The sequence below is a fragment of the Agelaius phoeniceus genome, chromosome 2, assembly GCF_051311805.1.
Source record: "Agelaius phoeniceus isolate bAgePho1 chromosome 2, bAgePho1.hap1, whole genome shotgun sequence".
Taxonomy (NCBI): Eukaryota; Metazoa; Chordata; class Aves; order Passeriformes; family Icteridae; genus Agelaius; species Agelaius phoeniceus.
This window is the reverse complement of record NC_135266.1, coordinates 50,547,272-50,810,521: the sequence shown is the minus strand read 5'-3', so window position 1 is coordinate 50,810,521 and position 263,250 is coordinate 50,547,272. Positions and strand designations below refer to the sequence as shown.

The 263,250-nt window shown below is 38.9% G+C and overlaps 3 protein-coding genes across 16 annotated transcripts; 2 read left to right on the top strand and 1 right to left on the bottom strand.

Annotated features, from left to right (window-relative positions):
* Positions 1 to 7,825: 7,825 nt before the first annotated feature.
* Positions 7,826 to 13,902, bottom strand: COMMD6 (COMM domain containing 6). Its single transcript, XM_054628143.2, has 7 exons — positions 13,756 to 13,902; positions 13,496 to 13,554; positions 12,959 to 13,024; positions 12,753 to 12,829; positions 11,295 to 11,463; positions 10,050 to 10,202; positions 7,826 to 8,965 (listed from the first exon to the last, which is right to left on the bottom strand). The coding sequence occupies exons 1-7, from the start codon at positions 13,802 to 13,804 to the stop codon at positions 8,915 to 8,917; spliced, it is 624 nt and encodes a 207-aa protein (XP_054484118.2). The 5' UTR covers positions 13,805 to 13,902; the 3' UTR covers positions 7,826 to 8,914.
* Positions 13,903 to 17,635: 3,733 nt separating this feature from the next.
* On the top strand, positions 17,636 to 60,537 carry UCHL3 (ubiquitin C-terminal hydrolase L3). The gene is made up of 9 exons (XM_054628225.2): positions 17,636 to 17,904; positions 18,142 to 18,153; positions 27,581 to 27,709; positions 30,815 to 30,971; positions 31,310 to 31,395; positions 32,467 to 32,514; positions 54,756 to 54,831; positions 57,424 to 57,482; positions 58,749 to 60,537. The coding sequence occupies exons 1-9, from the start codon at positions 17,863 to 17,865 to the stop codon at positions 58,830 to 58,832; spliced, it is 693 nt and encodes a 230-aa protein (XP_054484200.1). The 5' UTR covers positions 17,636 to 17,862; the 3' UTR covers positions 58,833 to 60,537.
* A 4,271-nt stretch (positions 60,538 to 64,808) lies between these two features.
* On the top strand, positions 64,809 to 196,841 carry LMO7 (LIM domain 7). Of its 14 annotated transcripts, none has more exons than XM_077173593.1 (35): positions 64,812 to 64,983; positions 99,801 to 99,871; positions 103,551 to 103,620; positions 122,727 to 122,833; positions 151,931 to 151,961; positions 152,356 to 152,469; positions 152,912 to 153,110; positions 154,245 to 154,497; positions 154,941 to 155,240; positions 155,588 to 155,875; positions 156,149 to 156,349; positions 156,819 to 157,535; positions 159,073 to 159,102; positions 161,357 to 161,474; positions 162,635 to 162,777; positions 164,060 to 164,513; positions 165,254 to 165,383; positions 165,537 to 165,577; positions 168,419 to 168,533; positions 174,043 to 174,204; positions 175,607 to 175,791; positions 176,473 to 176,533; positions 177,743 to 177,784; positions 179,719 to 179,744; positions 180,054 to 180,158; positions 181,934 to 182,026; positions 183,363 to 183,733; positions 185,418 to 185,483; positions 185,792 to 185,857; positions 187,518 to 187,570; positions 189,127 to 189,346; positions 190,232 to 190,504; positions 191,870 to 191,978; positions 193,703 to 193,805; positions 194,313 to 194,371. In XM_077173593.1, the coding sequence occupies exons 1-35, from the start codon at positions 64,846 to 64,848 to the stop codon at positions 194,354 to 194,356; spliced, it is 5,499 nt and encodes a 1,832-aa protein (XP_077029708.1). In that variant the 5' UTR covers positions 64,812 to 64,845; the 3' UTR covers positions 194,357 to 194,371. The 14 variants fall into 14 exon arrangements, with proteins under 14 accessions (XP_077029711.1, XP_077029709.1, XP_077029707.1 ...); XM_077173595.1 differs by lacking the exon at positions 194,313 to 194,371 and adding an exon at positions 196,102 to 196,841 and having other exon boundaries at positions 64,814 to 64,983; XM_077173594.1 differs by lacking the exon at positions 191,870 to 191,978 and having other exon boundaries at positions 64,811 to 64,983; positions 156,152 to 156,349; positions 194,313 to 195,696.
* The last annotated feature ends 66,409 nt before the right edge of the window (positions 196,842 to 263,250 follow it).

Sequence of the window (263,250 nt, the reverse complement as noted above, 5' to 3'; positions counted from 1 at the left end):
GATGAAAGAACAGTTTCACCCCAGATCATCCCAGACAGAAGTGTAAATGCAGCACCCATGCCAAAGACATGACAGATGAAGTCACTGGTGAGGAGCCACAGTTTTATTAACAATTCCTTTATTATTCCTTTACTATTATTATTATCATTAGCATTAGCTTTGGCCAAACTTATTGAAACAATTGTAAAATCCAAAGGGACCACTCCATTGGAAGATCTGAAGTCCATAAAGTCCTATGGGCAATAATTGCCATAGCATGTGCTGCAAGTGAAACCAACCACAGACCCAATCAGACTTTTTTGAATTGTTGATAACTTGCCATTGTTTTTTGTTCCAAACATAGACATAAGATGCAAAACCTCTTAAAGTGAGGGATATTACTCAAGTGTCCAAACACAGATAAAGGTAACTAAATGTAAGTGCCTCTGAACATTTTGGATTTGATATGCTTGTCAGTGGAGTACTACATGTATAGGTTATTTTTCCAAATAGAACAGAGAATGTATTTTCTTTCTGTTTATTAGAGGAAGTATGTTTAGTTCTCTAAGACCATACCTTGCTAATACATGCTTTTTCTGCACATGGCACCACAGCAGCCATTTCATATGTCATATCTGGGTCTCCAGTTCATACTCAGTGTTAAAGGATTTAGACCTGCAAAATGGTAAGCAACCACAGCTCTCAGTAACTTCTTAAGCAGCAAAGAGACCTCAGCATCTCACATGATCAGACTGTTAATTGCAAGTAATTATCCATCCCCTTAAGCTTTCTAACCACAATTTTAATTGCAGAAAAAATATTATTAGAGGAGCTGTAGGCTTGACTTTACAATCCCATAATTTATGCATAACTTCAGTCACCTTGGAATATTGTTTCAGTAATATGCCCTGAAGCTAGAATTGCTTCTGATTCAATTGCTTTTCTAAGAATGATCCCACTTAACTGTCTGGGAATTCAAGGTCCATTTCCATATTTACTTTATTGTTTTAGTTTAAACTAGTCATATTTTATTTTACTTTCAGATCACCTTTTTTTTCAGATCTGAGATACAGGCATTTTTACTTTAAAAACTATTTAATTAATTTAAACTACCTGGTCTTATTTGATGACTATAATGAAATAACTTCTGGAAATACAGTTAAAGTACTAGAAAGTTCAGTAGACTGGACATATTACCAGGGCTTTAAGCTTTAGCTGCTAGAGAAACTCTGGTGCCTCTTCTTTTAAAGTACATAAAAAACCTCACTTGAAATAATGAAAATTGTATATATTGCAGGGTGTATAAAGATTACAATAGTTTGAAATGCAATGCCAAAGTTTTGAATAAGACATATTGGTCTTGCAGAGATATGTCAATAGCAGAGGACAATTGCTGCAATTTTTAAACAATAAAAAATGATGAAAAATTAATCTGATAAGAGGTGGGTTGGTTTTAGTGTTTTCTTCTTAAATGGCACTAATCTTTTTTGATCAAAATGACAGACTGAATTTGTTCTGCCAACAAGACCCACTCCAAAACAGATTTAGGGGAACTGGAATGAACAAAGTTCATAAGAGAATAATCCCTAGCTAGAAATTAATAAACATCTCTAGCACTTAAAGCAACCTGGCACATTTTATGTCTGTGTTCAGTGTATTGTTATTCAATTTAATGTAGCACTGATTAAGAGAAACCATTCATTGAATTATTATACTTCTCTTCAAAGAGAAATTTGACTGGGGAAAGATTTTTACTTAAGTCATTTTTTAATATCACAATCATCCCATGAAACTTTCCAGCACAGCAGACTTTGAATCCAGTGAAGAACCACAACACATTTTATTTAAAACTAAGTTTTAATCTAGAGTCCTATGTGATCACAGCATCTTTCCATGCAGAAGTATTTGAAATTTGTTGGAGTTTTTGGTTTTGGGTTTTTTTGATAGGTCTCCTGCCCCCCCAAACTACATCACATCAGCTTACTAGAATCCCTGTTGTTGAGGTAATACTGAGTTTGGTAGCTGCCAGCAGCTCAGATCAGCTGCAAAGCTAGTTACTGCAGGAGACAGAGCAACTTCTGCAACAAGAACTTCCATATTCCCTATTATTTCTTTTGTAAAAAATGAGCCATTTACTTCTCTACTATTCCCCAGCCACTGCAGTAACAGTAACATACAAAAAAGGAGGAAGAAGAGATGAAGTACTGTGACCACTGGCGTCTACTTCTCTCCCTAACAGTGCCTGCTACATCTACCTCATTTGTGATTGGGAAGGGATCCTGGTCTGCTCCAGTCCTCTAACAATGGAAACTAAAACAGAATTCCTTGTCATTGCCAAAGTTAAAAAGAACACATTGATATTATGTCACAAATATATTATTACAAAGGATGAACCACAGGCTAGAAAGGTTTGCAAATCTGGACTATAGTGCAGAAATAACACAGAAGAGAGGATGCTTTGGAAGGCAAGAATACTCTAAAGGGCACAAATTATGTCTCTTCAAGAGGAAAATGCAAATACCATTATGATTTCAAGTGTATTCAAGTATTATTGCAGCTTCTCCACTTCGTACTGTATGTGTGGTAAAAGAAGGTACAACTTAGCATGAACAGCAGGGCACCAGTAGGCCCAACACAATACCAAGAATGGTGCCAGTGTAGCTGCTAACATTAAAAAAAAGAACAGATGGGAACTCCTTAATCCTCTTTCTCATCGTCCTTGACTCTCTCCTAGGTAAATCGACATCTGTTGTCTTGACTCAGTTGGCTGCTGAGTATCTCTCATCTCCCCACATTGCCAACTGTGAGAAGCAGCGTGGCACAGCACACCAGTGATTCATGCCAGACATGCATTACAGTCCTCATTTTAAATGGAAACTTCAGTACCATTCCCAAGCTTCATGTCTGGGTGCAGCATCCAGGACTTCCCTGCTCAGCAGCATCACTGGGAAGAGAGCCTGTCTTGCTTTAATTTGGGCAAGTTCTCAGATGAATATTTTTTTTACAAACACCTGTAAACTGACAAAGACTCAGCAGCAATGACATTCATGGGAAACAGAAAAATTCTTTTCAGCTTCAATAATACCGAGAACATCTGAAAATTACTCTTCAGATTCAGAGGTAATTCACGGGGGAATTCAGCACCCAGACCACTTTCAGTGGTATTCCTAAATGTGGCACAAATACACTGATAACTAGACTGCATAACAGAATACTGAAGAAGAATTTTAGAGTGGTCAAACAGCATGAAAATCTTGGACAGACAAATGCAAATGCTTTTTCTATTATCAAGATACAGATCTAGAAAAATCTCCTTGAAAGATGTATAAACAGGGAAAAGAGTAAAATGAGAACAGGCCCCAAATGCAATATGATACTATTTGAAGACCAAGTCATAATGCAGAAATGTTAGTATAATTAAGTTACAGATTAAAACTGCTGCAAATATGCAGTGTATGGTATGTATTCTGTTATTCTTAAAATGCTGAATGTTGTTTATGTAACTGGAAATCTTTGTGCTCATCTTGATAATAATTAAAAAAAAAAAGTAAGTTTGTTTCCCTATAATGTAAGAAGGGGGATGAAAGTTATGGTGACATGAATTTATAGTTCCAGATCAAACTACAAAGGGGAAGAAGCCACAGGTCCTTATCCCATAAGGATAAGGGTGCTTATCAAAGCACCCTTTAGCCAGACACGCTGTCAAAGGATTGCTGTGAGGCAAGACTGTATGTGGCACTGCCACCTGGTGACTGATGCTGGAACAAAGTCCTCTGGAATTATTATCTAGCACACTGTATGAGACTCACTGAATGAAATAATAAATTTTTCTTACTTTTCCAAAGCTCATTATGTGAAGTGCAAAACTAACATTGAAACTTCCAATTTATATAAATGTAACAATATTTGTAATGTAAACGCTGACAGAGTATTTGGAAACTATAGTACTTACACAAAGGCTTCTCGAAGTAGGGCAGATTTGTAATTAGCCATAGCAGGTAAATGCAGTTTAGGGAAGAGAAAACCCAGAAATACTAAAATTAGCCTTCCTTCATGGAGAAGATCAGCCATCTCAGCTTCCTTATTTTCTCAATGACACATACATAATTAAGAGACATATCCCAGTAACTCAACTAAATGCCAGGTCATCTCTCTACCTTCTCTCAGAAAAGCCTTGGAAACAAGAATCAGGAAGTCTTTCCAAGCATCCAGGACTGAGTATGAGGAATGCTGAGTACCACCCTTCTGACTTGTGTGCTGCTATTGGCTAGGGAATAATTCCTTTTCTCCACAGGAGCTAGTAAGGGCTGGTTTGGATTTGTGCTGGAAACATTGTTAATAACAGTAGAGATGGGTTTTTTGTTGCTGAGCAGTTCTTATAGAGAGCCAAGACCTTTTCTGCTTCTCACACCACCCCACCAGTGAGGGGGCTGGGGGTGCATGAGTAGTTAGGAGGGGACAGTTGGGACAGCTGATCCCAACTGACCCAAAGGACATCCACTACCATATGACATCATGCTCAGTCTCTAAACTGGGGGAAAAAGGGGGGAACAGTTGGAGTTGATGGTGTTTGTCCTCCCAAGTAACCACTACACAGGATGAGACCCTGCATCCCTGGGGATGGCTGAACACCTGCCTGTCCTTGGCAAGTGGTGAATGAATTCCTTGTGTTGCTTTGCTTGCCTGTGCAGCTTCTGCTTTACCTATTGACCTGTCTTTATCTCCACCCACGAGTTTTCTCACTTTTACCCTTCTGATTACCCTGTTATCCCCCAGCAGGAGGACTGAGCCAGCAGCTGTGGGGTGCTTGGCTGCCAGGTGGGATTAAACCACAGCACCTCATACACTCAAGAGCCAAGAGCAGATCTGTATGAGTGTGGACACTGTGCAATAAAAGCAAAAGTAAAGGAAGTATTTGGCCAAAATTTCACAGTGACAAGCAAATCCCGTAATGAGCTGGCTGAGCCTCAGGAAGGAAGCATACCAGGCAAGCTGAGGTCAAGGCACTCAGGTCAGGTACTGACCTGCACCAATCCAGCTTCCAAATGAAGAGAATGCCGGGCAAGTTATCAGCCCAACCAACAGGTATGTAACTGTACTAAAAACCCATCTGGGAAAGGAGCTCTACTCTACCATGATCAACCACAGAATCTTGGAGGGGACAGAGACTGCTCAGTTGTAAATGTTTCCCTACCACAGTCCCCAGCCATTAGTCAAGGTTCTCCAGAGATGTGACATTTTTTTTCTCTGCGGGTAGATCAAGTGACTCACAACACGTTTTTGAGTTATTCTAGTACCCACAAGGTCTTAACAGAACCACCCTGCATGCCTCTGCAAAGGAGTGGAAATTACCCTCTCATTACAACTACAGCCAAGAGGGTAATAAAATATTCAAACAGGGCAAACAGGAAAAAAACATTCTTCCCCCAATTTATCACCTCTCTCCCTTTGTTTGCAATTCATCCAAGGCAATGTGTCTTCAAGTGTTCAAGCAGAGTGCAAAGGCTTAAAAGGGGGAAGGTAAAAAATAAAGGGGGTGGGCTCACAATGAACAGCAAGGTCACATACCCACAAAATGTGGTTAAAGAGAGGCAATACAATTTTATGGAAGCAGAAACAGAGACATGCTTTTACTTGGCCTAAGTGTGCAGAAGCTAAATATAAAAAACACTAATGCACAGACATAGTCCAGCCATTAGTGCACTCCTCCTGTGGAGCTTCCTACAAAATAGCTTTCTGCAAGTGGTGTGTTTGAACTGTATATGTTTCTGCTGGTGTGTTTGAACTATATGGGGAAAAAAACAAAAGTCATGTAACGAAGACAACAGTCATGGCTAGGACATTCCTTCATTATTCCCTCCCCTGAATTTGTTGACCATGCACGACACCACCCTCCCCCTTCCTTCCTCCTGCTCTGTTGTAGGCAAATGTTGAAAAAAATAAAATGTTTACTTGTCTCCTAAATACAGCTAAGGAAAAAATCACTTGAATGTAATTTCCTGCAAAATTTCATTTCTCTCATGTGTCCTCTGCCTTTTCCTGGTTCAATACAACATTTTGTCTAGCTTTCAGTAATTGATACAAAGAGTCCTCGCAGCCTGCAGTTACCCATTAACTCCTTGGTACCCCGTCACAGAGAAAGACTGCATATGTCTGATCTTCATCCTAATTCAATAGGGAAAGAAATTTAGTCACAGTTGAGTCCTGAACTTTACTCACTGCAGTATTTGCTAGACAAACTTCCATGCAGTAGGCTTAAAACAAAACACAGACAAGCTTTGTCGTTATTACCTACATGTTTAATCACTGTCTGTGGACTTACAAAAATATTCATGTTATACAATTTCTATTAATCAACAATAAGAATTAAGAACACATAAGGACTCCTGATTTTCTTTGAAAAGATCTGGTTTCTGCACATATAGACAAACAAATCACCAGCTTGTTTGGACATATTAGTATTGCTACCCTTAAAACTAAAGTTTTTTGTTTGGTTTCCTTTTAATAAAATACTTAATTCTTCCATTACTCAGTAGAGGAACTCCTGCTGATAGTGATCAGGACACATTTCAAAGGTTTGAGTACACAGCCAACTTTAAATCATAACTCCTCTGAAAATTCTCAAGACAGTAAATTAGTATAGTATACATGTCCAAGCATCTTCCAGCCAGAATTACAAAATGCTGGAATTCAGGGACATTTAAAAAAATATTCATCAATACTTCTAGAATATCCGACTTGACAAAATAAAAGTCTTTGTAAAGGCTGACAACTTTCTCCTCTTGCTGATGGAGCAAGCAAAAATGCTAACTGGGTGTTTCCTCATTACCTTCCAACATCTACTGAATTGTTAAGACATGATTAATTAAATGTTTTTTTCCATGCAGTTCCAATGAAGGCACAAGTATTTCCAGCTATATGAAGAATTTATGTGCATTAGAACACAGAGGAAGTTATTTGTAAGGCTCCAGCTTTACTAAAAAAAAAAAGACAACCTTATTTTTTCTGGAACTCTTGCATTGATGTACAACAATTAATTCACTAGGCCAAAGCATGACAATGTTTTCCAGTTATAGCAGCCTTACACTCCAACTTCTGCAAAGTAAAAAACAACAACAAAAGAAATCAGCTGCTCACATCACTTTTCCATACACATTTGCACATTTGTTTGCTCTATCCTTCAGCCTGAGCCCCTGCAGAGAGACAAGGGAAGAGGCAAAGGGGAAGTGTGCTCCCAAGAGCATTTTGTGCCATTACACCAGGAGCGTCCCAGAAAAGACCAATCTGCACTCCCCAGCCACAAAGCAGACACCTCAGACTTCAACCAGCATAAAATAAAAGTATTATCCAGATCCATGGTCATGGCCAAAAACTTTTGTCAAAGCCAATACTGTTTCACTTATTTAGGTTTCTAATCAATTCCAAGTACTGTTTTTAAGCATCATGCATAATGCCTAAAATAGGGACATTCCTGAAAGGATTGGAGCATATGCAGCACACACAATGTGCTGCAGTTTATTTTCACAGCACAAAAAGGCAGGCATAACCTGTATCAATGACTTTCAGCCAGCTCTTACAAATGTTAATTTAAAAAACAGATTTGACTTAGAAAGGTAGAGTAGATGTTCACATTTTAAGTGGGCCTGAAATCATTTGAGGATCTGTCCCAGCAAAGCTGGGCAGTCCCTGCCAGCCTGAAGTTGAAGCAGAAACTTCAATCTGCTTATCAGTGTGAATTATCTCTCTTCAGATTTACTTGTTCTACTACACCACCAGTACATCTGGAGATGCAACAGTATTGCTTTCATTACATCCCACAATATTTGCAGTGTGTTTTGTTTTATGGAATATTCAAGGAAAAAAAAAAAAGAGGCGAGCATACAAGCACGTTGGATTAATCACTCCTCTTTAGAAATGCCCCCATTTTCAACATCAAAGTCAAAATTTTGTTGGTTAGGACACCTTCTTAGGGCAACATGCAGAACACAGTCCAGTGGCTGCCTGTTACAGTGCAACACTCTAAGAAATCTTTTAGTGTGGTCCTTTCTCTGATGTGCTTGGCTACCTCTCCAGACAGAATTTTCAAGTTTTCTCTTGACTTTTCTAGTTCAGAGGTTGAAGTAACTAAATCAATATTTTAATTTAATTAGAAAGAAGACTTTAGACCAAAACATCAAGCAGAATGCCACAGATTAACAATGGATGAAATGAAAAACAAAAACCCATTAAAATAGTTTTGAATTAACTTTCCTTTCTACCTTTATGTAAAATTAGCCTCTGGGCTTCGTTTCAGAGAATTTTGGGTCTCTGAAAAAGCTTAATGCATTCATTCAGTCTTTATAAGCCTAGGTGGTGGGAAATAAATATTTGAAATCAACAAGTTGTTAGGACAAGTACAGTCTCCAGTTATGAAAAGACTGGAAGCCAGATCTGCAAATAGCTGCAATCAACAACCCAACAATGCTATTCCTCAAGAGTAGCTGTATGCTTGTAACTTCATATTCTCCTTATATGTAATAATACTGTTGAGTCCAAGCCCATCCTAATTTTACAGATAAAAATATTAATATGGGATTTACACTTCTCTCAGTATCTTCCCAGTCAACATTTTCAGGTGTCTTTATGCAATACAGAATTTAGTGTATAGTTTCTTATGTGGATATTAGGAAGTCTACAGAGATGCTTCTCCATACACATCCTGATCTTCTGTGTACCAGGATGAGCAAAGCTGGACATGTTCTCACAAACACTGCAGAGCTGACTTCAAGTAATCAAAAGCGAAGAAATCTTCACAGCAATGCAAGGGTGATGCTGACCAAATCCTGTCAAGAAGACAAGGATACATACCTTGCTGAACAATGGCACTTTATTCCCTATGCAGAATGGAAAGTTTACTTGATCTTCTCCAACATGTCACTGGAAATAAAAGTTCCCTTCAAACTGTTTCAAGAACAGATGCCATTTCCTTGAACTGTCTGGAGAAATTCTAAAAAGCAAGAATTTAGACAAATTTCAGTTGCTTGAAGAAAAGCTCAAACTGCAGTTTAAACTAATGTGTTAGACGAAAAATACTGTCCATATTTCTCACTTTCAATGCACAGCTTGAACTGAAAATATCTGTTTTCCTTTCTGTGGGCTGGTTGGCATTTGAACACATTAACTATGAATCCTATGAAGGTGATGCCTTATTAGCATGGGCTTGCCTATTAATAGGAAAAGTAAAAAGTAGCTGTCATGCCATAAAAATAAAATAAAAAACCCCTCTCACACGAATGTTTCTACTCCCAGCTGAAATAATCCAGACTTGTCAAATGTGGCATTCATTTCCTGAAGTAGCTGAAGAACAAATTATCAAATAGGCTTCAACCAGAATAAACACAACATTTCACAACACTCGAAGATTCAGAATATCCTTCTCAAATTTCTGCCAATCAAATTCCAAGGATCTAATTACATTTGTATGATATTCTAGGTGATGCATTGACCCTTTAATCAGGAATCACAATACAAGGGCCATGTTTATGCCAAACTAAAGTTACATAAATTCATAGATGCAGACACAGCAATTAAGAGTCAGTGGTGATAAAGCAGACTGATCTCCATTCCTAATCATTAGCAATTGTTAGGCTTAAGCCAAGTTTTAGATTTTGAGGCTGGGGAACAGTTCTGTAGATCAAAAACATTCTATGAACTTTTAACATGGCAGAATGATAGCTGGCAAGCTCTAAAAGATTTCATGTCTTTAGTTAATTTGTAGGAGAAATGACCAATTACTGCTCAATTAACATTTTCAGCTAAGTGAGGTAGATAAGATAGATAATAATTTAGATAATAATAATAATAATAATATAGATAAGATAATAATAAGGTAGATAAGATAGATAAAAATTTAGATAATAAATACTAAGAAGTATTCTGTGTTTAAAATAGTTATTTAATGTTCCTGTTTGCATGACTGTATGAGTAAACAAGCAGCACAAACATATGCACCAGGGTATACAGCTGACCCTCCCAACAATTGCACTGCTATTTTTAGGAGAATGAACATTCAAGTAACACTCAGGACAGACCTTGAACTGTGGGATCGTCATTTCAAAAGATTTGTCTGTTATTTGTCCTGAAGGGTCTGCCACTGTTAGTGTCACTGTGACATAGGGGTACTTCAGAGACCTGCAGGTGTCAGAGCTCATGGCAACTCCCAGCTTCCATTTCATATCTACAAACTACAAAGATGAAAATCATTGGAAATAGTGTCACAGACAGAGATCTACCCCCACATTGCTATTCACTTGGAGGGATAGTTCACAGACAATACAGGACATCAAGAGATCTTACCTAAATGGAAAACAAACATAAGCATTCAGGTATTACTGTGACTACAAATGATCTGCCCTTCCATTTAACGGTGAATAAATAAGTATTTAATAAGTTATTTCACTTGATCTGTTTTCCTTATTCAAGTACAATCAACAGACAAGTACACTCTTCTTAAAATTCTAGTAAGAGGAGCTTAAGCCACAGAGTTCACCCAGGCAAGCAGGTTTTTGTCATGTTTTCTTTTTTTTAGAAGTTTCTAAATCAGAAGTTTCTAAGTCTAGACCAAATAATTCAGAATAGCAATAACAGAAAAAAATTATGGCATTTCATAACTACATTTTAGATAAATCCAAGTACATAACAGATACATTTCAGACAAGTAAGTTATAATTTTTAGCCTTTTGTGAAGAAGAACCTTTAGAAGTTTATATCAAGCCTCAGAAAAAGATTCTCCTCTCCTACTTCTATACTCTTTTAAACTGCTGTCAGAAAAAAAAATCTTGAAACATAAACAGATTGCTACTTTTTCAAGCAAAAACAGAATGCTGGAAACTGACAGAAAGTATCTTTAAGAATAATATTTAAATTTAAGGGAGAGAAAGAATGAGCAGTCAAGTGCTGGTGTTAACAACTTTAAAGAACAATTTACACTTACAACAGATTTACATAATGAGCTAATACAACAGTCTGCCAGACTGACTGCCATTCATCTTCCCTAAGAGTACTACAAAACATAAATTTTTAAAAAGGTAGAAAATGTGACTTTATCATCCAAACAATAATATTACAAAACTGTTCAGCATGCAGACAACTTTATTGCATATGCTGCTTTATCTGAGTAGGTATTTGGCAACATGTAACTGTGCACACAGGTAGGAAAGCTTTCAGCAGCCTATCCACCTCTGCCTGCCTGACAACACAACACACCACACACAGTGAGACACTGACATGTCTGAGATGTTCACCATCAGCTCAGCAGCACTTTGTCCTTTAGTTACCTGCCCCACTGTGGCCGTAGTTCTTGCATCTTCTGACCCAGCAATGGCTTTGCCCTGCTCGTTCCACACGTGCCGAATAACCTGAAGCGCGTGTTTTGGCAGAGTGCTGATGCCGCTGCCCAAGGAGGTGACAAGTTCCTCTGTAGAGAGGTTGTTCCTGGCTGCTGTGCTATAATAGATACATCCAGAAATCACTGCATCAATTTCAATCTCCACCAATTTAATACAATTCCTCATTTCACCCCAAAGAGACGGCTTTTATTTCTACCTTACATGTACTTTAAAGGAATTCAGCAGCCTGTGATTTTTTTCCCCAGAATGTTACTGATCATCCGCATCCATGTGCAAAAAACAACATCAACTTAATATGCCTTAATATACAAAGGCCTAGCTTCGCTGGGCTTGCACAACATCCAACATCAAACCAAAAGTAATCACAGCCTGCAAGTGCTGTAGCAGCTGGAAGAAGGCACAAGTGAGGGGTGTGTGTAGAGAGGTAAACAGTATCATTATTTTAGAAACAACTCAATTTAATTAAACACTCAGCAGGTGGAACTGAAGTACCATCAAAAGTAAGGACTTCTAGGTCACAGTATAATGGCTACTAACGGAGTCAAGTGATGTCACAAACCCTTCAATGAAAAGGCAGCAAGTCTAAAGGAAAACTGCCTCTTGATTTCCTCTACAGAAACAAGTACACAAAAATCCTACTCTGTGTTTGCTCATGCAGGTTCACTCCTCTTAAAGAGGCATCAATACAAGAGAAAGTAAGTTGGTCCTCCAAGTAGCATGGTTGAACATAACTTCAGATGTTCTATTTTATAGATGGAAAAGTAGTATTTTAAATTTCTACTGGTATATTTTCCTGAATTGTATTAATGTTACATAAAATGTTTAGATAGTAGATATTTAAAAGACAAGCAAGATCTTGAAAATTTTATCTTTCTAAAAATAGAAAAATTTATCAACTAAAAATACTACCTTAAAAACTCAACTCATGGCCGAAGGCAATATTATAAGTTCTGTATCCTTCAAAAAGGCACCCATGCTGATTTCTGATCTCCAAGAAACAAGAAGTTTTTAAAATACACTTTTTCCAGGATGAGCAAAAGCCCAGCTTTTTCCAGGATTGTCAAAAGCCCAGCTGACTTAGCTTTAAAACTGAGCTTAACTTCCTCTATCTTGCCACTAGGTCTAGAGCTTGCAGACAGCCATCTCAGAACCATTTCCTCTTCTTATTTTTTAATTACAAAAAGTGATACTGTATATTAAGTAACTACACTTGTTAATAATCAAACTAAACACAGGTGCTCTTTTCTGTGTACTGATACTTACAAACTTTTGTCTTTTTCCCAAATCACTTCATTTTATACTGACATTTGATATAATTTTCTCTACCACCATTAAGTTGTGATGGAAGGAAAAGACATGGTGTAAAGTAAATTATTTTGTGCTTACCTAAATAGAAATGAAAGAGTGTTAGCTACTTTTGCCAGGTCACCAATATTAATGTCAACCCCCGATGTTTGAATTCTCTAGAAATAGAACGTTCAAATAATTACAAATAATAAATTATGCATTAGTAAAAGCATCTTTGTATATACAAACACACATGAAACCCCACACCAAGTTGGGAATTCACAAGAGCTGGTGTGCCAACTTACCTGACACAATTCAGCTGTATTTATACCTGGGATCTTATGGTTCAGATGCTGAATTATTTGTTCACACTGTGGAAAAAAAAACAAACATGTTTGAAGACATTGTTGATACAAAAATGGACAAAAAGAGTGAAGAGTGCAGAGTAAAGACTGAAGTAATTGAAATGACTGATATTAAAATACCATCAAAGCCAAGGAAAGAAAATGAACCAAACCAAGACTTTAGTTTCTACCTCACTATTGCAAATTAACACACCAGTTTCTTATTAATTGTTCAAGCACTACAGTAGACAAGCCAAATGTTTTTTAGACCAGCTAACTTGATATACTACTTGAATGATAGACAAAAATAGATGCTTAGAAGTCTTCTGTGATAAAAACATTAATTTAAATCAAACCCATTGCTCTTAGCAGGACTGATCTGTTTCATGAGTCAAGTCAAGGCTCCCTCTGCATCACACAAAACCTAAAAGAGCTTAAATAAAAAGGCTTCCTGGAGTGCTAGAAGCCCTTCCCCATCCCATTTATCGCCCTACTTACCAGCTCTGCAAAAAAGTCCTGAGGTATTAAACGAATCTTATCTGCTGCACCACCACCATCTAAAAAACAGCAGCGATCAGAAGCAAATACATAAATAAAATGTTACAGTAATAAATCCAATCTTTCCCTGAAGAATGCCTAGGCCATCACGCATGCATTTACCTTCACCGAACTCAGTCAATTTTAACCTACACGCCCCTAAAGAAAGCCGCGGCTGCCCTCGCCCCCCACTCCTCCCCCCGGCTCCCTGCTGCCCTCACCGAGCGCCACCAGCGCCCTCGCGGGCGCGCCCGCGGAGCCGCCGGCCATGGCGCCGCGCGCCTGCCGAGCCCCGGCTTCCGCCACACGGCGCTCGCCGCGCTGATTGGCTCCCAGCGCCCCCAGAGCGAGGCAGCAGCAGCGGCGCCGCGCTGATTGGCTGCGGCGCGGGGAGCACGCGCTCGTCCCGCCGCGCTGCTGCTGCTCCCGCCCTCACGGAGCGGGATGAGGGAGCGGCCGCGGGAAGGTGGGGAAGGGCAGAACCGCCCCGGAGCGAGGCACGCCCGGCTGGCGCAACACGTTGTGCGCTGAGAGTGATTTGCTGATAGGGTTTTCTTGGTGCTCGTTGTCAAAGGCGCAGGCACGCAAATCATAGAACCATAGAATGCTAATGGGTTGGAAGCGGCCCTAGAGATCATCCAGCCCCAATCCCTTGCCATGGGCAGGGACACCTCCCACTAGATCAGGTTGTCCCATCCAACCTGATCTCGAGCATTTCACGGATTCACAACCTCTCTGGGCAAAGTATTCCAGTGCCTCACCTCCTTCGCAGTAAGGAATTTCTTCCTAATATCTAACCCAAATCTCCCCATCTTCAGTTCGTACCCACCCATTCCCTCTCGCCCTGTCACTACATTTCCTGACGAAGAGTCCCTCTCCGGCCTCCATGTATGTCCCCTTCAGACACTGAAAGGTTGCCAAGAGGTTTCCACACGACTTTTTGTTCTCTGGGCTGAACAGCTCCATCTTCCTCAGCCTGTGTTCGCAGGGGAGCTGATGCCTGTTCTGTGTGCGTGCTCCACGTAGGGTAACTTGGTACCGAATGACCACGCCCTGTACAGGTGGACTCTGGAATCAGCCCATACACCTTCAAATAAACTGTGTGGTTTGGGGGCGACTTGTGTAGTTGAGCTATGTATAGGTAAACTTGTGCAGGCAAACTTCAGCTTTATGGGGAAATAACCACCTTTTGTAAAACTACAAACAGAACTGTGTTCAATAAGCATTTCATACTGATGTTAATAAAGTTTGGACTGTGGCTGGAGTACTAAAGCAACACTAACCCCTCAGCAGTTTCACTCGTAAAAATAATACTTTTACACTTCTCTAGTATCAGATTTACATTTGCTTTTAGCCTTTTAATATATATAGAGAGATTAATGTCATAATCTCAGTAGATCTATTCTGAGGCTGTGACAGTAGTAAAATATAACTCGTCCCACAGCAGTGCTGACTAAATCTATGTATTGTCAGTAAGTGTTAATAAAAGAATTGATGCCTATAAAACTTAGATTAAAGTTACAAGGTGCTTATATAGCTTGAATTATAAGATATCAATATAACCTAAATCATGACTTTTTGTATATCAATACAACCTGATATATCTATATGACCTGATATATCTATATAAGTTAAATCATGACTTTTTATATATCTATATAACCTGAATTATAGGGTTTTTTTTACAATGTAATGCTAGTATATGATTAACTAGTTGCTTGATGCTGAATAGACAAAGAAAGAAGAAAAAACTCGCCAAGTGGGTAGCTTTAGAGATTGATAAGTATAGCATTAGTGAAAAACTGGTTAGTACAAAGCCAATTAGCCACAAAACAAAGAATTTAGGCCAGTTCAGACCTGACAGACCAAGGAACACCATAACTGTGCATGCTCCAAAGACAAAGCTGAAAAGTTCAGATGTGAAGAAGACCTTGGAAGCCTTCATCAGAGACCCCTGATGACCCCCAAACTGAGGAGATGCAAGCACAGTGCAAAAGAACGATCTAATAACCATGAGATCATACTGTGTAAATTAATTCTGGTGTGTATGTAATGATGTTGTAGTGACATAGTGACACTAAGCAACACTTACTGTATAGATACACCACAGCACTTGACAAAGGTGAGTGAGTTAGGTGGAGAAATCCCCCTCACCATCAGTGCTGCAACAAACAAATGCCTCCTCTATTAGACATCGGTCTGTGAGCATTTGTTTCCAGCCTATCTTTCAAGCATCAGAATCTGTAATATATTTCAGAAAAAGACTAATCATTATGGAACATGGTGTGTTTTTATGAGCTTTATACATTTATGACCTGTCTGATCTTGGCCTCTCCCTTCTAAAGTATCTAATTAAGTGTGCAAATGATTTTGAGTAGTCTATGTTTTTACGATCTCATGGTTGTCAAAATACTGGCAATGTATGCATCACTGAGATCTGTCTCTGATGCTGAGGACTTAACAATCTCTTTGTTCTTAACTTATTAAACTCTTAATACATACTTTGTTATCTAGAGAACTTTACATATTATTTTATATTACAATTTCATTAAATCTCTCAGTAGTGCCCTTAGCACTATGACTAATATTCATTATGGTACTTTTCTTACTTTCCATCTCCAACATGTAGAGATGGGAGCTGAAGTTTAATATCTCGGTGGTTAGGTAATTACAAAATCATTTGCCAAAATTTTAAAATATTTTGGTTTATTTTCATTGGCAAATAAATATACATTAAATTTTTTAATTTGGAACAGAAGTTGGTGAAATATGAATGGATTGTGGCTTGTCTGCCTATCTGTGGCAAAGAGCCTGACCCTGACCTGTCTACAATCTCTTTCCAAATAGCTGTAAAGAGTAATAAGGTTTCCCCCCTGCCCCGAGCCTCCTTTTTTTCCATGTTAAGCAACCCCAGCTCCCTCAGCTGTGCCTCATAGGGTGTGCTCTCCCAGACCCTTCACCAGCTTTGTTGCCCTTCCCTGGATTCGCTCCAGCACCTCAATGTCCCTGTGGATTCTAGAATGGACACAGTACTGGAGGTGTGCCCTCACCAATGCCATGATGTGTTCCTTTTAGCCTTTCTGAAATAACTTGAAAGAGGGCATTAACACTAAATCTGGTATGTGTACATATATAAAATGTAATCACACTGTATATATGTATTAGATTGTGCTTCATCTTAGCCAAAACGCCAAGAAATGCGTTTAATGGGATGGGAAGTATGATGGGATTTGTAGCTACAGAAGATAAATGTTTTTAATCGTGTTTAACACATCTTGCAGTAATTTTCAGCAAGATGTATGAGGACCTCACCACCCAAGTCCTTGCTGCTACACTGAGGTCTTCTCAGGCAAGATGAAGCCAGGGGAGCAGGCACTGATCTTTTCTCTCTGGCAATCAGTGCTAGGACCTGAGGGAATGGCATGAAGTTGTGTCAGAGGAGGTTTAGGTTAGCTAACAGAAAAAGTTTCTTCATCCAGAGGGTGGTTGGGCACTGGACAAGGCTCCTCAGGGACGTGGTCACAGCACCAGCCTGGCAGAGCTCAAGAATCGTCTGGACAATACTCTCAGGCACATGGTGTGACTCGTGGGGACGTGCAGGGCCCCATTCTGTGCAGGGCCGGGAGCTGGATTCCATGATCCTTGTGGGTCCCTTCCAACTCAGAATATTCTGTGATTCTGAGGCGTGGGGGTAATTTACTGCCACTGCTGCTCAGCAGTTCCTCTGGCTCCCTTTGTCCCGCCTCGCCCCGTGGCCTGGCCCGTCCCCAGCGAGCGTATTTCGCCGAACGCGGCCCATGCCTTCCCGCTGCGGCTCAGCTCAGCTGCTGGAGGCCGCTTCGGAGGGGCCGGGCTTCAGGGGCGCTTAGCGGGCGCTCCCGCGGCCCCACCGTGCCCGGCTCCGGCTCCGGCCCCCGCCGTGCCCCGACCCCGAGCGGCCGCGCCCCCCGGCGGCTGCGGCGCGCCCCGCAGGCCCCGGCGGCGGCGCGGGAGAGGAACCACCCGTTGCCCCGCTGGGAGAGTCCATTGCCGGGGGAGCCAAGAGGGCGGGGAGGGGGGAATCTCCCGGGCCTCGCCGCCCGGAGCGCTCCAAGGGGGGACGGCGGCCACTGCCGGCGAGCCGCCCCGGCCATCAGTACGAAGCGGCGCGGCGGTTCGGGCGGGCGCCGGGCGGTGTCTCTTCCTTCGCCCGCCCCCCCTGCGAGGCGCGGCGCGGTGACGCGTCCCTGGGTCAGGGCTGAGGCGCGGCGGCACCGTGAGGCGCTGTCAGAGCCGCGCTGAAGCGTCCATCCAGCTCCGCACCGGGATCCGCCGCCGCCGCTGCTGCCATGGAGCCCCATCGCTGGCTGCCCCTGGAGGCCAACCCCGACGTGAGTGCCCGGCCTGGGCAGTGGGGCGCTGCCGTGCGCGGGGGCTGCCCCGCCCGACAGCCTGCCTGCTGTGGGGCTGGCGGGAGGATGGCGGAGGGGAGAGGGCAGAGGGCTCTGGGCCGCGCCGGACCGCATCGCCTCTTCAGGGGTGGCTGGTGGAGGTAGGGCTGGAGAAAGGTCTCATTCTGTGGATCCGACTGAGTCTTAACTATTTTCTGTTTTCTGCTTTCTTTTCAGGTCACGAATCAGGTAAGAAGCTTCTATTTGAGGTAACCTTTAGACTCTGCAGCTTTGGGCCCGTCTCCTCTCGTTTTCGTGTAGTAAAGGCTCCGTCTTGTCCAAGGAGAGTGCCCCCTTCCTTCTCTACGCGTGTCTGTGCTCGTCTTGGCATGTCGGACCGCACTGGAACCTTTCCCGTAAAGATACTCTATGAAAAAAAAACGAACAGTAAAAAGGAATAGTTGAGGCCTGGCTATTACTGTAATGAAATTTCTGATGTTTTTCAAGGTGGGTTTTAATTCATTAATTAGTGGTTAAAACATTAATTTTTATATAACATGTGCCCGGTGTGGACCTGTACATGGTGGCTTTGGGCACATGTATGGATCTGCTTGCATCATGGTGTTGTAGTCTCATAGTTTTTTGGCTGGCCATAAAAACAATGTAATTTTACCATATTTGCACTTTCCTGCTTATTAATGACAATATGTGCATGATTGGTTGTTGCTGTTTTTGTTAGCGTGGTAGAACCCACGCTAGAGAAAGGAAGCTTGTTCTAATACACAAAACAATGCTGCCACTAAATAAGCTCTGGCTGAAAGGAAATCACACATACTCTAACCCTGCATCATGTTCTCAGTGACAATTTTGAGCATAGTGTTAATGGTCAGTTGTTGATTTCAGGCAGGCCTCTTGATAATGGTAAAGATGGTGTTTAAGCCAAAGGGCTCTGAAACTTCCAGCAGCAAAATTGTATTCTTAAAACTATATTGTTGGAATATTTTGGAAACTGGGAATTTCTGTGTGTGAAGGATGTTTTGTTTGGGTTTTTTGTTGTTGTGGTTGCTGTAATGTACAAACTACATCTGCAGGAGAGTGAAGGGTTATTTGATACTCGGTCATTTTGTGTGTTATAGTTTCCTAGGGCAAATAATTTTACAATTCTTACAGTATTGCTGCTGTGGAGCAATTTGAGAAGTCTATAATCCCAATCTCCTGAGTTAAAATTGATGGCCTTTCCTAGGGGCCCATCTTGAACACGTGCTATAGTTTCCACTTTTTCATTTTGAAATTCAGAGACTATATTCCAGAAAATAAGTGACTAAATGAATAAGTGAATAAATAACTTCTAATTATCTAACTTTTTCTTCTGACTTTCCAGATGGTGAGATGAGCTCATCATGGTACAAATTAAGACCACCTTTAAAGTAGAAATTGAGGAGGAGAAAATAGTGACATTCTTTCATCTGAAATATCTTGTATCCCTATGTGTTTATGTTGTATGGAGAAAATCCTAAAGGGATGTCAAATATACAATTTTAAGTGTGTTTAAAATTCATCTTTTTTTGCCCATTGGTGATGAATGTAGCTGTTGTAGATGATCATGGATAATAGGAATTTGTACTCCACAAGGATTTTCTTGTTACTGTTTCTGTGTAGAAAAGGCCACTTGAAACCAATTGGATTTCCTCCTTCACTACCAGTCTTGACTGAGCAGGATTGTTATCCAGCCTGAGAGATGTATATTAAAAAAATAATAAATAGGTGGGTGTTGAATAAGGATGCACCTTTCATTATTAATCATTGTTCTTTTAATCTCATCAGTACAGTGGTGAACTGTGTAGCAACAGGGCTGTTAGTCATAAGTTATTCATATCCTGCTTATGTTTAAAACAACAATAATAGTATTTTGAAATTTTAATGAAATTGGTAACTAATTTTTGGAAAATCCTCTTGAGTTAATTGCAAGGATGGGCATTTCTTGTAGTACTCTGTACTGTGCTCTGTAAAATATTCTAGAAGTCTTTAGCATTAAAACCCCCAATGGTCTGTCTGTAAAAACTGCAATATTCGTGTCTGGCAGTCATTTAATAGATGTATTTGGTCAGTCATCTAACCAGGTGCCAAGTGTTTCTTCTCCAGGTTTGTTATTTGGCTTTTTTAGTTGAGTGTTAGACTATCTCTTATGCATACTACTCTTGTTAGTGTTAAAATTATTGCTAGGTATGGTAGTGAAGTCTTAAACAAAAGAAAAATTCCAGTGACCTGTAAGATGCATAGATTCTTTGTCTTAGATTGTAATTAGAACTACATCAAGTGCTTATGCTGTTTTGATTATTTTACCAATAATTTTATTCCCCTTATTAACAGTAATTAGTAAGGAAGTGTACTAAATGCAGGTTCATTTGCTTTTAGTATGTTCTTACAATACTGTATCTTCTCTGGTTTTAAAATATAGGCTGTAAATTTGAGGCTTTCAGTCTTTGTGGTAGAAATTCAGATGATAATGGAAAAAAAAGGTATGTCTCAGTTAGAGGTATGTGAAGTCTTTCAAAAATATCTCAGAAGATTTTCTCTATCTGAAGGTGTTTATATTCTAATACAAGTCCAGGAATTTGTAAATCCTTAATCTGTATAGAACCTCTCTTTGTACACATGTGTTAAAATTATTTGAAGGTTCAGAAACTGGCTGCTGAGGGTAAACAGGAATATTCTTTCTTAGCTTTTAAGACTTCCAGTGGCAGTGGAAATGTGCCATGTGTCTGTAATGATGTTTTCAAGAGAGAAGACAGTCATTCAATGCAGCACACAGTGCTGGTTGTAATGAGTGAAGGCAGGAGTTAAATGTACCATAGGGTGCTAAGTTATTGTCACAGTACTTTTTTTCTCCTTCACTTCTCCAGTCTGTTAGAATGAATTGTTGTCTACCTCTGATACAGAAAGAGTTGATGATTCAGCATTTCCAAAGCTCCATTTTGAGTACAGTGATGACGGGGAATGAATGGTTTCTTCTCTTTGACCTTCCTTTGGTCGGGGCCTGACATGACCAGCGCTACCCTCCTTCCTGGCTATCTTAGGGGATTTTCCTGAGAGAAGGCACAGAAATTGTGTTTTTCAATTACCATCTATATGATGTTTGTTATCTTGGTCCCAATTTCTTCTGAGAAAAAAAACCAAGATGGGACTGCATGTAAATTTTTTTGAGTGAAAAGATCAGAACACAAGCTGATTGTTCTTTCTCATAATGTTACTTCAGTCCGGCTTACAACCCACAATGGATTGTCTGGGAAGTGTAGATAAACAAAAAGTATGGGTGGATATTTTTCTTGATGTCCCACCTTTTTTCATTCTCTTTTCCCTTTCTTCATCTTACACATTCTAAGAAAGATCCCTGCTTTCCTGAATAACATAACATTTCCAGTCATGCCCTCATTGGATCCAGATAAGGATAGAATAATTGACTGCATCTGATTATGAAGCTCAAGCACTGGCTTCAGAGTTTGACTGCTGAGTGTTGGCTGTGGCTTGAGTTCCTTTTGCCCCATAGGGCTTAGTTGTTGGTTCTTAGTTACCTTCCAGCATTATTTGTAGGACTTTGATCCTACTTTTGGGGGGGGCTTTGGGGTTTTGAGTTTTTTAAGCCATTAAGGTATTGAGAGTCAGCTGCATAAAGAAAATTATTTTGGCTCAGGAAACCATTGACAGCTGTGACTTGAAAGTTACGGGGACGATAAAGCTCACAAAGCATAGAACAAATGTCAGAAACTGGATACAGCCAGTCTTTATCCATTTATGGAACACCTCTCTTCAGGGTGTCAGGCAAATACAGAGAAGAATTAAGTATCTTGGAAGGAGGACTTAGTCTTCGTAAAAGATCTTTTCATTTCCTGGACTCTGAAACACTATCCCACAAGCTTTCCCAAAGAAAAGCTGTAGTGATCAAAATAATTGAAAATGTGGTGCGCACAATTCCTGAAGTGCTATGGAAGGTAGCACTCATAGATGAGGTACTGAGGTGCTGTCTTAGTGTGAAAGGATGTTGGCTGTGGAGAAACACAGATGTCCTTCTAAAATGCCTAGCTAAACTTCCTTTTTTTTTTTTTTCTCAGGTGAGGGAGTGGAGTTTAACTCTTTTGTGGCAAGCAGAGTGTAAAATAGTGGAGATAGTGTACATGCTTGGAAAACAGCCTGTTATTACTCATGTAGCCTCAGAGAGTTGAAAACCAGGATTCAGTTTGTGTCTTTCTGTAGACACAAAATCCCAGAAAGGCTTTCACAGAGCCAGCAAAGGGGGAATGTTGAGCCTGTGATGCTGCATAGCAAAGAATAAGCACAAGGATAAATATGAGGGAATTGTAGGTGACGACAGTGAGAGCACTTTGTGAATGGCTTCTTCTAGTTTAAAATATCTCCAACTATGTGGCCCTCTTACTGAGTTTAAATAGGTGAATATGTTGCACAGGGAAAATTGTCAATTGTTTACAGTAGTGTTTATATGAATAGTTGAAAGGTTGCCTTAGCTCAGTCTTCGTATGTTCTTCAGTAACTGAAAGCTATGAAAAACATGTATTTCATTCATCTACTTGTATTTGCCTCTTCTGGTCCTTCTTACAATCTTTTTTGCTCAGTTTCTTAGTTTTTGTTACAAGGAAACCCTTACTGTGTTGAAGACAAAGGGGAAAAGAGGTGACAGTTATTCATGCCTTAAATGTTATCTTACTGCAGTGAAATGCTTTTTCCCACTTAGACATTTTCCTTGCTTAAAGGACCATCAGAGTCAGTAGAATCCAATGGTTGTTTCAGTAAACTGTAAAAGAAGAAATGTGTATAACAGCTCATTTAGAAGAGTGGATTGATCAGGTTATTTCTGTTATGAGTAACTTTTTAGATCATGCAAACAGGTCTGTTAAGTGTTTTTCACAGAATAACACAGTATTCTGCTTTGAATCAGTGTCTCAGTATCAACACCTCAGGACTCTGCTGGAAGCATTTTAAAGCTCTTGCTCACTGGTTTCGGAGGAGGCCTGGGTCAGCTGGTTTGTCCAGATTTCTGAGTGCTTTTTTTGCATTGCTGCCTGTGGGATGCCCTGGTTGAATATGTACAGCAGTGCCTGGGCATCCTGAGTTTTAAGTTTCAAAACTGCTTTATGGATATATGAAAAATATATACCTCTCATTTTGAAGAACAGGAACCCTAACTGTGAGTCAGTGTTACTCTTCTAGACACCATGATGTAATGAACACAACTGGAAGGATAAGAGTTTTCTGGATGTAAGTTTCCTCACATTTTTGAAAAAAAAATTGTGTTGGGCTGTATTCTTTGAACTTAGTTATGGTGTCCCAAAGTACAGAACCTGAGGATATTAAAGAATTTGTAATAAATTTTGATTTTCCCAAAGAAGTCTATTATAATGGGTCATCTCTTGTTTGAGCAAGATCATACTTGTTCAAAGAACAAGATCATACTTGTGGCCATTCTAAGTGAGGAGTAGTTGGTAAAGAAGAATAATGCAGCTTATGTAAGTTCCAGCTATCTCTTTGCTCCTGGTGTGCCTTTTGACCTGCTGTACAGAACTAAAGTTTTTACAGCTGCTGCATATGACTGAAACGATGCTGTCTCTAAAATGTACTGAAAAAAATTCCTTCATTTTAATTGCATAAATGTCATGATGAAAGAACGAGGAACTATATCCTTATAATGCTCCAACAGTAGAATATTGTTTGGGTGGTTCCCTTATTTCTAGAAAGGAATTTCACTTCTCAAATAGACTTAGTTTTGTTACATGCTTCTAAAAATTATGTGTAAAGAATTAAAAGCAAAATATTGTGCAGTTGTATTTTTAATACAGATTAATAAAACTGGATACTTTAAGAAATGAATAATTTTCCCTTTCCTGATGATTATTCAATCAGTTACATTTTACTCAATGTCTTACTACAATTTATGGGAAAAATTACCTTCAATTCAATAAAGTGCTAAAAATTCTTGTGCTTTAATGAAAAAGTTAGAAAATATTGATTGTCTTAATTGGTTTATTTATATGTTTTCCTTCCAGTTTCCTAAAGCCATAGGAAAACTTCATTTTTGCAGAGGAAAGTCTTAACTGTGGTTTTATTGTGATACAGAGATGCTTTAATGCATTCAGCAGAAGTACAATAAAATGTAGATGGTGTGGGTGTTTGGTTTATATTTGTGCTTAGAAGAGGATGGCAACAGTTGGTTCTTCTCACAGAAGCTCTCTTGACTTCTGCATCTGAGAGTCTGGAAATGTTTGTGCATTTTGCCAGTTTTATGTTTTCATGGTTCCAACTTTTATATAAATACCATAGTAAGATGTGGAAAAATCCAGGTCTTGAGTATAATGCTTTAGTATTTAAAATGTGACATTGCTGAACTATTTGCAGAAGCTGTCCAACTTTAGTTGCCCTTAAATGTCAAGCTCCTATTTTGTTTCAGTTTTTGTCCTCACTTTGTTTTTACATGCAAGTGACCGAGTAGAAAAGCATATTGCTGTTTAGACAGTATTTCAATTATGCATGTACTACATAAGTTTATAATATATTTCACCCTTATGTTGTCTTATCCCACTTACCCTTTCTGAATCTCCATAAACCTGGTAGATCAAATCTTCCTACTGGCTCTGGAACTGTGTTGGCAGAAGTAGGATTCTAAACTCATGTTAAAGATAACTGCTCTGTGCTTTTTTCAGTTAGTAGGCTGAAGTACTAGCAATGAAAACAGAATAGCTTATACCACATGCTGCATAGGTAGAGTGCCTAGAAGTGCCTATTGTAATGCTTGTGCTATTAACCAACATTTAGACATACAGATTTACAGTTTGTGATCATTTAGAATAGAATGAGGTAGGCTGGAAGGGGCTTTTGAGTTCTGCAGACCAACCATACTCTGTTCAAAACAAGTTGTTCAGCAACCTGTCAAGTTCTGCATTTCTCAAGACACAAACTCCACAGTCTCCTGGACACTTGGTGCTAGTGTTTTACTATGTTTGTTATTTTTTACATTTATTTTTAAATGCCTTCCTTATTTCTCTTTCAACAAGAGGTGTTTCAGCTTCTTGTTTCTCTCTGTTTTACTGTGTGCTGCTGAGATGAGTGTCTCCATCTTCTCTGCACTCTCCCTTAGCTAGTTATAAACAGTAGTAGTTAGGTGAGAAAGAAGGGCCTTCTGGAATACTGGGGCAAAAAGGACAAATTCATAGGAAGTGCAGATAAGGGTGAGGGGTGTAAAGTAGTTTCTAAAGTGGCTTTTTGTCTGCTAGCTAGCTGGACCAGTGAAAAACCAGAAAGTGTTTTTCAGCAAGGTCTTTTAAGACAAGAAGAAAAGAGACAACCAAAACTATGACAACAATCTGTAAAAATAAAGATGTGAAAAAGTGAATACTAGATACAGATGTGTGGGGGGGTTGTGCTGCTGTTGTTCTTCCTGAGATCCTCTAAGACTTCTGTAATATGGCCAAGAATTTTTCTTTTTTCTTTTATAAGGTGAAAGCTTAAAGACCTATAAATTAAGAATTGTCAGCAGTGTGATAAGCAGTGTCTGAGAAAAAGATTCTGATACTCTCTTGTGCAGATCTAGAGAAATATGAAGCTGCTATTTTATGTTATCTTGCATACGTATTATCAAAGAGAAAGTGAACAGCTGAAGATGAGTGAGCCCTCAAAGAACCCTAACTGTTATTTACAGTAGGTATTTGTAGAATAAATTTGCTTGGATAATCCCTAAGTAATTGGAAAGGACAACAGCATAGATCTCTCACCTTTTTAGACAGTGATGTTGTCTAAAAAGCTTACTAAACTTCCTGCTGTCCTAAAACAGGAATGACTTTGTCTTCCCTTCCAGCCAGCTATTGTTCATCTGTTACCTGTCTGTCACTCTCTCTTACAAAGGGACTTAGCCTGCACAGTTTTTAAAATCTACTTAGTAATTTTCAGAAGGATATTTCTATCTTTTTTTCCAGGCCTGAATGAAACCCTCTTGACATACAGAGAGATATCTTATTTGCCTGTTTTGAATCTATCCTTAGTATTTTATTTTTGGTTTATGAGTCTACAGTAGAGTTAGTCTGGTTGTGTGTTAAGATCACTGCTTGTCATACTAAGCCTATGCTCTTGCTGTTCTCTGTAGTGCTGACCATAATTTTTCATTGTCACTCTCATTGTTTACTGGAAGATAAAATTTCTCGGATTGTAAAGTTTCTAGGTGGTATGGTAGCATGAATAATGAAAGGTGCCCTGTATCAATGGAGTTTCAGTTCTGTTAAATTCTTAATTCAGGAGTTTGAGGAAACCATTCTTGGGTTTGGTTAGCATTTTGTTGACTTTGGGTTAAAGGGGTTGGTTTTATTTTTGTTAGTTGGTTGGTTGGTTGCTTGGTGATTTTTTTTTTCCCCCAGTGGTGTAGAACAGGACAAGAGACTAAACCACTTATTTGTCCAGTAACTTAATGAGATTCTTTATCATTATCTTTTTCTAAGTGAGTGTCTTCTTTATTTTTGGGCATTTGTACCCTTATTTCATGTAATATTGCAAAATATCAAATGATATTGGAATGGAAAATGGATTTTTTTCAGTTGTGTTATTTATCCCGCAGTAAAAATGATAGCTTAATTGCTGACTTAATAAGAGAAGTACTGGAAGTACTTATTAATTAATATTTTAATGCACCCATACATGTAGTCTCTTCTCTTTGGAACTTTTTTTTTTTTGGCTGTTCACTAGGTGGTAATTATCTTCACAATGTAGAAGGTTAGAATAGAAGTTCAAAGTAAACTCTTCTGTTTCATCAGTTACTAAATGCTTAACACTTTCCCTTTTCCTCATGTTCATTCAAAGATCTGTGTATGCCACAGTGTACAGTTAGTTTTTTCATATAATTGTGAATGGTCACTATGTGTATAGTAACAACAGTTCCTGAATTCAGTTAGGTTCTTCCAGTCTGACAATGAAAAGATTTCAAATTGTCTTTGACCATCTCTGTGGTCATTGATTCTGCAGCTGTTGTTGTGATGCCTAGTTTACTTGAGTAGAAGAATATCCATTTAAAAAGTGAGCATCCAGTCATCAAAGTATTACTCCATCAATATATTACTCCATCATAGTTTGAAGAGATTTTCCTTGTAAAAGCTACACTTACTAAAGTGTGTATCTTGTGTGGTTTTGCTCCTAACATCTTTTTGGTGGTAGGAGCTCCAATATGAGCCCTGGTGCCAGGTATTCTGAAGTCATGGAGTCAGATAATACCATATGGAGTCAAATAATGCCATAAGTTTGTTCATATGTGCTCTGACTGATGGCTCTGATGATTTCTAGTTAACATAAATATTCAGTAAAAATAGATTCACAAAATCTTCTGTTTTGTGACAGAACACTTTTTAAATGGTTGAAATGCTTTGATGCTTCAGTAAATAGTGCTGGGAGTGTTTCCACTTCCCCTCTGTAAAGACTATTTAAATACATAAAACATGGGAGTTTATGTGTTTGTGTGTGATTTATTCAGCCTTATTTATTAAAACTTGTATCTCCCTTATTCTCCTTAAATTTTAGAAAGCAAGGGTTGTTTTAATGTATTTCACATTGTGGATACTCTGTTATGTTTCTGAAAAGATAGGTGTTTGAGTGTTCTTGTTTAATATTATGCTTTTTTTTCCTCTTCCAGTTCCTGAAACAGTTGGGTATACATCCTGACTGGCAATTTGTAGATGTTTATGGTATGGAACCAGAACTGCTTAGCATGGTGCCAAGACCTGTATGTGCAGTACTACTTCTCTTTCCAATAACAGAAAAGGTAAATGTTTATTTAATAATCAGTTAATTGCTTTTGGCATAAGTGAAATGGGAATAAAAGTTTGAGTCTTGTACTTTGCTGTCATATTAGAATCAAAATGAGACTCGAGTTTTATTCAAGAGACTTCTTCATTAAAAATAACACAAAAATGCTTCTTTTGATAACCTTGCATGTATATTTCTGATTTCTTTTCAAATCAGAATGGGAAAAGCTAATGTAGAAGCACAAAGAAATATGCCTCACACTTTTCTATTACAGGCAATTTAAGGTATTTTTTATAATAAGCACTGTGAAATGGCTCAATTTGCTAATTTTAGCAGAAAGCTCCAACAGCATAAGGAAAATATGAAATAAGGTGTAGGACAATATGCTACTTCTTTTTGAGTTTTTGTCCTGTTACACTGTAAAGACTATTTATTCAGTCTTCAATCCACTTTCAGTTTGGTCATCAGTATTGATGTGGCTTTCACTTCTTGGACAGATGGGACGTACTATTAAGATGAAAGACAATTTCCCCTCCATCTTTCACTATGTTGGACTTTGATTAAATCTTCAATGTGCTTATTTTGTCTCATCACATGCTTTTACGTAGTGTGATTCAATTGATCTTTCAATTTATAACAGTATTACATGATTGTGATAAGGTCAGCCAAAAAGGTTGAAGTGAATCTGTCCACAATTAATTCTTTTAATATGTCTCTCAAAAAGAATATGTAGCTTATAAGGACAAATCACTTAAGTATTGAAGCTTAACTTCTAAACACAAGGTGTTTAAATATACAGGAGTGACAGGTCAGTCTTCCTACACATTATGTCCTGTAAACCTCTGCATTCTCAGTTTCTCCAAAACAGCTATGCAGGCAGTACTTTTCAAGATTGATTTCAGCCACCTTGATAGTTTTGAGCTTAAACAGACTTTCAACTCACCTGTCCTCAGGAAATGTCTTTTTTGTCACCTTTGAGGCATTGTTTTCTGTGTGCTGTCATTTCTGTCTGGCTGTTTGAGGTACAGGTCTGACTCTCACTTTTCTTTTGACTCCCTGCTTGTGCAAACCTTTTTTTGGATCATGCTATGGGAGCATTATCCCGTAGGAAAGAACCTTGCTCTTTTTCCAGAAGGTGTATCTGATTTCATCCTAAAGAAACATATGACAAACAAAACCAGAGAAACAACATTTGCTCTGTTGCATCAATCAGTCAAATCTGAGCACTGCCAAGTGTTCAGCATGTTAATCCTTCTGAAACATCAGGGACACAAATGTTTCTATCAACTGTTTAGCCTGGCTGTGTGAACAGTGATGTTTCATGGGAGGTCCCATGTTATGAAGCTTTTGTTGATCACTGTGAACTCCACAAGACCCTTGAGCATTATTTTGTATTTCTAGAGTAGTTTTTCCCTCCTCAGTCTTCCTTTCAAAATGGCCTGTAAAATTACACTTTTATTTAATTTGTTATTTATTTGTTTCTTGGCTGTGTCTAGAAAGTGCCTATTAGTTTTGCTGCCTATTTATGAAAGTGCCTATTAGTTTTGCTGCCTTTGTAAACGCTTTTCTCACTGTCTGTCTGTTCTTCTGTCTGGAAGTTCAGTGGTTCTGTGGTACCTGTATATCAGTTTCCTAGAACTTGCTTTTAGGGCAAGCTACTCTTGTTAGCATTCAGATAATTTTAGGGTTGTTGTACACTTTAAAGGTCAATGCTTTCTTAGTCTGCATAGTATGTTGTAGACAAAGTGAATATTGTGGGTGTTGGCATTGTGGGCCTAATGAATGAATAGATCCAAATGAATCTAAATTTTGGGATATAGCTTAGGTTAGGAAGAATCTGTTGAGATCTGGTCGATCCCTTGCTCAAAATTGTATTTTTGGTATTCTCAGCACTTATATATTTATTTTTTCTGTGGATTTTATTTTAGTTGGGAAGGAATGAATGGCAGCTGTATTGTTCACTTCTCTGGTCTGAACTTTTTGTCCGATTGAACTCTCTGAAATTTTTATCTCAATTAAGGCTATTTTTTGTTAGCTTGTAGATAAACCAAATTAAAATGGTTTATAGTGCTCTTGCTATTAGTTAGCCTATTCAGAACATTAACGCAACTTACAAAAGTGAAATATGATGCTGGAAGTTTTTTGGTTTTGTTTGTCACTGACAGTACAGACAAGGGAATTTTTTTAGGAGTTTGCAGGACGAGTTCCTTGGTAACATTCTGCATTCTTACTTTACTTTCATCATACTTGTATAGAAAGCCCATCTACTTCAGAATTCTTTTTTTTTTTTGTCTGCAAAAGTACCTAATAAAAGAGGCAAAGGAGGAATCATTAACTGGAACATTTGTGGATTTATTTATTTCTTTTCCTGTCTGAAATTAAAATTTAACAAAAAAAAACCAAAAAACAAAAACCTCAAACAAATCCATTAAAAAAAAACCCATAACAGCAACGCCCCTTCCCCAAAAGAGCCAACAAATCACAGCCAGCGACAAAAAAAAAGCCCAAAACTGACACACTATTGCACAGTATAACAGGTTTTAGTCACATATGATCGTTATAAAACAAGTATTTTAGATTGTTCAGTCAAAGCAAATTCTCTTTTTGTTGCAGAATATAAAAGTTTACTTTATGAGTACTGCTTCAGAAGGGTCTGTTTTGATACCTTAGGTGTTATATAGATCTTATTTTATATTCCTGGGAAAAATGAAATGTAACAGTGGAACATTTAAAGAATGCTTTGTGGTGATTAATCACCTGAAGTATTATGGCTTTCTTGATAGCACTTTGACACTTCTGTCCTTAAAAAGCCATTAAAGTTGCATTCAAGAGAGATGGTGACGTGAGCTCAGATCAAGGAAATACTTTGAAAATTTTTCAAGTTGTTATAGATAACACATATTCAAAATGATGTTTCAAGTGTGAAGGCATTGGGTTAAGAAACAGCATAGAACAGTTCAGGTAATTTTAATATACTTGCTGGACCACATGTGTTAAGCATTTCAAATGGCAGTATTAATTAGCTGTTGTGTTTTATAATTTGTTTTGTCTTGAATGATGTAGCTATTTGTACTATTTGTTGAATAACTGTAACTATTTGTGTCTTTAACTTTCCTTCTAGTATGAAACCTTCAGAACAGAAGAAGAAGAGAGGATAAAAGCTAAGGGACAAGATGTCAAATCATCAGTGTATTTCATGAAGCAGACCATTAACAATGCTTGTGGGACAATTGGGCTAATTCATGCTATTGCAAACAACAGAGATAAAATGAACTTTGGTAAGATTTTTTTGGTTTGGTTTTTGTTAGCTTCTCCCTTTTTTCCTCAGCTGTGGGAAGCCATGGAGGGAAGGGTATGTTTTGTACTATTTTCTCTGAATATAACCATTCATAAAGGCTGAAGGAGTGCATTTTTATCTATAATTACAAAATTATTATTTTATACTAATTTACGAACTAAAGCACTTGAAACATTGCAAAGTGCAGTCAGCCTTCTGTGTCTTAAAAATACAGTGCAATTCTATCGTATCTTCAGATCTTTTGTTGGATTCTGTAAGCTGTGAATGAAGTTGGAATTAAAACATGACACTAATTATGTCTTTTTAAATTTTTTTAAGAAACTAATTCTTCACTGAAAAAGTTCCTAGAAGATTCATTATCTATGACTCCTGAAGAAAGGGCCAAATACCTAGAAACTTATGAAGTTAGTATCGTGTGTTTTTACTTTTATTTAAAATGGTGTAAGAATTACTTGCATGAGCAGGTATTGTCCTGGGGGGTTGACTCAGTGAAGCAGCTAAACAAATTTGATTTTACAGTGAGCTTGTGATCAGACAGTTTCTACAAAGGAAACTCTGCTTTGGTATTTTAGAGTATTCCTGCCTGCCCATAGCTCAGTCAGCAGAACGGATTTTGTCAATGCTCTCATCCATATTAATTCCCTGGCTTAGTTTAAAATTACTTTGAAATGCATGAGAAAAGTGTGCATAATCTTTTCTTTTTATGGATTCAGGATATAGTTTAATGGTCAATTTAAGCTGATCTGGGGCTATTGCTGAAAGCATAGTCCTTTTGCTGCCTCTTTTAATTTGTGCCTTCTGGTCATATCTCCATGCTTTTAGCAGTTGAGGCACACAAAGAGCTGATTTGGCTGAAATATGATCTCCTTCCCCTACCATGCTAAACCATGAGATGAGCTAGCTGATAATATGGTTAGCCACATCATTAGTGCTGGTTGAAAGGATGTGGCAGAAACATCTGGCCAGTGGTGGATGGAGGACAGTGCTGTTGCTCCTGATGGTAATGAGGGTCCTCTCTCAAAATGAAAACCTTGATGATTTTTAAGTCGAAGCACATCGTGAAGCCCTCAGGACTAGGAGTGTTAACATGTGGCTAAAGGAAGTAGTAACAAACAGAAACGGCAGAGATTTATGACATTTTCCATGGAAATGTTGGACAAAAAATGACTGATTGGGGCTTCTATCCAAATTATTTTTTCTGCTCAAAATGATAGCTAAAAAAAGCATTTTCTGTGTGCAAAAGGCTCATTACAAACTCAGATATGTGACCTGAATTGACTGTTATGAAACTGAAGGAGTGGTCTTCTGAGATCCTTGGAAGTGGAGATTATCTGTTTATTAACTTTCTTATTTATTATAAGCACTGAATAAATATAGTTACATCTGTGTAATTGATAAAATGAAGTGCAAGAATGGTTCTTACAACACTGAAAGTCTCTCATTTAATGTCTGATTGAAATATATTTTAATTTTAGGCTATTCGTGTCACTCATGAATCCAGTGCCCATGAAGGTCAGACTGAGGTATCCAGTTTTTTAAAAAGTCTTTGTTTATATCTACTTTGAGTTGAATATAATTGATGTGAAAGCAAACACATGTTAAAGGTTTTCAGTGAAATTGAGATTATTGCTTGGTTTTCAGAATTGTGTAATTAGTCCAAAATTAAGTGGCATTGCTGGGGGGGAACCAAACTTGAAGCCTGTGGGTTTTTTGTTTGTTTGTGGGTTTTGGTGGTGGGGGTTGTTTGCATTAGGCTTTTTTAGCTCTTATATAACATGAAAGATATTTCTAAGCTTCATTTCAGAGTAAAACAGACAGAAACTTGAGGTTTTCATGTTACACATTTGTAGGCAAGACTTTAAGATTCATAGTAACCATACAAGTGTATCGAACATTTTACGAGAGTTTGAAAAATTATAATTCAGGAAAAGAAATAGTCCAATAGTTGGTTTGCAGCTGTGTGTGTGCCATCTGTATACAATACAAATTCAGATAAATTCTCATTCATACATACATTTATAAGCATTTATGCCTCAACAGATTGTGTGTGATATGGAAAAAACAACCTAGTAGTTGACAAAAGAACCCTGAAGTAACCATGAACTTGAACATTCAACATTTTTCTGCTTCAGTCATACTAAGTCAGTTTTCCATCTTTCTGGTTCAGATTTCACTATCTGTTTGACAAAAAAAAAAAAAAAGAAGATTATATTGATTATATTGTTGCTAGCATTGCTTTGTTTGACAAAAAGAGAAACAATTCTATGTTTGGCTGTGGCTCCAGTGACTCATCCATTCTCTCTTTTTGAAGTCCAGTAGGTAACGTTTTCTTTTTTTTTTTTTTGTGCAGTGTCTTCTATACAATGTAGGAGAAAGCAAATCAATCCTTTCTGCTCCCCCTTGCCCTGTCTGGAAATGGAAATGATGAGAATTGGTTTAACTATTTCTGTTATAGATACTCAACTTCCTTTGTAGTGTTTTATTTAAAAAAACACACCACTCTCTCATCTTATCTTGTTCCCTAAATTAGCCAAGGTTCTATATTTCAAGAAGAAGCATCAGAACAAATTTATAGTTTTTTCCTTTTCTAAGTAAGAGACTCAAAAATATGGTCTGTTTTTTTTTCCTCAAATGAATTCATTTCTAGATATTCTTGGCCAGCTCTGAAAGAGTGATTATCCCAACAAATTGCTGAAGACTGAATCTTTTCCTAAGATCCTTGTGAAAGAGAAACTTCTGTAGTTATTTTGATGTACTGTAAGGTTCGTGTAGGGAACGATCGTCTCTGCCTTCTTCTGGCAGATATTATGGAATGACTGAGAAAGAAAATACAAGGGCTGCTTGTTTTGAGTGTCTTCATGAAGATTCAGGAAGCACCTAAGTGACAATGGAATCTCCTAATAATGGACAGTTAACTTCTTGAACTTCCACTAATTAATTTGTTTCCTGATTGAGATAACCACAATACAAAAGATTAATAATTGCATGGAAAGATGAAGACTTCTTTTCATAATAAAAAATTACAAGATTGTCCTAGCAACCATGCCTAAATACAGATATTGAATAGCTAGTTTCCTTGCCAATTATTTATTATTCCATTTTTTATAACTCTATCTGTAAGTAATTCAATATGGATATTCCTTAGACTAGTGAAATAACTTTTTCCTGTCTTTTTGTTTCCAAAATTGAAATAGTACAAAGACTGAATATATTTTCCAGGATCCTTTTTTTCAGAATAGTTCTCATCCATCAACCAAGGAGGGAAAAAACAAATAAGTTTTGTTACTGGAACATCAAATTGCCTGGAAATCCTGTCCTACCAGATGGTAGTTAAACAAGGCAGCAAGGCCTCCCCATTCATTGGTACTTAAGGACTTGCTTTACTTTAAAGTAAAATTCTTTTTAAGTGAAACAACATATGAAACATGAATATGCTGAGAAGTGTAACTGAGAGATAAAGTGAGTTAATCTCTTCTTCCTTCCATGGGTACATTTTAAATGTCACTGTATACTCTCCATGTAGGGGTTGAAGGGACTGATAAAGCAGCATGATATTGCAGGTGATGAAGTTACCATATGCAGTTCATATGAGATTGTTGCCTTGTCCTTTGGGGTAAGCTGAGGATTTTTAGCACCTTTAGGAAAGAAAGAAGAGAATCTTATTCCTCCTGCATATCCATGACTTGTTAGGATTACTTTCCTGAGAATTTAAAGTTCCTTTAAGAGCACTGGAAAGGAACAAGGTTGCCTTCCTATGACTGTGGTTTTTGGCCTCCATGCACCTCCTCCACTGTCCAAATAGTCAAGGCATGTTCCATAGAAAACTTTCCTTGAGTAAATTGGTTTATTTAGTTGGGTAGTGATAGTAAGTGCTGTATAGTTAATGCTTTGTGAACAAAAGTGCTTTCTAGGTCTTTACAGATCTTTTCTAGGTCTCTTACAGATATAAAGATTGAGAAAACATGCAGGCCTACTTTTTCTTAGGATGCTTAACTTGGCTTGTGTTCTTCATGAGAAAATCCTGCTGTATGGGTGGTTCTGTCCTTTAGGTATTGCATACTACTGTCCACTCACATTTTTAGAAAGTCTTGCTAAAACTTATCTGTGTTAGACAGGGTAACTTCCAAAAGTGGGATGGATAGCAGTCAACTCCACTGATTTGTTTAGGAAGGAAGGACATTTCCTTCCACCATAAACACACCATCATACAATCAACATAAATTTCCTGGAATCATGAGCTGCAGAAGGTTTAAAAACAGCACAGAGTACAGACAGGTTCTTTTCTGATAATTCTGTTTGGTAGGTTTGGGGTTTTTTTTCTCCGTTCTGATGTTTCAGATATTTGAGGATTCAATCTTTAATACTTCTGAGTAAAGTCTTTATTTGTTGATTGCCCTTGACAGTCTTGCTATGTCTTCACAGACTTTTTATAATCTCAGTGATTACTTAGTTTTTACAATATGGTCATCCATTTTCTGCTTTTTTCTGTTTCATGTACATAAGTATTTCAAACCTCAAAATAAAGTAAGTCTAGCTAGAGGTAAAAATCAGAAGTAATAGCATAAAGCAGTGCTGTCTTCCTAATATCTCTGTATTTTGTCACCCTGTCTGGTGGTTCGGATTTGTTTCTGCTTTAGTATAATCTGTAATTAGATTTTTTTTTTTCCTAAATTTTGTATGTTTTAAAGAGCTCTTCTCAGGGGGAAAATACCCTCACACTAGGCAAGATATTACTTGTAATGGGCTTCTAGATTCCAGATGATGACTGCTAGAATTTACAGTGATCAGTTTGCTTGTGGGTTGTATCATTACTGTGGGATCTATTTGGCTGAACATGAGGATGAACTGGTAAGCAAGTGGATTGAAGCTGAAAACTATAGAATGTTCTGCCTTGATGGGTGCTTTAGCAGGCTTCCCAGGCTTGATAGCTGTGATTAATTTGCTTAGTTAAAAAAAAAAAAAACAACCACTTTTCTTAAAAATCAAAGAGATTTTTTTTTTCTTTCAAGGAGATTAAACTTTCAAGAACTGTTAAGCAGTTTTCATTTTGATAGTTCATTTCAAGTGTGCTAATTAAAAGGGTTGTAAATTTGCACTTAATCCTTCAGGCCAGGTTTTGGACCAGGTTCTGTTAATACTTCTGGGTTGTGTGGCTCCATGTCTCACTTTATTGCTACAATAAATAGCTAATGCAGGTCTTATGGGTACTTTTTATGGATACTTCTGTGTAAATAATGTAGGTCTGTTTAAAATTACTTTGGTAGCAAGTAGTAAGATCTGGGAATGGTTCCATGGAAGAAGTGTCTTGTTGGCTTCAAGGGTGGTTTGATTCTGGTTGTCTGTTCAAATACCATAATGAGGGCAATTAATGTAAGATTCCTGGAACAGTATTTCTGTTGAAGTTTATGATGATGAAGCTTACACCTTCTTAAATGACAGGTATTTCATATCCAAAGCTGCAAAAAAAAAAAAATATCTAGGTCTTTACCTTCAAGCTTCATAGATCCAGTGTACTCTTTTCTGTGTGACAGCTCCTGAACTGCAACTATTGTTGAGAGTAGAATAGGGGCCAGATATTCAAGATTCTCTTTATTCTTCCATGAGTCTTCTGCTGAGCATGCACTTCTATTTACAATATCTAGGATGTCTTAAGATGTGGAAAATAGAACCTGTTTCTTTGCACAACTTTACAAACTTTTAAGCTGATCCTTATTTTATTGCTTTTGGCTGAGCCATCTTTGAGTTTTCCCTTTTGTTTTGCATTTGGGGTTTTTTACCTTCTTGTTCTTCTGATGCCTCCTTGAGCAGCTCATAAGCTTTGAAACCCTATACTGCCACACACCTTAACATTTCTGATACCCTTTTACAAAAACAAAACCACACTCTCCTTTGAAAAACCACAACCCTTCAAAAATATTAAAATGACAGATTGTGGATCTACATTAGCTGCCTAATCAACAGTGATCAATTACAACTAAGTTATAGCAATATTTGAGGGAGGAAAAGTACCAATTTATAGCAGTGATCAGGATGAGGTTCATCCTTACTTTCAAAACAATTGTAGTGACTATTTGCAAGTAACAGAGCAGAAAATCTATAGGGAACAATTTTTTGAAAACAGGAAAACGTTATTAAATGAGAGTGACTTCCAGGTCTAGAGTCTTTGCAGAATAAATACATTTTGAAATTGGAGTTGGGGAAGAAACTTATTTTGTATCCTACCCCTCATTTCCATTAATATTATAAAGTTACTATATAGCTGCCTGGGAGAGTAGGAGAGGAGGAAACGCAAAGGCACACTTTGTATAGAAATAAGCCAGTAGAAATTGTTTAGCTCAATTAAACAATTACATGCTTCAGGGCATTTTTCCAGGTATAAAATAGTATCTGATTCTTGAAATAATTTACCTTTTTAATATGTGAATATAATAACATGAATAGAAGATACTTTTGTTCTGCTCTCATATTACTGGCATCTGTATCCAGTAATTTTGCAACTGTGCTTCATTACAGCTCAATACTGCAGTAAGGAAAATGGCGAACTATGACACAGAAATCTTTTAAAAATATTAATTGGCCTTTAGGCAAGGAATTAGATCCAGAGAATAATCCAGAAATTTGTATTCAATTTCTGCATTTCTCAAAGCTTTGACATGCTTAACTCCTGTTCAAGTGCTATTTTGGTAATACTGTCTGAAGTTTTAGCCAGCTGTGTGTATCTGTGGCTCTTAAAATCATTCTAGATTGGCAAGTTTCCTACAGTGTCTTCATGGGCTTCCCAAACAGCTTCCTGAAACAGCTGATCCTGTAGCCTTGTAGGAGCTAATGCTGGCACAGAGGGGTTACAGGCACACTCCTGGAAAGACAGGAGAAGGTTTAACAGACTAGACTTAGATCAGCTTTTGTGAACAGCAAATACTCAAATAATTGTGCTGTTAAGTGATTGGCAGGCTCTTTGTGTAACATCAAGGTATCACTAACTGCTGACAATGGCTCTCCATATCACTTTTTGATGTAAAGTACAAGTGATGGAGTGAACTTTTTGTTATGTCATGTGGTCCTTGTGGCATATGGAACCACTTTTGTGGTGGAGGTAGAAGTTATTTTGGACAGGGGAGTTTCAGCAACATTTATGCATTGCTGCTTAGCAGAATGTGATCTGTGGTCTTTGGGAAGTTTACTTGTTTAAGTGTTACTACAGCATGGCTCAAAATGATGTTTCAATCAAGCAAATAAACACAAGTGATATGGCCACTTGAAATACCTATGCTGGATATTGGTAAGAGAGTAGTAAGAACTGTGTTGGATATTGGCTGTCTTAGGAGAAAATTAAGAGCTCTGACATTCATGTATTTTCTTTCCTCTTCCTCTGAGGCTGATGAGAATGTCCATCTAAACAAAGTTTACCTACAGTGTTTAAGATTAGTTGTTAAGAAGAGAAAGATAGAAGAAAACAGAACTGCAGAATAAAATATATCAACTATTAAGGGAGGGCACAGAAAACACTGCCTTTGTTCTGTAACTCCTCCTGTTTGGGTTATTTTAGTACACTTTGTACATCTATCTCCCAACTGACAGCTTTGGCTACTAGAACTGTATGTTCTAGTGAAATGAGGCTCAGACTTGAATGGACTGAGGTGCAGCATCTGAGCTGCTACTTCAAATAGAAACAACATTCTTGCACCTCATTAGAGTCTTATCAAAAATATTGATTAAAAAATCAGCCTTTGAAAATCAAAACTGGTGTTTATACTGAGAGAGTCAAAAATCACAAAAAAGATCACGTCTCAGATGTTCACAAAAAGCTGAAATACTGGCACACATCAATGTGTTTATTTAGATACTCTTTTGTTCACAAATATGATCAGGAATATTTTTAACACAGATTGAAGTTGGCAGCCTCTAAAAACACTACCACAGCTTGATCTCTTCTTTAACTCAAAACATAACTGCAAACTGTAGTCTGTAAACTTGTTTCATGTGCCTGGAGAACTATAATCTTGCTTGGAATGCACGAAGTTAGACTTTGATCACAGTAACAGTCGTTAACATTGGCAAGAGCTAAGTAGAATCAATGCACTCTGTTCCCAACTGCTATAAAACTTGAACTTTCAAAGATCTCTGGTCCCCTGGGGCATTACAATTTATTGTTAGAGAAGAAACATAAAGAGCTTCCCTTTTGCTCCTGCCAAGAGCATATGGTGGGATTTTTCTCTTAAATCACCCATATTCCTTGATGTTTCTTCTGAATTATCCATAGTCCTCTAAAGAAACATTTGCATCTTGAGAGAATATAAAATCAATGATGGAACTGTTTCATACATGATTTTTAGCTTAGCATTAGAGAACAAGCATATAATTTCTCCTATAAAGGTGGTGAAGTTCCTAAAAAATTTAGCTATGGCTTTTTTTTCTTTTACAGTCTACAAAGTAAAAGTGTAAAAAAGAACTTACTAGAATCATGTGAAATGATTTAGAAATTGTGCTTGGTTAGTCTGTGACTCATTGCATTGCCGTGTTACCTAACGTGTAAGTGTTTGAGACATGCCTTAATCTGATTTCTGTACTGAGCAAATTGCTAAAAAGGTATTAATACAGTAGAATTGTTATTCTGGATCCTATGCTTAACCATAAAATCTGCATGAAGGAATTCTGATTCCTAGGATAAAACATAACTATAGAGGATATTCGCACCCATAAAGCCACCCATGGATTTAAATAACAAGTTTATAAGAAATAAATAACACAAGTGAAAAAACGTTTCTACAGTTTTGCATCCAACATCTCTACCAATCAACTGCCATAAGTCTCTTTGGTTTTTGGTTTTTTTGGTTTTTTTTTTTGGTTTTGGGTTTTTGGTTTTTGGTTTTTTTTTTGGTTGGTTTTTTGCATCTCTCCAATCCATAATGTTTCCTGTGCTGTTCTTGCACTATCTGTAAGAGACAGCAAGCAGCAGGGTATAACCAAGTGTGACAGGTGATGGCTGAGGTCACAGTCAGCCTCTTGCTCTTAGGCAGAAGAGAAAATTATTTGGCTCTCTCCTGGTTTGTTTTTTTTTTTTTTCCTTTATCATACCACTAATTTGGAAGGAGAAAACAAAAAGAGTTTACAATTCTTAAGACTTGCAACATTTTACCAATATGGCTGAAGCTAGACAGTGGGCTAAAACCACTCTGAGAATTGATGTTACATCAACTAACTTTGCTTGAGGAAGCACTCCAAAAATACAATATTTGGTGTGCAACAATGCTGTTCAATTTATTTCAGAAAAAAATCTTGTGAAGGAAAAACTATTTGAAAAAAAAAATCTAGTCATTTAGCTTTTGCAGAGCTCCCTAACCTTTGAAATTTTCTTCTTTTTGTTGTGATTACACTTTTTTTTGATCACAGAAGTCACCATTGTGATAATCTAGCTTGACTTTTGTCTAACATAGACCATAGAACTTTAAGTCTTCAGGGAGAGATAAATGACCACTACTTTTGGAAAGATTTTTTTGGGGTGCTCTAATCTCACCATTTTTCTTGTCTTTACCCGTATGTCTAGCAAAGTAATACTCTTGGGATATTGTCCATTCTTAATCATGGGTTAAACTTACATGGAGAATACTGTAAATATTTTTTTACCAGCTGCAGAAGGACTAACTAAAATGACTGGCTCAGATGTTGATCTGCTAGCAGATGTAGCCCAGTTTGGTCTGTAATCTCAGTCTCAATAATATTGGTGTTGATAATTGTAATGTTGGAAAATGAGTAGATCTGCGAGGACTGGAGTTTATGAATCTTAACTTTCTAAGAATTTGCATGTTGGTCAGGTTTTTGTTGCATGTAAGGAATATCTAGTTTGGAACAAGCTTTTCTTGCAATCGAATTGCACACATCTCTAGTTCATGTGAATTCTGTAATGTTGGAGATGAGCTCATGAAACATTTTCTGCCTCTGTGGAATTCTTCCTTTGTCAGATCCCTCTCCTCTGTCTGGCTGCTTATCTTTTTATAAAAACTTGAAGGATCTTAATGTCTCTCAAGGTTTCACCACCACCACCAACATAGGCTTGAAATGCTGTTGAGAAATTTAAAACCCTTGTGAAGGAAAGAGGAGGAAGAGGGTTTTTTCAGACAGTGTGATACATAGATTTAATATGCATGTAAAAAACCCAGTCATGGTAATGACTAAGGAAGAAGAACACTTAGTTTTAACTGTAATACAGACCCTTTAAAATATTGTGTTTAATTCAATAATGAGCAATTATTTAAGAAAAACAAAGCTTCAAAAGGCGGTGGGGAAAAGTGATTGATAGATACTAAGTACACTCTCTCTGAGAATAATCTTAAAGCTGTAATAACCCTTATATTGCCCACTTGGCTGGAAAAGTTGCACATTTTATTGTTGCTTCATCCTTTTCCCACCTCTGCTCCAGGGATTACTGTATGGGAACTGTATAATGAACAGCATGTTGGGAGGAGTCCCTGCATGCTTGTGGAACAATGCAACCGGGCAGATGCAGAACATGTGCCAGGGCCTCTGATCCCAGACTTGTGCCTATGAAACAATGACCAGGACTGAAAGCATGCTACCTCCTTCTGTTTCCCAAGTTGCCAGACATGTTGTTATGTAGTTAAAGCTCATTTTATCTCTGTCCCAGTGCAGCTGGTGTTTCTTTCTACACAGTGACACAACCTCAGAATGGAGGAAAAAAGAAAAGCCCCTGTACCAGCACAGGTTGTGAGCTGATAGGCAGGGAAGCTTCCAAAGAGGAAGGTAGCATGGGCTTGAACTTCTCGCTGCAAGGATGCTCTAAACTTGAGTTTCCAGATAGATGAATTTTTGTAGCCACTAGCAAGTCAATCAATAATATGTATTTCTGTTTAGAAATGGTCATGCAATACCAGATGCTGCTTTGTCCTGTCAGGTCTTCAGTGCATTACACATGGACTGAAATAATTTGCTGGATTGGGTTCCACAAACAAGATGAGCAAACAGATCCCTGTTTCTAGAACCTGACAGGTTTGGGTGTGAACCAAGCCACGAGCTCTTCAGCACTATCAAACTTAGGCACTTTTAGGTATGTGCAGAAGCACAGCTCTTGGTGCCTGACAAACTTTGTATGTGATTCCTTTTAGATCTTAGATTTTAGTAACAGCTATATATAGGAGTGAGTTTTGGATTGGGGCAGATGGTAATTGCCTGAACATTTTCTGGACCTACTCCATGAAGCTTTTAACTTCTTTATAATGTATTTTTTTGCATTTCAGACAATAAACTTGATGTGCTTACTGGTTTATATGACAATAACATTCAATTCTATTTCAGGGCTTTTATTTTACCACCTCAGATGTTTGACCTATTATAATTTTCAGCACAGGAATATGCTCCTGTGATCTTTTCTTCTTCTGAAGTCAGACTAGTTCTCTCTTTTCTGCAGTTTCTAGCTGTTAATAAATTTTGTTTGAATAGGGTGTTTCAAGTTAGGATTTGTCTTCCATATTTTAAATTAAATGTGAAATGTATGAATTACCATTCTTTTTTTGGAGATGTATATTTAACATTAATTTCATAGTAATATTAACACATAATTCTAATTTAATTTTTTAAATATTCATTTTAAAACAACCTCAGTTCACATAGCTTAATTTGTGCTTATTATGAAAACCATGCATAGAATTTTCTGGTTATTACAGCCTTGTTAAGTAGTTTGTTAATCCAGTATTAAGTTTGCTTTTCCAGAATTCCTACATATTGTCTGCTGAAATTCTACTTTTACAGATGCAAAAGTATATTTTTAATGGAGGGGAAGTTTCTCATTCTCTTAGTTGATCTCACTAGGGGACCCACTAGTACAGGAAATAAAGGATAAAAAGATTCAATGAATGGAAGTAAAAATCAGGACAAATACTAACTAAAAATACTAAAATATTAGTTTCCCGAAATGGCATTCTATGGTGTAAATTCAGTTTTGAAAAGCTAAAGTATTTCTTGGTCTCATTACATTCAGGCAAGGGGTATTTTTAATATTTTCTCTTTTTTTTTAGCAATATTGGCCAGAAAACAAAGAAGTACCATGTAGAAGAATGGTAGAAGTATAGACTTGTAAAAATGGCAGCAAAATTAAAACAAGGCTCTCTAAAGAAAATATTTCAATATCATGGCTATCCCTCTACTGTTAAACAATTCTTAAATTGTATTGTTCAAAATCTTATCAACAATTTCACAATAATTATACAGGGGTCCTAAAAAATATGATTTTTTTTCAGAGCAAAAGTATTCGGTTTAACAGCTTCCAGTCAATTTTTTTAACGGTTTCTCACTAAAAAGATACTACAATTCAGATTCTTGGAAGACTTATCAATCCTGTCTGTTATGATGGCAGCACCTTACAAAATTGTAAAACATTCAAGTGTCTCTTGCCTTTTATCTTAAACTGTCTAGTCAGCAAAGCTCTTAAACTTCTGCATGACAGCAGGTTCTAATCTCACAGGTTCCTTCCTGCATTGGAAGGTGTGTGGACTGTGAGGAATTCTAGAAGCAGTCTTTATCAGTCATCTTCTAAATTTTCTTAAGCAAGCTGATAACGGATCATTTCTAAAGCCATCTGATACATTATCTAAACATAAAAAGTCTCATTTTAGATCAGTTCTTCAAGTGAAGCATATGAAAAAACCCCAGTCAGTAGTACAGGTAAACTGTAATAGCCATTAAGCTATTCTAAGACTTTTTGTCTTGTAGAAGTGTTGACATTGCTGAATTCCTTTTTATTCATGTAGTTCCATTTTTGGATTGGAGGTTTTCTAGTTTTCTCCTCTTTTATTAGGAGCTGCTGAGATGTAGGTGGATCAGAATGCTTGAAATTAAAGGAAAAAACCAAACTGTGACAACCCTGTGGAAAATTGTGTTCTCTGGACAGTTTATGAGATTTGGTAAAGTTCCATGTCTTTGAGCTTTACAGTTTCTACTGTACTTGATGCTTGCTCTTCATGAAAAATCCTTAACCCTATCTTCCTTCTTTAAGGTCAGCAATATGGGAGCAGAAAGAACCAATTCATTGTCCCACTCTTGATAGGAAAAAAAAAAGAGAACTAACATTAGTTGCTTCAAAAATAATAAATAATTCAAAGAAAGTAAATAGTTTTGACTGGCACTACAGTGACTTATTTTGACTAATAAAAGTGAAAATTATTTTTTTTCAGAGAAGCTATCTAATGTTTGGTTTTCACAGCCTCTACTGGAGTCATTCCATTGAATGCACCATTTGGGACATACCTTAAGGAACTGCAGTTTCTATTCTGCCTGCCCTAACTTGGCAGGTCTCAGGGCAGATAAGTGGGGTGTCAGTGATGAGTTAGTGTGTTAGCTTGTGGGTCTCTGCAGAGACTGGTTCTAAGACCTGTACTATCAAGTAGTCTGTCAGTGACATGGAAGACAATAGCAGGGTGACCAGGTTGCAGCTCCTGAGGGGAGCCTGCAAGGGAGCTGGAGAGAGACTATGCAAGGGCTTGTCCTGACAGGACTAAGGGGAATTGCTTCAGACTTAAAAGACAGTGGGCTTAGATTGGACGTTAGGAAGAAATTCCTTACTGTGAGGGTGGTGAGGCAATGGAAAAGGTTGCCCAGAGAAGTTGTGGATGACTCATGCCTGGAAGTGTCTTAAGACCGATATGGGTGGGGCTCTGGAAGGTGTCCCTGCCCATGTGGGAGTTGTAACTAGATGATCTTTAAGGTGGGCCCTTCTAATCCAAACCATTATTCTGTTATCCAAACCATGATTCTGTTACTAAAATACACCTCAAAGCTTACAGGCAGTGGAAGAAGATCAGCAGATATTAAAGCACAAGACATCAACACAGGACAATCTGGATCGCCCTTGAGATTAGCTTCAAACAAAGGAGTGTTTCTCTGAGGCCAAATAAAAGCTGTGTAATTAGCACAAAAGATTAACTGCATTTCTTGACAGAAGGCAAGGGGTTCTCTGAGAGGCTCTAGATAACACTGGGGATTTTTATATATTCCAAGATAATAGTGGATGAAATGCTGAAGATGAGCTCCTGGTTTGGCATCATGGCCAGATGAATAATGTAATCTATTGTTCATGTTATGTCATCATTGAACAGGACTAAGAAGGTTGCATTTTCATTTATTATGAATTTTAGTAAACTGTATGAATATGCTGCTTATTGTCTCTATGTAGCTATAGACAGGATTAATTGAATTTTTAATTTGTTCTGATTTTTTTTCAGTAGTTAAAAAATTGTTAAGCTTGAATGTTTGTTTTTGTTTTATGAGTATGCTCTGATCCATGCAAAACTTGAACTTGTTTGGTCCTGTGGCCTGTGTGGGACAGAAGATCAAAACTAAATCATCACAATGGTCCTTTCTGGTCTTAATATATTTACTATAACTTTGTCAGTTGGAGCTGAGAGTCATTTTTAATACTTCTATGGTCTTTCTTCTAATAGTAACAATTTGAATGGTTTAACATAGTCCCACTGCTTCCACGGATACTAAAGGGATCCTGAGTGTTAATGGCAGTACTGCCACTGGCCTGCTATTTTAGAAGAATAGGTGAAAAACTTAGGAAGTTGCATACCTCACCACGGTAAGCTTCCCTTTTCTTTTGCTTTCCTTTTATGTTAGACATGAAACAGTAAAGAAACTCTGGGTTCTGTTGCCATAGTTACTTGATTCATCTTAAATCCCAGAGCAGCGCTGTCTAGCTATCCCAAATTGCCAAGGAGCTATTGCTCACAGCTCTTGTAGCTGTAGACAAAACTGATTCTTTCTCTTTCTTAATGATTTCTTCTATTAAATGATGCTTAAATCCCCTCCCTCCTCACTTTCCAACACTGTCTCTTGAATGAGTCAGTTAATTTGTGTTCACGTTGTCAAGTTCCCTGGGTGTGAATAACCTCTAGCTTATCTGTCTATAAACTCCAGATTTGAACAATGTCTTTGCCTATTAGCAGTGTTCTTTCATCTTTTCATTCAAATTCAACACATTCTTGATTATTATCTGTGTGATTTGAGCAGTTGAAGGACAGTATACTCAATAGTGGACATTTCTGCAGTTGCTGTTTGCTGCAGTTGCAGGGATGCTATTTCAGGTTTAAGTGGGCTAAGTATGTTCTTTTTTAATGTTTATGTAGTCGTCATCGTCCTCGCTGTCTTCACCACCATGCTCATCGCAGCCTCAGGTTAGCCACAGCAGAACGAAGGCCTCACCATTGTGTCACTCTGCATCCCTCTCCTGGGCCAAACGTAATCATGTAGGTCCTGCAAAGGCTCCCAGTCCGTCAGTCCGTCTGCGCCGGTGGCGGCCCTTGATACGCCTTCCATCTGTCGGGCTTCATTCTGTTGTAAGTGTAGTCCATCTTCAGTCTTTTCTTACTCTGACACCACTGGCCTTCTGCCATGTAGCTTCAGTCTTCAAGGCATCATGTTTTGTTGGGGTCTTTTCTCAACCATTCTTAAGGTTTCTTTCTTCCTGGTTTATTTTTTCCCTTTCCACCATGTCAGACAGCAAAAGTACATCATTCCACACTTTGCTGTCTAGGTATTTTTGATTCCATACATATGCTAAATCATTTTCAAAGCATAGAAGAAGTTTACCTTTCATGAACTGGCACTTTTTTTTGCCATAGGCTCCACATCCAGCCTCTTCTTTTCACCTCATCTTCATGATCTTTCATTTGGATCTGCTAAATCAAGGTGCTTCTAATTTTTTGCTACGTGGTATTATTTCTTCTGTGTTTGAGGCCTGGTTTTAAGTTCTCATATCCTAAACCTAGTCTCCTTTTCTTTCCTTAACTCTTGGTTAATGGTCCCTGGGTATTTCAGTAATGATAAAATATTTCCTTTAATCCCAAGGGACTGGTTACTTTCTCACTTGATATCTTGTTTCTTCATATAGTTTGTACTCAAACATTGCAGTTGAAAGGGAAGATGTTCCAATAAGAAAAGCTTGGCATCAAATTAAAACTTTTTTCCTCCTTCACTCACTGACCACAAATGTATCTTGAAAATCTGGGGAAAAAAATTATATGAACAGGGTAGCCAATGTTTCTAAATGGCCTGATGGCCACCAGCAGAAACACCAAATTGAAAGAGTCTTTTAGTGCTATTTCATCCTGCATTTAAGGAGTGATCACACTTCGAATGCATACATGAATAGAAAAATAAATCTTGGTGTGTAGAAGTTAATGCTCTTAAATGCAAAATTTGGACATTTATTTTGTTTTTATCATTCTTTGATACTGATCACATTTCACCTGTGTTCCCGGAAATTCTTCTTTGAGATAGGTGGGTTTTTAACAAAGGTGAAATAACTACTCTAGCTATGGTCCACATAATTTTCTTTTTCATTCAGATGTGGCTTTGCACATGTGGAAACCCTTAATGTTTTACTGCTATTAAAAATAAGTTTCAAATGCTTCCACTTCTTTATAACTTTTTTATTTTCATCCTGATAAATATCTCAAGATGAGGCCTTTTCCCAGACTCTTTTCTCTTCATGTAAATAGTAATTGCTTTTATTAAGTATCTAGCTCTCATGTAATATTCAGAACTATGGACCATTCTTGATGTTATCATTTGGAGCTAGTTAAATATTTTGGGATCTGAGGAGTTGTGAACTTAAGTACAGACTTAAATTGTTCCCAACTCATGCTTCTTACCCCTCATTTGTTTTGCTGACATTGACAACATCTGACATTTTACCTGGGGATTTTATTGTTTAGCAAACCTTGGAAAATTCTATGTCATGTTTCTGTAATTTGAAACTGGGATCATGTTTGAATTTGACTTACCTATGCTTGTTGTTAAGAAAATACTTATTGAAGGAGACTTGAGCTTGAGTGTGCCTGCCTAGAACAAAAGCATTAATTGAACATGAGTTTACTTCAGCAGTAAATAAACGATGACTTATCTAAGACATTACAGCATAATCTGTTGTCATAGCAGAAAACCAAGCTGAGAGTTTTGTTAACTTCAGAAAATGTCTAAAAACGAGTCCTCATCCACTAATAGTGAGCATTTCCTTTAAAAATGTTCAGAAAATTAGTTTAGCTTTCAGTACAACTCTATTTGGCAAAGCAGAAGCTTGCTTCTAAGAGGTTTTAAAATATTATGCTTTAATTCCTCCGATGTCCTGTCTTCATCCAACAGATTAAAATTTCAAGGCCTATACATAAAGATTCATCAGTGAATACTGATAAATACTATATAGTCTGGTATGTATTGGTAACTAAATGTTGTTCTCATTTTTGCACATTTGTATAACATGCCTTACAAGAAAATTAAGACCACCTTTTTGTAAATTAGTTTATTATGGAAGAAACCAGACAGCATTTTTGGCATTAAAGCTGTCTCCGTTGGCTTTGTAAAATTTGAATGACAAGGTGGTATTTAATGTCCTGTCAACAAGTAGTATTAGTACAGCTCTGATAGTCTCCTAGCTGTACAAAAATGCTGAACTGCTCAGCATTGCATGAGGCCAGCATTGTATGAGAAATGTATGAGCACTTCAGTATTGCTTTTATTAAGAAATCTATGCTCTTGAATTTAAGGGGGTGGGAACATCCTGTATATTGTGTTTAAAATATAGTTGAACTTTCTTGTAGTTCTGAGTACATTTCTACCACTAAAACATTGACAAACAGAAAAAAGATTGTTTCAAAATTTAGAGCAAAAGTTTTGATGCTGAGAGGCTTTTTCTAGGCTCCTTAAATAAAAGCACTTTTCCTAGTTGAAAACTTTCCTTGACTTCAGTGGTGGTTGACCTTGGCTGGACACCAGATGCCCATCAGGCTGCTCTGTCACTCCTCTCCTTTGCAGGCCAGGGTGGGGAGAAAATAAGAGAAAAAAAACTCGTATGTCAAGATAAAGGCAGTTCAGTAAAGCAAAAGCTTCACATGAAAGCAGGGGAAAACAAAAGATTTATTCTGTACTTCCCATCAGCAGGGGATGTCCTGACGCTTCCTGGGAAGCCAGTCTTGAGTGTGTGTAGTGGTTGGCTAGGAAGACAATTGTCACAATTACTAATGTTATTAGTTCTTTTTCCCTTTTTCCTCCTCCTTTCTCTTAGATTTCATTGCTGAGCAGACCTCATATGATACAGAAACATCCCTTTGGTCAGTTGGGGCCACCTGTCCTGGCTGTGTCCCCTCCCAGGGTTGTGCCCACCCCTGTCCTGCTGGTGAGGGTGAGATGTGAGAGAGGGCAGGGATGCAGGGCCAGCGCTGCTCAGCAGTGGCCACAGCACTGGGTGTCACCAGCCCCTTCCCAGCTACCAGTGCAAAGCTCAGCACTGGGAGGGCTGCTCTGGGGAAATGAGCCCCATCTCTGCCACACCCAATACATCCTTTCAGAGTAGGTCTCTAGATGAGCTCAGAACGTATATTAGGAGGGGGGAAAAATTGAAAATACTGTCCTGAAGCGTTCTGTACAAATCTGATAAATTGCAGTAGATGTGGCAAATTTTTAAGATAAGCTAACAGCATGCTTGTTTAGTAATGTTGACTTTCCCTCCATCCTCATCACTTTCTCTTCCAGATCATCTATTCTTTTAGTGTTTCTGTTTGCCTTAGGTTTTGCTGCCTTTTATATGACAAACACTCTGCAGTATATTGAGCATGAATAGAGATGTCACTGTTTTGTGAGAAAAAGCCAGAAACAGTCTTACTGAAAACTTGTGACCATCATTCCAGTGATCTTTGTTTTAGTTGCGGTACTTTAACTGAGACCCAAATGCCTTTCACAGTCCTACACAGTATATTTGCCCAAGCACATCCCATGCTGCAAAACAGAAGTTACAGATGTCTGATCTATTCAACAGCAATTGCATCACTTTTTCCATTTTACTTCAGAATTTATTGAATATAAACGATACCTAGTAGTCTTCTTTTTTGGATCTGTTTTTCTTTGGCTTCTTGTAATATCTGGTGTAGATAAACCTCTAAGGTTTTTTTCTTCTCTTAAAACTGTAGATGTTTTTGTCATGATCTTTCAATTGGATGTATCTGAATTTTTTATTCTTGAAGGTTCTGCAAAATTGTCTCTTCCCTATCAGTCTTCAGTACTCTTCCATAACTTAACAGACTCCTGATGCCAGTTTCTTGACTTAACATCAAGTGACTTTTTCCTTTCCCAGTCACTACCTGTATTGCAAAGCATTCTACTAAACTGGTTTGTGAGGTTTCTTGCTTTGCTTCTCCTTTCAAAAGCAAGCGTAAGGGAATAATAAAAATACAAGATATAGTTGGAAGAAATTGCCTGAAAACTGTCATGTAACACTGAATCTGCTCTTATAATGTGGTCTTTCATAAATACATTTTAAGCAGGCTGTAGTAAGGCTTGTTCAGTGGATCCATGAGAGCAAGACCATTTTTTTTCTCAGTTGTAAGTTTGTCACAGAAATTAAGTTCTTAGGAGAAGAAACCAGTTGCACATAAATTTGACAAACAGTTATGTCTTGACTTAGCAACATTTGAAGATCAAAAGATTTAAAATGCATGAAAGTTGAACACCAACTTTTAGATTGGGATAATGGCCTAAGTGCATTGCAAGAGAAACTGTGCAGGTGATGAAATATACTTTATTAGACAGGCTGACATGACTGGGCAAACAGTGATGTGGCGTGTACTATTGGGTTTCTGAAGGTTAGTGCAACAACTAGAAAGACTGGTTTAGTTCATGAGGAGAGGGCAGCATGCACTGGTGAAAGGTAAAACTAAAGGAATTTCTTAGTACAAGAAGGCATAGGAAGGGTTATCATTTATATTGTAAAAACTTTGGGAAATGCAGTTTTTATTATAGATTTGATTCCTGCTAGAGGAAGAAATGTAGAGGTTCTGTTTCAATAGCATGAACTAATGGGTATTGATCTGAGACAAGTCAATTCAAATTGATTTCTCACAAAGGTCAGCACTTGTTTATTATTCAATTTGAATGTTCAGGTTAGCAGAGAAGGCAGTCAAATCCTCTGAAAAACAGGGACTCTGATATTTAAGTACTTTTAATGTGATATCCAAAATTAGAGGGCAGACAACCTTGGCTGTTTCTTTTGTGTGTGCAACTGAGTATTCATGAAAATATTGTGTGTTATTATCATTGAATGTTACCTTAATTCCTTGGAAAAAAGTTACATTTGAGATGATGTTCTCAAAACCATCTCTTTGAGCACTGAACTTGTATTTTTCTTCTTTAAATCAGTTTTGAGTCTTCTGGTTTTTATTTTTTAGCATGTTTTTAGTTTGGAGAAGTAAATTGGAAAAATTATGTCTACTGACCCAAATTACCAAAACTTCCTTCTTATACTGTGATTGCAACCATAACATAAGTTTTGTAAGTTACTCAAGGTGCTGGTATTCTTCCTCTTTATGTCTTCCCTGGATAGGAGAGAAGTATACATTTCCAGTACTCAGCATGGCAGCTCTTCAGAAGACTTGAAAAATGAGTCTTGAATCCTATAGGTCAGTTCCAAATCCTGATAAGACAATCACATAATTTAGACTCCCATGTCTTTCTCCTTGTGGTTCATACACACATGTGGTCCTTCAAGTGTGCTTTTTCCTTTTGCACACTGATGGGGCTTTTAAGTGAAAAAATCTAGAGGAACAGATAATCGGAACACTTCATTGATGTCTGTGTTACTGTGGTCTTTGACAAGAAGAGCAATCAAGAGAAAATCCTCTGTAACTGTTCTAAGTAATTCTTCATGATGAATGTGCAGGAAGGCTTCTTAAAGCTTTGCTCCTTGTTCTTTTAAACATTCACATAGACACTTTATTAGAAACTTGAAAAGTTGGCCAAAGGTGTAGTAGCTTTTTGAGGAGACCACAAAAGACATCTTGCTGGAGCTGACATTCCCACTTTTTTCCATTCCTTTGAAATTTAAAGTCTTCTGGTTCAAGTGTTAGAATTTCTAGGGCTTCCTAGTGAAGTGGAAATTGGCCTGACTAGGTTTTTCATGTGGTGTCTGTGCGTGTTTGAGTGTGCTCGCACGCATATGGATGTGTTGGGGGCTTTTTCCCTAAGGAGGAGAGGAGTGGAGGGATTTTGAATCAGATTCATCACATTGGGAAAGATTAATCCAGTTACTTGTTTGCTTAAGTTATAAACAACAGATTTTTATAATACAAAGTTTTAGGTCATTGTGTCTATTTAGACCTTATTTTTTCGTTGTGCTTATGATTATGCAAATATTTTTCTGTCAAAAATTATTGAAATCCTAATTTTTCAAGAAATGTAAAAATCAACTTTACTGCTATCTAGATTAGATGAAAAGAAATCTTAATGGAAGGAGACTGCATACACTAGAACATATGGTAGAAAACTTAATAATGGCATGGCGCTTTCATTCTCTCTGGGATTGGGGAATTAAAAGTGTAAAAACACAGCATTTCTCACGGTTTATGGCAATAGCACACTGAAAGCATGTTATTTAGATTAGTCTTGTACAAAAACTCAGCAGGATTCTATAGCAGTCTGTCTCTAAGTAAACTTTATGAAAAGTCAATCATGCTTTTTTTGATGGCTTACTTATTCATCTTCTTTCTATATATAGACTCAGCATTCCAAGCATGCCAATGGTGTCTCTCTAGAGAAAGGGTGTTTATTAGAATTTGACAAAGAACTTAACACCCAAAATGGTCAAAAGGGCAACTATATGTTGTTTCTAAATGTGGTAAAAATCAACTCCTGAACATCTCAAAGTCCTCTGAAATAGTGATGTACTCTCCTGCTTCATGTCACCTTGAGCCCAGGTAGAGTATGTTTAGATGTAGGCTTTAAATTGTTAAGCCACCTCCTTCCTAAAGTGACACTAACTGGCAGTGGTCTTCCCCCTAACTATGAAATTTCTAAATCCCAGATTTCTTAGTTGATATGTTTAATTGATAAGTGAACAGCTGTGAAGTGATGTGTCTATGAAGGGAATTAGGTGACAATGTGGGATTTTACAAGCCTTGCCTGCCTGCACACTTCTGTAGCACTACAGTTTAGATGTCTGTAAAAAGTTGGGTGGTCAATAGCAATAACAATGATTGGACATTACCTGCTGTCTTGTGTGGTTTTATGGAAACTTGTGGTTTCCATAGTTTGCAAACTTTGAAGTTTGCAACTGGAGTAGTCAAGTTCTTGGAGCTGCTTGGTTTTGCTAAGTCGTGGCTCTGTTTGGCTTTCTGTGAAACAAAATTATCAAAGGCCATTTCACTCAGACAGCTTGAATTTCTGGTGGAAAGATCCTCTTGCCCCTTTGATAGATGCCTCATCTTCAGTGGCCAGAATGCCTTTTCTCCATTCTAGGCTCTCTGAAACAGTGATGAAACAGGGTGTTTGTGCCTTTCGCACTTCTAACTGGTCATGGAGATAAATCTTAAATGACAGTGAAGGGAAGTTGTGTGCTGTTTTGTTTTCTTTTTCTTTTTTTCCCATTTTTGAGCTTGCTGCACAGAATTTCTGTAAGCTGTTGGCAGTTCCTCCACAGTGCTGCATTCTTCGGCCTTCTTAATGTATTTGAAGGACTTCTGGTGACTTCTTGTCCTTCACTCTGTTGTTCTGGTTGTTTGCCACATTTCTTCAATTTATATCATCTTTTAAAGTCTTTTTTCATGGCCATCATCAAAAAGGAAATTTTGAGCCCAGTCTTTAAAAGATGATACGACTTTGAGGTTCTACAACTTATTTTACACTCCAATCTGTTTTTAGCAAGTTTTTACATTTTTGGAGTCTTTTAGAAAATTCATGTAAGCCTAGCAGTAATTAAAAGATGAAAGAAAATTACATGAAGTACATTTTCACACAAGTCAGATTTTTGATAATGAAGAAAACCTGAAGTCCTTTTTCCCATTTGACCAAAACAATATCATCTTAAATTGTGTTCAGGTGCAGACTGGACAGACTGATAAGGAATTAAGCCATCAGTTGCTATTGAACACAACAGTGGTGATAGAGCTTTTGGCTCAGAAGTGATGAATGATCTTCTGGCTCACAGGTTCCAACACCACTGCTCAGCAGGTGCTGGGAACGTGTGTTGGTGGAACACCATGCTCTGGATGCCCACAAACTTTTGCAAAAGCTTTTGCTGCTTGCGGTAGTTGCCAGCACAGTACTGGGCTAGGTGGATCTTTACTCACTGTAACCATTTTTTATGTTGTGTCACTTGGTGCTGTCACTGCACTTCAGTCCTTACTGGGTATAATGAGTATGATACCACTTGGAAAATTCAGTCTGAGCACCTCTGGTAATTATCTTTCCTCCCCACCTAAGATGTGTTTGTTTTGACTGCCTGTGAAGAGGAAACTGGTTAACTGGGGTTGGCTTATGAGGAAAAAATTATTTTGACCAGTGAATATTTTCAGTTCTGAAATATTACCATTTCAAAGTTGAGTCCTGCATCACTTTGTTATGGGAGAAAGATTAGCGAAGGATTACTTATTTATATGAAAGTCTATTTTTGATGTTTATGTATTTGAGCTGATTTTACTTCTACTTCAGTTATGAAAAATAGAGCTTTTATGTAGAGCTGTAATCAGAAGTATTTCCAGATACTTTAATGCATGGATTCTTACTGATAAATGCATTGCAGACAGTTCCTTTGTATTCCAAAATGTTCCTCACTTGACTTCTGCCATTCTGTATAAATCCAGAATGTGCTTCCCAATTGTAATCTCTTTTGTCCAGGTATTTTTTATATTATGATGATACATGCTCATTACTCATATAGCAATAAGAGTTCAATAAACGCAATTTCTTTTTGTCTTGTTTTGTCTTGCAGGCACCAAGTATAGATGAAAAAGTAGATCTTCACTTTATTGCATTAGTTAATGTAGGTGGTCATCTCTATGAATTGGGTAAGAACACTTTTTATCCACTCTCTCCATTTTTTAGAAACAAATTCAAGTAATGATGCTGTTAACTGTCAAAGTTTCAGAGAGATTTCTTGATGTTATGTAGGGCTTAGGTTCTTTTCAGCTGCATCTTAGGGTCTGGGGATTTCTTTCAAACAACTGCAGCCTTCTTCTTAGTTTTTTGGGATTTTTTTGGAGGAGAGGGAGTTTGTTTGTTTGTTTATTAGGATTTTTTGTTTGTTTTTTGGGTCTTAGTGTTTTCCTTCCCTTAACTCCATCCTATTAAGATAAAATGGTACAGAATACTAGACTGCATCCAAACTTCTATGGGCATTTATAAGGACAGGAAGCAGGAAAAATGGATAAACACTCAAAATTTCACAGGACATTTGTTATGTTTATGTTCCCAAGCTGCTTGTGGAAGTATTAAATTAACTGTGTGCCACTTCAGAAATGTTAGCTATATTATTAAGCAGCTGTGCTTAATAAGCACAGTATAAGTGATAATGTTTTAACTCAAATTATGTAGTCAGGTTACTAAGAGATGTTAACACTCTGCAACTTATTTGTAATATTCTGGTATTTTTTCCTCTACTTTTTGTGGTCAGGAGACAGTTAACTGTGCAACAGTAGTTCTTATTTATTGAAGTACAGCTATTTTTTCCTGTTCAGATTTTGTAGCACTTAGTTTTGCTCAGATATTCTCTAACGACTCCAATCTTAAATATGTTGCTGGGCAACTAGGTTCTCCAGCAGGCTCTTCAGAAATCCAGCAAGCAGATCAGCACGTAAAAGCTGCAAGTCACTGATCTTTCCTAACATAATTTTTGCAGTATTTTGTGGTGATAAGACTTTCATCTTTTGAAAATCAGCATGTAATTAAGCAATGCCCTTAACAGGTGATAAGTAATCACAGCATGGGGCATAAGCAGTATATAAGAAGTGCTTATGTTAATATTAAGTTGATCTAAGGGGTATTACCAGGGATAAGTCATAACCAATAGGCACACATTTTTGTATTTTATGATGCTGTCTATCTGTCTGTGGACTAGATCAAAAAGGTAAGTACTGTAGGATGCAATAAATATTTTATGACTCTAGATTCAAGGCATAAGGAATGACTTTCACTTTTTTTGGTTGTGTGCTGTGATAAATTTTCATTGTCCATTAATTTATGCTGCTTGAAAAGCAGACTACATACTGTGATGAGCATGTTTACCCAATTTCTGTAGGTATGATGTGAGAGAAGGCCCATTTGAATTTTTCCTAAAAATAACAAATTAGAAGGAGAAGAGGCATTTAGCTCTACTGTACAGTGGAATGTCAATAGTACTATGTCTTTTGTTCTTAAAATAACTTCTCTCTGTAGCAGTGGAAGGAAGCAAAAAACCCCCACCTTAAAAGTAGTAAAATGGATGGTTTTTCAGTTGATTCACTGGCTTCAGACAGTGTGGGCAGCATGTGGGCTTTGGCATGCAGAAAATGCTAAGGAAGCACATGGATATTAAATATATGTGATGTTTCTGTCATTAAAAAACACATTATTTATAGACACGTGAAATTAAAATGTGGTTTTGCCAATATGGACACAAAAAAGCCCCAAAATTAAGGTAAACTTACCTTGCAACAGTGCAGGGAATTCAGTTCTGTTTCCGTGGCATTTTCTGAGGGTTTTGCCTTGTATCTGCAGCCATGGTAGTTAGAATAATGAACAACATCTTGTTCATATAAATCCAAATGTTTTTCAACATCAAATCTATTTTTAGTTATGGAAAATGTAGTTTGGAAGTGTTGTCAACTTTGGTGGCATCTTTGGGGAGGGAAAAGCCTTTTACAGGGAAGACAGAGCCAAAAGCGATTTTGTTTTATATTTTTAAAGAAATATTTCAGATAACCTCACATAAGTTTTCATACTGTAAACTCGTTGCAAGTAACCTGAAGCATATTTATATGAATGAAATTCTTTTTAAATGCTGAGAATGACAAGCATCATTCTATTGGAAATGCAAGGAAAAAAACATATAAGAAAAATAACCATAGCAATCCTGTTTAAATGCTGTGAAAATACTAAATATTTAGAGCTGTTGGGTTTTGTTTGCTAATTTATTTTAAATGACAGGAACATTTTCAGTGATGCCAGACTCTTCAGAATGGTGGGTTTGCTACTCTGGTCTGTTGTGGAGTCCCTGATCACAGCTGTCAAACACCACAGACCTACAGCTGTCTGTCTGTGTAAATCCATCAAGCGTAGCTGAAATTTTTCTATTCTGTTTGAAAAATTGAAGTACTATACCAGCACTAAACCAACAGCATCTTACAGCTTTGAAGTTTTCAAATTAAATACTGAAAAATATTTCATTGTTTTGATTGGATTATTTTTTAAAAGCAACAGATTGTATATAATGATACTGGTAGAAGCAGTCAGCAGTGGAGAGACCAGGGAACAGCTAGCTGCATGTGTGAACTTTATGGAAAATGCGATAGCATTTTGGAAAGCGAAGTACAAAAGATCTGTTTAAATAGTTTTAACTGAAAAAAATGAAGCTTTTATAATTTTATAAATGTGTTATTCAATCCCACTTTGTCTTTCAACAGATGGGCGCAAGCCATTTCCAATAAACCATGGGGAAACCAGCGACGACTCTTTTTTAGAGGTAGGGATACAGAACCTTCTTAAATGGTGCTATATGAAATCCTTGCTGTGTTTCTACAAAATTTATAAAATAGATATATGAAAATACCTATACAAGTCTAGCTATATTTATAGTTGGATGAGGAATAGAGCAAGTGGGATGGTGAGGCCAAATTAGGTTTGAAAAGAGATATTTTGGAACACTTACGTTGTGGCTGTGGATGAGAGAGTATCGTAACTTAAATATCATAAGGGTCGACTACAAGATCAGACTGACTTATCTTCTGTGCTTAGATTTTCATATACTCCTGCTCCTTTCAATTAGTACCTCTAACAAGAAGTTAGCAGACTGAAAACTTACAATTTTTCATTCTCTTTCCTTTGGTTTATAGTTTGATTGGTGTCACGCTAGACAGAAGCTGATTTCCCTTCTGACCCTTCCTAATGATCATTCTTCTCTACTTTCACAGCTTCTTTTGGTGCTTCTTTGTGTCATGAGCTGAGAAACTAATTGGAAAGGGATACACTGAGTTAGGAGGATAAACTGTCATCCCCACAGAATGATGCCAAGTTGAAGTTGAGAGAAGTCAATGCATAGATCTGAGTTTTATGATATCCAGATTGGATTAGTATTACAAAAGGAAGAAACCAGAGAAACTAAAACAAAGAAAATAGAAAATTATTTTGTAGTCTAGAAGCATAGACTAATGTCTGTAAAATTTGCAAATAATTTGTGCTTGCTTGGACAGGGAAAGAAATTGGATAAAGCTTTCCTTATTCCGTATGTGTCTTTTTCCTGTTTTTGCTGATAACATGTGTTCTCCAGATTGCACCCTAAAGCTAGATGAAGGAATTACTTAAAATCTTTCAATTACCCCACCCAGCTTAGATTCATCTTGAAACAAAGGAAAAATTTCTGAAGGCAGCAGTACTAGTTAAGGCAAACTTCAGAGATGCATTTAGAAAGTCAGAAAAGCAACACATCTGCTGCACAAAGTAATATTCAGTCACAAAAATCATCATTGCTAAAGGTCCTTCATAAAACTTTTTCTTTTAGGCTGCCCATATGAGCACTGTAAGTAATCTTGAGTCATGGTAACTCACATCAGAAATACCATTTATGTAAGTTTGTCACACTATTTAGTAAACCTTTATGGAAAAAGCCATTTTGGGCCTAGTATGGATAAAGCATATTTTCGTATTTCAGTTGTGTTTTGTTTGGTTTTTAATAACAAATAGGATTTATACTGTTTCTCATTTTGGTTTTCTTTGTACTTTTTTCCCCTAGGATGCAATAGAAGTTTGCAAGAAATTCATGGAACGTGACCCAGAAGAATTAAGATTCAATGCAATTGCACTGTCTGCAGCTTAAAAGCCTTTTCCTGTGAGGCAACTCTATTGCAATGTATTGTAAGAATAAAACTGTTGCCATATGTTAATAGTACAAATTTTGATACTTCCCTAACATCTTGACTAATTGTAGCATACGTGGAATAAACTTTGCATTTGTCCTTGCTATATTTTGCTGCTTGTTCCTACAGCAACTTTGGGTATTTCTATACAGGCATGCATTTTGTGCAAGATTTTTATGTGGTGGGTTTTTTCCCTTCCACCCCCTTAAAAGTTTTGGGACTTACTGTCTGTGATATTTCCTTGTAATAATGATGCGCTGCTTTAGAGCAGGATTATCATTTGTATCATGCACAGATAACATTCTGAGTGGAGTATGGTGATATGGCTGAAAACTTGGAGTATGAGGCTATCTCCATCTTTTATTTATAATGGTGGAAGAATACTATAAGAACTTCTTCAGGTGACTCAAGTGAAAAAAAAAATTTTCAGTGCATTATTTTTAAATAAATGTGTGGAAGAAAATAGGCAGAAAAAGGACTATTCTTACTGTTGGTGAGCACTAACATTTTAAAATTATCTTAATGTTTACATTTTTAATAAAACTTCACTTTGTTTCTCAAGTCTAATAATGTTAATAAATTGTCCAAAAACTTTAGTTAAACCAATATTTGCTATTTATATGTGGAAAAATGACATGGGTTTTTCCCCCCGAAAAGGCACATTAGGAAATTCAAATGGTAGGACTGTGGAGGGCACACACAGTTGAATACAGCAATGTGAAGTACCTCACCTAACTGAAATAAATGATAGAAAAGTGATGATTGTTGTAATGAAGTTTGTTTAGCAACAACAAACAGACTGGAGGTTTTAAGGCAGCCATGATAGTCATATACTTTTCTCCCCTGTTGGAATATCTGTTGTAAGTTTGTCAGGTGGCATTACTGAATGCTATCTGATAGCCTTCCCCTGTGCCATCCCTCCCACTCCACCCTGTGATCTTAAGGTACTGTTGACCAATTTCTATACCTGAATCAGTAACATTGTGGTTGTTTTGAGTTTGATCTTCCTGTTTGGTTTTGGGTTTGGTTTTTTAGGTAAGCAATCTTAACACTTTAGGATTCTTGTGAAGATTGGTTTGGGTTAATGTGTGTGTTTTTGACATTCCAGAAAAGTATTCCTTATTCACTCCTTTGAAGTGGAATAATTTAGGTTTGCTTCCAATCAAACCCACTGCCAAAGGAAACTGAGCCCTCCACATCCCAGAGGGTGCTTTCATTCTCTATCAATTGTCATTGCAGGAAAAATGAATGGGGTTATGCCAGAAGCACTCTGGCAGAGTTTTCCTTCTTTATAGAAAAGAAAGAGGCCTGGGAGTCTGTCTTATCACTTAAGAACATCTCTTGCACTCTAAAGAAAAAGTTGGCGTGTCTGTCTAAAACATGTCACCTGGAGAGGCCAGTAACAGCAACAGTCTGTTTTCTATAAGTGAGCTGCTTGGAAAAGCAAAGGAGAAGAATAACACTAATGAGCTTCTATTTTTGAAGCTTTTGCTTTTTCACCCCAATAAAATGCAGTATCATTAAGACTTGGTTTATGTTGCCATGCTCATTAGTAAAGTCCTGAAACTTGCTTTTAAATAAAAATCAGAGGCTTTAGTAACCGAACCAGCTGTGTTGTCTTCTTGCTAATATCAGCAAAATCAAATAAAGGTTGTCACCACTGAATTGGGATATTGCATTTTTTAAGCTAATGGTGACTTGGAGGATTGCCTTTCGAGTAAGCCATAGTTAATATAGATAAGGCCCTTTTAGGATAGGGGAGAGGGTGAGGACAGAGAGGAAGTGCAGTTCAAAGCTGTTAAACAAGATACATCAGTCTCTAGAGAAATGTCTCATCATATATGATCTTCAGTGTTCAAAAGTGGGTTTAAGTAATCAATGGTGTGTCTCTGTTTTTGTGCAGCTGTTTATTGCAAAATCCCTTCCGAAGTGGAGCTCCTTGTTGGGTAAAAGGACTGACTAGACAAATTCAGGACAAACATGATAAGGTTAGAATAGTAAATTTGGGGGGGGATTTTCTGTGGTCATGCTGAAAAATACATCTTGAATCTTAAGTAAAAACCTATGAATAAGAATTCTTAGTATTTTGGCAGTATTGTAGTTTTGCTTAGCATCTACGTAGTCTTCAAATCAATTGTTCTGCAGGGTAAGGTTTCCCTCTTTTATTTGCAGTGTTAATTTCTGGTTTATTAAATCTAAGATGGTACATTTTGAGATGCCAAAGGAAGAGCACTGCACTAGTTTTTATGCTGAACTGTATCTGCTCACTGCATGGTCTCTTGGTAGAAACTGTGAAAGACTGCTCTGCAGAAATTCATCTCACCCAACATGTACAGTGTAAGAGCCCTCCAGAGCTTGTGAGGCCATGCTTTGGCACAGGCTTTGGCACTGTCTCGAGGAGCACAGGAAGTAAAGGGATCCACAAGCTCCTGGAATATCTCCCTCACTGACATAACCTGTATAACATGGGTTAAAAAAGTGAAGTGTGAACACTTGGCTGACTTGTAAAGTCAAGCAAGGTCCTGCTTAGAGGCTGATAAACCCTGCAGACCCCATGGTGCTTTTGGCTCTGTGATGCCCCAGTGTCTGCATCATCGCCTGAGCTGTACAATCTCTGCTTATTAGCTCAAGCTCCGTGGGAAAATAACACTGTATTTTCTAACTTGGGCAGCCCTGCCAGAGCCTCAACACCTTTGTGTGGAGGAGTGTGGCTTGACCATGGGCACACAGTGCCAGGAGATCCCTCTTCAGCCTCTGCAGTCTGGGCTGGCTGTACACACCATTTTATGGAAATGGTGTGCGTAGGAGTGAGGAGGTGATGCATGCTCCACGCTTGCATTAATTTTAGCTGAGTGGAGCTGGTGTGCTATTAAGCTGTCAGGATTGTTTGAGCTTTTTAAGTATATTGGTGCAAGTTTTCCTATGTTATTTACAGACATTTTGTTAAGAAATCATAATTTAATAACCAGTACAATGCCCTTTCCTTTCAGTCATGGCTGCATGATTCAGTTAAGGGAAGAAGAAGAAAGTTGTTTTCTGACATTGAAATATATGTTTGAAAATAAAGAGACTTAACAGCCCACAGAAAATAAATACAGTCTTTCCTTAAAGAAAGAAGCCTGCCTTGGTAGAAAATATTATTGTGTCAAAAATTTGTAGAACTCTCCTTGAAAAGAATATGACATAAGCTGTTGCTTGACTTATCCCTTGGAGCACACACATTGAAAGGGTTTATTTTTGTCTGGTAGAACAATATTACGTTTGCTACTTTTGACAGCAACAATTAGCAGTCATATCTGGTAATCTTTCTCTGATCTAGGACTGGTGACTTACATTGTTAGTGAAAAGGAATAATAAAACTATTTTGGTTGCTCAGACTCACATAGATAATTTATCTGTGACAGTTGATTTAAAATTCACTTTGAGGATGAGATGTACATGTTGGAACTTTTTTTACTTAGTGAGGAACTTTGACTTGAAAGTTGCTGTCCATGCAGTCTACTTAAACACTTAATCAAATTACATGATTACTCAAATTATTATTTGATCTAAAACATTAAACATTTCATTTGTAAGAAAAGTGACTTGATTTGTTATGAAGTGAAATAAAGCAACCAGAAATAAGTGAGAAATGTGATTTTTTTTTTAACATGACCTCTTTTGAAGCCTGTTTTATAGAATTCTTAGTTACTTTCTCCTACTTAGGGACAAGCACTGTACTCTTAGATGAAGTGAAAGTCCTTAAAAATGGGAGAAAGGCTGCTGTAGTTCGCCAGAAAAATGTTTGGTAACCTCAGGTAATGCAAACTGATGTCAGCCAGCAGCAGTAGCTGATACATGTTTTATTTAGACATTTCTAAGCTTTGTAATCATGGATGTTAAATAGTGAGATGAGAGGGTTGTTTTCTGACGTTCAGGCTTCCCACTCAAGAAAAATGCAGATTCTTCATTTGTATCTGGTCTTGTGGCTGATCTGGCTTGGAACAGGAAAAAAGGGTAAGAAAAAAACCCTTGAAATTACAGCTTTGGTTATCATATTATTCCTTGCTGGCTCCATAGCATAGTTATCTCAAATCATACCATGGTGAGGAGCTAACTACATAACTTCTATACATTTGTAACTTTAATATAAGGCCAAATATCTCCCGTGGAACTTATTTCAGCCAGAGTCACTGCATTTTCCCTCCTGAGTCTAACACCAGCAACACTGATTTCCATATACCACAGAAACTGATGGTTCATAGCTTCTTGGCTTGTTGATCTAAAATTCTTATTCTCCATTCTAAGAAGGTTTTTGTAAAACAGAAGATGTGTTCCCAAGTCAGCATCTCAGGAGCTAAGTGTAGTACAACAGCTTTAAGTTATCTTTTCTCAGTAGTCCTTTAAAAATTACATACGTTCTGCCATGGGCTGTAAAAGCAAAAGATGCGTGCAGCAACTCAGTTTTACTTACAGAGAAGACATGGGAAGAAAAAAAAACACTACAAAAAGTTCAAGTAGGAAACAATCATAGAATTGTGAAGGCTGGAAAACACCTCTAAGATCATTGAGTGTAATGTTAAACTAACATTGCCATGTTCACCACTAAAACATGTCCCCAAGTACCATATGCACACATTTTGAACACTTCCAGGGATGGTGATTCCCATATATCCCTGGGCAGCATGTGCCAATGCCTGACCGTGCTTGCATTGAAAAAATTTATCCTTATATCCAATCTAAACCTCCCCTGGTGCAACTTGAGGCCATTTCCTCTTGTCCTGTTGCTTGTTACCTGGGAGAAGAGATAGAGCTCCACCTCGCCACAGCCTCCTTTCAGGTAGGAGTAGAGAGCTTAAATACAATGTGAAAATGAAATCTAGTACTCTGAAAGTCCCAAATAAACCAAAGCCAGAACACAACAACCTAATGCTGTGGATTAGTATTATAGAAAACGGCTCTTTTCCCTGATACTTAACTTTTCTGCTTAGCACTTGTCCACTTCTGTATTGGAAGAAAGGATTTCACTGTGTTCAGCCAGCAAACCATCTCCCTGCTGCCTCCCGTGCTCCGGTTTGCTGCAGCACGGCGTGATCCCAACCTGCCCCACGTTTGTGGTCACCGCAGCGGGCAGAGCTCAGCGCAGCTCCCACCCAGGTCCACGGTGAAGCCGTGCTGAGACCGGGCTTTAGCTCTGAGCCTGGGATAGCGTGTGCAATGGAGGAGTCGCAAAAAATCTGTTGCAGTGAGCCGGGCACAGGGACTCGAATGAGCCAGAGCAATGGGCACTAGAGTGGGTAGTGGGAGCTAAACCGGAGTTGAGGCTAGCGGGGCTGGGGAGGGAAGCACGGAAGCCGAGCCGTGCGCCTCCAGTTGAACCAGGGCACCTCCGCCTCGGTCACTTTGTAGGAAAAGCGCTCAAAACAGAGCGTGGGTCTCTAATGCCTCCCGTAGCTGAGGAAAAGGCTCCTAACTTCGTCCCCAGACGGGACAGCGCTGCAGAGCGTGGAGCCGCTTCCCCGGGAGCGCTGCCTGTGGCTGGCCGGGGAAGCCCCATCGGAGCGGAGGTGAGGGAGGCGGCCCGGGCTCCCGAGGCTCCCGCGGCCCTGCCGCAGGGAGGGAGGGCGCTGGGCAGTCCCGGCCGGGCGGGGCGGCAGGTGGCGGGGGCCGGGGCGGCGGGGCCGGCCCTGAAAGGTGCGATTGTCCCCAGCTATTCCTGGTATGCGCCGGGGCGGGAGCCGCCGGGGGCGGCCTCCAGCGGCCGGGAGCGCGAGGGGCGCCGCGTCCCGGCGGGAGGGAGCCGCCAGGCCCGCGGGGGCGCGGCCCCTCCCGGCCGTGCGGCTGCCCCGGGGGTCCCGGCGCTGCCACACGGCCCGCGGCTCTTCGGATTCCTGCGGCCGCGGAGCGCCAGCGAGCGCCCGGGAGGGGGAGTTCCGCGGGGAGGAGGCGGAGGGGGAGGAGACGGCGCGGGCAGCGTTAAAAGGAGGCAGCTGAATGACAGCGGCCGCCGCCGCGCCCCCGCCCCGCCGAGCGCCGGCCGCCCCCCGCTCGCTGCTGCTGGCCATGGACGGGAGAGAGGACGCGGAGTACGACTTCCAGGCGGCGTTCGCCGAAGCCCGGCGGTGGCTGGAGGTGAGGCGTCTCTCGGTGCTGCTGGGTGCCAGCCCCTCGGTGGCCCGGTCCCTGCCCGGGCCGGGGTCCCACCGCAGCCCCGCTCGGCGGAGCGCGCAGCGCTGCCCCGCCGGCCGGCAGCGGCTCCCGGGACGCGGCCCCACACCTGGGCTCTTTGTGGGCAGCTGCGGACTGCTATTTTTAGAAAGTATCGTGGCAACTTGTAGAAATCTGTCTGTGCAGTATCGCCACCGCCCCCTCCTCGCAAATCCAAATTAAAGGCTGGCTTGGTTGCCCTTCTGTCGTTAAGGCTTATAATTTCTTGCCATCTTGTAAATTACTTCTGTAGCACTTGCTCCGAGACAATCTGAATTAAAGACACTCCTTCCTGTCTCGAAAGAGTTCAGGACAGAGAGTAACCTGAAATTAACATTCATTTTCTTCCCTCCTATTTTTAAACATGATTGTCTGACTACACACAGCGCTTGACGTAAATATCCCTGTTTCTGTGTGATTACCCCGAGTCACACCGGTGCGGTACGTGCTAGAGCTTGGGGAGAAAGGTTGTTCTTGGGTGTATCTGAGTGCGACCAGGGCAGCATCGGCTGAGCGGGAGAGGCTGATGGCTTGGAAGCTGAGAAATATTAGGAATACTGAACAGCCTCCCTCAGAGTTGTGGTGTGCTTTTAAAGAGGAGCTTTAGAGTGCTGGTTTAGATGTATTTTAGCATATTAAGCTTATTTCTTTGTGCTTAGTCACTGAAGGTGAAACTTAGTGTTGTTAGAACCACTAACGCAGTAACTTTGAAAGGAGGAAATATTCAAAAAAAGGATGTTTGTAACTTTTTTTCCCCTCATCTTTAAAAGCTTGTCAAGACCTGAGTTCAGGTTTCTTTGTTTCCTCTGTAAAACAATGACATCTAGTGCTTAAAATCTATTGAGAATGTTGAAGTGAGCACAGTAAAGGCAAGGGTATCGTGAATGACCTCCACAAGTGTCAGTTTTGTGTTCTCTGTGAATGTAGGTAATTACAACAGTCCTGGCTTCCCCGTGTGTCAATTTTGTAAGAGCTAGCTGTGAGTTTCAGTAATTAAAGCATTCCTCTCTCACGTATACCCTTCTTGCATTGCTTTCTTTAAATTGGCAAAGCTTACTTTAAAAAGCTTCATTAAGGTGATGTAATGTTGACTTTGAAAATCCTACTTTAAGGGATTGGGGATTTGTTTTAATTATTATTAGATTTCATATGATACTGGCTGGTTGTACCATTCCTACAAAAGGTTTTGTGTCTTTGCCTGCCAGTAGCATGTGGGAGCTCTAGCAAAGTAATGTGAGTATGTAGTGTTCGCTGTTTGTGTAGGGGGAAAAAACATATGCTCAGCTTCCCCCTTGCCCAGTCTGATTTGTGTGGCTATCCTTTGATATGTGAAAGCTGTTCTTATTTTAAAGTAACTTTTAAACTTCCCCCTTGGAGAAACATTTTACTGTAAAGAGAGTAACTTGCAAACCTTAAGGTATTGATAAACAGGATGCTAGGAATTCCATAATGTTAAAGGAAGATGTAAATATTTATTTCCCTATGAAATGAGGTTTGTGTTTCAGAAGAATTGTTGTGTTTCTCTGCTCTTTACATCCAGATGGATTAAAAAGCCAAGACTAACCATTTCCGTTGTTGTATGGAAGAGTAATGATATTTTTAGGGTAATGAGGCATGTCCCAAGGTTTTGTGAGTCTTGCTCAAAACAAAGTGGTGTACACATGACAGTGAAACTTGGTGAGTCCTAATGATTAAACAATTAGTTTTGAAGAGGAGGCAGATTTTCAAATATTTATGAACTTGAACTTCTGATGTTTTGGTAAGTTTTTGTGTACCAGCTTCTCCCTAACATTAGAGGAGATGAAAGCATACAGACACTAGCTACTATGTATTTAAGGGAACAAGCCAAAATATCTTTGTAAACTGTTACTCTTTCCCTTTGCTAATGAAAGCTTTGTTAACATATTTCTGTATTTCAATGGAGAATTTTATGGACTCTGAGACTTAAAAAAACCTTCAACCTTGAAGCTGAGGGCTTTTTAGTAACAGGAATGAGCAGCTGTATTTGTCAGATCCCAAGAGGAGTAAAAAATACCCCAAAACCATGAAAAAATGTTACCCTGTATTTTTTTGAAGTTTTTGGTGAGAAAAAACGGTGTCCTGGTCAGGTTCCTTTTCTGCCTGTTCCCAGCTGAATTCTCCATGCTGTAGGGCAGCCACCGGCTCATGGGACCTCAAATATTTGTTCCTAGTTCTTATGCTACAAAAAATCCCCCAAAAAAACAAACCAACAAAAAAAGCCCCAAAACTAAATAAACCCCAAGCCCCCCCACCCCCTGCAACCTAAGCCTCCAAACAACCCTAACCAAAAAAGCACAAGAGCTTGATTAACAACAAAAAATTGCATCTGATATCTGGTGTTACTTAAAGAAAGACTTTGTTCTTTAATTCAGGTTCATGTTGAGACATATTTTATGATAATGCAGACAAGGGATGTCTGGAGTCTTCATAGTGCAAAGACCTCTTAAAGTGTGGTCCCCAACTTCTTGTGTTTCATGTGTTGGGAGCTGGGAGGGCATGTTGCCTGTAACAAGAGTTAGAGTCACTATGGAGCTGCCTGTTGAGGATGTCTACTTCTCTGGGGGAAGGAATGGTCATTTTCTGGGCAAAACTCAAGCTCTTCTCAGGTGTCCTTTCTACAGAAGTCAGCAATGTTTAGTGGTGTTGGCTTCTTGCATCTGAGACTTTTGGCACTTTCTGAGCTCTGCCTGGAGCAAGTGGTGCTGATCAAACTCACCCAGACTTCACTTGGCACCTCAGCTGAGCAGATGGTGCATGCTGAGAATAAAACATTGGAATACCACAACTTGACAATAGTTTCTCAAAGAAGAAAAGACTGAGGAGAGACCTCATCACAGTCTCCAACTTCTCATGAGGGGAAATGGAGGGCAGGCACTGATTTCTCTCCAGTGACTAGTGATGGGACCCCAGAGAACAGCATGGAGTTGTGTCAGGAAGGTTTAGGCTGGATATCAGGAAAAGGTTTTTCACCCAAAGGTGGTGAAACTGGAACAGGCTCCCCAGGGAAGTAGTCACAGCACCAAGCTTGGCAGAGTTCAAGAAATGTTGAGACAATACTCTCAGGCACATAGTGTGACTCTTGAGGCTCTCCTGTCCAGGGTCAGGAGTTGGACTTAATCCTTGTGGGTCCCTTCCAGCTCAGGATTTTCTCTCATTCTATGAAAGGTAGAGCTTGTTTGCCAAAGCTAGAAATAGCTGGGTTAAATTGTTTTACTGTGTTCTGTTCCATATTATAACTTCAGCAAGCCAAAAGCTGTTCCTCCAAACCAAAGCATTCTTCCCCCAGCTATTAAATATCCCAGACTGCCGAGTCTGTTTTCCTGCCTCAAGATGTGGGAGGGCAGTCTGCCTCTCCCTTTCTGCAATCCACCACCAAGTTCACCCTTGTGAATGAAGGGGAGACACAGTGCCTCTCCCCCAACACATGCTTCACTGTTTAGGAGTGATGGCCCTTGAAGAGTTTGAGAGGAAAGAGGTGTATGCTGTTTTCTTGTAAAATGTCTCAGCTTCTGATTCTACTTCTCTGTTTTAAACAAATTCTAATATTCTGGTAAATGTCTATGGTTTGAAACTGCTTGCTAAAGCAACTTGAAACCTGACCCACAAAGTCTGTAAATCTTTAGTTAAAGTGCCTTGAGGCAAATAATGCTTGAATTTTTTTTCCCCCTGAAGTAGTCAAATGTACAGATCCAGTCTGTGGAGGGTGGCCAGCGAGCGTGTGCCTGAATGAATTGTTGGAGTGAAGCTGCAAAGCTGTAGGAAAGCATGTGGAGCAACTTCAACAAATCCACTGAAGTGAAAAATGGGTGTTCAGCCAAGTAACTATTAATATTGCAAATTATTACAGCTCTTCTTGTGAGCTGAATTTCTTTCTCTGATAAGTCCTACAGAGTTGTAAGTCAGTTATTCTGAGAGGTACTAATTTCATCAGAGTGTCTTGAGAGTCAGAATCAGGACCCTGGAATCCTGGAATTGCTCCTCACACAGGGACACTGCAGCAGAAGTTCTTCCTGATGCTAACACTACCCAGTGATGGAGAGAGCTGTTTTACCATGAAGATTTATATAGCAAGATAAGGTTTTTATCAATTTTAATAGACAGTGTTAGCTGAAGAAAACCCAGCTTATCTGGATGGCAACTAAAGCCACTCCTGTCTGTCATGACCATTAAATAGATAGTGAAATTGCTTAATTATTTATTTTGAATGCTGATGTGTATTGACAGCTGCATGCGTTATTGCATTACAGTGGATGTTGGAAATTATTTAGGGCCTTTTTTTCCCTTCTTTTTCCAGGAGAAAACAAATTTCTATATATGTGTGTGCATCCCCTGCCCCCACCCTCTCAAACCTACTCAGAAGATTGAAAAAGCAGATTTGCAAAGTAACTTCATAGAAAGAGTCTGCTTGAGGATAAAACTTGAGAATCAGGACAACTTATTGAAATCTTTTGGTTTGGGCCAACAGTACAGCAATCAAATTCAGGGAATGGTCTCTGACATGTGGTCACCAAATGTTTCTTTTTTTCAAAGCTGTTTGGAGTTTGCATTTCTCCTGTATATTTTTATGGCTTCTGCAAATGCAGCTAGAGGTCTAGCAGTGATGTTTTCCCTGTATTTGCATAGAGATCTTACCTCAGTGATTATTTTGTTTTGTTTCTCCCCCAAGCATGAATCTGATGCATAGAGTCTGGTATGGGAAGAATAACTGTGGAGATAGAAGACTAATTTCACTGTTCAAATCCTCTTCTTTTAGGTACTTTTATTTAAGTTGAACTAATCAGTATGAAAAAGAAAAAAAAAGAGTAGTGCTAGAATAAAAGATGTGTGAATGAGAAGGCAAAATCTATATATTCTGTTCCCTAAACCATGTTTAATACTGGGTAATTCTGTCAAGTCATAAAACCTGGGTGGGCTGGTTTCTGGAGAACTTCTTACAGCACAGCTGCCAAAGTCCTGGCTCACGTTTACATAAGGGGTGTATTTAACCCTGCTTTAGGTGGATGCATCAATATTTTATTACTGTGTGTATATTCTTGGCAATGAGTATTTCATGCAATAAATCTAAGTGTATCTAGTTGATGTATAAATATTAATTGATGTGTAAATGTACATGTTGTGAAGTAAATACTGTGGGAATTTTAATCCTGGAAATAATATTCCCTCCATTGCCTGCAGACTATGAGAGTGCTGTGGTAAAATGCCATATAATAGGACTAGCAACAATGTGTTAGAGAGAGAGGGTGACAGTAATGCCCTTTGATCTGGCTGAACACTTTTCTCTCTGTTTCTTTGTCCCCTTGCTTGCAGATCTCAGGAAAGGTGTCTGTAATATGTTTGAGAGAAAAATGGGACTAATTTTTGCTTGAGAGTAAAATGTATTTCCTGGTTTCTGCAAGGTGGGTTTATATATTTTCAAGGGTATATTTGGAAATTCTCAGGGATAATCAGAGGTCTGTCTTCACATAGTCCTGTGTGATGGGCATGCATAGCTTTGAGCTGAGTTCACAATGTAGTTTCCTTTAGGAAGATTCTCTTCGTAGTTTTGAACGTTGTATTAAAATTTTGCATGAAAGCAGCATCTGCAGGCACTTTGAGAAAGAATTCACTTGTTGACTGTAGAAGTGGGTATGTCTTCTATACTGGGGAAATGCATTGCAGCTTAAGGGGAACTGCAGACAATTCTGACCAGGCTTTTGTTTTCTTCCAGTCTGTATTTTGTGGTTAGCAACTATAATTAGTTGTGGCATTACTTTTGTCATTTTTTCTCCTGTCCTTTAGTTTGTTTTTTTGAACTGTGTCCTTATCCTTTCTGCAGTTTTGTGGGGTCAAGCATTTTTTTCTGCCCATAGTTTAGGGAGAAGGTGAGATGATAATGATTTCCATATTTAGCATATTGCCCCCTCCTCCCCCACTACTCTTTTATCACCTTTTCTTTGTCAGGTCCTTTTCTTGGTCTAAATTTTTAAGTTTATAATGAGCACTTGTGCATATTATGTTAGATGGTGACCTTGCTGAGCTTTGGAAAACACTTGGGTTTTACTGTGTTGTAAGAACCAGATACATTCCAGCTGTTTCTTGTACCTACCACTCCTCCACTTTAAAGTTCCTTTATCCACTCCTGCAGGACATTTTTTAAAAACAAAACAAACCCCGACCTTTTCTGCTTAACAAGACTAATACAGCTCTTAACTATCATTTTCTAAACAGGCTTTCCAGCTACAGCAGTTTAATGAAAAACAGCATGTGCTCTCAGACCCAGTGTACTAGAAATGCTTCTGCTGGTCTAAGGTGTGCTTGACACACCTCACTTATTATCCAAATTATATTGGGAGGAGTGTTTTGGTTTTGCTGTTTTTCACATTTCTGAATGCTGTCAATCCAAGTGAAAATCTAACTTTAAAGGAATGTAGTCAATAAGTTACTTTAAAATAGGTTCTGTTGCTCTTCATGCTGTGAGCTTCTGCAAGGTGTTGTGAATTTAGTGTTTATTATTAGTGCTAATTTTTTATTTTTCCAAGAAAAATAAAGAGAAGAAAAGAAAGAGGTATGGATCTGATTCACAGCATGCTAGCTTCCAATTGGATACTTAGCTGTAAAACTTTCATTTGTGTTTTATTGAATAGAGAAACCGAATTTCAACAGTGTTTTCCATTTGTGGTACAAAACATCTGGGATTATCTTGGAAGGGCATGAAGATTATAAGACTCACTTTATATTTTTTTGCCAGTGTTGGCACACGTTGTGCAAATGTTGGCACATTTTTTTGGTACCAGCTCATGTGAAAGTTCTCAGTTTTGTTTCTGGATGTGATTCAGCTTTCAGTTGTTACTATTAGAAAAGAACACAATATACTAACTTTGGGAAATAGTTATTACTGTGTTGGCCAAAAAAGTCAAAATCCTTGTAATGTATCACAGATTTAAAGGAGTTAGTGTAGCTGAGATCAGTTTAGCTAGCACAAACAGTGAAATCTGTTGTTTGGGCCAAGCTGTCCTCCTCCAGCAGATCCCACGACAATGTGGTTTTGTGTTAGTGCCGAGATGTTATCCCAGCAGGGTGTCATTGAAACTCCCGTGCTTGGCCTGTGCTTCCCCTGCCTCCTTTTGCTGTGTCAGTGGTGTTCCTCTGATGCTCTGGTGAGCTGGCTCAGGGGAAAATCAGAGTGTTTTGTGGTATTTAGTATTTGCTTGGCTCCTGAAAGGCAAGGACACCAGTGCTCCAGCCAGGGAAGAGGTAGTGTTGATGGAGGTGGCCTTGTGGCAGCAGCTCGCTGCTGGGTTGCAGCTGACTAGTGGGATGAAGAGAAGCAGACACCTGAACTTAGACAAGCCATCTCTCTCCCTGGAGGTTTCTCAAGTCACCTGCTTCTGCCTATTGCCTGGCTCTCTTCCTTACATGATTTAGGAGCTGTTTGCTAGGTGCCCAGGGTCGAGGTATAAGCTAGACACCTGGATTAGGGAGGCTGGCTTCTAGCCATAAATAACTTCTTCAGGATGAATTTCATAAGGTTTGTAAATACAGTTGGAACTGTTTTAAATAGAAACTCTGCCAGGAGTTTCTGAGCCAAAGCATTTGATATGCTTATGCACTGACTGCTACTATGGAAGAAGCAGTCCTTGTGTCTGAGGCTGTGTTGGCTGGGAGATGGTCCTTCAGAGGTATTGGGATATCTTGCCCAGAAGTTCTGCAGTCATCATCATCTGCCCTTTGCAGGGGCAGTCTAATCCCAAAACCCATTTCCAGTGTTATTTGTAAATTCTTTCCTGGAATTGCTTTATGGACCCTGCTATTTGTTATTTGTTTATTACTTTTTCCTTCAGGAAGGAATTGAGAAGTCTAGCTTCTGGAGTTTGATCTGAGATTTGATCTAAGGTCAAATGACCATGTCAGCAGCTAATAAATCAAGATGTGGTAAAGGGCAGAAACAAGTGTGGGATGTTTTTTCTTCTTACTTTAAGGAAGTGGATGAAAAACTAGCCAGTACACCATGGGGCTCCAACATGCCTTTTGTGCAGCTGGTGTCAGAATTTGGGGATGCTGGAAGAGGTGGATGGGTGCACCGTGTCAAGTTTTTCTGCCAGTGGTAACCACATAGCCTGGGTCAGTCATGGCAGTACTGTGCCATTTGCTGATGCCTCCAAAAACAAGTATCCCATTTCTATTAGTTAGTATCTGTTTGGCATTGAAAGAAGCAGAATGTTAGGCTTGATGATCTTTAAAAATCTTTTCCAACCCTAATGATTCTGTGAAGCCAGATGTCAAAGTGGTTGTGGAGGAGGAAAAAATAAAGATCCAGTTTTGACACTACAGCATTGGAGGAGTTTTGTAGCATTTCCTGTTGCACTGCCTTGAAATGCTTCTTTGGAAACTATTTAAGATTAGGTGAAGCAGGGGACAAAGGCATTACTACATTTTTGCTCTAGGAAAAACCTTTTCTTCTGTGTGTCACCATGCTCTGTTTGCCTAAACAGTGCCATTGGCACTTGATGCACCTGAAAATGTAATCCTAAATGAAACAGGGCCAGACATTTGGTTGCAGGTTCTTATGCAAGTATAAGGGGTTGTAAAAAATTGGCATTGACTGTCTCAACTAACTGCAAGGGTCTCACCTTGGTGTATGTGTGTATGGGGGGTGAATTTGGTTTGTTGGTTTTTTTGAATGTCAGGTGGGCATCTTCATTGTGAGTTCTCAACATTCAATAAAAAGGCTGCTTGTAGTTGATCGTATTCAGACGGAATGGAAATGGAGTGAGGATGAAGGCGTGACCTCCAGGTACAGATGGATATCTTTCACAGACATTTGCCTGATGCTGTGGAGGCAAAAAAAATCCCTGATATAATAGACATCAACTTGATGATTATTCAAGAGGGAATTGCTTCACAGCTACAAGTCTTACGTGTGGATGAAGTTTTCAAAGCCAAATCCCCATTAAAATGCACAGACTGGGTTGCTCACTAATGACCTAGCTTTCATGTGTCTGATAAAATCCCAAAGCCCTCTGTGTCTTTGGGGTAGGTCTGGCAAAGTGATCTCAGACTCCAGGAAGGTCTGCATGTCAGGTGTCAGTGGAATAGGGCTGGGAGCTGTGCACTCTGAAGAAATGGCCGAGAAGAGAGGCTTGGAAAGGGACGAGGAGAAATGCACCTGAAGTTATTTGTAAATAACTACTTTGTCCTTCATTAATTTCTCACTTTGTAAGTATTTAAATAGTGAAATTTCATAGAATGTGCCAACTTTTTCAATCTGCTGTTTTCTGGTTTTTTGCATTTGTTTTGCATTTAGCCATTTAAAAGATTGGGGGAATGCAGTCTCAGACTATTCTAAATTTCTGAATGCGTTACCACACTTATCTTAATTTTTTCACATATTTTAAAATTAGTATCTCATCTACTTTACTTACCATGGAACATGGAAGCCTATTGTTATGCCTGACTGAAAAATGCTTATATGCTCATGCTTACGGTTCCTTTTTTTCCTCTCTTTCGTACCTCCAAGCTAAGAATTTCTAAAATAGTTTTTTTTTTCTTCACTGTGGCAACTAAAATCTTGTGTCATTCCATTTCCCAGTAGAATCTTTGATCTTTCCTTGTGAAAACTCTCTTCCTTTGGAAATGATAGTAAAAATGCGAATGGTTCTTTCCCTAAACATATTTAGGTATACCATAGTTAAGGAAGATAATGCTGTTGTGTGATTCTCAGTGCAATGTTTAATTTTTTTTGTCAGAACACAGGATATTTACCATGCACATTTCAGCACCAGGGTTTGGTGTGTGCCTGCAGGCAGGTCTCTTGCAGGACCCGGGTTGCCTGGCTGTGGCAGTGGAGCAGCGGCTCCCGGCAGCGCGGCAGATGTGGCCAGGAAGCTGGCAGCAGTTCTGTTTCCTGTGTCTGCTGCAGTGGTGGCTTAGATGCGATCCAGCCGTGCACATTTCCAGTGGTGACTCATCTGATTATTCTCTCTTCCCTCTGTGATTAGCTGAGGAGGTAGGATAGAGGAGAATGTCTCTCTGGAGGCGGAAGACTTCTCTGTCACACTGCATTTCCGATATGGGGGAATGGACTGAGGAAAGGATATTGGTGTGTCTTGGCTGTTTATAAAGGTATGCCAGCCTTCCTCACCCTCCTCTTATTTTGTGTTGTTTCCTTAGGGTGTTATCTCTAACCCAGCTGTGCTGTGGCTATAGCTTGGCCATGTCTTACCTTTATTTTTGCACTGTTCTGGAATGTGGGAATGGGTGAATCTTGTGCACACTCAGCTGAACACACACTTGATCCTGGGGGCAGGATGTGGAGATGAAATCTGGATCTCCAGGTTCTTCTCATCTCAACCTCAGTGTTTCTACACTCAAGTAAAGTAGTGTATGTGTCTTTTTTTTTTTTTCCTGGAGGCAGGAAATATGTATTCCCATTTGGGCAGGGGCACTTTTCTGCAGACTGCTAGTGGAGGCAGATGTGAAGCGCACCAATTTTACTAATTTTTTAATCTACCAATGCATAACATGTTGTTTAGGTTGCATGTAGTGGTACTAATTTTTGATGAGCTGAAAATTGAGACTTCTACATGCTTTGATTGTGTCTGCCTACCTGATGTAAACTGGAAATTGGAAGCAGCATGGCTACTGTCACACAGAAGTCCTTGTGAGCCAGTATAGGTCTGGCAAGAATACCCACAGCATTATGCAATATAAATATCCTTTGAGATTAGATTGCTATGCATTAATTGCAGCCAGACATAGCTCATTGTTCCTTCATCTAAAGAGCCTGGATCTTGCTCACTTTTTTTTAATGTTTTGTGAGAGAAGATTTGAAGTATAAAACTTGCTTCAGTGCTTTTATCTGTCAGGAAGACCTGTTTAGCAAAGTACTAGTACATAGGTGCCTCAACTATTGTAAAAATACAATGGCTCTTCATCCTTTCAAGATCTTTATAGTCTTAGTTAGAGAATGCATCATCCTTATCATGAGAAGTCTGTTGGAAAAGCTGCTCTTGAGAAAGCTGCTTCAAACCTGTTCATGTTTAGCGATCTGTGGATTTCATATGCCCCTTTCTTTCCTTTATTAGATGTTAATGCCATATTATAAGAATTAAAGTCTCTGTGTAAATGTTAGTATTATATATCCCCCCTCCTGTCTACTTTTAAAGTGGTTTTAATCCTGGGATTTGGAAGAGAAATAGGAACATAAGGGATATGCACCTAAAAATCTATCCCATGCCTGGGACCACTCTGATAGACAGTGTGGTGTATTGACAGTCATGGTGTACAAGAAGGAAGATTTGGGGGATTGAATGTTATGGTAACACCAGCAATCAAGTACTGAACACAGCTACCCATTACATGCACGGTGGTGTCGTGTTCCTCAACTTAGAAGTTTTGGCCATTTTCTCAACTTCCACCAGCAGCTCCTGTTTACTGCCTCTGTTTAAATGATCATGTCTTTTTTAGCATAGGTTTTATGGTAACGATGCTCTCTTGTTTTCTGCTAAGAAAAATCTGGTTTTGATATTGAATTCTGAGCTGTGGGTTTTTGGGAAGTGCTTAGAAGTAGGCATGAGGTTTCAGTATTAACTAAAACTTCAATTGTTTCCTGGTTATAAGTTCCAGGACACTTTCTACTTTACAGTGAATTTGGCCAGGATCTGTTGCAGTAGCTCCCAGTGGTCACTAAAACATTGCCTCTGCTGTTGTTATTTCATTGCTACATGAAATTTAAGTGACGTGGTTTGGAATATTTGCATAGTGCACTTCTCTGTATTTAACTTTTTAGCATAATTAGGCTACAGCACTGTCACAAGAACACAGTTTTGGTAATGTGGGATCTTTAATGACCTCTGGAACATTGCATAAGTCACAGCTGTCAGGCTGCAGTTGTGAAAAAAATCTCTGAAGCAATGGCTAGTTTCAGGGAGTGAGTTCAGCAGTCAGAAAATTGGTATAATGCTATTTTAGGCCTTAAAACCCCTTGCTTCAATTCATATTTTAGGGTCAGTGGGAGCTTGCTGATGATGCTTGTTGCAGATATCACATGCTGCAGTCACAGATGATGGGGAAACTGCTGCATAGAGCAAATGAGCAGCTCATGTTCTCCCTCTGCATAGATTCATTACTGGAACCAAGTTACATATATGCAGTCTGGAAATACTAGAGGTCTTTGATCTTTAAAACTTAATGTTTGAGAATGTAAATGATGTGCTCCTTTTGATCTGCTTCTTAAATTAAATGGTAATTGTGAAAATTACATTTGGCAGTTTTCCACTTAAGGGCTTGTACTTCTCATTTCACACTATGTTAATTTTAAGCTGTATGTCCTTGCTGGTTTTCTATCAGTGAATTCTGGTGAGGGAGTGATCCTTATGTTTCTGCACGGCCTCATTATCAGCAGCATGTGTATTGATTGTGCTATGACTTCAACATGCAATTCCTCTAAACTCAGATGCCAGGGATTGCCAGTTCTGCCTGTATGTCCATGACGGGGGCAATGGGAATCACTGAGGCTGAGCAGGAGAGCACTGTGAGAGTTTCAGCTGTGTGTGCCCAGGATGGGAGGCCCTGGCTTGTTCACCTAAAGTGTCAGGAAATGCTTGGGCACGTGCTCCACTGCAGTCTGCTGATGGGTCCTCACAAACATCTGCTGATAGCAAAGTAGCAGAGGCTTTTTATCTGTGTGCTCCTGGACTACTTGCCTTTCCAAATTACTGGCATCATCTAATCAAAAAACTACTGGATAATTTAGGGCTCCTAAAATGTTGATGAAGCTCATGCAAAGCTCAATCTTTTCCTTGCATCAGCTTTCTAGTGTGTAGAGGATTTGTCTCTTATTTACCATAAATGATGATAAAGACCTCTCTGTCTTTGTCCTGTTTTCTTATGAAAGGGGCCTTTGAAGTCTGAGGGCCACATCAAACTGCAGCAAGTAACTCACAAGTTTATTCAGAAACTTATCCCTGTAATAGGTTCTTTTAAGCTCCTCTTGGTTTAAAGCCAACTCAAAATCAGCTGCTGAACTGAAATGAAGTTGCTAATTACCCCCTTAGCAAAATCACTTTGTGTACTTTTCAATTATTAATATTTGTTTCACTCTGCAGAGATTAAATTTGTGGGGGAGAAGGTTCAAGGTTGTTGGTACTGAATGTCTGCCACAACTTTAAGATGTATTCATGGCTGGAGGAGGTTTTCTGTGGGTTTTTGTTTTATTGGGTCTTTTTAGGAGGAGGTAAAGATTCTTTGTTTCAGATCCTAAACAGTCTGTGGAGTGAGGTTTTCTGTTTTGAATATCATCATGTGGACTTTCTGCTGTAACTCATGCTACAGTCCCCAGATTTGTCTTGCTTCCCATCTCCTGTTGAATACCTTTAGGGATGTTTGCATTGAGTTCAGCATCATGCTGAATTAGCATACTGCTGATTTTGCTGATTTCTGTTTGTCTGTGTGCTGGCAGATTGGAGCATTCATCTCCAGGAATTTGCATAGGATGTTAAACAATCTGAGTGCTTTAGTGGCGCCCATCAGAGTGAGGAAATCGCCCAGCTGAGGTGAACAGGAACGTGGCAACTCAGACCTGCTGCAGCAGCCTGCCTGTGAATTTGATTTTTTTCTTTTAAGCCCAAAGTAGAGAGAAAATATTTCCAAGTGGTGATAAAAACAGTTGCCGGGGAAAGTAAATTTTAAGTATCTTTCTGAGGTTATGGAAAGCATTTACCTTGTGTTTGTCCTTCAGAATAACCTTTCCATATTATTTTTTTTTAGTAAATAATGACTTAAAAAAACTTCCAGATAAGTTTTCAAAATAAAAATGAGTTCTCACATTTTTTTGAGTTGGAAATTGGATGCTTAAATTTTACCTCTCTTTGTTGAGGTGTGGAGGATTTGTCATCATACTTTTTCAAAATTTCTCCCTCCCAAAATGTTCCTTTGGCTTCTGCAACATTTTAGGTAAGGAAAATTTGTAGAATTATTAAACCCCTTCGCCCTCCCCCAGCCTCCATTTCACTTTTCCATGCGAATTTAAATTATGTGTTTGAAATATTTCTGTTGGAAGCACAGGGTGCCCCAGAGGCCTTATATCCTTTCCTGCTGTTAGGACAGAGACCCCCACCAGAGAGGGCTGGCTATGAATGGGACTGTGCAGACTATGCAGCACCATTTTAAAGATGTTATTTTAAAATATCATGTGATGCTGAACTTTTTGTTTTTACTGTTCCTTCGTAGTGATTAAACTAATTTGAGGTCTAATTAAAGCAAGTCATTAATTAAAGCAAGGAATTTTTTGAAGTCCAGATTTTTTTTCTCAAACTTGAAGAGCTTGAAACAAGTGAATTTCATAGGTGCCTAAGAGCAGAAAACTTGTATTTCTGGTGAATGATGTAGCCAGTTTTAAACCTCTCTCACTGCTCCTTTAAGGCTAGCCCAGAAGTAAATAAAATAAAATAGAAGACCTTAAGCTTCAGACCAAAGCTTTGATTTTGAATGAATTGCTCAGGATGAAAAAAGAAGAGGTGGGTGTGTTCAGTTTCATGGAATTTAAAAAACAAACAAACACTAAGTAAGTAGTGTCTGCAGTCAGGAGAGCTTCTTTCCTGGAGCCAGACATTCATAAACATTCTGGAGGTCTTCACTTGACCCAATGTAATTTCATTTTTAGCCTTTTTTGGGGGGGGTCTCACAGCTTCTGCAGAGTGGAAGGTTTTCCTTGAGATCAGACTACAGAGCTGCCATGGCTCTGTAACCCTCAGTGCAGCTTCTGTGCCCGAGCACCAGAGCTGAGGGCTTGCTATTTCCTGTGAAAGTCAGTGGGAACAGGATCCTGACAGGACAAGTCTCCTTCCTTTTTAAAGTGTGAGGATCCCAGTTCTCTTGTAACCAGAAAAATGGATGGTTAAACAGCATTATGCCTAGTTGTATTCTTCTTGCCCTCCCCTCCTACTGATACTATAGAAAAAGGCTTGACAGTGACATCTCAAGCTAAACTGGCTTCTCAGGGGCTTGGTTACCAGCAGAAATGTAGGTACTTGTTTGAAATCTTAGGAAACTGAAAGGGCCAAGATTTAGGCTTACAGAAAAATAAAAAAAAAAGGTTGTTCTTATATGATGGCTTCCTGTACCTACTGGAAGCCATCAGATGTCCTTCCCAATTTTATGATAAATAATATATGCTGGGGTTTGGCATTAGATTTTAAATGGTGTTTAATTTAAACACTCATGGTTGGATAAAATTGGCTTAGACAGGCTCTACTTTGTTTTGGTTCTCTAGGGCTAATCATTTACAAATTGCTGAGCTAAGGGGCACAAATTAATGACATTCCAGCATCTTAAAATATCCCTTCCTATGTCATAATGAAAAAATGTGTTCTGTGTTCAGATGTTATGAATTTCACAGATGTTTCATTGATGTGAAAAAATTAGAATCAAGACAGAAGCTGAGTTGCTGTTTTGTGTCAGTTACTTTGTTATTATGAACTGCTATGTATTTTTGAGTAGCACAGAGATCTTTATAATGTTTCAAAATTGCTTCCTAGCAAAAAGTTGCAAAGAATTTTCTGCCATAGTATTTCCCCCATGTAGGGTTTTTTAATATTTTTAATGGAGGTATGGGTTTCACACGTTTACGCACAAAAAAATTCTCCAGATGTCAAAATGTTTACTTCTTAACCCAGTTTCACTTTGTGCTGTTTTCAGATTTGTTAAAGTAACAATGTCTTCTATTGAAGAGTGTTGCAACTTTCCAAGGATTCAGAAGAAATTTTGCAGGGATTCTCAACTTACCATTACACTGTTTATGAAGGAAATCTTTTGTTTCATAATAGGATGTTTTCAAATAATGTTGAATATATGTTTCAGAATTGTTTTACTGTACCCCTTTGTTTTTGGCTAAATGTGTTTTGGGTAGTTACATTGTAGCCGTCTTCCTGCATGTAGGTAAGAATATTAACAAGGCTTTTGATTGTTTTGTTGGATGTTATTTAATTTTAATTTGTTTTTTCTAAGTAATTAAATGGAAGATGGGTTATTTACTTTATTGACCCCAGATGTGTCCTTTGACATCTATTAATAAATCTAATGCAAAGACTGACAGTGACTTTTCACAGCCATATCTTTTGATAGAGATATCCATTGGTATGAATTTTGTATGTTTTAAAGTGTGGCCTTGACTACTACAAATCTTTGTCCAAACAAAACCTTGAAGGGCAACCTCTGAATGTCAAAAGCTAGTAAATCGTATTTGATTTTTTTGAGGTTCTGGTGCCAAGTGTCATTACCATGGAATATTTATTCACCAGCCTTGGGGCTATTTCAGTTTGCCAGGTTTCTGTGTACTTTCCCTGAATTCAGCAGTGATGTTGCACAGGATCGCTGGAAGCAGCAATGGAACTGGAGTTATCCAGGCTCGCAACTTTTCCAGCATGTATGGCTATAGATGAAGGCAGGAGACCAAGGTGCAGCAAATGTCATGTCCCTGTTGCAGACCTGAGGCAGGGTTATGTGAGGGCTGTGCTGGGTACTCTGCTGGTGTGGGCTGGAGGGAATAGGGCAGAAATTAAAGTGGCTCTTCTCATCTTCCCACCCCCCGTTGCTCATATGCAAACATGAACAGCATATCTTATACGGTTCTCTACTTTTGTCCTGTGCTTCTGTTTGCACCCTGGCAGCAAGGCTATGTTGAGGTTTGCGTGTTCTTCCTTGAGGTAGCAAAAACTTGATTTTTTTTAATTTTTTTTTTTTTTAATATGTATCTTAAGTAATACCTTGAGCAGGTGGATTCATGTACCTATGACCAAAAGCTATGTAATGAAGTCCAGACCTGCTTTTACTTTGAATATTTCCTCCCCCCCCAAAAAAGTTATTTTTCTAATGTGGTTTCTGGAGGTTCTTCAAAGGAAACTCTGCTGTGGTTGTAACTATTCTCTCCACAGGTACCCGCCTTATTCCCACATCACTGTCATTGCAGGAGCCCTTGTCCTTCAGAGCTTGTAGGTCAGTCATTTTTACTAGCTCAAGACATCAAGGAAAGGGAAACCAGATTTTTTCATTTGTTACCTGACTATAATATAGTGTCTGTGGAAGTGTAGAAAGTGCCAGTGGTGCATAGGCATCCTCAGCACCACCACCCTGCACTCTCCCATCTCTGCAGGCATCTCCAGGGTCACTAGAGAAGCACAGGTGGGCCACCTCCAAGCCATGTAACACTAGTAACCTTGCACATAAAGACCAACCAGTTTCTTCCTCCCTACCCCCAGCAAGTGATAAGAATTAACAGACCATACGAAAGTATTGATTGAAGTGTTCATTAGAGAGCATAAATTGGATGTAGCCTTCAAATTCTAGTAAATCCTATCTCTCTGTGCATCTTTTACCACAACATTAGAGTTACAGAACCTGGTAGTGTAAGTGCCACTTAAATGTTGTCCCCTCAGAGCTGGCAATTATCCTGATCTGAATAATTAAAGATACTTGTGGGGGTAGTACTTATGTCAGTCCCCTCCACCTTGCATATACCATCTTTCTTTTCTGTTGCTTTAACAATGCCATGTCATAGTAGGCATTACAGGTTCAAATTTCTGCTTTGACACGTAGAGTATATGTCCTAAAATAAACTGATTTCTTTGTAGATTTTTTTTACACATCTAGGTTATTGTGTGTTTTGAGCAGCTGCTGCAAAGCACCTGATTTCCAAAACACCACCAAAACTCTCCCTGAAACTCACTTTGTTCTCTCTTGTGCCTTAAATCATGGAGATACATCTTGCTTAACTAAGAATTTTTACTAGGTTTGATATTTAGATGATGAGACCCAGTGAGTAATAAGTTCTTTTATGTAGAAATTGCATATATATCCCTCAGAGAAGCTGAGGGGTCATGTAGTTCATGACTACTCTTTTGTAAAATTGAATATTCTTATACTTGGACCATTCCTATATCTATCTATCTATCTCCATATATTTTAACCTCATAAAAACTGGTACTTAACTTTCCTGGTTAATTTTTCCTCCCTAATGCCTGACAGTCCTCTTTGCTGTGAAGTAAGTCCATTAGTGCAAATTTTACTTTGATACATTTGGACTATGTATCTCATCTCTTCTTTGCAATAACTAGTCCTCATACTCCTAAGTGTCTTTTCTTGAAGCACAATACATGAAATAGCATGATCCAAACTAAGAGCAGGACACCTACTGCACCAATACAGACTGGTGAATAACCATTTAAAGCAGAGCCATTGCATAAAAGAGTATGAGGATGACTGAAGGAAAACTGACATTGTCTGTTGAAAAAAAAAAGTTGTAAAAGTTGTAAGAGATGTACAGGAATATCCTATTCATATGTTTGGTTGCCCTGTTTTAAGAGCAAGATTTTATAGCCAACCCTGAAGTTTTCTTGCTGAACTTTTGCACCAATGCTCCAACTTAGGAGTTGAACATGGAATTTTTGTTTCATGCAAGGTCTGAGGCTGAGTTGCTAAATAATATGGTGGTTGTCCATCACCTAATTCTGTTAAGAACATGCTAGAGTTATTTAAAATAGCTTTTGTTGGGTCCAGTTTAGTACCTTATCCCAGTTAACACAATAGGAACCTGCTCTTGACATGTGTGGTCTTCCAACTTTCATGTCATGGCCTTTTAATCTCCTTACCTAGATTGCATTTTCACAGTCTGCCTTTAAATAAAATAACAAGGGTTTTTTACAGTTGCATCACTTCAGTTAATCTATAGTGCACTTGCTGCTTTTCTTGTGTCAAACCAGTTTATTTGCCAAGGCAGGGAAAAAAGTGTCTTTTCAGACCAAAGTGTTCCTCCCTTTCAAAAGTTATGTCTTTGTGTTGGTGGTGTGTCAGCAATATTTAATACCCTTCTAGAAGCTAAAGTTGGGGAGAATAGTCTAAATGTTTTTCTAATCTTTTTTCTGTTTTCTTTCTCATGTCATCACACCTCAAAAGGGGATCTTTATTTTTAATTTTTTTTTGAGTCAGTGAGACCTTTCCAGCCCTTTGAGTTGAAGATAATTGTTAATGGCTTAGAGCGTGCTCTAGAACAGACAAGAACTTTAATTATGCAAATCCTTCCAGGCTTTGCCATCTCAACACTTACACTCTCAGTGGTTGTTTTCCCAGTCCTATGCTTCTCTGAAGCATCTGCCAGCTCTTTAACTGAACATCATAACCATCTTTTCATTATCTGTTTATTTACTTTCCTCACGCCTGCTCTGTCTTTTCTGTTTCCTCTAGTAGGACCATAGAATTTCTTCTGTGTATGTTGTCTTTAGTTACTTTTTAACCTAAACTTGCCTGACTCTTATTTTTGGTAGCTGTATGAATTTTATTCACTTCTATTTTTGTGAATTGGTTTCTCAAACTTCCTGATTAATCATGCTATACTTTGGCTTAGGCTATTCAATTTCTCATCCTATTTTTTTGACAGAATACAAAATTAAACTAACCATAGTACTTTATTTTTTTCTTTTCAAGGGTATTACAGAATCTGACAGATGTTCAATCAAATTAATAAAGCCTTGAGACCACTTGCAGTATGCTGCTGGGTGGTCTCTCTACAAAGAGAACACAACTAAGGCTTCCTTCTTATATAGTCCAAACTCTTATATTTATTAATGAAATTTTTAGGTGGGAAGCTGAGGTGTTTTAACATGTCTTATCTGAAGTAGTTCCATATTTTTGAAAGTCAGCTGTAATGTTAAATCCTACAAGACACTTGTTGGAAGTATGTATAACTCATTGTTTACCACCCTTGCTAGCAGTCTAGGTATCAGTTACTGGAGGTGCAGTAACATTTTGGGGGGGTCCACACTGGTTTGGTTTCCAGCAGATGGTGGTTTTAACTGGGGCAAAACAGAATGTGTGGGGATGTTTACTGAAATAGAGAGTGTGTGTAAGCTAACAGGCTGTCTTTGGACATCTGTATGGTGGGATAAGGTGCTATGCTGGGCTTTAATGGCTGTTTGTTTTGTAGCTGTAGTTGAGGATCCTATAAGAGTCAGTGGTTTATCTGCATTATGCAGTTGCATTTCCTGAGTTTACTCCAGCAAAGGTGTGAAGGCAAATTTCTATATGTTTCTCTCAGTAGAAGCAAAGTATTCAAAGATTAAAAAAAAAAAAACAAACCAAAAAAACTATGCACAAAGGTGAAAAAAAAGTTGTTGCATGCAAAACAATGAAAAAATCCATTAATTTTAGTATTGCTTAGAAAGAACACAGTTAATAGTGAATATATACTGAAAAGATCTGAAAATAACTGTTTCTTATGTTTAGAACTAGGAGAGGTAGGTTCTTGGCATAAAGGTGAACTAGCTGGTTTTAGATTAGGGTCTGTTCCCTAGTTAGTAAAGATAAAATTAGCATTTAGTGCTGAAACACTCCTTTTGCATTGTGTTGCTGTCTTTCTGTTCCTTAATCAAAAGGGTATTCTGACTGGAATTCATACTGCTTATAAATATTTGATCAAGTACTTTATCATCTCTCGAGCCATGGGGAATCAGCAAGTCTGGTGGAAATCATATAAGCTGCACATGCAATTTTATTTGAAGTGTGACAGGTGTTACGATAGGAAAAGGAGAGGAAATGTTCTTTGAGCATTTGTGATAAGTACAGTACAGGTTCAAATGTTCAAATTCAAGATAATGTTTGAGAGGAGACTTCTTATCCAAAGGGAAAGAGAAGTTTGGAAGCAGAAATTCATGATGGACACCCTCTCTTTCTTCTTTTCCCCTCAAAGTGTGCCTTTAACTTAAAAAATGATGTTTTGCTGCTTTCAAAAGTTTGCCAACCAATATACCATCCTTCATTCACATTCACATTTTTTCCTGATGTTAATGTATGGCATATTTAGAATATGATTTCTTTCCTATATACAGGAAAGAAATACTGTCAAAATTCAGTGCAGAGTCCTAGACGTGTACATAATTTAGAGCTTGCTAGGCTACTGTAGAGTATTTTGGTGGTGAAAGTGCAACTGGCACTGGAAAAAAAAAGTGCTGTCTAAAATTAGTATGAATAATTTCAGACTAGTGGTAGTCTCTGTTTTGGTATGTGCTGGGTATTTTTTATCTGTCACAAAAGCCTAAAACAATTCATTCTCAGAGAGATGATTGGGAACATACAGAGTGTCTAGATCCCAAAATAACACCAAAGTATGTGTATTTATGTAATAGTCAAATGATGCAGTTTACAATAGATGACAGGATGGTAGAAACATGAGGGGGAGGGAAAAAGTGTGGAAACCTTGTTTATGTTTCATGGTGTAAAATAAATGTGATTTTTCCATCATTTCTTCTCCCTTGATAATTGGAGATATTGAAAGTTCTTATTCAGCTGAAGGAAGTGTTTTAAAGAAAAAAATTATTGTCAAAATAAATTCCACTTTATAACAGCAGAGGTCAGAATATGTCAAGAGATATGAGATCAGTTTTGCAGTGACTCCCAGCTGGTGTATGAATTCCCACTTGCTATCAACACAGGCTCTCAATGGGAGGCACCAGGCTTGGAGAACACTGTCCTGCATAAGATGCATGAGTTTTTAGTGGGATATTCATGGGTACCTGCCTTAGTTAAAAAGGCATTGCATACATTTATCACCTTGGACTTATCACAAGTTAGACTTGTGTTCAAGTTCTTCTGGATGCACATCTCCATAGCTGTATAGTGCAAACAAAGACATCTTTAAGCAACCAAGTATTTTAAAAAGCTTGGTATGTAGGCACAGGAGGAAGTGGTGGGTGACATTTCTCCTTTCTGTAATGATTTCTGATGCAAGAGGAGTGTTTATGAAAAGATGTGTTGCTCTCCCTATCTGTGTTTTTTACTATTTAATTATAGAGAAGGCTAGAACACCTCTGCTCTAAATATGAAAGTACTGGTGTCCTCCCTCCCCACCCTGCAAACACGCTGACATACCTGCTACGTGTCACTGTCAGGCTGAGGATGCTGGGTGGGATGGACAACTAGTTTAACTCAGTGGGATAACTCCTTTGTTAGTCTTTAAATGTTGTGCAAGTCATGTTTGGATGCTTCAAGTTGAAATTATATCCAACTTCTTGTTCTAACAAATGATCTGAGTATGTATGACCAATAAAAGGCATGGTTTTGTGATGCCCCAAAACCAGAATTAAATCTTGCATTGGAAATAGCATCAGTGCTACGAAGTATCATTCCTTTCTCTCGGAAATTTTGAATTAAAAAATCCACAGAGACACCATTCTGCTTTGATAAAACAGTGGACCTAATGTTAAAACCACTTCCCAGTTTTTGGTTGTTTTTTTTTTTTTTTTAATGGTAGGAGAAACATCTTTGTGAGCTTCAAATAAAATGGCAAAAATTTTCATGTAGAAATCCCAAGCACTTACTAGATCAAGCAGCAGAAATTGGCACAACTTCATGCAACATGTATGGAGTAAAACGTTTAAACTGGGGGCAGACTGTGCTTTGTCTGTTGCTAGGCAAAGTTTCAGACATTCCTGGAGTCTGCATGCCCTGGAAGACAGCTGGTCACAGAAACCATTGTGGCTCAAACCCGAAATGCTTGAGGCATCTTGCCTATGGTAGAAGAAAATCTCTGTCTTCCAGGGCATAGATAATTCTGTCTATGAAAAAATGTATGGATTACTGATGGCATTTCCCCATTTAATGCCTTGTTATTTTTAAAGACAAAATAAAGTTAAGTTAAAGACAAAAAATGCCCAAAGAACATGCATCTGTTCATAATCTAAAAAGAAGATTCAAGGCACAAACATACTAAATATGTAGAAGATAGTAGTCTTTGAAGACTGTTTTTATAGCTCTGGATACGTTTTCTAGTGCAATTTGCCTGCTTCTGTGTCAGAGCTTTTTTGTGTGTGTTTTGTGGAGCTTTTTTAATCACTGTGGATGTATCATTAGGGGAGATTATGTGAATGTACGTGAACCAGCCCACTGCTTATTGAACACTGTTTTTTCTACACAGGATTTTAGGTCAGAGTGTGTCTTCGAGAAAGGATATATTTGCCATATGCAGATAAATTGTTTAGTACACTGCCAATGTGTTTTCCTCTGAATAAGAACAAAAAAAAATTCATCAACATGGAATTTCTAATGATATAATAAGGTGGATATGAAGGATTCACATTTTAAATGCTTAATGGGTTGAATATGGAGACTGTGATGTAAATTTTTGTCTCTCCCTTGCAGAATATGGAATTGTTTACAAAGAGTCGGGAACATTTCTGCAAGGATGTCATAATAAATACAAGCAAATTATAATTTTCTTATGTAATCGGGGGAGATAGCCTGCTTTTGACTAGTAATTAAATCCTACCTCTGGGCAGTGTACATAGCAACTCTGGGTAGCTGCTGTGATAGTCAATCTTATCTTGGGTTCCTCTGCACACCCAGGCAAGGAGGCAAGCACTCTGTCAAACCAGTTGGGCTCCTCATATAATGAAATAAATAATGCTGCTTTTGCAGAGGAGCAGTGAAATGGCTGGAGGAAGTGTCATGCTGGAGGTGGTTGAGTAACACCTGGGTCATGTGCAATGCTCACCCTGGATCAGAAGTGGAGTGATGAGTGATGGTGTTGAAGAAGAAAGGGGGATGGGAAGGAGGAAGTGTTAAAAGAGTTGGGGAGAGCAGCAGTGCTTCCCTTCTGGACCTCTGTGCTCTTCACCTTAATTCTTTAATTGTAGTGCAGCAGTTATCCCTGTGTGGGGCTGTGTGTGACTGGCAGCTGATAGGGCATCTGCTGTCTGTGGTTTTGCAATCCATGCATCAGAGATCCCTGGAGATTCAGAGCTGGCTATTAATGCTTGGTTTCATAAATACTCCATCAACTTCACCAAAGTGTTCGGATAGGAAGGACATGTGACAGGACAATGTGGTGCTTAAAGAGGGACCTTTTCAAGTCATGGTAAATTGTTAAATAGGGTGAAGTCCTGATTTTGAGGTTTTTAGTAGCCTGATCCCTGATTTCTGCTGGGAATGACCTTTGATTTTTTTGTAAAGGCAAATATATCTCAAACAGTGAAGGAGTTTGATTTTTTTTTTTTAAGGGGGTAGGGAAATATATCTATAATTATGAGTAATGTGTGGTTACTGTTCAGGGTGGCACTGTGCCTGCTGTGAGATGATGGAAGGGTCTTGAAGGAAGTGTAGCTACAACAGGACCCTCTTAAAAGCTGAGATCTGTGTGTTCAAGCCCAAGAACATATTCATTTCAGAGTTCTCAAAGTACAAAAACGCCTGACTAGCTTGCTACTTGTTCACCAAGTATTCCCTTTTATTTAAATGCTCTGAAAGGGCAGCATTCGTATTTTGGAACTCTGCAAACACCTAATGAAGGTGACAAGTGTTGGTCAGAAAACTTGCTGAGCCTAAACTTCTTTATTGCTTTGCCCAGACTGATACTCTGCCTCATCTAGTTGTTCTCCTGTCATCTTTTCAAATGCACGCCATCCTTTTGTGGCTCCCTTGGACTTCAATTTCCTCCACAGCCATTCTTCCTGCTCTGACTGCAATTATTTAATTTCTGTGCCAGAGGCGATTTCTTTCATGTCCTGCCAAGGAGAAGGGCTGCACAGGAGCGCAGAGCCTGTGGTCATGTGTCGTACGGGATGTCTCCCATTAGATGGTGCTGTGCAGCAGCAGCAATGGCCTCTGCTGGGATACAGGAGCTCACTCCTGGAGGGCATCGTCCCCACGAGCCGTGGGAAGGGGAGCATTTGAAAGCCTTGTACCCAGTGTAGTAACTTGGTCCATGCACAGTGCTTTCCAAATAGCCCGATATAGTTAGTTGTATGTGTTTGTATTCCTTTCAACTTCATGTCTTAAAAGTTTCCACAAAACAGCTAGAAAAACCCTGAAATAATTTCTTTTTGGTGTCACTATTCTATGTAGTTTCTCTCACTGCTTACCTACTATCGTATTATAAAATGCAAATGTAGTTAAGAAAGCCCCCAGCTACCAAACAGCAGCTTTGAAATCTTGCTTTTATTGTTATTTAGACAGGTCAGATCAGTGGAGTTCTTTTAAGAGAACCTTTCCCTCCGAGTTATTCAAATTCCAGAGAAGAGCATAGTATTTCTCCACCTGAAGTCAGCATTAATTTCAGTGACTTCCACCTGATTGTTTATTTCTACTTAACTGCTGCTAGATAATATTGAAATTTCCAAGCTGCATTGTTTAAGATCTGCAGTTAATGCCAAGTACCATAGTTTACTGGGAAGTGATGTTGTGGCTACTTTTCCAGGGTCTGGACATGCCACTAATTGCCTTTACGGTGTCTTTGACCCTGTTAAATGTTCGTTTCCGCACAATTTCTTTTTTCACTGTCCATCTGTTTCCTTGTTAATGAGCTAAGAGAGCCTGGTGAAATGGCTTGGAAACCAGTGTGGGTAGTAGAGAGAGATTTAAAAGTCAGGGCATGTGGGGGCAGGAGGGAAGATGCTGAGAAGGCTGTTGGTTCCCTGAACCCCATGTGCAAGCAAATGGGTGTAGTGTGAGAGAGAGGAGGAGTGTTGGGAGAGAATGCTTTGGGCTGAAGTGGACTCAATGCACATCTCAGTATGTATGCTGCTCAAAGTACTGCTTACAGTAAAGGCTGAAAAATTTGAAAGGCTTGACAAATCTCTAGTAATAGCAAGAAACTACTTTCATGCATGAATAACCTTGCTAAACATGGGAAAACAATTGTATCTAAAGGATTTCCCCTCTGTGTGCATGTTCTTTTATCTAATGCCTTTTTTCCTTCTGCTGAATGTCATTTCAAGACCTTGTGGTTAGCTCCCTGGTTCGCTCATGGCACCAGTGCTGGTCTCTGAAGAAGCATGGAGATGTATTTAAAATATATGAAAAATCAGAGTATTGAACACACCCAGGATCAAAGCAGTAAATTTATAAGAGATAGCTGTAATCTAGGGCAGAAGCATGCTCTGCTCTTGGCCCTTTCATCTGGTATCTCTATATGTCTCTGCCATTTATATAAATAATCCCAAATATAAATAAAACAGGGACCTGCTTGCAGGTAGCACCATGTTTTTCTTAATCGGCATAAGCGAAGATATTGTTTTCTTTAAGGTCCTTCCTGTAAAAATAGATGCCAGTGGATTGAGAGCGTGTGTTGAAATTTGCAGCATAGACTCCAACCAGGAATTACAATAGTAGTAAAACTGAACTTAGAAAAGACAAACATCCAAAGGCATTTTACAGTTTGCATTTATCTTTTGTTCTAAATGAGCAATACCAAATATTTAGAAATTCAATTACAGTGAAATGAAGACATAATTTAAAATACTAAATATAAAATAATACATTAAAATGTTAGACAAATGTTATTTTATTACATCTACAGCAAAAAAGTCTAAGCTGTTACTGGCTTTAGTCCTTTTTTATGTTTGCCTTAGACAAATATGATTTTTATTATCATAACGTTTTATCTGTTAATATTGCAAGTAATGCCTCTATTTGCATTGAAGCTTTTAAAGAGTTTTTTTTCTTGTTCCTGTGAAAGAAAACTGCTGCAGTTGTCATATGCCTTTTAGCAAAAGAAATTAGACAAAAAATTTGCATAGAGGCTTTTGGGGCAGAATTTTTGACTGCTGCTGTCTGAACTCGAAGTTCTTCATGAAGGCAAGTGACTCCCTATCCCATTGGTCACATACTGTCTGGCTGCCAGGGCACTGAATCACTGGATCTTTGGGTATGCCAAGCCTCTCAAGAATCTGCATAAAATCTGAATGTTGTCCTTTTTTATCTCCAGCATGCTGTGGGCTCCAGCCCTTCTCTGATGCTTGGCCCCCTGTTTCAGTTCATATGCTTTTTTCTGGGGAGGGGGAGAGGTGGTGGGATGTGTGTGAGGGAGTTACATGGTGATGGGGTTGGGTTTCTTTAATACATATTTAGTACTATACTGAAGCACAAATAGCCTGGATGATTGCAGGATGCTTCATAAATGCAGACCCTTCACACAGGCATGAGGAAGAAAGTGGGAATAGAGGCTCTGGTGCAGTTTCAGGATAGCAGGAAGATCATGGCTTTCTCCTGTGACTGGACTGCTCAGCCAGCCATACAAAGCCTTGTGCATCTTAAAGAACCATGTGCATCTGGAGGGAGATATTGAGAACATACTGATACTCTGTCCAGGACAAGCTTTCTTTAAGGCCCTGGTGGACACTGCACAGGAGGTAGCTATGCATGTATTCATTTATCCACTGCAACAGCTATGAACGGATTTGTCTGTTGATTGCTTATCCCCCAGCTTGGAAAGGTATTAACAACTTGAGGTCAGATAAGAACCAGTGCAGTGCTGAATATGTAGATGTTTCAGAAAAAAGAATAAGAAATGGTGTATGGAGAGACTGACTTTTACAATGGGCAAGTTCAAAATCTGTCTAGCATGAGAGCACATATATTATAAAACATAGTCATTAACAGATATCTAAGTAGTAAAACTGCAATTTCTGCTTGTAATTTCTTCTGTTATCTCAGTTGATGACTTTTCTGGAAACCATTCCTTCATAATTCTTGTTCTCAGGGTATGTTTAACTTATTTTCTCTGTCAGAAAGAAGCACTGAAGTCTAGTACACCACTGTTTTACTGTGAATTAATTGAAAAAGACAACTTTCAATAAAGCAGGTTTTTACATACTTATGGAATTCAGTGCTTGCTTTGTGCTTATTTCAGGGGTGAACAGAATGTTTAAATGTCTTTTTCTTCATGAATGCTTTATCCTTTTCTCTGTTTAATAAGGAACATTTATGGTTTAGGGGCCCAATACCACCATTATTTTACCACAAACTACTAAATTAGTAGGGAGCTCGACAGGAAAATTTTTAAATACTAATGTTAGTATTCTGTTGCCTTGGGAAGGTGAATAAATGCCCACTTTTATTTAACTGTAAATATGCGAAACTGAATATGTGATTAAAGTTGAAATCAGCATGCATCACTCAAGGTGGCAGCTTTAGAGATCGTGTGCATTCAAATGGTGTTTGCAGAATTAATAGTTTCCCAAGAAATCAGCTGTAGCTATGTAATTAAAAATAAAATGTCAATGATTTCTTTTTTTCAGAGATGTCTAGTCATTCAGATTTCACTTTGCATTGGCAAGCTTTGTGTTACTGGAACACCTACCTCCATCTAGTTGATGCTGCCCATACCTGCACATACAGTAACACTTTCTTGTCACACAAAGTAATGTTTGATGGTTTTCCCAGCTTGACACCTGTCAGTACAGTCATCAGGATAAACAACAGCAGGCTTATTCATCTTGTTTTCCTTTATGGGATGGATGGTCTTGTTTGTGGGGGAAAAGCTTGACTGAGTTGATGGATCCCAAATGTTTATCCCTGCTCTCTCTGCAGCATTGTTTCCCCAAGCCAGGCGTTCTGTGAACCATTGGAAGGAAAATTTTCCTTTCATCCTTCAGATTGTGTTTCTACATGTGGTTTGACAGAAAAGCTCAAATGAGCAGAGTATAAGCATCTGATGAGCAGAGATCTGTGCTTTTCACACCTACTACACCAGTAATGCTTTCCCTTCTTGCTCACCCTTTACTGTTTTTCTTCATCTTTTGTAAGAATGTAGCTGTGTGTTATTTCAGGAGTCTTGGTATGTTTGTCCAGAAGGCATACCACAATAGGACCCCATCATTATGTTGATGATAGAAAATAACAGTTAAGACTTTTTCTTTTCAATAATGAACCATTTCCTTTTATAAATATCTGTTCTGGTTTGCTATCAAAGGCAGTTTGGACTGAAGACTGAAAAATATCTACATTCTTTGAAATGTAATGATGCCTAGGGATTTGGGGTATGGGGTTAAACAGGGGAGTACAGCCTTGCATTGAATCAGAGACAGTGAATTATTCCAACTGAAAAATAAAGAGGAACAATCACAGGGCTCAGCATAAGTGATCAATGGCAAAAATACTCATCTCCTTCCCTCTTCTTACTTTTGCTGTTCAGTTAGATTATACAACACATTTATTTGTGGATATTTTTCTTAGTCCAGCCATCCCAGTTCTTTTCCTCAGTGGCAGCATGCCTGTCATGGATTTTAGCTGTGAGGTGTGGGGATTTAAGTTTAAGAGCTTTTTTTGTAGAAACCTAAGTCTTGCTCTTGACTCTTGTGCAGGTTAGGTTGGGCAGTGTCATCCTTTCATTGCTGGAGAGCTGACTGGGAGAGCTTCTTGAGCACTTGTTGACTGACCCCTCAGGAGTTTGTTGGACGGTGAATTAAATTGTTGATCAGGAGGGAAGATAGCAGCATTTTTCCCACAATAGCAGCATTTTTTCCACAGTGACCTTGCCTGCTTTGGGCCTGGCATCCCTGCTGCTGCCAGAAGTGAAATGCCAGTAGTATTTTCCCGTGGATGGGAGCTGTGAATGCCCATTCTTTCTGTACATTTTCTTGGGGCTCAAAATTCAGGGAAACAGATCCTGCTGACCTCAAAAATGAGCTGCTGTTTTCTACTACTTGACCTTGAGAAATCCAGTCATCGCTATGGTTGGGCTGATAATTGCAACGTCAAAAGTTTTCTACCCAAATGGCTGATTTTTCAACTTCTGTTCAAGACTGTGTACAGCAACCCTCTAAATATGGTTCCTACCACCCTATGCCCTTTGGGAGGGATTTGGATAAAGAAAATTACTACAGGAGAAAATTGAGGCGATGTTATGGTTTGTTATTTTTTTTTTTTAAGAGGGAGGAGATTAAAAATTTTGGGAGGGGAAGACTGTAAATGCCAGGCAGCACAAGCTATTTACTTCAAAGCATAATGACAGCATTTTCTGGTAGCTACCACATAAGCTGTTGAAACACAAGCTCATGTACTGCATGGCATTTAAATGGAACTGCAAATAGCCATGAAAAGGGGAGGTAGGACTTTGGGTAGTGCCTCTGAATGTAGGAGAGGGAATAAATAGTTACTGCCTTTTTGTTTTTTTTTTTTTTTTTTTGATGTTGCTCTTCTTTCATGATGGACAAGAAAAATCTGTCAAGCTGAGATATACCATGTTTTGACAATTGGATATAAAATGCAGTAGACTCAAAATACTACTTGAAAACATGTTGTGAATCTACTTCCAGACCTGGTCATGCTGTACAGATGCCAGCACACTGGGAGTTGCCTGCATGCTTGCTTGTTGGCTGGGGTGTAGCCGATGTATCTCCTTATGCATCTTGCAGGAGCAGTACTATTCTGCACTGCATGAAGGCAGTTATAGCCAAAGGAGTCCTGTAAATGGAGAAATGCAATGCTGGGGTTATTTAAAGACAGAGCCATTTGCCATGTAGTCTGATCCAGATTTGTGGTAATGGAGAGGGAGAAGAAAGGCCATTGGAAAGGTAGGAATTCAGACATTCATATGTATATGGGCTGATATGCTCAGGCAGGCATTGTGACAGGACCTGGCAGGTGTAGCCAAAATTCTGTACTGGGGATGGCACCATTGCATCACTGTTGCATCACTGTCCCAGTTCCCTGCAGAAGACAGCCAGTCTTCTCTTCAGCATGCAAAATTTGTGTTTTCTTGCTGCAGACCATGCTGGGGACCTGAAATTGATAAATCAGCGTTGATCTGATTTATTGCCCTCTGAGTAATTGTTTGCCTCATGAGATCCTGATCTAAGCCTTCCTTCAGGCAGTTGCTACCATCTGTGGTTCAGTATCTTGCATCTTTCTTCCATCCCTAGCCTACATCCTTGCATCAGGGAGCTGATGCAAGTAGCATTTCTCTCAAGTGAGGCATAGGGTCTTGCATGGTTTGAAGTGCTGTAGTGTAAAGGCAGGGTGGCAGAGGAGCTCTGAAGGAGGTGGAGAGAGCAGGCTGGATGGTGAGTACCTGTGCCAAGGCATCGCTGAGATTGCAGGCTGGGCGTGGTGCAGCCCTGCCTCCTTGGCTCTGGGCAGCTAACACTGTTGTGATGGAGAACTGGTCAGCCAGCATGCCTGGGTATGTGGTAGGATTCTTGCATTGGTTGGGCAGAGTCTAGTTTGGCTGTTTCCATCACAGCAAAGTTAAATTGGGAAACCTACCAGTCCCTTTGCTTTGAGTTTTGTGTGGTGGTAAACATCGACTGGCCTGTGGTAGAGCTGCCTTTCTGCTAGAGCCATTCAAACCTGTGTAAAGCATAGAAACAACTTGATTTGAGCTCTCTCAGTAATTTTTTCTAATATTAACACTGAAAGAATCCTTTAACTTGGGACAGATTGTAAGGTAAAGGAGCCCTGCCTTATGATCAGCTATATTTGGCCTCCAGTATAGCAAGCCAAAGAAATGTACTCAATGATTATTTTGGTACTTGGACATATAATCAGCATATTCTGTGCTATGTGCTTTTTGTTCAGTTCATGATGAGCTTGATGTCATGCCACGCTCAGAATGGTTATCTTTGGTTATTCTTGATTTGTCTCCTGCTACAGGAATCACAGCAAACCTGAACATAAACTAGCCCTCTGTGTGTAAGCATTTTTAAAATGTCTAAATTTAAATAAAGACTTGATATGCATACTCTTTCAAGATAATTGGTTGGATCTGGCAATTGCAAATTACCTAAGTATTAGGGGACGCTGTCTTTGAAAAACAACATTAAACTGTTTTATAGCAGCAAATAAATTTGATTTTATTATATAGTCTTTAATTATGTCATTGCTCTCATTCTATCAAAAAAAACAGTGATCGAAGCAGAATATATTCAACTGAATGGAGGAGAGAAAAGAGACCTATAATTTGGAAAGGGATGTTGTTCAAAGATGGATAGAAATCACTCTTGTAAGGTATTTTCTTTATTATTTGGTGGCTCACATGGCTAAGTGGTTGAAAAATTGTTCAAAATCAATTATGCCTATTACATAAGAGTACCACACCTAGTATAAGCAGTTTTCATGAACAAACAATGACTCAGAAACCAAAGACATAGACATAGTTTGAAGATGTAATATCTTAGGGTGGAATTCACTTTGTCTTACCTAGGTTCATCCAGGGAACTCTGAGGCAGTCTGTGTCTTTGCATTTTTTTAATGATACCTGTTTCCTGGGCAGGCTATCATAGTTACAACTGAGCTTGAAGCTCTGCACTGGGTGTAAGCCAGATGAAAGTCCATAATGAGAAAAGTCCTCTGTCTCTGTTCAAAAACAGATTTTAAAATGAAGCACTTACTTTTGTGACATCAACAAATTCAAGTTGTTGTGCAACTTGGAAAATGTTTTGGTTTCATGCACCAGTGTTAAATTGTTCTTTGAGAATACCTCCTAATTACTTAATTATTAGTTATACTTTGAAAGTCAATATTAATGAAACCTAACTTGGCAGAACCAACACTTTTATTTTAATATCAACAAGCCACGTAGTTGTCAAAATCAGTGGGTCACAAGATCAGTCTGACAGTTCCATCCTGTGTAGCAGATCAGTGTTGATTGCTGCAGCAGCTGCACAAATGGCTTAGTCAAAATGCTTCCAGTGTAATGTCTTCTAATGTAGTTTTAAGAAGTCTGCAAGTCTAATAGAGGCACTTACAGCCTTGTACTCAAATTGGACTCTTGCTGTTCAAGGAAACAGGATTATGCATTGCAGTGTGGCATTCTTGTGTTCTGGAGGGGCTACTCTGAAGTGTAATTTGGCTTCAGTGGCACATGTTTCTTGTCTTCCTCTGAATGATTTTTGAGGAGATTGGGCCTTAACTACATACTCAATTCTAGGACCCCTTATTTAAAAAAAAAAAAAGAAAAGGAGGGATTTCACTGTGAAGGTTGATTGTGAGTTTAGAAGACATTGCAGGCTTGGGATGGGTTCAACTCTTGTTGAAGGGAACACCTTGTCATCTATTGAGTGCATGACTTTACAGTAAACTCTCTGTAACACAAACATTTTGATGGTGTAGTCCTGTAGATGTCAGTGACAACTCCACAATAAGAAAAACTTTAGGATTCTTAAGAATTGATTGGAGTTTGAAATATAGCTGTAAAGCTAGACTCCAGACCTACGACCCTTATTACAGTACACTTCTAATGTATGGCATGCAAATGTCAAATTTCTAACTTGCAGAATGAAGGGCATAATTTTAAACTAGGTATTCCTATTCCTCATATTCCCTATAACCTAGGGAACATAAATATTTATTCTTAAAGTTTCCATGCTGTTATGTTACATTGGCTAGTTTCCTCAAAATCATTATCACTAAATATACAGGTTTGGAAACAAAATATCCTGCCATATATGAGATAAGGGTAGTTCTCAGATTCTGTGTTTTTAAGTGATTATTGACAATTATATTTCTAAGATGCATCTTCTAGTTTTCTGTAGGAACAGACTGTTGTTATATGAATATTGTATAAAGTGCAATTCTCCTAGGGGAATCATTATCATCCTTTCTTTCCTTGAATTTTGAATTTTTTCTTATCTTGAGTTGCCATGCCATCATTCATTTTCTGTCACTATCTGTTACATTTTAGGAAAAAACCTTAAACGCAAAAGAAGATTTTTCTAATATCTAATTTTCTTCTCAATAGGAAGATTGAACTTTTAGCATTTGAATGAAAAGAAAACCTATGTTAAAACTAATTACTTAATTTGTAGGATTTCTGGTCTTAGTGTGCATCCCTCTTGGAATTAAAAAAACCCAATAGGGTGATGATGTAATAATTTTACAGATCCTAAAACAGCTTCATCCTGTCCTTTGCTCTTTTTACCAAGCAAAGCTCATTCTTTTCAGTATTAATTTCCTTACTTACTGTGATAACCAGTAGCTTTGCTCTGGATGCATGCAGTTCCACAGCACTTTGAACTGTGTACCTGAACTCCTGCACAGGATTGAGGCTGGCTCATAATTAGCTGGTGGCTGAACATGGTGACATCTAAGCTCAAATAAATACAATTCCTAGTATTTGATTTCTGTTCCCAGCTGGCCTAAAACCTCTCTTATGGACTGATGGCAGAATTGTATAAAAGTCCTTTTTGGACTTGCATGTGGGTTATTAATCTGGGTGTTTGGAAGAAATCTGCCAAATTTGGTCCCTGCAGGGAATGTAGGCACAGGGGGGATCTAGTAGTGGCTCCAAGTGAGTGTGAGTATAGGTTTGAGCAAATGCTTTGTTTTTTGGGGTTTTGGGGTATTTTTTGAAAACTACTTTGCTGAAAACTTATAGTCAATTCTTTTGGTTTTGGGTGTCTTAAGTCCTTTATAAGACATTGTTCTTGCTCACTGCTTTTCTAATCTGAGTATACAAACAAGTCCCATTAGCATAGTCCTGCCACTTGCCAAGGAATGGGAATTGATGTGCACGTGGTAATGCAGACTTGGAATGGTTCTTTAGTCACACTGCCTTAGGTCCAAGTGGCACAAAAAACCCCTACTATTAAAATACTTTGTGCTAGATATCATGGGTATACACGCTGTAACATGAAGTAGGAGATAAAAGTCTTTCTCTTTTGCATTTCTGTTTGAAATTTCTTTCATGCTTTTCAATGTGACTAGTATTGCTTCAGAAAATAATAAGTATTCCCACGGAATTTAGCTGAAGATTTACTTACACTAGAGGAAACGATTTTAAGATGTTGGATCTGACTTCTTTTGAGGCATAAAGAACTGGCTTTTAAATACTTGCTTCTTTGGAATTAATGCAAGAAAATAATAGAATGAACTAAGTGTTAAATCAGGGTTTGTTTGTTTGTTTTTAACTACTACTAAGATTTTCTTTTCTAGTGCTGATTTTGTCTGTGTGTCCAATTAACTCTCAACTCTTATTCTTATAGGCAGTTACCAGGCAATGCTTTGGAACTGAAGACTTTCGAGCAGCTCTAGAAAATGGAGTCCTGTTGTGCGAGTGAGTATTGGCTTACCTATATAACAACCTTTCAGGTTAACATCAGCTGGACTCTGTCCTTCCTGGCCTCTGAATTTTTATTTTTATTTTTTTTGAAGTACCAAAAGTATTTTGTAGTAAATAATTTAATTTTTTAAAATACCTGTTGTTTGTCATGGGAAGTAAAAGCACCTTTGGGACATAATCTTTCCAGATCCATATGTTCTTTGTGTTGTCCCACACACTTCTTTTTGTGATACTGAAAGGATCATGCTGTTATTGATTGATTATACTGGTTTTGGTTATAATGCCCAGGATATCTCTGGGCTTTCTCTTCAGCTTCTTCAAGGTGCTGTGGCTGTGGCTGGGATCAAAGCACTCTGTTACCCCTCTACCCACTGCTGTTGTTTGGGTTTGGATTTCTGTCCTCCATCCCCTGCCCTTTAGTATTGATTTCATAAATCCTGAAACTACCTATTTCTATCACAGAACTTTACACTCAGCTTGTTTTGGAGCACTTTCTGTAAGAAGCTTCCTCGTGCTTATATATTGTAGGCTTGGCAATGATGAGACTTGCCTGGTTTCGTTGTTAGACTGAGTCAGAGGTGTAAAATGTCCACTCAACAGGTCTCATCCACATATCTGTAATTGGCTTGATACTTACTGGAACAGGTTTCCAGGACTGGAAGTAGTGCTAATCCCTTAGTATTTTAAGGAACAGCAGTTGTAAATGTCATTAGAACACCAGTGCAAGAGAAATCTTGTTAGAGAGCTACCTGGGATGCTAAAAACAACAACAAAACCAAACAAACAAACCTTAAAGAAACCCAAACCCACAAAACTCAGAGCTGCTCTAAAATCAGTTCAGCAAAGTTGAACTTTCAGAAAATATTTGTACAAGTTCAGTTTTCTCAGCTTCTTTTCCTACAGATATTTTTTTCCTGCTGTGTTTAGTGCCATGTTTCTGTCCTTGCCTTTATTTTGCTTTGGACCCTTTGCCTTCCAGTCTTATCTTGCTAGATGCTTCTAAAGTTATCTGTGATGTGTTATCTGTGAGGCATTAATTAATATTCAATAATATTGTAGAGCTAGATGCTTTTTTTTTCATTACTTATGTAATTAAATTTTAATGAGTGTGAATGTGCTAATAAAATAGTTTCTACTTTTAATAAGAAAGTATATGTTTAGTGGGATGTATATATTGTATTCAGATGTTTAAGAATTGGCCATTAACTGATGCATACTAATCTTCTGATATCTTCATTGTTGACACTTACTTGCCAATAGAATGAGGATCCCTCTGCAAAATGCAAGTCAGTTAAATTTGTCTGTAATTAATAACAATGCAAGAAAAACATCCTGTAATTTCTTCAGTGTCTTGGTTTGAAAAGACAGGTATCTGCTAAGGAAGGCAGGAGCCTCTCTTAAAATGGATAATGTAAACCCCCTCCCTCTGAATTATTATAATTTTGAAATTAAGGGGCTCTCAGGCAAAGATATGGGAGCAGGAATAACTGTTCTTTATTAGGAAAAAAAATTAATTAATACAAAACAACACTGACAAAATCAGAATATGACCTGACACCCTGTGGGTCAGGGTGTTGGTAGCAGTCCCATTCAATGGTGGCTGCAATCCTCCTGCAGTGACAGATGTGGTTCTGTTGAAGCAGTGATCCTGTACAAGGGTGTAGTTTAACTCTGAAGGTCCAGTGGTGGTGTTGAGGGACCTGGTCTTCCTCTGGGAATCCAGTGGGAAAAAGCTGTCTCTGTTGTTCCAAATCTCAGATTATATCCAGGTGGGAATGCTTGGCTCCTCCCCCTGGGTGGAGCATCTCACAATGGGGTGATGTAATTTTATCAGTGAGACTCAATGGCCCATTAAGAGAAGATATTTCCCAGAGGGAGGAGGGGTTGTGGAAGAGATAAAGAAAACTGCCCCACCTGATTTTAACAGGTGGCAGAAGAATACACGCTGCCAGCCGCATCTTGCATTGCAGCCTAAGACATTCTAGTGAGCAGCTTGCCTTAGAAGGCATGCAACTTTCTTTAAAGCAAAAGATGCCTTATTATGTTGTACTAAAATAGCTGTTCTCCTGTGTCTTAATTTTAAATCTGGCATACTTGAAGTCCAAGGAGGAGTGATTTTCATAGAAATTCTGTGGAAACAGGAAAGAGCAGATGGCAAAAATTTTCACATGTCCAGTTTTCACCAATGACAATATAGTGCGAGATCTCAAATAACTGAGACAAACTAGAAATTAGATCGTCCATTTCCTTGGTTCACCTGTGGGCATGGCTAATTTAGGTGGATGTATTATCTCTGTAGATTGTAGATCTGACTTAAACCATAGTAGATAAAACCTCTACTTGCACCACATATTTGTATAGCATCCAGTCAGTTTGTTTGTCCTGCTCAATGACTAAGTGCACATGTTGGCTGCGTGATCAGTAGTTGACAAAATAAAGCCTTTTACATTTTGCCAATTCTAGTGTGCATACACTAGAGAAAGAAATTTACTGAATTTTTTCTGGTCACATGCTACTTCATGTTCTTCAGTAAAATAAATCAAAAATTATGCATTCGGAAGATTTAAAATAAAGGGGAGGAATTCAAACCTTTTTTTTTTTATTCCATCTCAACAGATCACTTTTTTGGGTAGGAAAAGTAATCAAATGTGTCTTGTTTGCTAAATAACTCAGTGCTATTGAAAAATCTCAGGACCTGCAGTTCTTTTTTTTTTTTTTTTTTTTTTGAGCAAAAGATGCTTTTCCCCCACACAGAGTTTTAAACTCCAGGTCTTGTCCCTGCACTGGTGTGGGTAGATCACAAGGCCTTGCTGATGCTTTGTGTGGGGTAAAGGGTCTGGCCAGAGAAGCAGCAACAAGAAGGGAGAGCAAGAAAAAAAATCCTCGAATATATAGAAGCAGATGAAGTCTGCAGGGTGTCCTGAGGTCCCTGTTCTCCACTGACCCTCTGGTCCAGTGTGTAAGTTGGTGAACCACAATATTTCACTATCTCCATGACTGAAAACTTGCAAGGAATCCTGTGCCTCATCTTTACTGCAGGATAAGGTATGCATTTGTATTAAATAGTCATGTGTTAGTCTGTCCTATCTTCTCAGCTTAATTATGAATTTTATGTGAAGAGTGATATCAGGTACAGTCTCTTCTGACTGAGATGGAAAAATGACTTGTTCATGTAAATTGTGTGTGCCAAAAGTGATTGCTGCACACAGCATACTGGACTTGGTAGCATTGTGAAAACTGAGTTTATTTCTCACCCTTTCAGGAATATTAGTGCTATCACACTGAACTCTGAAAATGAATATTCTGGTACATTTTTGACATCTGCTCAGAACCTTTATGAGAAGAAAAGCTATAAATAGAAAATCTGAATCCAATTAACATCACCACCCTTGTAGTAGAAACACAGATCCTTTTCTGCCCACGCCTCCTCAGGCATTTTCTTTTTTTTCTCGCTTTGCTGTTCCCAGAAACCTCTTTGTGTGTGACTTGTTTCATTTTTGCTTCTACAATCTGTTCTTGCTTGTCACTTCTTGGGAGTGTTAATAGATTCAGCTCAAACTCATTCAAATGATGTTATGTTAGGACCACATGCAAAGTATTTCTTAATAAGCATTGATGCTCATGCTTAAGTACAGTAAAATATTTAACAGAAAATCATATAACTTTTTTTTAGTTTGATTAACAAGATCAAACCTGGCATCATTAAGAAGATCAATCGTCTGCCAACTCCAATAGCTGGCTTGGTAAGTAATGGCATTGAATCTAATATCTGGTGTATGAACCAAGTGATCTCTGTTTTTAAAGAATTTTCAAAATTTTAGCTCCATTTTCTTTTTTTGTTCAAAATTGTACCATTTCTATGTTATCTTAAACCGCAAAGGACACCTAAACTGTCATTTGGATCTGTAACTTCAGTCATCCTGTCAATGCATCAAGCTTCATCATCCCCAGAGGTATCAAGCACTGGCTCCTGTGCACAAACCTCTGTGGCATCACTTGTCTCTATTTAAAGGCCACCATCCTATCTTAACATTTAGAACCACTTCCGATATCCCTTTCTTAGGGAATGGGCAAAGTAGGAAATGTTCTGTGTAGTTAAAGTATTTTTAGAACCTGTTTCACTCCACCCACAACAAAGCTTCAGTTGCATTAAAATAACTCTGATGATGCAAAGATCTCTCTGCAGGCTTCAGCTGAGGGATTTGCCAATGTTTTGGCTGTAACTCACTTTGCTGGGGGTAGAGGTGGGAGATGTATGTCATAATTTTTACAGGAAATGTAAAAGGTTTTCTGCGTGCTGTTTGGAAAATTTGCTGCCCAGAGACTAGATTAAGTTTTGTAGCCATTTAGCATCAGAAACCCTTCTGTGGGCAAAGGAGTTCAAAGAATTCCTTCTTCATCACTTTTTCACTATGACAACCTTGTTGGCTCTTCATGTCACTTAGGATGTCAAGGCTATTTAGTCCTATCACAAATGCCATTGGTCTCATATTAAAAGATCCAGGATGAACAGGGACATATGCATGATTCCTGTGACAAATGGAAGATCCCACCTTATGACAAACATGCAACCTTTACATCTGGGAAAATTACCTGGCTTCTTAGTAGGAGTAGAATGCAAAACTTCTTTAGATACTTTTATTTATATGTTTTAATGGGATGAGCCAACAAAACATTGGCTTTTGCTGGTCACCCATGCAGCTCATTAGTGAATAAGTGTAGTTATCTTGGCTGGAGGTCATAAGATTAGGTTAAATTGCCATAAATTATTGCATAAGCTGAGAATGTGCATTTCCACATCAAATGAATGTAGAAAGCATTAATTGCCTTTGTCCCAGACAAGCTCAGGTATTTAGGCTTGCGAATAAGACTGCTGCACATTCTTTTCCTGTGAGGCATACAAAAAAGAATTCAAATGAAACCAAAATAATTCTGGGGAGGACAGCACAGTTATTTGATCAGTGGTTTGATTCTCTATGTGGCCTCTGAAGTAGCCATTAGATTCAAAACAGAAAACCATAAGCTAGATTTTGTTTTTGTGGTTAAGTGCTGTCTTGAATCATAACTGCAGGCACTCTTGTTTTTATATGCATTTTTTATTTCCAGATGTAAAAATGCAGAGTATTCACTTGGTGTGTAATTATATTTTCCTGGTAGTGTATTACTGGTTTTTGAAGTTGTTCCTAGTTCCTACAAGTCTTCAAAAATAAAGGAAAGAGGAGGAAAGGCAAATGTTTCTTGTAAATAGAGCTCACCCAGTGTTATTGTTAAAACACAGTTTAAAGGTAGTAATTGAGAGAGCTAATGTTTTCTGTTAACCTGTGGAGAAGGTTTTACATAAACACTTCAGTTTCTGAAGACAACAATTATGAAGGCCATATTGGGATGCTTTCAGAAGATGGTGCTTATGGTGATGATAGTGGAAGACTGGTTTTTACACATTTGAGAGGAACTTCTCAGTTATACCAGCTTTCAAGAGCCCAGGTTTCATCCCAGCATGTAGAACTCAAACTAAAAATTATGGGGATTTGCATTTATAAGAAAGCAGGCATTGATACCTGACAGGCTCAGGATACTATGGTTGAAAGATAGGTTTTAAAGATAGAAAAAAACTTACTAGGAAATTCAATGGTAGGCTTGCTTGACATGTTCTGGAGACATTTTCATTGCTTGTAGGTTGCTTCTCCCACAAATTTAGTATTTTCTGTGGCTTCATAAATGTTACATATACTTCTGTGGCTCTCACTTCTGCTGTCTTCAGTGCCTTTGAGTCTCACACTAATTGCTCTGTAGCAAGCTTTCATGAGATCTCAAAATCACTGTTGGAAGGAGTGAATTTGGTTGTCATTTTTCTTTTTTTGTCCTTTTTTTTTTTTAATCCAGATGACAATTTTAATAATGAGAGATGACAGGTTTTTTTTCTAAAACAAAAAGGGATCGGATCATGTTCTTTCTTTAGCTTCTTTATGCTCATCTAGATTCATATCCTGAAGTCCATTTCCAAAACATTTTATGCCTTTATTGCCTAATTAGCATCCATTTCTCTCCTGAGTTTTCTGATTCAAAGGAAACAAACCCCCCATGGTTTTGAGAGTTTTATGGCAGTCTGATTATCAGAAGGAAACAAATGCTTTGAAAGACATCTTGTTTCTCTTCCCCCTGCCCCCCCAGCTTTCCCTCCCCTTTGTTTTTCTTCCCCTCCAGAAATTCCTTGAATTTTGGTTTTGTTCCCTAGGGAGTTAATCTATTTCATTTCCATATAAGTATGTTGTTTAAGCATTGTGTTCACTTCAACTATTTGACAGGCTTTTTCAGCAGTACAGAAATGTGGTGTTGAATAGATGCCTTTGGTTGAATCTCCAGAAAGGTTTTGTTATCTCACTTCTTTGCATTCATGGTTATTTTGAAAACAAATTGTTTCAGTAACTTAGCAGGCCTAAAGGAATAATTAAACATTCTGTTCTATATGGAATATTGTGTGCTAGAGTTTTTTTGCATTGAGTTCGTGTGAGGTGCTGCTTTTAATGACGTCAGTGTATTATTGATTTGGTATGTCTTGTTTTCTTTTATGACATCTTACTTATCATAAGATCTGATAGGGACTTTATGTTAGTAGGAACATTTTACACAACTCAGATTAAGCCTTAGCTTTTACCTTTAGTTTGATTGTAATGCTGCCTTGTGATTTTAGGTGTGGATTGCAGTGGTTCAGGTCTAATCATGACAGAATGGAAAAATAAATAGATGTGTTTTGAGGATTAAATACTGAAATGAAAGTTGGTATTCAGTTAATTAAAATGCTTAATTGCTACCAGGAAAGTTCAGAAAATTGATTAAACTTCTCCCCAGTTTGGCATGGCATGGGAAATCTGGGCTGCAGCTTGTGTGGGAGGGTTTGTAAGAACTCTTTGGGAAGAAGAGTTGGATCTGGCTATAACTTGGTATCCATAAAACAACTTTTTGCTTTAGCCTCGCTGTTCCAGGTCTCTCCCGAGGCACGTGTGTGAGATGTAGCCATTGTCTTAGCTGCATTTGCCTGTTCACTTCTGTTCCAGTTTGGAAAACGGAACTTTTGGGGATAAGAGAAGTACCAGAATAGTTGTAGGGAAGCTGTGGTCAGGAGCAGGTGACTGAAGAAATGTCCATGCAGCTTTTATGGTGGTTTCCTGGACAGCGAGGTGTGCCAGCTGCAGAGTGCCAACTTCTAACTCCAGCAGTAGTTGCAGAAAGTTGCAACTTGCAGCAGGTTGATTTTAAAAGCATGTGGCAGAGTTTGGAGGCTGTGATGTTCCCACAGATGTCCTGAAGGGAGTTAACTGGGAGGTAGCTGTTGGGGTTTTTTGCTTTAATTTTGACTATTTTTTTTAAATGCCATTTTGGACTTTTGCACTAAAATAGTTTCTAGAAAATTAAAATTTCATTTCTGATTATATGTAGGGGGGTAGAATATAAGAAAATAAAGGTAGTATAGAAAGCAATCTTACCCCTAAGGAGTTGCAGCTGGGCCAATTATCAAAGATTAGGAACAGGCCTGACTTTAACAGGCCACAGCTGTAACCAATGAGAAGAAGAGTGCTATAAAAGTGTGGGTTGGCCCCTTGAGAAGGGGATGGGAGTCAGTTGGCTGCTTTGTGAAGAAGAACGAGGCAGTGCTTGGAGGAGTAGCCCACGAGAAAATACCAAGAAGGTATGAAACTTCTGTGATAAGGAGACAACAGTGTGGAACCCCTGCAATAAGATGACAACCATTATATTTCAGACTAGCTAAAATGAGTAATTTGTATAAAGAGCAGTGCATGTATTTGTTCCCAGTACAGTGGAGGGGCAAGCAAGCCGGTAGAGAGTAGGTCCTGAAGCCCTCAGGACTTCTGGGGGGTATAGGAAGGGTATCAGAAAGGTCAGAGCATTGTGGAAGCTGAGATTTCATTATGAACAGTAGAAAAAGTGCAGATTTCGTGTTGTTACTATAAAGTTCCACTTTTTTTGGTCCTTATTTGCGTGAAACTGAGATGGTGTTTAAAGAAAAGTACTCCAATTGATAAATCTTGCTGGGTTCAGATCCTGCAAAATTATTTTGATTACAGTTCTTGTATAGTGGGGTGGTAAAATTAACATTTAGCAAAAGCAAATCCAGAGGAAAACTTTTTTTCTCAAAAAATACAGCATTTTCAGCTTGAATCCCAGCATGTGAAAATGGTTTGAATATAATCACAAGGGGAAGGATTTTGTGGTTTGACAACATATTTTCCAACAAGGCTTTGCTGAACAGTTTCAGAGGTGCATCTCTGGCTGCAGCACCATTGTTCCCCAAAAGCCTCCAGTTTTCAACTCAGTTGGCTGAACACAGAGAATCATAACCTGGAATGAAAGTCACCAGATGCCATGAGACAGCTGGAAGATGAATGAGTTATGCATAGTTTATGCAAGCTGAACATGTCTGTCAGAATAATACATTGCTTGCTGCTCAGGAGCAATAAGTGTACACTCTTCAGCAAGGCTGAAGTTCAGTGAAGGTACATTTCCAGCTGAGACCAGGTGGTGAAGCAAATTCTGAGGTAGAAGCCAGTGTCTCCCTTAGAGAGGGGTAGCAAATGGAAATCTTCCTTATACCAATTTTTGCCTTGCAATATCTCAATTTGGTTTTCTAAGACCATCTATTTTTGCTTGCAGCTCCTGTGAATAAAGTGGAAGTGCAATACTTTGCACTGTGTTTGGGAAGCTTTTTCTCACATCCCAGACACGAGGGCTGTGATCATACAGCAGGGCAGAATAGGAAGCTATTGGGCTTTTCAGAGCTGTAAATGAAATGACATTAGCACTTTGGTTTGAAGTTGGTCTGTGATTTCAAACAAGGCGAGATGTTGCTAACTCAGACAGTTTTCTGTGTGCATGCTGAATGAACATGAGCACAAAATGTCATCTTCGTAGAGTTCTTCAGCTTTGGAAAAGGGATTTTTTATGAAATTTCGTTTTCTGTTCACACACACAAAAAAAGTTGCGCATCTCTAGGCAGCGGCAGGTTTGAAAATGTTTATCTGAAATACTGTAGAGTGGGATTTTTTTTTTTCTGGTGGGGAATTAGGGTTCCTTCAGGGTGGAGAACATCTTGATGCTTTTCCATGCAGATTTTTTTCAAATGTTTGTTGTCCTGATTCAACAGGAAACATATCCTTCTGATAGCTGCTGCTGCAACATCATTGCTTCTCTTTAATGCAATGTAAGATGATACCATGTGCTTATTGAATGCATCAGGAGGTATTAATACCACTTGCACCAAGGCAACCACCTGAAACAGTGTTCCTGAGGCCATATACCTTGGCATATACCTTCTAAGCAAGGAAAGTGGGGAATAACAAAGGTAAAAAGAGAGAAATATGATAGAAAGCTAAACTAAAATGAAAGGGGAGATAAAGAAAGGGGTGGAGAACATAAAAAATAAAAATATTTTTCTGTGCCTTTGTGCCTAACATTTTGCAAACTGTGGAACCGCCCTGGTATTTCCTTATCTTTTGTCATCAAGGAGAGCTGGCCAAAATTTCCTTTTCTGTGGGAAAATTTTCTCACCAGGGTAATGGAGTTTTTTGGTGGTGGTTTTGTTTTTTTTTTTCCTTGTGTAGCAGGGGAATGGTATGCAGATGACATTTTTACTTTATTATAGGACAATTTCAAAACCATTTTTCAGGCAAAGTTCATACTTGTATGTATTAGTTCAGTTGTATGCTTTATTTAAGAGTTAGCTACAAACTTCCTTCTCTAGATTACTTAGAATCAAATTAGTTGTGTTTTCCACTTAAATTTAAGAAATCTAATGATATAGGAGAGGCTTAATTTGATCTAAATGAATTATTTTTTTTTTTCAAAGCACCTCTGCTTTCAAAGTTCATTCCTTCATGCTGATTATTTTCTCTTGCTGTTCACTCTTTAGTATAGCCTTCATATTGGTACATCCTGTCTTCTTGCATTTTATATTTTTTTAATAATTTTTTTTCATCTTAAACTCCTGCTCTGTGAATTTGACTAGTATGAGCTACAATAGAATTAATAAAAATAAATAGTAAAAATAAAATAATAATAAATAAAAATAGTAGTAATGAAAAAAAAATGGGTGTTTAACAAAAGCAAACACAGAGGAAAACTTTTTTTCTCAAAAAATACAGAGTTTTCAGCTTGAATACCAGCACGTGGAGATGGTTTGAATATAATCATGAGGGGGAGGATTTTGTGGTTTGACAGCATATTTTCTAATAAGGAAAAGGTATCTTGTCTGCTATGAGCAATTGATTATAAAGAAACTTCTCATTTCAATTCCTCATGAAAAATTGGGAAGGGCAAGTACACAAATACATGGAGTAAGTTATAGAAAAGCTGCTGTTGCTCGCTTTGCTTCACTAACAAACACCAGAAAATATAGACTTAAATTTCCTGGTTGTGCAGCAAAAATGCTTGTAAGAAATAGCCTCATAAATTTTGGTCAGGATCTGACTAATGAGTTGATAAGCATTTGAGGTGCTCTGTTTGCTTTTCTGACCTTTTTCTTGGTTTTTTTTCACTGATGAGGGAGTAATACTGAGTGATGTAGAGTGCCACTATTTCTTCTGAAGGTTTAAGTCACCTTTTTGTAGACTAACAGAACACATCACAGCCAATGTGGGAGCTGTGGGCTCTGCTTCCAGCCCTGCTTCCATGGCCCTATCTTGTGGCTGATCTGGGTCATGGGGTTTTGATTTGTCAGTGGCATGTACATTCAGAGGTACAGGGTGAATGCACATGCAGCCCTGCTAAGAGTGAAGCTGAGCAAATCCTGTTTGATATCATTCTCCACAAAGCTGATTAGTCTGGTATTGTTTTTCATAAGGCAAGGCACAAGGGGATACCTGTATTATTTTTGGTTTTTTTGAAAGTTGTTAATTTAAACATGTAAACAAAAATAAAGAGGCATCACTACCTGTTTTCTGGATGACTATGCTCAGCAAGTTGTTGGGAAATTCAGAAAGGCAAGTATTTTAAGAGACTTATTACTTGGCATAATCCTTACATGAGGGAAAACTTCTGTTTTACAATAGCAGTTGGTGTTTGTTATGAAGGAACTTCAATAAATCTAAAACCAAAGAGGAAGAAAGTGAAAGTGGTTATGACCTACCCAAACTCATGCCCTGCATCCAATGTGATCTCCTTTATAATGCAGTTTATATGTTTAATACAGGCTCAGGAGCACTTTTGATAGTAGGAATGAGGACAGGTTCCTCTTCATAGTAGTAGCTTTCTTCTTCAATATTCCTATGCTGCAGGTAAAAAAATTTCACAAAACTGTTATTTTCCTTTTTCTTGTGGGAAGTGAGAAATCTGTGGGGAAAGGGAAACACTATACCCATCTTTGAAAAAGGTAGGAAGGAGGACCCTGGGGACCACTGATCCATCAGCCTCACCCCTGTGCCTGTTTAGAGCATGGAACAGCTCTTCCTAAAAGCTCTCCTAAGGAACATAGTGAACAGGGACATGTTTTGGGACATCCAAGGCTGACCCAACCTATTGGCTTTCTGTTACAGAGTGACTGCATCAGTGGACAGGGGAAGGAATGCAGATGTCACTTATCTGGCCTTCTGCAAAGCCTTTGATACAGTCCCCCACAACATCCTTCTGTCTAAACTGAAGAGAGAGCGATTTGATGGGTGGATTGTTTGGTGGATCGGGAATTGGTTGGATGGTTGCATGGAGAGGGTAGTGGTCAATGTCCAAAGGGAGATTAGGGACAAGTGACATCCCTTAAGGATTCTTGCTTGGACAAGTTCTGTTTAATGTCTTTGTCAATGACACAAAGGGATTGAGAGCACCCTCAAAAAATCTGGAGATGACACCAAGCTGAGTGGTGCACACATTAACACACCCAAAGCATGGGATGCCTTCCAGGGGGACCTGGACAAGCTTGGGAATCTCAGGAGGTTTAACAAGGACAAGGTGCTGCACCTGGGTTGGGGCAACTCCCCACTATTAATATAAGATAAGAAATGAAATCAGCCCTGCTGAGAAGGGCTTGGGGGTGCTGGTGGGTGAGAGGCTGGGCATGACCCAGCCATGGGCACTCACAGCCCAGAAATCAAGTATGTCCTGGGCTGCATCCAAAGCAGCGTGGGCAGCAGGGACAGGGAGGGGACTCTGCCCCTCTGCTCTGCTCTGACCCCACCTGCAGGGCTGCATCAGCTCTGGGGTCCCAGCACAGCAAGGACATGGACCTGTTTGGAGCAGGTTCAGAAAAGGAACACAAGAATGATGAGTGGCTGGAACACCTCTCCTATGAAGACAGGCTTAGAGAGTTGAGGTTATTCAGCCTGGGAAGAGAAGGCTCTAGGTTTCAATATTTAAAGGAAGGTTATAAGAAAGATAAGGACAAACTTTTTAGAAGGCACTCTGTTGTGATAGGAAAAGAGGTAATAGTTTTAAATAAAAACCATTACCTCAGGCTAGATTTAGATTAGATGTAAGGAAGAAATTCTTTACTGTGAGGATGGTGAGGCATTGGGACAGCTTTTCCAGACAGATGGTGGATGCTTTGTCCCTGGGAACATTCAGGGTCAGGTTGGATGGGGCTCTGAGCAACTTGATCTAGATGGATATATCACTGTTCACTTCAGGGAGGTTGGACTAAGATTATATTTAAGGTCCCTTTCAACCCAAACCATTCTATGATCCCATGTTATTATTATGAGAAAAAAATCTTTTCACCTGGTAATTGACACAGCACTATATTTCAAATGTAGCCATCAAAGTGTTAAATTTCTTACTTATTTTATTTTAGTGAGATTTTGTCAGTGTTCAGAAAATTGCAGTTGGAAATTAGTAGCTGTGTTTCCATTGGCAACTGAAACTTCTGAATTTTACATTACTTCAAGCTCCTAAGCAGATGTTTCTTCAAGTTTGGGAACATGATGGCCACAGTAACTGGGATGAAATTTCTGTTTAAATAGAAACCAAAAAAAGTTTTGCTCTTTTAAAATGTTTTTCTCAATTTATGAAGCAGTGTAGAAATCTGATTTTTCAATAGTAAAGTTGGAGAAAAGTCTTTCTTTTTCTTATATAAGAAATTTTTAATGTGTCAAATCTTGGAGTACTTTGCAAAGAGTTCTTTACCATTGCTTCAGTTCTATACCTAAAGATAGTAGTGTGTGGTTAGTGAGAGTTTTAGTGGCTTTAGTGCTGAGTCACATAGTAAGTCACAAGCAAGTCATAGTAGGGTGGGGATGAAATCTTGACTTTCAGTCCAGTTCTCTCACTGACCACACTGTAAACAAAAAAACCGGTAAATTAGCAAATGTCAGGAGTAATGCAAGACCTGATAGGAATGCATATGGAACTATAAATCACTTTTGCTACTTTTTCTCCTGTGTTACGGGAAAGAGGAATGTGGCCTGTATGGAAATACCTCTGGCAGACAATTAAGAGAAAAGGATTGTGTGCTAGAAAGGAAGTATGGTTATTAATAGTTAGAGATGACATTGTTCTGTAGTCTTTCAATGCCTGATAGTGGGAGTATGTAATCTCAGCAGTGGTTTACTGATGTTTTGTGCCCCTCTGCTTGAAAACATATGGTACATTTCAGCCTTAGCTCTGAATTTCCTTTAATTGTTCTGTTGCTGCCTAAACACTTTGAAATGTAGGGTGTGGAGAAAGAGGAGGTTGATGCAAACTCTTTGTGAAATTTTTAGTAGCTGCTCAAGACATCGATCAGGCAGAGTGAAACCCAGACATGGGGTTGAACTTGACAGGTTTTTAGGTGAGTGATGGTGGAGTGAAATATGTCTAGGAGACCTAAGTGGGGAGCAAGTGTATGGATGCAGACCCCAAGGAATGGTTCAGCTACTTGCCCTGGCCTCTTGTCAGGGGTGCTGTAAGTGCTGTGCCTGCTGGTTGATCTCTGAACCAGAATCAGTATTTTGGGATGCTTTAAATGAGATCAGGTCTTCCAAACCAATGCTTTTAGTGTGTTACTGGGATGAGATGTCAAAATGCTAACTAATTAATTACTTCTTAAAAATCTTGTCAACTGACTATAAAGTAATATGATTGGCAGCAAGAACTTTCTAATACGGAAAATTGTTGCCCTTTTTCCTGCTCTAAACCAAAGCTTTGAAAAAGTATTACCCTTTTTGCATCAGCTTGCCATCACTTAAAAAAATAGATAAATATGGTTGCCAAAAGAACTGCAAGAAATTTCCACTTATCAATTCAATCAGCTGTAGTCTGTGGTATACTCTGTCATTTGTATGCTGGTTTTATTTCTGAATTAACTGATGACTGTGTCTGTTTGTCAAGAAACATTCCTTCCCAACTGGAAAAAAAATGTCAACCATGTAGAAGAAGTACACACCTTAATTCATACTTGTGACATTTGTAATCTGATTTCTCCTTCCTTTGTGAAGGAAGTGGAGATTTGAGATTCTTTTCAGCACTCAATGTTTATTTATAGTGTTAAATCTTCATAAGGTGGACACTGGAGTACCTTCCCCCCCACCATCTCTGGCTTGTCAGATGTTTATCAGTGCCAGGTGTTTAAAATTCATGGCAGTTTTCAAAGAAAGCAGATGTTAACTGCAGCAGTGATAACTTTCTCTCTGGTATCCATGGTGGGGCTGTGCAGCTCTGCTGTTCACCCTTCTGTTCAGTACAAAATCCTCATTCCACATCTCCGAACGCCTGCCCAAACACCTCCGTGCCCATGTGTCTGTGCTGAATCACCCTCCTCCAGTGAGGTGTGTGAAAGAACTATTGACAACAACACCAGCAACAAGTGCTGCCAAATGCAGTGCTGAGAGCTGTTTCAGCTGCACTGACCAGCTTGCTGTCTGCGTGGCAGGAGGATGGGCAGGGGCACGAGGAAGCCTGGCACTGATGCAGGGGTTCAGGTGGACTCCAAGGCAGGTCATCTCCAAACCAGCTCATCAGTCCAGGGTGCTGGGAAAGCTTCTCAACAGCATGGGATGAGCCCATGTAAGGCAGGAAGGATTAGATGTGGTACTAGGATGCTACTCCTGTTAAGAAATAAAAGATGCCTGGCTCTTGAAGGAAGCAAACTTCCAAATGCTCTCTTACAAAGAATGAAGTACTAAATAACTGTCCAAAAATCAGGGGCTACATGAATTAAGGATCTGAGGCTCTGTTTCAAGTCCTGTGTATGAAGAAGCTGAATTTCACCTATATCAAGTTGTTAACTTGTGTGAGCAAAACAAAAAAACCTTATGTATACAAATAAAAAAAAAAAGGGGGGGAGTGGAGGAGGAAAGCAAGCTCTGCCAAAACTTTGTGTTTCAGGAACAAGAGGTCTTTACTTCTTTTATTACTCATTAGGCTTCAAGGGAGTTTCACCTTTAAGTGGATTACTGTCATTCCAGTTCTGTGTAGTGTGGTGACTTGGCATTGGAGTATTTAGCACACTTTGCTTGCAGAGTCTGTTTTGTATAAACTGTTCAGGGTGTAAAGCATATTGCTTGAATTTTTTTTTTTTTCCCTTGATTTTTGTTGGAATGCAACTAACTGGTGGGAAAGTTAAGGCTTGTCTAAGCAAGGAAATAGCCCAGGCTAGTTCTTCCATACTGGCTTTCCAAACCTATACTTTCATTTCAGTATGAATGCCTCTGAGTGGATTAGCTCTATTAACAAGGCTTGTCTGCCAACATGCTGTACTTTAGCCCTTCTCCGTTCCAGGTTGCCTTATTTGGTAGCAGTGACATCCCAGAAACACACCTGCACTTTATAACCTGATATTCACTCTCTTATCAATAAAAGGCTCATTTGGTACACATTGTTGCTGTGATAAATGTCTGTAATGTCATAGTGAAGGTTATGCTGTAGCACGGTTAGAGATATGGGCCTGGGAGGCATTTTGAGTCATTGAAGACAGTTGGTCCTTTCTTATGTTAAGCACCTTAAAGGTTGTCAACTCTGAAGTCCTGTTTAAAAAACCCATCAACCCACATTAATTTCTCCTGTGTGTTTTCCTTAATCCAGTTGCTCCTGTTTGAAGAAACTGTGGAGCTCAGTGCTGCAAGAGGTGGCAGGAAATGGGGTGGGCTGAGCAGAGGTGCCTTCTGCTGGCCATTTCCCATGGTGGTGGGTAGTGTCAGGACCTGAATAACAAGTTTTGGGGAAGATTCTTCTAATACATACCTTGGTCTTAGAGAGATCTGTAACCAGCTGCAGTCACTGCAGATGGAATTGGGGTTTGGGAGACAGATGGACCTTTTTGTTGGAAACCAGAATGATTCTTTCCCGAAAGGTGCTCCAAAATGTGGTTTTCATAATGGTTACAATGGCAAAGGGGACTGTTCCTCCTCTTCCTACAGTTATTGATAGTGGCAGTACCAAGGTAACTGCAAAGTTTGTGCACAAAGTTTCATTCCTGCATTCTCAGAGCAGGAGCACCTGCTTTCTGAGAGGAAAGCTGGCAGTGACTCATTAAAGATTTAGTGTCTGTAATCATGCACAGAGCTGGAGCAGGGAATCCCTGTGTCAAGGATCACAGTAATTTATTTTTTTACCCAGCGTGGAAAAGCAATGAAGGGCGGGCAGAGGGGAGTGGCAAAGCAATTAACACAGTTTCTGATCTTTGGCCAACACAGTGCTCTGTGCACTCTGTTATAGGTGGGATAAGTTATTGAACAGGAGCCCTGAGGTCACTCTATGTCTGCAGGATGATTGTTTTAATTGCTATTTTTAGTTTTGGGCCCAAAAAGGGAGGAAAAGAGCAGTTTAGGTATCCTATCCACTCCTCCTTCTGCATTTGGTTCAAGGTTAAAACTGTTGGCCTTCGGAGAAACACAGAGAGCTGTAGAAGCTGGGATCGCACACTGCAGATGGGATGGGTGGGTAATGGGCACTGAACACCCTGACATTCAAGGCCAAGGTGGTAATGGGGAGTTCCTGGCTCCCAGGCCTGTGGTCAGACCACGGGGTTTGTGTTCAGCCCTGTTCCCTCCTGTGCTCTCACCCCTTCTGCCCCGGCCTGCACCCGCAGCCGGAGCTAACAACCGAAACGTACCTCCGAGGAAGAGCAAGTCACCCAACTCGTTCAACGAGCTCCTGCTGCAGGCTCTTTCCTTTACCCCACCTCTGAATATAAACAATGTGTAGCTGTGTGGTGATGCTGCTGCCAAATGCAGCTCTAAATTCTGCCTTAAACTGATTTGAGCCAACTTGAGTGGACTGTATAATGCTGTGCCTATGAAAAATATTTTCTGCTTCGAAAAAATACCAGGTTTTTGTGAGGGAAATTGCCCTTACTTAAGGGAATGAGGGTGCTAATAAAGAGGGTTTGTCATGAATGCAGAGTTGAAAGCTGTGTCTCCTTCAAGATGACTAAATGTCTTGATAAATGCAGTACTAAGAAAAAATGCCTCTTAAATGTGGTCTACTCAAATGACTTTCAGAATTCTGTAGCCAAAAAAATGCATCAGTCACTCTTAAAATGTCAAGAGCTTTTGTTGCTAGGCACTATAGGTAATTGGTGGTTTTTGTCTTTTTTTTGTCTTTTTTTTTTTTTTTTTTTAAAAGCCTGGAAACTGAAAACAACTTCTGGTGCCAAATCATGGTCTGGATGATGATGTAACACTTAGTGCAAATACGCTTCATGGCCTTGCAAGCATAGGGTACCATCTCCTTCATACACTGAAAATAGCTGCTTAAAATCCTCCACAAAACCCACCAAAAATGCACCCTTCTCCTACCCAACTCTCCCCTTCAAACTAGAGCTTGAACAGCAGTAGAAATAAGGGGTTTGACTGAAAGAGTGAGTATTTATATCTGAATAGGGGACAACCTGGAGTACTGTCATTTATTGGCTGATACATCCAGGAAAAACAAAAAACAACATGTTAATTAAATTGTTTTTCTCCCTGTTGCCAAGTGATTTGAAAGATGTGCCATAACTTGTATGCCTATGAGATTTCACTGTGTTTTGGCGCATACACAGGGATTCAGAGAAACAGTTAACTAGAGAGATCAGGCTTACCACACAGCATGACTGTGCCCTAAAGAAAGCAAATGTATTTAGACACTTGTTTAAATTAATATTCCTGTCCCACCCAGATAATCATGATAATGTGGGATTTTTTTAAAAATAAAATCGCAGCTCTATTACACAAGCTGAATTTAGTGATGTTGTGTTGCATGTAAGTAGTCAAAATAAGATAGTATTTACATCCTCTTATGGGGAGACCTCTTTTAATTAGCTTTTACTTTAGATGTTTAAAATTTTTTTTCTGTTTTACACACTCCACACTCTATGCCCCTTCTCAGGTAGGTGACTTTGGGGTTTTCTTCCTACTTAAGGTCAACCTCTTCTTGATCTTTTTTGCATCTTTTGTCTTTTTCTTTCCTGTTGCTCATGCTGATTTTTTTTTTCTGGTTTAGAAGTACTCTTTTTCTTTGGTTTATTAGGTGTTGAGGAACCTCTGTACTTCCCCACCACCAACACCTCACCAGCACTCTCTCTCTTTTCAAATTCTTGCCAAGGTGACATACATTAGGAGCTGATCACAGGTGCAACACAGAACCACTGTCCAGTGGTTCAATGCCTCAATTTTATTTTTTTTTTAAGTTGCTCTTTAAAATTGTTATTTTTAAAGGAAGGTGTCCAAGTTCTTGTGTTTCCCCACAGAGTTACCAGCTTCTTTCTTCTTTGTGGTCTGGAAGCTAGTGATGGCAATGAGGAGCCCTGCAGCAATGGCCCCGCTCTTTCTCTCACATTCACCTGCTCTGGCACAGCCTCCCTGCCCCTGGCCTAGGAGCAGCACTGAGGACCAGTGAGGAAAGACTCAGCTCCTTCCTCTCCTCAAGTCCATGGAGTTGCAGGAGTGAGAGGCAGTTCTGCTCTACTCAGATGCTGGAGGGAAGATGTGGACCACAGTCTCATTTTCAGTGTAGAGATGGCATCTTGGCTCCTTCAAAGCATTGGTTGGAGGGAAATGCTTTAACAACAGGAGAGGGAAGGGTTTGTGGCCACTGGTGCCCCATGGGGACCAGAAAGTCAGGTACAGAGCTGCAAGTATACAGTATTGTTTGCCTTTTCCCTGAACAACAGTATTTAAAAGCCTGCTTGTGGATGACCTGTTTCCCACTGGCAGCTCTGTCTCTCCCATATTATGACTTTGCAGCACTTTTGGGTGTAGTTCACTTTGAAGTTTGAGGCAAAAATGGAATATTGAAGGATAATAGCTCTATCTAGTCAGTGCTCTACGTTGTGCATTTAATCTAAGTCTGTACAGCATGTGGAAAACTCAAGCCATGCTAGGAACATTTGAAATGCTCTGCTGTTCCATCATGCCCACCATTAGGGGGAAAAAACCAGCCCTTCCCACAGTCTCAGTCAAACCTCCACACCCCTTCTCACTAAGACACTTAGAAGTAGAAATAGCATACCAGAAATTAATTACACTTGAATTTTGTGGTTTAGACTTCAGGCTTTATTTTTGTTGTGATTTAAAACCTGTAATTCTGTGATGCTTATTCCAACTTCAGATGCTCAGGGAAATGCAGTGATTGAGCTCTCTTAATAACATGAACAAAAATTAACTGATGATTTCATCCCTGTCAGTTCAAGAGCTTTCTCTAATAATGGTCAGAACCTTATGTTTTCTGCAAAAATGTATTTGATCTGTCCACTGATGAATCCTTGCTTTTGAAATGGGCAGCCCCTCTCTCCCCTTCTGGTTTTGCATCTCTTGTGTTGATAGGTTGCACCAGTATTGCCTCTCATGATCCACTTTATTGGTATCAAATTCTCCAGTTTGTCTTAAGTCCCTTATCTTCCCTTGGCATCATAATTCTTTTTCTCTGCTAATTTGTTTCTTTATTAAATTTAAATGGCCTCCTCGTGTTTACAGAGATTGAGAACATGATGGAAGAAGAGGGTAGTGGATGCAAGTATGAACCTTTTTCTCTTGAGCACGTCTTGTCAGTGATTTTTGTCACCTGGAGATAGGTTTGGTGTGCTGTGCTTTTCCAGGATTTTGAGGTCTGGTTGTTTAAATAGAACTGTTTTTGTGAAGTGCGATGAGATTTGGATTACAGTATGTCCTTTGAAGCTGCAGTGGCAATGACCATTAGTCTTGTTAAAGTACAGTTACAGTGGTAAAAGGAATGGTGTAATGGCTTCTATATTTGAGTGCATTAATCTCTGAAAAATGTTCCCATTCACATTTCTAATGATAAATTTAATTGCAAGGTTGATAACTTGTCTTTTTTTTTCCTACTTATTTCTGTAGTGCTATTTAAAATTCATCTTCCTATTCATTATTCTGGTAGAGTTTAAAATGGCTGCTAGCTATTTTAAGACCTGTGGTTTTGCTGATTAACTATGATGATTAGGGATGGTCAAGAATAACCTGGCAAAGACAGTATTTAGAAGTGCTGATTTGTTTAAATGATACCTTTTTGTGTAAATATCCAAACTTGATAAAAAGTCTATTGGGTGTGTCATCTCTTGGTGCTGTGAGGGTCATTTCCAGGCCCTGGCTGCAGAATAGCTGGTGTTGGGGCAGTAACCTGTGAGATGGCAGGCGTGATCAAACTTCTGGCTTGGGGGCTGAGGGAAGGAAGATTTGGAACCCTGTTTTATCCTTCACGTGAGCACTGTAACTAATGGTGTTCTGCCTTCCATGTTATCTCTTCCTGCTTCTGACCCCATTCCTGATGGTCTTGACTGCTGTCAGCAGGGATGTTCTCAGGGGCTGTAAGTGCTATTTCTCAGGAGATTGATGCTTGATAGGTTTAATTTCTGAAACACCTTCAAAATTAATTATGTCATGTGCCAGAAGTTTGGTGGTTCTGCAGCCAAGCAGCCACTGGTGAGCAACTCCTCTGCTTTGTTTTTGTTGCTGTCAGGGTGTAGACAACATCTGTTTTTCTAAATCTGACTCTTCTTCCTTGTTTACCTGCACAATGTGCTCATTTTCAGCCCTGTGGTTGATGTAACTCGTTGGTTTGGGAGTTTGCTCTGAGTTGCTGTGGTTACTGGGCAGACCAATCAAACCATATTGCCTTCACTGGTGTTGGTGTCAGTTCATTACCTTGGAGTTACTCATTCTTTCTGCTCTGCTGCTTTCTTCTTGTGCCTTACTTGCCAGTTTCATAGACTCCCTAGTCCCCTGAACCCTGACCTGATGGTTGTTTAGCAAGTAGTTCCTCTTCTTGCAATGGGACTGTGGCCTGTGGCTTCTTCCATGCAGAGGAAACAATGCCTTTTCAGGTCCTTGCTGGTTTAGTACTAAGGTGACACTCAGATATTAATTGAATAAAGTTGGCACATCTAGACCATTTTCCCTATATTGCATGGAAAGAAGAAAGGGGCACTGCAGGAAAGGAAAAGCAAATGCCCGTTCTGAGGCTGCATCTCACAGCATGAAGCTCTTCCCTGGGCAAATGCGCAGGCAGCCCCCTGGGCACTGCAGGAACCTGGGCATGGGTGAGGCTGCCTGTGCTCCATCCTTCCCAGCTTCCTTCTCTCATCTGCCACCACATGGTGTCCCCCATGTTTGCCATCACGTTGCACCCCCCTGCAGCAGAGCAGCCCCCACCATGGCACAGCACATCAGGCCTCGGGGCACAACCTTCACGGTATGAGACACCTGGGATCTTTCAGATGTGGTAATGCAGAGCCCGCAGCCTGCATGGGGAATACCTTGCTCAAATATTTTCCTTGAATTAAGCCATGTTTACAGACTGATAAGAAATACTAGAATCCCGGGACCTTCAAAACAGAAGGTTGTGGGGATTCTTGGGTTTGTTTTACTTTCTTTATTAGAAGCAGCTGTCATTTTCTTTGTAGATTGTTTTTTAATGATTTTTAAATGAAGGAATAAATGTAACATACAGTGATTATGTGTCAAAAAATAATTTAAAGCATATTAAATTGCTAAAGCAGAGCTTGTCTATACTGTGAAATTCTGATATCAGCACCTTGACTTACAAACTCTTAATGACAGGGCTGCGTGTAGCTTATGAATTAAGTAACTTTATGTACCTTTTCCTTTGGCTTGCAGCTGAAGGAAGCAAGTGCGCAAGAGGGCACATTCTTTTGTTGTTGATAGCATTCCGCCTTAACGAGAAGGAATTTCTTGCCTATTGCCCACTGTTCATGAAGTGGAAAGAGATCACAAGTTGTATAATCTCTGTATATATCATTAGATTTATTCTTTTTTTAACATTTCTCTCATGGGTCAGTCCATCCTGCAGCAGGTGCAGAGAGTGGGTGCTGCTCCTCTATTTTGTAACAGATCGGTGTGAAGTTGAGGAGGGGGTGTGGGAAGTGGAAGGGGAGGGACTCGGGAAGAAACCCCCCCCAAGTGAGGCAGCAGCAGCAGCTCTGAATGCAGTTTGGTTTCTGTCTCTCCGGAGCTTTGCTCAGCAACCAAACCCAGACTCCAGGTGCAGTATTCCCTCATCAGTCTGTGAGCATAGAAACGAAGAGTCCCTCCTCTTCTTCCTCCCCTGCCAAGAGTTTCTGGGTGGTGAATGTCAGTAGCTGGAGTTATTTTTAAAGGCATTGAGGTGAGGCTTGTCGTGCAAAGCTAGGAAGAGGGCGTTTGTTTGCTGAGCAGAGCTGACATCAAAGTGGAGATTGCTGCCTACTGGCTCACCGCTGCCTTATGCCAGGTAATCTTTAACATACCCCTCAGTCCCTGCCATCGCAGCCCAGCCTGCTGTGTGCACGAGAAACGAGCAGCGTTTATGATCCAGAAGATTGCTTTTCCAGTTTCATTTATGTGAGCTGGACTTTGACATTTAAAGGCTAGTACTAATCATCTTGCAAAACCTGCTTAGTGCTCTTAACTGAGCAACTGCTTTCTACTTCTCTTTGCAGGATAATATAAATGTTTTCCTGAAAGCGTGCGAAAACATTGGACTGAAAGAAGCTCAGCTATTTCACCCAGGAGACCTTCAGGATTTGTCCAATCGAGTTACAGTCAAGTGAGTTTTGTGGTTTTGTTTTCTCCTTTCCCTTCTCCCTCTAAGCGCTTTCACGGTCTATTTTTTTTTTTAATGTTTGCCTATGGAAAATTCTTTTAATCTGGTATGAGCAGTTCTGAATACTGTGGTGAGGGTTTAAGCCTTGTTAAAGCTAGAGGATAGGACTTGCAGAAATGTAATTTAAAAGATGAAGTATTATTATAATAGTAACCTTACAAGCAAACTAATTGTTAATGAATATTTACAGCATTTAATCTGAGATGGAAACTGTTCAGCTTATTTTAGACTTGGAGCAAAATTGTTAAATGATATCAAAAGCATCACTTTTCTTTATGATTTGTGATTACTGATGTAAATCTGAAAGGCTGAGGTGGTACTTCTGATACTTATCCAAACGGTTTTGAGGCTTAGGTATAGTGTTCCTGAAGGACTGCTGGTCTTGCCACTCCAAGTATTAATCAGATGTTTGTCTCTGAGTGTCACATCCCCTGTCAAGAGATGTATGTGTATGTATGAGTAGAAATCAAGTACTGAATTGCATGTTTATGGAGATGGGAGTTTTCCTGTGAAATAGCAGTGGCTTGGTTCTAAAATATATTTCATGGATTTTCATATTTCAAGACTGCTCTGTCTCCTAATAAGAATTTTATTACCAGTTTCTGAGAGACTAAGGTGAAACTTTACTGTTAAGACAGGTGTTTTAAGATAAATGAGTCGAGGCAAAAATCATCCTAGGGCACATTGATTTGTTACAGTGTTAACTGTTTATATTATATTGGGACAAAAGGGTGAATTTATTGTCTCCAAAAAAAATGAAATCTTTAGTGGGTTTTGCTGGAAACCTGTCAAGTTAAATGTGAAGGACTGATTCCTATCTTAAATTACCAGTTTTATCAAAGAGGAACAGGCAGTAATCCTTCTGCAAATACAAGGAAAAAAATACTGTGAAATGATATGTAGTTGCTTTAATTAGAAAGAAATCTCTCGTAGGTGGGTCGAGTGGTAGCCTGTTGACATTCTCTCTGCCTGGTTTCAGAACGAAAGTTCATGCTGTTTTGAGGTCTGATACATGAGATGGCAATGTGTTTTCAGTCTTTGACTCATACCCGATAATCTGCTGTTTAGGGACTTGGCACACTTCCAGGCCATTGGCATTCTCTGTGCTGGTCCCTACATCTCGCCAAAAGCCGGAGGGTTGGTAACCTCTGCCGGGCTTAAATTACTCACAAAGCCCTAGCAAAAGTTGTTTTGGTGGAGGTTTGCTCCAAGGGAATGGCTGGGAAGGGTTGGAGGCGGTCGGGAGCTGGCGTTCAGCAGCGTCAGTAGCGACAGGCTGGACGCGTGGGGAGGTCGAGATAGCGAACTGTTGTGCAAGGTATGTTGTCCAACTCGTCCCGACGTGAAACCGCGGCGCCCGGGAGAGGTCAGCCATGAAATCCATCCAGTGGGTCTGTAAGCCAGGCTTTTTTGGGTCCTTGCAGCACCGCCAGTTCCCTTCCCGGTTCCGTGAGCAGAGAGTAAGGCTGGGATTTGAAGTTGTCACGAGACAACAGTGGTTTTACATCATGCCTTCTCAGCAATGCTTTAATTAGTGTTTTTCAAAAAAGCAGATTTAACTATTGAGTACTTCTTATGGACAGCAGTGTGGGGGGTCTGGGTTAGAGTCAAAAGAGCTGCCAGCCATACAACCATGTTCTTGTAATTTGTTTCAGTATGAGTTTGCTTCTCCACACATTAAATATCATGTGACAGTCCCACAGTGTGTATTAAATGCTTCCAGAGTAATTCAAAACTTCTGTATCTGAGCGTGCTGTAAAGTGGTGTCCGAAATATACTAGCACTTTTGATGTATTTAGGAGGTTGGAAAGGGATGGGAGGAAAGTTTTATTCCAAGAAATAAAGGAAATAAGTTACATGAAGATAACTCTCTCCATTGAAAAGTTAATTACAGAAATAATTTTACTACCCAGAGGGCAAGCTATTCTTCAGAGGATTTTCAGAGAGATTTATATTTGTGTCAGGAGAGAAATGCTGTCTGATCAGGAATTTTATCTGATGTGTCCTTTTATTATTTAATAGAAATAAGTAGTTTCATACATTCAAGATGAATTACAAATGTCTTCAAAACCTGTAGGATGCCCGGCCTCAGAAAAGGGGTACTATTTCATGTCTTGCTTTTGTCTTATTCTCTGTTAACTCTAGTTTCATAATTAGAAGTAAATAATTTCTTGTCACCAAGAAGTAAAACTTTTCATCTGCTGACTTATTCAAAAGATTGCAGTTAACTTTTGGATTTCTAACATTCCAAAGCAAATTCATTTTGCTGCTATCACCTGAGGCTAATTGCCCACATCTTAAAGCAGTGGTGATATGCTGTGTGGGATAACATTGTGTGCCTGAAGCAGCGTGTGTTTTGACACCACAAGAGGACTGCTGTGTTCTGCTGTTGCACCACTGTTAGCACAGGTTTTTTTATCTACCCAAAATAGATTAAATAAACTGTTGCCTAGAAAAGTCAGCTTAACAGGCAGAGAACAACATGCTAGTAGGACATGCATGTACTGTCAGGTAAGACAAGGTGCTTGATTTGCCTTGGATGTTGAAAACTGGTCAGAGGAGGGTACCATTAAAAGGGTGGGTCTGCTTCTGCTGCTAAGGAGGACACGAGAGTTGGCATCTTATGTAAGAGTAAAACCAGTCTTCTGCATTGTCTGGGAGGTTGCATCTCTGTCCCTGTTACACTTGGTCAATTGATCTGTCACCTCAGGAGCTGGGCAGGTCCTCAGGAGGAACACCTTCCTTTTGAAATGGATGAGCTCTGTGCAGTGGTGCTCCATGTGCTTCTCCCGTCTCTGCTGCCTGGCAGTTACCTGTGGTATCTCCTTTTTACCTTGTGGGAAGTCATATGCCCTCAGGCTGTTGCCATCTCAGGCTCCCTTCCCAACAGGAAGAGTTATTTTCTCCTTGTACTTTATTTCTGAGTGTGCTTGCTGCCTTCTGCCATACCTTTTCTGACAGCTCTCTGTCTGATGAACACTGCCACAAAGCCGTTCAGAGTTACCAAACTCTGTTATGTGGTACAGTGTTCTTGTGTCACCTGAGGTAAGGTCAAGACCCTCAGGTCCTCATGAACAGAATCTGTTCTGAGAAAATAATCTTTCTATCTGATGAGGAGGCTACAACTTTCACTTGTGTTTTGTTTTCTCTTGCAACTGAGATGATGCACAGGCATGATGTGGAACCCTCCTCTGTAATTACTAGAAGTAATCTGGGACAAGAGGAGCAAGAATCCTCTTACATACCCAGACTTTCAGTTCCAAGTGATTATGTGATTATCCTTTTTGTAAAGAAAAAGCTCCTTAAAATTTTATTGTTTAGAAGTTTGTGTGAAAAAGACTGGCTAAAATTACTGGTTGCTACTCCAACCCTTGCAAACTTTATGCTTTGCCAGATCAGCAAGATTAGTAGTTGGGTGGTGTGGAAAAATGGTCCTGGCATGGATGATTTCTTTTCTGCCAGTGAAAATGGGAGTGTGGATTAATGTCTGAGATTTATAGTTCAGTCTTTCTGTAAATCTGCAGAAGTTATTGCTCAGTGGTATAGTAGAGCAATATGTCATGTGTTCCAAGAAGGATCATCCAGATGGACTTACTCCTCACATACCCTGTCTGGCAGTCATGTGCATATCATCTTGTTCAGTGGCTAGTTATTTGTGTAAATGCATATGTGTCCCTCTTCAGTTCTTTTGGTATATTTGATTTTTGTTTCTCAGTGTAGTGTTTTATTATTTCTAATTGATGATGTTGTTTTACAACACAGCAGTTAGTGAAGGATTTTAAAATTTATTTATACTAATACAAGATTGTCTTAATTCTTCATTTGATTCTCTTTTGGTTCTGTCAAAGTAAGAATGTAATACAAGCTTAGTGACTCTCAGTTGTCAGCCTGGTTACTATTTAAAAATGTTAAGCACTTCCTCACCCAGCTCTTTAGGAGTGACACACCCAGTTGTTCCCAGCTGTGGAAGGGTTCTTAATAAAATCATACCATGGAGTTATAAGGGAGAGTTCACATAGGCAGATACCAAGCATCAATTCAGTGGAGTTTGTTATCTCAATTATCAGTTTTAAAGGAGGCAGCCTGAATGCTCAGAGTGAGAGTGTAAATTCAAATTTGTCTTTGAAGAAAATTAATTCTTCTACATGAAAAAATTTATAATTCTGTAAAACGAGATCTCCAGTTGAAAAATATCATTAAATTCTAATATTAAGAAAAAGGTGGGTTAAGAGACTAAAATATTAAACTAAGAAAAAAGAAAATTTACTGCAAAATCCTAAATAGCAAACTTTTCTAAAGCTACCACAGCCCTGACTTCTGATGTTGAAGTTTTACCATAGTAATTTCATTTATCAGTAATAGGGCAAATTAAAATACTGTGCTGCCACTAATATTGTTACTACATTGTTACATTTAGAGTATGTCTTGAATGAAACTAAAAACTGAGGCCCCACCTGGAGCACTGTGTCCAGCTCTCAGGCACCCACCACAGGAAGTATGTGGCCCTGCTGGGTGACTCTGGAGGAGGGCCAGGAAGATGAGCAGGGAGCACATCTCATATGAAGGCAGGCTGAGAGAGCTGGGGTTGTCCAGCCTGAAGAAGGGAAGGCTCCAAGGAGACCTTCCAGCATCTAAAAGGGGCCTAACAGAAAGATGGAGAGGGACTTGTCACAAAGATGCATAAGATAAGTGGTAATAGTTTAAACTGGAATAGGGTGGGTTTGGTTTTAGATATTGGGAAGAAATTCTTTACTATGAGGGTGGTGTGACACTGGAATAGATGGAGCTGTGGATGCCCCATCCCTGGAAGTGTTTGAGGCCAGATTGGATGGGACTTTCAGCAATCCGGTCTGCTGTGGAAAGTGTCCCTGCCCATAGCAGAAGGGTTGGAAGGTCTCTTGCAATCCAAACCATTCTGTGATTTTTTTCCCAAGATAGATCGAAGTATCTCATCACCTTGCAGAACCTGGTATTTGGATAAGGCCTTCATCTTTTTTCTGGCCTGCACTTTTCCCACATATTCATTATCAATCTTGTAATATGTTAATTATGTAAAGCAAACAGAAAACCCTGTTGGAGAAGTTTTGCTGAAGTGGGTCTAAGTACATACATGAGATCAAATAACAGAGCTATGACTTTGGCCCTGGCATTTCAAAATGTTGGGTAGTTTTTAACTTAATCCATTCAATGTTTCTATAGTATAATCTTTTTTGATGAATTCCTAAACAAAAAGCAATCCTGGAAAAATTAAAATGCCATTCTTTCTGTAACATAAAGCTCTCTATAACTAAAGCCAACTGGAGAGAAGTGACAACTGTTACATGAATGTTCATCCTTGTGTTCCTCCATTTCAGCTGAGCTTTTGAGACAGGCTCTCTATTTCAGTTCAGAGATAACACTTTCTGAATTTAAAATGCCACCCAAAAAAGTGGTTCAGAGAATAGATGCTTTCTAAATAAAACCTGAGAAAATTAAATGGTTGCTGTGTGGTATGGCTGTAAGGACATATTCTGCACCTGTTATTCCTTTTGGAGCAGGATATATTTAATGGGGCGCTCTTCTGATTATATAAGAGTGAGCTATTATACCAACCTTAAGTATTTTAAGCATATGTACAGAATCACTACAACTCTTGTCTCTTATTAAGAACCCCCCTCCTTTTAGGGGCTGTCAGAAGGGAAGCCATCTAGCAGTGAGTTAAGCTAAACACAGTGCCCTCTAGTACCTATCTTCTTTAGCCTGTAATTTAAATTACAGTACTGCCACTGCAAATTACTGGTTTTGTGGTAGGAAGTAGCTGTACACTATTTCCTGATATAGTAGATATTGAATTAAAAAATATTCTTCTTTAATAGTAGTTGATGTTTCTTATGACTTGAATGTTCTTCCTGTCTGGTCCTGGGGAATATGCTGCATTTCCTGATTCCACTTCTGTTTCCTGCTCAGGGTGCTTTTTTTTTCAGGGTAAACAAAGGCAAAGTGAAATTTCTGTTCTATGGGATGTATGTTAGCACTGTTGGGCAGACCACTGAAGAAAGCAGTCTATGTAGAAATTCCTGAAAATATGATCTTTTGAGTGGGAAACTGTTGTCAAGGCTCTTTGGAAAATTTTTGAGAGCTTTAATTGTAAAGCAATACCACATTTCAGTGTTTGGAGAAATTTTTTAGGTTTGCTTTACCAGAATCATTCAGATCTTTAAACTGTTTGGGAAATCAGGTGAAGCTGAGGTATACCTGAAAGCCTGAGGTGTGATGATGAGACACTCTTTTGGGACTTGAATCTTATTTTGCCCTTCAGGAAGAGCTGTTGTATTTTGCTCAAAGGAGACAGAGTCAAATACCCTGAAAATGGATACTTGAAAAACCAATCAAACAAGACCGCAAACCAACCTCAAAAACAGCAATGAAAGGAGAGAGAATGCAGATCAATTTGTGGACAGATAGTTCAGAGCTAGTATTTTCTGTTGATAATACTGAATTTGTGGTCTTCTTTCATATCTATTTGCTTAGTTACTATATTATCTTGAACTTTTTTTTGCTCAAGAAATGAGTGCTTGCAATAAGAGAGTATGATAGAGCTGAACCTGAACTTGCTGTCCTGATTTTTCTAAGAAACATGCATTTTAATGAGTTGAAAAACTTATTTTCTAATTTGGCCTCATAATATTAATTAAAAAAACCCAACCAACTCAAAACACTCACACAACATAGAACCACCCTTTCCTGCCTTTTTATTTTGCGTAGAATAGAAAGTGGTGAGATGGATGAAAGCCAAATGCTTCAGTGCACGAAGTATGAAAATGATTGGACCAAAACTTGTGTCTCCTTAAATTCTCTTGCTTGTACCTATGTGACTGAAGAGCCAATCATCCCAAAAGCTTCAGCATTTTAGAAACTATCTTTGAATTCAAACTGAGGTGAAACAAATAAGAGACAGCTTTTTGTGGGTCTTGAAAACTGAAATGCAAACCATTTAACCAAAATTTAATTAGGACAATGGATGTGGCTTCCCCCATATTTATATTCAGGGAAATAACATTTTTTACACATATGGTTGTAATAGGCCTTTATTGTGGTAACTAAGTTTCCTAGTGATAGTTCCCTTGAAATGGAAAAGTGCAGCACTTCAGACTGGCTCTAGAAATGTTTCTACAACTTTGTAAATGTGTAAATACTCTTTTTGCTATGGGCATTGTCAAAGAAATGTATTTGCTTCCTGGGTATAGCTATATTCTAAATATTGAAATTGCTGTATTTATTTTTTTAATGATATAGCTAATTGCAAGATCAGTAATTTCACATGCTTTACTTAGTATTTGGGACAATTATATAGAGATAAAGAAAAATTGGTTTTTTTCAGTCTTGTGAAACTGATGCACTGAAGTGAAAAATATTTGTGCTCATGTCACTAATCTGCACGAACTGTAAATCATTCCAGTAAAAACGTTGTAGGCAATAAAATATGTTCCAGACTTTGGACCATACCTGCTAGAAATTTACCTTCAGTTCTTAGGTTTAAAGTCTATGAAGTGTTAGGTGTGGTGCCATTTAATGTGTCTGCTTTATTTTCTGGTCATTATGAATAATATTGGAGATAGATCACTTTTGCTGTTGAGTAATTTAAAAGTTAATAATTTACACTTCCTTTATCAGATTATACTTTTGATAGCATTTGGGGTTTTGTGAAGATGATTCTGCTCTAAGAATGAAGAACTCTGGAGTTCTGTACCTGTACCTACATGTGTACAGGAGGAGTTTGAACAATTCAGAGTAACAATACAGGTATCATGTGTTAGTTGTATCAAAAGCAATTCAAGTATCTCTAGTGACACAGATCCACAGGCTTATATTGGAATTCAGGTAGTCCTTCTACAGAAGTGAATGATTCTGAAGAAGATTGCAGTAGCTTTCTACAGAATTGCACTCGTTTGTTCCAAGTAATCATATTTGATTCTATTACATTTCAAAAGTATCTCTGGGATAACTTTGGGGTGGGAGGGGCTACAAACCCATTATTAGTGAAGGCCTTTATGTTTTTTCAATGTTTGTTTGTATTAATAAAAGTGTCTCTAGCATTTTAGGATTCCCATGGGAATCCATCTAAATCTTAAATACCTGGATTCATTTTAATCCCCTAGCTTCCCAGGATTAAATGCAGTTTATAAAACAATGCATGAGAGGGAAAACAGCATTTTTGGTGAGTAGCAGTGAGTACCTTACAAAAGGAGGTAAAGAGAAAGCCTGCACTTTTTGGTGGTGGCTCTCTTTTCCTCAGTACAAAAATAGTGTTTGTGTCTGATGTTGGAAATTGAATGACTTAACTAACATAAATTTATTCTTTTTCTAACATGAATTACACAGAAACATGCATGCAAGTTCACTATTGTATTATTCTAAATTGTATTATACTGCTAAATTGCTGAAGTTCAGTTAGTTTTTCTGCAGACAACTCAACAGGAAGAGCTGCTTTATTTAAATAGTGGGGGAAGCTGACTTATTGAAGTTTTCCATGGATACAGGAGTTTGCCAGTTCACCATGCTCTGTAAATAGAGAAAGTAAAGCTGAACAGTGTATTGACAGTTTTTGATCATACTTCATGCAAAACCCTACTTCTGGCCATTTTTATTCCTTTCAGACATTTCAGTTCTAATTATTATTACTACTTAATTGGAGCATTTATTGTATCCTTTGAAGTGACATTAATGTTTTGGGTTTTTTTTGCTGTGAATGTTACAGAATGCAATTGGCAATGAAATAACAATTTCAAATAGTCTTACAAACTGCATTTCCAGAGGCTTACAGGGTTGTTTTCATGCCGTCACTGAAACCAATTAAACAAAATAATGTCTCACCACATAGTTAGATGATAAGAAGGGGCGGAGGGTTGGAAATAAAGAGCCCTAGATAGCAGCCAAGCTTAAACACACAAAGGCATGTTTCTTTTAAATGATAGAGATCTGTTGTCCTTAAGAAACAAAAGAAAAAAAAAAACCCAACAACAGAAACAAAAGAAAACCCAACAGGGGAACTGTTCTCCAGACTGAACAAGCTGGATGATGAAGCTCAGGATCTCCAGCCATGCACATCCTGGTGATCTCCACTCAGTTTGCTCCAGTTTGTCCATGTCTTTCCTGTACTGTGAGACACCAAATCGGAGACAGCAGCATTACAGAGGTGGCATAGTAAGTGCTGAGGACAGGGGGAATGATGGGCTCTGTCAGCCTTCTGACATGCTCCACTTTGCACACCCAAGCACCATCTCATTCAGCCCTGGGTGCTGTTGGCCAGTGTTGCCAGGACTGGCTGCTGGCCGAGGTTCAGCCCAGCAGGACCACCGGGCCCAGCTCTCCACCCCACTCTGCAGTTACAGGAATTAAGTCCATCCATGGGGCAGGACTTGGACTTTGTGCTTATTGGATGTCATATGAGGTTCCTGCAGAGCCAGTCCTCCCAACAGTCCTGCCCTCCAGCATATGTATCCCCTCCCTACCATTCTGTCTGCCCAGGGAGGGAGCGTGGTCTCAGAACCTGACTCAGAAAGCAAAATTCTGGAAGCTGCTGCAGCTGGTTTCTGGGACTAGAGTAAGAAGGTTGACTAATGCTGATGATATTTCCTCTTTCCTTTCCCTTCCAGAAAAAATGCCCTGCAAATGTAAACACGCACACACCTTTGAACCCAGTATGTACAGATATGCATCAACTGACGTGGATTCCAGTGCGTTATATGATAAAATATTTAACTGGGGCGGGGAAAGGGAGTCCAAGTTCAAAATACTTCTGCTCTTGCAAAGGCTATTAAATTACAGACAGCCACTTGTTCCCTGTGAATAACCACTGAAATACGCTTGTCAGATTTATGATGCAGTAATGTATTCTTTTTAACTCTGTGACCTGATGTTGTAAGATGTCCTCAACTATGATAATTTTCAGGGGTGAGGGATGTACTTGGTAAAGCACTAGCTAAAAATGCCTGAGCTAACAGAAGGCAGTTTATTTATGTGATGTTTGACTTGAAGCTGTCATGTATTTTCAACACGGATCTGTGCAGTTAGAGAATTACTGTACAATTCCACAACTGAATCCTAATGTATCCATGTATACCAGTGTTAACTACTCTTGTGAACAGCTTATAGTAGTAATTTTCAGGTTATTTTTTTTCAGAAACTGTGCTCTTTTTATGTATAAAATAGAAGGAAATTTGGGTTACTTTAATGAGAGCGAGAAAATTTAGAACAATTTTGGTTTTGTGTATGAAATTATGAGTTCTGGAATACCTAATACTGTTCAGGCCTGAGATAAAGGGGTCAGAGGTTTTGTGAAGGCAGTGTTCAGTGCCAGTCAAAAAAAACCCAGACAAACAAAAGTACAACCAACCACACAAAAAAAAAAAGAAAAGGACCCAACCTTATTCTAGAAACAAGTACTAGGAGTAGGAAAACCAACTGTACTGCGCTGCTGTGGTTAATCTGACATTTGGTGATGTTGTAATACCATATGAGGCTTTGGGTTTGGATCATTTTCCCTTTTCTCACTAGCCCAAATTCCCCCAAAAGCAGATCTAAGGAACTGGAATATCTTCACCCTCATGGCATCTCTCTGACTAAAAGTAGGGATAGCTTCCCCTGCAGGCTTAGTTAAGCATGCTGAGAGTCCTGAATGAGAGGTGACAGATGAAGGGGAGAGCTGGACAAAGTTGCAAGCTTATAACAAACAAATAAACAACAACAACAAAAAACAAACAAAAAACCCAAAACCAAAACCCTAGCAGATGGTGTGGACAAGTGATTCAACTGGTCACTGCATGCAATGTTATATGAATAATCACTGAAGTGGAAGTAGGCTTCCTTGCCAACAGATGATGTGGATAATCAAAGTTTACTTGCATGCATTCAAGGGATAGTGGACAAGTTTAAGTAAGGGAAATCTTTTAAGAGTTACTTAGTATGTGGAAACCACATCTAGCTTAGAGAGTCCATAAGGGAGAAACATCTTTCCTGTCTATTTTTGCTCTTCCTTAGGCAGCCACTTGGGATTACATGGGAGGATGAGATCTTGAGCTTGATACACTTTTTTGATCTGGCCCCATGTGGATGTTGCTGTGTGTGGTTTTGGAAAGGTTGCATACAGTGAAAGCTGCTTTTAACTTCTGTAGCTATATGGAAAACTCTAAGAAGCAAAACTAAGGAAAAAAATCAAACACAAATCATATGGAAGCAATTAATTTGATTTGATAAATCAATCAAGCAATCATTGTTAAGCTTTAGCAAATGTAGAACATTGTATGTAAAGCTATCTAAAAAGATGAATAAAATCATGGTAGGTCTCTTAATCCAGACCAGTATTCTGTATGTGACCAGGTTGTGCAATCACAGGTAAAAAAATGTTATCATTAATTATTATCAATTTAACATATGACAGTTCTTCATTAAGCCACTGGAAGCTTCATGAAAAGCTTCAGAAGAATAATGAATAAGAATGGCTGACAGTCTGTTGAAATAAGCTGGTACATGTATTTGCCTATGCTATATTCAGCATAGTTGCTTAAAAGCTACTTTTGCTCGCAGAAGATCAGTTAATTTAAGAGGTTTTGTTACTGATTTTGGCATGGGAAGTGTAACTGTAAAATCACACATCATATGGTTATGTAGAAGGCACACCCACACAGGTTGAATAAGCACAGAATAAGATGCATTGGTAATGATACTCCACTTGTCCTGCAAAACCCTCTCTCTATGTGCAGAACATTTTATTCTTTGAAATCTGAGCTTGCCTCTGGTATTGAATGTTGGCTGCTGTTGGGAAATCATACAGAAGTCACTTAGTGCTGGTGGTTTAGTAGCATTTGCTATTTCATAGTGATATTTTTCTTCTCTCAAGAGGAACAGAATCTCTTGCAAAAGGATATTTTTCTTTTTATAAACAACATTTTGTCTTTCTGAAGCATGTTCCTTGTGGAGCTGCAGGCAAAGTCCTTAGTTCAATTCTGTTTTCTCTAATACTGCTTGAATAATTTGTGAATGTATTCAACAAGCTGGTTTGATAAATAACCTATACAGAAATCCCTAGTTATCCAGGTATTGCACTCAGTCTGGCATCATGATCGTGACCTAAATGATGTGACTGCATTTGTAAATTACTTCCATGTTTTGCTCAGTGTTGTTTGTTGCATTGCTAGGATAAGATTTAAATCTACAAGTCCAGGGAATGGTGGCACCGAGTAGGACGAGTCTGAGTGCTTGAGTTTTGCTTGCTTGGGTGCCATGTGAACAATGGGTGGCCCAGCAGCTGCTCTCAGTGTGCACAGGGCTGCCAGCACAGGAGGACTAAGGCAGGTGCTCCATGCCTCTGCCATGTCAGGTGTGGGCTGAAGTTGCTTGCTGAAATTCCTTCCTTTAATGAACAGTGTGAGTTTTATCAGGCGAAAAGCTGGAATGAAGGACTGAAACTTGGTTTTCTCAGAAAGTGTGTTTACACAATGGGGCACTGGAGTGAAAGGGCAGACAAGGGGGATGGGGAAGGTTGCGCCCTCAGTCAGCTTGCAGATGACACCAATCTGGGCAGGAACATTGATCTGTGGAGGGTAGGAATACTCTACAGAGGGGTATGGACAAGCTGGATGGATGGGCTGAGGCCAGTTGGATGAGGTTCAACAAGGTGAAGTGCCAGGTCCTGCTCTTGGGTCTCAACATTCAAATGCTTGGGGAAGAGTGGCTGGAAAGCTGCCCAGCGGAAAAGAACCTGGGGGTGCTGGTTGACAGCCAGCTGAACACGAGCCAGCAGTGTGCTCAGTTGGCCAAGAAGGCCAATGGCATCCTGGCCTGTATCAGCAGGAGTGTGGCCAGCAGGACCAGGCAGTGATTGTGTCCCTGCACTCAGCACTGGTGAGGCCACATCTCAAATCCTGTGTTCAGTTTTGGGCCCCTCACTACAGGACAGACATTGAGGTGCTGGAGTGTGCCCAGAGAAGGGCAATGAAGCTGGTAAAGGGTCTGGAGCACAGGTCTGATGAGGAGCAGCTGAGGGAGCTGGGGTTGTTTAGCCTGGAGAAAAGGAGGCTCAGGGGGGACTTTACTGTTCTCCACAACTGCCAGGTGGTGGTCAGCCTCTTCTCCAAAGTAATAAGTGACAGGCCAGAAAGAAACTACCTCAAATTGTGACATACACCCAGTTGTGTGGGTTAGAATTGGGGTTTAGTAAATTTTTCTTCAATTAAAACACTTGTGAGACATTGGAGCAGGCTGTCCAAGGCAGTGGTAGAGTCACCATCCTTGGAGGTACTTATGAGTCTTGTAGATGTGGCACTTGGGAACATGGTTTAGTGGTGAACTTACAAGTGCTGGGTTAATGGTCAGACTCAATGATCTTAAAGGTCTTTCGTAACCTAAACAATTCTATGATTCTGTTAGGGTTCAGGAGAGATGGAGAAGCAGTGAACACTCAAAATTTCTTCTTGTCACCTGTTGCCCAAGAATGTGTTTGTGTGGTTCCCATCATTTAAAAATGACTTATTACTGCCTGGGAGTCACACGGGGAGAGAGAGGAGAAACCTGCTTTCATCTCCCAGGGCAGGAATCTTTTTGATGGACGTGTACCAAAGGCACGTGTACATTACTTATAGAAGGAGCTTTTGTTTGCAGAATTTTTGTCAGGAAAGCAAATATGTTCAAGCTCCTAGAAACTGTTTGGTCAGGCTTAATTGCATGTAGGTTTTGGCATTCAACATTTAATGGAACATGTTACTGTTATTTGTGCATCTGCGGTCACAGGAGAGACTGTCCTCCTTAAGAGCTAAAGTAAGCAGCAGTAAGCACAGTGGAAGAAAACTACTAAACTTTGGAGTTTTTTTCCTACCTTCGTGTATGAGAGGGTACTCCAGCTAATTAGTTCAGGTTACTTCAACTCTTGGTAATATGACTTCTTAATGCAATTTTAAATTATGAAGACTCCCTTCAGTTTCAAAACAAGTGCATTGAGATTTTTTGTAATTTATTTTTTTACTTTACCTGTGAAAAACTTCATAATCTGCTTTTACTGTTAATGAAGAGGAGGTAGCATCTGCTTGGTTTTTAGTTCCTTCTAGTTTGTAGGTAGTCTGTGTGCCACCGCTGCTGTTATTTGGAATAGCCTTCTGTAACTCTTCAGCTAATTTGGGATACCCAGTAAAGATGCTTTCCCACTGTTTTCATTCTCTATTGCTCAGATGTCTCTGCCAGGCAACTCACAAAACAAATAGCAACACCAGGTCAGCTTCAAAGAGTGCATGCTTTGAAGTAGAGAGCAGATGACAGTTATGAAAGGTTAGTCTTTAATGGTATTACAAAAGGTAGCTGTACAGGTTTCCATGCATTTGCTTATTAAAGTGTGTAATGCCCCAATCCTTATGTACAAAAAAATAATTAGTGGGCAGTTTTTAGAAAACATTGTCTTGTACTTTCCCTAGTGGTAGAGGATGCAGCAGAGATTGGTTTATGGCCTGAATTTTAAAGCATGTGACTTTTTTTTTAAATGATGGTCAACACAGCAAGATACAAGAACAAAGAGAAGAGTGTAAGACCAACTGGGTATAGATGGTCAACTTAACACTCTTAGAAGAGACAAGGCAGAAAAAGTTGTCTCATTAAATACAGCAAGTTTCAATCCATTCTAATCTTAGTGCCTGCAATAAAAATAATAACTACCCGAGAGAGTAAATACTGTGATATTGTGTTCATTGGAAAATTATATGCTTAATTTTTCAAAGGGAATTGCTTTTTGTTTCAATGAAAGCTCTATTACTGCTGGTGTTGCTCACAGGCCAGTCTTACACTTGTGAAAGAACTTTGGCAAGACTTGGTTGTACCCATTAAACACAGGATCCTTTATGCAAGCTAAAATTAGCAAAAATAAAAATCTTAGTGAAGGAAGTGGAATTTAAAAACAATTTTTATTTTTTTAAGCTGCTCTGTAATCATGAATGTATTAGTGAACTTATTTTTGAGGGGAATTGGTATGACACTCAAAATGACTGCATATGAGATTTTACAAATTGAAAATCAGCACAGACTTAATTTAAATGTGCATTTATGTATTTTAAATGGCTTGTTTACTTCACATCCAATCTGTTGATTTCTGTGCTATCAGCATTCATCAATTTTAATTAAAAGGAGAGGAAGTTTGAGTGCATTTGAGATGAGAGTTCATTTTTGTCTCCTTGCAAAGAATGATATCTCTGTGTTTTTAATTTATTATTCTTTTCCTTGTGACTTTCCTTTTTGAAGGATTGCACAGTTTTTGTTGGGAGCTTTATTATGCAAAAAAAAAGTTCAAGTATACTCACCTGTGTACCTATCCTGTGTCAGGGTTTTTCCTCAGGGCTTTAAGTAATAACTATGTTACTTTTATAATATTTCAAGTAATTACATGTTTGACATTCTGTCTGGAGTTCATGCAACAGTTCTGGATTTCTTTCCCTAGCAGAAGCTTCCAAAGATTCTTTCCTACCTGAAAAAAAATTGGGGCGCATATTTTTACATGTATTCATTGTGCTGTTTTGTAAGGGAAGAGCTTAAAATGCAGTGTGGCAGAAGGCTTCATATCTATCTTCTTTCTGAGCAGTAAATATCTGACTGTTGGAGTGGTTCTGAATCAGTGTCTCTCAATAAATCAGCATCCAACAGATGGCTGATTTGTTATTTTGTGAACTGCTTTTGATAGTACTGATTTCCGTTACTAAAGATGATGCTTGCATAACTTACATGGCAGAATAAGCTGGTTTTTAGTATCTTAGGAAACTGGTGTACTGTCCTACTCTGCCATAAATGCATTTCCTTGATGATGAAGACTATTGTATATCTTTATACCTTCAGTTGCTAAAAAGAAAAAGTCTACAAAAGGGACTTCTATTAAGTTTATTTTTAAAATATATTATCATAGCAGATTAAGTGGACCACTAACTGCATCTACACCAAAATGGAGAGAAGATAGTACATCAAGAGCATTCCAGCTATTTTTCATGGTATTTTCCACCTGTCTGACTTCATGCAGTAAGAAAGTGGTGGCCTATTGCAAAGCACTTTCAGTGTTGTGTGGGTAATGTGGTCAACAGTTTGCTGTCTGGCAGCCAAACTTGATGATAATGCTCAAGCTTATCATCCATGTTTACTATCTATGGGTCAAAGCGTGAAGGTATGTTCACCCTGCTCTTTTCTCCTGTACTTTCTAGGGGTTACCTTCCTGACAAGGAATAGCTGGGTTTTGCTGCAATATACCAACCTATTCCTAAGCCATCCGCAGAGATTGATGTATTCTCTCTTCATTGGAAGATACCACTGGGTATTCCTCCTCCACACTGAGTTAATTTCTTCTTGTAGTTTGGTTAGCCTGCAGGTGAAAAGAAGGGAAGATCTTGGTAATTATTCTGAGTCTCACAGTTGTAAGGCGCATGTTGGTGATGAGACCGGTGAGATGACTTTTTGTGTGATTCTTCTGCAAATGTAATTTGTTTCAGGTAGAATTAAGTATAATCAAGAGGAGAAACATCCTATTAATTTTATTGAGCCTGCCTTTTAATTTTTTATCCTGTCTAGACTATCAGTCCTAATTGCAGGATGATGGTAAAGTCTTGGCTTTTCACTGAATTGTAAAACTATGAATATAGTGACAGCACTGTTGCTATTGGGATTTCTGAATAAAATAGGGCCAAACACTTGAGATCAAAAGGGATACTTTCATAGACAATTCCAAGGTAACAGGTCTGGATGTAGCAGTTGCTATTGCAGCATGTGTACGGTCCCATGGGAATCTGCAGTTTGTAGTAAACTGGCACTATTGACATACTTTTCAGTTTAACCATTGGTTTGATAATCTTTCCAATGATTAAATGCAGTAATGATTGTGCTTCACAGAGGTTTTTGAGACACCCTTAGTTTTCAAAAGCTGTGGATTCCTAGATGAGAGTCTCGAGGGTTTTGTTAATCTTCTCTTGGTGATAAATAGTGCCTGTTTTTCTTGTAGAAATTATGAGGACTGTGGGACAAAGAATTTATGAATAACCCTGTCAAGAGCCTGAGGGTTGCTTTTGTGTTATTTTGGCTCTGTGGTTTGATTGACTTCTGGGAAGGATAGCTTACAACCACCATGTGTGTTTTAAGGAACCCACTTCTCCAGTGCTTCATCTGGCTAGCCAGCTGGTGAAATTCTGCAGATGGCTAACTGCAATTTCCAAGACCTGATGCAAGTAGTATCTTCTTTCTTGTGAGAAGGAAGATTCCCAATTTAGCATTTACTCATGCACTCGTTAAAGATGTTGGGAATATTGCCGTGGCCTCACTTGGAGCAGAATCTGATCGTTTTGTTCCACTCCTTCCCTACCAGCAGACTTAGTTGTAATAGCTTGTTGGAGCATTTTGATGATGTCTTAATTGGTGTATTAAGCCTTTTTTTTTCCTCAGTCATCAGTTTTGTGATACAAATTACATACTTCATGAGTACTGGTGAAAGAGTGGCGTGAGATCATCTATAGTTCCCTGGCTAGGATTGCTTTCCCATATCATTAATTTTCTTCAAGTTCCTATTCTCAGACTCCTCTAACTTTACTACAGAAACTCTTAAGTGACTAATATCACATTTGGTTTCAGTTGGTTGGGATGGTCAGAATTAATGTAAACCCCAACTTCAGAGGTATATGGTCAGACTAGCTTAACTTCTCTCCTTCCCCCCACCCCTCTTTTTTTTTTTTTTTTTTTTTTTTTTTTTTTTTGCCTCCCACAGAAGTTTTCTAACATTCTGGCAAAGCAAGTATTTGGACTTTTACCCATTCTCTCACTTTACAGTAAAGAAGCATTCATTTTTCCAACATTAAAAACTTGGCCAGAAAACTGGCCCCAAAACGTTAATGTTTTGAGCAAATGTTTAAAATTACCCTCTGACTTGGCTGTTCCAGACAGCCTTGAAGCACTGTTTTCTTTTGGGGTGGAAAAATTGTTTTTCACCCAAAAAAAGCTAATTAAAAGAGTTAATATTTATCCAGTATTACTGATAGCAACAAATTGAATTTATATATTTCAAATATTATAGAAATAAATCTGAAGCCATAAGAAACCTGAATAAGAATAGCTGAATCCTTAAGGAGCTCCATTAATTTTGGATGTTTCAAGAGCTGAGGATAGGAGGTGAGAATTGCAGGAAATGTGGAAAATAGTGTATATATATGTCTTAGAGCTTGTCTGTTTTCTAAAAGAAAAGGGGCACGTTTTTCCTTAAGTGTACTACACTTGGTGACTTCTTCTTGATTTTTGTATCTTGTTTTTGGTTTAAATTTTGCTGCTACTTCACACCATGTCTTCTGGGAGAGCTGGTTCAAGGCAATACATCCTTTTTCAGTGGTTTTTTTTCTGTTAAGCTTGCATAAATATTTGACTTTGCATTAATTGAGGAGCTCTTTCCTGGCTCTAAGTATGTTATTACAAATGCAGGAAGATCAAGAAAACATGGGAAATAATCAAGTTCCATTGTATCTGCATATCTCATTCCTTTTGGACATATTTGATCACCTTAAGTTAATAGAGAATGGACTTTAATAGAGAGAAGTCAGGTTCAGCCTGTGTTTCATACTCTTGTGCTCTGTGTGATGAGTGATGATGTTGTGCTCTGTGTTGCTAGGGTAACACAAAGAAACATAGAGAAAATACAGCAAAATTCCAAAAAGGAAGCATTTTCTTTTTTTTTTCAGTGCTTCTTATTTGCTCGTGAAGTATTTTGCCAGAATATTACTGAGAAAACCCAGTAGTTTTTTAAAGCTTTTAGTCCAAGTGTACAGACTAAATGAAATGATTCAGTCATGCAGTAGTGATTTACTTTTACTCAAGGACAAATGCAGCGTCACTTCATCTTTTTTCCAAAATCTTTATTATGGACTAAGCTGCTCTTACCTTGTACCTCCATTTCTTCATTTTTGCTCTGCATCTCTATCAATAAATCTAAATTTTTTTATCACTCTTTCCTAAAAGCTTTGCTTTTAGCAGTCCCCCTTTGAACTGCAGAACAAAAAAGCATTTGTTTTTTAATAATGTAACAAAACTTTAGAATGAAAAGAGGTCTGACATATACACTGCCACTATTCTCTGTTCTCCTGTGCAACAGTTTGGCCAGCACTACACTGGAATTGCTGTAGAGGAAGAAATGAGCCATTGGAAATCTTTGAAATGACTCCCAGGTGCTGTAAATTCCATGTATCCCTAAAATGCAGGGGGTCTGCCTCTTCTCCAGAAGATATAACTATCCCTCATACATATACGTGGCATTTATGGATCTTGGCTTTCCTGAGGAGATGATGACTGGAGTGGACTGAATCCTGGATTACTTTTATAGGCCTAGAATAGGACATCTGTAGCTTCTGCTGGTAACTCTGAGTCACCTGTGTGCTGAATTGTTTTCTGAGTATGTGTCATGACAACAGCAGCCAAGCAGATGCCTATTTAGACTGGTGAAACTGGCTGTAAGCACAAGTGTGAACACAGCAATATCCAGTACAAGTTACTGTCAGTCATCTTTTTTTTTTTTTTTTTATCAGAGGATATGTTCATTGCCAAATATCTGATATAAATTATGCAGCCTAGACTTGAGTTCTGGGGTTTTTTTTGTTTTGTTTTAATACCCTGAGGAATTGAGTAAACCTTGCTTTTGAGTGTTATAAGCTGTGGTAAACTGTTTTTCTTATACACAAGGCACTTCTGCACCATTGCTTGTTTGCTTGACACAAGGATAACAAAGGATTACATTTACTGGCTCTTTCCCTGGGCATGAAGGGAGGAGATTGCTGGGGTGGATTTTTCCTCTTCCCTATGTATGGAGGCTATAAAAATATCTCTCTCCGAGCAAGCAATGTTGTATAACCTGCCAAATCCTAGCTCTTCCCAAGAGACCACCTCTAAATGCTTTATCCAAATTGAACAATTGTGTTAATCCTGGGGGTTGAGTGTAAGAGAGTGCACATAGGCAGTTGCTAGGAGTACTTGGTAGATGGAAAATTTTTTACCCTAACTTACCTTGCAGTGATTTGTTTATTCATACCTGGAGTTGGTACAGACAAGTCTCATCAAGGCTTGGTGGGAATTAATGCGGTCAGTGTTGAGGGCTATTCTAAAAATTTACTTCTGGTGTGTGTGTGGAAACTGGGGATGTTGAAATATTCCAGTTAGGTGTGAGAGTTGGGAATAAAAAGGACAGTGGCTTTAGAAATACTTAATAATGGCAAAGAGGCATCAGGCAGTAGAGAAAATGAATTTTGGTCATGTCATGAAAAATAATGCTGTGAGTTGGCATGGTTGCTGCAGCTTAGCTGAAGCAAATAATAGACTTTTTACATAATTTTTTTTTTATAATGCTCTTGAACTATTTTTGAGCAAGCTAGCAGCTGCATGTTTTTGTGGTTTTGAATATATTTCTAAAAACTTACAGGATTGCTTTTAATTGTCTATTTTGATACTTACTTTTCAGTGACTCCCCAGATATACCAACTATTTGTTTTGGAAAGATTGTTAGCCAAATTATATACTCCCCATCTTGACTTCTCTTGAAATTAATGTACAAACTTTATACAATATGGTCTAGATTTGTGTGGGGGAATGAAGGTCAAGGGTCTTTAAAACTAAATGCAAGAGAAGTTAATGTAGATAATGATCCTGATGATCAACAGGATGAGCTCAAGTATGTTGATTCTTGAAGTACAAGGAAGGAGAAAGGTAGAAAAAGGGGGGAACATTTAATATAATCCTTGTGCAAAGGTCAACTGAAATATGTACAGGCTTTTAAAAAAGAAAAAAAGGCAACAGGGAGATAAAAGGAGAGATTCAGCAAAATCATATGCTCCAAATTCTAAATACCAAAACTTGGGGGAAAATAAAAACCTTTAGTATATGTAAGTACTGACATTATAGCAATCTAGCAATTGATCTAAAATACTGTGTGCATTAAAGTGTTTTTTTTTCCTTGAGAAGGAATTAATTTCACCTGTGAAATTAAAAAATCTTCTTGAGTGTGAACAAAGTGATTTGAGATTTGATTTGAGGTTTGATTTCCTAACACTCAGTGTGAGCTGAGAGTCAACTGCACAACTTCTAATACTTTGTGCAGAGTCCATCTTTTCTCATAAAAGTCAGTGGATGTTCTTATGTTTCTTGTCCAAAGTATATGGCATGTGACCACTAGATTTCAGAAATAAAATACTTGCTGGGTTTTTGGCATTTTTTTGGTGAGTGCCAGTCTAGATCTGGAATTGGAAGTATCCAATAAAGATTGGCAAAGCATTCTAGTTTTTCCCTGGAAAAACCAAGCAAATAAAACAGTACACGAGGCACACAGTTTAATTGTAATTAGTTAGTGAAGCTGATGAGTTTTAAGAGCAGGTTAGGAATAGAGTAAGAAAAAGTCACAAAGAGGGACCAATCAACAAATCTACATCAATTATTATCAATTTTAGGACAATTTATTTTGGAAACTGTCTCAGATATCATCCAGTCCAACTTTAATTTTCTTTAATAGACCTTAACATTTGAGCAGGAAGGTGCGTGATCCTATCAGCTCCTTTTTGCCACGGCAACAACGTGCAGTGAGTGCTCCAAACCACTTGCCCTGCTCACCACTCAGACAAGAGCCAAGGAGTGCTCAGGTTATCATTGAGGCTCTTCTGCTTGTTCTTCTGCGGGATTTATTTTTATTTTTATTTGACAGGCATGCCTTCTTCCCTACAGGATGCTAGTTTTCTCTCTGGGAGAACCTCTAGATTAGACTGGAGTATGAGGAAGCTGGCAGAGATGGACCACCCAGGGAGGGGTCGGAAAAGAGCATGAGGAAATGGATAATGTTATCGTCTGGTGACTTGCCGGGGTTGATGCACTTTTCTAGAAGTGCCTGTTGTTGTTTTGATAAGAGATTTCAGAATGGTGTGGAGGCATAATGGGTGAGATCAGCAAGGAAGCACCATGCTCCAGAGGCAGTGTGAGAAGACAGGCTCTGAAGCCATGGATGGTGATGTGTTCCCACGGAGGGTGTTGGCTGGCTCTGTTCCCTCTCTGCCTTTTCCTTCTTGAGCATTTCTCCTCCACCCCTCAGCTTTAGTAGGTGGGGGCACAGGGTGGAGTCAGTCTGCTCATTAGTCAGGGCCCGTGGAGCTCCTTGCTGTCAGCCAGGGGTTCCGTAGGGGCACGGAGAAATGCTTTCTGCTGACATTTTATACCTGACTCTGTGCTGCTATGATGTGAGTGGCATTGGGTCTGGTGGATGTGTTGCTATGGAAAATGCATGTGCTTTTTATAGTCAAATAGAAAGGTGTGTTTCCAAACGCTGTTCTCTAACTCTGCAGCCATAGCCTGGCTGGTTTATTTCCAGCATTCTCAGCAGTGAACTGTGGCTCTTGGGGTTGAATATCAATTTGCTAAGAATCCAAGTGCTGGAGGAATGTCCTCATGTTTCTGTACCCATGCAGCAACCACATCTTCCACTGGAGCCTTTCTATTCTCAGCAGCACGTGGGAATTCAGTGAAATCCGATAACAGCAATATTAATAGCAGCTGAGTAGGTGGCCAAAGAGGTTGAAATTTAGCACGAGCCCGCTGCTAGTTGGACAGGCAGCGTTCATCTCCTGCGCAGCAACACCCGGCGGGGGTGCGGGAGTCCTTCAAATCCCCTGACATCTTCCTCAGAACCGTAAGTGCAGCTGCTCGGTGTAGGGCTGGAGTGCCTGGAGCTCAGCAAGGAGTGGGGAATGGGCTTTTCTGCAGCCAGCTGATCTGCTCCAGCTCCCAGGCCAGGGTATGGCTCTTCCAAGCCCTTCAGAGGGCATCTTGGAGGTGTGACTGCTGCCTTGATGGATGGAAGCTCAAAGGGAGAACAACAGTGCTTCTTTTTAAACAGCAATGTGTTCAGGCCTTGTGTTTGTGAGATCTGTAGTTCAGAGGAAAGGACAGAAAACCAGGTTGGCAGCTGTTTCTGAAGTATTCGTCACCAAGAGATGGGTTTGGCACTGGGCAGGGTGCATTTGTCACTGCCACATTCCTTTCTATCTGTGGGAGTGTCTCTGTTCCTTCTTTCTCCCCGTAAATGGGTTCAGATTTGTCTTATCACTTTGGACAGGACCACATGTATTCTTGGCAGCTAACCTTCATTTCGGGGAGGACGAATCTCCGTTCAAACTTGCTTCTTTGTTTGTTGGTTTTGTTCGTTTTTTTTTTTTAATTTTAAATCTTCAATCGATAACTATATTTAAATATGTTTCTATGTGAGAAACAGACCCTTCTCTGAATGAGATGCTTTAAAATTATCTTCCAGAATTTTACTCAGACTTCTGGTATCTTGGATATGGTCCTGAGCTCCACGTTGTTCTTCCTGGAAAAGTGAAAAGTGAAGTGTTAAAGTAGATTTGACATCATGAGTTGCTAGTTGCTGGAATTTAATACATATAAGGACTTGGGGAAAAAAAACATATCATGTGTCAGAAAAATAAAATCCAAACTATTGAGTTTGTTTAAAAAATTTTGAAATAAGTAAAAAAAAAAAATCTATCTTCTTAAAATGCACTGCTCTTTTGTATGGAGGCACTGGAGTGATGTCTGTAGATGTCAGTGGATGTATTTTATAATTGGTTAAACTCTAGTTCACAATTTCTTAAAAGTACTGTGGCCTGCTAGCTCCTCTAAGGTGTATGATTGTCTACAATTTTAAAAAGATTCTTTTAAATGCCCCAAAATGCATTAAAAGAATCCCAACAGCTTTCCTCACTCCTTAAAAATGGAAAGCACAGAGCACCTCTGTCTCAGGGTCATCACATGGGGGTTCTCACGGTACTGGTGTCTGGAGCAGAGTCCTCCTCCACCAAGCCCCCAGCCTGTTTCTCTGCCATGGTGCCGGTGCAATTGTTTGTATGAGCATGATATAAAACAGATTGGCAAGCTAATTTGGGGGCTGAAAATGTATATTACGAAAAACCCAGTTTTTTTAGGAGAAACAGGTGTAGCCCTCTGGCAGCATGGAACACCAGTGTGATTCAGGGTTGTGTTGGCATAACCACAGGGGCAGCAAACAGGAGTGGCTGGAAGAGAGAGGGGGACCAGGAAATCCTTAAGCTAGAGCTGCTGCCAAAGCCTTTGTATTGTCAGACTAGGGCCTTGGTGACTAATTCTGCTGTTTAACCTTGAGTAAACAGTAGAGCTGAGAATAAATTCCTTGAGCTGTGGCTCAGCCTTGTGCTGATCTGCCATGTCACTTTGCTTTATTCTTGTAGAGTGGTCTTTGTTGAAGAAACATCTGTCAGTCGGGGCTGGCTCGAAGTGTTGTTTGTCAATATGTGTTGTGTTCAAATGTAACAGAGGTGTTTCGTCTCTAAGCATATCACACACACCAACAAGTGAGTGCTATTCCTGTCCCATTTGTCTTTCTTTTGTTTGCTCAAGGATTGACGTAGATGAGATGATTTATACAGAAGGCATAATTTCTCCACAGGTGGTTATTCCACATCTTTTTTCATCAGTGTTCAAGTCAGATTTATGCGGTTGTGCTTCACAATTACTGTTATAATATCCCCCACGTGGTGTTGTCTCGTGGCCTTTAGACTTTAGAGATCTTTTCCAGGGTGGCTAATCTTGAAGTTGTGTGTAAACTTTTATTAATACCACTGCCAACATTTAAGGTTCACGCTTTGTGAATCAGGATTCTACTTTTACAATTTTGAGACCTCATTGTTAGCTGGAATTTGGTATTGAGGTTAAGATAGGTAGATTGGTGTTGGGTTTTTTTTTTTTGAGCTTCAGAATGAATGCTGAAGTGCTGAGACTGTGACAAGAGCAGACAAAGCATTTACAATAAATTTTTCCAGTAAGATCTTAACTGCTATACTTAGCAGCTTTCTTTGCTTAGTTCAGACATCTTTAGCAAAGTTGTATTGTTAACAAAAGGAGATAAAAAAAACCTGTGGGAAGACAGAGAAGTTAATGTTTAAAAATACACAAAGTGATTTAGTAAATAGTGTTGCATTGTCATGTGAGGAGGAACTGAATTCTTTCAGCAGATTAGTTTTAAGATGCAGCCTTGGCTGTGCCCTCCTGGGCAAAGCTGCAGCCCACATAAAGCTTTCAGTACAAAGGTATTCACCTATTCAAAGCAGAAATTGGATTACACCAATATTCATAAAGAATATGATTAGCATCCACTGGGCTCTATGACATCTTTGGATGAAAACAGGAAAAAACAGGCTTCTTTCACAGTAACCAAATGTAGTATTGGCATTTATTTGCATTGACAAAGATACTTTAGCAAGTGAGCTACCCCATCAGTTCCTAAGTTAGCTGTTGTATGAGAAATGTCTCTGCAATCAGTTGTGTGTACACTTCAGTGCTATAGGCTTATGTTTTAAATAAGGCTATAAGTGTCCCAGAGCGTTTAAAAAGCTTAAAAACTACATTGCTGAAGTTCTTGTACTCCATCTTCTAAATAGTTTATTCAAATATAGTGTGAGAAACTGGGTGTTGAAGCCCTGTGTATTTAGAGCCAGATTTGCAAAGGGGAGTTGGAGGTGGGAGCAGGAGCTTGCTGTTAGGTAACAGTTTGTCAGAAGAGTTGTAGGGTCATGCCTACTCTTACAGCAGCAAAGAATTTGCTATGCTTGAGGCTGGTGACTCCATCTTGTCCCCTCCTATGAACCATAATTGTTCAGAGTTATACACAAGACCCTAGATGAAATATTTGCATAGATTGCACAGTAGTTATGTTATTTTTATAACACCTCATGAAGAATTTCCGTGTACTAGAATTATTCCATTTTGTGTTTTCATTTACTGCAATTGAGTTAAAAGCCTTGTTTTTTCTGTTTTGATACTCACAGGGAAAATTAATTCATCCTAAAAGCTCTTCAGTTTGTATCACACTTCTAACCAATAAGTATTTACACAGTATATATTTTAAATTGAGTATCCTGGAAGGGAAATAGGCAATTGCATGTGCAATTAAACACAGATGAGCATGTGCAATTAAACACAGATTGTACATATAAAAGGCTTTAAAGGCTCTTATTTCACACAGAGAATGTTAGAAAGCAGATCCAAACTACGTCTTTTGCAAGTTGCATGTCTCAGAGAAGATGTAGCTGTGAAATTTGTAGGTCAGAAATTAATTTTAAGACTTTCCAGTAAGGTAACAGCCTTGCTTCTTTAATCAGGATTTTTTTGACAAAAAAAAATTATATACCTATCATTTAACACAGATTATAGGACAGTACCATTCATCATTCAGAATCATCCTTTTCCTTGGTTAAGCACCATCAAACAATTAATACATGCATGTAAAAGTGAAGAACAGTGTTCTAGATCAGCAGGGTTTTTCTTGGATTTTTTCCTCTCCTCTTCTGCTCAGGCTGTGTCTACTGTGACAAGTTGTTGAAAAGGTTTTGAAACCAATAGATGCAGTTCAGAGAAGGAAAATAGTAATGCAAATGAAGAAACTTCATGAATGAAGAGTAAACACCTTGTTTGCTTGCTTCTGTTGTTAGCAGAGTAAACAGGAATGAAGCAGGGTCTCTCATTCGAGTCTGTGAAATACCTCCCTGCCTACATTTTTGGTCTCAGGCTGTCTTGTTTACCTGAATGACCTAAGTTTTGTTTTGGTTGTAGTCCAAATACACAGGCCTAGTGTATTTATAGTTATTTCAGTAAGAAAATTTTATTGAAATATAAAGACAAATATTGCTCCTGTTGCAAAATGGTTGACTGAAATTATCCAAGAGAACTCAAGGAAAGCAGAAGTGGATATCATTGTGTTCAGTCTTGTAGGTTTGGTCTACTTGAAGGCTGGCAGCCTTTTGGGTACATGCTCCTGCCAGCTAAGGGCAGAGTTTTCCACTCCTCACTGGGCTGCTCAAGTTGGGAGCAAACTTTGGGGCATCCTTAGCAAGGGTCTCTGCTTTTGTAATTGCAAACAAAAGCAGAAATTCTGCTAACAAAAGGCATTGAGGGTAAAGAATGCTAACCTTTAAAATGCTCTCCACTGGGTACGAGAAGTATAATGTTGATGTAAGAAAAGTTTTCCATTCTCTGCTTGGGAAATCAACCTGTCTCTAGTAGCACTCAAAAAATTTAGCTTACTGGAAAAAAAAAGCGAATTTTTTTTTTTCTTCAAAAATAGTCTTGAGTGAATAGCAATACGAATAGCAATGGATTTTGGAAGAGATTAAAGAACAAACAAAAAAGTGTAAATATTTCACATTAAAGGAGGAGGGTTCTTCCTTATCTGTGTCAAAGAGGTCACTGGCTACAAAGCCAGAAGCATCTCTGGCATGAGATACTAAGGAAGCTTCAGGCAAGGACTGTGGAGGTCAGACCCAGCTCAGGACTTTGTGTTCCTGATAGCCTGATTTCTTTATGATCTGGGGATGGGCAAGGCAGTTAGAGGCACTGAGTGGGAGCGGGTGCTCTCAAAATAGGAAGGAGGAGGAGGAGGGAAGGGACGGTCTGTGTCCCTGATGGTTGTCACGTCTCATTGACTATTCCATTTCCGTGAAGAGTGACCAAGCCCTGTGCTCATTACACTAACTCCTAACCATTTCCTTTATGGTTTATTCTCCTTTTTTTCCTGTAACCTTTGGCTAGTGTGTTTCTAGACAGACAGAAATGGGATAAGTACCTTGACATATTATTGGTCTGGCATGTTAGGGAGTTCTGAATAGGTTTTTCTGCTAATGTATGTGAAGGCTCTGCTTTTCTGTTTGAACCCCTTTGCTGTGCTGTGTGTGAAGTTTGTAGCTGAACCAGCTCCAAACCAACATCTGGGGTAGGTGAAGAGTTGTTTGGGTGTATTTAAGCCATTTGCTCTTCCATAACTGCTGTAACTGCATGCAGCAATGCTGTTCAACCACTGTCTGCAGTCTAGCCCTGAGTATTTGCACCTGGGGACTAGGAGGCTTTTGGAGGCTCCCATTCGAGAAGTTTCTTCTTCTTGCTCTAATAATGAGTGGGAGGAGAACAGGAGTGTCCTTTGGTACACTTCCAAGGTGTGCTAAACTGGGAATATATATATATAAATGTTCCCTAATCTTAGTGATTGCATATGTATCTAATATTTTTTGAAAAACGTGTATTTCTATAAAATAACCCAAACCCATCTTTTCATCCCTACATCATCTCTCTCCAGATGTCCCAGTTTCAGTTTCTCATTTTTTGGTCTGAAAAGTTTACTCTTGGCTAAAGTGTTTTCTATTGTCTAAGGCAAATACTTTAGAAAACAATACAACTGGGGGAAAAGTTACTATTGAATCTCCTTTCATATGGAATTGACAATCCGAGGTTATTCAGGCTGGAAAAGAGAAGGCTCAAGGGAGACCTTGTAGCAGCCTTCCAGCAGCTAAAGTGAGCCTACAGGAAACCTTGGGAGGGACTTTTTACAGGGATATGTAGTGATAGGACCAATGACTGAACTGGGCTAATGGGAAGAAATTCTCTACTCTGAGAATGGGGAGGCACTGGCATGGATTGTCCGGACCAAGTAGTGGATGTCCCATCCCTCTAAGGGTTCCAGAGCCAGGCTGGATGGGGCTTTCAGCAGTGTGGTCTAGTGGAAGGTGTCCCTGCCCATGTCAGAGGGATTGGAAGTGGGTGATCTTTAAGGGCCCTTCCAACCCAAAGTGTTCTATGATTCTGTGATCTCCCTGGCTAATAGAGGCTATATTTCCCGAAGTCAACAGCTTGTTTTCTACTTCTGTTTTGTTGGTAACTAAAGGAGAGCTAATTAAAAATGCCTAGAACCTTTCTGTGTACCTCTCAAAACAGAAACTGTAATAGATTGGCTAGTTTCTAATTTTACATGTAACAATTGAAATAGTACATAGTTATGAGTGTATTTAAAGTGGAATGCTTCTTATTTCTTTTGGAGCAGTCATAGTTGCATATTTTATATTGACTGATAATTGGTTTTGAAACTTTTTACGCCTTGAATAATAATTGAATTGTAAGCCAGCAATTTTAAAACATTTTCTCATTTTTCTCATTCTTCTCTTTTTCTCATTCCCTGCCCTGCTTCAGACCAGAGGAGACCAACAGAAGAGTGAAAAATGTAAGAGACTTTCACATTAATTGTGATTAATTATTTTTAAATGCTTCTGTTTAAATTGTGATTAATTATTTTTAAATGCTTTCTTTTCAATTGTGGATTTATCTGATGCAAATTAGTGCCACTTTACAATGATTTCTATGTGCAGCTTACTTTCCCAAATCATTGTCATAATCGAAAACAGTACTTATATCTGCTTGCTTGAGATATATGAGATGCATCATGACACTCTTTAATTGTTTTTGGTGGCAATCATAGCTAATACTGTATGCAAGATTTTGCAGTGCATTGTAGAAACATCTCTTAGAGCATGCTGAGATTCTTTTACAGTGGCACATGGCATGAGAGGAAAGTAATAAAGTTTGTATTAAGGGATTTTTTTTCTGTTTGTTTTTAGGTTTTGATTACATTATACTGGCTTGGGAGGAAAGCTCAAAGTGACCCTGATTATAATGGTCCATACCTCAATCTTAAAGCATTTGAGAAGTTATTAGGGCAAGCATTGAGTAAGGTAAGGAATCCAAAAAAGGAAACTAAATGAATAGGCTGAAGTTTATAGTTTGTTATACAGCAGCAATTCTAAACAGTCTCTCAAGGATTTCATTTTCTTAGTTTGGAGAACACAGTAATTTGTTTTCCTTGCCATCAAGTTCCATAGGAAAGGAATGATTTTTAGCTTAGTTCTTCTGCAACCCATATGAATTTCAGAATACATCTGCTCTAATTGATGTGGTAGATTGGGAAGAACCCTATCTCAATCCTTTGGCTAAGATGAAAGAAATTTAAGACCTTTTGTCAAGTCTCCTCTTCAAGCTGTTTTATGTGCTATTGTGTATGTGCTTTAGGGTTTTGCATTAGTCTTTGCTGAAATTTGTTTGTGAATTCAAAATGTTCATGAGTAGCATTTGCACCCTAAATTATTGGAAAAGACCTTTTAAAAGTGACTCTTGTAGGCACTTGAAGAGTCCAGCCAGCCAAGCAGAAGTGGCAGAGATAGTGGGTACGGCGATATTTGGTACGTTGACCGGGGAGAGCCTTTCCCATCTTCAGTTACTCATAAAAGAGACGATTCCTTTGATAGCTTGGACTCTCTTGGTTCAAGATCCTGCACGAGCTTTTCATCAGATATAACCTTGAAAGGTGGCAGTGAAGGTATGTTTTCCTCTCCAAAATCTTTTGTTGCCATGTATCTTATGAGTGTGGGAAAAGACAATGTATGGACCTGGTACTTGGATGTCCAGTACTTAAAGTCAGTTCTAGTTTTGTAACTGCTGCAGTTGCATTTTGCTGAAGCAAATATTCACCTCTAACAATTGGTAGGAAAAAAGCATTGCTCGCACAGCTCTTCCTAGGAAGGGTTGCTGAAACTCTTGCTCTCACTGACACATTAGGGGATGTGTGTGTATGTCCAGGGTATTTTCCCAGAGTTCTGTAAGGGAAATTGCTAGAAATTAGATCTGGATGGGATTGCCTAAAATTCACCAGTTGCACAAGTCGCTTGCCTTGTTCTTAGGGTGACTGTGTCAAACTGCTATGTCTTCACTTCATTTGTGAATATTCAATAAGGTTTTTCCCACTTAGGTTAAATACTGAATAGTATTTGCTACTTTTAGTAGTTTTTCATGAAAATAAAGGTAACAAGAAGATAGTGACACTGGATCCCTAAAGCAGCACTCTAGCCTGTGTTTCTCTGCTGGTTTTAAAGTTCAATGCCAACTTGTAGTCTAAAGTCACACAAATTGTGAGGTGTTGGGTTTTGTTTCATGTGAGTAACAAAATCATTGAGCAGAGGCTCCATGGAGCATTGGTGATCTGTGCAAGGCAACATTTAGCTACATTACATACGTGATGTACCCTGGGCTTCTACTGGATTTTAATCTGGTGAAATGAGCACAATGCTATATTATTTGCTGTTTATTTGTCTTTGTTAGTAAATTTATCTTGCAGATACTATTTAATTAAAAAATTTCTGTGCTGTTTTTTGTCTTTAGTCTGGAGGCCAGCACTTTGTTTCCTGCAGGGAGCAGTGATAATGAAAGAATGGAACAAATGCAGGAGGATCATGCAAACCAAATTGAGTTTAATGGATCTTATCACAGCTTTGCCACAGACTTCTAAAAATACTTCTCCTACTGTCCTGTCAGTAGCTCAGCAAATTTGCAGCTGAAACATCTAAAATACAGACATAAATTGATTTTAGAAGACTTTGATCCAAGTTTTAGCTACAAGCACATGTCTAGAGAATGTTGTTTGTATCTTTCCTTTTTATTTCCACTTTCTTCTAAGGTTGTGACAGTGACACAGACTTGGAACTGCCTTCCAAAATGCATGACTCCCATAAAGATGACAGGTCTTACCGCAGGATTTCGGTGATTGAACCAAAACCTACCACTGACTTCAATCGTTTCTTACCCAACAAAAACAAGCAGACAGCATATGTGCCAGCACCTTTAAGGAAGAAGAGGACAGAGAAGAATGAGGACAACAGGAGGAGCTGGGCAAGTCCTGTTTTCACTGAGTCAGATGGAGCATTTTCAAGGTACTGGTGTGTGGTCTTAGTAAAGTGGGCTTTGATGTAGAATTTTTAAAATAAGTTACTTCTTTATTAGTTAAAGAAAAGCTGCTCTTGCTGCAATAAAAAGTCAAGTATTTGATTTTTTTATGTTTTATCAAGGGGAACATTTTGGTATGGTTGTGTGGTTTGGTTTTTGGTTTTGGTTTTTTACATTGTTTCTTGATGTTTGAATATTTTGAAGCTGGCCAGACTCCAGATGTATTTAAATGGTCTTAAATGGTCTTAAAGTTCGTGAGAGATAGACCTGTAGTTTTGACTGCTTGTTAAAGCTTCCAAAATATAGTGATGAATTTCAGCTGTCCGGCTTCTTGATGCATACAGATGAGATTAGTGGGCAGTTCTTGAGTTTCACCATTGCCTTCGTGCCTTCACTGTCTCCATTCTATTCCTGTCTCGGTCAACCTCAGTGGACGTGAAACGAATCCTGTAGCTTCCTGCCAAAATAGCAGAGCAGAGTGTGGGCTCACAAATCCAGCTTCCCTCCAGATCATCTATGAGTATGACAGTGGCTCTGATTCAGAAGATGAAAGAAGGCTGCCCGACGTTGTTTTGGATGACTTAGCAAATCGTAGATTTCTAGTCAAAAAGAGCCCTGTAAGCTCTGCTGCACCTGGACATCATTTCATGTTGCACAATGACTCTCCTAAATCTTGCTCGCGAGAAAGTTGTCCAGCTGGTCCACTAGCTGCAATGCTTGAACCACTGAGGTCAGAGATACTAATCCAAGATCCAGTAACTATTGCATTACCTAAATTGCAGCCCTTAAATAACTCCATAAAGTTAGTCTTCTAATCGGCATTTTAACACAGCTGATCATTTGATATGCTTTTTCTGTCAAATTTTGTGGAGACAGGATGCTGATATAACCATTTAACTTCTTTAAAAAATTTTTTTATTTAATCTATTTTATTGTTTCTGGTGCTGCAGTGATGAAATTGAGAACTAATATGCTTCATTCACAAGGCTGAGCTCCTGAGCCAAAAAGCATGTCTTTTTGCATTGCTTACGTAAAGTTGCTCCTAAAATATCTTAACTGATTGGATATTTTGAACAGTAACCAGAGGAGGCAGAGGCAATTGGATACTAAAGGCGAAAACAAACCAAGAGTTAACAATCCTTCACAATTATCTGGGTATTGTGATGAGGACGAGGAAGAAGTAGGCATCCCAAACATTGAAAAAGATGATCTCTATTTTCGCAAGCTAAGTTCTTCAGTGCCAAATACAGTTGTTGCTTTTGACAAATTTCTTCCTAAGTTTTGGACTCCAGAGGAGGAATTGCTATGGAAAAAAGTCAAGAAATCTTCTTTCAAACCCTGGTATAAAGAGATTCAAGGGTTCAGGTGCGTTTTCATGCATGCCTGTTTCTCTCCTGTGTGCAAAGCTTAAATAAAGTATAGTTCTATGACTCAGAATTTTTAAATTTTCACTGCCAGTGTAGCAACAGGATATGTTTTATTTTTTCTTTTTTCCTTTTTTTAAAAATTATTTAAGTATTATTTTTGTTATACTGTTGCACCTGTTGCACTGTTGCCACTGTGCATTTTACTCAGTGAGTACACTTCATGTTTTTTTTTTTTCTTTCTCCTCTGCTCATTCTTTCTGCTGCTGCACAGTAGAAAGAGATCAGATTCTGAGGATGAGGACTTTGCTTACAAACAAAGCTATACTATTGTTGCTAATCAACCAAGACCAAGTTTTGACTGGAACAGTAGCTGCAGAAGGGATCAGAATTATAAGCCAACTGCTGAATATCTGGGAAGCTCATTGTCACAGATTGCAGAAGGAAAAATCTTGGAGTCTTCTGATCAGCCCAGGTTGATACTGCTGCATGAGCTGTTCTCTTGGTGCATCAAAAAGAGATGGCTGGATATGCAACAGCTAAATGAAATTAAACAGTGTCCCGTGATGCCGTGCTTTTTTGGTTATTACTATTTTGCTGGTTTGTTGGGTTTGGGTTTTTTTTTTCTCTTTTAATGTAGCCATAAGTTGCTGGCCGTCTGAAACATGTAAATGTGAAAGTGTAACATGCTGCATAGGGTTACTGGCTTTGTGTGTGAGCATGTAAGTGTGATGTTTCTGAGCAGGTTAGGATGCCGGGATACCTTTGCGTTGGTTGGTGTGTGCTGTGCTACAGTCAGTGGTGGTGAATGCCAAGTGGTGTCGTCATTCTGCTTGGGATACTGCAAGTCTAAACCAAATGTATATTGCAATACGTTGTGATCTGCTTGTCTCTTGCTAGTTAATGATATTTTTACTTCCCTCCTTTTGTTTTATATGCTTCAGTCAGTTTTCGTTACTTCAGGCCCTGCAAAAATACACTGACTACGTGTCTTCTGAAATGGAGACCAGAATTGATCCCACTTCTGGCCCTAGGCTCGTAAAATGTAGAAAGAATGTTTCCTTTATACCAGGAGGCAAGCAAGGAGATGAGGAGAATGGATATCTATATCCAGATTTGGAAAATGATGATTTGTTTGTTCGGAAAACTGGGGCTTTCCATGTGAATCAAGTTGTTCTTCAAGACCCCCGGTATTTAAAGAAATTCTCTGAGCAGGAGCCTCCTCTAGAGGGTGAGATAATTCTGCAACCCAGAGAGGGCCAAACTGTGATTCCAGATTTGGAAAAGGATGACATGATTTTTCGTAAAGTCCTCTCTCAAAAAAAAGAGGTGCCTTTATCAGGTGCTCCCGACAAGTATCACCCAGCACTGTTTCCTGATCCGTGGAGTCTTCCAGAAGAGATCCGGTCCAAATTTCTATGTTTACTTGAAAAAAATGCGATACCAGAGGAAAGGAAGAGCAATGGCAGAGTCCTGTCACCATCTTTACACCATAAGAAGGACGATATGCTGACCCGCAAGATTGAATCTTGGAAAGTGGGAAGCAACGTCCAGCCAGTAAATTTTATCCCAGGTCCATGCAGTGAAGAAGACTGGAAGAAGTGGGAAGCAATCAGGGAGGCCAGCAAAGTTAGACACAAGAAACGGCAGATGGTGGAGAGGTCAGGTTGTGTCCTGCACAGAATGAGTGCCCTTGAACCCTTCCCATTCAGAAAAGCATCATCCTGTGCTGAACCATTTGTAGAGTGCCAGTCTGTTTGTTCGTGTTGTCCTCGAACAAGCTTTTTATTTGCTTTGAATAGAAGCTCATGACTGCAATACCATATTTTCAACAAAAGATTACAAAGTTTTCGAGTTTTAGGCTGCCATTTTGGAGAAAATACATTATCATTCCCTCAGGCTCCATGTTCTGCATAAGTTTCTTTCCATGGTTGAACAGGAATAGTGATTATTCAAAAGACTATGGAGGCTAGAAATATTTTCTTCTATTCTGCAAGATAATACATAAAAGCATTGCTGAAACACATGAATGCTTTAAAGACAAATTCTGGAAATGGGCATTCTGATATTCTTGCTTGCACCTAAGTTTAAAAATGCTTGTAAACTGTCCTACCACAGTTCTGAGATGATTAGATGAAGTGGGGAAAAAAAAAAGTGTTTTGCCTGCCCAAAGTCATGGTGCATGCAAGTTGTGTGTCTATGAAATATTAAGTCCACCATGGCATATTTTATTCTGCCAATACTATCCTCCTACTTTCATACAGTCTTGATTCATTGTTTCCCCTAATTCTTTCCTGTTATCCTCAAAATTTCTCTTGTCTGACTGAATACTGTTTCTTAAGTACTTCCTATCTCTCCTTTGAATTTTGTATTTACTGGGGGAGAGGGTTGGGTTTCCAAATGTTTACTTAGCTCTGAAAATACGGCATTGCAAGTTGCAGATCTCCCAGCTGTGCATCATTTTTTTGTGACTAAGACACTTCTGTGTTCCAGTTGGTATTTTGATGTTGCTGCATTTAATTTTTAGGCTTTATGCTGTTAACAATTTTCAAGCTTCTCTGAGAAATATTTCTAAAGTGCTTGGAAATATTGCATGTTTTAAAAATTAATTCAGTAGAATTAAATAAGTATATTATAAAATACTCGTATTCAAGAATACTAAAAATCCTCTTGAATTGCTCTGGATTAGGTGTGTTCAGGGATTAATATGCTAAACTTTTATTAGGGTCTTTTATTCTGATACACATCAAGTATTACTTTCAGTTAGTATCAGAAATGGTTGAAGTAACAAGAGAACTACCTCTTGTAAGCCTCACTTCTGTTGGGACTCAAGCTGGCATTAATTTTATTTTCTTGAAATTAGTCTCTTTTGAGCATCATGCTGTTCAGCAGCACTGGAATGAATAAGTGTTGTAGAAATAACACAAGGCTCTATTTGTGCAGTATTGCTAAATGAAAAGTGTTGGAAACTTGCAGGCAGCCTTGTTCTGACAGTTCTGCCCAACTTTGCCCATCATGCAAGTCCTGGTGTGTTTTTTTGACTGGTGTCCAATTCCTGATGTGCTTTTCCATGCTGGCTGGTTCCCAAGCTTTCAGTTTCCCCATCACTTAGTGAGAGTGCTGGTCTACTAATGGTGTTAATGTTGTTATCAATATCAAGACACTGAATCTCTTTTTTTTTGGTTTCTGATTTCTCAGACTGTTTCAAAAGCTTTCTGATGAGCAAGGGTAAGTTTTATAAAAGCCTGAAAGATTGTAATGCTATTTTATGGCCTCTTTTCATCTTTATGCATGCACAGTAGCTAAAAACTCATGCTGGAAACTTGTGCATGATGCTTTGTTGTTCTGTTCTTTGCAATTTATGTGATGAATGTGAGATAAAAGCTATGTATATGGTAAAAGTTCTCTCTGCTGTCTCATGTATTCAACTTATGGTTATCAGGCACTTTGAAAATCAGCTCTAATGTTTTATTCCTGCTGAAGTGAAAAATTTGTTGTTCTGTGTTTCATTTAGGCTTTAAAATATTCAAAAAGTGTTAAGGAATATTAACAAATATTTTATTTTCAAGGCTGTACAGCTAGAATCTGAAAATAATGAACAGCAGTGGTATTTATTATGGATTGGTGAATGGTCTGGGGTTATTTTATATCTTCCAGGTTTTTGAATGCTCAGTGGTACACTTACAGATTTGTGTAATGGGAACTTAGATGTTGTTTATAATGAACTGCGACTCAAAGAGAAATAATTTTTCCACTTATTGTGTGATGGCATGTTAAGTATTTTGGAATGCATGGTGTTCTACTGATTTTTTTAAATTAAAATTTATTTATTTATTTGCTGCCCTATTTTTACTCTGAGGCAAATTTGGTAAATTACTGAACACTTCCAGAAGTGCTAAATGTTTCAAAAGTTAGGTGTTAGGAGAGGGAGACTCAGAAGACTCAAATTACTAGTTAGGTTTTTCAGTTTAGAGTGAAATTAAAACTAAGATCCACTTCCATGGTATGAATATAGCTTTTCTTAGATTATATTTTCTTTAGGTTGAGATTTTCCTCTTTTGTTGCAGGCAGATACAGTAAATGTAGCTATGTAAGTTTTCTTGAACTCATCTGGAACAAATTTGATACAGCCTTATATAGTATTTGATTACCCTAAAACAGTTCTACGTGTGATATAACTTAAGCACAAAAAATGAGGAAAAGAACTGTACAAGAGTTTCTGCAATAGCGACCAGGTGATTTTTGCTGAATTTGGCACTCTTCTCATTCAGAAAACAGATAAGCGAGCAGATATGAGGAGTTAATGCCCAAGCCTTTATTTCTAGAGGCCAGAGGCCAGTCTCATGTTACCAATGAAAGTGAGTTCAGCCACTTGGGAGGAAGTGAGAGTCTGGTTTGTTAGTTCAGAGATCTCTTGGAATGCAACAGATTAGAGTAAGGCTCTGTGCTGAATCTATTTTGGTTTTAATCTTGTTTTCCATCATATAAGAGAAATGCCACATTTTTAAGTCCTGCTGGAACATAATTGCATCCCTCTATATAACTCATACTTTGAATAAATAAAAACAAAGGTATTTTTGAATACTAAGAAACAAAAAAACCCCAAGCCCTAGAGACCTAGCTTTCCCTTTGCATTACATCGTTGAACCTTATGATGAAACACCTGCATTTTGCTTACTGTCTCAGAGGCTTGTGGTCAAATCTCATCAGGAGCCTTGTCCTATATCTAAACTAAATGTCCTGTTATGTTTATCACTGCAGTGTGAAAGAATAAAGGAAAAAATAGCATGTGGTGGGGGAGAGCATGAAAGGTGAGCTTTTAGGAAATTAGGTTAAAGGGAACTAGCAAGTAGGAGTTCCTGGGGGAAACTGTAGCCATGTTGAAGAAGTTAGCAGGAAGATGGCTGTGTTAGCCATCCCAACTTTAATGGAAAGCATCTCAGAGGTTGGGGAGGATCAGCATAGGCCAGTGGGGCCTGTGATGCCCATGAACTGAGCATTTGGCCCTGTCTGACTCTTAATCTTTTGGAAATGGGCATCAATAACTGATTTGGAAGGAAGGAAAGGACAGGAGGTGATACAGAAGGTGTTACAGCAGAGAAGTCCAAGGTGGGAATTTGGATTTGGGGAGAGGGGATTCCTTTTGGGTTAAAGAAAGAAACAAGATCAATAAAGAAAATAGCAAGTTAAAACAGAAGTAGCAGTGTTCTAGGAGGAGCTCAATGTGAATGATCAGGATGGAGATGTACAGAGCTGCTTATTCCCTTAACCTGATTTTATTTGCTCAAATACCCAACTAATGACTTGTGTGTTGGCTCTACAGCACATCCCATTGGCTGCCCATGTGCTTCCTGCTCCATTCAAAATAACACTCATGAGCATTCAGTTGTACTAATATAAATCTTTTTCTCTCTCTGAAGGTTTCACTCATGTCAATGAGGGCTAGGATGTTATGAAGCTGAGTTCTCTTTTCCCTTTCTAGGAGTAAATCTTTGAATGATGTCAGTGCAGAGGAGCTGCAGACACTGCGCAAAATCCGTTATGAAGAGCTGCAGAAGATAAAAGAACAGTTACAAGAGCAAGATCTAAAGTGGCAAGAAGTAAGGACTTCTTTTCACCTCTTCTTGTGCATCCTGCTTGGAGGGGCTGGGTGTCACCTGCCTTCACTGTCCCTAGTAAAAAAACTTTGGCATGTGTGCAGCAATTAATGGGGCTGTCTTCTAAAACAATTCATCTCATACAGCTACTAGAGTTTTTGGGGATGCCTGTTTAATGCAGAACTGAAATTATTTTAAATATCCTCCTAAGTTTCTGATTAATGCTTCAGGATAGAACTTGTATGTATTGTAATAAAGCCTTCAGGCTTGATTTCTGTGGACACAGAGAGAAGTTAGGGCATAGTTTCTTGTGTTATCTGCAATTTTTGAATACTTTTTTGGAGAAATGGTTGGAATGTCTGAGTATTTGATCCTCTGGGAGAAAGGAGAATAAATAATACTTCCTTGTGCAAATTCTTGAGGCTCCTATCCACTAATAATGCTGTCTTAAATCCAGCTTGTAAACTGCATGGTAGTTTTGCACAGCATCATAAGCATAGCTAAAGACTTTTCATTTTATTAAAATCTCTGCTTGACAATGAGTATCAACAAGAAGCCAAAATTAAGAACAACGCACCAAACAAGAAGTTCACAGTTGTTTGTTTAATGCATCTCAGTTCTAATATTCAGTACTTCCCTTAACTCAGCTCTGGTATTTCATGGACAATATTGCCAGTTCACATTGCGGTTTTACAGAAATGAAGAAAGTACAGAAATATCTGTTTTCAGTTTAGAATTTAAGGCATATTTATTCTCAAGCTAGTGAATCAGTCTAACATAGTAGTGATTTGGAAAAATAATGGTATCCTAAACTCTAAAGCCCTCAACAAAGAAATTCAGATTGCATGTGCATTAGTTTTCAATTATGTGTGATTGGTGAAGTATTTTAGAATAAAATTGAAAATGTTAAGAGGAGAAAAAATGGGCTAAATAGCCTATAGTCCAGTAATTGCAATTGTTAACTTAGGGAGGCAGTGAGCCTGCAACCCTAAATAGAACATGACAACCCCTTTATCATTTAGGGGAAAGGTACATGAAAATGTGGCTGTGATGCAGGCATGCAAATAAAATCAGGCCAATAAAGAGCATATAATGGGATACCTCTGTAAGCCTGTGAGGCCTTGAGAAAATCTGATAGTATACATTCATGTAATTCTAAACAGGATCTAGCAAAATGGAAGAGTCGTAGAAAGAGTTACACTTCAGAATTGCAAAAGAAAAAGGAAGAGAGAGAAGAAATTGAAAGGAGAGCCTCTGAGGTGTCTGGAAGGAGTACCAAGTCACTGAAGGAAATGCAGCAGGAGAGGTAATAGTCCTAATGGGAATATTATGTGTAAGAACATAAATCTGAGCATTTTTATGCCTTTAAATTTTTGAGTCACTATTACCAACAAGTTGCAATTGATTCTACAGAGATCTTGACAATTTTAGTTGCAAAATAAAATGTAGAAATCTAGGCAATTGAAGGGCTGAATATGGTTTTCTAATGTGCTGTTTACACAGAATGTTAAGCAGTTTTCTCTATAAATGATATTTTACTATCCATAAATAAAAGTATTAAGAAATCAATATTTGCATTCTCTTTAAATTAGTTAAAACAATAGCACTGAACTGGATAGCTACCTTTTTTACTCATGGATAAAGTTAACTATTTATCTTCCTTCTTCTACTACATTTGCTATTTTTTTAGCCATTGTTGAGAACTGCAGCCAGAATATTAATTTATGTCACAGAGCTGTAAACTTTTACTTGATTTCCCCTTCATCCCTAATTTTTCCTCTTGGTATTTACTTTCTGAAGAGTAAAAAGTGTAAACTGCACAGTACCCTCTCTAGTGGTGACAGTCTTATTTATTTATCTATTTATTTATTTATTTCAAATGCACATATGAATAAGCCGAAGGTAATATGTACATGACATGTATTTGTAAAAAAAGGTCTAATCTTTTGGATTTCTTTAATTATTTACTTATTTGTGAGGACAAAAATTAGTTGCCTGAATAAAAGTATGGATGGTAATTGTATTGAATATTCAGTATCAATAAGAATTCTATAACTTATATTTTAAAGGATATCCTTGTAGCAGTTGTTCATTTATAACAAAGGAATGAGTAGCAAAAAAATAATAATTAGCTGAATTTCAGGGCACTGTCTTATTTAGGTATCTAAAATTCAGCATAGCATTTCAGAAACATTGAGCACAGTTACACAGTTCAGGCAGTGTTATGGGACTTTTTCCTGTTCTTTCCTAAATAAATCTGAATTTCTGAGGATGTGTAAATTGAACCTATGTGTATCTGTATAATTTACAGCTATGTGCAGCTAGATCATTTTATTGGCAAAGATTTCTGTCATGGTGGCAGCCTGATAGTAGTATGTTTGAGAGTGCTGAACTGGGGAGGAGGTGGAAGAAGATAAATACATTAATATTTTCATATATTTTTAAATCTAAATTATGCTAATAATTTTTATTTACTGGTGAGGCATTATTTGGATTATGTTCAGCATTAAACATTTACTAGTTGAAAGACTTCAGGTCTGCCTGTTTGCTGGGTCACTTTGGTATTTTAACAGGCTCTATTCCCATAGGGAAGAGAGAGATCAGGACTCCTATGAGGAGCAGAAACAGGAACACAGCTGGGCATATTCACTGAACGATGATGTGTTCAGTGAAGACAAAGCACCTTCCACAGCAGCAAAAGATTGGTCAGCAGCCAAAGATCACCGTTTGGAAGAAGATGCTTCCTACAGCACTAAGGACAGTAAAAGTGTGTACACCACCCAGCCTCCCAAGGAGAACCTGCTGGAGAGCTCGGCTGCTCGAGAAGCTCCTGCTCCTCCTGAGAGCCTGGAGCGGGAGCAGAGCCCGGCGCTTTTGTCCACTCGTTACTCAGTGAATGCTCAAACTGGGTCAGCTCAGGTTTCAGCTTCTCTCCCGAGAACTTACCAGAAAACTGATACCTCCAGGTTAACATCTGTGGTTACACCAAGACCTTTTGGTGTCCACTCAAGAGGAATCTCGTCACTTCCACGGTCGTTCACGGTAAAATTCTGCTTCATTCTTGAAGTTTGTAAATTTGGGGTCTTCAATAGTTGGGGGAATAGTAGTTTTAATGTTTTGGTTTTGTTTATAAAGTGCCTCCTGTGTGATGAAGGCTGTGTTAATAGAGCAGGAAGTTCTGTCGTGCCTTTAGATGTTTACTTGTGTTTCTGTGCTTAAATGGACTCCTAGAATTAAAGCTGGTAGCTATATTTGGTAAAATATTCTTTTTATTACTTGTAGTAAGTCTCCTTTGTGTGCTTTATAAAAAAAATGTCATTGGAGGTAATTATCTGGAGCCAGTAATTAAGTGTTAAAGATAAATTTTTCAGGTGATAGAAGTTTCCTCTGCTCTGCTGACTTAGTTGAAGTTTTATGCTAGGCTGAATTTTGTCTACACTCTAAAGCACTGAAACAATGAAATTAATTCCCCCCCCTGCCCCATTACTATGATGATTTTCATAGTTATCTCTTAAATCCTTATTTGTTTCAATTTAAAAAGTGGCAAGAATAATAATAATTCTAAGCAGATGGCATTAACAAGTTTATCTTAAGTCTGGACTATATGTTCTGCAAGCATTTCAAGAGAAAAAAAAAATTTTCTGAGTAGGTAGTTAACAATGGGTACAGGAGCCAGAATTTGCTTCAAAGAGAGAGGTGGTTTTGTTAAATATAAAAATCACTGAAATATTCAAGGATTTCTTTTTAAAGCACTTATTTACCAAGCTGTCATTTTTTCCTAGATGGATGATGCTCAGAAATACAATGGAGAAGTAGAAAAAGCTAAAAGAACTCAAACTTTGTTCACCAGCGTTTCCTTTTCACAACCAGACTCTGCACACCCTCTCTCTACTGGTGCATTCAGAAGCAGAGGTGAGGAGGAAGAGGAGGAAAAAGGTGTTCAGTCAACACCTCCTCCTAGTTTTGCATTACCTTTAAAGTCCCAAAACCAAGATGCTGGAAGTAGTTTTCCTAAACCAGAGTATGGCATTCCTCCTGATTCTCTTTCACTTGCATCTTCTGCAGAAACTGCAACTCTGACAGACCCTAAGGATTCAAAATCCATGGTAAGTGTGGAAATAATGTGATTATTTGGTGTAACTGAATGCCACAGCAGAATAAAAGAGAAAATAACTAAAGTATTTTTCTGGTACTAAGAGGACATCTCAGAGACTTGCTATTTCCTTTGATTTAATTTAGGGGAAAGAAAAAAATTATTCTTTTGCTGAATTTTTCCCTATCCATTTTGTCATGTGCTTAATTTTATTTATCATTCTAATTCAGATTAGTTATTCTACATGTGTTAAGTGCTTGCAAAGTTTTTTGCTATTCTCCAAATTAGCACACTGTTCATATAATCAGGTGTGACAGATGAATTACGTGAGCTGCTGTAGCATTCATTTGCACTTTTAAACTGGTGGTGGAAAATAAAGATCAGCTTTTCAAAGGCTGGCCATAAACATCAGTATCACACTATCCTTTTTTCCATCTGCTGTGGCTTGAATCTTTTTTTTAGCTATTTATTTGAATCTAATTAATGTTCATATTAATTTTGAAGTAAATCACCGTCTCTTAGTGCATGTGCTTGTTGGTAAAGGGGCTGGGTCTTTGAGAGTTCTTTTTGAAATATGTATCTTAAGTGCTGTTTCCTCCAACTGATTGCATGTTTCACCAACAATAGCTTTAATTTTAAATTACTAAATACCTTGCTGTACTATCTGATGATTCAGTTCGTAACCCTTGACAGATTTGCATTCCTGATCCTGCTGTAAAACTTAATTGTGCCAGTTGCTTGGGTGAAGGTCATAAGACCTTGGATGCTGATTTATGAAATTCCCATAACAACTTTTTTAGAAGTTCATTTGCTTCCAAACATTCTTCTTCCTAATCACTTGTGGAAAAGAAACACATTGCAGTTTAATACCCTTAATGCCACTTGGCCATTTTAATGAATTTATCATAATTATTTGAAACTGTGATTGCTGTATAAGGAAAAAGAAAATGAGATAATAATCTTTTTTTTTCCTGTGTTGTAGCAAAAACAGGCAGAGGAATTTCTGGTTTAATCAGTGAAAACTGACAGATTCGATGCAAGTTCTTAGTATCTGTTTAAGCAAGGCAAATGAGAATAGCGTGTACTAGGTCCATTTGTTTTTCTCCTGTCATTAGTTAAAAGATTATAAATCTTTCCTCCTACAAGTGAGTAATATGGGGGGGGGGGCATTTAAAAGATATTTTTAAAAGTTAAAAAAAAAAAAGCTGTATTATGTAACTTACCAAGCTCCAAGTAAAGGAATGCAAGTTCCATTTGACGTGTTTGTAAATCATTGACAGAGAGATTGATATAGCTCACTAGTCATCAGGGCCATAACACCAGGTCTGTGGTGCACTGTTTTAGAGATGACCTATAAAAGTGTTAAAATTCAGTGTACAAAGTCACATTACTCCTCTGACAAGAGAGAGATCTGAAGAGTCTTGTTGGGATGGTGAGGAAAAAAAATTAAGACCAGTAGTAATTTCCAGGAACATACTCAAACTCAAAAGGTTTGTATGTTCTCCAGCCCAGTGTGCTAACCTGTTAAGTAGATTCACTTTTAATATACTCACCTAAGGATTTGGGTTGTATGGGAGCATTTGCAAGCCAGTAGCTGTGTTGTGAAGAAAAGACTTAATTTCTACCCTGAGCTGTAATGGGGAGTGTTTTCCCAGGAACATTCCTGTAACATGAGGTGATACCTTGGGATGATGCCGTGCGCTGTTGTTTTCTTCTCTATCCAGTACTTGGGTGCTGCTGAAACCACCTCTGGCTGCACCTCCCTGAGACTGGCTGGCTGCACCTGCTTGTGCAGTGCTTGCTGTAGCTGCCTGTTGCGTCTTACAACAGAGGAGCTTGGAGGAATTGGCATAGGTTTCTAGACTTCTAAATATTTTAAGTTAGGGAAAATGAATCCGACTCTTCAGGAAGGCTGGGTCGCTAGGGAACTAAAATGTAGGCGTACATTTAATGCATGTGTGAAAATGTGCAGGGTCCCTTCCATGCACATTTTGCTGGAATATATCCATCTTAACATTGTTTGACAGAAATCTTTTTTTTCCTTTTATATTGATGTCAGTGTCATGCTGATGAAGTGTGTAGCATGCATTTAATTTTTTAATGAGCTCACCTTAGAATGTTAATGTATGCAACACATGCTCCAAATATAGCGTGGGATTGAAAGCAAGTGTTACAAAATGTTTTCCCATTCAGATATTCTTGTTGTTTAAAATGGCTGATGTTAGATTTTGATTCAGATTCTGAAAGCATCTTGAAAGTCCAAGAAAGATCTGGATTTAGCTGATTTTGGGATTAGTTTTGTTATCTAAACCCTCTATTACAAAATCCATAGCAAGCTTGGTAGTATTTCACATAAAATCAAGAAGATGATTGTGCACCCAAGTAAACCTAGTTGCAGCATTGAGCCTAAAGGAAACTTTATTCTTATGGTTGGATATGCAAAAAAAAAAAAAAAGGACTGATTACGGTTATCTAGCTTTTTCACATCTTTGATGCTCTCTGAGGAGGCAGTACATGTCACAAATTCACAAGAAAATCCACAAAGAATCATTTAGAGGTTTAATTTCCTCCAAGTTCTTAAATTTTCTTAGCATTGTGTTGCAAAACATTTAAAATAACAGAAATACAGAGTGAAAGATACATGTAGAGAAAATATAAACAGCAAACACACCTGTTGGAATAAAAAGCAAATGAGTTAGTTAACTGACTTCAGGACTGTTTCCTTTGTCTGTGATGCTAATAATAGATGATTAAAGTGCACATTGTGAGCAGCCTCACTTATTTAGAGGATAAACTTTCCCTCATTTAGATTCCTGTGATACCAGATACTGTAGTGTCATGTTTTATTTTTCAGGAACAGTACAGTGAAATGAGAATCAGTATAAACCAGAGACCCGGCCACAGTCGCAGCTTTGGGTTTACAACAAATTGGAGTTCTTCAGGAGCCATTGTACAGACAGTTGAAGAAGGTAAATGTGTATATATACACAAATTTTTGTTCTTATGTTTAATTTGCAGAGGCTTCTCAATTAAGGCATTTGCTGCTAAGAAATGCTGCAAAACATCAGGTGCAGAACTGAAAGTTCACTATTTAGTTTGCTAATGTATTTCTGTGAACCCTCATCTCTTGAAACAGGTTGAATTGAGAAATACCAAAATGCATTTTCCTAATCAAGGAGGGTATAAACATGAATATCTGTTCACTGAGCCTCTTACAGAACAGTATTTAGGGGCAAATACAGACTTCCAATATCCAGACTGTTTCTTACAGCTGAGTTTGAAAGATTTCACTTCACATGGTTTGTAAACACTTGCAGAGGAAACGTAGGAGTTAATATTCTTTGTTCAATTTCTCCTTTCTTAGTCATGCTGAATTCTGGAGACAGCTCTTAAGTAGTTGCAACTTCTAAATTGATTTCCAGTGTAGTTTTTTTCAGTTGTTTAATACTCAGGGAAATCAAACATTTTTGTCTTGAGATGACACATACATAAAGTTTATTTCTAACCTTTAATAGTCTTCTGCAGAGAATGAGCTCGATTTTCTAAAAAAAAAAACCAACAACAAAGACCTAAGCAAATCACATAATAATGCTTGTTTTCTAAACAATGGTATTTCCCATTGCCAATAATACTTGAGGAATATTGAATTGTGCCCTTCTTTCCACCTAACACAAGATCATCCTGAGAAAGGAGAAATAGCTGGAAACTATTAATTTAGCCAGCTCTGTATTATGCTTTCTTTAGCTAACTTTTAATTTAGTTAGGGCTGTATTATGCTTTCCAGAGAGGAAACAATACTGTTTAACAGCAGTTAATGAGCAGTCTTGGATTTTTTTTTCTTTTTCATATTCAAGAAGTGAAGCGGCCTTTTTCCACTATATCTGAGTACTTTTCATAGTTGGATTTGCTCTAGGATAACCCTCCTTGAGCAGGAAGGATGAAACAGATGAACCATTGTGGTTTGTTCTAACCTGTTTCATTCTGTGATTCTGGAATACTAATATTTATTTTGCCTAAAGAATAACTTTCCCTTTGCTTTTCCTGCTGCTAGGCTTTGGGTTTAATTTCCCTCCTTGGAGGCAGGGGTTTGTCGATATGCACTGCAAGTTGAAAAGGAGAAATGTGAGGGTAGTGAATGTTCCTGCTGGTCATTCACAAAGGTCCACATGGGCTCTGTCCCAAGGAGAAGGTGAAGGCCTTGTGGTTTTTATCTCTGTTATGCTTTATTACCATTCTCACAGGAAAGAGCACAAAGAATAGATTTAACTGAGAATGGGCTGTATCTTAGTGCTGTCGTTTGTAGCCTGTGTTCAGCACTTTTTTTTCCAACAACTGTCTCATCTTGTATCGTTACTCAAAAGCTGTAGCTCCCTTCTAAAGAAATGAAGGATGAAAGATGTGGATGACCCATTGAAAGAGTAATATATGCTTTCAGCTAGGCTCTTGGGAATGTTGTATTTCCTATTTTTAGGGATAAGTCATCAGATAATTCAGCTTGGAAGATCGCGTAGGGCAATGCACTGCTCAAAAAAATGTCAAGATGGAATTCAGGCTAAGTGGCCTAAGGCTTTTTACCCATGGGGGTTTGAGACCCTCTGAGAATGGAATCCACACAGCCTCTCTGGGCATTATCCTCTCAGAGAAAATTTTCCCTCTATATCCAGTCAGACCGATCTTTGTCCCAGTTTATAACCACCTTTCTGTGTTTTCCTGCCATAAATTTCAATGAAGAGCAGGCTTTCCCTTCTCAGGGACCTCCTGGTATGTACTGGGCGGGAACTACTGTTAGGTTCTCGTGCAGCCTCTCTTGTCCAGGCTGAAAAAGCCCATACTCTTCAGCCTTTCCTCACAGGTCCATTGCTCCAGCCCAAACCATCCCAGTACCTTCCCATTTTACTTGCCACAGTTAAATGATGTCTCCCTTACAGAGGAACACCAAAACTGGACACAGTATTGTCAGTGTGGCATAAGAGGTGCTGAGTGAATTGAATGGCCACTTGTCTTGATTTGTTGGTCATGTTAGTGTTCATACAGCCCCACCACTGCCAGGGCCCCCCAGCCTTGCTCTCCAGCCCATCAATGCCCAGCCCATACCATCACTGGGATTAGTCCTTTTCAGGAACAGGACCCTGCATGTGGCCTTGTTGAGTGTCAGGTTCCTGCTCTGAAGAGCAGCCATTGTACTGGCCACCCTCTCACTTTTGGCAAGGTTTGAAAAGTTGATGAGGGTGTGTTTTCCTCCTTCTCCTGCTTATTGGTGAACACATTAAAAAGGGCAGGTCCCTGGATACATCCTCATGAGATCCACTTGTAAGCAGCCTGCAGGCTGAGTAAGAGCCATTAACCACTTCCCACAGAAGCCCAGCCCGTTTTTCACCGTCTGGTCGTTCTGCCCTGTGGACAATACCATCCCACTTTGGATACCAGGGTACTGTGGAATATCATGTCAATGGTCTTGTTAAAGGCAAGGTGGATTGTAACCACTTCTCTTCCGTCATCCACTGAGACCTAAGCAATTCATCATTGAAGATAACCAGGTTGGTCAACTGTGATTTAGGCTTGGCAAATCCCAACCAACCATTCTAGTCACCTTTTTCTCTTTCTTAAGCCCAGAAGAAGCTTCCAGGAATACTTCTCAGATTGTGTTATCCAAACTAGCTGTATGATTTTCTTGAGATGATAGCCAGCATGTATATTTTTTATTGCTTATAGATGACTCTGTATTCTAAATGTGCTATTCCTTAAAAAAATCCACTAAGAAAACTACTTAGTAGGCAACATTAACTTGTAAGTGTTCTCAAAAACCTAAGAGTTAAGCTTGTAACATGTATTTCAATGATACCCACTTACTACATATAAAAAAGGATAGTTCTCATTTTTTAAAGGACTTTTCAACGTTTACACTAAAAATTAGGTAAATAGAAAGCCTTGAGTCATTAATCTAGACATTGTTCTGCCAACTTCCCCAGTGCCATATAATCTTTATTGTTTCAGTCCTTCCCCTTTCACTTTCCCTTTGCAATAATTTTTTTTTGAGGTTGTGTGCACAGGGGTGCATGTCTGATCAAACACTTGCAGTCATGTAGGACAAAGTAAATTTGATCCACATCCTTCAAGTTTTATTTTTTTTTCTATCATTGAGATAGTGTTTATCTATTGTAATAACAACAGATGGGGATAGGTTAGAGATAACTTAGAACATAGGGAAAATGAGTATTTGGTTGTTTTTGTTTATACTGGGGACTAGTAAGAAAGAAAAGTCTTTTACCTTCAGGAAAACCTATGAAAAACATAAAAGCAGTACATATTTTATATAATGAAAACTAAATCCTTTATAGGAATATATAGAAATTATTGTTAATTCCTATAGTGTTGGAGAGCTGGACAGAGATAGACAGCTGGTAGCATACAACTTTTGGCATCTGAATTTCTGGGCAGGCTCTGTGGGCATCTCTGGATGTGAGTCAGAGCAGAAGCCCACTGTAGGCACCCTGGTTTGCACTCTTGAGAAGCCCTTTTGTCCAGAGACTGAGGAGGAAGAGCTGCTGGCAAAGTTACCGGCCAAAAATTGACCAGTGTAAGTTGTTCTGGCTATTTGAGGTCCAGACCTAAAGACTGCTGCTATTCATTCAATCTGTATGGTTGGAGTATGGTCTGCATATACCTTTCTACTAATATTATAGGAGGAACTGTGAAATCTTCAACTCCCTTCCCTTCCTAAAACTGAGTCAATCGAGGTATACTATGAACACAAGCTTTTTTTGGTTACTGGGGGCTTATTCTGTCACAACTCAAGACAGAAATTATGAGTGCTAATGACTCTGCTGCAGCCTGAAGCTTTCCCTGTATCATGAGCATAAGGCTTAATCCAGATGTGATTAAACTATATGGTACTAAATATCAGACATGATTCTGAATGTTACATGATGTTGTTGAAATTAATAACTTCAGTATTAGTATCTCTGATAATATTCTTAGTAGTACCTTCCATTAACAGACTTGAATATCCATGATTCTTTAGCATCTTCTTGACCCCTAGAGATCTATGTTTTTTTCCAGTTAAACTATTGTCCATATTTCTTCCTTCAGATGAAAACCCTACCTTTTCTTCCACACTAAGTTTAAAAGCAATTAGTATTGATAACAGCAAATTAAGTTTTTAGTCTATATTTTAAGAATGATGCAGAACAATATAGTATGGAGCCATGTTCTTCTAGCAGAGAAGCCAGTGGTGCTTTTTAGTGAACTGTGATCAATCATTATTTGGTGCAGTACCAGGAAACAGAGCATTTCTTAATTTCTTATCCCTCGTGTGTGAAGCCATCTGAATCCTTAGTGGATGAGCCAGACTTACAGCAGCATTTTACTAATGAGTCAAAAGACACTCAGGGTGAAGCATATGGCGTCTAAATTTTTCTGTCATACTTGTCCACATTTGTTTCTAATAATGTAATATGGCATTGTTCTTGGTATATTTTAAGTAAGATGTGTGGATTTCACAGAGCCTTCCACTGTGTAATTCAAACTTGTTTTATTAACGTGAGGGTTTATTGTGCCATCCTTAACTATATTTTTACTTGGCTTTTCTATTTTCTATTCTGCTAAGGGAATAATTCTTAATGCAAGAACCATTCATAAGTAATCTGTAAAATCTTGCTTGGAGAGTGCGAGTTTCTCAGCCTATCAATTTTCTGAATTAAATAGAAAAAAGTTTATGAACTGGTCTTCTATGTACTCTGTCCTTAGTCTAGTGAGATTGCCTGCCAATGTGTAGCAGATGAAAAAAGTATAAAGTGCAGCTTGTCTTGCAAAATATCAGTAGATTCAAAGTCCAACTTGCCATAAAGTTTGCTCTTAATAGATAAAATAAGTAGAATCCAGGGAAGTCTAGTGGGACAATATCCAGCAATATCTTGAGTCCAATTACCAATCAATTCAGAGCTAATAAACTATTCTAGCAAAGCAATAAAGCAGCATGCTCTTGTCAGTAGAGCTCAGAAAATGTAAATGACAATACAAGAAAGCCAGCTTCTATTGCACTTAACAAAGTGCAGGCTGTTTTTTTGGGGTTTTTTGACAAATAAGAGGATTATCCAAACATTGGCTGAATTTCAGCTAATCATTGGATATAGACATTATGGTGCTGCCTCTCTCTCACTAACTATCACAGATTATAAAGGTGAGTTAGTGAAGACTGAACACAGAGGTTGTTTATTAAATGGGGTGACCATAATCTGAAACTTAAAGTCCGGAAGACTGATTTCTTTTTTGTTCTCCTATGTTCTAAATTGAAAAGCTGCTTTGATACTGAGTTTACTGAGCTTATGTTACAGTGTAGTGATTTTTTCTAAGACTTTCTAAATATGCACCATTAGGTATTTCTTTCAATGATTCCCCAATCCACTCTCTTCCAATCACAACTGGGATAAAAAGAAAAAATATGGAGACATAATAACATTTTTCTTCTGTTTTCTGCAGGCAGCCCTGCAGCACTTTGTCAGCTGCATGTAGATGATGAGATCATTGCTGTCAACGGCACGAAGGTTTCCCATATGGACCACAGTCAGTGGGAAGAAGCCATCAACAGAGCATTAGAAACTGGAAACCTGGTCATGGATGTCAGACGATATGGAAAGAATGGTGAGTTGTTTTGTCAGGCAGATACTGTATGCTCTGTAAGGCAAATAAGCTTTGTCTCTGCTGTGCCTGACAGCTGAGAGTCCTTATTAGCCTTACAGCAGTAATACGTATCTAAGCTGAGTAGTTTGCCAATGTGTCTGTTGCATTTTAACACAACTTGGCTTTTTTAACTGCTTGAGCATTAGAAATGTCTTGACAAGCAAATCTGCAAAACATTGAACTACTGACCTCACTCTTGTGCTCTGGCCTGTTTCTTAGAGGATGGACAGGTAAAAAAGTGTGCAATCAGCACAAAAAGGAATCTAACATTTTCTTCCCTGGCATACCACAAGAATTAAGAGGGTCTGATCTCTAGGGGGTCACTAGAGGATCACTAGGGGATCACTAATTTTTAAAGGCCCTCTGTCTCAATCACCAGCTCCCTTTCTTCAGGGAAGGAGGATCTTCTGTTCCTTTCTTCAGGGAGCATTTGAAGTGAGGTGTAAGGTTGTGGGTGATGCAGCACCTGTGTGCTATGATTCTGGCCATTGACCCAAATATTGTGGTGCTGTAATCTCTCCAGAATGGTACTACCCATTCTGGGTAGGGAGGGTTTCCATCCTGGCTTGAAAGCCTTTGTAGCATGTCTTGACTTGGCATGATTTAATCAGGAAACCCTTTCAAAGTTCTAGAAGAATTTTTGCAGAGTTGGAAGTGTGACCAGTGACTTCTTTCACAGTATAAATACAAAACATTCTTTTAGTGGGAAGCTAGGTAAATAAATTACCAGCAAACTGGGGTAAAAACAGTGGGGGTTAGGAAGAGACAAGAAACAAATCACTTTATAGGACCTAATACAACTGAAGAGTGAGATTAGTGGCAAAAAACTAATTGAATAAAATTTTCAGTAGGAGGGGTAGGGAAGGGAGATAGGATGGAGTGTGTGAGAAGAGCATCATTTGTATTTGCCTCATCAATTTGCCAATTTAGTTTAGGCTGCCTTTTCTTCCTCCTCTCTGTGCTTCCTGATGAGCATGGACATGAAAATGACCCTTCCCTGGATAGTGTATGAGTCTCATTGTACCTGGAGTGAGTAAAGTTGGAAGAATTTTCTCAATCCTTACTAACACTAATGAAATAGTGTCCAATGAATGCTAACTCCTCTCTAATGTTCAGCTGCTGTAGCACATATCAGCAAAACATCTTTTGTTTTGGCAAACTTTTACCTGGTTTATGACTAACACTTGCAGTTTTGGGGAAGGCGGTCTGCTATAAATGCCCTTTTTCCTGTCTTCACAAATTCCACCTGATTTGTGTGTCCCTTCTTCTGTTTTTGTGTTATTTTAATGTTTTCAATAGCTCTTGTTCTGTTCTTTGACATTACTGTCTATATTAATTTCTCAATCCTCCACATACCAAAAAGACTGGGGCAAAGACCTGCCTTCCCTGCCACATGTAAGGCATAAAATCCTCAATCTCACCAGTGTGGCTACCAACATTATAGGTACATCTGAAAATAAATGGATTGATGCAACTTCGGGAGAAAAAGTTTCAAATGCTACCACCATATCCACAAAAAGAGATTTCTCCAGCAGCCTTCAAAGTTCTGTGAGTATGTTTTTGAAGGTTCATGGGAGATGGGGGGAGCAAGAAAAAATTTAGTGTCTTGATAGTGGGAGGATGGAGAAAAGAACTTGTGAATCTTCTGTTCCTTAAGCAATACAAGTATAGGACCCTGCATCTGAAATATGGAGAGGTAGCTGTGCATGTCTTAAGGTAAATAAGATGTTTTAAAGACTTGCTACTGTCTATTCATGAGAGAACACTGGTGAATGATAAATATTAAAACAGGTGCAGGCTGTCTTTTGATTAAAACCATGTATAACGTTTGCTCTTCAGAGAAGACTTTGACCTGAATTATTAGCCTGTGTGGAAGATGCAGCCACAAAGAACAGGTGCATATGTGCTTTCAAATTACTTGCAAATAAAACCTGCCTGCCAAGGAGCTGAAATAGGAAGATTTTGGCTTCTGGAATTTTCTTGCTAGCTAATGTATTTTATTTCTGCAGCAGTTCACAGCTGGTTATTGAGTCCTTCAAATGCATGCAGTAGCTTTATTATAAATTACACTGAGGAAGTTTTAGATTGTTTTGTATCTTTCTATAAAATATTATGAAATGTTTTGTGACATGCAGTTCCTGATAGGAAAGATGCGTAGTTGGATAAACTTCCACAAATCTAATGAGCCTAGGACATTTATTTATTTATTTATTCATTTATATATTTCAGGATAAAGAAACAAAATTAATAAATGGAATGCAAGGAGATCTTGGCTCTAATGAACAAAGAGGTAAACCACTGTTGCTTTTCATCTGCTAATGGTGTGGTTTGTGACAAGCACAGACACTAAGTCAGTAATGACTGGAAGTGTTATACAGTGGGTGAAGTGAGACCTTAACAAACCAAAACCCAGACAGATATCTTTTTGCATCCAAACTGGGTATAGCTTGCTTCCACAGTTTGCAAGCCAGTTTGAGAACTGACAACAAAGCTGCGACAAAGGCCCTGTCTCTGCATTAGTGGTTGTAAATTTAATGTGTGGTAGAGGTGAAAGGCAAGAAGGCACACAGTTTATTGTAATTGCTACTGCATTGTATGGTGACTGAGTTAGCAGGAGTACTGACTTATTTTAGTACCCAGGAAGAGTGTAGAGTACTCAACTTTTTGCTACTTTTTCCTGCCTCTTTCAGTTGTAAGGTTTGGGGGTTAGTGGCTATTTTCACTATTATATTACTTTACTTTTATTCCTGGACAACAATATTGATGATTCTGATATGAATAATAATTGCATATGAGGCTATGAGTTATAGCCTTACTTGACAGCAGTGAGAGAAACCAGGTATGTATACTTCCTAATGGAATAATAATCCTGAAGTAGGAGCTTTGTATTTCATTTTAGCTTGAATTCACGTGGTAATTCATAGAAAAATTCCTTCAAGATATCACTTGGTCTCTGGAGATGTTTTCTGGTGGCCTTGAATGGTCATTAGGCTCCTCCTCATTTCAACTTTGAATCCTAGTCAAGGATGGTTAAATTAGACAGGGAGAGACTGAATTTGACACTTGTGCTGTTTTTATTGTTGGACATTGTTACTGATAAAATGAAATCCTAATTAGTATAAGATGTAACCTCCTAAGGTTTTCCTTTGTGTTTCAGGGGCTTTTTGCTTTCAGAAGTGATGTTGCAGTGTATGGGAGGTCTAACTGAACCTTCTTATCCAGTCATTATAGTCATTAAAAAAAAGGCACCTCATTTTGATTTGTTTGTATTCTTTCTATTTTTCAAATAGCATCTGAACCTATTTCTTTGAAAAACTTAAAAAGGCGGTCACAATTTTTTGAACAAGGTAAACCAAAGAGCTAACATTTCATGTACTTCCATGAAATTGTTCCTGCTGCACACTCTCCCTAACAAGTCTGGTGCTGGGTGCTCTACCTCTTCAGCGTTGTTTCTGCAGTTACAATGAAGCAACATAATTAATTTCCCTTCTTTCCCCAGGGTCATCAGGTTATTCTTACAATTCATGGGTCTACCTTTGTGGTAATGGGTCTTTGCGTGTTCTCTTATATCTATAGCTGTTTAAATCTTTTCTGTGTTGTTCATACTTTTTTTTTTCCCCACTGGGTAGAAGTTAGAAGGGTGGCACTCTCTGCTCAGGTTTGCTACTACCTACAAAACAAGAATAATGGTGAATATTCCAGCAGAGGTTTAGAGAAGATCTCAGAGCTGTTGATGAAGTATTTAACTCTGGATTTGAGTTTGAGTTGCAGCTCTGTGCTTTTGCGTAAATTGGTATAAAAAGGCATCTGCTGGCTTTCCTGGCTTTCCACTCTGTGATGATGTCACAAGATCCCAAGAAGACCGATATAAAATTTGAATTTCATGTGCCAGCATTTTTAAAAAAGGCAGTGAACGAGGCACTGAATTTTGGTTTTGTAGGTTGCTTTTTCAGCATTTTGCATGTCACAGCTCACATACTTCCACTAATGTTGTATGTCTTATGCTGTCTCTGGGCTATGTATGCCTTTCTGTTTTGCTGTAGCCTGAAAGAGTAAAATTCTGGCCTGCTGGAAGCTCAGTTGAGTTTTGCCAATGATTTGTGTGGGGCCAGGATTTTGCTTTTAGTGGTGATGATTTCTGTTTTTTGCCAGAAGCGATATGTGAAATGCCACAGTAGATATCTGTGTTTGTGGTTCTGTGTGCTTTTTAAATACTTCTGCTGTATCTGCAATATTGTATCTACAATATGGTGGAATTTTGTTGGTGGCTATTTGTTGGTGTTGGGGTTTTGTTGTTGTTGTTTTCTGGTTTTTATTTTATGGCTGGCAGAAATCAGTTTTTTCTTTTACTTATTTTTATAACAATATTTGAGGTATTTCACTTGTGCTTGAGGGGGAGGACAAGGTTGTATTTCTAGAGTGCATGTTCAGTACAGCTTGTTAATTTTAAACTTTTGACACTTCAGCTTTGCAATTACATGAAGATTCCTGTGGAGTTCAGCATAAGCTTACAGGGGTGAGAGAAGAGGGGAGCAAAAAAGGTCTATGCTTCCCTTTAATATCTCCTGGCACAACTGCAATAGATTAAGCTGATTGCCTGATTTTCACTATGGCTGTTGTGGTCTGACAGTGACAACAAAATTATGTACATATAGAATGAATGCTAACCTGTGACTCATTAGAGTCTTTTGTATCCTAAATATGAACTTTTTTTCCACTTCATATGGTTATACTTCAGAATAATGTTGCAATTTTTTTCTTTTATGCCTTTTTTTAAAATTGAAATTTGGACAGCTAAGTAACAAGTACACTGTCAACAAACAAAAATAGTGACGGTGCTTAAGAAATTGTTACATTTAAATTTGTGTTTCTCCCCATTTCCCTACTTTTAATAAATTAGCATACTATATAATCTTGTCACAGGATGACAAGGCCAAGTGTGATAGCCTCAAATAGCAAAAGGTTTGTGGTGAATGGTGACCAGTTCACTGAATTCAAGTGTGCTTTTGGAAGTAGGAAAGTTGGAGAGCAGAAATACATGGTTTTGTGGTGGAGAAGTTGCCACTGGATGTCAATTGCTCTTAATTCATGCCAAGGGCAGTAGATTAATAACTTCTCTACCCTTGTGCAGTGTTCTGGGTATTGGTCATGCTAAACAGTTGGGTTTCACAACAATAATAATAGGAGAGGTATAGTGAAGAACCTTTGTGTTGCTACAGTGGAAGGTGTACTGCTAATTCAGGCAATTGCTGATGGCACTTGTGAGCATGCAAAGCTTTGAAACAATTGTGCACATTAGCTGAAAGCACCTAATAAATTCTGCCCTTGAGAAAGTTCAGCAGGGCAAATACAAGCATGTCTTACTAAGGAAGAAAAAATTAGTCTGAAGCTCACAGACTTGCCACAGTTACACAAGTCTTGCAGTAGTTATGTATGGGTCTAATGATTTCTCTTTTTTCCTTCCACATCTCCCAGGAGGCCCAGAGCCTGCAATGCCTGATGTAAGTACTATTTGTGAACTACTAGTTGGTTGTATAATCCTAGTCTTTTCAAGAAGCTCTCTGCTTTCTATCGCTTTCTATACTGCTTTACAATTTTGATCAAATCTGAGAGTGCTGGCTAAGATTTGCTTTGTCAAGGCATGGTTGCTTTCTGTCCATTTGAAGAAAAGGCTAATTTATGTCCTTGTCACTATAAAGCTCTAGCGTTGGTAATGGTTTCTATTTCTCACTCTGAAAAAATGTTTTAAAATGTAGAGTGTTGATTACATGGCAAGAGGATAATGCAGCTTCATTTCTGTGCTATATTAGCTCCCAGTCCCATCCATCAGCGCTCCTAGCCGTCGGGTTTGGGATCAAGAGGAAGAGCGAAAACGACAGGAAAAATGGCAAAAAGAGCAGGACCGTTTGTTGCAGGTATAATTCATCTTCATAATCATGGGCTGTCAATCCCCCGTGTGTAGCAACAAGGGAAGACAAGTGGCACGTGACTTCTGCGGTTCTTCTTACTGATGGCCTGGGGAGACTCCCAGGTGCATTTTGTGGCCTGCACAGTTGCACACATTAGGAGTTATTCAAAAAAAAGAGGATAATGCTTTAGTGAGCATCATAAAATCAAACACACAATGTGCATGCACTACAGCCAGAAGTGCTCAATCTTCTGGGGCTGGTATGTTCTTAATGATAACAGAATTTAAAGGATAAGTGAAGAACTAAGTGGTCTTCTGTTGTGAATATGAATTGTATTTTTTTCCCCTTAAGGAAAATGCCCCTAGCCCGAGTTTTACCTTCAATTAGTGATACTGCCTTGTATTCATATATGCGGAGAAGGCAGCCAGTACCTGCCTGCTAGAATCCTGACATTTAACAATCAGCTAATCAGTTGGAATAATCTGGTTCCCAGGACCTCTGAGTCAGGAAGCTGAATCTGCTAATGCAAAACCATCTTGATAACCACTAGCTAGAGCTGGAGGGGCGTGTTGCAGAGGGAAGGGGCATTGTTTGTAGTCTTAGGATAGCACAAAAAACTCGAGCTTACATTTCTGCAAAGAGCTCAGCTCAATGAAGTGTAAGCACATTCAACCATGTTCAGAGACACATCTCAGCAAATTAAATTAAAGTTTGTTGTCTGAAGTCTGATGGCAAGGAGAGACATCAATGAACATCATTTATTCTGCACAAGCCCTCTTTGGCTGTATTCAGCAGAAAACTGTGATCTCAAAGTACAAGCATAGAATCTATCTTGCTTTTTAAATGTTTCATCTTTTCTTGATCCTTGTAGCTTGCAAACTCTGCAGGGCAGCAGCTGTACCTTCCTAAACTTAACTGTGGTCTCCATTATGGTTTGGATGTTCCATTTGATACCTGAAGAGATGGCTTTAAAGAGTGTAAACCTTGGCTCCCCTTTCTTGAGAGCTGACTCAGCCATCTGCTATCACTTTTCTTTCTTCTGCCTTTTTTAGTCCTGAAGTGATAAATTTGACCAGAGTAATAATGATCTTTCTCTTCCCCATGATCCTAGCAATGCATTTTCAAATAACAAAAAAAAGGAGGCAAAGTCTTTCTTTGCTTATTTCCAGTATCTTAGAAGGAATAATTTTGACATCTTTAAATATTTTGCTTTTCCCAAGATAAAAGTAGTGACTGAAAAAAACACCAAAACATTTGCCATGGGCTTTAAGCGATGCTTTATATTGATTTCATACCAAATCTAGTCAAAAGACAAATTTCAAGGTCCAGAAATTGGGTTTTGTTTAAGGTAACATTTCAAAAGAATGAGAGATCTTGCTCACTATTTCACTTAGTGATTTCTTTATATTTATCATGTTAATGTGCCTAATTCCAAGTTAAATACAACCACTGTGTTTTTATAGAAATACCTTAGATAGCTGAGGTTTTTTTGTTCAAATGGTAACTAAACTGGGGGACGGGGACTATGAGGTTGGCTTTTGTGAAACTTAGCATGTAATGAGCCTGGAGACTCAAAAATCAATTACGGAACTTCTTTGGATTGTATTCGAGCCAGGGTTTTATTTGTGGAAGACCTAATGTTCTAGTGGAGCTCAGGGATGTTTTTTGTCTGGTTGGTTTGGTCTGTTAAAAAAACACATTAAATTCCAATGTAAGTGCAAATGAAAGTAAAAAATACCATGTTTCTTATTTGCATGCTTAACTTCAATCTAACCTAACAGGAGAAATACCAACGAGAACAAGAGAAACTGAGGGAAGAATGGCTACGAGCTAAGCAAGAAGCAGAAAAAGAGAGTTCCAAGTATTTTGATGAGGTAGGCTGTGAATAAAGCTTTACTGACTAGTTTCATGAGGGCTTTTTTTCCCTTATACTAGGTACATGAAAGCAGGCAAAGTATTAGGGTTGTTATGTCATTTATCTTCTCATTTTGGAAAATAAATTGTTGTCTATGACTTGGTAGAAAGAGATTGCAAAAATAAGATGGAAAAGAGTAGGTGGGATGTATTGAGATATGTTGAATTTGTGTCTTTTCCTTATGAGCTGGTTAGGTAACTGACAGGAAAAATATGTTGGCAAAAAGTCACAGCATGTATTAATTATTGTGATCATAAATGGAGACTTTTACTGTTTATTTACCACCTGGTGCTACTTGTTGGAGTTCTGCTTCAATACTTTATCAGGAAGCATGTTCATAAGTGTCTGGCTTGTTACTGGCAGACAGTTCATCTGATAAATTTACATACCAAATCAACCTTAGATTTCCAGTTATATATTTTAAAACACTGAATGTGTGTAGTTTCTATATATGCTGACTTCTGTGTCTGTTGTTTATGGGAAGATGAACAACTTTTTCCTGAGTATGGGAACTGTCTGAGGTATCTCTACTGCTAAGTGAGTGTTGCTTCAGGCATCCAAACTAGATCAGCTGTGTTTACACAGTCATGAATGAGTAGACCATAATTTAAGGCTTAGAACTTCAATAAGAAAGCTTTTTGAGCTGTTGGAGGACTTTGTTGTATAAGAATATAAACCATTTTGTATTTCTTCTGTCATTAGAGATTTTGATGGACCCATAAACATTATTTTTTTCCTGCAACTAAAACATCTTTTGACTACTGAAAGGTTTTTTTCTTGTTTTTGAGAAAAGCGTCATAGAGTGATAGGTCTGAGGCTTTACTTTGAAATAGTAGAAGAATGGAAGAGAGTGGGAGATGCCTCCACATGAGGATTCATGTGAAATTCATCGGTCTGATATAGATTGCAGCGTATATCTTTGTGTATACACTCTTAAGTAGGTCTCAGGTTTCTAAGTCAAAACAGTAGGGAGAAATGCTGGGTATCATGGAAAGGTTTGTTTTCCATGGGTATTTAAGCGGGGAAGGGATGGCTTGACATGTAAGTGATACTTGGGATAGCAGAATGTTTCGCATAGTTGTGGCCATGCTGCCTGTGGTGCTTGCTAAGGCTGGTGTGTGGATTGAAGCTCTTGAATTAGGAGAATGTGAAACCACACTTTACCCTGCATCTTGCACTGGAAGTGCTGGGGATGATTTTATACATGCTTACCTCATAGAATAAATTACCTTTTCTGAGCAAGAAATCTATTTAAAAAACATCTAAAAACGTGATTTTTTTTTTCTTTGCCACAGGAGCAGACCGTTCTAACCCTAAACACAACATCCGTCACTTCTCAGGCTCCACCTGTGTCCAGCTGGAGAGCAAGCCCTGAAGCAAATGCTCCTGAGGAGCCAGAACAAGATGGAGAAAATGAGCTGGCTGCGAGCTCGCTGCATGAGGAAGAAGGGAGGAGGAGGCTTCAGGAGGAACGGAGGGTCCAGGAAGAAGCAACCAGGCATTTTGAGCAAGAACAGGAACTCCAAGAGCTGGAGCTCGAGAGACAGCGTAAAGAGAGGGAGCAGCAGCAGGCTGAGGAGCAGAGGCGGCAGGCAGAGCTGGAGGAGCAGAGGCGGCAGGCGGAAAAGCAGAGGGAGGTGTCAGTGGAGGTGCCTCAGTACCAAAGGTGTGCACTTGTGCTAGGATGTACTTTCCCTTCCTTCTGTAAATTCAAATCCATGTCTAACGGGGCTGTGTCTGTCCTGAATGTATAAGAATGTTTATGTGAGATTCATGCTGCAGTCAGTAGGTGCAAAATCCCATACCCTAGTCTTTCTTTCCAAAGGCAGAAGGATCAGGCATAACACAGTCCTTCCCCAAGAATCAAGTGCTATATTTCCCTACTTCAGCTATTTTTTTTTAATGGGATGTGTAAGTACTTTAATTACAGCCAAATAAAAGAGGATCTGAAGGACTTAATGAGAAAATTTTGTAAGAATTGTGCACCAAGCCAGTGACTCAACTTGAGAGCCAGTGACTCAACATACAGAGCTTCCAGAAGAAATACCAAGTTAACACTTTTTCAACAAATGTGTGGCTGATTTTTACAGATTTATCTCTCATTTTAATTCAACAGTGTTACAATAAAGCTTAATTGCAATTTAACTACTGGGTTAATTTGTCAGTGAGGGATATCATGGTATATGAGTGAACCGTTACTTGCTTACATATCATAGCCTGTTAGAAATATCCACTGCAGATATATTTGTTCCTCTCATTACCTTCTTCAGCAGCTTGATTTAAAAAACAATCAAATGAACAATTCCCCACCTATTAGTTCTCAAGTTTGTGTTCTTGCCCAGAAATTTTTAGACTACTGTTACTGGAGATTAATCTGTCTGAAAATGATTAAACCAGTAACCTTTCATTATTTTGTCTCCATTTACCTTACTGCCTTGTGTATGACTTGTGGCTTCTCTTAAGGTTTTTCTCTTTTTCTTTTTAAAGTGATAAGAGATGACTGAAGAGAACACATGGTATCAAGCTAAGTCTTAGGAGAAAGTAGTGTGATTTTAAAAGACTGCAAATATTTGCAGAGGAGGTTGTAAGACCCAGAGTTACTTTAGTTTAATCTAAATGACTGCTGCTTGATGTGCCTGCTGAGCAAAGCAGAGACACAATGCTACAATGGCTGAACAGGTTCTTCCTGGCAGCAGAGCCAGATAACTTTACAGTTTTAGCTTGTCCCACTTGCAAGATGATAGGACTTTGTGTGGTAACTTATTAAGCTGCTGTAATATCTGCATATCTAAATCCTTGGCACATTCTTTAGTCCACAGGGATTTCATTGCTTCTTAGGTTGCTGCCAAAGGATGTGTTTTGCTAAACACGGGAGGTTTTGCTTAATAGTAAAGGAGCAAGTTCAGTGAAACTGGGCTTTAAAATATCTGGTGTTAAATATTGGCTATAAGATGATATCCAAAGATAAGACTTGAAATCTGAAACGTTATATAAAGACCTGCAAAGGCATGATACTTGCTGCAAAGTACACTGAGGGAGGGACAGTCAGCTAAGGAGTGTTTTCTGTGGAACTTTGTGAGTTTATAAACTGCACCTGTACACTCTTCTGCAATCAAAATGTAATTTTTATAGAACTGCTGTGCTTTGACAAAATTTTCCTCCTGGCTTTGAAATGGATGAGATAATCACTGTTGTGTACTGATGCTTGTAATTTTTGCAGCACCTTAGTCTTTGGGATTCTTTTAACACAGCTGAACTTTCTCAGTTTTCTCTGGGAAGGGGATACTTACTGTTTGCTCAATTTCTAGAATTTTCTTTTAATATGTATTTTATCTTTATTTTGCTTCTAGACATTACGAGCGCTATGAAGTATCTAAAATAAAAGAGGATCGAGCTGGCCATCCTCTCATTGACAGGTAATAAGAAACTGAATCAATACACAGTTGAAACCTCTTTAACAATAACCATTCTGGGAGGCTCATGTTTGGTTTCCTTGTCACTTCACAAAAATCTCAGGCAGTTTTTCTCTCAACTCTTCTTTTTCTGCCTTTTATCAGTTGTATTTCTGACTGTTAAATTAAGACTCCTTAGAACTTTACTTGTTTGGGGGGTTTAATTTAAATTGGGGTTTTTTTTCTCTTAAGGATCTATTTTGAATATTTTCCTTAGGAACATGTGTTTCTTTTTCTGTATGGGAACATAATGTTTCTTTTCTTTCCAATAGGCATTATGAGCGTTATGAAGTTTCTAAAACCATTGAGGAGCAGCCTGGCCAGTCATTTGTTGACAGGTATGTCCAATATTGAATCTCAACACCGACTTGAGCATCACCAGTTCTTTGTTAGAAAACTTTTAAAATTCTAATAAACTTTAGTCATAGCAGCTAAATTGATATGTTGGATTGCTGCTGTGTTTTGCAGTTTTTATGGCATGTTTTCATATTGAAAAGAACAAGTGGCCCAACTTTTGTCAAATTATACACTGTTGTAAGCAACAGTTAGTCAGTGGGATACTGTGGGGAGAAACAAAACTGTGAGGAGGTAAATATGTGGGTAGTACTAAACTTACCTGGCTGGAAACAATTTCAGATCTTGTGGTTGTGTCATAGCATGCTCTACAAACTAAGGTGCAGTCATCCCAATTCGGGTTGTGCAACTTGAGAGAGTAAACAAGAAGGGAAGTCAGAGGCAGCAGCAGGATATTTATCAAGGGGATAGTGCAGGCTACTCCTGTAATTTACACAAGTTAATTTTAAGGTACAATCTCTCGCTTTACAAATTAAGCCTTTGTTTTGCATTGCATCTCACAGTAGTTCTGAAAGGTGACTTCTGCTGTAGAATTAATCACTTCTTGTAGTTGAAGTGAGCATACCTCTCTTATATAAAGAGGAACTCCAAAAATTACAAGGTACACTTAATGAGTCTGTTACTAATGGAAGATCTGGATCTAACTTCAGAAGGAGCATGCACTAAATAGTTACATCTTGGATATATGTGTGAGGAGGACACTGCTTTTTTCTTCACTACAAGCAGCTGTGAGAGTGATGCATCTTCTTAAATAGATAATAAAACAGGTCCACGCCATAGGACAGACAGTAAAAACTTAAGGAAGCAAGATGTGATGTAGTTTATGCTTCATTTATCTCCACATAAAGGACAAGATTCTTTCAAAATGTGGCTGTGCAGCCAATGCTGTATGTGTAAAAACATTAATGTAGCAGCTTTGAGTTGGGACCAACCAAAGGATTTCTTTTAAAATCCTTTCTTTGTGAGTTATTTTAAACTAAAAAATTGGCTATACTACTTGAGACTAATAATACAGCAGAGGTGTTGCCGAGGCTTCTGCTCTGTACTGTCAGAAAACCAACTTTTTCGATTTGTCTTCCTGTATATAGCCTTTGTTGAATGCCATTTCTTGGCTAAAACTCATTAAAAATTATGCTGCTAGGTATAATCAGTGAACAGTAACTTTTTCCAAAAACAATCTGCATGCAGGGTTTTGAGAGGGTAAGAAAGAAGTCTAGTAACAGTGCTGAAGTATGATTTCAGTTTCTCATTAAGCCAAATAAATTGTAAATCTGCTCTGAAAATTCTCACTTCTTTGTCTGACTGTAGTCTTCACAAAGCTTTCACAGGGAAGGATTTGGTTTTTTACATTGTTCTTTTGAAACAAGCACAATGATCAGTTCCTTATACCTGAAGTACTGACAACTTTCAGTACAAAATTTTAACATTTAATTGGTGATTATCTATTGAGATCTAAATATCAACTTTTTTCCCTTTAGTATCCTCTTGGTCTTTAGTTATTTTTTGCCTCTTGTTTTAAGTATAGCATAAATGGTTGATGGGAGGAATAGTGAAAAAAAGAGGACTGGTTCTGTCATCTGCAATGATAAGAGCTGTGTCTGTAATGAGGTCTTGTAATTAAGATAGATGTTTTTATATCCTCAGGAATAAGTCAAAGTCAACTACAGAACTGAATGAATTCAACACAGTCAGAAATGGTACGTAATGTATAATTTCCATTATACTTAATTTTTTTGGTAGGTAGGGATGGAGGAAAGTAGGAGGAAAAAAGTGTACATATATTCATCCTAAGAAAATTAATTTTTAGAGTCTTTTTAATAGCTGCATTGTGAATTCATACTATGCCCCAATTTAATGAATTTTCAACAGCAAGAGGAAAATCATACAGTCAACATAAAAACTGAGGACAAATATGATTAACTGCCCATTTGAAGACAGTGATTACAAGTGACTCTTAGATACCTAAATTTTAACATGAGATTTTTACATGAGATAAAATCAATCATGCCATTATATCATTGACAATATGTGTAGTTTTGATGCATTAACTCTGTCAAAAAAAAAAATGCTGCACATACCAAGATGATGAATGCATTTAATACAACTTTTTGTCTTCTGAATTTCAGTTAGTGTAGTAATAACAGAGCAAGAAGTCAGCTCTTGATATGTCACAATGGCTTGTGTCCTGGACTCTAGTTAGATACATGACTTTGGTTATATTAGAAGAATTATGTGCAAAGCAAACAAACCAATTTTATAAATACTTTACAGTCAAAAATGCCTGCAAGCTACTTTTGTGTCTAAAACAGAGTTTAAAAAAGTAATCACAAGTAATCAAAGAAAAGTAGATGTATTAAGGGATATATTGCAGATTAAAAATGTTGCTTTCATACATTAAAGCATTGTCATTGAAACTAAAGAGAAAGTAAACTTCCGCAGTATTTTACAATGATAATCTATATCAATAAATCCAAGAGCTAATCTACTGTCAGAGCAGCGTTTAAAAGGATTGAAATTTCAATTGAATGACTTATTGCTGAGTAATTTTCTTAATTGTTTTTTTACTATAAAGAATACGTACTGGATCTAGGAAATAAAGAATTGTTGCCTTCTGATATATCAACACCTATTGAAGAAAGATTGCTTCTTTGTTTCCCCTTCCAAATTTTCAAAGACCATCTATACCATTAATTTCATTTCAACTGAGTATTAACACATAATCCAAATAACTGAAAGATTTCCCCCTCCCCTTTGTATGTATATAAAACAATATAAAGCAGTGTTTTTAGTGCCTTGAAGAAAGAAAGAAATAAATTCTTGTAAACAGAGACAACTTACAGAAGAAAAGAGAACTTTTAAAGAGAAAGAATATATCCCATCATTTAACTATGGGTTTTACACATGGTTCAGTTTGTATTGGGGGAAGGGTCCAAATTATGGCTCTAAAAGAGGTGATACCCTTTTAAAAAGAGTACAAATGTCAATGCATATACACTTAGGAAGTGAAGGAGAATGTATTTAAATTAAGCATTATGTAAAAGGCTACATTAATGGAAATACAAACAAAAACATTTCAGTAATGCTGTATTGGTAAGTTTTACTCGGCTGTAAAAGGGAACTGGAATAACTTGTGAGTGGAGTGATGAACACTATTCCAATAGCTCTTGGAATTATAGCCAGAGTGCTGACAGGACCATAACTGCTTCTGTGCCCTGAGGTGTCTGGCTGATGTTTGCACATGTTGCCTGCACAGGTACCCAGAGCAAGTATTCAGAGAGGTCCTGGAACATGGGTGAGTCGCAGAAGAAGTCTCAGAAGGAGCAAAATCTGTCTGCAGCAGAGTTGGAGAGACAGCAAATCCTTCAGGAAATGAGAAAGAAAACATCTCTACACACGGACAGCAGCTGGATTAGGCAGCGCAGTGCCAGTATACATAAGGAGCCCATTAGTCTGTACAGCAGTAGTATGAGGAGGTAGGAATTGCATTAAAAATTAACTGTGTCTCTCATCATACATTTTGCTTTGGTTATTCTGAACTTTAGCCTGTATTACAGCACATAGAAACAAATTGAGTCTGTGAAATGCTATAAGGTGAACAGCATAGCAGCACAGATAAAAGAAGGTATCTGTATTACAGCTAGGATTGAATGGGGTTTTTTTGCAAGTAAGGAATGTGGATGTGACCTGTAAATAACTCAGCTGCTTATTTCTTGGTTGGTACAGCAGCAATGGAAATCAATAGTGTGCCTTGTCATTGACAGATGCATTTAAGAATTTCAGCATGGCAACCTGTTTTGGAAATGGATTATTGTGGCAAAGAAGTATGCCTTTTTCAACACAGAAATATGTCATAAAGTTTGGATAGGGTTTTTTTGCTTTATTTAATGTATGAATGTTGGATTTGTCACTTAGGAAACAGCAGATTTATCAGTCAGGAGAGTATTTGATTATTGGGCCAACACCTTGTACCTGGGTGATGCTATCCAGTCTGGGTAGATTGTTATTTTTGATCTGGTATCCCTTGGAGAAAACATAAACAAAGCTGGTATCTGAGGTCTGTCTCTGTACTGTGGATTTTGATACAGGTCATCCTGATAAGGCTGCAGTGAAGTGTTTTGCTTTTGCCTCGCCTGTTTTTTACCATGATAACTATGCCTGGACACAAAGATAATTTCCTACTCATACATTTTAAATCTATGCATGAAGAATATTGCTCAGGGTGATCAAACAAACATATTAATTCCAGAAAATATTAAAAATGCAAGATTAATGGCTTTCTCTTAAAAAAGTCAGGATATAGCTCTGTTGCTCCATCTATACTGCTGCTTACATTTGAGGTACTTGTATCTCTGTTACAGAGGGGAGTCTTTGGACAATCTTGATTCTTCAGGAATGAGGTCATGGAGGCATCACTCATGGCTGAACCAGTCTGCATCCTCTTCATCTCTGTCTTCTAGCCAAGATTTTAGTCGCCCGGTGTCCACTTCAAACCGAGCCTACATGTGCACTCCTTCCTCCAGCAAAACACCTTCTGTGGCCACCTCTGCAAGAGCCCCCTCCACGTCCCAGACAGCTCCCAGGGCTCAGTCTCCCCTCTCTGCTTCCCAGTCAGGGTCCCAGACACGCAGCAGGTGAGTTGGGTGCCCTTTTTCTGGGAAGATAAAAATGTTGGACAGCACTGAAGGGCAAGACTTGGTGTATATGCTGAACTTACAGCATATGTGTTATTCTTGTCCATAACATTGATTAACAAGTACCTGGAGTTTTCTAGCTGGAGGGGACAGTGGAAGTACGGGCTGGTATTACCTCCCTGCTCCAGTCACTCAGAAAATTTCCCAGGTTTGTCATCGCCGCTTGACATTGGTTAAAAAAACAAAGGAATTTGAATAATCAATCTGCAGTCTCCGAGCTCTGTGTTGGTTACCAAAATGATTAGCAAAAGCCTGTTCCAGATGGCATTTCTGACATTTATTTTCCTTGGTTTGTTTTAACAAAAGATTCCTGAAACCCACGCTTTATGACCCTCATCTTGGTCTCTCCTCCTCACTTCCTGGCATGTGGTCAATATCATCTTGAGGAGCATTCAGGAATGCTCATAACCCATGACCCTGGAGAATTACAGAGTAGGATGTTGATTTTAATCTAGGAGGAGAAAGCAAGAATTGCAACATATTTGGAAACAAAAATGGAATTCAACTGTGGTAGGATAGATAACTCTGTTGTTTTATGTACTTAAAGCATTTTAAAAATACCTTGGGATAGTACTCCAGAGAATAATCCCACACAGAATTACATGTGTTATAAATAACAACAGTGATCACTACTTCACTAGCTCTTACACTCTCAGGCACTTAGTGATAAATTGACCCCATTTTTTTTTAAGCTGATCTTTTATGTCCTTTATGGGGTAAGAAAATTACCTTCTTAACCATATTTGCTTATTTGTTCTCACTTCCATTTGCTAACACCCTGGTAGATCTATGGAAACTGACCTTCATATGGTTTACATTCAAAGAGTTAACATAATATTTTATGTCCAGGACTAGCCTTCTTTTATCTAACAAGGTGCAGATGGTGGAACTTGGAAGGGGTGCTTTTTAACTTAGCCTTCTGGATAGTTCCCCACAACTAAGAAGGCAGGAGCACAAAACCTTTGTTCTTACTCTCCAAACTTTACAGTACACTTTTTATTTGTAGAAGCTATATTATACAATGAGATATGTGCCAAGAATGTCACAGAATTTCTTAACTTGTTCCTATTTAAATTTGATGTGAATTATAACACTTCAGCTTTCCATGGCTTTTAGATCTACTCTAAATAATATTAATTTTCAGTTTACTTTACTTACTATTAGGCTGCTTTACTACCAAGCAGCCTAATAGTCCAGTTTTTACCCATGTGTTTTTTATTTTTAATCTCAAAAAGTATTTTATAACTCTTCTTTGTCTTTTAAACATTTTCAAGCTGGTTTTAAGGTTTTTCGTTCTATATTTAGGTCAGTCAGTGGGAAGAAAATCTGTTCATACTGTAATAACATTCTGGGCAAAGGAGCAGCCATGATCATTGAGTCTCTTGGTCTTTGTTATCATTTACATTGCTTTAAGGTGAGAGCTGGGAGTCACATCGTGAAGGAACAGGAACTAATCAGGAGCACGCATGGCTACTCAGTGTTATGCTCACAGGGGCTCTTACTAATCATCTGCTTTGCCTTCTACTCTTGATAGCCTGGTGCATGCATATTTCCATGAGGCAGTCCCACTTGCAGGCATTTAGCACTCGACTCTAGAAGTGTTTCTTAAATTCCAGAGCTAACAAGTAGGACTTTGAAAAGCAAGATGAGCACATGGACTGTGAGATCAAAGATTTCCTTCTTCGAATAGGTGGCAAAATATCAGAAAATGCTGAACCACTGCTCCCAGAGAAAGCAGCTCCTCTTAAAAAAAAAAAAATAGCCTGGACCCTGGCAATTAAATCATTTAAGATGACCCATCCTTTCTAAGCTAACCTTAGCAGACAGTGTTCATGTGGTGTTCTCCAAGTAAAGGCATGTTGGAAGAGTTCAAAGTGGCAGGATAAAACCCAGAAAAAAGCAAAAGGTGTCTTTAATGCTACTCAGCCCTAGTCACCAACTAAGTGTACTTGGCTCATGCCCAGCACTGAGACCTAGACCTACTAACATGATTTCCCATCAGCTTGGGGCATTTGCAGAGCTGAAAGAAAAATATTTGCCTGCAAAATACAGCAAAGCAGTCCCATTCCCCTGCCCTTGGACTAGATATGGAATTAGATTATAACTTGGAGATGCTGTTGGACCCTGCTTCTTCCCTGACTTCAAGAAAGAGATTTCTGTGTGTAGTTCAGAACACTTGTCTTCTGTGCCCAGCTCAAGTGCATCACCTGGAGTATTACTAGGGATTGACTCCAAGCTCTTCCTGGTTCTGCCTCCCTGAGTAGGAGAGACAGGACTAATCCATAGTGATCAATCACCAGTCCCTTTTCTGCAGGACATATATTCTGTGTGAGACCATCTACCTGTAGCTCATAACCTACATAAGAAAATGCCAAGTTTCTCTTTTTCAAATTCCTGAAAATAAATGAGCTGTTGAAAAGACTGCCATCCAAAAGATTCATTACTTGGTTGAGCAGGGAAACTATCTGTCCTTCATAAATTCAGTAAGGGGAGTATTATGTTTTGGATTACATTCCTTCCAGATGTGGTCCATATTCACAACAAGTACATGCTTAGCTACCATAGCTAGTGTTAGCATGGCAGTGATCAAGCCCCTTATGTGTTTATGCAAGAAAAATTAAATCCGCCCCATCTCTCCAAATCGGAACTTGTTTCGATGATGCAAATCCAGGAGATTGGGAGTGCCTGAGTATTTTCTGCTTTGAGTGCCAAGGGACTGAGGACACCAGCAGCATGTAGTGCCCCATGGAAATCTGCAAGTAGCACACCCAGGTGTTCTGTGCCAAAATTCCTGTTGCCATCTAGAGAAGAAATTTTTTTTTTGTGCCAAACCAGTTTTAGTTTTCAGAGAAAACTAAGTTCAAATTAGATTAAATGACCTAATCTCTAAAAACTGTCTGCTTTATGTTTGCTTACTTGGTGTAGCATTTCTGGTCTGCTATTCGTTGTCCAGTCGTCGCCTTAAAATACTTCCTCAGGGTTGGTTGCATTTTGATCTACTAATCATTGTACATTTGCTTCTAGTGATTGTGGGGTTATGGTTCAGGCTTTGTTGAGCTTAATCTGAGCTGCTTTTGAACAGCATTTTTGTTTCTTAGTATTTTGGAAGGAGTTGCTAATTATTCCTGTGTGATACAGTGTGTTGCCTGTGGATGCGACCTCGGTGGATCCCGCTCTGGAGCTGAAGTCAGGATCCGAAACAACAAACTCTTCTGCAACGACTGCTATATCAGATTTAAAAGTAAGGCAATCCAACTGCAGTGTGCATGACTGTAGCTCTTCTCTGTGCTGTGCAACCTCAAGTGTTTGTACAGCTGAGCCACTTGATAGCTTTCATGTTTAGCTTTAAATTAGCAAATAGGTTCAGCAAGGTTTGATTGCCAGTTTCTGTCTTTTGTAGGGTAGTCATTCCTAACTTCTAACTCACTGGTAGCTGATTTTACCAGCTTGTTATTACGCAGTTTCAAGCAGACAGCATGGTATAGTCATCTTCCTTCCTTTATAGATCTAAAGAAAGTGGTGTCAAGGAGCTGTCAGGTGCTAAACAGGCTTGTCTTGAAAACAGAGAAGCCTTTTGAGAAAGTGTCTACATTTTCTTAAAAAGTAAGCTGAAATATGTATTTAATTCAGTCCTAATATATATCTGGAAAGCAATTAGTTTAGCTTGTGCAGGTGGCACAAATGCTGGTTTCTTTTTGTGATGCTATTATTATTGGAATTATAGGTCTGTAATTGGTTATTCGTTTAGGTACAAGTTCAGGAGGAATTGATTTACTTACAGATCTTAATTAAAAGGTGCAGTATAATTTTTTTCCTTCTTATGGTTTGCAGAATTCTGATTTACTGGAGCATGATGTTAAGGCTTTGTGTAGTGGTATTTAGGTCTTTTTTTCTGCTGTCATAGATGATGGTAGACAACTTCCTAATTTTGATAAGTGTCAGGAGTTTTATATGGGTCTTTTTTAATGTAGCAAATGTGGAATTCTATAGGATGATAAAAATCAGGGGAGGGAAATATTTTCTGAATTACTTCCTGGAAAAATGTCCGTGTTTCTTTACGAGCCTGGCACATTTTTCTCATGGTGGATTGGAAGGCACTGAAGGGAACAGGATATTCATGCTACAGTGCTTGAGCAGGAACTGGGCAGCTGCTGGCTGTGAGACCTAGCTCAGGGAAGGAGAAGCTCTGCATCTGATGCTGTTGCTGTTTGCAGGCTCTTTTTGACTTCCATGAGGAGAAGTCACAGAAATGATGATGTGGTACCCGAGCTAAAACCAGAAAGCGCAACACCCTGTGAGGGTAATAGCGCATTCACAGAGGCTGATGTGATCAGTGGAAGGAGGAAGAGAATCTCTCCCTTCCATCTGGAGTGATCCAGAGCACTGGGTCTGGAGAATGTATCTCCTTGTTGAAGACAAGACTACACTGAAGTGACTGTGTTCCTATTTGAAGCACCCAGATGTGTGAGAGATTCACTCTGGAGCTTGCTCACATTATTTTTTTTTCTGTCTTTTCTTTTGGGGGGAAATATTGCTGATGAGTTGGATAAGCAATTCTATTATGGATGAATTGCTATTTAGTCTCTCTTTGACATTACAGCCCATAAAGTCACAGCAGTGCCTTTCAGAAGCAGAGCTGATCTGTGAGGAAACGTTTGTATTCCCTTCCCTTCAGACTGCATCTACTTGGGCCAGTGGGCACCTCAAAATATAATTCTATGAGATACAAGTAAAATCAGGAGTTGTAACAACTTGTAGGTATAGAACACAGTATTCAAATTAGTGATTAGTCATTGAAATCAGCTATTTGAATAATACAAAACCCAGCTATGCAATTACTGCAGTGAAAATGTATTGGCAGCACAGCACTGCCCTGTGATGTGAATTCCTGTTTTTTTGCAGTTGGCATTTGACACATCAACCTGGCTAACTATTTGTTAGTTTGGAATGTGAGCATGTTGGCTAAAAGGTTTGATAAACCATAGGGTTATTAATATTCACTTTGTCATTTTGTCATTTTATGTGATATTTTTGCACATTTTTGTGTTAATTCTGTGGTTTAAACTTGGAACGTTGTAGTGAAACACCGCTGTATTGGCACATACCTGCAAAGGTATGCAGAGAGGATAAAAAAGTTCTTTATATTGTTACAGTAATTTAGCAAATTTTAATTTCATTATTGAAAGGTAAATTTAGAGAAACTATCACTCTATCTCTGTGATAATACTAAAAATAAATAAATTAAAAATAATTATTAAGAATTTGGTAAAGTGCATGTTCTGTGGAATATGACTTGGCCTGAAATACTTGCAGTGCTATAATTGGATTCAACTCAGATTTGTACTCTTCATAAAATTTGGATTGCTTGATTCAGAATGCATACATTAGGATGTTACCATTTTCAATGAGTCTTCGAAACTTTAAAATGTTTTTTGACTATTAAGTGACTATTTTAAACTTTGAACTGTTAATTGTTGACACAAAAGTTCTTCAGTAACTAGACTGTACTTACAGTTTCTTTTGTCTCTCCCTGACAGCTGGACAACCAACCTCCATGTGAAGTAAATGAAGATATGAAACCACTGTTGCAGATACAAGAAGAGGTGATTGCTGCTGATGTAGATCTATAAATATATATATTGTGTGTATGTGTGGTTTTTTTCTAAGAGTAACTCTTGCTTGTCTAGTCTTCATAGCAATACCTTGTATTCTTCATGTAACTATTTTTATTTATAAGAAAGTAATTGCAGTAAGGAAATAGCTGGGAAAAATGCTTTCACATTTTCAGCTTGGAGTACCGAGAGCACAAGAGAGAATAAGTATATTTTCAGTAATAACTTCAAAATATTTTTGAGGCTTATAATCAACTAGTTGACTTTCCAATGGTATATGAAGAGGGTATTTTGTTTCTAAGCTCTTGAAATGAGCATTAGAGAAATAGCTAATATAAATATATATTTGCAATTGCTGTCTTTATTTTTGACATATACTGAAAGTGAATTCTCTAGGTTAATATCAAGCTGCATTTAAATGCACACAAATGTGTTTGCTTTCCATATGCTGGTTTCTAAAATTATGTGCTTTTTTGAAACCTAAATACAAAGAATAATCTCAGAACTTGCTCAGTGGTGTTGGCATAATATTCTGTGGAATCCATTTAAGAGAGAGAGTTTTCCTGTTTGGAAATGCAACTATCACTCTTTCCTCTGCAAACTGAGTGGAGAATGGTTGTTGAATTACCATATATTTGTAAATAAAAAATCAAATGTTGCATTTATTAGAAGTTTTTGTCCTTTCTGTTCAGCTAAACATGTCTAAGGTAGTGTGTGGAAATACAAAATTGTTTGATTTTCATCTTGGGAAAAATATTTGTTCTGACAGGATTAAGTTGTTCACATAAATATATGCAAGAACAATAGTTCTTTCTTTTCTCTCTTCCTTTGTAGTCAATGTCAAAGTCTGTGTACAGGTTTTTCATCAAGCTCCTCATGCTCTTTCCCTTTAGTATTCAGTGGTGAGACTATATGCCCATCCCTGAAAAAAATTGAAAGATGTGGATGTTCCTCAAAATTACTCTGCTATTGCTAGAAATAACATGCCAAAAATATTTTTGGGTTAGGTTCTGCTCCTCTTGAAAACACAGCTGGAATGTGCTCTATGTCTCAGTGGTGGCTTCCCCAAATCCTTTCATGCCTGGTTATGTACCCTCCTCTGTCCATATCCTTGGAAGCAGTGAAAAAACATAGGAAGTGGATCAGAGGAATTTGGGGGAGTGTTTTGTGGGTAAAACTGAGGAAGAGGAAGCTGGCAGGTGTAGGAGAGCTCTTGAGTGTGAGCTTGTATATGGCACCATGGAGAGCTGCAGTGAGGCTGCAAAGCAGCTTAGGGTGCTCCTTGCTCTCAGGGGATTTTGTGGGGGGGGACAATTTGTAGGAGATCTCACAGATTGGGAAGAGAGATTGTGGCTGTGATAGCTGGGGGCAGCAAGGGAAGATTGTGCTGTTTTGGCATAGTGGGAGAACTTCACCTGTGCTCCTCTTAGTTTCTCCTGCTTGTAACCAAATGCTGCTTGCTGAATTACAAAGTTCCAAACATTATTTTTACTTTTTGCTTTAAAAATTATCATAAAAATATAAAATGTCTCATTGTCCAAACTTGACTCTGCTTTTTGATATTCAGTTAAAGACTGGTAAAGTGTTTAAATTGGTTTTTACTGTTGTGGTAAGTAATGACATGATAGACCACAGATGACAGCACTGCAATGTGAAGACCCTGCTCATCAAGTACAGGCTATAGTCACACTGCCTGCTCATACAGCTCTCTGGAGTCCTCTCTGCTGCTTGTGGAAGAAGCTTGCTTCCCTGAAAGATATTCAGAATCTCTGATTTAGGTACTGTGCAGATCTGGCTTTCTCTTAAGGCACATACCTTGGATGAATATGGTGTGATGGCCCTCTGCATGGTAGTTTTCAGACTTCATTTATTGTAGACAGCATCTACAATAATGAACCAATGAACCACTGTCCTCCTGGCCCCCAAATTCCAGATACCTACAGTCTCCACTACCAGCCCTGAAATACACTGAGAGATGCTTTTTTTTTTGGTCACAAGTCAAAGTTTCTCAACCTCTAATGAATTTATCTTAGCCTGACCGTGACTCCCCCTCTCCCAGCACTGTGTTGTGCAGCAAAACTGAGAGAAAATTTAGGGATGGTGATGCTGTTTTTTGCATTTTTCTTTTGAGCCCAGTCATGTTTCCCTGTCCATGGGAATCATTTGGGCATGGAAATTGGCTGGTGGTGAACAATGGAAGGAAAGAAAATTCAGCAGCCTGTGGTCTGCAGTGCTTCCTGACTCATGTCCCACAGCCTGCAGTGGAATGCTCTGAGCCTGGCTGGCTTCTCCTACATGGTGTCAAGTACTCCATGCGGGTTCCAATTTCATTTTCCCACAAAATGTCTGCAACAAGGCTGGGTTATTTCATTAGCTTGCTTGTGCGCAGATGGGTGGGATTTCAAATTTAGTGGGCCGCAAAGATCTGAAATTGAAACTCTTGAAAAGTTGAAGCTGAGTTTCCACCCACGATAAAATCCTGGTTTAAACAAGGCTCCTTCAAATCTGCATTCGTTAATTCACATTGGCAAATGTGAGTAACAAAAATTCCTTTGTCCCCTCCTTCCCTTGGAGGGGAACAGACAGAGGAACCCACCTAATGAATGTTATTTGTCTGTTTTGATCCTTGCTGAAGTATTTGGAGCATGTTTGGTTCTCAAGTTCAGCAAACCTGGTTATTGACACAAGATGGCAGTGTGGAAGTGCACCTTGCACATTAAAAAGCCCTTTCCATGATTGTAATCTTGTATATAGGGGTTTTGCTAAATGATGCTAAAGTTATGATGTAAGAGAACTTTGTCTTAATCTTGGCCCTTTCTGCCCACCTGGCATCATGGAAATGTAATGTACAACTGAATCTGAGAAATCTTCTTGGGTTCTTTTTGTTTGCTTTCTTTTCTGTGTTTCATTAATTAGCTGCTTCTTAAAGCACTACAAGGTAGGGATAGTGGTAAAGAGAACAATTCCAGTGGAGAAAAATTAGCTAGATGATTTTTAGTGGAGGTTTTTGCTGTATTTTGTTGGATTCTTTTTTAAGGTAATGTTCTAGGAAGAAGAACCAATTGCTCTCCCTCAGTTCACCAGCTGCAGAATTGCTGTTTAAAGTTACAGCCTTCAAATGCATGGGTGTTCTGCTGCTAAACTCTGAGTACATTTAGTCCAGTGTGCTCTGTTCAATATTCCCAGGTGCAGGGTGCTGCTTGGGGTGTTGTTGTTTGGGGCAGCTACCCAGGGCTGGTCTGGATATGGTGCAAGCCTGGGAGATTCTCATGCAGCTGCCAGGGCAGGTTTTGCAGGATGTTGTAGTACTGTTGAGAGGTCAGCAGAGATGTGTGAGCAAACAACTGAATGCACATCAGCTCCTTACAGCCAGGGGTGCAAAGGTGTGATTCCATGGGCTGGTGAGAACATGTCCTGTGTTAGGGGAGGTGCTTGGATGTCTAAGCTTCACTGACATCAACAGACATGCAGACTGTGGCTCACATGTAGACACCTGCATTATTGTACACCTGTTTACTTAATGCTTATTTGGCTTTAAAAAAATGCCAGAATTATCTGAGAACTCCTGAAATCTCCCCTCTCTTTAGGCTTGCAGGCTGTCAGCTAACTAACTGCAGTGTATGTCTGAATGCAGCTTTGGAAGTGAGTGCTCTATGGGTAACAGCTCTGTGTCTGGTCAAGGTTTAAATAGAGTGGCACTTCAAAAATATAAATGTTATGTCTAATACATAAGAACAAATCAGGCATCTTGGAGTACAATTCAAGATACTGGATATGTTCTTAGTTTTTATGAGAGTTTCTTTTAGAGTTTTTAGAACAGGAGATTTGTCACAAATTTCAACATGAATTACCTATGAGTTCACCTGTTCAGGCAAGCTGTCACACCACAGGCAATGCTGATCAGTGGCAGGATTTATGCAGCAAAGCCCATTTTTAGAACCTGATGTCTGAATTTGGAGTTCACACTGACACCAGAAATGGTCAGAGCCAGTCTCGTTATTTTCAGTAAAATACATTTCAGGTGAATCCCAAGGGAGAGTTCAGGTGATAAGTTCAACACTTACCTTAGGTAAAAGCTGTTGTTGCATGGCCCAACCTTGTCACTTATGGAGGGGGAAAGTGTTTGAAATCTGACAATGTGAGCTCAGTGTGAAAAGTGGTATGCTTGCAGCAGTGTTTTAAATTCCAACCAATCATTTGTAATGGATTAGCAAAACCTGTGCCATGGCTGTAATGGAAGGCTTATTAGCAGCAGGCATAATTACACAAAGAGCAGCTTCATGCTGGAAGCACTTTAGCATTTTCGTTTTAGCTCTCCATGCTTCCTGGTAGCTAGGGGCACCAACATAAAACAACATATGAGGATGATGTAAAGTGCTTCCTCTCAAAGGGATGTACTAGGGTGAGCAGTGGGGTATCAGTTTATTAAAACTGCAGATTTTTTTTAATTAGTTCAACCAACTTGAAACAAACTTGCCAGTTAAGTACCTGCTGTAGGCAGCAAACACTCCAGAGACCTGCCTTACCGTGCGCAGGGAATTACTGGGTTCTCCTTAACAGTTGGTATTGTATAAAGAGCCAAAACACTTTTTAAAAATCATGTACAAGTCTGTATGTACTTACAGTTTCTCTTTATTGTTTGCAATAGAAGAAAGAAAAAGCTCAGGCCATCAAATGGGCAGCTCATGAGCACAGCCCAGTGAGAGCAGGCCTGTGTTTGGCACAGTGTGCCCTCCTAAATGGCCTTCTGCAGGTACCTGGGCCAGAGCAAGTGTTTCTCATTCCCTGAACTGGAATTTGCTCCTGTCCTCAGGCACTTAACCAGATCTGCCATTTATTGCTGCTTCAACTGCATGTGGCCCTTCTGTGCTGGAAATTCACAGATTTCAGGGTCAGACGAGGCTACTGAAATATTTGGTCTGCCTGTATCACTACAAAGATCAGAATCTCTCATCCAACAATTTCCATATTGAACACAACACTGAACACTGTTCACTGTGTGAACAGTGGTGTTCCTTGCTGGAAAGAAGCTCTGTGTAGATCTGAAGTATGCAAATGATGAAAAGTGTCAACATAAATTGTTCCAGTGGTTAATTAGCACTCTTAAAAATGTTAATTTTATTTTTATTTAACTTAATGAGATTTCTAGCTTATGATTTAAACTTCTAGAGCTAGATTAATTCTCTTTGTTCTTTCTTAGATTGTACATATGTCCTTTTTTGAGTTTTGTTGGGGTTTTGTTTTGTTTTGTTTTGTTTTCTCATACCTGTACATAAAGCCTTATTGCTCACATTAAACACAAAATGCAAGATTACCTCCATGGGTGGACATTTTGGATTGAAAGACGTTCTCTCAGTGAACTGCAACCAAAACTTTCCCAGGAGAATTTTTATAACACAGGAGAAATAATCCTGAAGAGCATTAAAAAAATCTGAGGCTGTATAAGGACTTATCTGCATAAGGCAAATATTCAAATAAGAGCTAATGTCAATAATGGAATTTTGCTGCATAGCTTTTCTGGCATAATTACTAAGGTTTTGATTTGCCTTTATTGGAATGACCATGCCCAAAGTCCTGTGTGGTTTGGTAAATTTTCCTGTCTTGGGGAAGCATCTGTAAGAGATTTCCATGCTGATGTGTCTTGACAGACAAGGGGACAAGATGACATTCCATTTCTATTTCTCAGCATGAAGTGTCAGTTGCAAAAAAATACAATTAGTGCCTGCTATGTTTGGCAGATATTGATGTGAGAGCTTCAGCTTGTAGCCTTTCATCAAACTCTAACTCTGCAAAGATAACAACTGCTGTCTCTTGATGCCCATGTAAACAAGATTCCTGCAGAGAAACACTAGTTATACTTTCATGTGATACTTGAAATAAAATTAGTTCCTGCCAAGGTAACTGTCATGTCTATGAGATATATATGTGCTGCTCACTGTTAAAGCTAGGGGCTTTACCAACATACTCCTGTCTGCATACATCAGAGGAAAATCCCAGGACAGTTTAGGAGAAGCCCCACTGCAATGGAAGAAGTTGGTAAACGAGCAGCTTCAGCCAGGCACAGCTCCTGTGTGAATAAGCCACAGCCATGGAGCACAGTGCACTGCAGAGTGGCAGTCACAAGTTGTGCTGTTCATAATTCTCTGTGCAAAATGCATATTACTAATGTGCATGTGTTTCTATCAACAATTTCCATGCATACAAGTACTTCTGTGTCTCAGCAAGTAAAAAAAAAAGTGACAGATCACTTCTTTGCTCTTTGCTATTGAAATAATTGGATGGTTTTGACATTTTACTGGTGGAGTAAAAGTGTTCTTTGGAGTATTCTGTTGCCTGTGATAGTTCATGGCATGTCTAGCACCTGCTAAACTCAGTATTTTGTGTTCCCCTCCCTCAGTACTCTGTCAACTCAGCCATAAAGGAGAGGTAATTCTGAACTAGGGGTTGCCTCTGTTAATGTACAAATATATCTAGTTTGTTCAGACCTTCTGTGTTACACCAACCACCTGGTTTCACCACCACCTCACTCTCTCCAGTTCATCTGCTTCTTCTAGTGATGTTGTGCTAAATGGAAAAAAAAAAGTGGGCTTATAAATGCCAGTTTGGTACTGAAAATATGCGTAGATGGTAAAAAGGGAGTTTAGCTTTATTAGCTTTATTTATTAGCCGTTTTTGGTTACTCACTATAGCACGTCGTAGCTACATAGTGTTACCACCTAGCATATTTCTGGTATCATATACACCAAATGCCCTCTTAAATCCTATTTCTCTGTAACAGCTTTGACTTGAAGCCAAGAAAGCGGCCTATTCAGAAAAACTGTTTATATAATCTTTTAATCCTCATGTCTTTGCCAGATCATGAGTTGTTCATAAATCTGGATTGTGTAGAAAATGCCAGCTGAAGGTGCTGACTTTAAGCTTGTAAAACCAAAGTATCCCTTCACCTAGCACTAGAGAGCATTTGAATTATTCCGTTCAGTTTATCAATGTCTCTGAAATATATCCATAAAAGTATCAAGAGATGTAGAATACCAGAAGATAAAGGGCTAATGTGTTTGTCTCAAACAGCAGTAGCTGATGGCTGTGGAGCCAACCATGGATCATTAGTAATAACCTGCTGTGAGAAAGAACAAAATGTGGCTGGAGAAGAGGCCCACGCAGAGGTAGTGCAGCACTTTCTAGGATAAAATCCTTGTCTTTGTTCCTGAAGATAAGCAGAACACAGTAGAGTGCAAGTGCAGGAAGAACAAGCTGGCATGGACTGTAGGGAGGGATGAAGATCACCAAAGAACCCTGAAGCCCTTTGGCCCATTTCCAGAGGAAAGGGCTATGCATAATAAGAAATTTACATAGAAAGTGAGAAATCTATCTTCAGGGCAGGGAAATCTATGAGAAGGTACCCCCACCAAACCCAGGCAGCATCCCCAGGATGCCCCAGGACCCTGGGCATCCCATCAGCTGGACTCACACTGAAACCAAGACTGGTTCTCTCTTCTTTCTTTTCTATCTCTTCCTTATCTTACACCTCTATCCAAAACCCACTGCCATATGCTTATATTTCATAGATCAGGGACTAAGATACCATTTTCCATGCCAAGTGTATAATTTACTAATAAAACTTCGAGTTTTTGCAGATGCTCTGATTTTTGCAAACTTTTGATTTTAGTCATTCTTTTTGACCATGGGCATCTAGGAATCTTGGGTTTTCCATTCCCCACAAGGCTGGGACATCACAATAGACAAGGGCAAAAATGCTCTTTGGTCATCCCTTAAGAAGCAGATATTTACACTCATTGGTTTTTGCAATCAAAGTAATATTTTTTCTCTTCATCTGTTCTGCTTGACTGGGTTTTTTTCCATTATAACAATGGTTACACTATTCAGCAAGGTGCATTTATCTTCTGATCAGGCTCAATGCTGAGGCAGCAAAACAGGTGTGTTTGTAATCCTGTTCCCTTGCATGTAGATTGACTGCAGCTCTGATTCCCACAGGGCCTCACTGGTTTTATGCAGAGCACTCAATGACCATGAGCCTGGGAGTCGGCTGCTCCCTCTTACCTCCCATGGTGGAACAGGCTCTTTGCAACACCACTGCTGTTCCCCAGCGTGGGAAAAAGCCTCCCCGTGCAGCCCACGGGTGTGTTCTGCTGTTCAGTAAACTCCAGCAGCGTGTGTGAAAGGAGAGCCTGCTCTGCTGGAGATTTATTTCACTGCTGTCCAGATAGAGCAGGAATATGACTGAGATCAGCAAGGCCCATTAGTGAGGCTGTGAAGGGGTAACCTTGGCTGAGCTGGATACAATAAAGATTCTACTGCTGCAGAGCACTAGAAAGATTAGCAGAACTGTGCTGGTTTGCCTCAGCTGGGAATGGTGTGCATGTAAATTACAGCTACCTTGGCATTCTGGTCTATAGGTTTTTGTATGGGTGCTGAAGAGGTCTTGTACAGGTATCACCAGGGGTTTTTCTGGAAGCTTGAGAGATAAGCTGGAGATTCAAGAGAATGATGAAAACAATGTGCTGTAATGCTGAGAAGATGTTCAGTGCTGGAGTGTTTTTTTGGACTAGAAATTTTCTTTGTGATGTTCCTGAAGCCTCTGATTTCAAACTAAGTAAATGGTAGTTTTTATAAACCTGGTGGTTTGTTTTTTTTTTTTCTCAAAAATAAAAAAAGGAGATCAGAAGAAATAGTTTTAAAAAAAAATTCTGTTACTTCAGCTAATAGAGTGAGAAGTGTCTTTGACCGACCCTGACATTAGCTCACTTCGTTAGAGTCCAGTGCTAACAATGTCAAGGTTTGGGTTCAACCCCTGTATGAGCCATGCACTTAGGAGTTGGACTTGAAGATCCTTGTGGTCCCTTAATCACAGAATATATTCTGTGATAGATGATTACTTCACCAAAAGATATTCTGAGGTTGAATTCTTTCTTAAAGTATAAAATTGAATTTCAAGCTATCAGCTGGTCCTGGACTCTTGAGTGATAGGTTTGTGATCCCACACAACTTTTAAAAAGAGGCTGCGAGTAGTATTTTCCAATTTTTCTAGTTGGATGTTTGTAAAATGAATCTGTGCAGCTCTACTGATTAATTATTTTCCACATGAGGACTTAAGTTTGAATTTTCCACACGTATTTGTAGCACCCATGAGCTTCAGTGTTCAGCCTACCAACCTGTGAGCAGAATGCTTAAAAGGGTGATACATGTTTCAGTTTTGGTTTAGATCTAAGTTTGACCAAAATCTGAACTTTTTTGTCTTCAGCACTCAGTTTGTCTGTGTGGAAGATACTCACTTCCACACAGATAGGGATGGGGAGGTTGCACTGCAATACATCATCTCCACCAGTCCTAAAAGGTTTAGTGAGTCAAACTTCTTTCCAGACTAATCCCTCACTCCTGAATTAAGTCAGATTAAGAGGAGTAGTGGTTTTTCTCTGCCCATGTACTAAGTCCTGAACCTCTGAGACATGTTTCAACACTTGGAATGGGTAGAAAGTGGCCTTCATCTGCAAGCTTTTCAAAACAAGACTTGGCAAATAACAGCCGGTGCAAATAAGTGCTGGACAAGTTGTGCTGTCGCAGTTCCTCTGGCATTGGAGTATGAACTTTCTTCATTCTGCCAGTATGGGATTGGCCCTGTGGGTTGCATTGGATACAATTTGATGTGTTTGCCTAGTTACCTTCTGACAGGAACAGCACCCTCCTGTGCATTTTCTTCACTGCTGGTTATGGCCAAGAGGTTGGACACACCCTGTACTGTGGCCATTGGTTTTATCTTCTCCACCCTCACATTCCTGCACTAAAGTCAGATTTTTGTATTCCTGACAAATTAAATGGGAAGAAAACTGATGTTCAGCCTCTATCAGCCTTTCCCTGTAATGCCAGTAATTGATGGCAGTGTTTCCCTTGCCAAGCAGCAAGCCTTGGGCTTGTTGTGACCATGCTGGAGAGGGAAATGTGGCAGTCTCATTGCTTTCCTACACTCTGTCAGGTTGGCTCGGTGATTATTTACTGCCAGTCATGCTGCTGGCAGAAGAAGTGATACCTCTTTGGCAGCTAACCCACAAGTGACTTGATACTTATCACTTCTTTCTATCTGCCCAGCTTCAGCAATGTTTTACAGATTCAGACCAGGGTCAGGTCTCTTTTCTTTCTTCTGTGCTGAGGGGATCTCTTCCCCATTGATGTTATAATTAAGTCAAGTTGTAGGTTTTATAAATCGCTGGCTTTAAATGCAAAGAATTTTTGTATTTTCCTGATTTCCACTGGCTGTGTGGTCTTCCACCATGCAAAGGAAGTTATTTATTTGGAAGTTATTTATTTTCAGCAAAATCCACTTCTTCTGTCAGAGACTTCCAGGGGGCATTTAGAGTAATTTAGGGTAAAGAAAATACAAACATACACCTGTTTAAACTGAAAGTGGATAGATTTAGATAGATGTTCTTTATTGTGAGGGCAGTGATGCACTGGAACAGGTTACCCAGAGAAGCTGTGGATGCCCCATCTTTGGAAGTGTTCAAGGCCAATCACAATTACATGGATTTTCTCACTAAGCTTTGACCAGGCTTGATGCTGTGGCTGAGGTTCCCTTCCCTATACGTGCCCCTAATGTGAAAGATGTTGTGGCCTTGCCATGATCCTTTTGGCATGCATATTCTAGCCACAGTGTGCCTGAAGCTCTAGCCTCTCTTGCTGTCTCCAACCTAACTGGAACTCAAATGGCATCTTGTCACTGGGGCTGATGAGCCCAGAGCCCATAGCCCATGGGTGGTCCGAATTTGAAAGATGTAGAAACAGCAATGTTGTGGCCCTGCAAGAATGGCCTTGGCATGCCTGTTCCAGCCCTGGTATTCCTGGAGCTGTAGGCTCTTTCATTCCCTCAGCCCTAAGCCTAGCCGTAACCCTAACCCTGACTCCAATGGCAGCTGGGCTCTGTGGCAGAGATCCTCCTTGCCATAGGTGGCACAGCTTAAAAAGTGTGGAGTTGGCAGTGTTGGCACCCTGCCCTGATGCCCTTGCACTTTTAGAGTGCCAGTGTCCCAGGAGCTGTAGGCTCTGCTGAGCCTTGAGCAGAACCCCAAGGGCAGCTTGTGGCTGCTGCTGAGATCCCCATCGCCATCGCTGGCCTGGATTCAGTAAGTGTAGATTTTCTCCCAAGTTTCGTATTTAAGCTCTCTGTTTGGCTTTGCATTCCTTGTGGCATTTGAGGCAATGCCTCAGGCTTTGCAGACATGTAGAATGATTAAAGAGTTAGAAATGCCTTTTAATTAATTTTTAATATTTTTTAGTTTATGGGAGGAAGGGGAGAATAAATACAGAGAGGCAGTACTAAAAAGGTGAAATCCTCGTTCTCCTCTCAGCTAGCTTCAGCTGTTGTTATGTTTTAGAATTTCAATTGCTACAGCCTTTCTAGTTCTGTTAAGAGCTGGCTTTGATACTCAGCTTTTTTCTTGCATGAGTTCTTCCAAACTTAGAGCAGTCTTTCTCCTGTGTGTCCTGGTCTGATCTGAAACTCAGAACTCATGGCTAAGAAACCCCAGCCCAGAGTGGCTCACACAGTGTACTGGCCACTTCTGGAAATAGTTAATATTAAAATAATTTTACAAGACTGCATCAATAAACACAAACTGATACTTTTTTTTTTTTGACATAGCATCACCTCTTCTTCACCCTCAAAAATCTTGTCAGCCAGCATGAGTCTTCCGTGTTCAGGTTAAATTCATTAAAACCATTTAGTGAAAGGTCACGTTCTTTTCCACAAATGCCATTTAAATATATTTAGTGAATGAGCTTAAAGGTTGTTCTTTAAAGCTGCAATCCTTAATCACTATTTTATGCTGAGAAATGGTAGTGGAGTCAATGAACAGTTCAGTGTTACATTCACTTAAGTGAACATACCAGTTTCTCTTTTATTTGCTACCAGTGTAATTGGAGTTTTGTTTTCCTTTTAGATTGGATTCACATAATCATCAATTGTATTTTCTTGCATACACTTAGAACACTAATAAAGGGAAGGGGAGCGAACCAAGTCTTCTAAATGATATTCAAAATGCAAGTTGTAGCTCTTATGTGGTTGCTATAATATACATAGATGCCATGTGAGGCTGTCCAACTGTCACATAATTTTTTGTTAATAATTCAAAATGCTCTGTGTATGTCTTAATATGATTGCTTTTTCTGAGGGATGAGGAAGTGGAGAGTTGCTCTTTAGTAGGACTAGAATTAACTTCCTTTTCTTGATGGTTTCTGAGGCACCTTAGTTTGGCTACAGCTACTGGCATGAGTGGGGTCTGCAGCTCCTTTTAAGGGCATTTGTGCATGTTGCAGGTCTGAGGTTTGTCTGCTGTCATCACTCACAGGATTGACTGGATTGCCACTCTTGGAACTGGGACAGAGCTCTTCCCAGGCAGGATGCCTGGGGTTTTGCCTACATGTGGGATCCACTAGAAGAAAAAGGGAACTTTACAAGGCACATTCCCTGTCCCTAGCTGGGTTAAGGACTGCAGCAATTCTCTTTAGTTTCTGATATTTTCTGATCTATTTCTGTGGCATCTTGCATAAATACAGAATTTGGGTGTTGGATACCTATGCAATAGCTCTTTTTCACTTTTTTCACTTTTTCTATTCAGTTGAGACCTACTTCATGTAATGAAGTAGGTCTCAACTGAATAGAATCAGTGAAAAAAACTCAACTATCAGTTTTGTCACAGCTGCTCCTCCCTATGGCAGTGTGCTGCCCTCTCTGTAATGCAGTTGACTTGAATTTTCTATGACCAGTCAGTCATAATTGCCCCTCATTACTTGAGGACACCTGACTACCCCTCCAAAATATGTATAATTGTGCTCAGATTTAATCTAATCTGTTTTCCAAGTCATTAGATACCTTACACCACCAAATTAATCTGAAAAGAAAAATTCTGTGACATCCAAGAGTAGCCTCTTATTGCAGTTCTTCCAGTCTTTCAGTTCATAGCACAGAAAGCCAATATGAGTTATTTTATCAGATATGATGGTAAAATGCAGTATTTAGAGTTTTACTAAAGCACTATATCAAGCTTACATTCCCTCTGCCTGCTTTCTAATGGTCACTTCTATCTCTGTGTACATCAGATTTATTGTTTTCTTTTCAAAGTGTACTTAAGTGGCAAATTATATTGAGCTATAAGCCAGTGAAGTCTATATATGTGCATAAATATACTCTTTTATATTTTTCCTGTGCCATATTAATGAAAAATCTGGGTCAAATCATCAGCTTGCTTCCTGGCATAGTTAAAAGTAGAGGGCAGTGACTGTTTCTTAATTTTAGGTATTTATCCTAATAATTCAAATTTAATTATTTGCTGTATTAGATATAATTGACAATGAACATATATTAAAAATAAAAATACCTGTTCCTATATTTTATAATTTGCTTATTAAATTGGGCTGTTAAAATAATGAAGACTTTTTTTAGTCAGTCTGTGAGATTCATTCTTCAAGTATTTGTCATAGAAATTATTGAAATGCTGTTTCCTAAAAAATTTACAGTTGCCAAATTGTTGCATGTGCATCACAAAGAGAGAAATTGGGACTTCAGTATTAAAAACAAGACAGGTTTCCTGTTCCCTGTTGTCCCACATTAAAGGGCAGCAGCTTCTGCTTAAAATGAGCCTACTTTTTCTTTTCTTTATGCACAATTAGTGGATCTACTATAAAAACTGATGGATGGATTTGTCAAAAAGGATCTGCTCTTTCATTAATTTCAACTCAGAGAGATTTTGGAAGGACACTTGATGATTTTCCAAAAGCTTCTTTTTCTTTAACAGTTTGATGTGAAACAGGAAATCAGCCCAAACGCTTCTATGCTCTTTTATGAGTAGCATATTAAGCCATCCATGAGCTTTTTGTCAAATTTTGCAATTTTATGTATGAATCCCTGAATTTCAATTTTTAGCTTGCCTATTATTTGATGATGCATCTGATGTTCACTGAGATTCCTTTGTATTTCTTTGGAAGCAGCTGACCTACTCTTCCCTCTTCATCCTGACAGCTGTTGTAAAAACAACTCTATTGGGCAATAGGATGCATTTTAAAAATTCTGCTGGTTGACTTTCAGGCAAAGTAAACATCTCTGCCACCCAAGTTTATCACAGAGCATCTCACTAAGTCTTGTGGAGGAGTTGCACCTGTGGAAAGAACAGAGGATTTGTTTACAATGTGTAACCACCATGCAGATAATGTATGGATTTGTGCCCTCAGATGTTACCAGGCTTTCTTTTATCCTGCAGCTGTACTTAGGAAAAGATAACAATCATGCTTAGGTATGGACTCCTCTTGTAAATGGGAATAGTTCACCCGTGTCAAAAACTTCTTTGCTGTGAGGAGGACAGAGAAAGGGAACAGATGGCCCAGAGAGGTTATGGAGTCTCCTTCTGTGGAAATATTCAGAAGCAGTCTGGACACAACCCTGAGTAAGGCAGTCTATTGGTCCCTCCTTGAGCAGGGAGTTGGGCTAGGCTGGCTGGATCTTCACTGGTCCTTTCCAATCTTACCCATTCTGTGATTCTGTGACCTATCTGAAGGGCCTTTCTCAAAATACTCAGTGCTTAAATGGCTCAGTATTATACTCTGTGGAGTAGTAGAGGCTAAACCCACGTGGCAGTCTTTCTGAAGGAGAAATGCATGACTCCAGTGAAATATTTGGTGAGTAAAGAAAGAATGTTATCAAGTGTCTCTAGCCTGAATCTCCAGGTCAGCCTCTCTGCTGGCAGATGTCTGACAGCTGTTTGGAAAGTCTGTTGCTGAAGACACTCCAGCAATCAGATGTCAGTGGGTTGCAGCTGTTGTGCACAGGTTCAGGTGTGCTGTGCTGAATGGACACAGAAAATGGGAGTCACAGAGTTCTTGTGGATGTAGGAGGAAACCTCTTAGAGGGACCACAGTGGAGAAAACTGTAATTTCTTCATTACCAAGAAAGAAGAAGAAGAAGAAGAAAAAAAGCTGGTAGTTTGTTTGCTGCCTTCTGCCTTTTTTCTTTTTTTGACTAATTTATCCACTAAACACAACTGCATTTTCACAGCATTTTTCCACTGCAGTGTAGGCCCACATGCATCTTTGCTGTGCAAATCCAGACATTTCTGGGTACAATACTACTGCCAACATCCCCTTGAAAAAGGTGGTTAACTGTGACAAAGAAAAGCTCTGCAAGCTCCCAGTCATTTAGTTCAGCTAACCTCTGTCCCATGCACTTGGTGCTGCCTGGTTCTCTTCATATACAGGTGAGTTGCAGCAATAACTTGAAGAAGAATATCCTCTCATGACTGATATCCCCTCAAACAGTTCTCTGCTCACAAAGCCATTATCTTATTAGTAAGTAAACCACATCTTAGCTGATCACTCTCTTGATATGGTTTCGTGGTTTGTTGTGCAGAGTGATCCCAGAGTTTGATAATTCATCTGTTTTCTCTTTTCTATTCAAAGGTTTTATTTAAAGCTTAGTGCCATAAAGTTCTTTTTAGATCTTGCAAATAAGAAAAAAAAAAATTAGGGTGTGAAAATACGTCTCAGGATAGCCACAATAGAAAACATATTGTCTGAGAGAAAGGGTAAGGAAAACATGTTTCTAACTGCAAAAATTCTCTGTTGCTTATTTTGTTTTGAAAAAGTCTTGTTTTAGCTTTACCTCAAACCTGACACAAGCAAATCACTTCATGACATGTTTGTAAAAGGGTGCAATTAAAGAGATGGTGAAACTTCCATTTTTGGCGTTCAAAATTTGTGAAAAGAGTTTCCCTCTTTTCCTGTGTAGGGCAAAAAGAAAGGGAAAGGAAAAAAAAAACAAGAGAGTTTATGGAAGGGTCATAATTGCTGCTTGTGCTGAATATGTGTGCAATTCTGTCTAAATATTGGGCTGCTTATGGCATTTGTTTAGGGATCTCTAACTTACATGGTGAAAAGCACCTACCTTATCCTTCATCCTCCTCCATTTCCATGCCGTTTGGTCAGTGTCTCCTTGCTGCCCCCACCTCTGTCTATGTGTTAAGGACTGTGACATGCAAAGCTCCTTTTTGGCATTACTGAGGAAAGGTGTGCATGTGTGGGTGAAAACAGGAGAGACAGCTTAAAGTCAGACCCAGTGATGTAGGCTTGAGGAAAACCTAGACAGAATTCCTCTGGGTGAAAAAAGAGGGCTGGATCTGTAAGTAGAGAAATGCCACATGTTTTTTTTAGTCTGAAACAAAACCAAAACCAACAGAAAAGTACTAATTTTTTTAAGCAATTTTCCAAAGGACTTTCAGTGAAACTACAGACAGGAGCATTTTGGGTCTACACTGGTGGTCAAAGAATGTGGAGAGACAAATGCTGGAAGGTTTTGTCTCAGAGGTGTGGTAAGAGGGAACCCACAGAGTCCTACCAACCCTTGAATTTTCTTTATCTAACACAAGCACTGTGATCACAGAGCAACTGAATATTCATGGCAGTTGCAATTTTTTTAGAGGTCATGGCACTATTCTCCCTTAGAAAGGAACAACTACTGAGAAAACAAACTTTCCCATAATTGAGAATTGTTGTCTGATGAGCCAGGCTGCTGCTTATTGCTGTCTGACTCCTGTTGTATCCAGGGAAACTGCCTTTTCTCTTCTTTGCCAGTACATAGCAAGGCAGGATAGTGATACTGGATGTTGACACTAATTTCTCCTTAGTGATTGTGACTCCACTTTAAATTTTACCTGCCAGCCTACAAGAGGATTATTTTTCTCTATTTCTCCTTCTTTGTGTCTTTTTCTGTTTGCTTTCTGATTTGTATGTATTTTTCTTATTGAATCCATGGTTGGGTATGGTAGATGTCCTTGCCTTTTCCTATAGAAAAATCCAGAAAATCCTGGATAAACTATGAGGATTTACAAAGGTAAATCTGGGCAATGCTTAGCAGACAAAACCAAGCAAACAGCATTTATGCTGATGCCATTTCTTTTGACGTGGCTCTTACTCTTTCTCTGTGACATCAGTGCACCAACAAACATAATTTTTGCTTCAGAATGTGTTAAAAATAAATATTTTTACTGGGGGAAGTGTTCTACTTTCAATTCACACATCCTCTAGAATCAGTGAAATAGGAGTTGCTCCCCATTGACTCGGGAAATACCTTTGAAATCTGTTTTTTAATGCTTTACTGTGAGTAGCAGGTTTCTTTGATTGTACTGTTTCTTTCTGTCAGGCTTTTGTTGGCCAACATCTGCTTAACATGGCAGAGATGTGGAAATCTCAAAACAGACACATTCCTGGGGATTCTATGAAAATGCCAAGTGGATGGGAAGGGCCCAAATCCGTGCCTGAGCTGAAAGCTTTAGATGAATTGAGATGGATCCAGGCTCAGCTGCCACATGCCTGGACTGACTTGTGTTAACTGTGTGCATCTCAACCACCTTGGCCTCTTTATGGAGATGTTGCAGGGCTGGTGGGCACGTGGAGGTGGGACACTGGAGAGGTTTTGGGGGTTGAAGGGCAGCCAGCAGTGGCACCCTTCTGCTGCTTATGGAAACAGTCATTTTTGAACAGACATGGAAATAGTTTTGCAGTGTATTGTAAAGTCTTGTCACATTGTTAATGCTTTGCTGCCCATTTTTTAGGGTGTTTTTTCTCCCCCATTGTTTTCCCCTGCCTTACACCCCAGTTCTTGTTTAAACCTGCAAACATTGTTTCTCCCTTCTTCACCTTAAACAGTCTTGAAGCCAGATGGGATAATGTGGAAAGCAAACTCCTTTCAAATAACCTGTGAAGGTGTGTCTGGAAAGTATCAGTGCCTATAGCTGGCTAGTGTCACTGCACAGCTGATGTCAAGCAGAGAGGACAGCAACTGTATTTTATCATGGATATGAATACTTATTTAGACAGGTGTTCCAAATTTTGAGGTGACATTAACCTGTTAAAAGTACCTATATATATGTGTAAAATGTATGTTAACAAAGAGGACACATGATCTATATCAACAGGGTCCAAAAGCAGGAAAAAAAAAAAAAGAAAGGAAAAAATATATATATAGGGGTTTTCTTAATGCCTATAAATAACTTTTTCTTATCTTCCTTACTAAAGTACCAAGCAGATGATTGTCATAAATACTAGCAATCACATACATATATATATATATATATATATATATATATATATATATATATCTATATCTTATACTGCTTGAACCAATCCTGGGAATCTGAGGCACCTGCATGGACATCATAGATGTGAGGTGACTGACTAAGACAACTGGATTGCATCCCTGCATCTGCTTGCTGAACTGCTCTTCTGCTGCCCTGGGCTACACTGATTGGATTTCCACTAGTACCACGTGTGGCCACTTCTGCAGGTATCTACATTGGAATGTCTGAATCTGGAGCTGATTCCTACTTTCAAATCCCATTTCTGCCATATGCTTCTGCTGTTGCTGTGTATGCCCATTCTCTGACATTAGCTCACTCATTTCCATCTCATTTTTCTTACAACCATAGAATTTCCTTCCTGCTTTGTTATCCTGGAGATGCTCTACATAACATAGCTGCCTTAAGCCATTTCAGCTAAGATTAAAAAGTTATGCTATAGCAAACTGTCAGAGTGAGAATGAGGAGAATGAGCTTTTAATGACAAGCATTAAAAACTCCCACAAGAATATACAAGGCTTACTTGTGGGGACATGAGATAGTACTAAAGTATCAATGCTGGCTTTGGGATTTAAAAAATTTCTACTCTTTCTTACTCATGAAGAATGAAATTGAGACCTGGGCAGCACTTAGACCTGGTCTTTGTGTACATGCTATGAAATCCTGTCACCAGCAAAGTCAATGGGCATCTTACCTCTTATTTTTAAAGAAAACATGACAGCACCCTGCTGCCTTGCCTTTATGTATCATGTACTTCCTAGGAGGCCTAGTGTTTTCTAATTCTTCAAAAGGCACTTCTGGAAGGAACTGCTCATTGCAGGGCCACCAGCAAGGCAAAGAGCTGCCTTACAAAGAAATCAAAGTACAGGGAGACTCCCAGCATCTGGAACCAAATCAGCAAAGGCCAGTGGCAATCTTCAGAAGGTTTAGCAGGTGAGACATTTAAGGGACACATGTAAAGATCGATTTGTTTAGTATTTTCACCCTTTTCCTTTTATATCTGACACTTTTCTCTCTTGCATGGGGTGGAAGGAAAGAATAAATGGCACATCTCTGTATGGGTAACACAGGGAAGAAAATGTTCATTTTTAAAATTTTCAGACTGACTTTTGGAAATGAATAAGTCTGGGTGTCTAAATGCTTTATTGTTTTTTTGTTTGTTTAACGTTGTTGCTTGGAGGGTGGGATAAATAATTGCCTTTACAACCCAAGCATTGGAATATGCTACTTTCAGAGAAAAGCCCTTGTAAGTAAACTAGACAAAGGTCAAGGAGCCTAATTTCACTAGTTGCTTTTGAAAACACAGACCATTACCCTTTAGAGAAAATGTCTGAAAACAACTGGTAGGAATGGAGACCAGTGCTCCTGACATGTGAGGAGCCTGGTGCTTCCACCCCTTTTGCACCCGGTGTGACCAGTTAGAAAGCAAAGGCAAGAAGGGACGTGGTGTAGTTTTTTTGCTTTAGCAGCCGCTGTATGAAGCCTGTCCTGTCTCCAGCTCCAAGGAGAGACAGAGATGCTGGGGAGCCAGGGAAATCTCAGGGCAGCTGCTCCCTCTGCAGGAAAAAGGCTGGAGGGATCCACTCCTCAGGGCTGGGTGAGAAACAGCGTGCACAGAAACACGAGTGAATGTGGGGGGATACACACAGCACCATGTGACAGGTGACGATGACGTGACCACAGATGTTTTACATGCAGGTTGTCCATGCAGCCTCAGAATTTCTGGAGGTGAGGTCTGAAGCCTCTGTGAACAGCAAGTCTGTCTGGAGGAGCAGCAAGCAGAGACAGCTGTTTTCAAAAAGCACCCTAATCCAGATTATAGTGCTGCTCTGCTCCTTTCTGCTTAGCCCAGCCACACAGGTGCCTGAAATCTGCTGAATGGGGTTTTATCTGTCTGGGAAAGATTCTCCTAGAGCATTCCGAGGGTTGACAGCTTTGGCTGTTAAGTCAGGGTGATCTCTGTTTTGCTGAACTCAGGCATCGTGTCTGGCTGTTAATCTCTGAATGTGGTCTCATGCTTTCCACCCTGATCTGCTGAAAATAATTCAGAGTTGGCCCAGTCCAGCAATTTTAAATCAGTTGTTGGATATAAGCATGTTTCTCTTTTTTATAGAGATTTTCTGGGCAGAAGTCTGTGTTTTTCATATTGTCTATGTAAAAATAATTAATGGGTGTTTTATGGTCCATTTAATACTAAAATTATATTTAATATGGAATTTTAATTTTACAGTATGGAACAAAAGCTCTGCATCTCCTCAGTTTTGGTAATAAACGTTTTATGAACTTCATGAATGTATCTCTAGAGTAGATACCAAAAGTTCAAACATTTAATGAACCAGGTTTGATAAAATCCCTAAATGCATGTTTGCCTAATTTACTATTTAAGTACTGCACATACAACCTTCTGTACAAACCAAGATAGAAATGGGTTTTGTCTACAGATTTGCTGCCGATCTTCTGGTCTTGTTAGATATTAGGAATTTTTCCATATGATTTGCTGAACAGTAACTGTTCTTCTAGATTCTGTTCTGTTCTATATTCTCCTATTGCTCATGAAAGTAGACTAAATAAATGTAATCATGTTTTCTGGCCTTGAATATATGAATCACTTTTTTAAAAAATACCCCAAACCAGAACACACCAGTGACCCCAAATGTTTGTCTATTAAATTACTTTTACAAAAAAGATTATATGTCTTATTAGTTTCTGATTATGTCATACTGAATAATTACACATATTAACTCACTGGTGGCTATTCAGGAAAATATTTTTTTTTCTTTTCAGGAAAAAAGGGAACAATTTAACTGGCTTATCTGATCTTAAGCAGGAAGGGATGCTGAGAACTGATGTTTGGGATCTTGTGAAGGTGTTCCCAACATTTACAGTAAGAACATTTTAGTTACTCAATTTAGGTTAAAAGCTGAAATTCTCTGTAGAGCCATGGGAAGAGTTAACTCCACAGAGTAATTTGAACCACTGAGATGATACATTTGCCTCCCTCTTTAGATGCTTTCCAGATGCTTTTCTTCCTTCACTGATTGAGGAGTCAGGAGTCTCCAGCTCAGCCTTTAAAATTAGATGATATCATATCAGGAGACAATTCTGAGGGACAGTGGGCAGCTTCAGTATCACTCTACTCATGATTCACAAGAGCAGGCTGCTACTGCTCCTTCTCCCCCTGAAAAAAAAGAAGTACAAGTACAATAAAATATGTTTAAAAAGCTTTTAAAAGAATATATATATATATAATTATGCATACATGGAACTACTTCTGCAGAAATATTAGACTGGAAGGAAAATGAATAAAATGAATACTAGCATTTTTGAGGTTATCCACAAACATGGAATTCTTTTCATAACTATCTAAACTCCAACTTACAATGAGCATGGGAAAAATGCCTTTTCTTCTTGGAGAGATTTCTTTCAATACATACTTGAAGGAGATAAGAACTTGAGAAGCAGCTTTTCTGTTGCTGGTTCATTTCCCTCTTTGGTACAGAGCACTGAAGAAGCCTCAAGCAACCCCAGCCTGAGCAAAGCCCAGCAGCTGAATGAGTGGCATCACTGCAAGTCACTGCTTTAGTGTAAGGGCACTGGGAAATGGATGAAAAGCACAGAAGGATTTGCTCTACCTGTGCACACACAGAGGGCACTGCTTGCAGCGCTGGGTTGGAGCACTTGTTCCTGCTTTCAGTTTTCCACTTCAGAGTACTCATCACCAGTGTTAAACACAATGATTTCAGCTGCTGCTTTGGCTGTAAAATCCTGCATATCTCCTTCATCTCCTTCCCCATCTCTTTCTTGAGATTTCTCCTGTTGTGGCCTTAGGTACTGAGGTTTGAGATGCAGCAAATGCAGCAAATGCACTGAGATTTCAGAGCAGAGGAATCTGTACACATTACTTTGCACATGTTTTGAACCAGGTAATAGCTAATCTCTTTGGGGTGGGACTGAAGAAATTTCTGATTTTAATTGTTATTTACTGTTTTGTCATTATTAATCAAATTATCCAGACTCACTAATAATCTTTTACTGTTATTTGAGAATAGCCTACCCTCTTAAATCTTCATGTTTGCAGCAAGCAATTCCATATGGTGTATATGAGTTATATTTAAATTCTGTATTGGTTTATCAGCAAAAGGAACCTTCTCTGGCAAAACCAGGAGTTACCATGAAGTTCTTAGAAGGATATTAGAAATTAACTTTTTTATTTGTCTTTACATGGATATATCCTAGAAAACTTTATAATTAATGGATAAAGTACTAATCTTTGCTAAACACATGAAATTGTATGCTGTAGTAAAAGAAAGCTTTTCATTGATTTGAGTAAGGCTGAAATTAACATTTCACCTCAGCAAGACTGAAGATATTAAACAGCTCTTTACTCTCCATGTTGTGGACAGCTTGTTTTCCTTACCTCCATTTTGCTCATTTTAGGTATTAAGGGGTTTTTTTTGTTGTTTGGTTTGGTTTGGTTTTTTTGGGGTTTTTTTGGTTAGTTTTTTTTTAAATATAAGTTTTATTTTCAGGTCCTATGTCTGAGGAAGCTTAGGCTGCCACAGTGCTAAGTTATTGTTTGATAACTTAAAAATGTTATTAAATAACATATTGAAGCAAATATGTTATTTGCTTAAAACCCATCTATTTCTGTAAATGTCTTAAAGCAAAGCTGACCATACACTTCCCTTTTTTTCAAAGTCTAGATTCTGAAACAGAATTCTGAGGGAGTAAATCTGAGTTAAAAAGTTTCCTTTAAATTCTTGCCATAACCCATTTTATCCCATTTTCAACAAACTTCATTTTTGGAACTTCTTGTTGTTTAGGCACTGGCTGTCTATAGGAAAACTTTCTGACAGCTGATGGGGAATAATGGAATATCTCTGCTTTACTGTGAGTCTTCGTGAAAACAGCTTTGCAGCAGAAACAGAATTTTTGTCTTCCTGCTTTTTCAGGGCGATTTTAAGTCAGTCTGCATGTTTTTTGTCCAGCCTTAGTAAAAGTGGGTTTATTTTCCTCAATCTTTTTGCTTTATTTGCAGTGGTGATGTTTAAACTGTGTCTAGGGTGAGGGGGGACCCCCATGCAAGTTTTGCAAAAGGAAACTAAGAAAAGCAGTGGGTTTAAATCTAGGCTGTGATTGTCTGTCACTTCTTTGGAATCTTTTCACAATCAACATATGAAGAAAATTTCAAACCACTTCTCAGTGCCACACTCATGTTGCATCCATGCTTTTTGCGTGGGTAGGGATGACATAAAAAGCCTAACAAGCAGCTACCTATGCTCTGAATTTTTCGGCACAGAGCTGGACTCTGTTCCTACTGTCCTAAATGGGCCTGCAGCAATTCATATCTGCCAAGCACTAGTGCCAAGTAACTGCCAGGGATTCATTTCTGCTGGATACTGATGTGGGGGAAATGGGTGGCACATAAACATGAAAACAGCTATCCTGATCCACCAGATCCTGCAGAGTACATATTGGCTTCTTATTACAGTAGATTTTAGGACATGAGGTGTGTATTGGCACTTTTTTTGAGAATCAGCTGCAAAACTAATGTCATCCATATTCAGCATTCTGAATCTCCATTGGATTGCTTTCAGCATAATAAATTGACCACAGTTGCACTGACCCTTAGAACCATTTAAGAACCTCTCAGTATGTAAAATAACTCACGCTGGTGTTAGGTTTCGTATGGTTTTGTTTTGTAAATTATTTGAATGGTTTGGGTTTCTGATGTGTCCTTGGCTGAGAATTGAATACAGGATGATTTAAACTGCTCTTGTAATGGATGCATTGTAATATCTGGGTTGTGACTGATTCCACTGACCATTCTGCATTATGTAAAAACACAAAATAATGTGGAGGGTCAGAGCTGGGAGCTGAAGGTGTGTGAGAAAGTGTCATCACAGGCTGCCAGACAACAGCCTGGTGTCAAAATGGTAGTATCCTGCTCTGTTGGCTTGTCTATTGCTTTGCTTAATTTAAACATATTGGAGGTGTTTTTCTTTTGCTCTGCATGGGATCAAAAGGCAGGAGAGACTGGCAAAGCAAAATTGTCATTGTGCACCTTTTTGTTTTGCAGAGCTCCAAAGCTCTTAAAAAAGCTGCTGTCAGAGCAGAGAAAGACTATTTGTTAAATATCTGTATGTCTCAGCTGCCATCATAACTACTGCAAATATCAGTACTGTGGCCTTGAGGTGACAAGGGAGCAAAGACTGAAAGGTATTTTATGAAATTATTTCTTTTCACTAAGCTGGGCCCGTGTAATGTTTGGGTTTTTTTGAGGACGAGCCACAATACCCAGAACAGCACTTCTCTAAATTAAAATAAGGCTGCCAGCAGAATAATTTCCTGCCTTTGTACTGCAAAACCTAGATTGATAAAGTATGTACTGCTTTTGAGTTATTTTGCCCAGTATGTAGCCCTTACATTTTTTAATTTGCTTATGGTTCATTAGTATGGCATTTAAACCAGTAGATTGAATGAATTAGGTGCTAAGGCCTGTGAGTTTGTTGAGGACTAACACTTTCACAGTACTTGCCATAATGCATGATGTACTAGTCTACATTAAACTGTGGGCAGGAAAGTGTTGAGGAGAGATTTGGGAAGCTTTAAAAGTTTTCTGCATTTGATTTTATGTCTACATTAATCATGTGAAAGCTTTCTTCTTTTAAACTCAGTCTTAAAGTGGGGAAAGATTATGAAACTTCATGCAATTTCAAAACTATCGCTGGAAAGAGCTTTATTTCATTTCCTTTCAGTGTTTGCATTGCAAAACATCACTGTCTCTTGAGAGGAAAAAAAAGAGTACAAGTACCCAGTTACGTATTCTGCTCCACTCAGCCTTTTGATCTCGTCTGCCTTTACCATTTTCAAAGTGCTCCAAGAGGCACACTTGAGACTGGGATCTCAGTTCTTCTCGCATTTAAAACAACTTTTCTCCATTTAAGTAATTTAGTATGTACAGACATAGCAGAACAGAGTTTAGTCCTTTGTGTATCTGTTTCTTTTTGGGTTTTCTGTTAAATCGAGAGCTGACATGATGAGTGTCTAAGTTGCCTCACTAAGAAAAAAAAAAAAAGAAGTGAATTGAAGTCAGGGGATTGAAGTGAATGACAGGTGAGCAAGATAAGTCAGAAATAGCAGTTTAAGTGAGTGACAGGGGAAGATTAAAAGATATAACTGAAGGTAGCTGCCAACAACCCATAGAATCTAGGACACAAGATGGTACAGAGTAAAGGAATTTTGGAGTAGAAATCAATTCAGACAAGGTGAGAGTGAAAGGGGATCTGCTATCGTATTTCAGTATTTTTTACAATACGGGGGAAAAAATAATACTTGATGGGGAAAGGAGAGGAGAGGAGAGGAGAGGAGAGGAGAGGAGAGGAGAGGAGAGGAGAGGAGAGGAGAGGAGAGGAGAGGAGAGGAGAGGAGAGGAGAGGAGAGGAGAGGAGAGGAGAGGAGAGGAGAGGAGAGGAGAGGAGAGGAGAGGAGAGGAGAGGAGAGGAGAGGAGAGGAGAGGAGAGGAGAGGAGAGGAGAGGAGAGATAGGCTTCTCTCTGAAAAACAAACAAGAAAAGTGAGAAGGAAGGAAAGTGAAGTCTTTGCAATAAAAAAGAGAGTTCAAAGGGTTAAATGTTTATTCACAATGAAATGGAATTATGGTTGGTATTGTTTCAGGAGGCAGGATTAGGTGCTGTTCAGAGGCAGAGGCCTTGGGAACAACCCAGAGCTGATTTTTGACTACGTTCAGTGGTGCAGTGAGTAGAATTCATAAAGCCTCCTTCTTCCTCTGTTTTCATTGAGCAGTCTGGGTGTTTCATTAATCCAAATGTAAGATTATATATATACTTTATATATATATTTCTGGTAATACACTTGGGAAAGCAACATGTTCCACTGACACAAGTGTAAGAATTGCTAAATAAAAGGATGCAAACCAAGAACAGGTGAGAGATTTGAGGGAGAACCCTATCCTCCAGCCCTGCTCCTTCCTTTCTGCCTAGGCCTGACAGCAAACTCTAGTTAGAAACTGAATTAACACTTTTTGGAAGTTGTTGCCAGAATGTGGAGATGATGGGCTGCTTTTTGAGAGTCTCACTTAGGCAATTTTCTCAACACACATCTGGGTACAGCCTATGGAGAGCCCACACAGGAGCAGGGTAATCCTGAAGGACTGCCACTCATGGAGAGGACCCATGTCTGTGCAGTTTTTAAAGGACTGGATCACATGGAAGGGACTCCATCCTGGAGTAGCGGAAAAGTGTGAGGAGGAAGGAGCAGTAGAGAGGAGATATTATGGACTGACCACAAACCTCATCCTCCTTCCTCCTGCCCTGTCTGGAGAGGTGGAAGAGGTAGAGATATTGGAATGAATAAATAAAGTTTAGCCTGGGAGAACAGGGGAGCAAGGTTAAGGTGCTGTTTTACTTTTGTCTCTATTTCTCATCATCCAACTCTATATTAATTGGCAATGAATGAAATTAATCTTCCTCGAGTCTGTTTTGGTCATGATGGTACTTGATAAGTGATCTCCCTGTCTTTATCTCAGCACATGGGCTTTTCTATCTCATTTTCTTCTCCATCCTGTTGGGGAGGGGCAGTGAGAGAGCAGTTGGAGGTGTGCCTGGCAGCTGGCCAAGGTTCACCCACCACAGCTATACTGCCTGCAAATGTTGTGAGCCAAGAGAAGACATGGGGTCAGAGCCTTACCTGATGAGACTTGGCAGAAGTTGCTGGATTTTAAGAGTGATTCTGCTGACAGAGATCCCAACCTGTGCTTTTTAAGTCTCACACACTGTCCAAACAGTGATATTTAGTTGTTTGGAACAAGCTACATGTAAAAGTACTCAGATGCAAGTCTGGGGTGTTTTGGTGGTTTTTTTGTCTTGAAGAAGTAGAGTTGTAGTGGAAAGCTAGGCCTGGTTTTGTTTGCACAGCAAACAATCTCAGCTCTTCCCTGTGGCCTCTCCCCTGTGATTATTTAATTCCCTGAACTATTCTTCTGACTAAAACCTAATACTATTCTGGAATTTTCTCTTTTCCTGTTTGAACTCAGAATCAACATAGTAGGATACTACTTTTCAAAATGAAGTGCAAGCACAAAAGTGAGGAGCAATAATTTTTTTATTGTTCAGCAAGAATATCTCTGCCTCCCACCTGCCTTCTTTCAGCTTCTCCATGCATTCTTTCCCGCTGGAGATTTATCACACCATAAATAGTAACCTTTTATTAGCTGGCATTGTAATTTTGTTATTGCTAGATTTCTTTAGTTGCTGGGTTTCTGGGTTTCTGTAGGTGTTGGACAAGTTAATGGCTATTTTTTTTTTCCAGTAGGAACCTCTGTAAACTTGAAAGGAGACATAATATAAAGGGGAGTGGAAAACAGGCCAGTCAGATGCATGCTAGCTACCACTCAGCCATTTTAGAAGACTGCTGCAGAAAAGAGCAGCAGCATTAACTAAAAATCGCCTCCTCCTTCTCTGCAGTCACCAACCTCATGTGTTGCTTTTGAGAGCTGTGCAGGCTCAGGGGTGGATTTGCACGAGCAGCAATTGCATTTTGAATGGGGACAGCTGCATTTCTTAGTTCATGTCTGGAACTTGTACCACCAAATAAACCTCCTCTATACACATGTGAGCAGGTAGTGTGAAATCCAGGTTCACCAAAAACTGAACTTCAGTCAGAAATTAGCTTCTGAAATTTCTGACCTCTGCCTTTCTGATCTTCTTTGTGATGAGAACATTGACTTTGATAAGTGAGGTCCTGGCACTTTTTTTTGATACTGAGGGGATAAAAAAGGATCATGGCAGGATTATAATCAAGGTGGAACATTGTACAGCAATGATTAGAGATATCCAGATCTCAGCTGTGTCCTCGGCTTAATAAGAATCACAGAAATGCCTCCAGGAGAGTACCTGGTCCAAGTAATAGGAATGGATCTGGTCTCTTGAACACAGCACAATGTATGTGCTTTTAGCTTTTGAGGGCTTTATATTTCCCCAACAGCATTTTAATATTTCCATCTGTTAAGGCTCTCTCTAGCTGTATGGATGTTACCCCCAAACTATTTGTTTCACATTCAAGAAAAGCTGAAAAATGTAACTGGATCCTACTAAAAAGTGGGTTGAGGTAGGGTTTGACTAAGCCACTCTTTGTATGTTAAGAGACTAAACCAGAGGAAATGTTTTCAAATCATTGGAATGAGAGTTTCTTAATTTGTGGTTGCAGCCTAATGGTGATAGGGGTTGTAAATATTACAGTGTATTTCTGGAGTAACCCAGTGGGGACCACTGACCAAATACTGAACTTTTAAATTATGGAAATACCTTTTGAAAAGTATAAGTAATGCAAATCTATGCAAATTAGAGTGAAAGTTTAGCCCAAGATGTAATAATTCCTTTACAGCCTTTTGGTTAATTGATTGGATTATCCTCTCAGTTACACTACAGTAACTCAAGTTTCCCTTCAGTAACTTAAAGCAGGTGTTTGTCTCTGACGTGGTTGGACTTCCTGGTGAACAACAGACTCAGACCTTGAGTCCTTGATTTTACTAATCAATCCAAGCCCCAACTCTAATTTAACCATGCTGAAGCAAAACCAAATCCACCAGAGATAACTCTAGATAATGCTCAGACTTTTCTTTTTGTTGTTTTTGCTGAAGAGATGAAAGAGCTCCATGAATTTCTTTAATGAACAATAGGAGATTGGTTCAATAAATGCAAGTTCTAAGTAACTGAACTCAATCAGGGCCTCTTTATAATAGACTTTTCTTATAAATATACAATCTACATACAGTGCAAAATTTGCTAGCTCAGGGAGAGCCTTAAAATCACATTTCAGTATCATAAGACAGGAACACACAATTCAGAAATTACCACAACAGACATAGATAGTAATTAAAACCTCTAAGCAAACACAATTTTTCTTTTTTAATATTCATTGTGTGTGATTATCTGACTGCTATTAAAAGTATGCTTGAATCTATTTGTCTATTCAGGCTTTGCAAACTCACCCCATTGCTATGTTTTGGTCAGCATGAAATTTACCTGATGATCTTTGGTGGTGGTTGACCTTGGCTAGACTCCAGGTGCCCATTAAGCCATTCTATCACTCCCTCAGCAGAACAGGGTGGGGAGATTATAAGATGAAAAAAAAACCTTCTGGGTCGAGATAAAGGCAGTTGGCTAACACAAAAGTGAAGGTCATGCTCTCAGAAACAAAGGAAAAACCCAAAAGGTTTTATTCCCTATTTCCCTTCAGCTTCAGCACACTTTGCAATTGCTCCAAAAGATGAATGTAATTGGTATCAAATGTTGGTCTTTCCTTCTCCTTTCTCTCAGCTTTTGTATCTGAGCTGACACCATGTGGTATGGAACATCCCTTTGGTCAGTTGGGGCCACCTGTCCTGGCTGTGTCCCCTCCCAGGGTTGTGCCCACCCCTGTCCTGCTGGTGAGGGTGAGATGTGAGAGAGGGCAGGGATGCAGGGCCAGCGCTGCTCAGCAGTGGCCACAGCACTGGGTGTCACCAGCCCCTTCCCAGCTACCAGTGCAAAGCTCAGCACTGGGAGGGCTGCTCTGGGGAAATGAGCCCCATCTCTGCCAGACCCAGTGCAACCTTATTGATATTCCAGCCAGAAAAAACATATAGAGAGCAGATTCGTGCAGAAGTACCTCCTTCCAGAAGAATTTATCTAGATTTCTCAAGCTTAGCAACCAAGGTCATGTTTATAGCCTTAGCACCAGGACCATGTTAATACCAGTGTTGTGGTAGTCCTGTGACTGACTGCATCTTGATTGAAGCAAATGAAAGATTTCTGTGGTTATAGTTCCAAAATGGCTATTCTTACCATGTGTCATTCTTACCATTCTGTCATATACCAGACATATATTCTCAATTTAATAGGACCTGAAATCATAGTACTATTTCTTCATAACAAGGTATCTGTCAAAATTACATCACTCACTGCAAAAAGGTTTTTATCTGGCTTCAAGAAAAACATAAGATACAATGCCTAGAAAAGAATTATGCATAATTAAAGGGGGAGAACAACAGATATTCAGTCCTCTGGGAGGATCTTTCTGCCTCTCAGATGATACTCAATATTTTTCCATTCCAAGTAAATATTAAGATTAGAATATTACTGGCAGTGCCAGGTGCTATCCAAATAAGTGTGAAAATATAGTTCATACTCACACACGTTTAGAGACAAGCTGCTAAAAAACCTGGAGTGGGAAGGTGTCAAAGCTTTGGTTTTGTGACACTGAGAATTACAGGATGATTTACCAGCCAGGGGCAACAATGAAGCATGGCTAAATTAACAAACAGGTGTACCCCCAGGTCACTTCAGTTCAGCCAGGGGTGAGAAAGCATCCAGGGAACAGGTTTCTGGGCAGGTCCAACAGCCTCCTGCTGCCCTCCTTGCTTGCTCTGGAGTTGCCCAATGGGCAGGATTAGTAGCCAGTGAAACTAAAAGGAACCCTGTTAATGAAGAGCCACCTCACAATGGGAGACAGCAGAACCAAGCACAGGGCCCTGAGGTGAATTGACTTTTTGAAGGATCCTGCCCCAACCATTTAGCAGCAACATTTTGGGTTTAAGTGGCCTTCAGCAGCTTAAGGGTAGCTAAGAAATAAGTGCATGTGTGTTTAAATAAATGCATGTGTGCATCTATATCTTTAAAATAACTTTCTTCAACTCTTCTTCAACTTCTGTACTTTGTCAGTGTAAAAAAATCTGCAAGTTTAGGAGCTTTTTGTCATGAACAAGACAAGTGTATTCTTCCCCTGAGCTTTCCTCCAAAATTATCTTGTGCAAGTATGTAAAAAAATAGTTTTTGCTAGGATGCCAGAAACCATTCAGTTAGGACTCCAATACAGATCCAAATATTTCACCTGCTCTTGTTCCTGTTTGTATTCATTTGAAGGATTGCCATCATATTTATCATCCAGAGCACATAGGGGTTAAATCCTGCTTTATTTATTGAGAGAGTCATGTGAAATATACTTGAAGATACAGAGGATTCTGGCATATATTTCATGTACTCATCACATATAATTAAGGTAAAGGTATTCTTTTCCTTCTGCTTTTTAACTCATAAGACATCTCTGGGCTGTATTGCCAACATTTAAGCTGGTTTTGGGACAAAATTTTGCCCTCTCCATAAATTCCCAATTAACGCAGGTTTTTGTGTTAAAAATCCACAGAACTTTACATAACTTAAAGGACTCCTCTTGTTCTGTAGGCCCTAGTGAGATCGTGCTGGGATTGAATCCTTTGATAATCATTTCCTTTTCAGGCAGGGCTTCATAACCCTGGGTGCAGAAATCTCAAAACTGGACACCCAGCTGTGAGTTATACATCCTGCCAGCTCCTTTTAATTTCTGTGGTGTGGAACAGATTTTTTAAGAGGGCAATTTGTAAGATCTCTGTTATATATTCCCAGAAGACATTGTATGTCATCCTAATAAAGATATCACGGGGCATTTGGAAGAAGCCTTGCTTTTCTCCATAAACTACAGAGATAGTTGATTTATGAACTATTGTTTGCTCTTCCTTCAGACATTTGAAAATGAAAAAAAATCTCTGTCAACAGGTATGGACACTTGCAAATTTTGTTTAATTTAACCCATAGTGTAAGGTACAGTGTAAAATAAGTATTCAGGGGCTGAATGGTAGCTATTTCATGCAGGATTCTTCATTCATGAATCTCACAAAAACAAACCTGTACCCAAACCTTCCATTTTAAGCAAGGCATGATTTTTTTTAACTTAACTGGTATCATTATTGCTGGTAAAGAAACAAGAGCAATTGGATGATGGTCGTTCTCCTACCCATTTTTTCCCCCAGATATGAGTATTCAGAGAGGATGCAAATGCAGTAATATGTATCTCTACTGTTGTGCTGGAACTTACACATTCTCCTGGGAGTCCTTTATTAAAACTCTTTTAATAGATTGAAGAAATTAATTTCCATACATCTGGTAGAACTCAGCATTTATTCCAGGCCAGATATGTTCTGTGATTCATAAAAATACTTCTGCAAAACAGCTTTTTTTCTTTGGGACAGAATCAGTTTGCCATAGGAACGACCATAGAAATACACAAACAACAAGGACTTTCAATAGTTAATTGTATGCATTAGCTATTATAACATAGCTCTGTCTTTAAGTAATAACTGAAATTGTGTTGCTCATTCAAATATTGTTAATGTGCTCTCATTAGCCATGTAGCTGCAGTGCATTTTCTTTCGTTGGTGGGTGACGTTGAGAATGTGCTTCATTAGCTGGAAAAAATTGTTGACAGCTGTAGGATCTGTGGAAGAATACAAATATGCATCGATCAAATTCAGATTCACAGGCTTGAATAGCATGCCAAAAAAAATAGCCCATGCTGAGGAATTAAAATGAGACTGAAAGAAATTCTAAAGTAAGAGTGAGATTACCAAATGAGTTTTGCCCGTTCTATTTTTCCTTGCAGTGTGTGCACAAAAAAGTAATTGGAAAATTACAAAAGAAGATTTTTTTCCAAAATAATATTCAAAGATTCCTTTTAGTAAGATGCAGCAGTATGGAACTTACTCATGGGTGAAGAATCAAATAAAGAGAAGAAGAGTGAGCAATGCAATTTTCTTTTTTGATGAGATTTGAACAATGTGAAGGCATTTCCCATCTTTCACTATTTTGAACTCTGCTTGTTTTCATGAGATCCTCTGTTTATGAAACCAAAATGAGGAGGTGAGAGAAACTGGGAAGTTTTCCACTGCAGTTCCAGATGGCTCACCAAGATATAGACACTGTGGCATGGATTTCTTGAAGAAAATTTTCAAATTAGGTTTGGGGATCCTAGAAATTTTAAGTTGGGATTTTTCTGCACATAAGTTCATGGGTATTTATAGAAGTTTGCTATACATGTGTACTGCAGAGAGAAAACTGCTTTGTTATGAGCTGTCACAGTATTAGCTGACACATCTTTACAACCTCATTTATTGCCAATGCCACAGAAGTTTATTGTGTTCTTTGGGTTGATGAAATGTACAGAAGTTCTAAAGGTGCAATGTACGATACTATAGATGGAAGAAACAGCTGTTTAATATTTGCTGTAAGATTTTCTCTGTTGACATGCAGGCTGGCAAGAGGGGGTGTTCAGGAAAAGAAAGTGAACAGTTTTTGAGAAATCTTAAGCTAACATTAGAGAAAACTTTTGTGAATCTTCAAAGTATCAGAACAAGAAAATATGCAGCTGAAGTTGTGTCGAGAGACAGAGCTTCATTGTCTTACATAATTCTGTGTGTGAATGCATAAAGAAAATAAGTAAAGAAAATTATTTTAAAAAAGATTAAATCATCAGAGATTATCTTGGAAACGGTAGGAGAAGTACTACAATCATATATGCATAGAAGTTCTAAAAGCTGCCCTCTAGTCCTTTGGCAGGTGGAGACAAAATATCACACTATCCTATTTATTTTGTGTCTTTGTGGTGCCTCTACTTGCCTCCAGGTGTCCTCTACTGAGATCTGTTATTTCTGAGCAGACACCAACCCTAGGCAGTCAGAGTGAGTACATGCATAAAAAAGATAAACAGATGGGTGGTTATTTGAAAACATATGCTCTATTTTTCCTGATAATGGCAGTTTTGCTGTTCTGGCATGCTGCAGAGGGCACAGTGGTGCATGTCCTCTGTAGAACTGTCTCACTCCAAGCTGAGCAATCAACAGGCCAGTTTCTCCCAGAAACTTCAGGAGGGATTTAAGCTGTCCTGGGATAGTGAAGCTGTTACTTAATAGGGGCAGCACAATCTCTTGGTCTTCTCCTACTCTAGGTGTGCACTGTGTGTTTGGCTCCCACCACCTGTGCTGTGACAGAGCAGCTGCTCAGGACATGTTGGAGGCCAGGAGTCTTCTCCTCCAGAATGCCAGCTAACAAAGAGACAAACTACTTCCAAGTGTATCAAGATAATCCCTGAACAATAATCAGCTTCTCTCCCCAGCACATGGCAGAATGGTGCTCAGTGTGGGAGACACCTCATCTGCCACCTGCTTCTGAAATGGGGAATATGCAGGAACACGTGGGCTCCGTTCTTAATGATCTGGGAGATGTCAGGATGTAAGTACAAAAACTTTAGGAAATGGACACATTCCTGTCAAAGGTAGAACAGGCAGAGTATTGGGAGATCTCATGGAATAGACAGCATGCAGCAAGGATTTCTGTCTCTGCCAGCTCATGTGAGAAGGGAAGTACTGCTCCTGTTTCAACATTCTCAAAAGAAACACACTAGACTGTGCAGCAGAGGAATGAGAGAGGGATAGGAATGAAAGCACAATAAAAAACTTCAGCAATAGTGATAACTGCTTTACCTGTCTAGTTACCTCAATCAACTGGGTTTCTTTTGTTTTCCTTTTTTTTTTTTCTGTTGCTTTTCTTTCTTTTCTCTTTTTCTTGAAGATGTGATTCAGACCTGGCTATGGGTCCAGCTCTGTATTACTTGGCCTTTAGTGTCTTCTATATCCCATAGGATGCCCTCTGGCTCTACAATGTATTTGCTGCTTTTATCTGCTTTTTCCCAACTCTATGTCATATTTACTGTTTTACATGATGGCTTTTTCCCAGTTCAAAGTATCTAAAATTTCAGATGGTCGTGGTAATCTCACATGTATAGTGGCATTTTTCTAGCACAAAAATAAAGTAAATTTAATGTGACATGAGGACTTGAGGAAGAGTTGAAATGGGTAGAGACCGCTGAGATAGTCTTGAAGGAATCTGTTTTACCAAAGGAAAAATATGAAATTTCAGCAAATTTCTCTAAGAAGGGTCTGGATCCTTCAGGGTCCCACCTGAAGTCAGGTGACTTCAGAGAGTTTCAGAATTACAAAACTGATTGTTCATTCAGTGCAGTCCCAGATCTCAGACAGGGTCTGCAAGATGTGACACAGGGGCTTCACCAGTCCCCTGCTCCAGGTTTCACCAACAGTTCTGGAAGTTACTACATTTACAATTTCAAGGTCAGCAGGGAGAAGCAGGTCTCAGCCTTCATAAGAGATAAAGTACCCTAATTTGTCTTTCTTTCAGATTTGCCTTTTACCTGGATTATTCTTTTCCAATTAATTTTCCAAGTGTCTGGACTGTTTTCTCTATGTCTACACATCTATATACCTGTATCTATGTCTAGATCTATAAAGTTGTTTTTTTTTTGGTTTGTCACCTTGTCACTTTGGATCACATGCTGTTAGGCCAGGTGTAACAGTCACCCACATGCTTCTTCAGAGTCTGCAGACACCAGTTGTATTAGTGTCTAATCTGCTTTTCCTGGCTGTGTTGACCTGTCTCCCTCTAAGATGCTGAATTTGGTAGTAATTCTGTGGAATCCGGAATTGTCTAGGAGTTCATGTGGCTTTGAACTGGTCCACAGTTCATGGTTACAAAAGGAATGAACACTGCAGTTTCACACAGTCCAGGCACTATTGTGAATAAGGACCATTTGTATGTGTGTGTAGCATAAGGAGCATTTTTACCTCAGCATTTTCAATGCAATTTTATATTGATTCGGGTTTTTTTGTATTACCACGAGAACTAGTAGTGGTCTGTATGCTCATTCATTACAGAGAAAATAGAGCTGCAATTTTTTGAGGGAAGGTCTTTTGAGTTTAATTTTAATAACAGTCTGTTATATCCCTCCCTACCCTGGCCCCAAACTCTGAAACATAAATATGAAAGCTAAGCTTTATTATTGTCCTTCTTAATTAATGTTAAGCTTCTTCTCTCCACCATTTGTACACCCCACCTCCCAATAACTTACTCTTGATTTTAGTAGGAGGATTACAGTCATGTTCCTTAGAGAACCTTTGTTACTGTATAATTCAGATGTGAAGAAATGCAAATATTCTGTAAGAAGTTATCCCTTTTTGAGGAGTAGTGGATAGAGCTCAAACTGATCATTAAAATATTGTGTTAAAAATAATTATATTCATCAGTAAATGTGCACTATTGATGTTAATGTCTCTGGAATTTTTATAAAAAAATTTACAATTCAGTACCTATTATTTCCATGGAAAATCAAAAACAAAAAAAAAAAGGTAATATGAAAATGTTAAAAAATAATTTACAGTGCATATGCTGTCATTAAATACATAATTTTTTAAAGGGAATTCTTGGATTTCTTAAGCCTGTAATTGTAATCAAAATACACAGGCCTGGTTAGCTGACATAAACAGGAAATTAACTCATTTTGAGACCTTGTAAAAGAGCAAGGAGATATTTTTTTCCAAACAAAGACAGACATTCATGGTCATTCCCACACAGATTTCACTCACCCTCAGAGCCCTTTGAAGGTCCCTTCCTACCCAAACAATTCTGTGATTCTGTGACTCACCACCACAAAGCACAAGGACTTGTGGCTAAGTGGTCTGTCCAGGGTCACTTGTGTGTGACAGGGAAAAGGTACACCAGCATTTGAGTCCCCATCATTTCACATTGTTCTTCTCTGGCACTGTTGAAATATTTTTACCTCTTTTTACAAGGCTTAACGTGATTATTTTGCCTCAGAAAATTTTCTCTTAAGCCTGCCTAAAACAGAGCAAATTTTCATCAGCATTTCTCCATTTTGGATCTCCTCACAGCACTACTCAACCTTCCTGCTGGGATAAGAGGAACTGGATAGCACACACACTGTGGTATCACCTTGTTGTCACCTGCCTGTTGTTAGCATGCAGATCTTCTGCTGAAAGATAATGTGTGCAGTGGTTTTATCAGATTATAGACCTGCAGATCTTGATGAGAGTGATGAGAGTTATTCCTGAGTTTTAACCAGTCCATTGCTGTCAGCCATGTCCTTGGCTATTAATGCATGCTTTTATTTTGACCTTTGTTCTATATTGAGTTCTTTAGTACTATCAGATATTTCCATCACTTCTTCCTTCAGACCAATCAATATTTCTCTTAAAATTTCTGTGCGTGAATGGTTTGGATCATTGTCTCTAGTTTTGATATTCATTGTCCTTTTTGCAGTATTCATTTTCCCTGCTTCCATTTCCTCTGAAACTCCTTGACTCTCACTATATACCTGGTCTTTAGAACAGCTCACCTAAATGCATGGTGAGCTTCCAAGCAGCCTCTTTATTCCATTAATTGATAATTTTCTTCCTTTCCATCTAGCAGGATCACCTGATGTCTTGGAATTTTTTATTGCAAAAAGCTGAAGTTAGCATGGAAGTCAGCATTTCAAGGCACTTAGCATCTTTTTTTTAATAGGTGTATAATAAAATGTGAGATGTATAATAAATTGGCAGCAAAATCTTCCAAAGTAATTATATTTTCTGCAGGTTAGCAAAACCACTAACAAGTAGGATGTATTAACAACTGGATCTTTAGTTACTTAAATTTCTCTTATAATGTTTAGTAAAAAAACATTTTTTCTGCCATATTACTGTTTGGAGGATGTTCTTGTTCAAAATAAGCTGTTGATTCAGTGCTCATGTAATATTGCATACTAGGGCTCTCTTGTTCTGGATCATTAGACAGGAACAAGAACAATTTATTTTGTTGAACAGCATTCTAACACCACAGATTATCCTATGTCTTCTCCAGTAGCTACTCTAATATGGACCATAAGGTAAAAAATACCCCATGCATAGTGCAGTGTTTGGGGTTTATATTTGCAATTTATTTTGCAAATTCTTCAAAAAAGTTCCAGTTTAATATTTCAAGAAGGATCCTGCTCTGGATTAGTGGATTTAGTCACGTATTTCAGCAAATAGTCTGTCAGTTGTGGATCTTGTCATGTCAACACAGTCATGGCTAAAATATTTTGGTTAAAATGACAGCAGAGACGATAAAGGGAAACCTAAAATAATTTTAAAAATTGTAAGACTTTGATCATCTCTAACATTTCTATTGCACACATCCCACCAGTAGTTCTATATACAACCCACTCAACTGCACAAATAATTATTCAAAGTAACTGAAAACAAGGGAAGAAAGTTAGAAACTTTACTTGAAACCATATTGAGTTAAACCAGCTGTGTCTATGGCCTTTTCAATTTAATTTATATGCAAAACATTGAAAAGGCGTAAAGTCACTGAACTACAAAGCAAATGAGGACTCTAATATATTGCCAAGGAAAGCTGGATGCAATATTTTTGATGGAAAGCTGTTACTTCAGCAAAACAGAAAGAGTTGCTGAAGGTGTATGAATTTTACAAAAATGTACACAAGGAAGTAATTGATAGAGAATGAAAAGCAAACCAAGTAGTTAGGTGGAGTGCAGTACTTCTATTTTTGACAGCAAAAAGTTGGACATGTTTAGATGATTGGACAAAAAATGGCAAATGAAATTTTGCATAGAGAAGTATAAAGAAATGTACATGGAGGAAATCTGATCTTATAATTGTGTAAAATGTCCGTTATTACTGCTGCAGAGAAAACCTCTGGAGTTTTGATAGATAAATGAAAACATAACCCTAGTAGCAGTCAAAACTACCGATTAAACACTAGGAATCATTAAGAAGGAAAAATAAATCAATTTAAAAAATCCCATCATCTTACTGTATTTGCCATACAAACATCTGTTTTTTCACAGCTGATATTCTAAGCAGAGTTCTGATCACCATGTCTTCTGAGGGAGACGTTGCAACCAGAAAAGGGTGTGAGAAGTGAGAATAATTAAAGGATGGAGGGTACCAGTACAGCTTGGCAGAGATCTGCAACCCTTGAGTGGCACAGAAAGTAGAAGTCTGTTTGCTTCCTCCTCTGTTGTGAGGCCAAAGAACCATGAAATGCAGCCAGTGGTAGCCAGACTTAAAGCAACTGTAAGGAGTGGGTTCTTTGTGCCATGAGTAGTTGACCTGTGGAACTTCTTGCCAGGGGCTGCAGCCCTTTGTACCTGTGCATCAGCTGATCTTTGCACAGATAAATGGCATCTTGCCACTGTTATGAACATTTACTCTGCCTGTCCTCACTACTGCAAATGCTGCCATTTGGCTTTTCTTGAATCAGGTCCTTTCGTTTTCAAACTGGAAATCCCATTTTTGATTGATTACCTATTCCAACTCTTCCTAGGATTACAGTGGGGTTATTTGTCTTTGCTCTTATTCAATGCTTTCCACAGTGAGATGGCACACGTGTGACTTGTGTTTTCAAGTCTGTCTGAGCAGTTAATGATTACAGTGGTGGCTTTAAGGCAGAATCAGGAGGTCAGGGTGGCTGGCTTCTGTTTGCAATCTAATCACTGAGCTAAGGAAGTCAAATTACTCTCTTACCTGCACTCACAGTTAGCCTGTTTGTAGATAGATGTAAGAATAATCCTCCAAGTGGGAGAACAGAGGCGTGCTGTGTGCTCAGGTTTTGCCCTGTTTTCCCAAGGTGTGCTCACTCCTTCTAGGGAAGGAGGATTTTATTTAAAGTCTATGCAGAAGCTGTGTGGAAAAGGCTGCTCCTGCACTAAGCAGGAGCTGTGAGATCAGCTGGAGCTGTGAGGTGCTGTGCCCTGCTGCCTCAGGAAGGCTGTATGTCCCCTGAGCTGTGCCTCCATAACCCCTGGGCAGCAAGAGGAGGTCACAGAGCTCCACTGTTCTCAATACCTACAGCCCCCAGCACCCCAGGCCAGCTGGATCAGCAATCCCCTCCTGTGGTGAACCTCTTGTGGGTCCTGGGTAATTGCTAGAGTTTCATGGATTTCAGAGTCTCTCTGCCTATCACAATGCCAGCATTCTGCTCCCATGAAAGTGAGCCGTGCCCAGGGCCTGCTGAGCTTTAACCCATTTTATTCCCCTGAAACAGCACTGAAATCACACAAGTGGAGCAGTAACAAGTCTCCCACATGAAAGCTTAAAACTCTACTGTAATAATTCCACATATAAAAGGTGGATTTGATCCAATAACCCAAAGTAGAACCAGTTAAATGGGAAGCCCTTTCATGATTATCAGAGCCCCAAGGATACAGCTGACAACTTTCTGTTTCCCTTTCTTTCTCTTTCTGTCTTTGTCAGTGAGCTATAAACCTCTTACTGTGCTGTAAAAAAAAATCACCAAAGGCTGAAATGAAATGGGGACTGCCACTGCAAAGCAATTTAAGAGTGCCTATGGTTCCTAGACTAAGGCATTACAAATTCCCTGGATTTTTTTCCACTCTATTCTTGGGAAACCACACAAAGAAATCTACCAATATAAATATTAACTAATTGTTAAAATTTCTTAAAGCTAATGGATCTTCCTGGCTAACTAGGTCTGCCAGCTAGCTGAGCTTGTGTCTAAAAGAGTAAATAGAGCTGAATCAATAGAACATTAAAAACTTCAAGGACAAGAGCCTGAGAAAAGTTTTGCTTTGAACAAAGGAGTAGTAGGAGGTACTGTATGAGAGTCTTCCAGCTGAACATATACTGAAACAACACTCCAGTACTTCAGCTGTTTTCTACTTCCTGAACTCCTTACATGATCACATTGTGCTGTTTGAAGGCCACACTGATCATTATTCCTAATGTGCCCCAGGTCTTTCTTATGGGGAGGTATGACTTTTGTTCTAAGACAGCATCCAATATGCCATAAATTTTGCTTTCTGTTTCTTTTTGGTTTTGTTTTGTTTGTTTATTTTGGTTTTTTTTCTTTCTTTCCTTTTTAATAAGTCTGAACTTTTCCCCATATTTCATTTTTTTCTCTCCTATGCTGAAAATTCCTGTCCAAAGCTGTGTGTGACTCACCAGGTATTTGCAATAGTGGAGATGCTGATAGCCAACAAGTCTCAAGCTTGGAAGATGATTGGCAAAAAGTATCATAGTGAAATCAAACCTTAAGTCTTACAGAATTTCTTTAGAAAGATGGATCCCTGCATGAACCTTGAAACAGTAGCAAAGTCTGAATTGTGCTGTTCACAGCTCCATACCAATATTTCTCAAATATGTGTTTTTCCTCAATTATTTAAACAAAACTCCTCAGGAGACTCATATACCAGACAGTATCTCATCTGGGAGCAGAAGATTCAGAATTGCTTATTAGTGGTGGCAAAGGAGTCTAAAAGGCTTATACTTGGTGAGTTTTGAAATGTTTGGCAAGCACAGAGAAATTACATGTACTGTGGTCTTGAAGCATTTTGATTTTGGTTTTGGTGGTTATAATCCTTCACATGACTGCAATTTAGTGATGTTCAATTCTAGTGATCTACTGAATTCTTCTACCAGTCCCAAGATAAAAGGGTAATGGCCTTGCTTGTGACCTAGAAAAGTCCTGTAGCTCATCTCAAGGCTACTACCTAATCACTTTATCAAGACACATTCACAGTATTACTGAGGAGTGAAGGTTTTGCCTATGAAATGAATCAGACTGAACTGCAGTAAGCCTGAGTTTTCAGACAAATTCTCAACAGGAGCAACTAGGGGTGCTCTCAGATCATAGGGTATCAAAGTGGAGACCATCCTTTAGGTGTCTCCAAAGGCAACAAATTAGTGAAACCAGAGCAATAGATAAATCTGGAGCTAATGCATTTTCACCTGAGGTGTCTTCAAACATACATTTGTTTAAGCAACGTTGAAGTCATTCATTAAACAACCCATGGGCAAGAATTACAGGATAGTTCTCATGGTCTTTGTGCTGTTTCTGAAGCAATGAATCCTAAAATAACTTGTTCACAAAGCTCAAAGTATTGGTTTTAATCAGACTGATTAAAGACTGAGAGCAAATAGTAACATTAAAGAATAGGAGCAAATACTGCATGTTCTTGCAAGGCCTTTGTGTACACCCTGTCAGCTCAGAGAGACTCTGTTTGTAATTAAGCCAATCTCAAGAATACATAAGAAATAAACCTCAATCTCCCTTTCCTTTGATATGTGACTTAACTAGTGAGTTCTCTGTAGAAATTTGGAGTAGAGTCTGAGGAGAGAATGTAGCAACAGCAGTATTTGAGAAGAAAATTATTGCCCCTGTGCAACATGGCTGTGGATTTATGACAGTTGTTGTCAGTGTGCACTTACTGACTGGAAATGATTACTAGAAACCTGTAGGGGAACAGCTAATTTCTAGACCCTGAGTGATGCTGGACATTAGTCAATTGCTGAGAAAATAGTGATGTCTCCAGGACTAGCAGCAGATAAACAGACACTTGGAAACTGCAATTTTGAGCTTAGGGGGCCTAAATTCTGCCTAGGTTCTGGCTTCTTTCATTTTCAAATTAAGTTCATGTCAAATGATGGCTATTCATGCTCTCAGGAAGTCCCTACTGTGAGAGTCCATTCTCCTAGACAGTTCTGGTGAAGCAGAAATCTTTAAAATGTGAAGAATGATGACCAGGAGTTCCTGGTCTGAATTTCAGCTAAACCTGCATTCTATGTGCACCTGGCATCAGAAGGTTCAGACAAGTACCTAGCCCTAGTTTATCCTGTCTATGCCATGGATTATCATTCCTGTTCTTGTCCACAGGTGTATTTCTTTGACTTTCTACCAATCAGCTTTTCAGGACACAACATAAAAATCCCTGGCAAATGCTAATTTTAGATGACTGCCCCCCTTTTTGTCTTTCTGTATTTTCTGTAAGTCTAATAGAGAATTTTTGGGGTCAAAATGAAAAAGTTTTACAACTTGCTTTCTGTGTCAAGATTAGCATGAGGAAAGGAAGGACCTTTTTTATTGTTAAAGCTCTTTGTTAAAATATTGGCAGCACATCACAAGACAGCATGCATCTTTCATTGATCGTTGCAGTTTATTTGTAAAAACAGTGCTTATTATTGTAACAGAGTTGTAAGCCAAATTTCTTTTCTATACTTAACAATAAAGTTTTCCCTATAGGGTAGAACAGATGAACAAGTTAAAATGTTATTTCCAGGACTTTTGTTGCTGAGGAGAAAAGGCTTTGCAGACCTCGGTCAACTCAGTATGGTTTCTATATATAATTGCCTTTAAGATTCATCTTGAATGAAAAACTCTCAGGCAATGTGTTGTGCCACCAAAGGATCTGTTTATGAATTGAAACTTTATTGGGAGAATTCGGTCCTGAAAGATGAATTATTGTGGCTCAGAGGAGAGCATTGTGATAGGCAGATAAAAGGGAATCAGTATATATGGTTTCAGCAGAGAAAAGAAAGTCTGATTGCTTTGCTTGTTTGAACCATAACAATTTATTTAGGAGTATTATTACTAGAATAGCAGTCCAGTTTATTTCAAGCTGATTGGAGTTGTTTCAAAGGTTTAGAATTTCTTTTCTTTATAAGTTTTATGTAGGTTCCAGTTCACACTCAGGCTGGAGCTCTTGCTTTGTGCTTATTCCAGATGCTGCCTCACTTTCTTGTTTTACTGGGATAGCTTTCATAATTTCTTTTCTCATGGAAGCATCATTTTTTTCATCCAGCAAATAAAGTATCCCAGTATGTTTCCTGACAGCTATAAAAGACAAAAATCTCCCACTGATGCATTTTCAGACACGGTCCCTGAGAGAGCTTTTCTACCTTAATGGAACAAGTAAGGTCATGATTACACCAGGGCTGAAAGGTCAGCCTTATGTTTCCATACTGTTGCAATTATATTTCTTACAAAAAAGAGCCAGTTTTAATGAACTAGTACATATGGAGACAAAATAAGCTTAATTTGTAAGTAATAAAGAAGTTAAATAGTCTGTCTAACTTGCATTTTTGTACAGTCTTTATGTTATTATTTGATTGACTAATGTTGCAGAGTATGTCAGAAAAGAAAATCTTATTTTTCTAATTGGAGTTCTTTAAATAGGTTAAAGAAATGGTTTTCAGCTGTATGCTTAATAGAAAAACAGAAAAAGTGTGCACACAGCCAAAACTCCCACTGTTTTGGGCAAATATTTTCAAGTGGTCACAAGCACATTTTTTGTGCTTTTGGTTTTTTTTGGGGTTGTTTTTTTCCTGTTGTTCTTGTTTGAGCAGCTGTTGGCTTTCTACTAGCACCAACATTCTTTCTTAAAACTTTTTTCTCTTCCAAAAAACATTTATCTCATACTGTGGCTACCCTCTAAATATCTATTGATCTCAGAGCCTCTCCTGATGGCCATAATAGGTTTCTGTAGAGCAGTCTGATCTTCTTCTCTCTTGGTGAGAATTAGGTCCATCACTTTTATTACTTTAAATGCTGTGGGGAAATCCACACTTCAATTTCCTTTATTCACTCCATCAGCTTTCTGGGGCAGACCATGCATTGCAATTTGCTTGCAATGCTGGTATCAAAGGGATAGATGCTATATGAACAAAGAAATTTGCTTTCCCTCTGGCAAAATTGCTTTCTATGTTGGGGAAATTACAATTAAAAAAAAATAAATGCAAAATATCCATGTCTTCCATGCTATGTTTACTTGGTGTTGCTCTCAAGAACATAGATCAGTATGTAGAGTATCCTAGTTGCAGAGATTGACTCAGCTGAGAGTTTAATGGTGATTGGTCCTTCCTGATGGAGAAGGTGCAGAGGAACAGTTTTCCTGTTAGCATCATGCATGAGAATGAAAAGAAAGGTGACTTGAACTGTGTCAGAGCAGAGCAAGAGTTTGGAGGTGAGTAAGAAAAAGCTCAGACTAAAGGGCATGGATGTGGACTCTCTCTCTGGGTGGATGTATAGATAGTTGGACAGTTGATATGTTTTGCATGAACTGTGAGAACTGTGAATGCTGAAAGAGGCCAAGGAACAGCAAGGAGCAGTCAGCTTAGTGGCAGAGTTTACTTGACCAAGTATTTACTAGAGGGACGGAGGGAGAAATCAGATGTGCAAGGCAATTTACCTAAAAGCACTGCTTGGTGGGTTGGCTGATTTTTTTTCCTTCCTTATCTCACTGCCTTTAAATGATCTGTCTGACTTTCCTTTTTGAAATCATGTTTCTGTTTGCCTTACATTAATATTCATATCTTGTTCCTCTGTGTCATGTTACCTTTGAAGTGCCTAAGTGTTTGTGCTACTCGTAGAAAGACTTAGCACTGAGAAACCTTGGTATTAGATACCCTTGAGAAACTGCCAGTTCCCTTTTTTGCCACTTTGTTTATGACAAAATATCACTCCAGTTCTTTTTCTTTTTTTTTTTTTTTTTAATAGCCAGGTCTTTGTTTGTGTTCTAGAATCAGGTCACACCAGATGCATCCAATGTCTCTGGCCTTTATGCACCATGCCCTGTCATGCATCTCCTGAGCTGTTCTTTTGCCTTTTGCTGTTTGAAGTGACTGTGTCACCCTGCTCTTAACACATTGAACATACAAAAAATGTCTTGGCTCCTTATGATGAAGAGGAGCAGACATGCCCCTGCCCTGGCAACAGGCTTCCTGAGGTGGTGCTGACAGCTTGTTTTCTCCCAGCTGAGGGAACTGCAGGGTGTGGAGGAGCAGTACAGCACTGAAAAAATAATCTTGAGATGAAAAAAAGATCTACACCTGTGACAAAGGACATCAGAGAAATAAGACAATGGATAAGCAGGCAGCCATTAAAAACATCCCAAACAAACATCATCCCATCCTTTAAAGCAGACAAGTTACCAGATGATGTGGATATGAGAGCAGTGTCTGAACACAGTAGCGCTCAACAGGACTCCAAATCCAAAACCTGGGGACTGCAACCCAACATGTTCCGAGGGGGTTACTTCTATAAACACCCAGATGTGCAGCTGTGCATGGCAAGCATCAAAGGAACATGCTGCTTTTCTTGCACTCCTGCCACTCATGATTCATGGAAAAGACCCTGTCCTTCAGATCAGAGTAGTGTTTGCTACCAGATACCTTGCTCACATAGGAGGCAACAGGAGAGCTTGGGAAAATCACCAGTTTTCTTATGTCCTGCCTAGATGCTTTCTTTTATCGTATTTTTTTTTCTTCCAAGACAAAGAATCGATGACTTAAAAAGCTGAGAGATCAGTGGTATGTTGAACAACAGACACATTTCTACACATTTATGAACACTACTAAAATTTGAAAGGCTTATAAATAAATAAAAAATAATTTCTCCGGTGTCACCTATATCCTCTCTGTGTATATATAGAACACAAAAATTTGTTAGAAATAGTTACTCGAGAAGATAGCCAACAAGCAAGGCAAGACTTAGATGCTGTGAAATAAAGAGAGAACATCTGCCTGAAATAGGTATCTGTCTTTACTATACTACTGCTTCAGTAAGAAATACTCCAAATGTAAGGCCCAGGTTCTGTATTTCTCCACAGAGGAGTTGATGTTTTTTTTAATAGATAAAGGCTGCCAGAAAGCACTTGTAATACCCTTTGAAGCTTGTGTATGTAACTGTCATGCTTTGAAATCCATAAAATTTATTGCTTTCCTGCAATTTCAGATCTGATGGAGTCAGAGCTACATTTAAGAAACTCCAAATATGATTAGCAATCATCATCACTCATACATTATTTATGGAACCGTCGTTATTTGTGACAATTTCAGGCATTGATACTCAATTTCATATGTTCTTCTCAACTGGCAACTGATTTTAAATTATAAACCCTTAATTTTGCACTCTAGGAGGTGAAATGAAAAAAAAAGTCGCATCAAATATCTGTAATCTATGACTTTTTGCCAACAGAGGTCATCCTAAAATCTACTTTATCCACTGGCACCAATGGAGTTTGCTCAGCAAATACAAATGCTGTCGAATTCCCCAGGACTTAATAGATACATCCATTGACTGTTAAGTGACTTGCTCAGTTTAACAGCCTGAAGATGCTTAGGATGTTCAAAATAGCACTAGGATTTGATTTATCATGACAACAGCTGTGAGCTATTTTACTTAGTATTTCCATTATCTATAGTAAAAAAAACAAAAAAAACCACCCTAACTATTTGACTATAGGAACTACTTTAAAATCAAAGTTAGTCTTACATTGGTACATTTTTTGCATCCAATACTGCTGTGTATCTGAGGATGGATTTTTGTTTAACCTGACAGCAATACTGGAAACTATAATTTGCAACCTTGTTTTTTAGGCATAAAAGTCTTCACAATGCCCCTCAAATTCTCCTGTCCTTCAGATTGGAAGGAAATAAATATATGTATATATAACAATAGATATATTAAGTAGGCTGCCAAAAATTCTCTTTCCAATGTGTTTATGGGCCAGGAAAAGGAGATGGCACTTTAGGACAGCCTAATTCAATGCAGATCAGACTCAGTGAAACCTACTGTTTTTTTATAAAACACGCCTCTAGGGTTGTATATGGGGATGTCCTACTTAGAAATAACCTGTCTGCTTATTTATTTAGGGTGAGATTTGCATCTGATTAGCAATAGACCATACCAACTGGAGTGACATGGGAATTTCTTAATTGCTTTCCACTACCTGGAAAATAAGTAGCTGTTCATTCTATCTGCTAATGTGACAGTTCATTGTTGTTGTGCTGTTAGGCTGGCAAACTCATTTACAGATGATGTCAAACCCCAGAATTTAAATAGCAGAAAGGGAGCTGTTTCCCCAACACACACAGGGGAAACAAACCTTTTATAATGGAGCTTTGGTAGGGATTGTCTCATTGCGTGCACATAGAGCTGATGCCTTGGACAGCTTCGAGTGAATATTCTGTTACAGTGTCATGGGCCGTTTCTTCCTCAGCTGCTGAAGTGCCTGAGAGCCAGGAGAGAATCCTGCATCATGTTGTTACTGCTGTGTGAACAAGAAAATTCTTCAGAAGGTAAAGAAGAGAATCTGACAGGCCAGAAGGCACCTTCTGGATGCGTTTCATCCAACTCCCCTGCTCAAAGCCAGCATCAGGATTTGCTCAGAGCCACATCCAGCTATCTTTTAAGTATTTCTATGGATGGAGATCCCACAGCCTCCTGAGGCAACCTCTTCTTGTATTTGAGCACTCATAGTGAAAATCTTTTTTATAGCTATTCACATTTTTCTGTGTTCCAATTTCTTGTTGCCTCTTCATAGATAACCATGCACCTACTAGAAAAATCTCACTCCACTTTATCTACACCTTCTTATCTGGTATTGTTTAATATATCTATTGTTATATATACATATAACAATACTATGTATATACACACACACACACACACACACACACACACACACACATATATATATATATATAGTATTGTTATATAGATATATTGGTATTGTATTATTATTATATAGTCCTCCCTTCTGCAGGCTGAACATTCTCAGACCTGACATCACCTCCTTCTACATCATGGTATCCAGCCACAAAGCTGCCTGGTGGCCTCAGTTGCACTTTTACCTGCCTGTCAGTGTCTTCTACTGTGGAGTCCAAAACTGGACACAGTATTTCAGATTTTGTCTCACAGGTGCTGATACAATCTCTTCCCTTAACCTGCTGGACTAAGTTCTTCTAATATGGTCAGTACACCTTGGTGTGGTGCAAAGGTTCATTGGTGGGTCATGGCCAACCTTCCAGCTGAATCATGGGATCATTTCATTCAAAGCTGATCTCTAGTCTGCCCTGACACTGCCCTGAGTTTATCCTATCCCACATGCAGGACTCTGTATTTACCTTTTGGCTGAACTTCAGGAGGCTCCTGTCAGCTCAAGCAATTGAGAAGAATCATGTTATTTTAATTGATTTGTGTATTTAAGAAGAGACAGTAGAACTAAGAAGTCAGCTCCAGCAGAGATTGCATAAGTCCTTGAAGACTCTTATTTGGTGTATGCTGAAAGCCACAGGAAATTTCACAATGCTGTTACCTTCCAAAAACTCCACTTGAAATTCTATTCTCTTTTTCTGAGAAATTGCAAAATATGTGCACACAAATGCAAACATTTACTTACAAATGCATATACATAATAATACCACCAACTTCTCTACCTTCCACTGAGATCCATTAGAACACTCAAGCCAGGAAGCAAGGGAAAACCCTTTCATATTATAAAGAATTATATGCATTCTGCAAAGAGCTGTAGAGAACACAAAAGTGAGTTAGTATAAGTTCTGTTAATTTGACAAATATCCTCTTGATTACAGCATCATGATTGTGAGGCTCAATTATTGCAAAATTCAACTGTGTTATTGGCTCATTTGATAGTCAGTTACTCTGCTGTGCATCTTTTGGAACAAAGAAAGTTTAACATGGGGCTCATGAGACTTTTTAAAAAGCTGGTGAACAAATCAGATGAAAATTTGAAGTATTGATAAGACTTGTCTCTGAAAAGTAACAGCCACAAGATGGAGGTACACACTACAACTGGAATGATACTCGAGAATTTTTCTGAGAATATGGTCAATATGGAAAGAGTTTCATGTCCCCTGCTTTCCACTGCAAAACTAGTGGCACTATCCTCAGTCTGAACTCACTGTGGAGAATATGTGGAGCTCACTGCAGGCTGAGGAATTTGTGTACCAACACCAAGATATATTGGTGATACATTGATATCTTGAAATTGATATATTGAAATCTTGAACCCAGTGAAATCAGGCAAAAATATTACTGATTCACACAAGCCTGGCTTCTATTTCTAGAATATTTTATGAGTGCTTGTCTTGCACATGTTTGCATAAATGTCAGCTAAATAAAAGACCCAATATCTCTTCATCAGCACAGGTTCATTTAACTTACACGCTGCCATTGAGCTCAATAAAATGTTTGTGTTCTGAGCTGTAATAAGTCATTAAATGATGTTTAGAGCCCAGGAAAACAGATGTAGAACCTTTAGAGCATGTCAACTGGTGAAAATAAAACTATAATCCTACTGCAAGAAAGCAATGTACAGGTTGTACACGACATGACCTTACACAAAAACTAGAATTTGCATATTAGCATGGCTTCAAAGAGAATTTCATGTGTGTGTGTGTGTGTTTGTGTATTTGTGTGGCTGAAAGATTCATAACCTGACTGAGAGCATCAAAATATATTAATTTAAAATTAGTGTCAATACAGAAACAATATCTGTGCAAAGCAGTGTCGTTTTAAAGTGTTCTGGGGAGCTGTAAGTCAGGTTCAGAAAACCCACTGGTTTCCAGAAACTTCATCAGATGCCGCTGGTGGGAATGGGATGCCCCCAGCCTTCCATGGGTGAGGATTTGTCATGCTGTTTGCAGTGTTAAAGCAGAATCTGCCAAAATCTGCTGGCAAGTGACCTTTCATCACAAAACCCGGCAGATGGCAGCCTACAGCCAGTATTTTTTACTGTGCTGTTTGCTGTTGTAATAAACAGAAACTCCTCATGAGAGGTTTTTGTAGGGAAGCTATGATATATTTTGGTGCATGGAAATATGAAAATAGGTATTTGTACTGTTCCCTCCTGTCTTGCCTCTGTGGCACAATTGTGCTCAATTGTAATTTTTGTGTGGAAGGAATTCTCCACTTTTTTCCCCATCCAGCTGGTGAAATTTACTGCTGCAATGTAGTCAGCTCCTCAAAGAAACTGAGCAGAAGCAGCTGATCTGGGGACAGCAGGAATGGAAGTTTTAAGCTGTGGGATGCTGCTGATTACAATTTCTGCTGAAGTCAAGAAGGTCCTTATGACTTTTTTTACTTTCCATTGAGCTATTATCAGTGTGGTTTAAAAGAAATAATTGTGAAATTACAGAAGTAGCATCTCCCCTCCCCTGCTGCTGTGCTAGAACACTGGGCTGTGAAAGGCTAAAAATGGGTGTGTACTCCTGCAACTTCAGGATCTCCATCGTGCCCTTTCAGCCTAAATGCAGCTACCTTAGGCTAGCTGAGGGCATGTTAGGTAGGTGCATTAAGGTACCCTACCTTAGGGTAAGCTATACTTACACTCCAAATGCCAGAGGGTCTGACAAGTTTATTTACTGGTCACAGGGTGCTTGAAAGCTGCTTTGAAGGCACTTTGAGCTATGTGCAGGGGGAGCAGAAAGCTGCATGTATCCATGGCTCATGTTTATCCACACACATGGAGCAATGGCCTGCAATGTAAACACAGTTGCTCAGTCTAGAAAATATTGTCTCAGATCTTGGATTTGCTTTTTTAAGGCTTCAAATTGCTTATATTTCAAGTGTCTGGTCCTTTCTTCTCCCCTGTTCTGGTCTCCTTTGCCATGCCCAGGACCCAAGCAAGGGAGCATGGGGTCTCAGAGGAATTAGATGTCAGGTTTAGATCAGATGTTAGGAAGATGTTCTTGCTGTGAGGGTGGAGCCACTGGAACAGGTATTCCAAAGTTGTGGGTTCCATATACCTGAATCTATTCAAAGCCTGATTGGATGGGGCCCTGAGCAATATGATCTGATGGGTGGCACACCTGCCCATGGTGGGGAATTTGGAACTAAATGATCTTCAAGGTCCCTTCTGATTCAAATCATTCTTTGATTCTGTGATTCTATGAAATGCCCTTATGGGGCTGCCTCTGCCCACAGAGACAGGCAAATCTTTGTGCCCTGTAGGACTTTGCAGTGATTCCTTGCCTTGCAATTCTTGCTTTGGTGTAGTAAGTGGGTTGTGCAGGTTACAAATGTCGTTTGTGCAAAAATATTTACAAAAACAGCTAATACAGTAGTTCTTCTAGTACTCAACTGACCACAATTACTTATAAGTCATCACCTAATGATATCAGAGTAGAATGACAGTCAATTTGTAAAGGATTTTCTTTGGATCAATAGAGAGAAAAACTGAATGTTTTAAAATATGATCTTTCACCACAATTCGATTTTATAGACGTGAAGAGAAGTTTTATGTATATTTATTAGGTGAACTATGAGCCAAATTCTTTCTTTAATTTGCTGAAGAAAAATCTGACCACAGAGAGGTTTTTAACAGTATTAAAAAAGCCATCAAGAACATTGCCAAAAGAATATTTCATCAATAATTCAGGATATCCTTTACAAAATACAGAAATATTTCTAGGACTTCTAAAATGGAAAATTACAAAGTTTCTAAATCCTGTTTCGTAGGAGAAGTCTGATCTCATCTCAGTTTCTATCCATACAGAAAAAATGTGGTGGAAATCACCTTTAATAGTACTCATGGAACAGAGTCTGCTTTTAATGTGAGCTCTCACATGCCCTTTTCAGCCTTGGGATTTGCCTCCTTTCATCAGAAAATACAAAATAATATCATCTTGGAGCCTCAGTTTTGTCCCCCTCTTCTGTATTCTTGTGGTGGGTAAGTCCTGGCCCCACCCAGTCACTCATTCCTGTCCCAGCGGGATGGGAGAGAGAATCACAAGAGCAAAAGCAAGAAGACTGTGCTCAATATAAAGACATTTAATAGGTGAAGCAAAGCCATGCAAGCACAGCAAAATAGGGCATTCATTTACTGCTTCCCATTGGCAGGGAGATGAAATCCCATTGGCCACTTCCCTGAAGGTGCTGCCTCAGCAATGTAATGCCTACTTGGAAAGACAGCTACCATAATCACAATTGTCCCTGCATTGTCCTCCTTCTCCTGAGCTTTCATGTCTGAGCATAGCATTAAAAACCAGGGAATATCCCTTTGCTCAGTGGTCAGCTGTCTCAGCTGTGTCTACTCCCAGAACGTTGTGCTCCCCCAACCTCCTTGCTGGGGCAGAGGGGAAAAATAAAACCCTGATGCTGGACAAGCACTGCTCAGCAATAGCCAAAACACTGGTGTCTCATTGACTATTTCAGTCACAATCCAAATCCAAAATGGGGTGCTATAAAGAAAATTAACACCAGTCCAACTGGACTCAGTACATCTTGTATTTTCCCTTTCTTTTGACATTGGATCAGCATTACATAGACAAAAGAAGATCAATAAATTCAACCTTTCTCTCTAAACCTGTCAGCTATTCAGATGCATATTTTGTAAACTTTCTTATTTCAACTGCTGGATATCTCCTGCTCTGTAAGATTCTTATTAGGAAGAAAAGGAATTAGTCTGCATTTAAGAGGGGTTTGGGGCTGGAATGGAGGATGTTGGAGTTTTTTTGGGTGGTGATAGGTTGGAGTTTTTTGGTTCCTTTTTGCCTGCAAGGTAGACATTACACCAGTTGTCATGTTTCAGGAGTAGGGTGGAAGTTGAGAGTATAATTAACAGCTTTACTGGAGAGTAATTTTTCCCTTAATTGTTCTTATACCTGTGAAATAATAGAATCAGAAACCAGGAGTATTAACATATTGCTGTTAACTTCTGTTAGTGGAAGGTGGCTGAAGTGTGACTATAATACAGAAACAAATATTTTCTAAATTCTCTAGTCCTGCAAAAGCAACAGCTCAAACCCAGACCCTCTTCTCGAGTGGCATGGTAAAGCTGTCAATCCCCTTCAAAAAGCAGTCATATATGAAATAAATGCTCTGTGCCTCACAACCCTATCTTTGGATGTCCCCTGTCCTCCAATGTGTAGAACTCCAATCTGTGTGTTAGGTGTCAGATTGTTAAGGCTTGGGTAAATACCAAAGTTATTAGATTGCATCCTTCCTCATTCTTCACTCTCTTTCTTAAGTCATGATTGCTGTATTTCATGTTGCTGTAATAAACTTTAGCTAGGAGGACACTGTGTTCCCTAATTGGCAACATATCCACTAATGAAGAACTTAATTCCAAGCAAATATGGTTGAAATTATTAGAGCAGAAGTTACAAGCAGGTTTTTAGTTTTCACTGGCTAACCTCTTTGTCAAAGCAGGCAAGTCAGTGTGCAAGGGATATCAGGAGGAAAAATGGGGAAGAGAAGGAAGAATGAGGAATGAGAAGGGTAGGCTGAGAATGGCAGACATTATTAAAGTTGAAAGGGACAGGTTTGTACATGTGCAATTTTGTTGAAGATTCGGAGTTTTAAATTTTCTCATGTTGGTGCTGATGCTAAATTTTGTGTAAGGGAAAAAGAAAACACAAGTACACACACCCCTGCCTCATTGCACAGATCTCAATACAGGGTTTCACCTTTTGGATAGTGGCTGTAGAGGCTGAGCTTTTTCAATGTGCTCTAGCAGAGTAGAAACTTGTTTTTATACTTGTTGACAAAGCTGTTTGATAAAGGCAAAGAACTTATTTTCCTTGGGGAAAAAGCAGTAACAACATAATGGTATTTAACCTTAAAACTCAGAAAAGAGATGTGCAAGAAAAACAGCTCTTTCTAGCAATTACAGATTCTGACTAAGTGCTGCTATAGATGTTGTGGTGCTGCCCTCTTTGTTAAATGTCACCTTTTAGGAAGTACTATTTTCTTGTTTAAAAATATTTGTTTAACATCGGTGAGCAACAAATATATAGCGGCAATTTCTTAAAACTTGTTTTTGTTTCCAAAAATTGAACAATTAGGTGTTTTTTTTTTTCCATTTGAGTGGCATTTGAGGCACAGACTGTTTCTTAGATTTGTACAATCAGTAAACTGAGAGTTTACATGCCAGACACAGTGGTGTGTCAGTGAGGTTGGTCCTTTAATGTAATAATATATGAGGCTTTGTTTCTGATGTGTGTATTAATCTATTTCATGTTTCATGATTTAGTGACAGTGCTTCTTTCATTACCTGCATTTCTATGGTAACCAAATATCCCATAATGGTTCTGTTATGATGCCAAAAAATGTTTCAATTTACGCTAATCTATTCAATCTTAGATCATTATGCTGCAGTATGAGCAGGGATGACATTACAGCCCTTTTGGTTTTGTCAGGCTTATTTTGGTGCTGAGAAAAGGAAAAAACAACTCTAAACAGACTGTTGTAAGAAGCCCTGGGATGTCCATGAATTCAGAAAAGCTTTTATAGCTGCCTGGCATCTAACTCAAATATATTTTGTGATCTTGTGGTCCTCACAGCTGTATCCGACAATTGATTTTTACTTTGAAAAACCAGCAAAGTCCTTCTTTGATTCTTGTGTCCTGCTTTGATTCTTGTGTCCTTGCTCTATCTCATATGGATTTTTGATATCTTAAGTTTCCTCTACAAAAAATAACCATGCAAGCTTTTTGTAGCATATGGTCTCTTATGTTTAAAAATATATACTTTTTATTCATATTGATTAAATAATGGAATACTGATTAGAACAGTTTGATTGTGATAATTTAATCGATAGACTGACCTCCCCTTCTGGTGGCCTAATTAAAGAATGTAGCATTATGTATCTGTGGTCTTAATACTGAAGGACTTAACAGACAGGTGAGCTTGAGTCACCAGGACTCTTGCAATGACCTGTGATTAAGCATCTGCATAACAGTTTGAAGAATCAGGGACCAAATGTAATTTTTTATTCTGTTTTGTCAAATCAGTGGGTGAAACAATGGGCTTATGAAGGTATTTCTCAGCACAGTTCCCTCTGGTGCAAAAAGAAGTAGCTAGTATTTCAGCAGAGTGCCTAAGAATCAGTAAGTTATGTGCCTATTTTTTCACTGTCTATCTGCTCTGTATTCCTCTTAATTTCCCCTGAGATTCTCTCACACAGAAAAACTTCTGTCCTGATATGAACAAACTGACGCAGGAGTTATTTCACTGTTGTATCCCTGCAAATTCCGGTTATGAAAGTACCACCAAGCCTCCTGATCTGATGAAATTAAGCAAAGCAAGAAACCCATTTATAATTCTTGCAACTGCAGCTAGTAAATGTGTTTTGCTACTAGAACATGACAAGATAAATACCAGCAACAAAATTGAAGCCAAAGAACTGAGAGAAATTGAGTGACTTTGCCTACATTGAATTAAGGAGATATATATTTTTTATAGGAACAGAAGATGAAATAAACTGTGTGGATATATGAAACATACTCAGTGCTGTAACTACAATAAGGGCATACAGTAGCCAGCAGATTGATTGTAAGAGAGTGTGCAATGAGGGCAGACTAAGTCACAGCTGGGGAGTGTGGCTGATGGATAGACAGTGTCACTTGCTCTGCCGAGGAGAGGCAGCACGACTGAAGTTGCTCAGTCTCACCAGTGCTGCAGGATATACAATGCTCAGCTGGAGTCTCCGGCCTGGCAGCTGAGCACAGACAAATGGAGGCAAATGATGGCTGAGATTTGTTTTGGAAGGGGAAGGAAGTAGAAGGGAGGAAGCATTCTGCACATACTCCTTGCAGTGGGAAGTAGGTAAGTAGTTTGTATTTTTTCTGTTCTAGATCTCCTGCCTAAAAACCCAGCTTATTGCTCCTACCTTTCCATTATTCCATCCAAACTGCCATTTCTGTCCCTTTCCCACTCCTTTCTTGCCCTCAGGGATGACTGAGTTGGCTAAAGAGACACTATGTCCGGCATCATTGTCCAGCTGTTTCTGCATGAGGCTGCAGAATTGCTCCTCTCCACCAATGGTGACAACCATCAGCACTGATGGTGAGAGCTCAGCTGTGGAGGCATCAAACCACAGCGAGAGCATCCACCCACCAGGCAGACCAATTCTGATTCCTGCTCCCTAAATGACATCCCAACTGAACTAATAAAACCATTTGCCTCAAATATCTCCCATTCATTAAATACCCCACAATTGTATTAAGTTACAGAGAACTGACAAAAAACCCCACACTATAATATTGAGCTTTATAGGCCACTATTGTTTTTATATGAGGCAGGGACTGGTACCAAGCTTTTTTGAATGTAATAATCAGTAGTGACATACCAACCTTAAGCAATAGAGATGTTACATGTCACATGCTGTAGCTAGCTCTTCTTCAAAGTTCAATGGTGAAAGAAACCAAGGAGATGGAAACAATTGTGTTATGTTGACATTGCAGCATATTGCAGGATTTTATTGCTGTAGTATCTGCAAATATCAGGAGTCAGGAATGCTTAGCTGTTTATTATTGGATATCTGAAAATGAACTTAAATTCATGATCAGTAGCTAAATAATGTCATCATAGAACAGACTCTGATTTCCTGCTCTGTCCAGCTCTATTCAGTAAAAGAGCCACAGTTTCTGTCAGCTGAGCATACAAGCAAGGGCCTTCACATAGCTCATCAATATTGTGCCATTTTCAATCTGTTATGAGAGTACTTTTCTAAAACAGAACATTGTTATTCTTGCATTGAGCATTTCTTGTGACTCAGTGGGATGCTATGTTTTTCCTGGAAAGAGCACTGGTAATGCAACATTACAAAAGACAACTGCAGAAGATTCACCCATTCACAATCCTTTGAAACCCATCCAAGTGCAAAATTAACTAGGATGTGCAGAACAAGATAATGAAAGATTAAATTTGTATTCTTCGCTATTCTTGACAATTAAATACTGGCCTATTTATTGAGAGAAGAATGCCATTAGTAGAGCAGAAGCTTATCCTTCAAAGGCTGCCTTCTTTTGGCCAGCATCCCCTTGTTCATCAATGGAAAACAGGCAGAGCTCTCCCTGTCTCTCCCTTTTGGCTGGACATTCATCTTCTGTTTATCCCCTTAAGCCACAAAATTTAATATTGTCAAAATTCACCGCTTTCTTTACAAGACAGCATGATGCAACGAGTAAAAATACTTTCAGTTTTAAAATCTGACAAAGAACATGCAGGCAACTCAAGCAGTGCCTGTACAATGACCTGAGCATGTTAAAAATGTGTGCTAAGAAATATTCACCTCTCTTGCAATTAGTAGCATGTGGTCTGCTATTTTTAAAAGTATGGCTTTGCAACAGCTATACCATTTCCCTCATGACTTTACACTGTCCCATGCACTATTTGGATGTAGTGTGGAAATTTAAAGTGCAGTAAATGGGTAATTTCAATTGTTAGACTACTGTGCTCATCACAAGTGTAAGAGTGAAGAGCTTACACTTTGGTTCACAACACAGAACACAGTTTCCTTCTTCAACTTAAGTATTTTGCTGCTTTAATACTAAAACTAACAGGAGGAGCTGAAACTTCTAAAAACACACTAAAAATCACGGAAGGTGTTTCTCAACACCCACTGAAGTATTTGTGCATCTGTGTGCCAATTTGTTTCTCTTTTTTGTAATCCGGGATAGAAAAGGAAGGTGACAAAGAAGCTGGTATGATCCCTATTCTGCAAGTGAAGACCCGTGATAAAAGCAGATATACAGACAAGCAGCAAAAGACTGTGTACTTAACTAGACTGTAGAGGTGAAAAATAGGCATAAACAAGCTGCTGCCTGATTCACACATTTTCTGTTTGTCTTGTGAGCTGCTGTCACAGCTGCAGCTGAGGCTCAAAACACTAAGCAGCTTAGAAACAGGCAAATTTAAGATGATGGTGGATTTTGCTGTATCTTCATCAGTCCCAGCATGCCTAATCATTTTACATTGTATGAGTATGAACTATTATCAGATCATAATACAATCTTTGCACTTGCAACAAATATTGAGGGGGACAAGTGACCAGGGTCAACAGTGGGCTTAGTTCACCGTGTGGTTGACATACTACAGACATATACAGGATCACACAGAAAACTGTGGTTTAGAAAGGAAAGAGGCCACCAGAAAGAGCATGAACCTTATGTTCACTGCTCCCATCTGCAGTATAATACAGGGTTTGCAATGAGTCATGAAAGTTGACTCACAAAGTGAAGTACTTGCAGTAGTAGCTGTACATTTTGCTCCTGCAACTTGCTAAAGTTTCTACCATATACAAAGCATTGCTTTATTCCTGCAGAAGATGGTGACAAAATTAAATTATGTATTTAAAAAATACATTGCAAAGTCATTGATTGCAGTATTGCATTAATGGGAAGTGCCTGACCAGGTATCATAGTGTGGCGTCAATCTTACTGAATCAGCTCCATGTAAATAGGCCCAAAACCACTCATTCACTCTCTTTTCTGCCAAACAGCCTTCCTTAAACCTCATCTTTGTCATTGTCAGAGAAAATTCACAATAGTTGTTCTGACTCCTAGGGATTCCTCACTTATTTTAGACATCTGTAAGGTGGATATCTGGCTCTCAAATTCCCAGATTCCTTTTATAGTCGCTAGAGAGGAAGAGTCCTTTTGGAGACCATTGCCCACTTCATTCCCAAGTGAGTGTATATTTTTAGAGTGACTGCTTTACTGCCCATCATTCCTTCTGGCATAACCTAAGCATGACCCTGTATCTCTCTATAATCTCTTGTTGAGATCATATACTGCTATGGCCAGAGACCATCTTTTGTTTTTGTGTTGGTAGGGGCATTATCTAAATGGGATCAAAATTGAGGCTCTGAATGTTCCAGTCATGGGCATAAGAACAATAAAAGAACAAAGTACAGAATATACTTCCAGATAATTATATATCTCCTATCCGATGTCATTCTAGTAATTTAAGGGTGTTTGTGTTTCCAGATGTAAGATGTACACATGGTTCAAAAATAGGCAGAATTCAAACACCCGGTGCTCCAAGTCCTTCATTCCTGTGACATGGCCACCACAATTGCAAATCTGTGAGTAGGAAGAAGAGACTCATTTATTACAACCTGCTCTGCTATGGGATGAAAACAGCTGTAAGGTAGAAATTACTGAAACTCAGAGAAGAAATAGTGGCATAAAAGAGTTTTTTAATTTTCTGGGTAGACTGTAACAACTTATCGTATGTCAGTCTGGCTAAATAATGAAAAAACTTTCTTCTCCTCAGGAAATTTGAATTTTTAGCCTGTCCAAGAGAAGTTTTATGAGCATGGTTTCAAAACATTAAAATGCATTTCTGCAATCCGTACCCAATATTACATGCAGTCATTCATTTTAGTTTTATAGCATTCTTCATACAAGTGCCACAGAGAGTTTGACTGCAAAGCACATTTAATTAAAATACAGCTAAGTAAATAGGATTGGATTTTATAAACCACAAGACACCTATCATTTTAATCACATATGGAAATGTAGTCCATACACAAGAGGCATGCTCAAGGTTGCTATCTAGAGAAACTGCAAAAACAATCCTGCTTTTATTTTTTCTGAAGTTCAGCAGAGATACTAAAAAAATTCAGATTTCCTATAAAATATAGAGTGTTGGGCATCTGGTGCTTAATGTTCAGATATCTAAATACAGAAAAAATATTTTATGTGTGTAATAAAACAGGATATAATAGTGGAGGGTTAAAGCCAAATGTCTATTCCTCTTTCAGAAAAAAAGAAAGAAAGAAACGTTCCAAAAAATATATGCTCTTCAACTTGGAATCTTCATCAGCACAGTAATATTGCCTTCTACTTTTTTTGTTTTCATAGGAATTATGTTGGTGTTTTATCACTCTGCTACTTCTCTGGATATTACATTTATGTATTCAGTGTGATGCACAAGAAATGAGCCAGATAATTATGAGTAAGCTGAAGCAGCTGCAAATACAGATAAAGTACATTCATTATGTTATAATAAGAAGACTGTACGTATATAAAGGTTTGTATACTGTGTTTGTGTCTGGGTTTTTTAGCTGTGATGCCTGCACTGTGAGACATGCAGCAAGGTTTTCATGCCTGTCAGACTGCTATTGCCATGCTGGACTCCAGAGTGCAGCCTGCTAGAGGACTCCATGGCAGGGCTTTGTGACTTCAGCTGAAAGTCTGCTTGGAGTAGTGAATATCTCACAGCAAGACCATGAGTGCTTAGCCACTGTAGCCCTGATCCTAAGAAAATTAATCTTGCTAGGATAAATAATTAACACAGTTTATTAAATTAATGTTTCATGGTACAAATGATACTTTGAATATGAATTACAAACCCCGTAAACAAAACATAGGCCTCTTGTCTATGAAGGGAAAAATATTAAAACTACTGATTAAATTGCTTCTTGAGAGATGAATGGAAAGCTCAGTGCATTTGCACTTGACAGCTACTCTTGTTGTCATAAAATAATTTTGACATTTAAATGTCAAAAGATATGCTGTTCTTGCAAGACTTTAATTGTCTTTGATCATTCTGGTATTTCTGTCTGTGTCTTTTAATGCTTTAATTTCACTGTGGATTTATATCTGATGCACTAAGTCCAACATTAACCCAATATGTTTTGCAACATATTGGAAAAATGGTGATCTTTGCAACTTCTTTCCTTGCATACACTTTCCTTGCATACCTTCTTCCTTCCCTGACTTCCTTTCCACCACACCTCTTTCCTTCCCCTCTATTTCCATGAACTTTGTCTTCCAACACAGAAGTGAGAGTTGTGGATCACCTGAGATGATGAGTGTTATCACACCCTTTTGCCTTGTCTATTTAGGGTGCAGTTTTCCAGCAAGGACTGCAGGTTACCTTGTCTTGCTCTGTTTCATCCTCAGACTTTATTCCAATAACCAGGATTATGAATGCTAATTAGTTTTCAGAGTTAAATATAGCATAACATTGTTTTGACAGAGATGGGTTTATACATTGCTGTGGGGGGAAAAGGTCTGACTTCAGTTCATGGAATGCTTTGTAAGTTCCTTAAAGTGAAGTTGGGTGAATTCTTCCTCCCACGTAACTTAGGCATCTAAACAGCCAACAAAGACATGTTTACCTTCATGAGTGAGCAAAATGCTGAAGGTTACCATGAATGCCCAAAGACACGTGAGAGGGATATGACCCAAGGTCCCCATCCAAAAAGTTTTTCTGGCTGGTTTTCTGTTTTGTGGGGTTTTTTTTTGTTGTTTGTTTTTTTCCACAAAGATTTCAAGAGCAACTAGCTCTATCACAAATGAACATCACATATACTGTTTGTTACCCATTCAGGGAGAGTCAATTTCTGTCTGAGCTAGACCTGGGGTCTCTCAGATGCTCAGGAGGATGCTCTATTTCTTTGTACTTTTCCTTCAGTACTTTTAAAAACCCTTAATCCAAGGGCCTAAAAGGGAAATATATCCCCTCTAATGTGTTCTCTCGTTAGTACTACTTATACAGCTTTCACCAGCATTTCATTCCACTTCATTTAAATAAAATATGGCCTCTGTAACCAAGAAGATAATTAGTAGCTGGTGGAAGCTCATTTGTAATTATATTGAGTTGAAACTGATAATTATTACATTACTTCATATGTACAATGTTTTCCTTCCAAATCCCCTCTGATTCCCTCAGAGATGCCCATAAATTTTGCAGCAAATTTGCAATCACTGTTGTGGGAAATGGACGAGATTCCAGCAGCTCCTTGTTACCTTTCTTTCACTGCACAAAAAGGAAATAATTCCTCAGCTTGTGAGGAAACCATCCTTCTCTAAATTATACTGTTTAATCAGAAACAGTTTATTACTGGATTTCAATCTAGAGCATATTGCTTTGACACTGACAGAACTTACTTAAATGATACAGGTTTCTTTTAACTTTTTAGTAATGGAATGGAAAATTTTAGTAATGGAATGTTTCCCCAGGTCCCCTATAGGAAACCTTCAGTCTTATTAACAATTTATGGTGATAAACACTGGGATGTGCTACTAGTTGAACTTCTTACATGGCTTTGGGGGAGAGTGGCTATTTAGTGAAAGATGAAAGGAAAGCACTGCCACTAAGATGCACCTCAGCAAAGCTCTGTTCTAATTGACACAGCATACTCTCCCCTAAAAGGCAGATTTTGCCTCTTCCCTCTCAATGCATTCCCCAAGGTCTCTGAGGTTTCATGCAGAGCCTGGGGACATTTCTGGGGGTCACACTTTGATGTGTTAGCAGCACTAAATAGTGTCATAAGTATCGCAGCCACAGGGGGGTGATTTGCTTCTGCTCTGGCTCCCTGCAGAAAACTGCTTGTTCAGCAGCAGAATGAATCAATATAGGGCATCTCTGTGAAAAAGCCAGGCAAGCCTAGGCTTGACATTCCCTGCTTCTATGTGCTAGCTTCTCTTTATTAAGGGAAAACAGAAATTATCAGTCATAAACATGGCATCTCTCTGAATATTTTCCTGATACTTTACAGAATTTTGCTGGCAGAAATTTCTTTCCATGTGAACAGGTGTGGAAATCGACAGCAATGCATGAGAATATCTCCCATGCCTTTTATTATTTTTTTCTAGACTGTGACCAGATCTCTACAAATAGCTCTCTGCAAAATTCTTCCCCACTTGTCACTACCTTCTTTAAAAATGTTGACAACAGAGCTCCAAAAGCTTTTGCAGATGGTATGTGGAGAGGCAACAGCACCTTCCTCCTCCTGTTTGATACCATTTGCCCTACAAGCTATCACATTGCTCTCATTCATTACCATGATGCACAATATTTTTTCTGTGTCTTTACATTGAAGGAAAAAACTGGCTCCATGTAACTGTGGTATCAGTTTCTCCTTGAATGTTTCTGACAGATGGGATTCATTTCAAGATTAAGACAGATCAATCTAGACTGATAAATTTAGTGCCCAGTGGTGTCTGTGGAGGAGAATTCAGAGTTGGTGGAGATGTGAGGAGGAATTCAGCTGACCATCATGAAGGATAGGATTCATTCACAACACAGGACATTAATGCCACTTCCCCTGTCCTCAGCAATCTCATCTGGTGCTGCTCTAGAAGGGCAGCAGTCTCCCAGAGGTCCCTATGACACCAAGCATGCCTAGAGACATATCAAATGCCTCTGCAAACCCACGTATGGGCAGCTGACTCATCCTCTAGAAGTCTGTTTTACCATAAGCTGAAGTGCTTTCTGGGCTTCATTGCCTGTAATAGGATTATAGACATCTATAGACACCTACATGGAGACATTTAAAGTTTCCTAGTCTGAAATTGACTTGGCCCCAAAGTTTAGTTGCCTGAAAATATATATTTACCAATTCTCCAGTCTTAGGTCAGCTTGCTCTACTTTTTTCTCTAATTGCTGTTAGGGCCACATGATGGGAGACTATGCAGGGAGAGAGACTCTAATAGTTTTGATACCCTCAGGTGCAAGATGCCTGCAGTTCCCCAGTTAGAGAACATTTAGCTTTAACAGTTAGCTTTTAATAGTTACAGAGTTCAAATCTTTCAGACTTGCCAGGGAGCTAGGAGCTATTCCATGCAGGCTGGAAGATTTAAGTACATCTTTCAGTTTTCTCCTGAGACAAGGACCTCACGTGTCTGTTGGATGCTGCTGCTTTCAGATCTTCATTGGCTGTGGTGTCAGGACCAGTGCTGGGACTTCCCTCGCACGTGGTGTGCTGTATAAATAATGTGTCTTTGGTATTTTAACATTCCAAGTACATGACTCTGATCTTCAGGAATACCAGTATGATCATCTTCTTTCTTTTGCAATGAACAATGCTGGTTCCTTGTCTCTATATCTAGGGACACTAATGCTGGTCTATACAATAGAAATCAACTTCATGACTCTCTACCAAATGCTGCCATATTCTTTGGTCTTTGTGATCTTATTAAATAGTGCAAAATTACATTCTACTCCTCTTTCACAGTTCCTTTCAAAAAAATGGCTGTGAAATTCTTAAGATTAATACAAAGATGTATGACAATCTTTTAATTTTTTCTTGGACTATGAAATTTTTTATTTAGATTTAGAATTAGGAATAATGTTGAAGTCAGATTTACATGCAGTAGAAACACAGAACCTGAGAACTATAGGATTTGGATTACAACTCTCTTTTCTAAGTTTTGAGATAATGTTCTGTAATATTTTACAGACGATTTAATATATTACATGCTTTCCTTTTTATTTCCTTTTTATTTCTAGTTTATTTGTTGAGATTTATTTATGAATGTCTAAAACCAAGATGCTCGAGTGCAGGGAAGATAAAAGCCATTGTCATCAATGCTGCCACACATTCTTTTTCATGTTGTATCATAGGCTCTTTAGGACATAAAAGCATGCTAAAAGGGTACTGTAAAGATGTATCTGATGCTTCTGCCATTTCACATAAAAGCTTATGGGCTCTACAGCTCAGCTGGTGGTCCCAGGTGCATGTGCACTTCATTTCTGGAGGTATCACTAAGAAAAAATCATTATGGGTCTAATAATTGCAGGAGAAAAAACACTGCTGTAATGGGAACTGCAGTATCATTAGTTTCTTTAAATTATTTTTCATCCAAGTTGTTGTCTTAATAGTGCCTTACATAGATACATTAGATTAGCATACTCATGGTGGGATCCATCTGCCAAAATGTAGGACTCTAAAAATTAGACATACAATTCCAAGTTAGTCATCCTAAACTATACTGCCTTTTGAGAGATATACACACCTATAGAGGAATATTCAGATTTAACTCTTATTTTATGATAGGCTGAATTACTTTTTAAATGTAGCTATCCCTTATTACCCCAAAGGGAATATAAAAGTACAAGTTTGGGTTCAGGTATGTAATTTTAAGTTAACTAGGATATTAAACTTGGGCAAATGGATTCTTGGTTGACTGTAACTAATGTTTATTTTGTTTTTATAAAAGCTTTCCCCAAATAATCTATTTTTATTTATATATCACAGTAGAAATTAAATTTTATCATTTCTCCCAGGAAAAGTGGCAAAATGTGATAATAGAGATCCAAAACACGGGAGTTTTATGGTATGGCTGCATCCTGGCAAATGACCTGATCTCAATGATTTTTTCCTTGATCAGTGTCACAAGGGAAGAGAAGGAAGAAAGGCATCCTCTTTTCAAAGGGATGGCATTGGCTTTGCTTCTCCCTAGGGTTATGGCTTTGTGAGGAAGCCCAGCCCAGAGCTGCTTATTTGGCTCCATAGCTCTGCTGGGGCACTTGGTGGCTTTGCAGGGCTAAATGCCATTTTTTCCTGTCCCTGCGGCTGCTCTCGTGTTTCTCTTACTCTTCTGATGAACATGCAAACTGTTTTCAAGAACATGAGGCTGGGGAGCACATGCTGTTGTGCCAGGCATGCAGTGTAACAAAAGGAGTCATTTCCTTAGACAGAGAGGGGAGATGTGAAATTCTGGCAGAATAAGTGCTCTCTTGCACTGATAAAAATCAGACTGTCTTTATCTGTGTCCTCTGTGGTTTTACATATTTATGGAGACAAGGATCTTGGTTTATTCCTTTGCATTGTCAGCTACAGTTAGCATCCCTAACTGATATTATCTTATTTTGTTTTCATGCAAATAGACAAAAGCATGTTCCTTACTAATATGCAGAAGCAATTATACTTTACATGAACCATGAGTGCTGCAAATTTTATTTCTGTGTGGTTTTTAGGTACAGGTCACAAATAGGCTAAAGAAGTTTGGCATTGGTTTTGAAACCTGCAGGCAGGAACAGAGAGTAAATACAAGTACCTATGGAATGTCTTAGGGCAGGGAGAGTTGTCTGTGAGCTAGCCTGGGCTCTGCTGAGTTGCAATGTCTGCTATAGAAAGCCTGAATTCTGCTCTTTTTTGAAATAGTTTATGGGAATATTGGTTTATTTTCAGTTGTTTCAAGTGTGTTGTCATAGTTGTGTAGTGAATCATGCTGCCTAAAAATACTTTCTCTGTATTAATGTAAGGTAGTTTCAATCTTATATAATGCTAAATGAGGCAGTTGAACCAACACTTCTTCAAAGTCTTTAGTTCTTCAACTAGTTACAAATAAGCTGTTTGAAAAAAACCTTTTTTCCTATTTTTTGAATTTTTTAAAGCAAAAATATTAGGATGGGGTGCTGGCTTACTGCTGCCTGAAGAGGCCTGTGCTCTGCTCTGCCTTTGCCAGCACCATAGCATTTTAGTTGCAAAACTGAAGTCAAATGCTTGCTTGGCTCAGTGAACCGGGAGCAATTCCAAATGCCCAGGCTGTGTAGCATTAAATTTATGCAAAGTGTTTGTGATGGTGTCTAAGATATTACAACCTTTACTTTCATTTTCCAGAGAAACATCATCATGTTTCTCTGGAAGCCAGAATGCCTTTAATTATTTCAGTGTAAGTATTTTTGCAATATTTGCTCCATATTACCCAGGAGGTAGAAGGTATAAATTAAGCCATGTCTCTTTTATCACAAACTAATATGTTTGAACTGAGCTAGCCTGCTATCCTTGTAGACACATTTTATGGTCCCTTCTGTGAAAGCCTTAGAGACAATTGCAATCAAATACTATACCTGTCTTTAAATAAATCTTACTCTGGTTTACAGCTATAAAAGGATGGAAACAGAAGTTCTAGTAGTGTGAGAAGTTATATTTACCTTGAGATAAAAAAATATTTTCATCTGACTAAAATGTACTAAAAGTGAGGAGCTACCAGTTTTGGCACCCTACATTAGGGACACCATTGTAGCCAGTGACAAAAAACCAGCTGTTTAAATGGGTACCTCCAACAGGTGGTTTGCCACACTGTTCTGAGAACTGTCATTTGCCACCTTACTGATACATTTCTTCTTCTTCCTCTTGAAAAACGGTGATGGCCCTATCC

Bases quoted from the DNA above. Each gene is read 5' to 3' on its own strand.
- COMMD6 (XM_054628143.2), bottom strand. From the start codon at position 13,804: ATGGCCGGCGGCTCCGCGGGCGCGCCCGCGAGGGCGCTGGTGGCGCTC. The intron at 13,025-13,495 runs GTAAGTAGGGCG...TTTTTTCCACAG, and splicing joins AGGACTTTTTTGCAGAGCTG to TGTGAACAAATAATTCAGCA. The intron at 12,830-12,958 runs GTAAGTTGGCAC...TTCTATTTCTAG, and splicing joins ATACAGCTGAATTGTGTCAG to AGAATTCAAACATCGGGGGT.
- UCHL3 (XM_054628225.2), top strand. From the start codon at position 17,863: ATGGAGCCCCATCGCTGGCTGCCCCTGGAGGCCAACCCCGAC. The intron at 32,515-54,755 runs GTATCCAGTTTT...TTTGTCTTGCAG, and splicing joins CCCATGAAGGTCAGACTGAG to GCACCAAGTATAGATGAAAA. The intron at 57,483-58,748 runs GTAGGGATACAG...TTTTTCCCCTAG, and splicing joins GCGACGACTCTTTTTTAGAG to GATGCAATAGAAGTTTGCAA.
- LMO7 (XM_077173592.1), top strand. From the start codon at position 64,846: ATGACAGCGGCCGCCGCCGCGCCCCCGCCCCGCCGAGCGCCGGCCGCC. The intron at 64,984-99,800 runs GTGAGGCGTCTC...TTATTCTTATAG, and splicing joins AAGCCCGGCGGTGGCTGGAG to GCAGTTACCAGGCAATGCTT. The intron at 156,350-156,818 runs GTTGATACTGCT...TATATGCTTCAG, and splicing joins GAGTCTTCTGATCAGCCCAG to TCAGTTTTCGTTACTTCAGG.